Source organism: Muntiacus reevesi, chromosome 7 (genome assembly GCF_963930625.1).
Source record: "Muntiacus reevesi chromosome 7, mMunRee1.1, whole genome shotgun sequence".
NCBI lineage: Eukaryota > Metazoa > Chordata > Mammalia > Artiodactyla > Cervidae > Muntiacus > Muntiacus reevesi.
Genome location: NC_089255.1, coordinates 67,963,003 through 68,251,360, shown reverse-complemented (window position 1 = coordinate 68,251,360; position 288,358 = coordinate 67,963,003). Strand labels below are relative to the sequence as shown.

At 38.0% G+C, this 288,358-nt stretch overlaps 5 protein-coding genes and 1 pseudogene across 10 annotated transcripts in view; 1 reads left to right on the top strand and 5 right to left on the bottom strand.

Annotated features, from left to right (window-relative positions):
- Positions 1 to 3,878: 3,878 nt before the first annotated feature.
- Positions 3,879 to 17,301, bottom strand: DACT1 (dishevelled binding antagonist of beta catenin 1). The gene is made up of 4 exons (XM_065941025.1): positions 16,755 to 17,301; positions 14,414 to 14,546; positions 13,160 to 13,315; positions 3,879 to 9,333 (listed from the first exon to the last, which is right to left on the bottom strand). Exons 1-4 carry the CDS (start codon positions 17,097 to 17,099, stop codon positions 7,550 to 7,552), a joined length of 2,418 nt encoding a protein of 805 aa, XP_065797097.1. The 5' UTR covers positions 17,100 to 17,301; the 3' UTR covers positions 3,879 to 7,549.
- Positions 17,302 to 58,277: 40,976 nt separating this feature from the next.
- LOC136172748 (U6 spliceosomal RNA) lies at positions 58,278 to 58,375 on the bottom strand (annotated as a pseudogene).
- Positions 58,376 to 89,260: 30,885 nt separating this feature from the next.
- On the bottom strand, positions 89,261 to 207,751 carry KIAA0586 (KIAA0586 ortholog). Of its 4 annotated transcripts, none has more exons than XM_065940886.1 (32): positions 207,630 to 207,751; positions 206,867 to 207,148; positions 205,869 to 205,939; positions 203,361 to 203,430; positions 202,149 to 202,218; positions 195,969 to 196,143; positions 192,335 to 192,556; positions 189,913 to 190,066; positions 188,044 to 188,211; positions 186,318 to 186,441; positions 181,483 to 181,615; positions 180,678 to 180,892; positions 180,184 to 180,256; positions 178,105 to 178,332; positions 176,991 to 177,165; positions 174,568 to 174,762; positions 172,276 to 172,463; positions 170,399 to 170,509; positions 169,144 to 169,224; positions 162,744 to 162,937; positions 161,305 to 161,423; positions 155,270 to 155,469; positions 150,545 to 150,704; positions 149,903 to 150,122; positions 148,880 to 149,133; positions 147,640 to 147,716; positions 139,718 to 139,852; positions 133,505 to 133,679; positions 124,055 to 124,212; positions 120,356 to 120,464; positions 98,061 to 98,126; positions 89,261 to 91,925 (listed from the first exon to the last, which is right to left on the bottom strand). In XM_065940886.1, the coding sequence occupies exons 2-32, from the start codon at positions 207,063 to 207,065 to the stop codon at positions 91,774 to 91,776; spliced, it is 4,671 nt and encodes a 1,556-aa protein (XP_065796958.1). In that variant the 5' UTR covers positions 207,066 to 207,148; positions 207,630 to 207,751; the 3' UTR covers positions 89,261 to 91,773. The 4 variants fall into 4 exon arrangements, with proteins under 4 accessions (XP_065796958.1, XP_065796959.1, XP_065796960.1 ...); XM_065940887.1 differs by having other exon boundaries at positions 124,055 to 124,209; XM_065940888.1 differs by lacking the exon at positions 139,718 to 139,852.
- Positions 207,752 to 208,333: 582 nt separating this feature from the next.
- Positions 208,334 to 223,760, top strand: TIMM9 (translocase of inner mitochondrial membrane 9). Its single transcript, XM_065941655.1, has 5 exons — positions 208,334 to 208,484; positions 210,813 to 210,901; positions 220,277 to 220,340; positions 220,680 to 220,775; positions 222,822 to 223,760. Exons 3-5 carry the CDS (start codon positions 220,302 to 220,304, stop codon positions 222,954 to 222,956), a joined length of 270 nt encoding a protein of 89 aa, XP_065797727.1. The 5' UTR covers positions 208,334 to 208,484; positions 210,813 to 210,901; positions 220,277 to 220,301; the 3' UTR covers positions 222,957 to 223,760.
- On the bottom strand, positions 223,395 to 236,967 carry TOMM20L (translocase of outer mitochondrial membrane 20 like). The gene is made up of 5 exons (XM_065941654.1): positions 236,750 to 236,967; positions 236,563 to 236,606; positions 228,946 to 229,027; positions 224,381 to 224,523; positions 223,395 to 223,448 (listed from the first exon to the last, which is right to left on the bottom strand). The coding sequence occupies exons 1-5, from the start codon at positions 236,874 to 236,876 to the stop codon at positions 223,395 to 223,397; spliced, it is 450 nt and encodes a 149-aa protein (XP_065797726.1). The 5' UTR covers positions 236,877 to 236,967.
- Positions 236,968 to 248,334: 11,367 nt separating this feature from the next.
- The window catches only part of ARID4A (AT-rich interaction domain 4A), a 58,570-nt gene continuing 18,546 nt past the window's right edge, over positions 248,335 to 288,358 (bottom strand). For 2 of the 3 annotated variants that reach the window (XM_065941651.1, XM_065941652.1), the window contains exons 9-24: positions 287,264 to 287,343; positions 286,285 to 286,361; positions 285,738 to 285,901; positions 276,000 to 276,072; positions 274,752 to 274,846; positions 274,503 to 274,600; positions 273,752 to 273,983; positions 270,701 to 270,951; positions 268,059 to 268,256; positions 264,204 to 264,288; positions 263,190 to 263,391; positions 260,562 to 261,704; positions 260,149 to 260,253; positions 255,336 to 255,542; positions 254,578 to 254,724; positions 248,335 to 250,188 (exon numbers count right to left, since the gene is read on the bottom strand). In XM_065941651.1, coding sequence (XP_065797723.1) covers positions 250,085 to 250,188; positions 254,578 to 254,724; positions 255,336 to 255,542; positions 260,149 to 260,253; positions 260,562 to 261,704; positions 263,190 to 263,391; positions 264,204 to 264,288; positions 268,059 to 268,256; positions 270,701 to 270,951; positions 273,752 to 273,983; positions 274,503 to 274,600; positions 274,752 to 274,846; positions 276,000 to 276,072; positions 285,738 to 285,901; positions 286,285 to 286,361; positions 287,264 to 287,343 — 3,261 coding nt within the window. In that variant the 3' untranslated portion in view covers positions 248,335 to 250,084. The remainder of the gene's footprint in view (positions 250,189 to 254,577; positions 254,725 to 255,335; positions 255,543 to 260,148; positions 260,254 to 260,561; positions 261,705 to 263,189; positions 263,392 to 264,203; positions 264,289 to 268,058; positions 268,257 to 270,700; positions 270,952 to 273,751; positions 273,984 to 274,502; positions 274,601 to 274,751; positions 274,847 to 275,999; positions 276,073 to 285,737; positions 285,902 to 286,284; positions 286,362 to 287,263; positions 287,344 to 288,358) is intronic. The other variant, XM_065941653.1, reaches the window with a different exon arrangement.

The window sequence follows — 288,358 nt, the reverse complement described above, 5'->3', positions numbered from 1 at the left end:
CTATTGTTGCTGTTGTGCTCAGTCACGTCCGACTCTGCAACTCCATGAACTGCAGCCTGCCAGGCTCTTCTGTTCGTGGAATTTTCCAGGCAAGAATACTGAAGTAGGTTGCCATCTCCTTCTCCAGGGGATCTTCCCTGGCTGACCCAGGGATTGAACCAGCGTCTCTTGCATCTCCTGCATTGGCAGGCAGATACTTTTTCCACTGCGCCAGCTGGGAAGCCCTTACGGTCAATATAGAATATCGGTTGTATTCTCATATATATATATATATATCACCAGCAGACAATTAGAAAATAAAATTTTCACATTTCTATTTACAGTATCACCAAAAATCATAGAATGCATAGAATTAATCTAACAACAGATGACTAAGACCTTTAAGCTAACAACTATAAAACATTGCTTCAGAAAATTTAAAAGACCTCTAAATAAATGGATAAATATTGCAAACTTATGGGTGGAAAGGCTATTTTTAAGATGGTAATACATCTATGGTGAACTACACTCCATGTGATACCAATAAAAATTTTGGCAGGATTTTATTGTTTTGTAGAAATTGATAAGCTGATTATAAAATTTAAATAATAATGAAAAGGATCAAGAATAATCAAAGGAGTTAAAAAGAATGAAAATGAGAAAGCAAAGTTGGGAGGTCTTGCCCTAACAATTTCAGTAATTACTGTAAAGCTACAAAAATCAAGGTAGTTGACACTGGTGAAAAAATAGGCATATAGATAAATGAAACAGAACAGAATCCAGACACATATATATATGTGTATATATATATATATATTTACAAAGGTGCCAAGTCAGAAGTGAAAATCATTTCATGAATAATACTTGACTGAATGAATATCTTTTGGAAAAGGGAACATCTGTCCTCACCTCCCATCATATCCCAAAAATTAACTCAGAATATGTCATTTGATCTGCATGTAAACCTAAAACCATAATATTTCTAGAAGAAAGCATAGGAGAAGATCTTCACAACCTTGGATTAGGCAACGTTTCTTAGATGGGATGCCAAAATCACTAACCATAAAAGAAAAAATAAAAAGTGGTACTTGATTAAAATTAAAGATGTCTGTTCCTCGTAAGACACCATTAAAGTGAAAAGGCAAGCCATGGACTAGGAGAAAATACTCACAATACTCATCAGAGGACTTTTATATTAAATTTTTAAAAAAGAAAAACTCTCACAATGTATTCATGAGAAGCCCAACAACCCATAGACAAACTATGTGAACAGATACTTCATCAAAGAAGATAGACAGATGGCCAATAGACACACTAAAAGGTGTTCAACATTCTTAGTCATCAAGGAAGTTCAAATTAAGGTCACAATAGGATACCACTACACATCCATTAAATTGGCTAAAACTAAACAGACTGAGCACGCCAAATGATAGTAAGGATATGAAGCAACTGAAACTCTCATTATGTCACTTGTAAGAATGTAAAATAGTACAACTTGTTTGGAATATATTTTTGCAATTTCTAAAACATTCACCTACCATAAGACCAACACATATCATTCACCCAAAGGAAACAAAGGCATCTGTCCACACAAAGACCTGTACATGAATGTTCTTCACAGATTTATTTATAATATCCCCAAACTGGAAATAACCCAAATGTCCATCAAGTAAATGGGATAAACAAATCATTATTTATCTGTATAGAAGAATACAACTCAGCAGTAAAGCAGAAAAGAACTATTGAGACATGAAGAAATATACATAAACCTAAAAATCATTATGAAGAATGAAAAATTCAGGCAAGAGAGGGTACACACTGTTTAATTTCATTTATACAGAATTCTAGACAACACAAAGTATTCTATAGTGACAGAAAGCAGATCAGTGATTTTCTGGGGAAAAGGGTGGAGGGCGAGAGAGAGAGAGAGACAGGACACAAAGATCTCAAGGACACTTTTGAGAATGATGGAAGTGTTCATTGTTTTGATTGTGGTGATTACACAGTTATATACGTATGTCAAAACTGATCAAATTGTAAAGTTCAAATATGTGCATTTTATCATACTTCAGTTGTACCTTGATAATACTGTACCAAAATGAGAGAAGGGAATGAGAATGCAACTTATTGGCAAAGGCAATGAATGGATACCTCTGTGGATTTTATTTCCAGCCCTTTGATGGGCTAGATAACCTAATCATTTCACTGTAAAACACTTAGAAATGATGGGTAAACTATTAACAAACATCCTCATAAAGGTATATTGACTTCACTATAAGTGCACCCAAGTTCGGTCTACCTTTGGAGAGTAGAGGGAGAAATTTCTGGTCCCTGAAGCAAGGCACATGAGGACAAGGACTTGTAGCATTTGGGACTGAGACCTCTTCATATTTCTACAGGCACAGAAGGGATACACCCTCAGTGAAGGGTTGGTCCAAGAAAAAATTTCACTTCCTAGCCCAGGATGAAAATAAGGAAGCTCTTCTGCCGTTGGAAATGTCTGCTCTGAGAACGTGTAACCAGCCTACTTCCATGTGGGTTTAGGATTTGAACTTGTACTACCTCTGTGGGCAGATACAGAGAAATGAACTTAAAAGTGGTCCAGCATGGATATGTCCCTAAGGCACCTGGGGGAGAAAAAGACAAAACTCCTCTGTATGGCAAAATACTTAATCAAGCCTCACAAGATTTCCCCCAATAATAGCCCACTGAAGTGACCTCACAGTAAAAATTAATAAAATACAGCGAACAAAATGCCAGACTGGATGAAGCACAAGCTGGAATCAAGATTGCCAGGAAAAATATCAATAACCTCAGACATGCAGATGACACCACCCTTATGGCAGAAAGAAAAGAGGAACTAAACAGTCTCTTGATGAAAGTGAAAGAGGAGAGTGAAAAGGCTGGTTTAAAACACAACATTTAAAAAACAAAGAGCGTGGCATCCAGTCCCTTCACTTCACGGCAAATAAATGGGGAAAACAATGGAAACAGTAACAGACTTTATTTTCTTGGGCTCCAAAATTACTGAGGAAAGTGACTGCAGCCATGAAATTAAAAGATGCTTGCTCCTTGGAAGAAAAGCTATGACATATTAAAAAGCAGAGATATCACTTTGCCAACAAAGGTCTGTGTGGTCAAAGCTATGGTTCTTCTAATAGTCAGGTATGGATGTGAGAGTTGGGACCATAAAGAAGGCTGAATGACAAAGAATTGATGTTTTCAAACTATGGTGCTGGAGAAGACTCTTGAGAGTCCCTTGGACAGCAAGGAGATCAAACCAGTCAATCCTAAAGGAAATCAACCCTGAATATTCATTGGAAGGACTGATGCTGAAGCTGAAGCTCCAATACTTTGGCCACCTGATTCGAAGAGCCAACTCATTGGAAAAGATCTTGATGATGGGAAAGACTGAGGACATGAGAAGGGGGTGACAGAGGATGAGATGGTTGGATGGCATCATCGACTCAATGGACATGAATTTGAGTAAACCCTGGGAGATAGTGAAGGACAGGGAAGCCTGGCAAGCTGCAGTCCCTGGGGCTGCAAAGAGTCAGACACTGAACAACAACACATAAGAAAACTAAAAAGGGAGCAGGTCTGCAAGGGTACAGCACTTGGGTAACACTTTTATTGCTAAATATTCGAAGTTTTCTAAGTAGGGCAAATAAGTAGCCCCATAAAATCTGGTGCCTTTTTCTTCAGTGAGGAAATACTTGGAACCCCATTAGAAGCAGAGAATTATATTCATGAAATGAAAGAAGTAAGTTACAGAATGATAAATATAGACTGGGACTTGGTTTTGAAAAAAAATATAAAGATATTTGTACACATAACACAGTATGGAAATACATACACCAACATTATTAAAAGGTAGGATTTGAGGAAGATTAAGAGTGCAAACATCTGTATATAAACTGACAGTTTTTCTTTCTGAAAATGAGAATTTGTAATTTATTTAAATAAAGAAAAAATATTTTAAAGAGCTCTTTTATTTGAAATAACAAAAGCAGGCATATTTGTCATTGAAAATAATGGAAAAAATCCTGTTTTCTAAAATCCAATTTTCCAATTTTCTAGTAGCACAACTGTTAGCTACAGGTAAGTCAAGCAACAGACAGAGGTGGACAAACCCAAGGTTCTTTGAAAATCCTGTTTTTCTCACTTTTCTTTCTTCGGTGTTCTGTCACCTAAAATGTAATTATTCAGAAGCTGGTTTTTAGAAAGAGTCCCTCTTCTGAAAATAATGTTTATTGAGAACAACCTGGACATGATTAAAAAACTGACTGCAGGTCACAGTTACCTTACACAATAAATTTTATAACCTGCCCCTAAAGAGATTGAATCACACACAGCATTAGAAAAGATGGTCAGATCATCTGCTTGTTTGTCCTTGGCTTAGATTTAATCAGGCAACCAAAGAAATTCTAGTCAAAGAATGACTACATGTAAAAACATACAAATATGAAAAGACTAGCAACTCTACATTTTCAAAAATTGTCTGTGGTGTCTTGTTAAAAAGTCTTGTTGAAAAAAAAACAGCTTTATCTTTATAAGTCTCAGAGAAATAATTTGCTATAGTTCCAAAGTTAAAAGCCTTCTTAGAGATGAGAGAAATACAGAAAAAGAGATCATTTCCGAGACAGAATAAATAAATGGATAGTTACCAGATTTTTGTTACATTGAAATTTAGCATCTGAAAAATCATTTTAATAGAGTACAATTTCATAATAAATATATGAATGAGACTGAGCTGACTCCACAGTCTCCTTTTAATGACATTTATCCTCTCACTGGCCAAATTTGGGACACATTGAGCATCAAAAAGAACAATACACATAAGTGATTATAAAGTATTAAATAAGTAAAAATCCGCGAATTCACCATGATCATTTAAAGAGAGAAAGGGAAAAAATAAGGAAAGTTCCTTTTTGTATAATGTCACCCAATAAAAGTAGAAGGAAAGATATTTAGAAAACCACCATGTTGCATCCCCAAGGCAATAACTGATTCAGGCAAGGATCAGCAAAGTAAACTCAAGCCATTAAGTCGAAAGTTATGAAGAACAGGATATCCACACTGTACCAAAATATCACTCACAAATACTAACCATCTGCAAAGAGGAAAAACAAAACCTTTACAGTGGAGAAAGCTCTGCTCACTAACTTGACCAAGGGATCACTCTTAAATTCAGTAATAGTAGGTAACCTGATATTCTGTTTCTTGATGTGAAGCAATAAAAGTACGAAAGGTCACTAGTGAAATTTTCTTTCTAAGAATGTTTAACCTGAATCCAATCAAGCCCTCACTGTTTACAGGAAATAGAGGGACTAGAAGATGTTAAAAAAAAAAGAAAAGAAAGAAACAACCAAATCCAGAATGGGGCCCTTCTACAAGACAACTGTGCTGACTTTAACAACCAAATGTCATTATAAAAAAATATGGAGAGGTTATTCTAAGATTAAGACCCTGACACTGGGAAAGAGTGAAGGCAGGAGGAGAAGGGACAACAGAGGACAAGGTGGTTGGATGGCATCACCGACTCAATCGACATGAGTTTGAGGAAACTCCAGGAGATGGTGAAGGACAGGGAAGCCTGGTGTTCTGCAGTCCATGGAGTTGCAAAGAGTCAGGCACTCCTGAGCAACTGAACAACAACAAATTCTAAGACTAGGGATCTATAACCAAATGCAGAGTATAACTGACTGAATCCTGGTTGGAGGGAGCAGCGAAGCTGCTATTTAAAAAATCTTGAAACAAACTGGAAAGTTATTGAATAGAGATTAAACATTTGATATTAAGAATTATCGTCAATTTTCCTTAGGTGTGATCATGGTGTTGTGGTTATATAGGAGAATCACCTTGTTCTTAGGAAATAACTGGTTTTTATAAATTGAAACATAATGATGCCTGAAATTTACTCTAAAATGATGTAGTAGTGTAGTAGGGGCAGGAAAGATTACCAAAATCTGTCTTCAATCCACAAAACCGGCAATATGGTTTAACGTAATATATTCATATAGAGTGTTAAAGCATGCATGGCAAAATGTTAACAACTGTTGAATCTAGGTGGTAATTACACAGGTGTTTACCGTACTATCCTTTCAACTTTTCCATGTTGAAAATTTTTCATACTTAGAAGCTGGGGGAGGAGGTTTTCACAGAAATATTTTCCTCAGAAGAGCTCTATTAAATGTACCTTCAGTTTTAAAGAAGCACCTCAACCATTCCCAACAAGTGAATTGCTTGTCCTCATTTATGTACCATCCATTCGAATACTCTTAAAATCTGCCTTAATTATTGTAAATAATATTTCAAATGCTAGAATAGGCCTAATATAAATCCCACAATAATCGGCACAAGATTTATAGGTGTAAACATCTGGTTTTATACCCAAATAACAAACTTAACAGCAGGAAAACAAAACGTTTATTACAGCATATAATGTGTTATATTAAATTTACACAAAGATATATAAAAAACACATACTGTTTATATCATACAGTCATTTAACATCAACAGGAATATCAAAACAAATACTACTCATGCACAAAACATGCATATATTGATATAAAAAAGCAATTTTACACAATACTGTTTACCAAAAAAATTTTTTTTTAAAAAAAGCCCTTCCAAGGCAGGGTCAGTGGTCCAATCTGGACTGGATTGCACGAATATGTTTGGGCTAATATTTAGATGGCACAGTGCTCTGTGAGCAGTTCTGAGCTTGGAGTCGCACCCAAGAGTTATTTCATTAGGAGTGAATTTCTCTGCACCCAATGATTAAAAGTTATACCAAAGGCAAGTTTCCAGAGGAGGAATGGTTGGATCTGCTGTAAATCAGAGAGGGGGAGAAAGGCATCAATGTTGGGTAAATGGCCCTAGAAGGGGTTACTGTAACCAGGGCCGAGGCACCAAGGGTGGCAAAGGTTTTAGCGAATCCTTTTAAGGTATTACCAGCCTCCCTACCCAGATCACCTTTCTGGATGTAGGGTGTGGTCTTCAAGTTCTGAGTCCACTAAACCAAACAGTTCTGAGAAGAAAACGGAATGGGGCTACATCTGAGAAAAGCAGAATATATAAAAAATGACAGAAAACCATGACTGCCCCTTGTATCTGCTTCACACAACTGTTATGTGATACCCCCCAACAGGAAAACCCTCATGGCGACGCTGCCCTGAAGAACCAAAGAAGCAAATGTATGTCCTCAAATGCCATCCACCTGACCTCCAGATCAAAAGGTCTCGTGCACTTAACACCTGAACATCAAAACCTGTGCCTTCACCGATGCTCAGACCATTTCAAAGAAAAATCCGATACCACAAAATTCACTCACGGTCACCACCATTAGAAACTCAATATTCACTTCTAACCAGCAAAAAAACCACATTCTTTACCTTCCATTAAAGGCACTAGTGTCCATACATGACAAAGATGAGACAAAAATTCACCTCGGTTTTCTCTTAACCAAAGGAAAGCACTCCGTGAAATTATTACACACAAAAAAGGCAGACACCACCGACTGGGTGGGGGAACTAGAGAGCCCCACTCTCTACACGGAGGACGCGCCTCAGACGGTCGTCATCAGTTTCAAAGAGCCCGACCGAAAGCGGAGGATCTTCTTCTTGAGGTTGTGCGAGGCCTTAATCTTGACGAAGGTTTTGGTGGGGTTGTGGCGAAGGTCGGGGGCCGGGACCGGCTGCAGCGGCAGCGTCTGCACGAACTGGGACCAAATCAAGCCCCCGCTCTCCTCCGAGTCGCTGGTGCTCGTGCTGTCGCCCACGAAGTCGCCCTCGCTCACGCTGGACTCGCTGTCGCCGAAGCAGTTGGTGGTGTAGTTGCTGCGCTCGTCCTCGCTGGTGTCCAGCACGGTGGAGTGGAACAGGGACTCGCACTCGGCCGAGTACTCGGAGTCGCTGGCCGCGTACGCGTAGGGGCTGGCGTAAGGCCCGGCCGCAAACAGCCCCGCGGCCTCCCGCCGGCCCCGCCGCGCGCGCCGCAGCGCCTCCTCGTACGACACCTCGGCGGCCGACCTCCACCGCCGCGAGTCGGTGCGCTTGTGCTTGGGCTTGGCCACCACCGCCTCCCGGCCGTGGCCGTGGCCGTGCGCCCGGCTCCCCGCGCGGTGGCCCGTCCCCAGCGGCCGGCTGGGGAGCCCCGCGTCGGCCTGGCCGCCCCCGCCCCGCCGCGCCTTCGCCGGGGCTCGCCGCAGTTTCTTATTTGTATCCGTGTCGTCGGGGAACCGACACTTCTTGCCGGCCGCCCGGGCCTTCTCCCTCACGGCGGGCAGAGCACTTTCCGGCCCGTGGACGGCCGGCGCCCGGTGCTTCACGGCGGAGCCTCTCGGGGCGGCCGCGGGGCGCGCACCCCGGGGCGGCCTGACCCCCGGAGGCGGCGCCAGGACGGGCGGCGCCTTCCCCAGGGGCCCTTCCTCCAGGCTCTGAGAAGAGGAGCCCTCGCTTCTGAAATCCAGGGCCTGCCGCTCTTCCGCCGGGAAAGTGGGGGGCAGCAGGGCTGAGGCGGCGGGAGGGGGCGCCAGAGTGCCTGCCTGCGGGCTGTTTTTCTGTGGCACTTTTTTCAGTGGCTGGACCACTTTGTTCTCTTGAAGCGGTGCCAGGACCCTCCCGGGGCTCTCTTTCGGAGAGGCAGCTGGGATCTGCCCGCTTTCCTTGGAGGACTCCCCTGTCCCAGCGGGGGGACACCTCGCATGTTCCTGGGAGACAGGCTTGGCGGTTTTGGGCAGATGCTTACCTTGAAGTTCGGTAGCAGTGCCTGGAGAACAGCCTTCAGGCGCGGGCAACCTCTTGCTTTCCAGAGGTTCTGGCTTTGATTCTTTTGACCACTGTTTTGGTGGGGAGAAGGCCCCATTGTCCAAAGAAGGGATGATGCCTCCGGAGGGCAAAGGCACCTGTTTCGAATTCTTAAGGTTCCCACTGTTGCCCTGTGAGACGCCCCCAGTCACTCTGACACAAACGCTCCCATTCCTCAGAAGCCCCTTCGTGGGGTCAGCGTTCACACTGGTCCTCGGTTTGTTGGTCCTTACTGGGTGGGTTTTTTTCTGGACCAGGCTCAGAATGTAACCATCCATCTTCTTGCTAGATGAAGGATGGGGAGCAGACCACAAACTGCTTGGAGATGGTAAGTTAGTGTCTGTCTTGACGGCGTCCAGCTCAGATCCCGCACAAACGTCGTTGGCATGGTTACCAAGCCTCTCCTCTTCCCTCAGCGGGTTGCCGGTCAGGCAGAGGAGGAACATTGGGCTCTGCACGGCCACAGCATGAAGTGGACTGGGGTAGCGATACACATCATTCCCATTTTTAGACACCAGATCACACTGGTACTTGGGATTCACATCTGCAATGACAGCAAGGGAATTAGATTGTGGTGTGGAGGGGAAACAGCCAACTGCCCTTGAGGCCAGGTCTTCACAATGGCCTTCTTTATATTCCAGCCATCCTATGAGATCTGAAAAACATTTAAAGGTACACTCTGAAGAAATGAACTGGTCAGTACCAGCTTGATCAGGCCAGTTTCTATGAAGACAAATTCAGGCGTAGTGAGATAATAACAAAGAATCAACAAATACTAGACAAGCTACTCTACTATTTCACATACAGTTCATACTACTGGATGAGGAAAAAAATAACAAAGGAATTTTTAACAGGATATAACTCTGAAGGAAAAATAATCAGCCATTAAAAATACTTTCAAACTATTGAATAATATATGGAAAACATTTGAAAGTGGAGTGAAAATCATAATTTTATTAAGACGATATAGTCAAAGAAAAAAGTCTGAAATGAAGCAACAGAAGATGCTAATAGTAGCATCTCAAAGTGGTGGGAAAGCAAGTAATGGTACTTTCTTCTTTTTCTATTTTCTAACTTTTCAATAAAAGTATATGTACTGCAATTATAACTGGAAAAATAAACATTTTTTGAGCCATTCTTTCTCTGGGCCACTTTCCTTCTGTATTCTATTCCTAGTTTCCCTTTAAATACTTGAGATAAACTATACTTTCATGGGCTTTCTCCTCATTTTGAATTTTTTTAAGACCTAATTCTTAATGATATGTGTTTGAATATAACTGTCAATTGAAAGGTCAGGGAAACGAATCTAATTTCAATCAAGACTAAATTTAAATAATAGTCACCTTATGCTTTTAATAGTGATACTAAAATAGCACAATATTTTATGAAGGAATTTTTGATGAGGCTTTAAAAGATTGAGGAGTAGTACTAATGAATAAAATTTCCACATCTCAAAAACATAGACGCCAAAATATAATGAAATCAAGCTTTCTTGCTTAATTAGATTATTCTGATCTCTTGTCCTGGTATATATTATAAATATCAAATCCTCTGAGTGACTTTGGCTTCCCTGGTAGCTCAGACGGTAAAGCGTCTGCCTGCAATGGGGGAGACCCAGGTTTGATCACAGGGTCGGGAAGATCCCCTGGAGAAGGAAATGGCAACCCACTCCAGTACTCTTGCCTGGAAAATCCCATGGACACAGGAGCCTGGTAAGTTACTGGTCCATGGAGTCACAAAGAGTAGGACACAACTGAGCGACTTCACTTTCCTTTCTTTGAGTGACTTTTAGTTACAGAAGATCAAAGTTTTTGTCCCTATTTAATTTGCTTTCCATTATAATTATATTTATTCACTCAAATATTGAAAAGCTACTATGTGCTAGATTCTATGTTAATTGTTTAAAGGAAAGCCCTGTGAATTTCAATGATTATTAGCAGTCTGGGTGGCAGGGCCAGTCTAGACCCAGAAATGATATTCGTTTGTAAACAAAAGTTTATTATAAAATAAATGTATCATGTCCCCAGTTCCACTTCCACTCCCAATAAACAGCTTGTTGTAAGAAGGGGAAATCTCTCTAGCTAATATCTGTGCCCATTCTTCCTCACTACCCCAAGACCTATCCTTATCTTACTTAAAGCCACATTTAGCTACATGACACCTCTCATCCCTATTCCCTCTTTTCTAGAGTTAAGGAGCAAGACAGACATCCCAGCCCCCAAAGGCCAACCCAACTGTCTCAATTATGAGAAGATGTGACATTTGGGATAGAGGAGTCTGTCCTTAAGGAAAACCTATACCAAAGTACATTTAATGGGTTTATAAAATTTCCCTCTGAAACCAAATCTGCAGAATGAGAGGCAGCAATTACCAATGAACTTGAGACCCAGACACTCTAGATAACATAGATCTGTGCTTCCCCAAATGATTCCTGCTAACAACACACACTACAGAGACACCAGGTGATTAGCAGCCTCAGTTGTTTGGTGTTATGTTTGCACTGCCGAGACCTCAGAAATTCAGCCTATACCTAAGTGGACAATACATAAAACCAAGGGTATAGTGACTTGTGCCAGAACCTATCACCTCCTCTAATCTCTGTATTTTCTCTGCTCTTCTGAGAAATCACACTATATCAGAATTAAGGAAGATGTCCCAAATTTCAGCAACAACTCTGCCATTCAGCAAATGAGGAGCCTCTGACAAAAGGCATGTAATTCCTCCTGTTTGATGAGAAGGTTGAACACAACACTTTCTGAATTCCCTTAGTGTGGTGGAAAAACAAGGATCTGGCAGTTAGTCCTAAGCTTGAACCCTGCCTCTGCCACTTACTCGCTATATATAGTCTTAAGCAACTTACCAAACTTAACCTCACCAGGCCTCCCTTTTCTGATACATAAAATGGTTCCTGACAACACTTGGACCTTGCAGAACTGTATGGAGGATTCAAAGCAGAGAAATGTATGCAGAGCATACAGCAGTGTGTGAGACACACAGTGGAAATGGAGAAACTCTTCCAGAATCAACAATGGCATGATTCTCTCTAGAGATCACTGCAATACTAGCCCCAAATGGAGGAAATGGTGGAGGGGATCTAACCCCATCCACCTACTAAAAGAAGAGAGAGCTGCCATCATGCAAGGCATTCTGGAGAACACAGAGGGGCCACTGCCACCAGAAGAGCCAAGCAGCTCTTAAGCAGGCTAACAGATATATTTAACTTGATGGAAGCTTTGGTGGTGGTGGTTTAGTCACTAAACCACTAGTCATGTCCAACTCCTATGACCCCATGGACTGTAGTCTGCCAGGCTCCTCTGTCCATGGGATCTCCCAGGCAAGAATACTGGAGTGAGCTGCCATATCCTTCTCCAGGGGATCTTCCTGATCCAGGGATCAAACCTGGGTCTCCTGCATTGCAGGTGGTCTCCTGCATTGCAGGTGGTCTCCTGCAATGCAGGAGGATTCTTTACCGACTGAGTTACCAGGGAAGCCTTAACTTTAAATGATTAAAGGAAGAAGAAAACAGATCTAAAGTAATTTTGAAAAGAAAATGCAAACAAGTTAACAGCAAAGATTCAGAAACAGAGCTCAAGATCTATAATATTGGGACAGGATTTCTAAAGATAAGCTATCTTGCTACCATCAGGATATAAAGCCAGGTAACACCCAAAAAGGACTGGGAATAGTGGTGATCTTGATTCTAGATGCAGCTATGGCACTAAAGGCAAAAAGCAGATGAAATTCTCTGTCTTTGTTTTTCATTAGTAGAAGGGGCTGAAGCTAGACAACTTTAAAGGACCTTTGACCCCTTCCAATTAAAAATGTCTATCAATTCCATAGGTAAAGAAGTTGTGGTACATATACACAATGGAAAATTACTCAGCCATAAAAAGGAACTCATTTGAGTCAGTTCTGGGAAGGTATAGAGCCTATTATACAGTGAAGTAAGTCAGAAAGAGAAAAACAAATATCATATATTAATGCATATATATGGAATCTAGAAAAATGGTACCGATGAACCTATTTGCAGGACAGGAATAGAGAAGCAGATATAGAGAACAGACTTTGGATACAGCGAGAAGAAGAGGGTGGAACCAATTGAGAGAGTAGCATTGAAACATATATTACCATACGTAAAACAGATAGCTTATGGGAAATTTCTATATAACACAGGGAGCTCAATGCAGTGCTCTGTGACAACTTAGAGGGATAGGATGGTGTGCAGTGGGGGTAGGTTCAAGAGAGAGGAGACATATGTATGTTTTAGCCTGATTCAAATTGTTGTGTGACAGAAGCCAAGACAATGCTATAAAGCAATTATCTTTCAATTAAAAATAAATTTTTAAAATGTCAATTTTAAAAAGTCTTACCTGCAGATTTGGGGCAACCATCTGAAATAGTCAAGGTTGCCTCCAAGGGGCTGCAGAAGCACGTGCTGGAATGACAACTGGATAAACACTCACTGAAGACCGAGTTCGAGGAATTGGACAGGGATCCCGAAGCCCCATCACTCAGTTCATAAAACCCTACAAATCAAAACATCATTTAAGATTAAGATCATGTCAAGCAAAAACACACATTTGTGCTTAAAAGGAAACGTGGTAATCATGCACAAAAGAGAGAAAAGAGAGAATATGGAGGGAGGGATGGCAATTTTGGTTCATGAGATATAGTGTCTTGACTTTACGGTTTCATTTCCAGCAATCCTCAGAAAAAGGCAGAGGCCATAACTATGAGTACATTTCAAAGTTGAGAGTACTCTCACTCTCAAACTGACCTTCCTCCTTGACCCCACCTTTAAAGATGGGCAAGGAAAGAGACTCAGATCTGTCAGAGTGTCAACTTTTTCACAAACATTTCAGAAAAAATAACTTGAAGAGAAAAACAAATCTATGTAAGGAGCCAAATGGTTTAGAGGGAAAAAAGAAAACTTTTGAAGTGGTCTCAGGAAGTTGAAGTGTGACTAATTTTCGAGCTCTGTTCCGACTTTCTCAAGTTTCAAAGGAGGATCGCGCTTCCAGAAATTTGCATAGAAGCTTTTATTTTTAAGCTCAGGGGACTTCAGTCAGCTGAGTCTCATTGTTAAAAATTTTGTTGTCTAATGAACTCATCTATGAAACAGAAATAGACTCACAAACATAAGAGAACAAACGTCTGGTGGCTGGGGAGTGGTGGGCAGGGATAGATTGGGAATCTGGCATTGGCTGATAAAAATCATTACATAGAAAATGGATGGCAATTTTCTCCCAATTAAAAATCAATTTAAAAAAAAGAAAACATAAACAAGATCCTACTGTACAGCACAGGAAACTATATCCTGTGATAATCCATAATAGAAAAGAATATGAAAAAAGGATATATATATAAATAACTGAATCACTCTGCTAAACAGCAGAAATTAACACATCACTGTAAATCAACTATATTTCAATAAATTTATTGCCTGATTTTGTTTCCCTGTCATGCAACTGAATAACAGACTTTTCTTGTTTTGTTTTGCTGTAGTGTCTCTGTACTGGAAACAAACTCCATTGTCCTTTGCAGGTCTGGGAATGCTAAGCACAGGGGGACTCCAAGACAGAACTCCTGACGGCAGAGTTTCTCCTTGTGCCCCCCACACTCACCTGAGCTGGGGCGGCTGTCTGTCTCCAGGTGCTCTTCAGATGTCTTTTCCACATCCAGTCTCAAGTCACTTATCTGTTTGTCGAGTTCCTGCAACTGGTTCAACAAACCAGCGTCTCTTCTCCTCAAACAATTCTAATGAGGAAGAAACAGAGAAAGGAAAAAAAAAACAAAAAACATTTTGGTGACAAAGAACTACAAAGTTAGCTCTAAGTATTCAAATTACCATCTGAAGAGTTCCCTAAATTTTCCAAAACCAAAATTTTACTGGATGACCTGAAGCAAAGAAAAACTTCAAGAATATGTCCTGTTTAATTCCACTTTCTCACATTTTGTGGTGATATAAAGTTTCTTCATAAAAACAAGACTTGCTTTCAGTTTCAGCTAATATATATACAAACTTACTTTTTATAGGTAGGGATATGAAAAACCCACTGAGACTTTTTTTTAAAAACCTCTGTGTACAGCCAATTTATTAGAAAACAGTACTTCACAGTAGACTCTTTAATTTGAAGTCAGAGTGTAACAGATTTCCTACAATACACTATAATCTTTCTCAGGTGAGATTTTCTGGCCAAATGCCCTGCAGAGCTTTGATTTCTATTAGTCACTTTGTGGGGTTTAATCAGTCTTAGGGCCTTTGAAAGAGAGAAACTAATACTAACAGCCTGTGCCAAGTATAATGTGAGCTGGCAGAATCCAAAACCCTCAAGGGAAGGGCCATCAAGATTTGAACTCAACTCGGGTTTCCAAAGGTGACAGGCTGTAGTGCTGTCACACCGCCACCTAGTGCTTCCTATTTCTGGGAAAGCAAAAAAAAAAAAAAAAAAAAAAAAAAACCTCAAAGGCATCTGGTTCAAATCACAAACGCCAAGCCTACAAATGAAAATAGTACCACAAACACTGACTGGACGGGAATTCTCCTGACATGCTGTCCTGCTCCTCTCCAGGGAACAACAGGAATGCGCCACTCACAATTGTGAGATTCATGAAGACAAGAAGGTGCTATTGTATAAGACAATGCACATAATGTCAATGACCAGGCATAACCAGCAACAATTGACTCGAATCAGTCTGCTACCAAAACCACAGCAAAATGCCAACCCTGAAATATTGCACAAACCACTACTTCCACAGGGCCTTACAAAACAGACGCATATGAGTATCTGTTCCTCCTGTCTGTCCTTGAACTTAAAAAGCTTGGACACATAACATACTTGCTTGTTAGAACGATTTTCTTCAGGAAAAAATGAACCAAACAAGTAAAATGACTTTGCTGCTCAAAAAAAAAAAAAAGACAAATTATCTCAAAAAAGATAATACAAGAAAACACTTGACGACAACACGGCATCACTGTGTTAGCAGGAGGGACATTATCTAGTATGTGTCTAGTTTCAGATAGCATCACATGGTCAGATAAGGATTTTCTTTTTTTTTTTTTTCTGTTTTCAAAACTACATTTTTGAGGTCAGGGAAACAAAGCTGCCGCCATTTCTCTGAGGCTGGGTCAAAGCTGTTCATCAATACATTAAGCGTCAAAGTTCTTTTTCTTCCCCGTTAATGAAGACGGCAGAGAATGTCTGAGATGCTGACACAAATCCAATATGATAAATGCTCCCTGAGAGGAGGTTTTCCCTTCCGCCCACCTCCACCTCAAGTCACAACGAGCAGAACGTATGAGAGGAGGGGGCACTTTCTCCAGCCAAATTTCCATCATGTGCATCTGTTTTAGCCGCCTTATACAAAGGGCTTCTATCTGAAATTAAGCAGCAGAGTAGGCAAGAGCTGGCAGGCTGGAGGGGGGAGCCCAGGGAGGGGCAGGCAGGGCTCCCCGCGGCCGCTTCCGTGTAATAGTAAAATTCGGCACTGGACGGTCAATCGCGCCCCCAAAGTCCCCTCCTCGGCTTTTGTCCCCTCTCGGCGGGAGGACCTGAAGCCAAGAAGCCCTCCAAAGAAATGCTATTTTAAATGAGGGTTTAACCTTCGGGGAGAGGGCAGGCATTCGTCTAACTTGAGCGATTGGAGGTTCCCCCAACCGACCAGACGACTCCAAGAATCCCGAAGGCAGGGCCGGAGGAGACAGCGGCCACCCTCTCCCCGGCAGTCCGCGCGGGGTCTCCGGCCCCTCACCTGACACAAAGCGGGCACACGCCGGGATCGCGTGGGCGTCGGCAACCCACGCGCCCCCGGGGACCCGCAGGAACCCAGGTCAGGGAAGGGCCGGGCGGGGGTCCCGGGAAGCCAGAGGGTTGCTGCTAGCTAGAGGCACCCACCACGGACCACCTGCCCGATCCCCGGCCGTCTGCAGGGACAACCGTGCCCCCACCTCCGGGCACGACCTACCAATTGCTTCCGCAGCAGCAAGATGTTCTCCTCCAAGAACTTCTCCTCCAGGCGGTTGCGCTGCGCCGCCTCCCCCGGCAGCTCCCCGGCGCGGGCTGCAGCGGCCCCCGCGCCGCCCGTGCCGCGCAGGGCGCCCCGGACCAGCAGCTCCTGGCGCTGGCGCAGGTACTCCAGCTCCGCCAGCCCGGCCAGCGTGGCCTCCTGCCGCTCGCGGGTGCGCTGCCGCTCCGTGTCCGCCTCGCCCTTCTCCCGCCAGCGCCCCTCAGGCTCCGCCGTGCGCTGCTCTCCCCGGGCCGGCGTCGGAGGCTCCTGCTCCTTAGCCGTCCCGGTCGGACTCGGCTTCATGGCCCCCAACCCGGCCGCGCGCACCCGTCCCCGCAGCCGGGCCGCCCGGGCGGAGGAGCGGGCGCTAGGGCTGCGGCCTCGGGCTCATGCCTCCGGGCGGCAGGGCGCGGCGGCGGGGGCGGGAACCCGGAGCGCTCAGGACCCGCGCGCGGCCCGGGGCTGCAGCCGTCCGGGCCCCGGGCGGCGCCGTCCGCTGTCGCCGCGCGTCCCTCGCCGCGGCCCCGCAGCTGATAACGCCCTGCCCGGCGCTACGTCACGCGCGGCGGCCAGGCGAACCCCCGCCCGGCGCCCGCCTCCCCGCGCCGGCCCCTCGGCTGCGAGGCCCGCTCCCCCTCGGCTTCCCCCTCTAGTGTCAGGGGCGCCGCTCGCGCTCGGCGCCGGCCTCCTGCTCGCCTGGCCCTCCCCGCTCCTCCCTCTCTCCTCTCCCGCTCTTCCCGCGGGCCTCCTCGCCCCCTTTTCGGGTTTACGGCACCCAGTTTTTGCCTCGCTTCTTATTGGTTCTTTACAATCGCACAAAGCCAGGGGCGAGCACCCCGAGCCCCAGCATCCTGTTACAGCCGGCTTCGCAGGCAGGGTCCGCCGAGGGACGCAGCAGTTGGGCTCCCCAGAGAACTTTCTGAAACTCGACCGAGTTGCAGCCCACCACGTTAACCCTTTCCCCACACGTCCACTGTTCGTATCCACTCAAGCTGCTTTAGGTTTCTTCCACCTTACCAAGCAAGGTACTGCGAGTGGATTCAGACTTTTTCTTGAAGTTGGCTTTTGTGACTCAAGTTGTAAAGGCAAGCACTCCAAGGCAGAGTGCAGCGTTGTCCGAAAACTGTTGAACTCTTGGTTTTGTTGCTGTTGTTTTAATCTTTTCATGGAAGGCATTTAAAATTAAGCAGGAGGATGTCGCTGTACAGCCAGCGGTTGCATCAATTCTTTTACAAGCTCCGGGCTTAGGGGGTGCGCGTGCGCGTGCGCGCTTTGGTTTTTGTTAAGAGTTTTTTTATTGTTGTTATTTAGTCTGCAAGCACAGGAGCTCTGAAACCGAATTGCCTGAATTTGAATCCCCTTTCCTGCCAAGACTAGCTGCGCAGGCAAGTAACTTCACCTCTCTGTGCCTCCGTTTCCCCAAGGGTAAAATGGAACTACTAACAAGGTGCCTGTTGTAAGAATTATAATAATATACAGTATATACTATATATATGGTGTGTTTACAATGACGCAGGCACATAGAGAGTAAAGGTTATGTGAGTTAAGTTGTATCTTTCTTTTCTTCCTCCAGAAGGACTTAACTTTCCCCCTGTGGTAGCATTTGTAATATTGTCATCTATGCTTGGGACACTGGTCTCAGGGCATTTCAGTGAGATGGGGTCTGGAAATGCCTCTCGCCAGCTTGTCCACGGAAAAGTGCCATATCTATTTTAAAAGCAGTACATCCAAGAGCCTCAGAAATCGAATTCAGCCAGTTGCAGTTTGCTGACGTTCAGGCACAATGTTGTGTGAAGGAGTGCATTCTCTATCATCATTTAAGACTCTTAGACCTTTCTTAAGCTTCTTACCCCTGTAAGAATTCTTCCTTTCTCCCCTCTGTGTGGGCCAGCCTTCTTCCCTCCAAGATCAGTTCACTTCTCTCCTCTGAATTCCAGTCAACTGCATGAATATTTGATTCTTACCAAATGCTATTTGCATGGTTATTTATCCGGGTATGCACACATATACTATGTACACAGGTGTTTATGTGCATCTATTCTCTCCAATTACATTATTAGGATTCCCTGAAGGCAGTGATTATTTTTCTCTTAGTGTTACTATTGGAAAAGACTCATTAGAAAAGACACTGATGCTGGGAAAGATAGAAGGCAGGAGGAAAAGAGGAAGACAGAGGACAAGATGGTTGGATGGCATCACCGACTCAATGGACATAAGTTTGAGCAAACTCCGGGAGATGGTGAAGGATAGGGAAGCATGGCTTTCTGCAGTCCATGGGGTCGCAAAGATTCAGACACGACTGAGTGACCTAACAATAAGTATTACTATACTCAGGACAATGCCTTTGCAAGCATTCAAGAAACTGCAGGTTGGTTGTAAATTGTTTTTTCATTAACACACTTTCTAACTAACGTAATCTCTGCAAAAAATAGTTTCACATTTACCAAAAAGCAAAAACAAGAGTTCTCTAGCCACTTTCCATTGACCTCCCCATTGCTGCCCTCACAGACACAAATGGAACTATAACTACAACCATGATTCATAATTAACCAGCTTGTATATTAAATCTAAAAATGTAAAAATGGAATTATGCTTGGATGCTCATCAGCATGCAAAATTAATTCTCTTCAGCTCATCTAAGCTTTATGCCTACTGTGTGCCAAACACAGTACTTGATAATAAAGGAACTAAATTTTCCTTCCTAATTTTAATAAAGCACTAAGGAATAATGACTGGTCCCCTTTGCCAAATGCCACGCCCCTTTGTCCTCTGTCACTGTCTCATGCTATTCATTTATAGGCAAGTTTCTTGCTTTCTAGTTCTGAATTAGATTCCTTCTGGCTGGGTGGAGTCTATTATTGGGGCCTGTGTTATGTCATGCACTGACAACTATATTTATATAGTTGAGAGGGGGAAAAAAGCTGAAACATGTTTTTACACACTACTAATAAATCTTGTTAAAGTAGACAGACAAGTCACTGTGTCTCCAAACCTCTATACCTCCCCAGCTCCCTCCTCACCAAATGCCACTTCGAGCTGGCTTATTATCCCAAAGCAAACCATTTGCCATAACAGCTTGTACATCTCCATGAAAAAGTGTTCCCAGCAAGTTTAAATATTAAAACTAATGTATTCAAATGGCTCCACCAATAAAATGGTCACAAATAGGAAAAGAGGTTATGCTTTCCAAAGTATCCATTACACATTAATAAATAATGCTGTTCATTCATGCGCCAATTAAAACAAATTCACGCTGTCAATTGAAGTTAGAAGTAAGGAGCTCAACACTGTAATTGTTTTTCCAGGAAAACTAATGTTGTCAGATTAAGTGTGCCTGGTTGGGTTGCCCCTATTCTCTTCTTAACCCAACAGCCTATTTTTCTCCTCTCCGATTTACTCTTTCTTCCTAAGGCTTTCTTTCCTCTATGAGTCTTTGTTTCGGTTGCAGGTATTTGGGAAGCAGTTGAAGGTGATCACCCACTGCTGTTCCCTCCTGTCAGTGATAGGATCGAAATTCACCCTGCTGTTCTGATTTTTCTTTCCTTTTCTTTTTAAAGCAAGTGCTGGTGCTTCTTCCTCCACCGGTGCTACTTTGTCATCTCCTTTCTAGTATTGCTCAGCTCTCTTTAGTTCTTTTGCTTTCCCTGGAGGCCTCTGTCTTCTCAGAAAGGCTGCTAATCGACACTCAGAATGTGTGACATTAAAGACAGGGTGGATCTGCCACCCGGAGGATCTAGAGAGTAAGATAAAGTTGCCAGCATGAAAAGGAATCTTGACTGAATATATCACAGTCGTGTGGCTTAAGCTTAAAGACATTTCCTGGGCAGAGCCAGGAAAGGTCCCTCAGATGACACAGTCTGACGCCTTGCCCTTGGGCAGAACAACTCCCAACAGCACCCCCACAAAGTCTGAGCATCATTGTACAAATGCCTTATCCAGCAGTGAACATTTTTTTGCAGCCCAGCAAAGTAAGGAGCATCAGTTGCACGTTTTGCTATAGAGCAATGCAACAAAATGATGCCTTCCAGCTTTTATGGCCAAACAAACACAAATGATGTAATTGGGAAAAGCTGTCTCCGAATAGGAGGGAAAAAAATAAAGGGCAGTCTTTTGAGTTGGGGTGATGACCACCATTCTAGGGACAGGGATCAAAGCTCCAGCCAGACATCAAAGCCCATTTGAGTCTAATGCCAGAAGAGCCACAGTGAATTAAACTTCATATATAAACTAATTATAGCTTGACCCCCATAATTAGGCTTCAGTGAGCACATAGAGGAAAGAAAGCAGACATTGAAACAAAAGATCAAGAGAAAAGAAAGTTGGTAGCAAAACTGGGCAACATCGTGGCCCTGACCACTTTACAAATCCTTTGAGGGCAGAGGGGAGCCAGGGAACGGCAGCGGAAACAGCAACCTTGGACAATGCAGGTCTTGTCTACAAGGCCATGAGACAGTGTCTACTCTCACTGACTCGTGCACAACCAGAGGCATCCTTATTCCTGGAAGAAAAGGTTATCATTTAGCTTTTTCAGCATTGTTAAAGTTCCCCTTCACCAGATTTCTCTTGAAGGAGTGAGCACAAAGTGATTCCATGAAGTCTGGGGATGAATTCCCAACACATCTGTCTGGCAGTGCCTGGCATTCCCCACAGTCAATCACAGATGTCGACACCAACTTGGAACTTCAGTCCCTTAGCTCTGCCATGTCAACTAGTCATCTTTATAGATGAAATGTGTAGCACAGCAACTGTGCAAATTCCCTACAACTACCTGCTCTGGTACTAACACCATGAAATAAGACTACTTCATCCCCAGGCAAAATTTAAACGTGTTTCAGTTACAAGTAGCCTCTTTAAGCAATTATATTGAGTAAATTTTACCCTTACTCTGATTTGTTAGGACCAGTCACCAATTTTTTGAAAGTCTCAATTGTACGAACTGGTAAACCATTGCACACCTGATCTGACAATCCATAGACTATTTTCAGTCATATTTTTTTTTGTAGATAAACATTAGTGCTTTCTTAAAATCACAAAGTCCAAACTTATTACCTGAGTCTCTTGATTAAGAGAAAAAATTCAAAGCAGGCACTCTTATAAAAATAAATATATACCATCATTATTACATTACATCTCTTTGAGTGATTACTTATGTATTCAACAGATATTTGAGCAGCTAAGACATGTCTGGGACTGGGCATACAATGGTAAACAAATCAGTTATAGTCCCTACCTTCTTGGAGCTTAAGGTCTAGGAGGAAAACTGGCACTAATAAAAAACTGCACACATTTGTGATATATATATGTATATATATACACACATATATGTACATACACATATATACACATATATATCTCCAAATTGTGAAACAACTGTCAATTAGAGGGATGTGTAAATAATTTCGTACTTTAAGAACAGAGGGAAAGGCATCAATATAAGTTATCCTTGGATGCTAATACTTCTTTTAATCCTATCTAATTGTGTCATCTTAATGAGAAAATATAATTATTGATATTCTATTTAAAAATGGCACCCAGAGTTCATTTTTCTTTTTTAAATAATATTTTCAAAATAGATTCTATTTGGATATTTTTGGATATGATTCTATCCAGAGGGTAATACTCAAATGAAATCAAATACACACACACACAATTGACCTTTATAAAAAAATATTTTTACAGAGGAGAGAATTTTATATTTAACTTTGTATTATCTTTTTAAAAAATATTTGCTTAGAGCTACATTTGAAATGTCTATGGGGAGATACTTGTCCTATAGCAAAATAACTCAAAATTTTCATCTATCTTCATTAAAAGGTAATTAATGCATGTAATTAAACTTTAAGACAACTAATTTCCTTACAGATCCATTTATTACCTTTTCCTCAGAATAATCTGAGGGAGGAGAAAGCATCGCTCCAATGCATGGTGCGTGCGTGCCAAGTTGCTTCAGTCCTGTTCAACTCTTTGCGACCCCATGGACTGTAGCCCACCAGGCTCCTCTGTCCATGGGGGTCTCCAGGCAAAAATACTGAAGTGGGTTGCCATGCCTTCCTCCAGAGGATCTTCCTAACCCAGGGAATCAAACCTGCATCTCCTGCATTGGCAGGCAGGTTCTTTACCAGTGAGCCACCAGGAAAGTCCTACTTTGAGCAATTTCCAGTTTGGTTTCAACCATTTCTACACCAGCAAAAGGAAATACCAGGTGATGCTCTGCGGGGACCGCTCAGGGTTATTCAGGTGAACAAGGCTTTCGCTGTAGGATTTAGACAGTAGGCCCAGTTGTTTCATTTCCTTTGCTCCTATGAACTAGGTCCCTCTGAGACTAGGGAGAAACTGGACCAGAACTCACGACAAGAACCCCCTCTGAGTTCTGGGCCTGTGTTTGCCTCCAAGGCCCACAAAGCCACTTTAATTAAAATCCTTCGGTGGCCCGGGGACCCCTGTGGAAAAGCCCAGAATGCCATTATCGGCCCCTGAGCGGCTGAAAGCGCTGTCACTGCCGCCGCCGGAGGCTTAGGTGGCCTCGCCCCACAGGGAGCCGTTTCCTCTAATCCCGCAGCACCTCCGTGGAGCGCCCACCGTGTGAAGAGTAGCACATCCACTTCAAACAGAAATTGGGCCCTGTCTGTTTGGGCTGAGGGGAAGGCTGGGGGGTGGTGAGGAGCCACAGATTCAAAGCGAAGTCAGCTGGGATGACAGGCAGTGACTCCAGCCCCCAGAGACTAAAGGGGAGACAGGAGGCCTAGGGGCTTCCATCTCTCTCTGCACCCTGGGGGGTTCTCCCTCCGGGGGCCTGGACTCTTTGAAGTCAGGGAGGATGGTTTTGACAACAGATGGGATAATTCACTTCTGTTCAGTTTGGTCCATGAAGACCAAATAAATCCAAACAGAGTGGGGAAAGTTTTGCCTCATGACAAAGAAATGCTGCCATTTTGTTACACCCAACCCTTCCCCCTCCCAGGTCACATGGAGGAATTTGGTTGACCCTCTGTAGCCTTTAATAGATGGTGTTTGCACAGAAGAAAGCATCCAATTCTACCATAGCACTTAACTATTGTGGTGAGAGGATGTTCACCGAGGACAGGACAGACCAGATTTGAACTCCAGCTGCACCACACTCCATGGCGTGGTAATGCTCAGCAACACTTGCTGTTGCCAGCTTGGACCTCTCAGCCTCCTTTTTCTCATCTGTAAAATGGACCTTACATCTAACCTTAAAGAGAGGTTGTGAAATGTCTGGAAATAAATGTTGGTTACCCCAAAGTCCCAAATGTTATGCTTCCATGTTCACACCCACACAGCGAAGGGACATTTAAGGATATTCTTCTCGGAGACAAATTATCATTAACCATTGCTTTGCCAGTTTTCTCTTTCTTTGAAATGTTTCCTAAAGCATACATGTCATATTGTTTTTAGAACACTTTATCTGGTTTTGAACTAGGTCTGAGAGAGATTTTTGAAGTGTAGCACTATGATTTCACCCACTGGCACTTGGGGCTGCCAAGATTAAACACAGGGATCTTGTCCTTAGAAACCATGTGGACCAAGAGAGCAAGATGGTATGCTGGAAAGAGCATGCATAAGCTTTGACCAGCATTCAACTCCTTAAAAAGTCCTTTAACCTCTCTGAGCCTCAATTGCTTCATTTGTAAAATGCAATCACAGTTAATTCACAGATAGTATGTGAAGGATTGGCTCATAGTAAATATTGAAGAACTGTTGACTTCTTTCTTAGCCTTCATCAATTGTCAGAGGTATTATTTAGGTAATGAAGTTTATTTGGCCCCTTCCTTTTTTAGCATGGCCTCTGATTATGAAAAATTTAAAAACACAAAAGTAGAGAGAATTAATGAATTCTCATGAAACCGTCACCCAGGTTAACAATTATAAAAAAGATTATGAACAGGGTACATTTAGAAATTAACGTTTTGATAATTTGGGGGTCAACAGATATAAAATAGAGTTACAGATTAGAGCTATATTCCCATCTGTAGGTTAATGCCAGGCATATAATAGGCACTCAACACATGCTAGATATTATTATCACTATTATCAATTACTTTTTTCTAAATGTACCCCAAAACTTTTTACAGATCTTATATAATACACCTCGCATCCAAAAAGCACAAAGAATTTCCCACAATCCTTACACTACACCTTGACATGGGGAGATGAAGTTACTCTGCAGAGGAGTGATTCTCCCAAACTCTCAACCCCAGTTACTGGTCCCGTGGTTCTTGTTCTTCTGCACCGATAACTTTTTCCCTCGTGCTCTGTCTCACCTGCTGAGCTTGGCAGTGAACTTCTTGAGAGCTGGATTCATGCCTGATGCAGCTTTTCCTCTCCAGGGAAAGTGGCGGGACTGGGTGAGTGCTTAATGCTCATAGAGTCTGGAACGAAGTGCTATTAGGAAAAGAACTAGTTAAGCCAAATTAGCTAAAGCATCCCTAATGTCTAGACTGAGTTTCCTTTATTTGGGTTAGAGAGCTCTTTTTCATGAACAACTAAATCTACTATGTTGCATAGATTAAACTTAATGGACCATTTTGGTCATTATACATAGAAACACTGAAACCAAGAATGCAAATTCAAAAACTCAGAAGTAAATTCTTGGCTTAATTAATGTTGCCTCTTAATTCAATTTGACTTTAAACTCCTCAAGGGCAGGGACAAATCCTTCTTCCTTTCTAACTCCCCTAGAACAAAGTCAGATACAAAGCAGATACTCACCAAATGTTTGTTTAATTCAATTGCTTTTCAAGGTAGACTGAGATGGAATCCCCCATCTGTGACAGACTGTCTTTGGAAAATTCTATAAATAGTTCTTTAGAAACAAAATTGGCTACTTTTTCAGTCGGCTTCACTTTCAGAAACATCTTTTGTAAGTTTGCATCTTTTAGGCAAATATTGAAGAAATAGGAAAAGGAGAAACTACTCCATTTCTGGAAAGATAAGAATAAAGTCTGATAAAGACAAAAGGCATCTGGGGTCAGTAGAGTTCAAACAAACTCAGACTGCCCAGCCTGTTTGAAGTTGACAAGAAGCAGAGAATGACCCATTGGTCCATGATGGAGCACAAAGCAACTTAATCAGCATTTCATCAATGAGATGACACCATGGGGGTGGCCCAGCTAGGACAAGTGGCACTGTGTAAAAAGCCCTGGGTATTCTTACCCAAAGAACATTTCTACCTGAGCACATCTTTGGGTGTTTGTATGTGTGTGTAAGGATAAGGAATGCCAGGGGCTATCACTAGTGTGGGGTTCATGCTTTCTCATTGCTTTCTTGTAATGGAATTCCTATGAAGATTCCTTAAAAGATCATTTCACTTTACTTTGTCATTAATTCAAGTTTACTCTTTCATGTTAGTCTGCAGCACCTTGCAGAGTCCTAAGCACCCATAAGGAGTTTAATAAATGTTGAAGTGGATAGGTGCAAGGGGTAGAAATCGCTAATGCAATATTAAACAAATGCATTTCCACTGAAGACATTCTTTGGTGAAGGCTCTTCTAACTGAAAATAGTTCCTTTCCTATGATATAGCTTATATGTGGAATCTAAAAAAAAAATGACACAAATGATTTTATTTAAAAAACAGAACTAGACTCACAGACATAGAAAACAAACTTATGGTTACCAAATGGAGCAGGGGAGGGATAAATTAGGAGTTTGGGATTAAAATCTATGCACTACCACACATAAAATAGTTAACCAACAAGGACCTACTGTATAGCACAGGAAACTCTACTCAATGTTTTGTAACCTAATTTGGAAGAGAATGTTATGTATATGTGTATATATATATATATATATACACATATACATAAAACTGAGTCATTTGCTATACACCTAAAACTAATGCAACACTGTAAGTCAACTACATTTCCATAAAAAATTTTTAAAAAGTGATTCCTTTCCAAGGATGGCTGTATGTGAGCCCACTTAGCTGAGCGCAGAAAGTTTTACATTAAAAACTATTCCAGTACCCGGCCCTTCTGTCCTACTCAACCTGTAGCTGAAAAGATGCAAACTGATGCTGGGCTCTTCCCAGGATTCTTCCAAGGCAGCCAGGATCTTAACTTGCCAACTGCTGTGGCTGCAGCTACTTCTGTCAACACAAAAGGAGGGAAACCTGGGTCTGCTTGATGGGTGTCCCTTCAAGCATCCCGCTGCCCCCTGCACCTGGGGCATTTCACTGGTTCAGGAAAAGCAACACACACAAAAAGGCTCAGAGTTTACAAGTACAACTTTTCCTTTCCCATTTTAGTTCATTTCCACATCAAAGAATCAAGTTTCTCTATTTTCAATAGAGCTGAGACCATTTTAGAATTATAATGCATACCTCTCTCTTAACCTGTACCAATGGTGTCTTCAGACACTGTCCAAAAACCATGTCACTCTCTCTTTTCTCGCTCCTTCCTTTTTAAATATCCCCTCTCCTCTGCAGACCCTAAATAAGTATCTTGGCAATGGAAGACAGTAGAAATTAAAGCGGCTCTTTGGCACATCATATCCTATTGAAGACACACAGAAAACTGAGAGCTGTTTAGCATGTGTCCCAAGTGGAGGCTTTGTTAATAATCCAAAAATGGAAGAATGCAGATAATGTTCCTACGTACCACTAGGTAATTGCTTAAATGTTCAGTCTTTACAAAAAGTTTGTCATCCCATCTAATTTGTCTTCTAAGAAAGAGAGAAATTAGTTCTTTACCTTTCCTCCCTCATCACAAAGAACAAAATCCCAAAGTTAGATAATGATGCTTCAAACCCCTGTATATCCTTTCTGCACTCTGTGTCCTGACTGGGAGCCTATCAGAAGAATGTGAATAACAAGGCTACATCTTCTATTGACCCAGTTGTTTATAAACAAAGGTCTTCCTTCTAGGAAAGGCAACAAAATTTAAATTGCTGAAAATTATCAGCCTCAACTCACCTAAATTTCATCACAGTGCTACTCATTCAGGAAATGGGAACCATGAGAAGTTTCCCTTTTTAAAAATTGCCTCCAGATGTGGCATACAAAGAATCTTTATTAAAACATCACACAGTAGCCAATACCCTACAATTTTTTCTTCTGTTCCTTCAGTCAGAAGACAAATAACAAACCACAGATCATAGAAAAAGAGCTCTAGGTGTTGTCTGGGAACACTTTTAAAGTGCAAAGGCCCTCACCTGCCCCCAGAGCCTCCAGCCACTTTACCCTGCCTAATCATACACTTAACACGTTATTACACTATATACTTATTTATGATGTTCATTATTTATTGCTTCTCTCTTGCTAGAATGTATGCTCCATAAAAGCAAGAATCTTTGTTTTGTTCTCTGATACATCCCAAGGGCTTAGAACTGTGTCTGGCACACTGTGGTGGCTCAAATAAATATTTGCTGAGTGAATGAATGCATGAGTCCATCTGTCAATTAAAAAATTTTTTTGTAGTTTTTATTGGAGTATAATTGATTTATAGTGTTGTGTTTGGCAGTTCTTATTAGGTCAAAATCTCTAGGCCTCAACTGGAAAGTGGCACTAATTTCCTATTTCACACAACTATCAGAAGGATAATCCCAATCTTAATTCCAGATATACGTTGTTTCACTCTCTTTACCCTGCTTTTCTTCTGAGAATATCTATTTTTGTCAATGATCACACGATCTACTAGTCCTAACACTAAAATTCTTACTCTGTTACACTTCTCTCCTCTTCATCCCTCAGATCACTAAATCATCAGATTCCTGAAGATGCTTCCTTTCAAATCTCTCTCCAATTTGTCCCTTTCTCTCTACTCTCATTGCCCCTGTCTACACAATTATCACCTCAAATAGGTTCCTAATTGACCCCTTAGCCTCCAGTCTCTCCCCCCTACAGGTTCTTTTGCACATCATAAGCATCATTTTGATCACATCAGTCCTCTTCCAAAGCCAGCTGTGATCTGGCCGACCTAGCAAACCTGGCCTTTCTGAGTGGTCAAATGGTCAGGAGTTAAGTCTTGAAGAAATAGAAAGTATTGCATAGGCAAATGAGCTATGATATGTAGGGGGAGGGGAGAGGATCACAACTGTCAGGCTACTGAACTTGAACTCCATCCTGGAGACTGACTGGAGACAGAATTCGTGGTCTATTGCAAGATATTTCTGACTATCAATTCAGACCAATTGTCTACTATAGCTCTGGCAGTGTTGAAGCTGCTGGGTATACACAAGGGAATTGTTTTTATTCGATTCTAGGGCAAGTTGAGAGAAAGCACCAAAGACCAGATACACTTGTTATAACAAAGCCTCTGTCCTTGCGTTTACTTGGCCCCAAATCCTGATGCTGGGAAAGACTGAGGGCAAGAGGAGAAGGGGGCAACAGAGGATGAGATGGTTCGATGGCATCACTGACTCAATGGATATGTTTGGGCAAACTGCAGGCGATAGTGAAGGACAGAGAGAGAAAGTTGTGTACTGCAATCCATGGGGTCTCAAAGAGTCAGACACGACTTAGCAACTGAACAACAATCTCAGATTTAAAATAAGCGTGGTTAGCCAGCCTAGTCATCACTATGCCTACTCTCTTATTCAAAGCTGCTACTGCTGAAGACATGGACCATAGGTTAGTTAGGAAAAAGAAAAGAAATGTTTCTTATAAGATGTGAGTCAACAAACTTTTTCTGTGAATAGCCAGATAGGAAATATTTTAACCTGTGGACCTTACGCTATTACAACAACTCAACTGTGACACAAAAGCAGCCACAGACAACACTTAGACAACTGGGCGTGGCTGCGTTCCAAAAAAAAACTTTATCTACAAAATCAGATAGTAGGCAGATTTATTCAGTTAGTCACGATCTCGACTCTAAGATATTGGGATATTTCAAATCTAATGCTTTGTTTTAATTAGAGAAAGTATCATGGAGGAATGTAAAGACAATGGGTTTTGGAGTTCAGAAAACTAGAATGGAATTCCAATTTTACAACAAAACTTGGGGCCTTAGGAAAATAAACAGCAGTTTCGTAATACATAAAATGAGAAGCCACATAACATGGTGGCCTGTGGAGTCAATCTACTTGGGTTCAAACCCCAGCTCTTCCAATTTCTACTTTTGTGATCTCTGGCAAGTTCCTTAATCTCTCTGAGCTTCAGTCTCTTCAGCTGTTTTCATGGGGATGAAAAATCAAACCCTCCTCATTTTGAGGATTAAGGGAGATCATGCATATTAAGTGCCTGGAACAGAGTAAGCACTTAATAACTGTTAGCTTTCCTTATTGTTATTATTACTGTCATATTACTGTGACTTTCCTAAGGAGTGGCTGTTGAGACATTACACATAAGAGCATTTGTTTTCTTCTTTCAGAGACTAAAAACAAAAAGGAGTTTTTCTGCTCTTATACTTTGAACCTTTTTCACGCAACTACAGGAAAATGAAGTCACCTTGTAAACCAGCCCCTGCTTTTTCAGATGATTGCCTGTAAGTGGATTTCAAATTCTGAAGATTATCATGCATAATGTATTATGCTTATGTAAGGATTAAAATTTTTCCATTGATTTTTCTCTTGCCTCCATCAAGGGCTTTGTTGGACAGGACTTTGTCTCAAGAGGAGTATGCTTTCACTTTCTCCAAATTGTGAGCACAAAGAATTTCTTTTAGGCTTTTAGTGTCTTTAAATCAACTAATGTGATTTTTGTCTCCAATTACAACCAAGTTTAAATTCTCCAGTACACACTAGACTCCCATTCCCTTGTTAGACATGAAAGTGTCCCAATCCATTCAACACCATTAAGGAAAAACAGGACTGGATTTTGGGTGGCTCCCCCCAGAGCACCCTGTCCTCCTGCCAATTGGTGCCAGAGCCTTAGGGAATCTTTTATTCCAGGGTCCTGTGACCAGAGTTCAATTATAATGTATGAGTAATATTTCAAAGCACAAAAATTAGTAGATATTATATTTCACATTGTATGGCACACATCAAGAATAACACTGCTCTGAAGTCCTTAGCAAAGATGGTCTTACTTGAGTGAGAATCTGTAGAACCACTTTTATTGTCTATTGTCTTTATTAAAATGAATCTCAGGGGGACTACCTTGGTGGTCTAGTAATTAACACTCTGTGCTCCCAATCCAGGGGGACCCAGTTCGATCCCTGGCCAGGGAACTAGGTCCTGAATGCTTCAGCTAAGACCTGGCACAACCAAATAAATTTAAAAAAAAAAGATTCTTAGAAATTAATGACTCTTCACATAAAGATCCCTTAAGGCAGGGGTGTGGACTGTTCCCTTCTTTTCGTGTCACCAGTAGTAAGCATAGGGTCCTTCTCCAGTTCTGCTTAGAGTGGCGGCTGCATTTCAGGTTGTCTCAGACAATCCAAGTCACCGTATAGTCTGCTCTTTGCTAGAAGTAATCAGCCCCAGGGGCGGAGGCGGTAAACAGTAATTAATATGCAAATTTGCAAGCAACTTCCTCTTAGTGCTGAGGCTTCTTTGTTTGTTTGCACAGTCGTGGACAAACTGGGGTTTGTCTTTGCCGTAATTAGCAGGATAAATATAAAATTATGACACTAATCGTTAGCTGGCTTTTTAAAAATGGTAGTATGCGCCTGCTGTGCCTGAGATGCTGCAGCTCAGTAGGGGGTTCCTTCAAAAATGAATTTAAAAATGCCGAAATACCCATTTTAATTAAAAGGCAAACACTGAAATGAGTTTGTCACTTCAAAAATCATAGTTACTGGGCAACAAATCATCAATGCATATATTAACAATTAGTATTTGTACATCAGTCGAACTAATCTCAATGTAAAAAAAAAATCACTCTTTTATAATAAAAATGAAGAGTAATATTTATTAAGTGCTCTGCACCAGGTACTATGCTAAGCACTTTTCTTGTATTATTTCAATGAATCCTTGCAGCGGCCAGACTGGGTGGCGCTATTAATATCTACATACGTGGAAGCCAATACTTTAAGACAGGTTTTCCTGAGTCTGCTTTCTAATTGTGGTGTCCTCAAGATTATATTTGCAGCTCTCATTTCTTTTTCTTTTTTTTTCTGGTTCTCTCTACTCTGAGAATTTTTACCACTTGGCTGCTTTCAACTGATTCGTCACCACATACTGATGATGGCTTAAACCTGATCTTTAGCGCTAACCTGTCCCTCCTTCATTCTAGTCCTCATCAGTCTTATGTCTGCTTCCAAGTAAAGCCCACATTTCTTAGCTTTACTGATATGGAAGACTTCCTACAATCTGGCCAGCTAATTTCCATCTTTTATTTCCCATTTTATTCTTACATTGTTTAACACGGCTCCCATTATTTAGTGCTAATTGACAAAATTATTATACTTGTTCCTGGGGGTGAGGTGGGACCGGAAAGAGTGAAATTTTTAAAAAGCACCAGTTCTCAAGGAGGTTCTGGTAAGAGTTCAAAGGAAGCAATGACCAACTTCTAAACTAATATGTGATTGCCCTGATTGTGGAGAAGTGGATATAGGAACCCAGTGTTTCTCTCTTTTGGTACCACAGCTCAGCACCTTAGAGACCGTTTATGGCATGATGCCACAAAACCCTTGGCAATGGGTTTCTTCCAACTTGACGCATATATCCCTGAAGTTCTTCCTTTCCAAGTCTCAGCTGTAGGTTTCCTCTCTCAAAAAGCCCTGCTTTCTCCCAAGCAAATGAGGCATCCTTCTGCCTCATTCCCACTACCGCCTTCCTTTGACAATTATAATATGATATCACACCATAGTGTAATCTCGTGTTTGCCTGGCTGTCTACCCACTGAACCGTGGACACCTTGAGGTTAGAAACAGGATCTTTTTCCCTTTATGTCTCCCACTTCTAGAACAGTGCTGGCACCTAATTGGCACTGGTTGCTCTTTGCAAGCAGCCAGACAGTGTCAGACCTGCTAACAAAGTCAGAAAAGTGCCTTCGGAGAGGAAATTAACAATTCAAAGCAGAGCCCAGTGAGAAGGAACCTAGAGGAGTCACTGGGGAAAAGGTACCTCCAGGCTGGCCTGAGCAAATGATCTCCAAACCTCCAGCTTATTACTGAGGGCTGGGAATGGGAGAGGCTGCAAAAGAAAGACTTGGCAAAATGACTTTATAAACTGCTCCATTCCAAGACTTTCTGAAACAAAATACCCCAGGTACTGCCCTTTGAATCTAGCAACTTCAGGCAGGTTCTTTGGGAAGAGAAGTAGTAATATTTATTCTACTCTTTTAAGAGATGGTGAAATAATGGTGCCGCTGGAAGGCAACTTCCTGGATACTGCCACAGAGGTAGCCACTAGAGGTCTATAAAACTTGACCTTGGTGGATGCTCAGAGGGATCCACAGCCCGAGAACTGTGAGGCCTGTTTTTGGCATTGTCTGTGGCTCTAGACAGACATCATGAAGGGCCACAGTCAAGGCAGGAGGCAAAATCAGGCGTTATGAGAAGGCAAGCATCCCTGGGTTTTCAATGTGCCTTCAGCCTCCCACCATTCCCCTTATAAGACCCTCTCTCATCAGTCACAGAAGAGCAGCTCAGCATCAGTTATTCTCAAAGGATGGGAGAGTGTCCCCAAAACACACACTGCAGGGGTACAGACTGGAAAATCCTGAGTTATTCTGACGACACTAATAGGACAATACCTCTAACCTCCCAGAACTGACATAGACAAGTCAATCGTCCCATTTTCCGCACTTCCACTCTAGCTCTTTCTAAAGCCTTTGTGCAGGATGCTGGGTCTAATGGGCTAGGGACCCAGGAGGAGCAGAGGCTCTTTGAAAGCAGGCCGGTTATTGATCAGCTCCTGCTGTCCAGTAAGAGCAAACTGCAGGATAAGGCATTTTTTGGCACTCCACAAGAAAACTCTTTTTTTTTGTTGTCTTGTTTTGTTCTTGGCTGTGCTGCACACAGCATGTGGGATCTTAGTTCCATGACCAGGAATTGAACCTGCGCCCCCTGCACTGGGAACACAAAGTCTTAACCCCTGCACTGCCAGGGATGTCCCAAAGCTCATTTTTAAAAAGAGGGAGGCTTCTATTGTTTACAAAGGAACATAAATAAATAAAAAAAGATTGGCCCTAACCTCAGTCATGAGTCAGGCAGTCAAGTTTAGTGGCTTAGAGCAGGGATTCAGAACCAAATAACCAGGACTGGATCTTGGGTTGGTTATTTACTTGCTGCACAATCTTGAGCAAGTAAATAAAAATTCTCAGCTAGCTCAAGTGGTTAAGAATCTGCCTGCAGTGCAGGAGACCTGGGTTCAATTCCTGGGTCAGGAAGATCCCCTGGAGAAGGGTATGGCTACCCACTCTAGTGTTCTTGCCTGGAGAAGTCCAGGCAAGGAGGCAAAGTGGTGGGCCTCAGTCCATTGGGTCACAAAGAGTCAGAGATGACTAAGTGACTAAAACATGACCTTGAGCAAGCTTCTTAATTTTTGTCCCCTGTTGCTTGGTCTCTTTACTTTTGATACATAATTAACGATCATACTGACCTCGAAGAATAATTGTGAGGATTCAATGAGCTGATGTATGTGCAGTGTCGAGGACAGTATTAGGACACAGTAAGTGCTATCTATTTCCTTATACTATCACTAGACTGTGGCCTCCTCGAGGATGAGAATTTTTGCTATTTTATTCATTTCTGCATCCCAAGTACCTAAACCAGCACATAGGAAGTACTCCGTGAATAATCGTTGAATGGATCGAATGAATATATCTGGCTGATGTTATTCCTTGCAGCTTTGAACGCCACAAAGTAATATCACGTTTAACTGTCCCCTGGCCTTATTCAGGTCCTCCGGTGTCCTGCAGCTTGTAAAGGTGGCGTGCGGCCTGGGAGAAGTAGCACTGCAAAGAAAAGGATGAGGCAAGTTCTGAGACCAGTTCTGTCCCTCCTATATCTGTGGTCTATGCATCTCTGAACTATAAATGTGAGAACCAGAAGATCCGTATGTATGTCTCAGACAGGAGACTGACCATGAAAGACAACTGACCACAGACTAGCTGGTAAAACTAGGTAGGTTTACAGAGTCCTGCTCCCAGGAAATGAATGTTCAACCATAAAAATGTTCCAAACGGCCATCAAATATTATTCTAAAAATCTGTAATTCTTCTCTGGAATTATAGTATGCTGCTTCTCCATCACAAATGCTTGTATGTCTTATTATGATTTTCACTCTAAATGGGTGAAAAAAAGGGGTCAGTTCAGTCGCTCAGTCGTGTCCGACTCTTTGTGACCCCATGAACTGCAGCACTCCAGGCCTCCCTGTCCATCACCAGCTCCTGGAGTTTATCCAAACTCATGTCCATTGAGTCAGTGATGCCATCCAACCACCTCATCCTCTGTTGTCCCCTTCTCCTCCTGCCCTCAATCTTTCCCAGCATCAGTGTCTTTTCCAATGAGTCAGCTCTTCACATCAGGTGGTCAAAGTACTGGAGTTTCAGCTTCAGCATCCGTCCTTCCAATGAACACCCAGGACTGATCTCCTTTAGGAGGGACTGGTGGATCTCCTTGCAGTCCAAGGGACTCTCAGGAGTCTTCTCCAACACCACAGTTCAAAAGCATCAATTCTTGGGCACTCAGCTTTCTTTATAGGCCAACTCTTACATCCATACATGACTACTGGAAAAATCATAGCCTTGACTAGACGGACCTTTGTTGACAAAGTAATGTCTCTGCTTTTTAATATGCTGTTCAGGTTGGTCATAACTTTCCTTCCAAGGAGTAAGCGTCTTTTAATTTCATGGCTACAGTCACCATCTGCAGTGATTTTGGAGCCCAAAAAAATAAAGTCAATCACAGTTTCCACTGTTTCCCCATCTATTTCCCATGAAATGATGGGACCGGATGCCATGATCTTAGTTTTCTGAATGTTGAGCTTTAAACCAACTTTTTCACTTTCCTCTTTCACTTTCATCAAGATGCTCTTTAGTTCTTCACTTTCTGCCATAAGGGTGGTGTCATCTGCATATCTGAGGTTATTGATATTTCTCCCAGCAACCTTGAACCTAGCTTGTGCTTCCTTCAGCCCAGCGTTTCTCATGATGTACTCTGCATATAAGTTAAATAAGCAGGGTGACAATATATAGCCTTGATGTACTCCTTTTCCTATTACTGACCTGAAAATTGCTATGCTCCTCTGAAGACCTTGAAAACCTGTGGACTCTGTGTGGCCATAGAAGGGATGCTCATCACTGCCACCCCTCACCTGGGAAAGAAGCAGGTCTGTGGAACAGCACACTCAACATTCATTATTGTCAGCTCACGTATCAGCACCCAGATTAGATTGTTTACATAATGATAATTACTACAAGAGGGAAGACAGCATTGAAAGGTGCCTGTGCAGTGACAGATATGACCAATGAGGAGCTCACACCACACACAGAGCACAGGGTGAGCCTCTCACCTGGCATCACAAAGAAACTGAGGCAAGATCTAAGCTATCACTGGTGGTGTGGCTAGCATTAGTAAACACGGAGCTAATGAAACTCCTTGCTGGACAATCTCATGTTACTTAGGCCCAATAAAGCATCCAATCTCCACTCTTCCCTTGTCACAAGCTAAACTTGACCTGTGGGATTAAGGTAATGACTTACTCCAAGAAAGCCTCAAATCATTTTCGAAATTTACACACCTCTGCTCTGAGAGACAGGGAATTTTCCTTGAGTCTAGAGCTGTTGGTCTTTCCTCTAAGGTATGATGCTTATGCCTCGCAGGACTTCAGCATGTACCCACTCAGCTCTTCATAAAACAAATCTTCCTTCCTACCTGACACAATGTTGGCTCTCCAGATCCAAGGAAGTATCAGCAGTTTAAGTGGTTTATTCTCTGAACCCAGTGAGACCTTTTTTAGCATTTAAGCCTGGTCTAAACAGTCCTGAGTTTCCCTGTTGGCTCAGTGGTAAAGAATTCATCTGCAATACAGAAGGTGCAGGAGATGCAGGTTTGATCCCTGGTAGGAAGATTCCTTGGAGGAGGGCATGGCAACCCATTCCAGTATTCTTGCCAGGAAAATCCCATGGGGAGAAGATCCTGGGGGGCTACAGTTCATGAGGTCACAAAGAGTCGGTCGTGGCTGAGCATGCACACAAACAGTTCTGATCTAGGTTTCTCCCACATTTGGAGATTATCAGTCCTTTTCTTAAAAACAGACTTCAGTTATGAGCTCTGGTTTAAGAGGAAGTTTTTCTATTTGCCACCTACCTGTTGGCTTTCTAGCCTCTTTCTGAACCTCTTTCCATCTGCTCTGAATTCTGTTTGGCAGCCTTTGAATATTCATTCTTTCATTCGGTGAACCATCACGGGGCACCTATTGAGTATACATTGTGTATGTATTATACATGGCACTGAAAAATACAGCCACTGATGTCTTTCTGGTGGCCACTATCTCAGCAGCTGCTCCTTCATCTCAATCCTCCTTGACATTAGTAGTCCAACATTTACTTTACCTCCTCATTATTTGTATTACGTTAATAATACATACTCACCACAAAACAAATAAGAAATACAGAAAAGAAGAAAGGAAAAAAAGAACTGAAATTTGAAATCATTTGATTATTACTTTTCCTTTCCATGTGATCAGATATCATATCATAATACCAGATACAACATAAAAGGGGGGCAAATGTATTTTTGTTTCTTCATGGAACTTTTTGTTTGAAAGTAATTCTAAACTCACAGAAAGTGGCAAAAATAGTGCCCTTCACTTGTTTTTCTCCAGTCATCATCCTATATAACTATAGTGCAATAAAACAAAAATAAACAATTTACCAAAGTGTTCAAAACATTGGCAACTACAGTGTGATATCAAAACCAGGAAATTGCACTCGTGTGTGTGTGTGTTCTATGTAAACTTATCACCTGTGTAGATTCATAGACTCACTACCACAATACACAAGATATACAACTGCTTCATCACCATAAGGCACTTCCTCATGCTACTTCTTTATAGTTGCACTCACCCCTGTTTCTAACCCTTGGTTAATAGCAATATGTTTTACATACCTGTAATTTTGTCTTTTTGAGAACATGATAGAAATAGAATCATGCAGTATGTGACCAGTTGGATTCGCTTTTTAAATTCAGCATAATGCTCTTGAGGTCCATCCAAGTTGTTGCATGGATCAATACTTCATTCTTTTCTTTTGTGAGTACTATTCCATGGTAAGGATGTTCCACAGCTTGTTCAGTCATTGAAGGACATTGAGGTTGTTTCTGACTTTTATTTTTTACAAAGAAAACTTCTGTATACACATCCATGTGTATGTCTTGATTTGACCATAAGCTTTTATTTCTCTGGGATAAGTTACAATTGCTGGGTTATATGGTAAATGCGTTTTTAGTTTGATAAGAAACTACCAAACTGTTTTCCAGAATGGCTGCATCAGAAATCTAGTTTCTCCACATTCTCACCAGCATTTGGTATTGTCACTATTTTTCTCTGTTCTAAGTAAATGTATTTTTATAATTTACAGTGTTGTCCCAATCACTGCAGAACAGAGTAAAGGCATTTTTAATAGCAACAGTATCTCATAAAGCATGGAGATAAACACAATGAAACTTAACTTCCTAACTACTTTATTAAAAAAACACTAATTTCTAAAATACAAGATTTACTTGATGTTTGTATCACATTCTACCTCTTTAAATATTGGAGTGGGTAGCCTTTCCCTTCTCCAAGGGATCTTCTCAACCCAAAGATTGAACTCAGATCTCCCACACTGCAGGCAGATTCTTTACAACCTGAGTCACAAGGGAAGTCCAAGAATATTGGAGCGGGTAGCCTATCCCTTCTCCAGCAGATCTTCCCAACACAGGAATCAAACCGGGGTCTCCTGCATTACAGGTGGATTCTTTAACAACTGAGCTATCAGGAAAGCTGATTTAAATATTTAAGTATTACTTTAAATATTTAAACATTCATTTAAATATTACTTTAGCTTTTTTATCTAAAATGGTAACAGTAGAGCTCAGCCTGTTATGGAAAATTAAATCATAAAGTTTCACATTACAAGAACATGAAGAGTGTACAAGGTTTAAGGATAGATCCTATAATATTGATGAGCAGAGCTTGTGTTCTTCATCTGAAGGATGTCTCTATGTTTCATTTTGCTTGGGACTGTCATGATTTATGCCTGTTGTCCAGTATCTATGTACTTTAGTATTTTTTTTCCAGAATTTTTCATTTTTAAGCAAAGTATAGTTAGCAATTCCTGCATTAAAATAAGCTGAAGTAGATTTAAGAGACCTGCGGCAGAGCCAGAGAGATGCTGGGGTTGGTCGAAACTTAAGACATAGAGGCGTACTACTGTAACATACGTGAGAAGGTCTAGAAATTAAGTTCTTACATGGTAGTTTGGCCACTTATTGTAAATCTACAACTATTTATTTTATTGATAACATGTTTATACTGCAATATTCATTGACAGCAATGAATTCAGTAGGACTGAAGGAGTATATTTAGTGGAAAAATTAAGTACTAAGCATCCAAGAAAGTTCATGAGGAACATGTTTCTTAGATGAAGCATTTATTGATGTTTATCATTCTTCATGGGAGTCATAGTGATATCACTGATCACATAAGAGGCAGAAGACTAAATATACTGAGGAAGTATCAGTATCAATGCTTACTAGTTATTTTAAGAAGAATGCACTGGGAAAAAAAGTTAGCCACTAAAGCTTCAGAAGGTACATTTACACTCACTCACTATGTGAAGAATGTGTTTATATCATGTTTAAATCAAATGACGGTTCTTCTAAATACATTTTAATATGTTTTCAATTTCAAGTTTTCTTCTGTACATGGAAAAAGTAAAACCACCAGTTTTATGTTAGTGTCATCATTTAATTCAAATAGAGAAATATTTTAATTGCAGCATTGGTTCAATGTTTTTGATCCAATTTATGTAATCAAAGTAGATGTTTTAGATGTCGATTCCTCCATTCCTGATAGTGTTGTGAATGATACTGAAAATTCTGTTTAAAACTTTGACATTTAAAATAAAAAATTTTGGTGACAATAATTTGAGTTTTGATGGAGTAGAACATCATGGTAAAGTGTTCTTCTGTGATGAAACAGAAATGTGTAAGAATTAGTGTAGTGCTTATATAATTTATGCTGTGCTACGCTTAGTTTCTCAGTCATATCCGACTCTTCGAGACCCCATGGTCTGTAGCCCACCAGACTCCTCTGTCCATGGGGATTCTCCAGGCAGGAATACTGGAGAGAGTTGCCATACCCTCCTCCAGGAGATCTTCCCAACCCAGGGATCGAAACTGCATCTCCTGCATTGGCAGGTAAATTCTTCACCATCTGAGCCACCAGGGAAGCCCCATATAATTTATAGTTGTATCCAAATAAAACAATATTCAATTCACAAAACAGACAAATAAAATTACCTATACATAGCATTGGGCTTCCATGGTGGCTCAGTGGTAAAGAATTCGCCAGCCAATGGAGGAAACACGGGTTTGATCCCTGGGTCAGGAAGATTCCCCGGAGCAGGAAATGACAACCCACTCCAGTGTTCCTGCCTGGAAAATCCCATGGACAGAAGAGCCTGGTGGGTTATACACTCCACAGGGTTGCAAAGAGTCGGACATGACTTAATGACTAAATAACAGCATATAGCGGTGCTGAGCTACACGCCTGATACTGAAGACTCTACCTTATACCAGCACGGCACGACAAGCTTTCTCGCCTTCCTGTCTACATTTTTTTTTTCTGTCTACATTTTGTAAACAAGTTTTTTACATTTGGTCTCCAATTCATTGAAAATTAGTTGGAAATATTGATGTATTTATTGAATGGAATGCCAAATAGTTCAGATTCTGAAGTTTAATGAAATTGCAATTACTAAAAACAAAGCTGACAAATAAAAAGACATTGAAGTGTATCCTATACAGCCAAGTCAGAAAGTCAACAACCCAGAAAGGAGAGTTCAAATAATGCCCAGGTATGATTTGAAATTCTGTAATAGTATTTGGAAATATCTCATCTTGTAGGAGGTATATGTTGATAAAGTTCCTGTTTTTTTTTATTTACTTGTTTTTTTTTTTTTTTTTTTTTTAAGATGTTTGGTTTGAACGGAGCAGAAGAAATCCATTTTTCTCTGGAATATAAGTTAAATGAGGGCAGAATGGTTTCAACTTCCCAATTAGGAGATGTGAGACTAATTTTGGACAGTTATTTAAAATAAAAACTAGCAATTTAACACATCTTTTCAAGGTTCCTGTTTTTAACAGGATAAATTTATATTTACAGAATGGAAGGAAATTTGAGAAGGTCTATAGTTTAGTGGCATTTAAATTTGGCACTCCATTTGTAAATCAAGAAAACTTTAATGAGTTTTTACTTATAAAATCATTTGTTGAAATAAACTAAATAGTGACAAAAAGATAGTCTTTGTGAAAATATATGGGCTGAGATATTAAATTTTAAAATTTGAATTAAAAATTTAAATTGTAAATTTATTTTACTTAGCAGAATTTGCTTGCTCTGAGCTTAACAAGTACCTCAGCATTTGTAGAGAGTATTTTCTCAAACAAAACCCAATTTTTTACTTAGCAGAATTTTCTTGCTCTGAGCTTAACAAGCGCCTCAGCATTTGTAGAGAGTATTTTCTCAAACAAAAGCCAATTAAAGGTGTTAACAATTTTAAAATTTATTAACCTTAAAATGTAATCTTTAAGATGATTTTGACCATTTGTCTGTGGATATTTAATTTAATAAGACCGTTTTGAAAAATATTCATCAGAAAAATACAATCAGCATGGTTATTAGACAGAATACTATGAAACTAGTGAAAGCACATTAACATATACTAAGACTAATTACTTAGATTGCATCATTTTTAAAGTTTAGAAATAAATATAAGTATTTTTCTTATTGTACATTGATATATTATTTTTATTCTATAGAAATAATTTCTTTTTTGAAAATATTTTCTGAACAGACTTTTACCATAATAAAACTAATTGGTTGGTTAATGAATATATATTTGGGTGACAACTTATGTAATCAGTCTATTTATAAGGCAGCATTTCATACTGAAATTTAGCCCAAAAAGTGAACTGTAGCACATTCACACATACCCAGCTTAAATACACAGATGGTTTGATGGCTCATGTGACTTTGAATTTGGTTATCCTAAGACTGAGTGATGGACTAACCACAGTATGTGGACCACAACAGTGATGGACAGAATGCCTCCAAGGATGTCTGCCACACCCTGGAGGATTCTTCCTCCCTTGTGCAGAAAGAGGGAAATTCAGTAACAAGAGTGGCTCTGACAGTCCCAAGAGGATAGCTCTGTTTTTCACTGTACATAGACCATAAGGGAAATAATGATGGTCTCCAGTTCTATAAAGAGATGAAGAAAGGGGTCTTAAACAGTCCTTAAATCCCACATTACCTAGGAAAGGAAGAGGGACATAGTCTAACCTTCTTCCATGGTAGCCCTCTGGCTGACCTTGCTTCACATGATAATCTGACAACAGTCCGAACTGTTTGGTTCTAGTGGAGCCACTGAAAGGTTTATACCAGGCTGCACCCCATAGAGACAGGCTTGGCACATTCTGGGACTAATTTGTAAAATCTCATAAACCCTTCCAGATTTAGAGAATAGCAAGCATAGTGGAAGGAATGTAAGCGTTGAAGCCAGATATCATTTCACCCGCTTTGTTCTCTTGAGCATCAGAACTCCTTAACTGTAAAATGAGAATGATAATAATAGTAACATGCACAAAAAGAGAATAATTTGCTATTTAAAATACAACCATTCCTACTTCCATTCCTAGGGAAGGAGACAATTTCTCTTAGGAATAGGTCAAATTTTGCCCAGTAGAATGCCTTGATGAGCACCCTGGGTATGGGCCATGGTTTAGAAAGATATCAGGGGGAAAAAGAGGAAATTATAGATAAACTAAATTTTAGTAGATATGGACAGAAATTTGAAGGAACTATTTATTCTGAGGTTCTCTCGCTGTGAGCTGCTGTGATCCCTAGATGCAATGCTCTTCTATTATTACCCTAGGCACTCTAAGAAATGTGTAGTTCACCTTACTGCTTTGTAGGGGTGGTACTTGCGGAAATTCTAGGACAGTACTACCTTCATGGACACATGACGTGTACAGTCATACCCCCAAGCTCAGAAGGGCCACAGGCTTGGTTCAGTGTTCTGTCACCATCTTGAAATTCTTAAATCTTTTTGACCAAGCACCTCCTTATTTTCCTCTAGCACTGGATCTTACAACTTATGTAGCCAGTCCTGTTGGACCTGTGTTCTCCTTGGGGGTCCATGGGTCTGTGGGACAGACAAGGGGAAAGCTCCAAAGGCCAGATATCAATGAGAGTGAGAATTCAGTAGGAACATGAAATCAGAGCTGGCAGTGACCAGAAGAATCTATCCCAATCTTGGTGAGAAAATTGGATTTCCACAGATAATTAGGACATCCAAATCAATCTTATGTAAATTTCAAATGTAGGGGAAGCCTGACATTATCTGCGTTACATTAACAATATTAGATAAGCAATATTGCATGCAAGATGGCTAGAACATGATTATTCTCAATAACTGATTGGTATTATTGTTATTTTAGGGTCATATTTGAAGAGCAATGAGAAAGTGTGAAAAGTGTAAATATACATGCATACATGTGCACACAGACATGTGAGTACTCCTCTAATTCTCTCTTCCATATAGTACATCTCCAAATCGACAAATTTTAGAATCGTGAGTTCTACAAAATCTACTGACCCACATGTCACTTGCTCTTTGAATGACACTCTTTAGTCTACTTGACTAAGGATTGATTTTATCCCAAAACACCTTTGCTTTTCCATTTGAGGTTGAAGAAAAGTCCTGCTAATAAACTCAGCTTTCTTTGCTCCCTGATATCCGCCCCCTCTCTCTTTAGTCGCTAAGTCGTGTCTGACTCTTGTGACCCCATGGACTATAGCCTGCCAGGCTTCTCAGTCCATGGGATTCTCCAGGCAAGAATACTGGAGTGGGTTGCCATTTCCTTCTCCAGATAGCCCCTAGAAAGGAACAACTAAACATCCAAAATGACCACACCCACCTTTCACCTCCAGTGGATCTAAAGTTACATTAATGTCAAAGTTGCCCAATGAGGTAAAACCCTTAAACTCTCAAAATAGGGATCTTTGACTTTGACATATGATTCAATGATGTAAATAGGTGACATAAGACATTTTCTTTAGTATTAACCTACATTAAAGTGCCCTGAATGCATGAAAGAGTGGCTACTGGGTGCTCAAGGCCTCATTTCTGTTCTTATCCAGAAAGTGAATGTGGTAGGAAGAATTTAAAATGACCCCCCATTGAACCACACCCTTGAGTGTCAGTGGGACTTGTAACGTGCTTCTAACCAGTGTAATATGGCAAAGGCAATGGGACAGCACTCCTATGGTTATTGTTATATGGCAAAAATGAAGCGATTTTTTTCAGATATAATCAGTGGACTTCAAACTAATCAAAAAGAGATTATCCTAGGTGGGCCTGACCAAACCAGGTGAGCTCTTTAAAAGACAGCCTAGAGTTTAGAGATGCTGGCTTTGCAGAAGCAAGTGGTCATGAATTCTATAGTTGCAAGAAAATGAACTTCCAATAATTGTATGTATCTGGAAGAGGACCCTAAGCTTCAGATGAGACCTTAACCTCAGAGGGCACCTTAATTTCAGCTTTGTGAAACTGAGCAGAGAAGTCAGCTAGGCAGTGCCTGTAAGATCCTAAATGTATGCTGTTTTAAGGCACTGAGTTTCTGATAATTTGCCATACAGTGATAGATAACTTAATAGAGAGGGGTAGAAAATTAGGGGTGAGGACCAAATGGGGAACCCAACCTACCAAGGAAGTCACAAACTACATGATAATTAAAGCTAACTACAACTGCTCAGCTGCTAGGAGCCCCAGCATGGGACTGCCTACTTGACAGGAAAACATGAGCGAGAAAAGCAGTAATAAACTGGTTTTTAGATTTGAAATAAAAGCCACCACTCACTTGATTATCATCTGAATCTCATCCATAATCATCACTGGTTTGCTATTTGAGTCAAACTTCTTTTTGCAGAGCTAAACAAACAAACAAACAAAAAAACAGAAACGTAATCTCAAGGTTATTGATTATCCTCCAAAGTGCTGGGTGTGAACTAGTCAGTGATTCTGACTCTTTGGCTGTGTCTTTGAAAGATAACAGTATTTAGATCCTACTGTGCTCTCACTAACTCTTTAATTAGTTAGAAAATCATAAGATATTTTTTCAAAGAATGGTAAAAGAAAGCAGTGTGTGAGTTCTGAAATTATTGAGAGGTATTATCTGATGACTGACTTTCTATCACTCTGATACTCAATTTAGAAATGGAATGAAAGAAAACAGGAAGAGAATTGCACTCCACTGATGTGTGGACGACTAGAAAAACCTTTAGCCCTGTTTCGCAATGGAGCTTCTAGGTTAAAGGAAATATATGAATATATATGAAAGAATTTATTTGAAGCAGGTTGCTTTCTTTATGCATTCATTCTTAAAAAGCTTTGAATCAATTTTGTCATCAATTGAATCTCACTTTAAATGCATAAGAGAGCTCAGTATTTGAAGGAATGCTACAGTAAGTCTAAGTAAAGCAAATTTAGCTTTTACTAGTATATATAATTAGGCAAGCTAAGACTTCTGTTGTAGTGATAAGTACTTTTGTATACCAACACTTTTTTTTATAGTGAAGAACTGATTTTTAAAAACTACATTCAATTAGTTTTCATGGAGTGCAGTGCCCATAGAAACTACAAACTAAAGAATGTGGTTTTCCATCTGGTTCTACAAAATGAAGTCACTAGCCGCAGCAGTCCTGTCGCTGATCTTTACTTAACACATCTTGAAAAGAGTTAGGGTGGAAATCTGGCTGAGGCACTGTCTTTGGGAAAAACTGGCAGAACAGGCCTTCAAATAGTCAGGAAAAATTTCATGTACCCAATTTCTTGTATCTTGTATCTTATCCCTTGTTTGCTGTTGTTTAGTCGCTCAGTCACGCCAGACTCTTTGCGACTCCATGAACCATAGCCCGCCAGGTTCCTCTGTCCATGGGATTTCCCAGGCAAGGATACAGGAGTGGGTTTCCATTTCCTTGTCTCATCTTCTTATGCCTAGTAGAGCACTAAACTAATTAACAGAGACATTTGCTCCTCGTGACTAGCAGCAGACTTCTACTGAGATGTGTGCTAGATTATACTTACCCCCTTCACCAAAATCATATATTTGCTGACTTCACCTCCTGCCTATTTGAAGCAGTTCCTCAGAATTATCTGTGAGGTTGTCTCCTGGGCTATATTCCTCAGTAACTCCAAATTAAGATTGAACTCACAGATTTCATTTCTTCAGAGAACAAAACTTTGGCTGATGGGGGGTAGTCTTAGATGTGCCTTGTTAAAAGATAGAATGAACAGATTAAACTGGAGCATTGAAAAAGAGAAGGCTGAAGTGGTGTCATCAGGAAGACTTTAGACCCCGGATGCTTCTAGATGAGATAAGGATAGACCTCTAAGCCAGGTGTTAAAGGAAGAAAACTCTAGGTCTTAGGAGACAAGCGTCTTGCATTTTGCAGTGTGACTCTGTGGATTCAAGTCCTAAAACCTCAGCCTACTAGCTGAAACACCAGTGAAGGCACTTAGTCACTCCCTGCCATCTCTTCCCCATACAATGGAAATAATAAAATTCCAATTTCAGAAGACTGCTGTGAGGATTAAATGCAATAACACAATAAAGAACCTGGTGCTTAGTCAGCTTTTAGCCACTGTTAACTGTTTCTATTTGGCACAACAGAGTTGTAGAGGCTCCAGTTATTTAAAAGACCAACTAAACCTCAAAAAAAAAAAAAAAAAAGAGTGCTGAAGGAATTAACACACCATAGGGAAAAAATGCTAGTTTCTCCAGCAAGAGAATGCCTCAGGCATTTACAGTTCAATGACTAGGTACTATTTCTAATCATTATCTCATTTAGAATTATAATGAAGAATGTTGGGAATAATTAACCCCATTCTGTAGTCCCAGGAGCCTGTCATTGCAGGTAGGAAGGATTAGGTACCAGCTCTGTCAGTCCTGGCATGCGAGTGCATTTATTTCCCCCAGTGATACCATGTCATCCTGCCTCTCTTTTCAGGCAGGTTCAAAAAGTCCCCCACCCCCCCTACAGTGGCAAGGCACATTCGTCTCATGCTTGATAACACTTTTACAGTCAGAGAATAGCAGCAGCTCCTGAAACATCCAGCCCTTTTAAAAGCTTAGGAATGACAACAGCCACGAGTGAGTGTCCCTTTAGAGCCAGATGTGGTAAATCCTCTCTCTACTGAGCTGCCAGCCTGTACCTCCTTTGTTAGAAATTCTAGTCACAAAAACCTACAATAAAATGCTGCAGGCACATCAATAAAGGATATAATGAAATCAGATGAGTCTTGTTCCTTACATTTACATGCAAAGTATATCAAAGGAACATCCAGTTTGTTCCTGAGACCAATACAATGGATTCTTTTGTGTGGGAGGAGAAAAGATATATGAAGCTGAATGAGGAAGCAATTTCAATTAAAAGGGCTGTGTTTAAGGCTCCAAAGACAATGCAGCCTTTGCTAGACACTTAGCTATTAGAAGTGTCTGGCTGCCGAGGTGGTTTTATGGTAATTGGATGAGAGCTGGGTGGAGAGAAACACAGGAGCACCGCCACAGGGGCCCAAGTTCCAGGTCACACTGCTTCCCTTCCAGCTCATTCCTGTGTGACCTCAGGGCCAGAGGACCTGCCCTCAAGGGCTGCCATGAGGATTAAACAAAATAAAGCATATAAACCCTCTCTGGCAGTGCCAGGCACATGCTAAGCTTTCTATGATGTTTGCTATTATTGTTATGAGTTCCTCTGACTCAGCCCCACACAAAAGCTGGCAAAGGCTGGAATCACCCAGATGACAAGTGACTGGGACCCTGGAAGGGCCTGCCCTTGAGGCCACGTGCTATGTGGTGAAGGGCAAGTTGTCTCCTGGTACAAAGGCCTCTTGAAGTCAGCAAGTATTGGACAGCTCAGACATGCACCATTGGAATTAGCTTGCCTGTTTCCCACACACTTTTCATGTTTTATAGCTTTAGAATCAGACACTTGGGAGATGCCAACTTGGAGACAGATTATTCCCTCTGGCAGGCTGTCTGCAATTTTTCTCCAGAATCTCCATTTGTCTTAAATGGGAGCCACCTTCTTGAAAGTGAGTACTCAGGCTGCCTCGTGCAGGTCAGATCTGAGAGTGAAACAGAACCACCTATTCGTCTATATGGGAGGACACATCTATGGGAATCAGGGGATTTAGCTTTTGGCTCTTTCCCCCTTGCTGAATCACCAGAGTGCCTCTGGAATCTCCTTGAACGCAGAGGTCCCAGATATTCTTGGTTTCGTAACTTTCAGTGCCGTTCTTCATTGACCTTATTAAAAGGGTGGTAATTTTCAGTTGGGAGACGACAGTAGCTCAGTCCCTACTGCAGTTGTTGCAGTAAAAAAGAGGAAAATCTTTTCTTTCTTCTCTTGCCCTTTTCTGAACATTTTTTACTTTAACTGTTGCTGATCTGTAGTCTAAAGACTAATAAAGATTAACCCGATATGATAATCACATCCCGTGTTTGGTGCTTACCTTTCCAGCACTCTCTTTGCAGACCACCTGGTGCTTCCCAGGTGGTGCTAGTGGTAAAGAACCCAGCGGCCAGTGCAGGAGACATTCCATGGGTTGGGAAGATCCCTTGGAGGAGGAAATGACAATCTGTTCCAGTATTCTTGCCTGGGGAATCCCATGGACAGAGGAGCCTGGCAGGCTACAGTCCACGGGGTCACAAAGAATCAGACACAACTGAAGCGACTTAGCACACCCACACACCTTGTAGTGCTTCTCCTTTCCTTTTATGTTACAGAACGGAGGCCACAGTAGAGTTCAAGAAAGACAATGGACCTAACTACCAAGCTCCCTGATGCAAGTCTATGATTGTTTTTAAAACAATGTTAGAGGAAGAAGAAGATAAGATCCTTATATGTTTGCTCCTCATCACCAACCCCTGACTGCAAGCCCTCATGTATATATCCCCCGATTCCTCATGGAAGTGGGGTGGGGCACAGTCTCCCCTCCGTTGGCTGATGATTAAAAGCCACCTTTCTATTTCCTCCAAACTCTGTCTCCGTATTTTTTATTTGGCTTTGGTGGACAGAGAAAGCCAAGGTTTTTGGTGACATCACAATGAGTCACTCTACAAAGCATAGGATATGCACCTGGATACTCATTTCAAATATGGGCTTTGTTATTGTCAAGATGTAAATGGGCCTAAATCACAGTGCCTCTCAGTTGGGAAAGCCCTGAGGAGTATAACACATGAAGCCATCACTCTTACAGTGACATTTTAAAATCAGTCATGAGGAAGAGAGACACATTGGAAAGACAGGGCTGCAGAAGGGTCTTCCTTTCCATTTGGAATATTCAATTTCTGTAAGAAAAGGGGCCTAGAGCAATTATGGCAAAATGTAAATATTTGTTAAATCTATGTGTTGAGGACGAGCATTTATGTCACTTGGCTGTGTATATTTTCAAGTGTTTTTAATAATTGTGTATATTTTGAAGAAAAAGCAGTGGAGTTTTTGGCACCTAAAAAGAGAGGTGTCTCAACTCAGAACGGCACAAGGAAAAGCAAATAAAGTAAGTGAGGAGTTGCTCAAAGCTTTCATCAAGGTGGGTTTCAGAATGATGCTGGAGGGTGCAGCTCACATGAAGAAGGCAGCCAATCTATTTTAAGTTGTTGTTCATTTGCTCAGTCGTGTTCAACTCTTTGCGACCCCATGGACAGCCAGGCTTCCCTGTACTTCACTATCTCCTGGAGCTTGCTCAGACTCATGTCGACTGAGTCGGTGAGGCCATCCAACCATTTCATCCTCTTTCGTCCCCTTCTCCTCATGCTTTTAAGTTAAAGGAGTAAAAACGACGTGGCAGGTAGCTTGGGTGAAGGGGAACTGCTCTTTAACTCACCAGCAGGGGCTCAATTCAAAGTGCTTTCCTTTTTTCTCTGACTTCAGTGAGGAATGAAACATAAATTTAAATGATCTAACAAATAGGTAACAAAAACAACAACAAAATTGTTTGGATACTAGTCAGTTTAGACAAAATGGTGCTGAAATGGGCAGTGGCTTTGAAAACCCTCTTTGTGAAAACATAGGCTGGCAAAACCAAGAAAAGTTGCCACCAGAATACAAATTCAGAATTGAATTGTTTTGTTTCTTCATGAAGGAAAAAAACAACAGCAACAACATCAAAACAAAGAGGAAAAACCCAAGTAGGGTGAATGAATTCAGTGTTTAACTAATCATGAAACTGCCTCCCCAAATGGGCTCACTTAGCAAACGTGGAGACTAAACACTCTCCATGGTCAAGCAGAAGATCAAAGAATAAATGTGCTCCCTGCATAGAAGTAGGCTGTTGTGAAGAAAATGAAATCTAAAAAGCCATAAAGTGTTGCTTGTGGGGAATACAAGTCATAGAAGACCTTCATGTCATTTACCTGTGATAAAAATTTCAGGTTAAGTGGCAAGATAAAGAATAACACCACGAATCATCTTTATTCATGAAAAAGTCCTTAGACAAGGATTTCTCTGACACAGTAAAAAAGACTGTCTCAAATCAGACTTTCCTTCTGTCTAAAACTGATCATATAATAAAAAATATTTGCATGAAACTCTCTCCCATGTGGACCTGCACACGTCAGTTCCTAGTGTCTTTTCCATAGTCATGGCCCTAATATAAACTGTAAACTGATGCAAAAGGAAACTGTTTGTTTCAACCCACAAGTATTTTTAACCTTTGTTGTTGTTCAGTCACTCAACTGTGTCCAACTCTTTGTGACTCCATGGACTGCAGCACGCCAGGCTTCCCTGTCCTTCACTATCTCCCAAAGTTTGGTAAAACTCATATCCGTTCAGTCAATGATGCCATCCAACCATTTCATCCTCTGTCTCCTCCTTCTCCTTCTGACTGAAGAATCTTTCCCAGCATCAGGGTCTTTTCCAGTGAGTTGGCTCTTTGCATCAGGTGGCCAAAGTGTCAGCTTCAGCATCAGTCCTTCCAATGAATTCAGTGTTGATTTCCTTTAGGATTGACTGGTTTGATTTCCTTGCTGTCCAAGGGACTCTCTAGAGTCTACTCCAGCACCACGGTTCAAAAGCATCAGTCCTTTGGTGCTCAGCCTTCTTTATGGTCCAACTCTCACATCCGTACATGACTACTGGAAAAACCGTAGCTTTGACTATACAGACCTTTGTCAGCAAAGAGATGTCTCTGTTTTTCAATACACTGTCTAGGTTTGTCATAGCTTTTACATAATTTCCAACATATTGTGACTGAGAAGACAAATTACTGGAGGCCAAAAGGATGAGATGATTGAATGGCATCACCAGCTCAATGGATATGAATTTAAGCAAACTCCAGGAGATAGTGAAGGACAGGGAAGCCTAGGGTGCTGTAGTCCATGCGTGCATGCTAAGTCACTTCAGTCATGTCCAACTCTTTTGTAACCCCACAGATCAGAGCCTTCCAGGCTCCTCTGACCATGGGATTCTCCAAGCAAGAACACTGGAGTGGTTTGCCATGCCCTTCTTCAGGGGATCTTCCCAACTCAGGGATTGAACCTGCATCTCTTATCTCTCTTATTATTTTCCTTTATCTTAACCCTGCATTGGCAGCTGGGTTCTTTACCACTAGAACCCCCTGAGAAGTCTGTGCTGCAGTCCATGCGGGTCGCAAAAAATTGGACAAGACTTAGTGACTGAACAACAACAAACCTCATGTACGTGTTTTCAGACCATAGAGATTAAACATGACTTACCCTTCCAAGACTACCAAAAGGACCCAGAGAGAGAACCATGGCGATTTTTTTTCGATAATTTAAAAGATCATATTAAAACAAAGATGGAGATTGTGTTTGTTAGGGTGTTTTGGGTTGCAAAAATCAATTTAAGATAGTGGATGCCCACCAAGAGAACATTTTATAATACAGGGAGACCCAAGGTTGAGAATACATGAGTCCTCGGAAGCAGCCATCACTCATCACTGTGTCTCTCTGAGAAGTGGCTTCTTCTTGGAAGAAGAGTTTTCTTTGCTACTCAGTCCGCATGATGAACAGGAAAAGGGCATCAATAGCTTGCAGGCTCGCAAGTTTTAAAGTACCTGTCATTCCACAGCTGCTGGCCTGTGCTCACACTCCCTCATCCTCACACACCCACTTCATCTTGGATTCCCTCACTGAACTCCAAATGTGTGGTTAAGGGATGTTCACTGGTCTAGCTTGAAGTATGAGTCTGTGGCCAGCACGTCAGATCACACAGCTGCTGAGTGTGATGCCAGTAGGTCTCCAGAGAGGAGGATGTGGCAAATGCCCTATGAATTTCACTACACATATGCTACAGAACAGAATGCCTTCACGCAAAATATTTATTGAACGCCTCCTCTGTGCTTGATGCTTTCTGAGGTTCTGGGGGGACAACAGTGAACAAAAAAAAAGACGAAGTTCCTTCTCTCAGGAAGCTTACATTCCACTGAGGAAGGAAACAATAAAGAAATACTCAATAAAATACCTAACATATCTGTTGGTTATAAGTACAGTGAACAGCGGTAATGGCGAACTCAGACATATTTAACAACCAACTCTCTGAAAGACATTTGACAATTTCTGTGGTATTTATACCACACACAGTGACAGTCCATGGGGTCACAAAGAGTCAGACATGACTGAAGCGACTTAGCAGACACGCACGGTGACTTTCAAGCTCTCAGTGTGATATCCCTGACCACAGACTTGGGAGGAGATGAGCTGTAATGCATTATTGCAGAGTAGCCCCACTACAGACAGGCACAAGGGATATACCCTCAAAGCACAGATGAGAATAAAACATAGTAAAAGAACTAGGAAGTTGTGAGTTTTGAGGATCTATTACTTTTGTTTTTAATATAACTAATTTCATTGTAATTTGAATTATTTAATTTTTAGTGATGGCTTTGCTTAATAACTAGCTCACAGAACTCCTGAAAATTTTATCATCTGTTCTCACAAGCCAGTATGAGCCAGATCCAGGACACCACTGGAGGTAAGGAAAACAAAGCAGACTGAGGAGGGGTTGTGTTCCAGATAACTGGAATGCTGTGTAACAAACCACCTCAAGACTTAGTGGCTTGGAATAAGAACTGTTCTACTACATCTCAGAATTTTGCGGGCTAGACAGGGCCCAGATGGGGTACCTTCTAGCCAGTGACGTCACCTGGCAGATGGACTAGTCTTGAAGGTCCAGAGTGTCTGGGGCCTCAGTGGGGGTGACCAGAAGCCTGGGTCAAGCTGGAACTCTTGAGTGGAATGCCTCCACGTTACTTCAGCATGGAAGCCTCAGGTAATCAAATCCAGGACTCCCAGAGAAACTGTTCTAAGAGGCAGGAAGTAGAAACTGTCAGTCTCCTAAGGCCTGGGCCTGGAAACTGTCCCAACACCACATCTGCCATATTCTGTTGCTCAAAGAAACCACAGGACCTGCCTACATGTAAGTGACAGAGACCCTGTCTCTCCACAGGAGGGGGATCAAAGAACATGCGGCCATCCCTAATCCACCACAGAGAGGGGATAGTAGTGGTCACGGAGCTCTGATATTTTAAAGATGGTGGTTGGGGAAAACTTTTCTACAAAGGTGATTTTTTTTTTCTCCTAAGAACCAAGCCATATGAACAAATAAAATGTGCATATGAGTTATTGAGTCCAGGTTTTGGCAGTAATTCTGACTAAGTCTTTAGACCCCGCTCTGCCCTAAGTGGGGAATATCTGACAGTGACCACTTAAGAGCCTCTTCTTACTACCCAGGTGAAAGACACCAAAGTTCAAAGAACCCAGGCACCTGTTCCCAGACACCAAGCAAGGCCTTGAATGCTGGTCTGTAGCAGAACGTAACCTGAGCCCAGTGCTTCTACCCAGATCTTCTATTTAAAAGTTAAGTGCTTCTTTCTATGGGCTTCCACTATAGCTCAAATGGTAAAGAATCTGCCTACAATACAGGAGACCCAGGTTCGATCCCTGGATCAGAAAGATCCCCTGGAGAAGAGAATGGCAATCCATTCTAGTATTCTTGCCTGGAGAATTCCATGGACAGGGGAGCCTGGTGGGCGACAGTCCACAGGGCACAAAACTTTCTAATCAGTGTTAGCACATGATTTAGCATTTGACACTTTCCTTTTATAAAATACACATATTTTATATCAATAAGAATGTAAATTCCTTAGGAGAGACTTACTTTTACACTTCTCCAGGGCTGCCGTGTACAGTAGTACAGTTGGTACACTGCGCAAGATATCGCCAGGTTAAGAGTATGCACTCGGCCTGCCAGGCTTGTGCTGTGGGGCAGAATCGCACTGTCCCAGAGGAATGGGCATCCTTTTCCGTTCCTACGAAAAAGCAGCAAGTGGTAGCCCTGTACTTCTCTTACAAAAGTGTACTTTGTGTAACATAGTGCTGGGCATGCCTAGAAGGATCCTGGGGTTGGGGAGGTGGGGTAGAGCAAATGGGTTGTGCTGATTAACAGCATTCAGATTCCTCCAGAAGTGTGTCTTATGGACATGCTATGATTGACTATTGCTATATAATGAACCACCCCAAACCTAGTGGACGATATATATCTTCAACTGGAAACCTCCTTTGGTTCCGACTCTGTGTGACCCTATGGACTGCAGCCGGCCAGGCTCCTCTGTCCTTGGGATCCAGGCAAGAATACCCAAATGGGTTGCCATTTCCTCCTCCCAGGCATCTTCCTGACCCAGGGATCAAACCCACGTCTCTTTTGTCTCCTGCATTGGCAGGTGGGTGCTTTACCACTAGCGCCACCTGGTAAGAGCCTCATCAGTATAACAGCCATTTTATTGTGCTCACAGATGCTTGGGGTCAGGAGTTTGGATGGGGCAGAGTAGGGGTGTATTGTCTCTGTTTCCTGATGTCTGGGGCCTCAGCTGCGAAACTCATTTGGGAGCTGGAATCATCTGCAGGCTTCCTTCCTTACATGTCTGGGATCTAGCTGAAGGGACTCAAAGGCCAGCCTCCACTGGGACTGTCAATAGAAGCACGTGCATGTGGCCTTCTCCTGTGACTGGGGTTTCCCACGGCATGGCAGCTGGCTCTGAGATAGAACACCAAAAGAGGGATGTCCAGAAAGCAAGCCTTCTGAGAAAGCTTGGGGGTAGCTGCATGGCCTTCCAAGCCCAACCTCGGAAGTCACCATCTCCAAGACACATTACTGGCTGCAAGCATGTCACTGTGGCCAGCTTACACTCGAGAGCAAGAAAGTGAGACTCTGCCTCTTGACGAGGACTAGCATGTGGGATGAGAGATGTCATCGTGGCCATCTTTGGAAAATGCAGGCTGCCACAGTGCACATCTCTTCAGCAACCCAGTACTGCCTGGGTTGGGAACATCCCCTGAAGGAGGGCATGCAACCCACTCCAGCATTCTTGCCTCGAACATCCCATGGACAGAAGAGCCCGGCAGGCTACAGTCCATGAGGTCACAGAGAGTCGGACAGGCCTGAGAGACTGAGAACAACATACCGCCAAAGAAATGGAGCTGTGATTGAGGGATGCAGTCTCCTAACCGCCCCCTTCCCCACGATGCTCATGCTGAAGGGCCCTCTGGCACAAGGTACAGAGGAAACGCGTCCTGAGGCCAGCACCCGAGTCCCCAAAAGCCTCTCTTTCAAGTTTGCAGTCAGGATGTGAGCTCGGCACAGGCCATGCCCCAGCTTCTTTTCACTCTTGGGCTTGGTGGTTATGCCACCAGGAAATTCTACAGACAAGCCTGACAGGTTGAGGGTTGCCTCTTTTTCTAATCTGTGGGCCACCAGCTAACTGTCAGAGTTATCAGGGCTCAGGCCAAAGCCAGATGTTCTTAACAGATGTGCAAAGTAGGCAGTTCCCTTATTACATCTTTTTAAGTTGTCTGAAGGTATATGATGGCTTTCTTAGTCTAATTTAGGGTTGGACACCCCTGGCAAAGCAATTGTAGCCATTTCCTCTATTTTAGTTCACACAAAGTAACCCAGCCCTGATTTCAAACCTTTTTTCTTTTTAACTAATTGGGTGGCCTTCTGCAGCTGGGCTATGGAAACCAAGGGAAGTTTCAAATTGAAGATTATATATTATGTATGTGTATATATATATATATATATATATATGGCGAGAGAGACAGTTGTGAAATGCATTCCTTCCAACCCACCCCTTGCCACTATTTCTCTCCATTAATCAAGATGCTCTTTTCTGGCATAAGTAAAAATGTAAGAAATCACCAGACATAACTGCAGCGCATCATAGTGCTCTCTTTCGGCCGCTACCCTATCAGTTCTACCTGGATTTCATAGCTGGAGGCTTTGAGGAAAAGTGCAGTAAAGCCACTGCTTAGTGACAGAGTATCACCAAACAATAAATACCAAGTCCGCCCTTCCCCGCCCCCTTCCTCTGATCTGGCTTGCTCCAGTTGCGTTGTCTGCAAAATGAGCTGTCACCAGATCAGACGTCTTCAGGTCAGAAGTGGGAGGGAGCTGTACACCCACAAATGAAATGCCCCTGTGAACACAGGATTTGTTTCCTCTATCAAGTGCTATTTATGTGCTTATAAACAAACTGCTTTTATTATTCGACTTATAGAACTCCACTGTTTAAAGTCTGCGTTTAGCTACATTGCACACTAACATCTGTGACAACGAGGATGTGCACGAACATATCCCGTTTCCCACCCTCCCATCACCACTACCCTCCACCCCACCGCCAGTGTAACAATGTACATTCAAGGTTATAAAGTGCTTAAGACTGAGACCAGGTATGTATAGGAGAAGAAATACTTACGAGAGGATGTGAGAGTGGCAATCAATGTTTGTTAGGAATGAGAATGAGCTCTTGGTGCAGTTTGGTGAGCCCTGCCCTGTGCTGAGCCCCTGCCTGGGAGAGGTCTCGGTGAGTGAGCTGACAGAACCCGTGCGTGACTCTCAGCGGGCTCCGACTAGGCCTGGAGTGCCTTAGGACTCAGTAAGAAATAAAACATGGAAGTAAACGTTTTGTGGCTAACACAAAGGCTGCATTCCATGGTAACAAGGTGACCCCAGAACATCAAACATCGCTCCTGCCACCCGCACCTCCCCACCCTACCAGCCAGAAAAGATGCAAAAGGCAAGCCAAGGCTCAGGGCTCTCCTGATCTGGGAAGTTCCTCCAGGACTGGTAGATTCACTGAACTTAACGTCCACTTCAGCCCATTAGAATCAGAGGCACAGAGCTGCCAAAGCTGTTTGTAACTTTAACGTATGTGTAATGGCTGATTTTGTGGATCAGTCTGGCTGGGTCAAAGTACTCAGTCAAGCACCAGTCTAGAGACTTCTGTCAAGGCATTTTTTAGATGTGATTAACATTTAACTCAGTAGACTTTAAGTAAAGCAGATTACTCTCTATCAGTGTGGGGGGCAGGGGGGAAATCTCATCCAATTAGTTGAAGGTCTTGGGAGAAAGGTTGAGGCTCCCTACCCCCAAGAAAGAATTCTGCCAGCAGATTGCCTTTGAACTCTGAGCTGCAACATCAGCTCTTCCCTGGGTCTCCAGCTGGGCCTCCATGCAGATTTCAGATTTGTCATCTTTCAAACTCATATGCGCCAATTCCTTAAAATGAATCCTACTGATTCTGTTTCTCTGGAGAACCCTGACTCTATGTATGTCTATACACTTTGCACTGCTTACTGCTTGATTAATTTACGTAGCAGGGACTGCAAGCTACCTGTCTAATACCCATTTTTCTCTTCTTTCTTGGTGTCAGAATCCTAATTTTATTTAGGATGGTAATGTTCTAGCTAAAAGACTACATTTCCCAGTTTGCCTTACAGCCAAGGATGGCCCCATGATTTACCTCTGTCCAATGACAGGTAAGCATTGTTGATTAGAATTTACAGGAAGGCTTCTTAAAAAGAAGAAAGGCTATTGGCATGTACCTTCTCTCCCTTTTTGGGTCTTCTGTCTGGAACTCTGATGGTGGTGGCCATCTTGAATCATGAAACCACCCACTAAAAATGGCAGAGCAGAAAAATACCAGCTCTGGACTGCCTATTCCCTTTTACTTGAAGAAAAACTAAACCACTATCCTTTAAAAACCTAAAAAACTATAATTCCAGTTTGTGAACAACAGTGTACTATAATTCCGAATTGATCAGATAATACACAGAAGTTATAATAATTCAAAGCAAACCTCAACAGTCCTCAAACCCAGACCATCATTTATGGTCTGGTCCAGCTTGTCCTATAAAATGGATAGTATTATTATTCCCACTTTACAGAAGATGAAACTAAGGTACAAAGAAGCTAAGTAACATGCCGAGATCACACAATCAGCAAGTGACTGAGCTTTGAACTTAGATCTAGTCAATTCTGGAATTTTCACTTTTTTTTTCTTTCTTAATAAAATATGGAATGCTTCATGAATTTGCGTATCATCCTTGCACAGGGGCCATGCTAATCCTCTCTGTATCTTGGAATCTGCACTCTTAACCACAGTGCCTTCCAATGGTAAAGCTAAGAATAATGGGTGGAAGTCATGGGACACAGATTCCAGTTCAATATAAGGAAGACTCTTCTAAAAGGGGGCTGTTCAGTAACAGCATAATTAGGAATATGTAATTAAAGGCTGAATAACCACTATTAGGGCTTTCCAGGCGGCACTAGTAGTAAAGAATCCATATGTCAATGCAGGAGATGCAAGAGACGCAGGTTCGATCCCTGTCAGGAAGATCCCCTGGAGTAGGAAGTGGCAACCTACTCCAGAATTATCCAGTATTAGTCTATTTCAGTTCACCCAAGTCTACATGTGTGTTTTGACAGAATTAAACACTCCATACTAGGAATTTTAAAAAGAAAGGAAAGGGTAAATTTAATATTAATACTGGCACTATTCTAGTTCTTGACTTCCTTGTAGTTCTAGTTCTAGTTCTTGACTTCCCTGTAGCTCAAACAGTAAAGAATCTGCCTGTGATGCAGGAGATCAGGGTTCGACCCCTGGGTCGGGAAGGGAATAGCAATCCACTCCAATATTCTTGCCTGGAGAATTCCAAGGACAGAGAAGCCCGGCGGGGCCACAGTCCATGGGGTCGCAAAGAGTCAGACATGACTGAGTGACTAACATACATACACATTCTAGTTCTTAATTGGGGTAGTGGGATGGAGGGTCTCCATTTTATTACTGTGTTTCATCACTTATGTGTATGTCCCAATGTCTTTTCATATATATTAAACATGACATGCTTGGTGAGCTATAGTCCATGGGGTTGCAATGATTTGGACACAACTCAGCAACTAAACCAAACATGACATTCTAGGTGGCTTAGCGGTAAAGAATCTGCCTACCAATGCAAGAGATGCAGGAGACCCAGATTCAAATCCTGGGTCAGGAAGATCCCCTGCAGGAGGAAATGGCAGCTGGTTCCAATCCATGGGGTTGCAAAAGAGACACAACTGAGCATGCATGCATGCAAACATGACACAATGGTTTTCATTACAGAGAAGTTAAGCGGCCAACTTGGTTTGGGTATTGTATGCAAGGGGAGTGGTAGCCTGTGCCCATTCACTGTGCCCTCACCTCTGGGCTGAGACTGGAGCCTTTGTGGCCTCGGCACTCCTTCTTCTTGGAGGGAGCATCTCAGTGAGGGCTCTTGGACCATGGCTGAGTTGACAACCTGCCTCTCACCCGTTCCTGGGCAGCTTGGAGCAGTAGAGCTGAGTCTCGGCACCATCTAAAGAGGGTGAACATGACGGTAACAGAGGCATCCTGGCCAGAGTTCATGTCTTTTTAATGTCTCCATCTTCTCTCCACTCCTGTTGTGGCCCTCTCTTCTGACTTCTTACTCCTTCCTCTTCTCTGAGACTTCACCTTTAAAGCAGGAAGCTTTCTTTCATTGAAATTTTTTCTTTTTAAAATTCATTCAGAGTTGTGAGGGGCCTTGAACTGATGTTTGATTGCTGTCTCTTATTCTGGGAACATGGGAAAAATTAATAAAGCCAGACACTCTTCTGACAAGATGGATTTGACCAAAACAATGTGGTTTTTTTTTTTTTAAACATTCTAAGACATAATAGACTTTCTACTCGAACACCAAAAATGTAAGAGTGACTTCTCTTTTAATTTTCCAAGGTGAGAAAAACTCAACAATACTAAATGGCAAACATCCCTGTAGACAGGCTTATACTTACAGACACTTTTGGCCTCTAGTCCTTTGGTTAGATGACACAAAAAGAATGATAAAGGTCCTATAAAAAGACAGATTGCTGAGTTGGAAAGGAAGTTGCACACATGGTCTTCTCTCACTGATATCCCAAGAAGGTTTTTCTATCGAATTAGTGAGAGCTCTTCATTGGAAACCATTAGCAACTGGCCTTAGAAAAAGGAACTTATTGGAAAGGTACCAGGTTACTCACAGGACTAGAAGGCCAGATAAACAGTCTGGGGAAATGGCCAGAACTTCAACTGGCCAGCAGGACCCAAAGTCAAAGCCACGTCATCAATGGGGCAGATTCTGAGGACGCCCTTCTGACCCTGCAGGCTCTGTCACCAGCCTCTAAACTCAGTGCCACCAGCGTGACCTTAAATGGTTCTGTATGTTCACATCACCAGCTCAGGATTGAAAGACTTGAGAAGGTGCATCTGATTGCTAAGCGACAAAATGTCTGCACCCTAGTCTCAAGGGGCTGGCAGAGAGAAATTTGGTCTTTTGTCTTATTACCACTGAGTTATAAGAATTCTTTGTATATACAGAGCATAAGTACTTTGTCTATATATGTATTACAGTATCTAAGATGGCTCTTCACCACGTCATGTCTGCTAATGCTGGAATATCCAAGATGACTCCTTCATTCAAATGTTTGGCACCCAAGCTGGGAAGGCTGGAACACCTGGGACTGGCAGGCATCTCTCTCTTCATCCCCTCTCCATTGTGGCTAGCTTAGGCTTCCTGAAAGCATGGTAGTTTCAGAGTATTTAGTCCTTTTTTGTTTTTTTTTCATTTATTTTTATTAGTTGGAGGCTAATTACTTCACAATATTGTAGTGGTTTTTGCCATACATTGACATGAATCAGCCATGGGTTTACATGTGTTCCCCATCCCGATCCCCCCTCCCGCCTCCTTCTCCATCCCATCCCTCTGGGTCTTCCCAGTGCACCAGTGCTGAGCACTTGTCTCATGCATCCCACCTGGGCTGGTGATCTGTTTCACCGTTGATAGTATACTTGTTTCAATGCTGTTCTCTCAGAACATCCCACCCTTGCCTTCTCCCACAGAGTCTAAAAGTCTGTTCTGTACATCTGTGTCTCTTTTTCTGTTTTGCATATAGGGTTATCGTTACCATCTTTTAAAATTCCATATATATGTGTTAGTATACTGTATTGGTCTTTATCTTTCTGGCTTACTTCACTCTGTATAATGGGCTCCAGTTTCATCCATCTCATTAGAACTGATTCAAATGAATTCTTTTTAATGGCTGAGTAACATTCCATGGTGTATATGTACCACAGCTTTCTTATCCATTCGTCTGCTGATGGGCATCTAGGTTGCTTCCATGTCCTGGCTATTATAAACAGTGCTGTGATGAACATTGGGGTACTATTTAATCCTTTTTAAAAATGGTGGTTGGACTCACCTAGAGCAAATGTTCCAGGAGACCAAGGTGTAAGCTATATAAGGCCTCTTATGACCTAGGCTTGGAGGTCAAAGAACACTACCTCCACTGCATTCCATAGGTCAAAATTCAAGTTGAAAAGAATTAGACATCTCCTTTCAATAGAAGTTATCACAAAGAATTTGTGGCCAATCTCTGAGACATGGTATAATTAGAGATCTCAACATTAGTGTCAACTGTCAACTTATTCTCAATTGCTCAAACTCACTGAAATCATTAAATAGCACTTATTAGCAAAAATGATAGTTTTCAAATTGCTTGCGTATATTTTATCTTATGACATCCTCACAAGAACCTTATGAGTTAAGCAATTAGACATTAATATCCTCACTTACTGACAGTGCTGAAGCCCAGTAATATTGGTGCCTTGTTCAAAAGAAAATAATCACAACCAGAATCCAGATCTTTGGCCTCTAGTGCAGTGTCTTCTCCTATATGCCACGCCATTTCTGCTTAGGTATACAAATACTCCTAATTCAATAAGTCTCTTCTTTCGTAGGAAATCTAAGTTTGTGGTAGTCCTCAATTACTAATGAATTATTTATTCATGAATTATCAGACAGGAAGAGCTGTCTATTTAAATAATTAGGTACTATTCAGTGAAATCGTATTAGAACCAAAAGTTCTGTGGTTGTAAGGAATGAGAATGAATGAGTTGATTTAAAATTGCACCTTTGTTTAGTGACAGTATTATGCATATGATTAAAAACTAAAGCCAAAATTTTATTTACCAAAATAAATAAAGAAATTCTAAGAGTCCATTGTAATTGAGAAAAACAAGTTGCAGAGCATTATGTGAATACACATGCAAGAATGCATACAAACATATATATTTTTCAGACATGCATTTGTTAGTACATGTACAAAAAAATCCTCTAAAGGTGATGCTAATAGTTTTATATCTTAAGGATTCTTGATTGCTTAAATTTGAGTATATATCATTCTTTAAATAGTAATTTATTAATAAGAGATTTAAAATCTCTTCAGTCCTTTCAGAAATACATAATTATCTGATTTAAGCATCTTCACAACTTTTCTAGTCCCAAGTGGGGTACAAGAATAAACAAATGAACAAACAAAACTATTAATTAGAGTGGGTTGCCATTTCCTTCTCCAGGGGATCTTTCCAACCCGGAGATCGAACCCCAGTCTCTTGTTTCTCCTGCACTGCAGGCAAATTCGTTACCACTGAGCCACCTGGGAACAAAACTACAGATGGTATCATATTAAGGAAAGAAATTGAAAGAAATTCTATATTTGTTGATTCGCGCCCCCAACAGAAGTTACTGAGATAGTATCTTTTTAGTACTCAGCATAGGGAAATGTGTTCTTAAACAAAATAATACAAAAGTATCCTTTGGGCTAAATATAATTGTCTTCCAGAAACTCACTGGTTTGGACCTCAAAAGAGATAGGCATTTCTTTGCAAACCAAGAAGTGACTGTTTTTCACAGATCTCAAAAGACAAAGAAATAGCGAACCAACTTGGACCTGCATGTATATTAAACTTTACCTAAAAAGTATTCCAGTTTACATTAAATTATTTAGAAATTCCAAACCAAACTCTGGCCCTACTATGTCATAAATCAGGCAAAAAGGATCTGGGAGATTGGCAAAGCTAGCTGGGCTAAAATAGAGTGAAACTCCTTTCCTGTATGTCTTCAATTTGGGAATAAAGCAGAGTTCAAAGAGCCAAAGGTCAGGGTGTGGACAGGAATACCATCTGTCGGATGGGTGCTCCAGACAGGAGCATCGTGGATCAAGCCAGGAGGGGGGTTATCCAAACTGGTTAGGATTGAGAACTAGAGCCTGTGGGGAGACATCAAACACAAACCTAGATAGCGATAATGACCTGCCGTTTGTTCAGGGACAGCCATGCTAGCCATACATTATCTCACAGCCCGCAGTCTCCTCACAAACAGGGTCTTAACTTCTTCAGATGACGACACAGACTTCGAAGGGGTTACGGGGCATGCCCAAAGCCATGATGCTAGTGAGTAACAGAACCAAAATTCAAGCCCAAACCCTTCTCAAAGCCTGTATTCTTTCCAACAGACCAAGCTGTGGTGGTCTAAAGGACCCAAGAGAATTTTGTGAGAATAGTAAAGTTGGAACCATGAGACTCAGGGAGATGGCTGACATGCCAGTTCCATCAGGTCTACTTGTTCTGGACTTCTCCTGGAAACACAGGCTATTTTGATGTATTCCTTTCATACAATATCTGGGTATACCTGCCTCGTGGGTATCACATCATCACAGAGTCATGGGGCAGATAAAGTGAAATGAATATGATGGTGTTCCAAAGGTAGCCAGGCTCCTCTGCCAAGCATCAGGTTTGATGTAAAAGGTAGAGAGAAATGGAAGAGAGCGGGTGCTGGAGTCAATGACTGAATAATGAAGCATGAGCCCCAGGCTCTGTCTAGATGCTCATGAGGCTCCCTTTTCTAAGAGGAAGACCATGCACAAAGACGTGATGAAAAATTGTGGAGCCTGACCGAGAAGGAAAACCAAGTGAGAAACATGTTTTGAGAAGGATATCATTAGCACATCAAGTGCCAAAGGAAGAATAAATTAGAGGAGGACTGAGATAAAGCCCTAACTTGGACATGAGAAGGGCACAGATGACCTTTGGAAGGGGAGATCTGGGGTCTTTGGGAGGACACATCAAAAAAACAGTGACCTAAAGTAGGGGTGGCAATGTTGAAATAAACCTGACTTTGTCAAGAACCATGAGCATCAGAAATAGATGGTGAACAAGTCAAAGGCAGGCGATCAGTCTCGGATTAGGGAAATTGTGAAAGGTGATACAGATGAGGGAGGAAGAGTCATGATTCAGAGATCTTAAGACAGAGGCATTAACTGGTGGAGTGTGGTCCCAGATGAATGGGGAGGGTGAGGATTCTGCACACTGAGAGAATCTTTCCTTAAAGCAGATGGAAGAGAGAAATAAGACTGATGATCAAGTAGACATGTGAAGGGGTTTTTTAGGTATTTTTCATTAGTGGTAAATACATTTTTTTTTTTTTTACTATTACTATACCAGAACGATGGACTTGATTCAAGAAAAGGGCACAGAAGAGCAGAAATGAGTTCAAGTTCCTAGCTTTGTTCCTTATTATGTCTGTGACTTGGACAAATTTTCTGAGCTTTGCTTTGCTCACCTTTAAATTAGGATGATTATCTATGTCCTGACTCCAAAGTTGACTCCCAAGTCAAATATCTAGAAATTCAGATTTGTTAAGTCATTGGTAGTTTGGAACTGGCCATGGTGTGAGCATTTACACCATGGAGACAAGCAAATGTCTTGTCCCTTCCCAAGGGCTTGCCATTGCCTGCTTCCCTTTTATTAATAATATTGTCAGGCTGAAATGAGAGACTGTTTGTGAAAACACTTTGCAAAGAACCAAGCTCTATATAATGGGAAGAGCTTTTAATATTAATATTGACAAGTGTGGCAGCATGAATTTTTCACCTATTAATTAGAGTTTTCTTTTCTGTCCCCTGCCCACCATTCTTAACATATAGCCTTTCGTATTTCCTTACGTTAGCAATTTTTGCAGGGCTGAAGGCAAAGATGCTTGAAAGCAATGGCTCTTCCAATCTTATTAAAGGACTATACATACCAAAGAGATAGTATTGAGAACAGGAAGGAAAATGGGAATATCAAAAGGGCTTCAAGGAGAGATTCCCAGTGGCCTGAGACGGGCAGAGGTCAGTGGGTTTTATAGGAAGCAGCAGGGAACCAGGTCTGGATGCCTAACAATTCCCTGAGAGGCACAAGACCTCAGGAAGTGGCTACAGAGTGGATCTGAAAAACCTGCCTGGGAAGGCAGCTTCTCAGACTCAACTCGGTATCCAGAGGCACAAGACCAGTCAAGCATGTTTAGATTCAGAATAGAGGATCGGAAATCCTTTCAGCAGGGCAGCAGCAGTGTTCCCTTTCCCCCCGGAAGTGGTCCATGCAACAATCCGTATGGCACATGGGTTCTCCTGTTTGGTTTCCCAGGCTTCCAGTGCAAGGAAATGAGACCACATGAGGTCCGTGTGGGATCCCTGCCCCGGTCTAGACCCTCGTGGCCCACAGGAGCTAGCATCTCCTGTAACAACTCCACAGGAATGGCTGCTGCGCCTGGCGCCCTCAAAGAGCTTGAACAGTTTTGAGAGTCACTGCTTGCAGTAAGCCCAGAGCTATGGCTTCCCCCAGGTTCTTAGGTCTCCCCGCGCAGATACAACTCACCGTGAAGGGTAATTTTTGCCATGAGTCACTCTGCCTAGTAATAACACAGCTGACACAGTAATTTTCTCAGGTCTTCAGAGGAAACAGAGAAAGTTAACAGAAAGTAAAATCTCAAGTTGAAAGGGAGAGGGTCTTTTAAAACACTTTATTCAGGGTGGGCCCAAGCAGGCAGGACTCGAGGCACCGGGACCCCCAGCCTCACCAGAGACGCCCCTGTCACAAATGTGGCCCAGAGGCAGAGACACTGGATGTAAAACATAAAGGTCACATTGCTGGTGATGGAACAGAAGTCTCGGCCTTCCTTGGTGGTCCAGTGGTCGATCTCCAGGCTGGGAAGGTCTCACATGCCACAGGGCAACTAAGCCCATGCACCACAACTACTGATTCTGCTCGCTAGGGCCCAGGAACCAAAACTACAGAAGCCCTAGAGCCTGCACTCTGCAACAAGAGAAGCCACCACAATGAGAAGCCCAGACACCACAGCTACAGAGGAGCCCCTGCTTGCCGCAACTAGAGAAAGCCCATGCACAGCAACGAAGACCCAGTACAGCTAGAAACTAATAGATCTTAAAAAAAAACAGAAGTCTTCTCTCCCAGACCCTCACTATTCTATTGGCTTGTTAAATCAGCTCCCACAAAAATTACAGTGAAAAAATCCCCTTGACCTCTCCCTATATACCTCAGGTTCCAACTGCAGTAAGAATTTATTCATATCACTCTTGAGAGTGAACCAGTTAACATTTGCAGAGCAGGCAAAAGTCTGAAAGATACATTAATAACAGCACCAGGCATGCACTGGGGGCTGCTCATCCTCTGGGCACTTAGCAATCACAAATCATTCAACGGCTGTTTGCAAAGTATTATCGGTCCATTCCCAGTGCAAACAACCTCCACTTTATAAGGGAATTCTAATCCCAAACTATCTTGTCATTTTAAAAACATTACTTTTCAAGATCTGGCATTATGCTGAGTTGTTCTTTTAAAAGATTAACGAGAATCCTCATAGTTTAAAATAACTAAAGGCATGAGCCACTTTTAATAGGTACTGTGTAAGAATTTTTTCTTTTCAGAAAAAAATTTTAATTATAGAAGTAACACATTAGTACAGACTCATTATAAGAAAAATCCAAACAACACATTTAAAGTAAAAGTCTTCCTGGCCCTCTTCCCACTGAACTTCCCTCCTTGGAGGTGACCAGGATATTAATTTGGTATATCCTTCCTTCCCTTTTGCTCTTCACTTATAAGTAATGTTTTGAATTATAAATGGCTCTCAGTACAACTATTAGAGTGTATGGTGTAGTCGGAGATTCCTTGTCTTCTCCTCTTTTTATAAAGGTCCTAGGAGGACTTCCCTGGTGGTCCAGTGGTTAAGAATTCGCCTGCCAATGCTGGGGACAAGGGTTCACACCTTGGTCTGGGAAGATTCCACATGCCACAGGTCAACTAAGCCAGAGTGCCACAACTACTGAGCCCACACTCTAGAGTTCATGCTCTGCAACAAGAGAAGCCAGTGCTGTGAAAAGCCCACACACCACAACTAGAGAAAAACCCGAGCAACAATGAAGATCCAAAAATAAACAAAATTATAAGGTCTCTAGTCCCATCACTAGGGCCCCACTCTCATGACCTAATCTAACCTTAATCACCTCCCCCAATCCTGACAGTTTCCTAATATATCCCCATGGGAATAGGGTCCAGTGAATGAATTTTGGGAGGACACAAACATGCACTCCATAAGAGGGTAGGTTCCGTATTTCCTCAGAGCATATGAGAGATACAGAGAACCCCTCAGAAAGTTTTTCGTCCTCTTTCCACCAAGTGAGGATACGAGAATGCTGCAACTAGGAGACTGCCCTCACCCGAGAATTTGGCACCCTGATCTTGGATTTCCAGCCTCCAGAACTAGAAGAAATAAATTCCTGCTGTTTATTAATGGAAAAAAAAAAAGTTTATCATCAGGAAATGTTAACAATTTCAAAATTAGCTACACACATGTTAGGGGAACCAAGAACTTGTTACTTTTCCCTTAAGAAACAAGAGATGTCTACAGAATGGGAGAGGAACATGATCCAGCAGCTTCCCTCTATAAACATTCTTAGCATCCAGCGTCCCTGAGCTGTTCCAGCGCCTCTGAACCCTCTTGTGACAAGCCTGAAGAGTTGGCATTTCCAAACCGTGCATTTCAAGCTCCAGAGCGTACAGAATGATGCATTCAGCTAAGTAGACGCTGGCGGCACTGCTCCCCGCCCGCCCTCGCCCCCTCTGAAGTTTCCATTACCCAAGGGCTTTGATCTGGTAAACAAATCTGAGTCCAGTCACATGGCAAAGGTTCCCTTTCTCTCACTCTCCTCTCTGTGCTTGGGAGAACTGAACAATTAACAAACAGAGTGTGTTCTGGGACAGTTCAAGATTTTGTACCTGATTTGGGGAGACTGAAAGGCAGCCCTTGCAAACAGTCTCTTTTGCCAGCTTCCTCCCTCCCCTTCCCCCTTCCTAAGCCCTGGGATTCCCCCTAGGGATTTTATAGAAACCAGCCCATCTGGAATATTCTGCTGACAGAAAGTCAGTAATTGATGCCAGCCGGAGAAAGCACAATTTCTGCAACTGCTTTGATTCCAGAGAAAGTCCTGCCTGCCTTGCAGCACTCACTTGGGCCAGGCCTTGCTTCATCCGGCCGGGGAGCCCCAAGCACCTGAGACAGTTTCCAGAACCCAGTGCTCAGTAGATATTTGTCAGGCTGAATTAATTGCATTGAAGGCATTTGATCTCTCTGAATCTCATTTGAAGATGAGAATAACCATAACATACTTCACAGTGTAGGGATTTATTTAACCATGTTGTTTGGCTTCTCAAAAAAATCTGTTGGGTCCCTATGTCCCTAAAGGATAAGTGGGATGCAGTTTCTTGCAGTTAAGTGTCTGAGAGGCGTGGAGCTTACTGGATGAGTCCTATTGAGTGGGGTAAGTCATCTCTCTAGAGTTTCAGTTTCTTCATTTGTAAGTACAGAAAAATAATACCTACTTTAGAGGTTATTGTGGCACAACAAATGAGAAGACATGTAAAGGTCATGACACAAGTATTGCCCACAGTAACTGTTCTAGAAATGTTAACTATTAGTCTTATGTGCATAATCTGTACACTGTGGGCACATGACCGGAAATCAGTAATGGTAAGTGGATAAGTCCATGAGAGAACACAGCTGTATCAGTTAGGAATGTGTTTGGCTGCATGTGATAGAAATGCTGCTAGAGTGACTAAACCAAGTAGCTGGTTATTTCTCTCCTGTAATACAAAACCAGACGTAGGCAACCCAGAGCTGAGAGAACTGATCAAGGAGGTCGCCAGGGACCCACACCCTTTCTGAGCACATGGCCCTCATTCTCAGATTCGCTGTTCCATCCGGGAAGAAGTGGGGAAGGGCTTCAGTTGCCTCATCTATAAAATGAGAACAAGCTCACTATCATTCTACTGAATAAAAAAAAAAAGGAAATCACAGACAACACTAGCAGATCATGACATTTTTGAAAAAAAACATAATGAAACGAAAACTGGTTGGAGTGAGGTAACAGACTTTCATTGTTAGCTCTATGGAAGTCTATACATTTAATTTGTACATATTTGTGCATTTATATATTCATGTATTACTTATCTAATAAAATTAATGATTGTAACTATGCAATAGTGGAAACATAAAATTGTGTATGCATAGGGTAAAGTTTGGAGAGGATTCTAGAAAAATGAAAATGGTAGCTGAGTCAGACTGGTGAAATTATAGAAAACTTCCTTATTTGTGCTATTCTTGCTATTTTACAAATGCAATAAGTATGATTTGCCCCCACAAGTTGTTCACATAAGGCATAGGTAGATTTCTGTAACAACCCAAGTTGGGCATTTTTAAAAGGTAACTGTGATTTTGCTGACTGTGAGATCAGACCAGCACAGCCTCAGTTGAGGCTGAAGTTTAACAGAGATTATCTGGGATGCTTGAAACCAAATTATTTCACTTGAACTTGGTGAAAAAAGCTGTCTCTCCAGTTTCATTTTTCTCTTTAATCTCTAGCATCAGCAGCCAAAACACAGGACAAGAACTAGAATGGTCACTACTTCCTCCTTCACTGAGATCTGTCCCCACTGTGGCACAGGGTGTTCTGCGCTTAGACAGCGATGCTGCTCGTTACTGCCCAGCAAGGAAGGTGGCCAAGGGAGAACGGAGTCTGCCAGACGAGGTACATAGCACTGCCCTGCAACTTTGCCATACCATTTCCACATGGAAGGCCATTACCTGGATCATTAACCTTGACTCCTATATAAACCTAGTCACCCAAAGCAGCTCATAATAAAGCAGTTGTTATGGAAGACTCCAAGTAGGCTACAAAAATGCTGGTTAGGAGGTCCCCGCTAGAACATTCAAAACTAGCCCCCACTCACTGACTTGGTGCCAAGAACTGGGCTATCCACTTACATTTAGGATTTCAGCTCATCCTCTTTGTGACACTGCAAGGTAGACACCCCCCCCCCCCAACCCGTGTACAGAAAGTCTAAATGACTTACTTACTCAAGACCACATAGCCCATCAAATGAAAGAGCTAGATCTCTAACCCAACAATTTTGAGGACTACGAAGCCCATACTTTTAACTTGCTCAACGTTTTTCACATGCATTTGTATTTGAACAGAGTTCTTTGAAACAAAGTACCCACGCAAATTTGAGGAGCATGTCTTTAATGTTGGCGGTGGTGCGGGTGAGGGGGACGGAGGCAGGTACTCAAAAAGTTCTCTGAATATACTCAATGAAATACTCATGAAAAAGGAGCTGGGCTTAAGTCAACCCAAGTATGTACAACACAGCCTTTAGGCAGTTGGGTGTGTTTCCCCCCCAGCAATATATCACCCAAACCACAGTAGCCTTAATGTATGACTTTAATATATTACCAGGGAAAAATGTTCCAGTGATTTACTGGGGTACACATCATTGGTATTATGAGGCAGCATTAATCAAAGCTATAGAGTTGGCTTCTGAAAACCATTAGGTAAATCCGAAGCTCTACACTTAATGTATTCACCTTGGGCCACATTCTGGAAGGAATGAAAAGATTTCACTGCTTTTGCTTTAAATCTGCCTTCCCAGTAGTAAAGTTAATGTGTTTCTTGAAATTTTAAGGTGCATTTTAAGATGAACAATTGTTAAAAGTTCTCTTTACCAAGAATCTCTCTAAAGGAAGAAAGGCCAATCCCCTAGTCATGTGTTCTAAGGAGGGAGACCTGCCCTGGATTTCTAGTTTAGTTGCCAACCACAACAACCAAAATATAAAACCCAGAGTCACCCACTTTTAAAAAGTAGTTTTAACACTGCTTGTTGGGAGGATAGTTTATAAATACAAAGATCCTAAAAAGCAAACTCTGATGAAGGAAGTTGTAGAATGGGGACCCATGGACACTGGATGAAGAGCAGGGTCAAGAGTACAAGCTCTGCTTCTTCTCTGTGAATACTTTCTCCTCATGGACTATACCCTGCTGAAAACACACACATGCAGCGTGCACATGCACACGCGCACACACACACACCCCTCCCTACAGTCCATTTAGTCTTCTCGGAATGGAGAGTAGCCTGGCAAGGCTGTCAGTGCAGACAAGAAGAAGAAGGGGTTCCCAGGATAAAGAGTAAACCCTGGCGCTTTTCTACATTTTATTTTCTCACTGAACCAAGCAGCCCTGATACAGTGTAAGGCAGCTTACATTTCTCTGTAATTTGAAGTATGTTCTTACTTGAAAAACTGACCAACTAAAATAAAAGGGATATTCACTAGAGCTCCGTTACTGCTTCTGGGTTTGCTCCAAAGGGCCAGGGTCTCCCGAGTCTGTCCAAGCTGCAGCAGGCCCGTGTTTGCAGGAGCCACTCACCTGCACCACCACCCCCCAACTTCAGGTCGCCCCCACACCCTGAGAGAGACGTGCCAAGGTAGGGAGTGTGTGTGGCCTAGTAGAAGGAATTGTTAATGAGGGAAGACAGTAGACAATGTCCTTTCCAGGGAAATCTCTCTGATGGTGAAAGAAAAAGAAAGAAAAGAGGCCAAATGATTGTAGGCCTGGGCAGCATTTTAAATTTGAGAGACAAGGAGTTCTTGCACTCATGAAGCTAAGGGGACAACTAGACATGAATCAAATAAAAACACAAATAAAACATTAATTATCAGACACTCTGGAGCCTTTGTACTAATCACTGTTCCCTTCAAAAGACTCCCTGGACAGCATTGGGAAATGACACTTTTCAAGAGTTTAGCAGTTTCCTTAGTCTCCTTCTTCCTCCTGCAGGAACAACCTTATCTTTATTTAGAATGTATTTCACCAGTTTACATTCTTTAAGAGCAGATGTTCCACCTGACCTCAGAGAGCTGCACTCGCCAACAGTGTCACTATTCTGAACTGATTACCTTGTCGTGTTCTAAAGAGCCCTACTTCAGAAACGGGTTACTAACTGGATATTTTAGAACTTAACACATCATTAAAAAAGAAAAACTACAAGTGAGCTCATCAAGTGTTGGTGGATGTTTGAAGTGAGACTTTATTAAAAGTGACTGTGGGCCTGCTATCGATAGCTCTACACATAATGCCTCTTCTATAACATAAAAATTGTCCTATTAATTTTTATTTCCAGATTCTGACTCAATGGGAGGATGATCACTATGAAACATGCCTGCATCCTAGACAAAGTAACATTTAACATATAGTCTGTGAACCTTGAAGAGGCTATGTATGCCCCTTCATTTTCATGGACACTATATTCTCTAATGACCTTTTCAGCTGCTCAAGAAATCATTTATTTGACTCTTTATTCACCCAAATGCACTTCAGGAACAGAAAATATCCACGTCAGGGTGAGGCAGAGGGATGTGACACATCTTCTTTTATAAAGTAATTTCCTAAAAATAAATAAATAAATAAAGTAATTTCCTAATTCTGCCTGGCATGTTGAGCAGAACTGATTCATGAGCTGGTCTACAGAACAGAACTCTACTTCAAGTTCACTGTCTGAGGCTCATTGTTCCTTGATCCCCAGATGACACCTCAAGTGAACCCACAGCTTATCCATTCACTCTTAGATGATAAGCAATAGCATGATAACATGATTATTATATTACTATTAATTCTTAGATTATAAGTAAAATCACAATAAAAGCAGGCCTCACAGCTATCCATTCATCCCTAGTTAACAAAAAGTTCTCTAATCACTGAGAGAAAAAAAAAATCACAAAAATCCCTGATGAATATTTTTTAAAGAATGGGGCTTCCCTGAGGTCAAGTGGCTAAGACTCTGCACTTCCAACGCACTGGGCCTGGGTTTGATCCCTGGTTGGGAAGCTAGATCCTATGTGCCGCAACTAAGAGTTCACATGCTGTAACTAAAACTCCCGTGTGTTGCAACTAACACCTAGGGCAGCCAAATAAATAAATAAGTTTTTAAAAATTCAAAAAAATCAGAATGCCCAGTGTTATTGTGAGAATTCTGAATTGCATCTGACATCAAACCTTCTCCCCTCTCACAGACCAGGGCCCTGCTGCAGGAAGACTTGCAGTGGGGAAGATTCCTCTTCCAAAGACAGATTTCTTTGTCTGTCTTTCCCAGCTTTGCTCTCCCCAACTCAGTAGGCTGAAAGGTTGTAGAATGGAGGAGGGTGAGTGGACATTGGCACGAGATCTTACTTGACCGACACCAGTATCAATCAGTTGGGGGTTGATTTCCTCTGGCTGTAGAGTTATTTTAAGCTGATGCTTCCTAAACTGTGTGGATAGTGCAAGTTGACCACCCTTCTTGTGGTGCATTTCTGAATTCCTCAGAGGTCCCAGTGGGAACATTAGACTATAATGCTCTTCACGTGTATATTGCATTTCCCTATGGTTGATTCTTTTTACTTTTCCCCTTAGCCCCAGGGAATTTCATGATTCAACCATGGTTGGGGTTACATCACCCCTCTAGGTAATCCTTCTAGGAAGATATAAAATGTCCCCAGCAGGGCTCTTTCCCACATTGTCCACTTCTGGTACAAGAAAAAAACCACTCACACATCCCTGCACTTTCCCACCTCCCTCAGCGATAAGTGCGGCTAGTTCCTAATACATCACAGTTGCTCTCTTTCTCTCTCCCCTGCTGTATCAGGGTAATAGCCACAGAGTCTCACCATTATGTTCCTGAGACAGTAGTCCAGGGAGTTCCTATAAAACAAGGTCTTTAAGTGGCCTGCTTGAAGCTTCTTGAACTGGGCGCCATCAAACTCACCATCACTCCCAAACCAAACTTCTCTACCAAGAAGTTCTCTCTAATATCCAGCATCAGCATTTTTCTTGTCTTTGAAGTGGGTATTAGGGTCAGGTTTCCCTTTGCAATTCCTCCATAAGGGTCTAGTCCATCACAACAACTGGGGCTTCCCAAGTGTGCTAGTGGTAAAGAAGCCATCTGCCAATACAGGAGAAGCAAGAGATGTGCGTTTAATCCCTGGGTGAGAGGATTCTCTGGAGTAGGAAATGGCAGCCCACTCCAGCATTCTTGCCTGGAAAATTCCAAGGACAGAGGAGCCTGGCAGGTTATAGTCCATGGGGTCGCAAAGAGTTGGACATGACTGAGCATACACACACACAAACCTCACAACAATGAAGGCATACTTAATACCCATTATCTAGCCTTGCATTGGGAAAAAAAGTTCACTTCATCTGCTTGTTACAGAGGGTTCATTTATTCTACACAGGAAGCAACGTGGTCTCTTAGATGCTATCAGCGCAGCTACCAACCAAACCTGAGTCTCAGAATGCCTTGCTCCCCTGCCTGCTCTCTTGGTTGAAGACTGGGATAAAATGCACAATAACCCTCTCAAAACTTCAGATAATACTGTGAAGTTACAGTAATCAAAACAGCATGGTACTGGTACAAAAACAGACATGGAACAGAATACAGAGCCTATCAAAAAACCCACACACCTAAGGTCAGTTAATATTTGACAAAGGCAGCATGAATATACAATGGAGAAAGACAATCTCTTCAGCAGGTGGTACTGGGAAAGCTGAACAGCTGCCTGTAAATCAGTGAAGTCAAAATATAGCCTCTCACCATACACAAAGATAAACTCAAAATGGATGAAAGACTTAAATGTAAGACATGACACTATAAAACTCCAAGAAGAGAAAAAGGTGAAATATTCCCTGATGTAAATCGCACCTATGTTTCCTTAGGTCAATCCACCAAGGCAATAGAAATGAAAGCAAAAATAAACAAATGGGACCTAATCAAACTTAAAAGCTTTTGCACAGAAAAAGAAACCATAAACAAAATGAGTAGACAACGCACAGAATGGGAGAAAATATTTATAAATGATGTGACCAACAAGGGCTTCATTTCCAAAATACACAAACAGCTCATACAACTCAATAACAAGAACAACAACAACAACAAAACAACCCAATCAAAAAATGGGCAGAAGGCCTAAACAGACATTTCTCCAAAGAAGATATACACATGGCCAACAGGCACATGAAAAGATGCTCAACGTCACTAATTATTAGAGAAATGCAAATCAAAACTACAGTGAGGTACCACTTCATACCAGTCAGAATGGTTATCATTTAAAAGTCTACAAACAGTAAATGCTGGAGAGAGTGTGGAGAAAATGGAAACTTCTACACTGTTAGTGGGAATGTAAATTGCTGCAGTCACTAAGGAAAACAGTATGGAAGTTCCTCAAAAAACTACAAAAAGCATTGCCATATGATCCAGCAATCCTATTCCTGGGCATATATCCAGACAAAACTATAATTCCAAAAGATACATGTACCGCTATGCTCATAGCAGTGCTATTTACTATAGCCAAGACACGGGAATAACCTAAATGCCCATCAATAGATGAACGGATAAAGAGGATCTGAGATATATACATGAATGCTACTCAACCAGAAAAATAATGCCATTTGCAGCAACATGGATGGACCAAGAGAGTATCATACTAAGTGAGGTAAGTCAGAAAGAGAAAGATAAATACCATATGATATCACATATATGTGGAATCTAAACTATGACACAAATGAACTTATCTGTGAAGAAGAAACAGACTCACAGACATAGAGAACAGACTTGGAGTTGCCAACGGGGAGGAGGGTAGGAGAGGGAGAGTGTTGGGGTCCTTTAATGGATCGGAACCTTGTGGTACAGAGTCGATGATAAGAAAGTGAAAGAGAGAAAGAGGCTGATATTCCCTGGTTTATGCAGAGGACCAATAAAGTCCTTGACACAGGACTTGCACCGCTCACAAAGGCACGAGGCACCCTCTCGAGGGGGTCTTAGAAGCCCGGGCAGAAAAGTGAGCACGACGGGTCTCCACGCTCCAGAGAGTCAACCAGAAAAAGAGAGAGAGAGACCAAAAAAGACCCGGGGACCTAAGAACTGATGGAGCAAAGGTGCTTTAATGATTTTCCTATGAGTATATATAGGCTGTGGTACAAGAAACTTCTTTCGGGAATGATAGAGATCAGAAAACCAAACGTACAGCAACCGTTACCAAGGGAACAAGGGGTGATGTTAGTCACAAGGTCAGGAGGCAATCCATATCTCAAGAAAGGGGAAGGAGACTAAGCAGCTTTGTCCTAAAGAGAATGTTTACTAAAGGAGACCAAGCCTGCCTCACACAGTGACCTCAGGCCCTGGGAGCACGTGCTGTTCCGCTTGAAGAGGGACAAAGGACTCATGAGAGACAGCACGTAGGAATCCTCCCGTCAGACATTCCCTGACAGGATCGGTTGGGAGTTTGGGATTAGCAGATGCAAATTATTATATACAGAATGGATACACAATAAGGTGCTACCGTATAACACAGAGAACTATAGTCAGTATCCTGTAATAAACCAAAATGGAAAGTAGCATGAAAAAGAATATATATGTATGATTGAATCATTTTGCTGTATATCAGAAACTAATACATTATAAATCAACTATACTTCAATAAAATCATAGCACAACGCATATTCTTTGGGAACAAGATTCATGTTGTTGGCCTTTCTGAAGCAGACTCTTAAAGATACCCCTGGATTGCCTTGAGAGGCTTACAAACCAAACATTCACACCAGCAGACCCCTATCCACAGTGCTTTCCCCTAAAGAAAAACACATAAAAAGGATCCCCTTGCTGCTCCTCTCTTAGATTTTCTCCAGTTTAATGACTTTTATTTTGGTAGAACTGCTCTGTATCAATTAAATATGCCGCCTATATTCTGAGCCAATCTTGGCCACTGAGTACCAATCATTAGAATTTAACTTTTATGGAAGGAAGACCTCTGTGGCCAGGTGAGCTTTAATTGCACCTCTTTTGTTAGTTCAGAGCTTCATGTTATGCCAAGAAAGCATTAGCCTCATACCTTGTTTATACTAGAGAAGAATGAATGGGGGGAAATTGTTCCTTTCTGCCTATTTCTAAATCACCCTTTTCTTAATAGGTTAAAGCTAACTTCTTATAAAACCTTAACAATGAAACATCATGTCTGAAAGAAAGTCTCAGGTTCTTGGCACTGAGGATTGCCAGCCCTTCACGGTTAGATTTTCCTCTTAGTTAGCTGTTCTTTTCCTTTCAGCAGGAATGCTTTCTGGTTTTTATGACCAAGTGGGATGAGAGAAGCAAAACAGCAAGAGGTATTCATGTAGTCATGTTACATTAAATTTCTCTAACATACAGTTCCATTAGAGTTTCCTTTCTTACTTACAGAATACCATTGTGTATACATTAGGATTTCAGTCCTCCAAAGTAGGCCTGTTTGCAAGAAATAGGAGATTAAAGAACTGATGTCTCTATAGAAAGAGAAATAACATGTCAATTGTGTTTATTTGTTGGGCTACATGATTTATGCTTTCTCATGTGAAGATGGAGTAGAGAAAAGAGGACACGTGACATTGTTTAGATAATCCCCAAAGAAAGTTGGAGTTCCTCCTTCAGGAAAAGGGTTGCCTTTCATTTAAAATATAAATGGTACTGACAGCTTATGGGTAAGAGAAAGATTTCTTATGTTCTAAGAAATGAATTCAAGATGCACTTAATTTAGTCTACATAGAAGGAGAATATTTAGCATTCTAAGGGAGAAAGGGGAAAAGGGGGAAAGGTTAAGGAAGAATCCCATAAAAACAAGGAATTTAGTCACCCCTTCATGAAGTTTTAAGTCCACATAGATGTGAAAAGGATCAATGCAATCTGAGTTTAAAATATACATTTAAAATTCTTTGTTTGTCAAAACATTTTAATTCTTCTCCATTTCTCTTCCTTCTAGTTAATTCTCTAGTCCACGTAGATGATTAAATCTAATAAAACAATAATGTTGGGCAAAAACTTTGGAAAAATCTAACATGAAAAAGCAAATGTTATATAAAATAGATAAACAATAAGGACTAACTGCAATAACTTATAATGGAAAAGAATCTGAAAAAGGAGATATATATATATATATATATATATATATATATATATATATCTGAAACATTGTAAGTCAACTATACTTCAATTTAAAAAAGAAGAAAATATATGGGATTTTCCTGGCAGCCCAGTGGTTAAGATGCAATGCTCCCAGTGCAAGGGGCATGGGTTTAATCCCTACTCTGGGAAGATCCCACATGCTGCATGACCAAAAAGTGAAAGAAAAAAAAAAGCTGATAAAGTTTCTAAATACTCTTTTACCCAGTTGCTTTTCTACTGCAAAAATAGGTGGCAAAAAAATTACAATTCAAGTTCTCCTTGCATAATTTCACAAGGCCCCAAATTGGTACATATGATTATCATTAATAAATATAAAAAAAAACTTCTGTATATTAAACTATATATGACCTTATGCTAGGTGTTATATTCATTTTTCTTTAAAATCACCATCACTGCTTCACAGGAAGTTACATTCCAAAAGAGAAAGTCCAGATGTGAATGCATAGCAAGAAAAAAAGAGAAGCAGCTAAAAATAAAAGTAGTTTATTGACTGTCCTTCAGAAGAGAAACATCACAACACACACACACACACACACACACTTTCTCATCACTGATTAGTGCTACTGCAATAAACTTGCAGTAAAAGTGAAGATATAACAATGTATCTCCTAGAAATCTATTATGGACAACTTATACCACATTTAGCACTCAGAGGATGGGAACCACATCCTTTCATCAAGTAAGCCCTTCTGCAGACAGTTTCCCTGTCTAAACCAAATCTTACAATGCAATTACAGAATGAGGCTATCAGTTCATTGTGAATTGTCCCTCTTTTTAATGAGAAGCTTGAAGTCCCTGAAACTTAATGTAAGTTCATCTTACAACCAAGAGCTTTGTTCACAACAATTAATGGCAAAAGGGTCTTAGGTTGATGCCAAGAGTCAGATTATTACCTCTCAAAAAATTATCCTCCCAAAGGAGAAAGATTCTTACAAAAAGGGGAGGATTTCAAAACTGCTTTAGAACTGTACCTCTGGGAGTTATTTTTCAAGCATCATAAGGCATTTGTATTCAGCTGTTTTTTGATCCAAGTAAAACACTTCTAAAGATAAGTGAGGTTTGTTTCCTGAGTTAAAGGATATCTTTAAGTTGACAGGCACAGGATAATAAAAGGCCTTTTTCAGGAGCATATAAACTGGAACAAGGACAAACAAATTTCAAGACTGTTGAGAGATTGAGAAACCTAACAGGACACCTCACATTTAACACATTCTCAGCGGACCTCAGACTTCCTGGCTGTTCCTGAACTATTTCCCATGAAGCCAGGCATCATATATCACTGTCAAAACACACGCTAGCTGATACTTTCCACAGCACTCGGACAAGCCCTCAACAACTCACTATGGTGGAGACAGGGGCTGTGGAAGAGAAGGCAGTTTTAACTTGTGGGAATGATCTCACCATTGCCAATTGTGCATATGCATTCATCCACTGTTCCATCCAAGAAATATCTGAGGCCTGCCTCTTCATTGGGCCCAACTAACCATCAGAACCCACTGGGCCCTTCCACCAGCTGTTGATTTGTTGCTGGGTATGGAGTGGGACCTATGTGTCTTGGTTTTTAAACTGTCCAGAGCCAGATTTGGAATCACTCCAGTGTTTTCAGGATATCATTGATGAGAGGAGACTTACATGCAGAGGGAGACCATCTTTCTTCTCCAGATTCTTGAGCCACCCCTTCACACCAATAGCCTATTTTGTTCCTTTCTTCTTATTGAGGTCATTCTAGGTGAGGGCCAATGGTGGAAAGATTGATAGTAGAGAGGGGAGAGAGAATGAAGGAAAGATTTTAAAAAATGAAGGTCTGTCTACCTCTCACTCACCATTTTACTGCTGCTCCTATTCCAGCTTCTAGTAATGATAAGGTATTTATAACAGACTAACCCTCCTGACAGTAACAATTACAAACTCTGGACAAAATATAAAAGCCAGTCATTTGAAGGCATTGGGGAGGAACCAAAAGCAGGAAGTGACAAGAAATATTACTACCTTGAAAGAACGAAAATACACTTGTTGAGATCCACATTTATCCGAGGTACTTCCCAATGCCTACGGGCATGAAGGATGCACTCAAGTAAAGGGGCAGTTTTGCTGGTCTTGGGCAGTCAGGATCAGCATTCAGGGCTCTCAGAAAGGTGGATTTATTGTACATGGGAAGTCCATAAAGAAGAAAGCCACAGATGGGGAGGGGGGCAATATTTTCATATAAACTCTCAAATCCTTAGCTAACTTCTGCACTACACATGTGCTGGGTGAAAATCCAAGGAACCAGTGGAAAGCAACAGCTGGAAGTCTGAAAGAGCTGAGTCAACATGTCAACAGTTGCCTGATACTGGAAAGACAGAGTCCCTCCAATTGAGAGGAGTCCAGTAAACAATTTGAACATTCCATTGAAATCCTAGAAGGGCCATAGCTTAGGAATAAGAACCATATCCAAAGGCTAAGAACTATGCTTATTGATGTTGACCCTACTAAGATTCAAATCTATTCTTATAAACTCCTGCCTCAATTACCAAGGCTACTCAAACCTGAAGGATCTCATATTCAATGCCATTTTTTTAAAGAACATGGGCTAATTCTACTTGCACCAGTCCTTGCAATGTTCACATTGCTAATTAATAAAACTAATGGGAAAGGCTACTGATTTAAGACTAAAAAACAATAAAAAGAATTATGATTCTTAGATTCATCATATACCTATGCAAATGTTGGGTTGGTTAATAAGTTCATTCAGGTTTTCCCATAAGATGTAACTGAAAACTTTGAATGAACTATTTGGCCCGCCGAATACCATGTTGTCGTCCATTCCTTTCACAAGTAAGTATTTTATGGCAATGGATGTACATGCACCTTCTTTAGGAATCTGTAGTTAAGAACTGATGCTTTCTTGCTTCATGTGCAAAAATCATGGGGCTTGAGAACTTATGGAATCACCCTCATATTTTTCTCCATGTCCAAGTGTGCTAAGTTGCTTCAGCCGTGTCCAGCTGTTTGTGACCCTGTGGACCGTAGGCTGCCAGGCTCCTCTGTCCATGGGATTCTCCAGGTAAGAACACTGGAGTAATCTACCATGTCCTCCTCTAGGGAATCTTCACAACCTAGGGATCGAACCTACATCTCCTGTGTCTCCTGCATTGGCTGCTGGGTTCTTTACCACTAGAGCCACCTGGAAAGTCCCAATGGTCAAGTAAGTTACCTTAATGATCCCATTTTCCCATGAGATTCCACTCTCATTCAACAGGTAGATAATTTATTGTTGTAGTCTCCTGATCTGAGTTGTTCATAGGAAGGCTTCAAATATCTCTTAAAAATATTGACAGAAAAAGGACAAAGTATCTAGAGAAAAGTTACAACTCTACCTAACTTTGGTCTACATTATTGAAATCTTGTAACTACATAATTACAAAATAACTATAAAATTTGAAACTATTTTAGTCATGATCCCTCTGAAGGCAGACACTATCTTTCTTCCTCCAAAATAAAAACTATCCCATTATATCCAAGTCCCTTAAAAACAACTGAGGGATTACCCAAACAAGAACACACTATAACACGAATCTGAACCCTTCTTGTGGAATGCTTGGGTAGAAGCTTCCCACAGTCATCTCTATACTTTGCATGTCCCTAACTATGCCAAACCCTTCTAATTGTTCAGGAAAGGCAATGCTGCCTAATAGGTATGCTAATTTAGCAGAGAGGTTCACACCACAACTTTTCTGCCTATCTGAACAACTTTTTTGATCTAGAGTCATAACTTACCCTCCCTGCCCACATATGGCAGACTTCCCCGATAGCTCAGTTGGTAAAGAATCCACTTGCAATGCAGGAGACATATGAGGGCAGCAGCAGCTAACTGATTAAGGCATCTGCTCTAGGCTGATGCTTTTCTACACTAATTCTGCATTCCACATACTGTGCAATCCTGGATACTTCAAGGCAATACTTAGCTTTTCTCTGTCAGCTGCTGTACAGCTTATGAGACTCTTCACTGTTCACTCTACATATCGTAACTTAACATCATTCACATTTTAATCCCACCACTCACTTCCCCTTCCAGATGAAGAGGAATCGATGGCTGTTAAGTGACACGTTGGGGATTAAGAATGCGCCTAGGTCCTACTGCACATAAACATAGTAGTAGTGTTAGTCGCTCAGTCGTGTCCGACTCTTTGTGACCCATGGACTGTAGCCAACCAGGCTCCTCTGTCCAAGGAATTCTCCAGGCAAGAAAACTGAAGTGGGTTGCCATTCCCGTCTCCAGGGGATCTTCCCGAGTCAGGGATTGATCCCTGCATATAAACATATGCTTACCATATTACCCAGACAAATACCCAAGAAAAATTAGTGCATCTGTCCACCAGAATAAAATAATATTCATGGCAGTTTTATTAAGATTTAAGAGTGGCAATAACTCAAATGTCCATCAACAGTAGAATAAGTTAATTGCAGAATATTTATACAATGGAATTTTATGTGACAATAAAAATAAGCTACCTGATATATGTAAAAACATCTATGAATCTCACAGACATTATACTGCACAAAAGCAGCCGAAAGGAAATGACTATCCATTGTCTGATTCCACTTACGTGGAATTCAAGAACAAGCAAAACTAACTGATGGTGGTAGAAGTCAGGATGGTGGTTACCTCTGGATGAAGAGGGCAGTGTTTTGACCAGGAACCTTCTGAGGTGCTAGCAAATGTTCTATTTCTAGCTGGGAGGTAGTTACATAGGCATGTGCTGTTTGTTTGTTGCTATTTAGTTGCTTAGTCATGTCTGACTCTTAGGACCCCACAGACTGTAGCCTATCAGGCTCCTCTGTCCATGGGATTTCCCAGCAGGAATACTGGAGTGCGTTGCCATTTCCTTCTCCAGGGGAACTTCTTGGACCAGGGATAGAACCTGCATCTCCTGCATTGGCAGGTAGATTCTTTACTGCTGAGCTACCAGGGAAGCTATACATGTGAAAATTTATGGAGCTTTCCAGAATGAACACTTTTCAGTATAAATTTTATATTTTAGTAAAAAGTGAAAACTATACACACAAGAATGCTCAGGTCAAATGTTAGTCAATCCCAGTTTAAATCTATTTGTAGATGACTCTTATCTTAAAAAATTAGTTAAAATTAAGTTAAGAAATTAAAAAAGGCCTTTCCTGAGCAGGATACGCTGCCACCACTGAACATGCAGCTACCAAAGCCACTCCACTGCCTACTGTCCAACCTGCCCAAGTTAATGAACTCATTTCTCTGACTTGCACTCTGACAAATGAAGAAATGGTAAACATTAAACAGACATAAATGAATTTGGAATTGTTTGTAACTTTGGGATGCTATGGATAAAGGGGGGGCTTTTGGTTTCTTAAGATATCCTAATGAAAATGGCCAAGATATTAATGATTCACTCAAAGCTATTCAATATTGAAAAATACCTGTCAGTTAGGGTAGACACTCACAGACAATACATGCTCCCAGAAACCAATGAATGCCCTTTCTAACTCACATTCTAAACAAGAATCTTTTATTACCACAACTATGAGTTCCACCAAATTGACAAACATCCCCAACCAAACTTGGAAGGAAAACTGGCTCAATTTTAGACTCACTGTAATTGATTCATAACAATCAACCCAAACTTCAAAAAACAATATTGTCAATTACAGGGACACTCTATCCATGAAGATGGGTTCTGAGAATCTCTTGACAGTTGCTCAGGAGAACCACAATCCATCCAGTGGATGCTAATTAAATTTCCCGTAATTTTCTGCGTCAGGAACAAATCAAGTTCCACAGTAGATCCATGATGAAAACTTTTTCAAAATTTGACTAGGAGGTGGTAAAATTGTGTCTTACCTGTGCTAAATAACCCAGGTAAACATGAGAGGTGTGAGCCAAAATACAGAAACTCCTTCTCAAGGCCCTTTGCGTGTGTGTGTGTGTGTGTGTGTGTGTGTGTGTGTGTGTTAGTCACTCAGTCGTGTCTGACTCTGAAATCCATGGACGGTAGCCTGCCAGGCTCCTCTGTCCATGGAAATCTCCAGGCAAGAATGCTGGAGTGGTTTGCTATTTCTTACTCCAGGGGATCTTCCTGACCCAGGGATCAAACCTGGGTCCCCTGCATTGCAGGCAGATTCTTTACCGAGTCACCAGGAAATAAAACTACGCAGGTCTCTAGGCTATAAATATATATTATCAGTAGTCTGTAAGTTTTCAGGATTGGAAAAAACCCATTCCTTGATGAGAAGCTGCAGGTGTTACAGTTGCTAGACTTTGTATTCTGAGCACAGGGAATTCCTACTTTCCTACCCAGTGATCTTGGAACTCTGTTACTGAACATTGCCAAACCCACATGCCTGATGCACAGTAAGGCCACACAATACTAAAACATTAGAGATTGGAACAGAGAAAGGTTTATTAGAGAGCCATGCAAGGAGATGGGAGGCTCATTCCCTATGGACCCCAAAGTTACTGAAAGCTTTCATCAAAGCCCTTTTAAAAGCAAAAGGTAAGGGAGGGGCGTGGTTAGTTGTTGCAGACTTCCTGGTGTCAGATCCTTTGTTCTTGACGTCGGGTCGTGGTCAGGTAACCATGTTCCTGTAAGTCTCTACCAAAGGAATGTTATTCTCTGTCATGACAAGAAAGGGCAAGGTCCCAAGGTACAGCTTTCACCCGCCAAGGTCCCAGTCCTGGCTAAGAGGAGGCAAAGCTCAGTTGACAGCTCCTTCAGGGCCAGGTCTCCAGATTCTGTCCACCTGTCATCTCTGACGGAGCAGGTGCCCAGGACCCAACTGGCACTCAGGCTCCTCAGGCTGCCCGTATGGTGGGGATCGGTCCTGTAGGCTGCATCCCAAACGGCCACTGCTATTAGGTCGCAGAGACCAGGATAGGGGAGACGCTCACTGCTGCCTCAAGGCCTGGGCCATGGCTAGTGGGTGGCCTCTAAAGCCCTGCAGGACACAGCCCCCAGTCTGTTCTCTGGGGCCCCCAGCTCACCCACTGTCCCAGGGCGGGGTGAACTGGAGGGCCTTCGGGAGAAGGCTGGGATCCACTCTTACCTCACTCATCACCTCCTACCACTCCACCGTTGTCTGACCATCCAACTCTCCTGCTCGACAGTTGGTTGCTTCTGGGCGGTCCCACTGCTATGCTGTCCAATGGCTGAGCAGGATCACTAAGGGTTGCTCACTGACAACTGGTTGCCAGTGGGTGGGCCTGCTGAGGCACCGACCAATGGCTGAGCAGGACCACTAAGGGTTGCTCACTGACAATTGGTTGCCAGTGGGTGGGCCCGCTGGGGCACCGACCAATGGCTGAGCAGGACCACTAAGGGTTGCTCACTGACAATTGGTTGCCAGTGGGTGGGCCCGCTGGGGCACCGACCAATGGCTGAGCAGAACCCATTGCCTGGTAACAGAACTCTGCAGGATTCGTCTCCTTACATAAAAATTGTACTCTCTATGCAGGAAAGGTAGCAAGAATAAAAGGCTCACTGAAACTAAACTGTCCTAATCAGGGGTTAGCAAACCAAAGCCCATGGGACAAATCTAGCCTACAGACTGTTTTCAGATGGTCCACAAGCTTAAAAAAAAAAATGTTTCCTACACATTTTAAACATTTACTTAAAAAAAAAGGAGAATGAAGAGAATATGAAATAAATGACAGAGATCATATTTGGCCTATATGAAGTTTTACTATCTGGACTTTTACTGAAAAAAAACTTGTTGACTTTAGTTTTAAACAAGTGGCAATTCTTAATCTGCCTTAGTATAATGTATCATCACCACTGTTAACGGCCCCATGATCCCTCCCCCAGATCTCATCCAGATTTTTTCCATAGGACATCATTCCAGGATGTCCCATGTGATTGGTAATAATGCCTCTAATCACTCTATTTTCTTGCATGCAGATCTAGCTGAAAACTGTGAGAAGTCAGTCTAGTACACTGTCTTATCCTCAACATGCACAAGCCACCTTTCTAAAGAAGACATCATCCCCAACTTTTATGCCTCCTAGCTCAGTGACCAGGTTCACTGGAAAAGATATCAGTGTGTATTAAATTGCAAAAGTGGCCACAAATTTTTCCGATCCCATTTGCCTGCTCCTCTGCATATGACTGTAGTTCTTTCCATGAGGAGATGGGAATCTACTCCTCTATTCTTTGAGTCTGGCCTTGGACATGACTTGCTTTGGCCAACAAAAGCATTATTAACAACATGACACAAGCAGAGGCTTGAAATCTGCTTGCACATTGGTGCTTACTCTCTCTTGCTGCTCTTAGGAACTCTCAACCAATATCATGTTAATAAGCTTGGGCTAGCCTGCTAGATGTTCTCTTTCCTGGTAGCTCAGCTGGTAAAGAATCCACCTGCAATGCAGGAGACCCTGGTTTGATTCCTTGGTTGGGAAGATCCGCTGGATGATGGGCCCAGCGACCTCCATCGTCCCGCAACTGCCAGACATGTGAATGAGACCATCAACTATCAGTGGACCATAAATACCTGTGTTGTAAGGCCAGATACCTTGAGGAACAGAGCAGAGCAAAGCGATCCCAGCCGATCCCAGCCAGTTCAGTGGCTGAATAAATAAATGGTTGCTTTAAACTACCTGGTTTTGGAAGTGTTTTGTTTTGCAGAAAATGTTAAGTGATATAGATGCAAAAATGTTTGAAATTATGAAAAGGAGCCATTTCAGGTCCTCTTGACAGCAGTTACAACAGTCCACCCAGGGTGCAATATGTCATAATGAAACTTCAAACTCAGACCAATGCACATTCACTCCCATGACTGACTGCAAGTTGATGTTAACCAAAGAAGCCTCCAGAGGCACAAACAGGTTACTGGAGACCTTCTGATCAAGCAGACAACTTGAGAAGTGTAAACTCCACTCAAAACAATGAAACAAAACTAGAATTTTGTTATAGCCAATCAAACTGACAATCCTCCTCCTAAGATTATTAACATGTCACTACGGACTATTGCTTTCCTTCTCTGTTTTCTATGACTCCACTTTTCTTCATTTCCCCTTCCCTTTTCAGAAGCAAAATATTCCTCACCTTGTTTTTTCCTTATTACTATTCTTATAATTGAAGTATAGTTGATTTACAGTGTTAATTTCTGCTATCCAGCAAAGTGATTCAATTATACATGTATATATACACATTTTTTTTCATAATCTTTTCCGTTGTGGTTTATCATAGGATATTGAATATAGTTCCCTGTCCTCACTGTGTTTTTAAGAATGAGTCAGACCATGGCCTCTTCTACCAACCTAACGTTTTGCTGGACCTGTTACCATTTACAACTCCAGGGGTCACTAGAACCATGGGAATTCCTCTGCTTAACACTAGCAAATAGCCTGTTGAGAACAGGATCTGAACATCTCTACACTTCAGAACATAATAGACAGTTATCTCCCAACCCAGACATTCAGGCTTGTTATTATAATTAAACAGAATTATAAACAGCCAATATTTTACCCAGAGAGAAAAATCACCCCCAATCACCTTTTAAAATACTCCTGTCTATGGTACTTTCGTAACCATGCAAGTATTAAGAAATACAATCAAGGGAAATAAAAATACTTACAAGACTTACCAAGAAATCCCATTAAACTATCCCAATGGTAGAAATACCTCCTCACTTGGTACTTATTTCTAAGGTAACACCTTGTGAAAAATAGAAAAGAAAAATATATCTTTGTTCAGGAAAAGCTGGCTATAAAGAGTCAATTGATATAGTTATCATTATATGTCATGATGATTCAGTGAAAGACATACACTTTCAACTCTTTACATATAAATCATACCAATTGTGTAGCACCAGGCCTGTTCTTTATCTGTGACCTCTATGCATACCAAGAGCTATTTCTGGGATTTCTTACCAGCTCCTTTCAAGATTTTAAATCCTGTTCAGTCTCACCATCTGGGTCTCTTCGGAGGTCTCATAGAAGTGATCTCCCAGGAGAAGTTGGAGGAGTCTATTGATTTGCTTGAGGGTTTTTACCTAGGTTAGGGCTCTCTGAATTTAAGAGATGGATCAGTAATATATCCCTTACTAGGGCTGAAATTTTATTCAATAAAACCATTCACACTAAAAAAAAAAAAAAAAAGCCAGAAAAAGAACTTTGTTTGCTTTCTTAGTAATTAATGAACCATCAACATAGCTTTACAATATTTATTGGTCTCACCAGGGGACATCTGCACTCTAGCTAATATTTCCTATTGTTTCTAAGTAAACACTTCAGTATAAGAAGAAATAATATCTTTAGAAAGTACAGACAAGGGCTGATTACTCTCAAAAGCTTGACAGTCTTGAGACCTGGAATCTATTTTCCTGACATGGGCTAGGTCAAGTAAAAAAAACCGACTTCCTGAAATTTTCTGAACTATAACAATGAGCTTTCCTCATTATAAAATTCATTTTTCTCCAGTGCATTTTTAAGAGAGTTTTAAAAACTACTGAAGAACTGATGGTAGGTGAGCAAATGGTGATTCTACACAAGGAAGAGACAGAATTCTTTGATCAACCTTTATTTTCCAGGAGAGACAGATGACCAAAGGGAGAGAATGATGAGTCCTGAGATGGTTGCCTAGCCTGGGCCATAAGTAACCACACCACACTGTATGCCCAACATCCTTATAGTTAATTTCTGTTAAACAGATACATAGATGATGTACAGTAGAAAATAGTTTTTTAGTGTGTTTCTTCTTAGCAACACCACAGAAATACCATGGATTTTATTCTTTATTACTGTTCAAGTTAACTTATCTATATGGAAATGATACCCTCAGACCATTTTTAAAAGCTGTTTCAAAAAATGTTTCAACTACAGAATTACTCTTGGATTAAGGGCAGTAACCCACCACCAACTAAGAAATGTCATTTTATTTATTTTTCAGAAAAATTTTGTTTTTAATAGAAAAACTATAAAACTGATTTAAATATATGTTTAATATTTTAAAATAAAAATTAAGAGACCAGAAACATGCAAGTGATCAGAAATATACTGATGTAATCATCTTTTGAAAATAAAAACATTTATTCAAGAGTCTATTAAAATGCACAAAAAGCAAACTTATTTTAGGATTTAAACCAAAGAAACATTTTAAATACCTGTTACTCTGTCATGTAAGCCTAACAACAGTCTTGATCTTGATAAAGTCTACTATTAACAACATGTCTTATAAGTGGTTCATTTCAGAAGTTGGAAATTATAAAATCAAATATAAGATAAAAATTTTAATGCCCATAACATCAAACTAATTTACTTTTACGTACATAATTTTATTCTAAAAAATTGAAGGTGGTTGGCCGAAGAATATATGTAGAAACAAACTTGGCCAGAAATAATCCTATAAACAAACTAAATACTGATGAAAAGATACCAAACTTTTTTAAGGAAAGCTCAAGGGAATTCCCCGGCAGTCCAGTGATTAAGACTCTACACTTCCACCGCAAGGGGCACAATTTCCATTCTTGGTAGGGGAGCTAAGATCCTGCAAGCCACATGGTACAAAAACACACAAAGACACACCAGAAAGAAAAAGTAAAGCTCAAGTACAAACGGAGTGGAATAAATCAAAGATTAAAATTCTATTCTAAAGCCAGAAAAGGCTATATTTCTATGGTTAGAATGAAAAAACTACCAACACTTTTAAATAAAAAATGCTTTTGCTAAAAAGCAGTTCTAAGAGAGAAGTTTATAGTGACATATGCTTACCTTAGGAAACAAAAAATCTCAAACAACCTAACCTTACAGTAAAGGAATAAGAGAAAAAAACACAGACAAAACACAAAATTAGTAGAAGAAAGAAAGAAATAAAGATGAGAGTGGAAATAAATGATATATAGACTAGAAAGTCAAGAGAGAAGATCAATGAAACAAAAAGTTGGCTCTTTGAAAAGATAAAATTGATAAATCTTTGGACAGACCCATCAGGAAAAAAAAAAGGAAGGGGTCCAAATCAATAAAATTAGAAAGGAAAAAGAAATGATAACCAACATCACAGAAATACAAAGGACCATAAGAGATTACTACAAGCAACTATACCCCAATCAAAAGGGCAACCTAGAAGAAATGGACAAATTCTTAGAAAGGCACAGCCTCCTAAAATTGAACCAGAAAGAAACAGAAAATATGAACAGACCAATCACCAGTACTGAAACTGAGTCAGTAATTTAGAAATTCCCAGCAAACAGAAGTCCAGGACCAAGAGCCTGCTCCGTTTTCTCCCGTCACAACTGGACCTAGAATCCACAGTAAATACACTCATCTGTGATTCCAACCACTCAGCCTCTCTATCGCCTCGCCACTCCATTTCCAAGTTAGAGAAAGGAGACCAAGTTAGCTGTTTCTTGTCTAGCCTTCCAAAGATATTTAATACATACATAAGCATTATGTAGGTGTGTGTGTATGTACATCCATATATTTGGATTGATCCCCATCTCATTTTAAACAATGGTAGCATAACTCACATACTATCTTTCACGTGGCTTTTTGCACTTCATCAATATATCTCAGATATGTGGTATATATAATATATACAATGCAATATTACTTGGCCATAAAAAAGAATGAAACATTGCCATTTGTAGCAATGTGGACAGATGTAGAGAATATTATGCATAATGAAATACATCAGACAGAGAAAGGCACACATGTGGAATTTTAAAAATAATAAAAATAAACATATATACAAAACAGAAACAAACTCTCAGACATAGAAAACAAACTTGTGGTAACCAAAGGGGAAAGGGAAAAGAGGAGGGGCAAATTAACAGATATTATTACACAGTATATAAAATAAATAAGCAACAAGGATTCACTGTACAGCAGTGGGAATTACACCCAATATCTTGTAATAACCTATAATGGAATATAATCTGCAAAAATACTGGATCACTGTGTTGTACACCTGAGAATAACATAATATTATGAGTCAACTATACCTTCATTTTTCTATTCAACTATCATATTCATTTTTTAAAACTGAAAAAAACCCAACAGATCTCAAAGACAATTCCATGTCAACACATAAACATTTTAAAATTCTTTTTTTGTGACACCTAGTATTCTGTTGTACTAACACTTTTTCAATTAATTCCTTATTGAGAGGCACTGAATTGGTACCAATTATTTGCTCTTATAAAAAATTTGGGATGAATAACACCAAGCAACTTAATTTCACAACTAAGTACAGATATTTATATCTGTAGAGTAAATATTTAGATATCAAAAGTTATGCCCTTTCCACTACTCCATAGCTGCCTTAGGATTCTAAGAAATAACACAGACTCACAATGATAGCCATTTAAATTATTTTATTTAAAAATGTTACCTAAATACCCAAATTATGCTTTCCACTTCAATAAAAAATTTTAAATTGTTTTTCTGAATATGTTGAAGGACCAAAATAGCCTGAGAGATGGTTTTATGCCGGAGGAAAATGACCTCAAAACCACCAGCACGAGTATTGTACTGGCTCTCACTTCGCATTCAGAAGGTATCTGGTCCTGAGGAGTCCGTGTCCCCCGGGACAGTGCCAGTGCTCAGAGACTGAGAGTAGCCTTCCGGGTTCACCGAGGGTAGTGCCACAGACATTTTGGCAGGTGATGTCTGAGAAGTGAAGAGTGGAACCGCTTTACCACCTGCAAAACGAGAAACTCATTCAGCTAAACAAGTGTACCTGAGTCCTTATGTGCCTTGAAACTTTTCCAAATAATACTGGGGATCAAAAAGAGAATTGCATTTGCGATAAATTCTTTTCTCAAGGTGCTCAGATCTTGTCAGAGAGATAAAATCACCCTTCTTGCCATACCCACTCACAGACAATTAGAGACAATATGTTATGATCTGAATGTTTATGTCTCCCCAAAATTTATATGTTGAAATCCTAATGCCTAGTGTGGTGGTATTAAAAAGTGTGACCTCTGGGAGGTGCTTAGGTCAAGAGAGTAGAGCCCTTATATACAAGATGAGTGCCTTATGAAAGAGGCCTCAGAGAGCTTGCCAGCCCCTTCCACCACGTGAGGACACAGGAACCAGGAAGAGGTGCCTCGATCTTGGGATGACCAGCCTCCAGAACTGTGAGAAATAAACTTCTGTTGTCTAAAAGCCACTCAGTCTATGGTATTTTGTTACAGTAGCCCGAATGGACTAAGACAGAATACAAGTGCCCAAAGTCACGTTACAGATGATAAATGGTAAGTAAGATCAAATAAGGAATGCAATTTGAAATGAAGAATTCATTAATATGTTCAAAAAGAAAAAAAAAAAACACACACACAGTTGACTACATATGTATATCTATCTGCCTGTAGGCTAATTCATTCCTCTAAGTTTAAAAAGAACATTGCCTAAGAATATAAAGAATGCCAACTTGGTATTGTTTAAGACCACAAAAACCCTCATTTCAAATTTCATGGATTTACCATATATACATAATAATAAGCATCTTAAAGGCAAATCATCTTAAATAATCTTAAAGATATCTCTGAGTCAAGAGTCATTGGAATTGACTTTACAAGAGTCTTTAAAATAGTCTCCACAGTAATAGAGTGAAATTTTCCATCAGACTTTTATAGGGACCACAGTAAAAGAAGTCAGTTTTGGAGATTTCAATGATGACTCAATCACAGCTGCCCAAGATGATCAAAATACTTGTAAAAGACAGATTCCTTTCATATTATGATGTCTAACTATGATTATTTTAACATTATCATTCCTGTTTGTTACTTACATCAATTTCTTTTTTTTTTTTTTTTCATAAAAGAGGAAAGGGAAATAAGATTTGGTATCATTATATCAATATCACAAACTAATACACCAGCACAATCCTCTAAGAAGAAAGCAATTCTTATGTCATTTAAAATAGAATAAGTATTTTAAATAGGAAAAGAATTCTTGAAATCTGGCTCTGTCAGGATATGATAAAAATTAAGAAACAATAAGAACTTAAAAAAAAATCTTCATAGTACATAAGCATTTAAATATTCTGACATTTTACAAAGTCATGATGTAGAATACTCAAGTAACCAAGAGCAGTATCCAAGACCAGAGGTTTAACTTGTCAATAAAGTAAAAATCAACACAGGGTACAACTAAGACTTGAAAACAAAATTAATAGTCAATCTGTAAATTTAAATGCTATCTTTCCTCAACTAAGAAAAAATTTCACTCCTTCCATTACTCACATATCTGTCAAAAACTACACTATTACCAGACATTCTTCTTTGTTACCCAATTTCACAAAACTGCTTTACATGTGCCTTTATTTTCTACTCTGAGCATTAGATTACCGATTAGATTGTTCAATGATGTAACAACAGCTGTAACAGGGTTTTTTTTTTTTTTGGACCTTGAAGAACTTTCAAAGTCTCAAGGAACATATTAAATTCAATTATTATAAAGTTATGTTAATTCTTATAATTACTATCTTACATTTATACAGCAATTAAAATTTTGCAAAAATCTTTTCCACATTATCTTATCTCATCCTGATAGTAATTCTGGAAGAAAGACAAGGTAAAAGTAACTGAGGCAGAGAGATATCAGAGTCGGCCTTTCCAGACGCATATGCTCACTAACTAAACATCTATAAAAGTCTATTATATGTGTGGAGCTAAGATGATGTTAAGAAGATATACAGGTGAAGAAGAAACAGTCCTCATCTTCGAGAAGCTTAAAACATAGTAGTGGAAGTAAGCATGTAGAAGAATACTTGGTTTAAGTTAAGTGAAAGCAATAGTTGAGCTAGGGCTTAAAAGATGTGGAAGGCAATGAAGGAAATAAAATAAATGATAACAGAAATAAGAAAAGGAGAAAGAAAAGTGAATAAAGAGAAAACAGAGGAACACAAAAGGGAAATGTTAGATAAGAAGGAGATCCAAAAGTGAAGAGTCACACAAGGTAAGAGATGGTTTTCAAGAGTCTAGCATAATTCATACTCATCGCTTTCTGCTTGATACCAAATATGTTAATTACTCACATAAAAATAATTATTTTTAAGGTGGTTGAGAGAAATTCCATTTTAAAAGTGGTGTGATGGTAGGGGCACCTAAAGAGAGGAGCAATTATAAAGTTTCAAGCACAAATCCCTTTATGATTGGTCAAGTCTGGGACCCAAATGAAGTCTGTTGTTCAGTCACCTGGGAACAGCCCCATCCAGACTGTCAGTAAGGCTTTCATGTGGGAAGGAGTAAAAGGGGAAGGGAGGAATAAGAACATGGATTCTGTGACAAGGCAGAGCTGGGCACATCCGCTCGTTTACTCAACAACTATCAACTGAGCACCTACTATGTTCTAGGACAGGCACTGTTCTAGACTCTGGAGATTCTGAAGAAAAGAAAAGCTCTAATCTCACTGATATCATATTTCAGATAGGTGTAAAGAGCAAATAACAAACAAATAAGGAAACATATACTATGTCAGGTTGTGATGAGTGCTATAGTGGTAAAGAACCCACTCGCCAATGCAGGTGACATCAGAGACCCAGGTTCAATCAATCCCTGGGTCGGAAAGATCCCTTGGAGGAGGAAATGGAAACCCACTCCAGTATTCTTGCCTGGGAAATCCCATGGACAGAAGAGCAGAGGGCTACAGGCCATGGAATTGCAGAGTTGGACATGACTGAAGCGACTTAGTGCAAGAGGAAGAATAAGTGTTGAGGGACTTTGAGAAAGTTACATAATTTTCAAAACCCTGTTTCCTCACCTACAAAATATAGGTAAGAGTACCTACCGCCAAGGGTTTAGTGAGGATTAAATGGGATAATTTATATAAAGTGTTTTGAATAGTGCTGGCACACAAAAAGTACTTAACACAGATTAGCACTTGCTTTTAACAAACTGGAAAGAAACTATCCTAAGAGGCAATGACTCTTAGGGTTGGCTGCAAAAGGTAGGTCAACTTATGAGAGAGGGATAAGAATGTGTCACTGAAATACACTAAGGAAAAAACCCCACAGTTCTAGAGGGCCTCCAAATAATTATGCTAATTTTAACTCTAGTAATTGTGTTTTTAATCAATGAATTACATAAATAAAATGTATCATCTTATCTAAATGGTTTGTTAATGTACATTTTGGAGAGATTTTTTGAAGTGCTCATTTATACAAGCAAAATCAGTTTTAGAACTTTAAAAGAGAACTTTTTAGGCTGGAAACCATTTTTAAAAAGCATCAATGTTAACAGGCAAAAAGCATAACATTCATATCCAGTTATGGTCCTCACAGAGTTGAATTCTTTTAAGAAAAGACATAATATCTTAATAAATCATCAGTAAAGCAAACATAAAATTTCTACCTCTATTAATGTAGTTTGATGATTTCAAAGCTTGACTTTTAAAATTTCCACAGTCATGTCATTACTCTATGATGTAATTGTTTCAACAGCTGTTTTCAGATTTGTTTTAAAAAAAGGAAAACTATTCCCTGATTCCATGGGCAGGCACTACGTCATTTAACCTGGCATGCATTTAAGCTGGAGGTGTCACTGAGCGAGACCATGTATTTGAAGCATCCTAAGACAGGTTTTAATATACTTTTTAGACATTTGAAATTCAATTTTTTGCTTTAAAAGTATTTAAAATTCATAAAGAAACTCTTTTCTGTTATCTTCTTAGAAGATTAAGGAACAGAAAATCTAAAACTAATTTATTCTAATAAAGCAATAATGCAGGATTTTTAATGTCCATTTAAGAATTTGCCTATATATCGTATGTGTATTGTTTTTAAAAATACATGTAGATATAACTTTCTAAAAGCTTTTTAGGTTTAGATAATCTATTTCATCAGTAGGTTTTAGATTCTGACTCTAATCTTCAGTCAGTAACCCATTATTATGTCTGTTATTTGCAAACTGAGAGGAATCCAAACAAAGCACTCTCTCCTAAAACAACATGAGACAAATAGAGAAAAGAAGAAAAAAATTCCTCAGTAACTTCACAGAAGAATGTAGCACTGGACACTCCTTACTTGGATTCAGTAACTGCATGTGGCATGAGTCACATAAATAAAGTTATGGGATTCTTCTATGAGTAGATGAATAGATAGTACAGTGACTTTAAATTGTTTGGATTTGGGTATTTCTTTGAGCATATCAGGATAGGTTTCTTATAAACTCATTTAAAAATAAAATGAAAAAGGAAACAAAAACTGTAATAATCTTTAACCCAAGTACATGAAGGATCTTAGCCTAAAGTCTAAGGATGGGTGATCATGGATCTATGAATACTCTGAAATCATACGCAAATTACTTTCATAGGAAATACTTTCATATTTATATGTGTTCATATATATACAGTCTTGAAGGGATTCAGGGAGTCATAGCTATCAGTGTCTCTCAGGGGTTTGCGGACCCTAAACACTTAAGAGCATGTGCAGATGAAGCACATTCTCTGGGTTGTTTTTCCAGCCACAGTGGTGAAGTACATGGGTTCCTCTCCTGTACACTGTTGATGCCTTAGTCTTAGGATGGCAACTCCACTGCAGCACTTAGGAAACTGCACTGCAATTATTGACATGTCTATTGGACAATATATTCCTCCCAAGCATGGACTGTGACTCACATTACTATCATTTGTTTGTAGGTCTATTGCTCCTACTAAATGTGCCCCATGAGCAAAGCAACTTTGTCTTGTTTACCTCTGTATTCTACAAAGTTGCAGCATAATGCTAGTACGTGCTGGGCCTTAAAATGATTGCTGAACCAAGCTGATTTGTTTCTGCCTAGACAGTCTGTGGTTCCTCATGACTAACAGCTTGCTTAGATTCATGTTGACCAGATCTTGTCTTTAAGATTAGCCCTGAGTTCCAGCAACACAGTTGCTTCCCAGCTGTCTACGAAAATGTTACAGTATTTCAGCTGTGCTTTATTGAGTTCTTGAAGCATTTTTCCTGTCCACTCTGGGCTCATCTACTCTTGCTTAAATTCCTTGCTTAAGCAGCTGCTAAACTATCCTGCTGTATTCAATTCTCCTCACATACTTAACCCAGCCCTGCAGATTTTGCAATCATAGCTTTGGTGCTTGAGAACAAATACTACAAGTTTTGATGAAGATGGTGTCTGGTCATTTGATGTTAAGTACACAGTATGAAAAATTTGATTTGCCTCTGCTTCACAGAATTAGTCACTATTAAACATTTCTTCCCTTACTTTCATGTTTAAAAGTGATTTAAAATGTTTTATAGTCTCATCCCAAGGTATGTTTTACAAATATAAATCCTATTACATTTTTTTAAGTTTACTATTGCTTCTGTTTTTTAAGTGAGTTGACAAATGCTTATTTTTAAATTTATAATTTAAGATAAAAATACAGCAGTCCCTATAGAAAGAATAAATGTATCGGCACCTGTAAAAACAACTCCAAATCTTTTTTTCTCCAAAAGCAATAGCTAATGTGAAAGATTTGTTTCTTCTTATGCCAGGTTCCAGCTGCTTCACTTTGTTTAAAACTGACTTCAAAGTTTAAACAGTGTCCTGTCCCAACAAATAACCTCCCCCAGATGGAATTATCTGGAATACTAGCCTCGGTGCTCTGAGTACCACACCTGCAGCCTTTTAATTCAACATTTTATAAACTTTCATAGAGGAAATGATAGATTTTATGGTCTCCTATCTTTTGGACAGTTGACTTTAGTGTTTGAAGGGAATTTTATACTTTGGATGAATTTGGAGATATTTAGAAGAATAAAAAAATTGGAATTATTGTTTTTACTGTGTTGATTATTATGAGAGAAAGAAGGAAATGAAAAAAATTGAAACATTTAAAGTAAAAAATCTTACCTGTAAATAAAGATGTGAGGTACAGACTGGGCTCAATTTGTGTCTGATCCATATCACCTGGTGAAGCTACAGTTAAAAAATTTTTTTCATAAGAAAATCAGTGAAGCATAGAAATAATCATGGTTTCTTCCACTTAAAAAACAAACAAACAAACAAACCGACAAACCAAATGCACTCCCACAGTTAGTTTCATAAAACCAGGCAAACAGAAGCCTGACCTCATGGCTTAATATAAAAAAAGAAATTAAACAGCTGAATTTTAATAACTGTCAATAGGATAATACTTTACCCAATAGATTATTATCTTTATGCATCCTAGGGAAAAGGATCATGAGAGAATTTGCATTATTATTTGTATTAAATAAGAGAAACTCATGGGCCATTTCTTCCCAAGCTAAAAGCTTTCAGATTCTCTTACTTAAGGATTTAATCATTATAAATGAAGTTTATCCACCTCACTAGAACTGACTCAAATTTGTTCCTTTTTATAGCTGAGTAATATTCCATTGTATATATGTACCATAACTTCCTTATCCATTCATCTGTCAACAGACGTCTATGCTGCTTCCACGTCCTGGCTATTTTAAATAGTGGTGTAGTGAACCCCAGATACATGTATCTTTACAATTATGGTTTTTCTAAGGTATATGCCCAGTAGTGGGATTGCTGGGCTATATAGCAGTTATATTCTTAGTTTTTTAAGGAATCTCCATACTGTTCTCCATAGTGGCTATATTAATTTACATTCCCACCAACAGTGCAAGATGGGTCCCCAGTGAGGTGGATGAGCCTACAGTCTGTTATACAGAGTGAGGTAAGTCAGAAAAAGAAAAGCAAATACTGTATATTAAGGCATATATATGCAATCTGGAAGAATGGTACCGATGAACCTATCTGCAGGACAGGAATAGAAACACAGAGATACAGAACAGAGTTGTGGACACAGTGTGGGGAGAGAGTGGGACAAATTTAGAGAGTAGCACTGAAACATAGACATAACCATATGTGAAACAGATAGACAGCAGGAAGTTTCTGTTTAACACAGGGAGCTCAACCCCGTGCTCTGGGATGCGGTGAGGAGGGCGAGCGAGCAGTGCTTACTCTGATGTTACCATTAGATAGTATCTATGTTCACTTTCCCTCTGCCTTTAAGTTTCTGAGCGAGGGGACAGAACTTACTGCTAGACGCTTTTCAGATTCTGTAATTCAGAGTGTATAGAATCTGGTATACAAGCACAGAAAGACAGGTACCAATACTATCTCAGAGATCCCTTCCACTGAAGAACCACTTGTTTGTAGCAAGTAAATTAAGAGGCAATTTTCTCTGAAGTGGTTGCCTGAAAACCCAGAATTCAAACTTACCTATTGTGGTATAGTAAGAAATAAGCAACACCATTCCCTTTCAGACTAAACAAAACAGGGTGGAAGCTAAGAAAAAGAACCTACTTTTTTCTGTTCGTACTACACTGGTATGTAAGATAAAAAAATTTTGGCAAGTAAATAACAACCAGACACTCTTCTTAGAGAGACAGCTGAAAGCTTGTGGCTAAGAGCACAGATTCAGAGACCAAGCTACCTGAATGCAAATCACAGTGCCGACTTGCCGTGAGGTCTGGGAGGAACCCCACACTGTGAAGGATCGCCACTTTGTGCTTCCATCTCCTCTTCTAGCTCAAAGGTTTCTTACGATCGTGAACAAGAACAATATATGTAAATTAAATAGCCTAGAGCAGTGCCCACAGAGGCACTCAGCAAGCAGTTGTTTTATTATTATCTAGCCTATGATTATTTTCTAACTTTTCCCGATTGACAAAAGAATTGCTCTCATTAAAGCAATCTTTCCAAAACGTATTTTGACAGGGAGATTTTTTGTTTAAGAAAAAGAAAAAAATATTGATCACATATTAGAGCAGTAGAGCTGTAAGGGATCTCAGAGATTATCTTATTTTTACTAATAAGGAAATCACAATTCAGAAAGGTTCACTGACAAAGAAATCAATGTCAGGGTTAGTTAATGACAATCAAATTAGTGTTGGAACTACAACTCATAAGGTTCTTTCCCCACCACCCAACGTTTTCATACTCTTTTACTAAGATGTATCTTGGTAGATATTGAGCTATTGAGACCTGTAAGAATAATCAGAAATTACCTGTTCTATTTTTTAAAAAAAAGTTATGAAGGAAGGAAATATATAGTATGTTCAAGAGCATAGCCGTTGATTTCGGAATTGGACTTGGTTTGACTCTCAGCTCTATCATTTATTAAGTGTGTAACCCTGGGCAAAATATGTCACTTCTTTGAGCCTCAGGTTCATCAAATGTGGAATAAGACTACTATTAACATTACCTACTTAACTGGATTGATAAAAGATCTTAGCAGAGTATATGACATAAAGGAAGTACACATAAATGGTGGCTATTACATATTTTTATTATTGTTACTATAACCATAAACAAAACTCTCCTTTACCCAAACTAGAACAGAATATCTCTACAATGATTTCTAATGGGGAAAAAAAGACCACTATGTCAATATCAGAGTTGACTCTTGTCATTTTTTCCTATAACAAGTAGCAGCCTCACAATTCTCACTTGCTGGTGAAAGGGTTTACTGGAAGTTTGTATACTGTGCTCTGTAGGTGACAATTAAGGTAGCAAACACATCCAAACACAACCCACACCATGGCAAACAAGATTTGAAAGCTGTTTATCAAGTTTGTTAGTTCTTACACTTCCTTACCCTGCCATTCAAAATTGAAGAAACATAATAATCATTGGTATTCAAGTCAAAGAAAGAAGAGAAAACTTCTAAATATTTTATCTATAAATTTCTATTAACATTTCTATGGAAATTCCGAGTGGGTAGTAGTGATTAAAAATTGAATCATAAATTACCTGTGAATATAATTTATCCTTTTAGCTTCTCCATAAAAGGCAAATGTGTTAACTTTATTTAAATGTTTAAAACTACCACAGAATAAAAACAAATGATCTTAGATCTAAAAATAGAATCGAAGGCTGGAAAAGTAGGGATATTCCTGAAAAAGCTTTAAATGAGGGCACTCTGAGGGCATGGGGATTGTACCACCTGTACACTATACTTATTCCAAACATTCACTGTATTTCAGCACTTTAATTTATTTTAAATGGTCTTTCAAAATCTTGTAGCTATATGGTGTCAACATGAAAGCAAGTCATCGTATTTCAAAAAGTGGTACTTTTAAAAGGACAGGAACCTAAGCTTTATGTTTTACTCCTGTATTTTAAAAAAATTTATTTTTGGTTGAAAATTTATCTTCCACTCTGTAATACTATCTTTAGTAAGAACCACTAGAATAGCAATACTTAAACCTGTAGATCAATATTGTTTTAAACAAATTCTTTATGTATTTAAGAAAACCATATAGTACTATACGACTGTTAACTGCAAAACAAGGATATAAAGATGAAGGCCTCCAAAACAGGAATTTTTTTAACCCACAAAACAAGAGTTTTTAAATGAGTGACACCCAGAATTTGAAACCAAATCTAACAAGCAGAAATCTAAAATTAGTAACAATCGGAATAGCTGGAGCTTTTATACTAGTGTGCTCACTGAAGGAAAAAAAGGGGGGGTGTATTAGGAATATTATTAACTATAGAAGTTAATACTTTTCAAACAAATAAGTTACTCATTGGCTGCATCTCTAATAGGTATACAACTCTTGCCAATAATAGCATTCTCAGAAATAGTATCTTGGCAGCATAAAAGCTTATATTCAACTGACAGGAAGTTGATTGGCAATTCAGAAAATAGATGACCCACCTATTCTAAATGCAGTCTATGATTTATTTGAATAATGTACACTTAGTTATTAAGGCTCATTAAAAACCATTTAAGTGCTTACTGAGCAGTGTAATGACAAAGAGAGTTCCTGCCTTTTAGTGGCAGGAATGTCTAGAGGGACATTCCAGCATTAAAATCTGGTTGCAAACAGAGACTCGATGTTTTAGTAGACAACTTTATCTACAAGACACTTCCTGCTGGTCGAACAGCCTGTGACACAGCTACTAAAACAAATTCCTCTCAGATAATTCTTTATAAAAGCATGCCATAATGGTTTGAAAACTAAAGGAATCTTAAAAATTACAATAGGTTTGCCCCATGAAAGAAGCCATACATTCAGTGTAATTTTATTTTTCTAAAGTACAAAGCCAAAAGAACTAATCTATGCTGCTAGAAGTCAGAACAAAAAAAAAGTCAGAATGGTGGTTATCTTTTCGGGGGTGGAAGCTGTGTCTGAAAGGGAACGTGAAGGGGCTTTGGGGATGCTGGCAATATTGTTTCTTGAAGACCAAAGTGTGCTCAATTTCTGAAAGTTCTTTCAGCTGTACAGCTATGTGTACTTATCTGCATGTATATTATACTTCCATAAAAAGTTGAAGTTGAAAAAACTTCAACAGGTTAGTTTCATCAATTAAAAGGTTAGTTTCATCTTATTGTTTTAAACTGTTTTCCAATGAATGAAAATGCCACAGAACTAACTACCAGGTAGCCTTTCACATCAAGTAAAAATCGGCAGCCAGGCACACTGCTAACTACAAAGACAAATTCCTATTTCTCTTCTTAAAATCCTGAACCAACTGTGAGCTGAAATCACTCAGAAAGTGAAAAAAAGCAAAAGTCGCTTAGTAGTATCTGACTCTGCAACCCCACGGACTGTAGCCCACCAGGCTCCTGTGTCCATGGAATTCTCCAGGCAAGAATACTGAAGTGGGTTGCCATTTCATTCAGAAGCAGAAGGTAAGTTCTGGCTGTTGTCATTGTTGTTCTTGTTTGACTCTCAGAAGTCTAGTTTGACTTACGACCTAGGATACCTGATGCTACAACAATGAGCCACTCAATTTAATTGAAAGCTCAAACTAATCTCATTTTAACTAATCTTGAAAGCATTTCTAAAATATCAATACATTTTGTAAAAGTCACTTATTTCCTTATTTTGACTACAAAAAAGTTTGCTCTTTCAGCTTATATATAAAGCAATGACATCATAATGACATTTAAACTCAACTATAGCTCTTAATCAATTATTAACTCCTATAACTTTAATCACACGAGGCCACAGATTGTTTAGAAGGTCACTGTTATCACAGCCTTATAAACAATGATTGATAGCAAACAAAGCTGAAATTAAAGTATGTCTCTAATATTTACTTAACAGTTTGAATCTGAGTGTTTTTATAATTTATGAACAGAAAATTCATTTTCTGAGATGGAAATTCTTTCTAATGAAAACTTCTCTCAAACTATGGCCTGTGACTATCACTAAAAATACAGTGTATTATTTGTATAGCCTTTACAGTGGATTTTGCCATATCTAGTCACTCCTAACTAAATTTGGAAACAAAAATTAAATGTGACACAGTGACCAGTTCACTTCCCCCAAGGCCAGACCTGGTAACTTGAAAAAAAGAGTGAAAGAATGAAAAATGAGCTTTCAAATACAGGAAGCCACTAGAAAATAAGAACACCATTTCATATCCTAAAATTAGAGCTTTAAAGATTTTCTGTTGACTAGTAAGTTTCAGGGTTGGGGGAAGGGAGGCAAGGGGATTTCTGCTCATGTACACACGACACCGACGGGAATGAGGGCCAGTCCAAGTTCTAAGTTACCGTCACCCTGGGTAATAGCTCCAAGCTGCGAGGCGCAGCTGTATCGGCCCTGCCAGCAAGGCCCTGGCAGCAGCGCTTTGATAGCGTGGGGCCCTGAAGTGTCAGGATACAGAGAAGACAGCAGTTGTTGGCTGTGAAAACAGTCTGATACAAACCAGATGGGAACTTACTAGATGGGCAACACAAAGGAAAACAATTGGTTCATTCAACAAAGTCAGGCCCTTGCCCCAGAGAATTCACAGAAGACAATAACAGTCACCCAGAGTTGATGCAAACAAGAAACAGTCATGTGGTTAGTTTAAAGAATTGTTTTTCCTCAGACTAAACAAAGTTTTGCTTTCTAATTCTTATATTCATTAATTGCAGTTTGGTGTACAGGCCTTTTTGCCATAGACAAATATTTCATTTATACAATAAATACTTTTATGACACTGAGAGAAATATATGAGGACATAGAAACTAATTTTGTGCTGCTTCCTGTGAAGTGCTATGAACATAGGTTAAGCTATTTCAAGAAATTGGAAAATTTAGAAAATGATTGATTATGCTGACACAGCAATTAGAAAATATCCAACATAATATTTCCATGACTTCCTAAGTCTGATTTGTTTTAATGTAGGAAGAAAAACATGAAGGCAATAATCATAGGCTCCTGGAACTACATTTCTACCTAAATGATTTTTTCTGACTTTTTTAGATAGGACAGTATTATTGTAATTATATTCACAGCTAAAAAGTGCCAAAGTTCTCTACAGACTTAAACTGCGTGAGTGTCATCACACTAGCAAGTACCTGTTCATCTTTCTTTTTTTGGTACCTGTCCATCTGAAGTTGACAATATAATAAAGATTAACAATTTGATTTTAAGATCACTTTCGGCAATAACATTTCACTTTAAGACACTATAGGCATATATTCCACAATAGTCATCTGTTCTGCTATTCTGAAAGATAGTAAATAGCATTCCAGCTTAAAATAATTCATAGGTAACTGCATATTTTCCATTGGAAATTCCAGCACAACTTGGGCCTCTGCATTTGCTACTAATTTAAAAACACATCCAAGAAAGCCTTATATGTGTAATCACTATTCTTAGGTGATAGACAAGTAGCCCATCAAAGAAACCGAAAGTAACAGCACTTTTCACGCAATTATTTGGACATTTTATAATAAAATATACATAATATAAAATAATATAAAACAGTAAATCTATTTTGTATCTTTATAATAAAAAATGGTTTCTTAGAAGACATGAATTTGTGGAATTGTGAAAATTACTGTGATACTTGAGACACAACCCAGATTTCCCAATTTGCATTTGATGCACTATCCTGATTATTTTTTTTATGCTTCCCAACGCTAAACACTGAGGCCAAACATTGAATGACATCTTTCCTGTTGCATTAGATCTTTCATCCTTTGCAAGGCATTTCTGAAGTAAAGCAGAGAAACAGAAGTGGAATAACAGCTTGATGTGTAGACTAAATGCAGTCATCAGCATTTCCAGCCATGGGCATCCCCATGCCCTGGCCCCTCCACTTTGCTGTTCATGCACACACATTCACACACATTGTTTTACAGTCTAAATTACTGGCAACAGTAACTGAATGATGGTTTTGACTAAATTTAATCATCAAATCCAAAAATCAGGTCGTGCTTATAAGCTGAATTCCCATGTAATAAGAAGGAAAAGAAAACATGAAAAAATTGGCCTTATACAAAAGGAATTAAGAATAAATGTATCAATTCTGCTAAAAATTTTTCTAAACACATGGAATTAACTCTAATAAAATGATTAACAAAGGTAGAGTGTCTGGGATTTATTAGTAAATGTATTTCTTAGATCTTGGATTAACCCATGAAGAAAAAGGAGTTGGTATCATATTTATTATTAGGTATACTGATGTAAATTTCTTCGGACATTACCCATTTTTACTTTTATGGGTATATATATACACACCTACATATATGTATGAAAAAAACAAGCAACTGCATTAACTATTTTTATCAGATAAACAGATCTTGAAATGATTTCCAAGAACAAGGGCCAGATCAGGCAGAACTTTTTAGGATATGATGTGGAGTCTGGACTCCAGGCTGGTGCAAAAAGAAGTCTTTGGAGGGGTCTGAGCAAGGAGTCAAGTGATCTGATTAATATTTTAAACAGTGACTCTTGCTCTGGGTGGATAAAACAGGTAAGCAAAATGAATATAGGAAGACCAATTGAGAAATTTCTCAGGATAAAATTAAAGTTGAGGAATATTATGATTTAAAAAATCAACTACAGAAAGTAGAAAACTCAGCTTGACACCAAGCTGCTGAAAAACATTTTGGTTAGCTTTATTAGAACAACAAAAACTTCAGTATTAAACCAGTTTTTAACAACTTCTGTGAACAGTGAGACAATCAAGAGTAGTGGGGTTTTTTAACCTATCTGAAACCTCAGTTTTCTTATCTGTATAACACTAATAAAAACATTTTACATATTCACTAGTTTACTGTGAGAATGAAAACTACAACACATGAGAGTTTTTTGTCAGCTATAAAGCACCTCTCCTTTCTCTATCTTTAAATCTTGAAGATGTCCAAGATTTTAGTTTCATCACTGTAGGTATGGTGGAAGAAACAAACCTATCCTATTTGGCAGTGACTGTGTTCTATACTAGTGCAACTCTAGGCAGGATAGATTGACTAGAGTGTGATCAAACCAGTAAAGAGCTTGGAAACAATATAAGAAATAGTAAAAGGAACACGGGCCTTCCCAAGTAGCACTAGTAATGAAAAATCATCTGCCAATGCAGGAGATGCAAGAGATGCGGGTTCGATCCCTGAGTGGGAAGATCCCCTGGAGCAGGGAATGGCAACCCACTCCTGTATTCTTGCCTGGAAAGTTCCAGTGACAAAGGAGCCTGGCGGACTGCAGTCCATGGGGCCACCAAGAGCCGCAGACGACTGAGAGACTGAACACAAAGCGAACACAGCATGTAGATTTTGGATTGTAACTGTTATCAAATATTTGAAAGATTGTTCCATTGAAAGACTGGATTCTGACGCCCAATAGGACAGAACTAGAACCAATAAGTGAGAAGTTAAGAGGCAAATGTTAACTCAGTAAGAATAATCAGTGCTTTCCATCAATAAAATGAACAACAAACAAGGGTGCTTCCCGATACTGTGAGATAACCATTTACTGGGTCTAATGTCTCATTGGCTGGCTCCCTCTCCTTTCTCTATCTTTAAATCTTGAAGATGTCCAAGATTTTAATCCAGGGATGCTCCCATCCCCTTTCTGTACTTAATCCTTGGGTGATATCATCCATACCCACAACTTTAAATAGCATCCACACTGTCAACTCTCAGCTTTTTATCTCCAGTCCCAACCTCTTCACTGAGTTCTAGTAACAAACTGCCTATCACTTGGAGTTTTATTAGGCTTCTCAAAATCTGTGTGCCCTGCAGAGAATGGCTGATTTTCACCTCAATCTTCCTAACTTTAATACGTAGCACTATCATTCAACCAGTAATTTTCAGACCAGAAATTCAGGAGTAACTAATCTTTGACTCTGCTTTCAATTACACTCTACATCTAATTTGCCTTAGTAAGTAATTTTTGAAATAAACTTATTCCTCAGCTCTATTAGGTATATGCCATCAATACATAACCTTAACCTGACCACCATGACACCTCCACCAGGGTCCAAGCCACCATCACCTCTCATTTGGAATATTGGGAAAGTCACACACTTCCAATTAGTCTATTTCCACCATTGTCTCCCTAAGGTCTGTTCTCCATCTAGAAGCTGGCGGAAACTTTTAACAATGTAAATTAAAGTCTGTCATTTCCTAGTTCAAACCCTCCATAGGATCTTCATCATTTGTTGTTGTTCAGTTGCCAAGTCGTGTCCAATTCTTGCAACCCCATGGACTGCACTATGCCAAGCCTCCCAGTCCCTCACCATCTCCTGGAGTTTGCCCAAGTTTGTGTCAATTGAATCAGTGATGCCATCCAACTATCTCATGCTCTGTCACTCTCTTCTCCTTCTGCCTTCAATCTTTCCCAGCATCAGGGTCTTTTTCAATGAGCCAGCTCTTTGAATCAGGTGGCCAAAGCATTGGATCTTCAGCGTCAGCATCAGTCCTTCCAATGAAGATTCAGGGTTGATTTCCTTTAGGATTGATTGGTTTGATCTCCTCACTGTCCAAGGGACTCTCAAGAGTCTTCTCTAGCACCACAGTTCAAAAGCATCAATTCTTTAGCACTCTGCCTTCTTTATGGTCCTGCAACTTATCTTTATTCTCATCATACTCAGACTGAAATCCAAATTCCTTCTCAGAGTCTGCAGAGCTCGACATGATCTGCGGCCTACATCTCCTGTCTCAGTTCCAACCACAGCTCCTTTGCTCCAACCACAATGGCCTTGTTGTTCTTTGGGCAAGTTCATTCCCATGTTAACATCTTCATTTTTCCTTCATATTTCTACATGAAATATTCTTCCCCAAATGTTTGTAACATTTCTCCTTCCCTTCATTCTATGTGGAAATGCCATTCCTTCAAAAAGGGCTCCCCTAACTAAATGATCTAAAGAAGCAAAACCACTTACCTTGCTTCCTTCACTATTACTCTGCTTTATGTCCATCTTAATTGAAACTAACAGAAATACAAATTGACAGACATTATTTTTAAAATAAAGAATACCTTTCAAAAATGTTTAGCTTTTTATTTGGAAAGAATTTCGATCTTGGGGAAAAGTTACAATAATAATATAAAGAATACCTATATCTCACTTACGCAGATCCATAGTGGTTAACTTTCCCCTGCGTTTAGGTTGGTATGGTGTTTCCCCATGACCACATGCAGGTTAGGTCTCAGCTATCCCAACTGGACGCACACAGTAGTCAACTGCCCCTCTGTGGTTGCACTAATTTTGATCATCCCATCAGGGTACTGTCCTATGTTTTCCTTTCTGTGAGGAGACACTTTAAGACCATGCAAATATCCTGCCCCTCATTAAAATTTCCTGTACATTTAGCATTCATTGATGACCTCTGCCCCATCTAATCTTTACTAGGATGCTTGCAAAATGTTGACTTTCCAGCAGTACTAGTCACTCCGCACTTGCCTGTTGACTCCTAGGATTCTTCTAAAAACCCTTTATGTTTTTCACAGCACTTAACATCATCTGAAATTGCTGTAAATTAATTTACTTTTTTCTATTATGTATACAAGGATGTAAGCTCTGTGAAAGCAAGGATTTCACCTGTTACACTTACCACACTCTCTCCAAGGTTTGGAACAATAGCTGGCCCATAGCAACTACTCAAGAATGAATAGAAAAAGAAAGAAAACTGTTAACAAGGGCCCTGCACTAGATGGGAGAATAGGACTACCTCATACATTTGATCCAATAAACACTTACTGGAAACCTACCATTTATGGTGCTGTGCTAGAGAGCAGGTGGTGCAGAGATGAAGGAAACGAGGCCACTGTCTCTAAGAAATTTACTTTCCAGAGAAAGAGAGGCTCTAAGGAAATAATCCTACAAGGTAGGATGCAAGGGCTAAGAGTGAAATATATACCAAATAGCATAGGCCCTTCAGGGACACAGAGTAGACCAAGAATGTTCGTTTCTAGGATGGAAAGGTGGTGAAAGAGGGCAGGGGAGGAAACAGTTCCAAGTGAAGACACTGAGAAAGGCATGTGAAGGGTAGGAGATGAGGGTTGAGAAGAAATAGAATTAAGAAGTATTTGGGGCTACAGCTGCCCTGAAGAATCATTGAGCCCACCTCCATTCTGCACATAAGAATGAATGACCCTTCTTATCCCACAATCATTCCCTTGCTCCCCTGCTCCTTCCCCTCCTACCCCTTCCTTTCCCCTCTACTCTCAAAGTGAGACCTTCCCCTTCTTCCTATTCCTTCCCTTTCTTTCTCTGCACTTACCCTTTTCATCTCTCAGGATTTTATCTTTCTCCCTCTCCCTTTGTCAAGAATAGAAATGAGATGGGAATCAAAGTTGCAGGTGGAAGAGTTACCTTCAAGGAGGTAAAAAGCACTATTCTTTCTTGAATCCAAAAAGAAAAAAAATGAAAAGATTAACGTAGAGTTGTAAGAGGTTGGAGCTAGAGTGGCTATAAATGAAAGAGTAGAATTTTGGAAATACATTTGAAAGAGTAGAATTTGGAAAAGCAAAAGCATATATTAAAAGAAAACTGAGGGGATAACATTGGGATTAAGGGTTTGGGGAGAAGGGCTAGAATAGATGTTATTTTGGAGCCAAAATCCATATGAAATTAATAAAAGTATTACTGGGGAAGAGCCAAACTTCCATTCAAGCCCCACAGCACAGTTTGCTAACAGGCTATAATTTTACAAACTGCATCAACACCATTAGAATTTCATGACCAAGAACAAAAATCAGAGAATGGGGATTAACACAGATCAAAGAGACATAGAGCTCTTGGATGGTTATAAGACAGTATTTACATGCGTTAACCATATAGATCAGGCAAAATATAGGGCCTGAGGAATAGCCAGTCAGGAGAAACAGGACTGAGTAAATGGAGGTTGCCGTACAGGTGGGAGAAAGAACACATGACCGAAGCAGCTCCACTGAGGATACACTGACTGCCCCACAACATCCGCCTCCTGCCCTGTTACCAACCCGGCCAGTCAGTCAGGGGAGGAAAGACAGAAGCATTACACTCTGTAATGAGTAAGACCACCATCCCTATACCCCAAGGACCACTTACTATTCCCCAGCAATCTCTCCCACAAACTGAAGTTTCTACGGAGAAAAGAAAAGCTAGAGAGGATGAAAGGCAATAAAAAGCCATCTCAGAAAACTTAGTTTCAGCTGATGAGACTCAATTGCTCCCGAACAACATCACAGAAGTCCAAAAGTCATCCCTTCTATTCCTTAATGGAGTTGCCTTTATGTCGGAAAGGGAAATGAGAGAGGCAGTAAATTGAACTCCCCCTAGACCAGCAATGAGAACTCTGTTTAAAGATAATTCCCTTAAAGTTTCTTCTTCATAAACACTGCTCAAAATCAGTAAGACTTGCCTAGAAAATTTCATAGTCCTAAGCGCCTAAATTTTAATCTGTCACTCCCATCTCCAAACAGTATCTATGATCTCATTTGTGCTTCTAAATCACTACAGGTTTGCTTTAGTAGAGCACATCTTTGAAATCTGTCATAGGCCTGCATTACATATTTACGTATGAATTACATGGTTAAAAATATGCCTTTACTTCACCAATGTTGTTTATTATAGCAAAGAACAATCTTGGGAGAGTTTTTCCACTGAAAAAAATTTTTTTTCATGATTCTGTAATAAAGATAGTAGTATTAAGCATACCTGGATGATGATAGATCTTTCTTTAGAATAGGCATAGTGGAAAGGCTGAGCCCAAAGGCAAAAACTGAGGACATGTTACATAAATAAAACCTTATTCTATATAACATCAACAATAATAGTGTTAATACTGGTAAAAAGCAAAAGTACTATGGATAAGAAACATTAAAGCATTAATTTAATAAAACAAAATATGTAAGTACAATAAAAAGGAGAAAAATGTTTCTCAAGAATATATGAGGAAGGTTTCCAGGATGGACAATGAAATTATAGTGCCTTTTGCCATTTGAGTTACAGGGTTTTTTGCCATGAAATTTAACCATTTTAATACTTTTATGTATGCCCACCATGGCCCCTAATGTTAACCCTTACTTTTAATCAGGATGCCACAGCTCATAAATGATTACTAAGCTCTTGTATTATCAGTTTCTCTCGGATTTAAAAATGAGAGAATTGCTGACAATGCAATTCACTACAACACTCATTTGTCAATAGATAAGATTATCACCCTGGTTAATAAGCTTCACTATATTTAGTTGTCCAATATGCAGATCAATAAAAAAATTTTGTAAAACAATCCTAGGTTTAGTAAATAGAAATTATCTTAAATACAATTCACTGAAGAATAAAAAAAATTGTTGTAAGTCAATTTATCTCCTTAACACTATATAGAACTTGTACCATCTCTAGCATTTTCTCACCAACGTCCTTAAAGCTCAGGACCAGGACAGATTCGATACCTATCTGTTAAAGAAGAGCTGATTACAACATGCATATTCAAAAAGAAGAGGCGTCCTGGAGACAGTCACGCCAACGATAACTAATATTTTCATAGCTTTCAATGTGTGTAAGTCCTGTTCTATGTGCACTACTGTCTTCAACCTGGCTATCAATCAACCTTCTGGACAGATACTCCATTACAGATGAGAAGAGCACAGAAGGGTTAAGAATCTTGCCCAAAGTCACCAGCTAGTGAATAGCCGGCAGAGTTAGAATTTGAACTCAGGAAGCCTGAGTCCACAGTATAAGCTCTATGCTGTAGTGCTTCTAATTCTACCGCAGAACAGACATGAGCATGAACACCTAGAGTCGGTAGGCAATGTTTCACAAAGGGCGGTCCTCCTTCCTCATCAGCACGCCCAGGGGCGCTAGCTTAGCATTCAGATTGCCAGGCCTAGACTCAGTCTCAGGGTTAAGCTGGGAATCTGCATTTTAAATTAGAAATGCAGGAGACTGAGTCAAAATTTGAAAGACACTGTATTAAAGACTAAAACTATCAAGTGACAGTACATCCTGTAAGTATAAAAACATTACTTCTCTGTTCTAATTAATTCTGAATTGAAATAATCCAGTTTCTCTTTTATTTAGGGTACAGCTGGCTTAGTAGAGGGATTCCCTTGTGGCTCAATTGGCAAAGAATCTGCCTGCAATATGGGAGACCTGGGTTCGATCCCTGGATTGGGAAGATCCCCTGGAGAAGGGGAAGGCTACCCACTCCAGTATTTTGGCCTGGAGAATCCCATGGACTGTATAGTCCATGGGGTCACAAAGAGTCAGGCACCACTGAGCAACTTTCACTATCACTGGCTTAGTAGAATATTAGACTATTTCCAACCATTGATTGAAATAGTCTAATTTGTATTGTACTTTAGTTTTATATAAACTAAAATCACAAAAAATCTGAATGATTATTCTGTTGATTGGAAGAAAATCATCTGTAATACACTAACTTGTCAATGTAGTTAGTGTTACTTGGAAGAGGGTAATGTAGTATAATAGAAATACTACTACATCTGGAGTAAGAAGATCAGATGCCATCACTAATCAGAATTATAACCTTTGGTTCTTGGTAGCAGAGGGATCATTCCCAATTCAACGGAACCAAAGGTCATTCATCTGACTGCATGCGATTTTCCTGCTCCTAGTTCAGCATTTCACTGATATTAAAATACGAGGATATTATCAAATCTATATTTACCTCTGTGGTTATTTTGGAAGGTTAAATTTTATTTAATGGCTGCTAAATAAAAAGGCTACTAAGTTTAATGAATAATTTAAATTATGTTTTATATCAACTTGATTTCTATAAACAACAGCATAAAAACTTTACAGTTAGGTTTTAGGAAATCTGGCTAAGAACAATGAAAGAATTACACAGGTTTCTGGAATACTGGCAAGTCTTCAAAACAACCCTGGTATATGTTTTTGATGAGACAGGTTTATTATCAAAGACTTGAGAAAAATCTATGTGCTTCATACACAATGTATCATTAATTCTATAACAATAAGAAAAGTAAATAATTTCCATAATTAAAATACTCCGACATAGAAAGTGAAATTACTTTAGCAACAACAAGTGAAAATGTTATGCGAATCCCAGAATAATTTTCAGTGTCTTTTGCAATAGATTTTTCCATCAATCTTCTTAGCCTTAGTTATGCACATTTATCTCTCAGATTACACACACACACACACACACACACACACACACACATATATAACATATATACACACATATATTTCTATTTTTAAATAAAAGATGTAAATTCTGTCTGGTAGGAACAGTGGAAATAATAATCTATGCTAAAAATCCACTAACGTGCCAGAAGAGTGTCTTTTCTCACATGGCTTATGTCCCCACCTCCATCCAAACATTCTCACATAAAATGTAAGAAATGTATATACATAAAGACAATCAGCAAGTTGACCTAACACACTTGCTGCCATATGTTTATTTTTTCAGCACTGTAAGAAAAAAGTGACAATTTGACAGTGTGATTACATAAAGATGTTTGTCTTTTTATATTTAATAGAATTCCAACAAATTATTTCTGAGATGCAGTGTTTTAAAGAAATTCTTTTTCTCAAACAACTCCTTTTTCTTATCCTTTGAGAGAAGATGCTTTGTTTTATTTCTTTCTCTAACTCCAAAGCACCTTCCCAGTTCTTTACACAAAAAGGGTGCTAAAAATAATGACCTAAGAATGAATATACAATGGAACATTATTGAGCTATAAAGAGGAATGAAGTAATGACATTCTCTACAACATGAATGAACCTTGAACACATGTTAAAGAGGACAGACACAAAACCTACATACGATATGATTCCATTTATATAAAATGTGAATAGGTAAATCCATAGAGATAGAAAGTAAACTAGCAGTTGCCAGGAACTGGGGGGAGGAGACAGTACAGAATGAATACTATTGGGTATGTGATTTCTTTTAGTGCAAAGAACATTTTCTGGAATTTCTATAACTTTTGAAAAATATTAAAAACGACTGAACTGTACATTATGAAAGGTAAAATTTTACAGCTATCTCAATTTTAAAAATAAAAATGAGTGAAGGAATGCTCACACTATTTCTGTTTCATTTAGAGTTCAAAAATACTGCCCACTGACTAACATGTAACCCAATTTAACTTTCTCTACTTTGAGCATATTCTTGGTTGCCTGTTCCCCTTGCTTAACTAATATATCCTCAAAGAATGAAAATTTTTAGTACATAAAAGAAATCACAAAATCTTTTAGAAAAGTAAAAATGACTTAAGGTTACTGTACTATGGCTGTTTGTACCATGGCTACATTCAAAAGTATCAACTGAAAAATGATAATAAGGAACTATTCTCATTTTCTTCTTTCTTTTCTTTCCTTCTCTTCTTCCTTCTATCCTTTTACTAAATAACAGAATTAAATGTTGTTTGGGGTCAAAAGCAAAATGGACTGAATCATCAAATTCAATTCAATGAACACATTGATCTCTGACTGGATTTAAGCACAGTGCTATGCTGGGAAACAAGGTCTATTAAATAAATAGAAAAGCCTATCTTAACAAATAAACTACAAAGCTATCCTATATATCACGTTCTCTGAAACTTTAATCAGTCTGGAGAATACAGAGTTGGTAAAGGCAGTTCTTGCCATAAACTATTAAGTCATACAATAAATATTTACTAAGTGTTTACTCAATAAAATGGTGTAAAACAAGGAAAAGAATATAAATTTTGCCCTCAAGTAGATATGGGCTTGAATTATAGACCTTCACTTTCTAAACTGTGTGCTTTGGGAAAGTTAGTTAACCTTCATGAACCTTATCATTTCTCATATAAATGGGAACAATTACTAACTGTGTGGCGAGGCATTATGAGGAATAAATGAGACAACATAAAGTACCTAATAAAACTTCAGTAAATGGAAACTATTGCTAAGATTATGTTCAGGGCTTCCCTAGTGCTTCAGTGGTGAAGACGCCTCCTGCCAATGCAGGAGACATGGGTTTGATCCCTGATCCGGGAAAATCCCACATGCCACCGAGCAACTAAGCGCATGCACATTACTGAGCCTGTGCTCCGGAGCCCGGGAGCTGCAACCACTGAAGCCTGCGTGCCCTGGAGCCTGTGCTCCACGAGAGAAGCCACCACAGTGAGCAGCCCGCGCACTGGACCTAGAGAGTAGCCCCGCTCGCCGCAACTACAGAAAAACCTGACAAGCGACGGAGACCCAGCACAGTCAACGATAATTACATAAAATTAAAAAACAAAAACAAAAAAGATTACGTTCAGGGCACCATAGATCTGGAGGGTGGAGTTAAGGATGAATACGACATTTTTGGATGGCATCACCAACGCACTGGACATGAGTTTGAGCAAGCTCCGGGAGATGGTGAAGGACAGGGAAGCCTGGCGCGCTGCAGTCCACGGGGTCTCAAAGAGTCAGACACGACTGAGTGACTGAGCTGGACCGGACTGAAGCCGTTTTCAACTGCGGGTTCAGAGAGGACTGAATGCTGAATAGTAAGTGTCAGTTCAATTTGGCAGTATTCTGTAGAGGAATTTTTTGTCTATGGTCATGAGGAATACTGGTTTATAATCTTCTTTTCCAGTAAAGGCTTTGCCTGGTTTTGGTATCAGGGTTATGCTGGAATGAGTTCTCCCATTTTGCTGGCAGTGGGAGCTACCCTTCAAAGACTGTATCAGTGAATGAGAATCTCTCCCGTCTCCTTTCCTAGCTCCCATTCTTTCTTTGTCCAGAAGTCTGTGGAGAAGAGATTCCAAGTAGGAGTGAACTACTTTTATATCAGTAGCTACCAATGGCTCTATGCTTGGCCTTTAGTAATTCATTAAAGAGAAGTCAAACACATCTTTATCTGCTTGTCTGGTGCCTGTGGCTATGTTGTGGCACAGTCTCTGGTGACACAGTTCCTGTGTCCCATCTCTCTGGAGAAGTCTGCCTTTCTTTGGACTTTAAGCTACTTGCTCTACATTATAAGCTATCTGATTGGTTCAAGAAATGCTATGATTTTATAGTTCATCTGACATTTTATTATAGTTAGAAGTGACACTCTCCACCCTCCTCCTCCTAGGGGAAAACAGAAACCCCACATTCAGCAACACTTTAAAGTGAATTTCTGTTTTATTAATCAGTAATAGCATGGATTTGTAAAAAAACACATTTACTCAGATTATGCTTATTAAACATTTGGTTACATAGATTTGGGGCAGACTTGTTAGTCTGTGCCACTTCTTCCAGGAACCCTATCAGATATCTACACACATGGTTTTTAAATTACTGTCATACATTATGAGAAAAAAAGTCAATTAAACAAACTTTTAACTGTGATTTTAAAATTACTAAAATCAATTGTAATTCTGAGATCTATTGTAACTTAACTATATTTCAAATACAAAGGCAAAAATTTTCATTTGCACATGTGGTTAGAAATAGCTTCCAAATATATATAAGCTTTGAATTTCCTAATTCTCACATAACATATCTGAAGTTACAATCACTGTAGTGAGGTATAAAAGGTGCTAACATGTAAAGGAATTAAATTCAAGACATTTGTTGGTGTTGCCCATTCGCTAAGTCATGTCTGATTCTTTGCGACCCCAGGGGCTACAGCATGCCAAGCTTCTCTGTCCTTCACTATCTCCTGGAGCTTGCTCAAACTCATATCCATTGAGCCGACTCTTTGTGACCCCATGGCCTGTAGTTTGCCAGGCTCCTCTGCCCGTGGAATTTTCCAGGCAAGAATACTGGAGTGGGTTGCCATTCCCAAAGGATCTTCCCAAGCCGGGGATGGAATCTAAGTCTCCTGCACTGCAGGCAGATTCTTTACCACGAGGGAAACCCAATTCAATACATAATGTAAAAAAAAGAAATCTATCTGTGATTTCCCACAAAAAAGTAACCAGATTTTGATAAATTATTTTAATTACATTAATTACTTTTAGCACTTTAATACATATTTTCTGAGCAACATATATCATTTATAAATAAGAAAACTGAAGAAGGCTGTAATTTTAAACACCTGTGACAACTATTTAAGAACAAAACATATACTCTAATTTTTTCCCATTGACTCTAGTAAAGCATGTTTGACTTTCTAATTTATTATTTACTATGAAGTTCTTAAAATTTTAAGAGAAAAACTAAAGAAAAATATTTTTTAAAGTGGATTGTTTTAATATATCACAATAGAATTTAATTGTTCCTGGATTCATAACAAATACATGAATTTAAATACAAATATTTCATTTGTACTGAGGAAAGCTAAGTTGCACAGTGAAAAGGGAAAAATGAGTTGCTAAATTATTAAAAAGTTGCTTTCACTATGAAACTGTTAGATAATTAATCAGGGCTTATAATCAGATAAGTGATATCATGTGATCAAAAATATATTCAATGAATTCAATGCCAAGAGTTTTAGACTCCAAAGATATCATCTTTCAGAACTCAATTCGATTTTTCTCTTTTGGGTTAAAATTTGCAAGTAATAATCCAGGGGAGAGGGGAAAGCTTGTCTTTACAGATTTCCCAGAAGCTTAGTGCTAGAATCTGTTCTACCATTATCTTCAGTCAATTTTTAATGGATGATCACTGAAAAACTACCACTATTGCTAGTAAATGGCTTGGTTTCTTTTTCTTTTTTTTTTTTTTTGGCTTGGTTTCTTGATATACACACACACACACACACACACACACATATAAAACTACTATACATTTCAAAGTGAAATACATGATACTTCTTCCTGAAACAGCCATAATTTTGGGTTCAAGTATTCCTAGAAGAATTTATCTTCCAGAAAAGATGTGGTTTTGATTCCCTTGTGATAAGGTGAATTTCCTTCATTATCTTCAAGACCCTTTGTGTATGAAAGATAGGATTGAATTCCTTCAAGGTCAGTCAAAGTCCTGAAAGCCCTAGAGGATTATTTTGGCACTCTGACTTTCCTAGTCTCTGAAACATTTGGCAACGTATCAGAGTTTTATCAGAGGGAAAAAACCCACAAAATTTACGGGGAAAAAAGTTGTAACTGACTATTGCCAAAGGAATCATATTCATTCAAAAAATATTTAGTAGGGAGATCTATATCAATTAGAGAGTGAAACACTCGGCTCCTATTTGAAATGTTCTGTCTATAGCCCACTGGGTATTTATTTGTCCTGGTTAAAGCTGACACAGGCCTGCCCCCCTAACTTCTGTCTTATACGGTAACGTGCTTAGTCACTCAGTTGCGTCTGACTCTGTGGCCCATGGACTGTAGCCCACCAGGCTCCTCTGTCCATGGAGGTTCTCCAGGAAGAATACTGGAGTGGGTTGCCATGCCCTCTTCCAGGGGGATCTTCCCAACACAGGGATGGAACTGCACTGCAGGTGGATTCCTTACCGTCTGAGCTACCAGGGACGCCCATGAATACTGGAGTGGGTAGCCTACCTCTTCTCCAGGGAATCTTCCCCACCCAGGAATCAAAATGGGTCTCCTGCATTGCAGGCAGATTCTTTGTATTAGATGTAAAATTAAATGAAAATAATTTTTACACATATTAAATCCAATTATTCTAAATTCTTTCTAAATAAAACTGCATCACTAGCTAACACACTGGCTTCTTTTATTTTTATTTTACTATTTTTATTGACATTAAATGTTAGTTGGACATTATTTAATGATATTGTTGTAAGTCAACAAAAATTTAGATATTGCCATCTTGTGGCCATTCATATACATGAAACTAAAAACAATGTCACTTTCCTAAAGAGATTTACCTTTAAAATATTCCCAAATATATTTTCCTCATTAGCTGAGAAAAGTGATCGTTTTATTATATACAACCTTCTCCAAGGAGATAAAATTCATTTATACATTTAAGAAATATGTATTTTTTTAGAAAACTAAATTAAATATATAGTCATTGGCCATGAGTGGTAACAGAATTCAGTAGGACATCAAGGCAGTCCTGATACTATTTTAGACATATTCCTTTGCTCATATCTACATAGTCATGATTTAATACAATGAGGAAAGTTTTACAGGCAATTTTCCATAGGGTTCTAAAATATAATATCAACATAATAACTAACATTACTGTACCATTGTTAAGTTTTAAACAGTGGTCAGGAGGGCAAAGTTCTGAAAAGCTGGAGCAAGAAAGGAAGAGAAAACAAACAGAAAAGTAAAAACATAAATAACATAATCTTAAGCTCTTTCTCATTTAGGTCTTCCCCAAAATGCCAAATGCTGTTACTTTTGCAATTAGACTGGCATTCAATACAAGAGCTAAAAAAAACACAAATACAAAAGCAAAAAAAAAAAAAATTTCTACTGCTCAAAATATTCCTAACACTTTTGCAGATAGAAGAATTTTTAAACAAAAGACATCTTAATTTCTTCTGCCAAATTTCAGAATTTAAATTATATAAAATTTAAATGACTAAGAAGCAAGAAGGCAAACAAAGCAACCGTGCAAAAACATAAAGACATCAAAATGCTGTGATACTGAGTATAGAATCATTCAGCCACATCATTTTGTTAATCAAACAGTACAGAAAAGTTCATTCATATGATAGCATTTAACATGAGTCCTTTGTTTTATAAGCTGTACCTGTTAATCAAATCACCACACAATATAAACAGCCTTTGCAAAGTTCCTGAATATTCATAACTGCTGCCTTTATCATAATTTAAAACAGACAACCATGATACAGACTTGTACACAGATAAAAAGATACTGTCATTCAATTGTACAAGAAACAAAAAATAAGATTAAAAGAAAAATACTACCTAAGAGTTTTAAAAATCTATTAGAAATAGTATTTACTGATCAAAAGAACTAACAAATATATACTCAAATACAGGATGAGAGTCTTAACCCCAATGGACTAAATGTGAAAAAACAATAACAAAACCCTAGAGATAATAAGACATATAAAGTAAAGAATTCTCATTATGTATTTGTTCAGTATCACAAGTATCAAACTACTATTACAAGAAAACTAATCTTACCTTGCTGCTGTGAAAGTGAAATATCAGATTTATTTCTTACACGTATTAAACGACTTTGAACTGGCTTGTGTTCAACTTGCTTAACATCTTGGTCTTGCTTTTGTTGGTACTAAAGAATTAAAGACATGAAGTCATAATATCATTTTTTAAGTTACTTTTAAAAGATCTGAGCAATTATTTACATGTTTATTATATAAAATTTGAATATCATGCATGCTTTCTAAGTACCAGATGGGAAATGGAGTACATATTACAAAAGAAAAGGTATTACAAGTAAAATCTTTCAAAAGATCTGGATAATATACAGATTTCAAGTATGCAAATGGTTTCTATTTCTGACTAGAGAATTCAGAGCTACTTATAAATCAACTATTCTAGATACATACATGATGGATTTAGACAGGATAAAAACTTAATTTGGCTGTAAGTACTTCCATATAACTATTTTTGCATAAAATGAAAATCTGCATAATGTACTGCAATTTTCAAAAAGCTTTTATATATAATAACATCATTTAATTCTCACAAGTGTTCAGGAGGTATTATTATTCTTTGTCACTCAAGAAATGTATATTCTACCATAAGCCCCATCATCTCTTTTCCTTACTACAATCTAACCAAATTTAAAATTTTCAGTAGTAAAATTCCTTCACAATCACACATTACAAATTATGATGAATTTAGCCATTTTCTTTCTTTCCTGTTTTATGAGTCTAGTTATGAATGAGTCTCTAAGAACAGCTACCAGATACAATTCGACAGAAACTTAAAATGTCTCTGAACTCTTATCAAAATACAAGCATAGAAGAATCTGAAACCTATCCACATGGACTCAAATAACCACTCCAGTTCTGGCAGATACCTATTTATCTACAGGTAAGAATGAGCAGTTTCAGGCTGCAATAGTCACAACTAGCCTTACCACTGATCTTCAGAGTTTAGAGTCTTTGTTATGTAGGTTTCTGCCCTGAAGGAAGTGTTATTTTGATGTGTATTTCTAAAATGAGTACTACGACTATCTCGGGCCACTTTAACTAGATCTTTCCTATGAACCTTCCTACTGTCTGCCTCCCTTAATCACAGAGTATTGTGGGGCCTCCCAGGTGACTCAGTGGTAAACAACCTGCCTACCAATGCAGGAGACTCAGGAGACACAGGTTTGATTCCTGGGTCAGGAAGATCCCCTGGAGAAAGCAAGGGCAACCCATTCCAGTATTCTTGCCTGGAAAATCCCATGGACAGAGGAGCCTGGCAGACTACAGTCCAGGGGGTCACAAAGAGGTGAGCACGTACGCATGCAGGTTAAGGAGCTAAATTGCTTGTATTCGACTCTGGGTAAGGCATTACCTAGCTTTGACTTTGGGTAAGTTACTTAATGCCCCAATACCTCAATTTCATCATTCATAAAATGGGGATGATAATAATAATTACCTCAGTAGGTTTTTGTAAGGATTAAATGAGTTAAATATGTAACAAACATAGAACAGCATCCAGTTGAGTATAAGCACTATAAATAAGTTTATGCTATTATTATCACCAGTCTATTTTTCCTTTAATAAAGGAAATCTAAGAAATGAATTTTTTTGAAGCCATTCTAATAGTAACACTTTGCAGTTTTATTTTAAAACAGGCCAATAAATAAAGGAGAGCAATCTTTTTTTTTTATTTTTTAAATATCTTTGCAGTGAAGAAGTGAAGTGAAGTCGCTCAGTCGTGTCCAACTCTCTGCGACCCCATGGACTGTAGCCTACCACACTCCTCTGTCCATGGGATTTTCCAGGCAAGAGTACTGGAGTGGGTTGTCATTTCCTTCTCCAGAGGATCTTCCCGACCCAGGGATCGAACCCAGCTCTCCCGCATTGTAGGCAGACGCTTCTCCATCTGAGTCACCAGGGAAGCCTAAATATCTTTATTGAGGTACAATTGATAAACAATAAACAGCATATATTTCAAGTGTATCATTTGCTAAATTTTGACATATATATACTTCTGTATTCCTTCCTATAACTACAGATTAGCTTGCATCATCTAGAATTTCATATAAGTGGAATCATAAAGTATGCACTCTTATTTGGGTGTGGGTTCTGGCTTTTTTCCCTTAACATAACTCTTGTGAAAATCATCTATGTTACTGTATGCATCAGTAGTCCATGGCTTCTTCTTGCTAAATAGTATTCCATCTTATAGATATGCCAAAACATGTATATTTAGCAACTTATGGACATTTGTGTGTGTCCAGTTTTTGCTGTTGTTTAGTCACTAAGTCGTGTCCGACTCTTTTGTGACACCATGGATGGTAGCTGTCAGGCTCCTCTGTCCATTAATTTCCTAGGCAAGAACACTGGAGTGGGCTGCCATTTCCTTCTTGGAGGGATCTTTCTGACCCAGGGATGGAAAATTGCTATCAACATTCTTGTGTAAGTCTTTGTGTAGACATGTTTTAGTTTCTCTTGGGTAAATAAATACTTAGGAGTGAAATGTCTGGGTCATATGGTAGGTGTACGTTTTACTTTTTTAAGAAATTGCCAAACTGTTTTCCAAAGTGGTTGAATCATATTACATTCTCACAGCAGCATATGAGTTTAAGTGCTTTACACTTGCCAAAACTTGGCTTGTTGGCCTTTCTAATTTTAGATGTTCTAATGCATAGTAGCATTTCATTGTGATTTTAATTGGCATTTTCCTAATAATTACTTGATGTTGAAAATCTTTCTGTGTGCTCATTTCTTTGGGTAAGGTATCTATCCAAAGATTTCATCCATTTTTAAAATTGGATTGTTTTCTTAATATTGAATTCTGAGCTCCCTATATATCCTAGACTTTTATCAGATAAGTGATTTGCAAATATCTTCTCCCAAGCTGTAGCTTGTCTTTTCATTCTTTTAACAATGTGTCTTAAAGTGAAGTTCTTATTTTTGATAAGACCAGTTTATTAATTTTGTTCTTTCATGGACACAGTTTTTGGTGCCATTTTTGCCTAGCCTAAGGTCACAAACAACTTTTATTTTATTACAGAAGTAACTAAGATATTTATTCATTATTAGTTTTTTCCTGATCTTTATTTGGTCATAGGTCATTAATATTAAACCCTACATAATAGTGGATTCCATAAACAATCTTTATCTTCCACATTTTTGGCTTTCATCTGCAACACCCTGCAATGCTGTATAATACCATACCATGACTATTTATTGAATACATTAATCTAAAATGAGAAATATTGTAATAGCATTATTATTAAATACTATTGCACTTAATTTAACATGAGCATTCTTTTTTTTACATCTTGGAGAGTATCCTATTTTTTCAGTACACAAGAATTCATGAATTTTAATATAATAAATATTTACTGAATACCTACTATGCACAAACTACTAAGCTAGTTATTGCATGGGAATATAGAACATAGCTATCTACCTAGGTAACAGGCATTTTTATATACGTTATTTCTAATTTTTAACTTAAAGACGAGGAAATTAAAGCTTAGAAAAAGGCTATGTATGTGTTCAAGGTCCCAGCTAGAAGTTGGATAAGCTAAGATTTATAGCCAAGTTTGAGTCAGTTAAAAAAAAAAGAAAAAAGGAGGCAAGATTTAAGGCTGTCTGATTCCAGAGACTGTGCTCTTGACAGTGTACCATGCTGAGGCAATACTGTTACCATTCTGATTTAAGTAAAGTACAAGTACTATTAATTGGGTACCTGAGGAAAGTCCTCAGCGGCTTCTGGTAATTTAACATCACTTTCTTGTGCTGTCACAAGTGTCGTGGGAAGAGTAATGTGAGGATCTGGCTGCAACTCCAATTCTCCCAAACTCATTGGACCATGACTAGCACATAAATCTTCATAAACAGCATCTGCTATCAAATATGTAAACAGAAAGTTAAACTATTTCTTAAAGAAAGAAAAATTGGCTAAAATTGCCAATTTTCTCACCTGCTGAATTAGAAATAGAAATATTTCAACGGAAAATGCCTGTCACCAAGCCTTCATTGCAATTAAAACCAAAGATCATAGCAAATTCAAAAAGTACCTATGTTCAAACATATCTATGGATAATTCTAGGGTTCTAGTCAGCAAGTTGTTTATGCAGCCCCCACATGACACCCACTCTTACATACCAAATCCCAACCCTCCAGAATACCTTTTCGATCAATAAAGGTCAATAGAATACTTTCTATCTAAAATGTAATCTTAAAGCAAAGGACAATTTCCTGACTAGAAAATGTTGGTAGGTATTGCTTAGCTCTGCTCTGTAGATATTTTTCTTCAATCAAACTCCTCTTTTCCTCATTCAAATGACATCTCAATCAAATCAATAAAAAGAAGACAATATGAACAAAATATTTATCTAATAACATCACTGTACATTTATATTGCACTTTAAACTCCAAGCACTTTCACATACATGATCTCATTTAATCTGAATCTCACAATCATTCTGTAAGGTAGGAAGATCAGATAATTTTATAACTGTCTTTCACTGACAAAGCTAAGGCTCAGGTAAGTTAACCAATTGTTAAAAAATCAGAATTCTAGTTAAGAGGTATACAGCAACTAAAATCCTCATCTTTCAACTCCTACTCACTGTTCCTTATTTCACATTCTTGTTAAATTATTTTTCAGAAAATTCTGTTTTTCCTAATTAATGGTCATCTTTTAAATATAATACAGTATTATCTATCTCATTTTAATCAACAGAAATAGACCTGAAGCGCTACACAAAAACTCAATTGTTTCAAATGAAATGATATTTTAAGACCCCACAGATATTATATTTTCCACTTACAGGTAGTCTGTTAAAAATTTCTTAGGTATAGCAAATAATCACTCTCTATTTTTTTACATTAATCTGTATTTTTAGGTAAGTGAGTGTTGCTCAGTCATGTCTGACTCTTTGCAAACCCATGGACTATACAGTTCATGGAATTCTCCAGGCCAGAATACTGGGGTGGGTAGCCTTTCCCCTCGTTGGGATCTTCCCAACCCAGGGATCAAACCCAGGTCTCCCACATTGCAGGTGGATTCTTTATCAGCTGAGCCACAGTAAGTTTTATATAAAGTTATAAGAAAAACTTATAACCTGACAGGGGAAGAACTTAAGTAGGTAATTCACAGAAGAGCAAATCCAAGTAATCATCAAATATAAACTCACCAGGAGTCAGTCATATGTTTATACTTTAATTGACAAAAATAAAAATGGTAATAAAAATAATATCTGGCAGGGATACAGGGGAAAGGTTGTAATATATTACTGATAAAAATAAATCAGTTTAAAATTTTAAGACAGCAGCTTGGCATAACTATTTTAAAAGTTAAAATATATTTTCCCTTGGACCTGTCATTTCTGGGGAACTACTCCCTAAATATAAAATGCAGCAATATGTTAGGCTATGTTGTTGTTGCTGTTAGTCACTCAGTTGTGTCCAACTCTTTGCGACCCCACGGACTGTAGCCTGCCAGGCTCCTCTGTCCATGGGATTCTCCAGGCAAGAATACCGGAGTGGGTTGACATTTCCTTCTCCAATGTTAGGCTATACATGAGTGAATATTTACTCTAGCAATGTTTATAGTGGGCGGAAATGGTAATAAAGTAAACATTCATCAATAGAGCAATGACTGAATAAATTACTGGAAATCCACACTGAAAGGTTTTATGCAGTCAATAAAAAGAATGAATTTAAGTAATACTAGTTGACCTGGAGTAATTTCCACAGGGTTTCCTGGGTGAAAACAAAACACATGATATAATCTCAACTTGAAAAATGACAACAAATGACAACAAATATACACATACCATATGTGTGTGCATATAATTATATGCAGAAGGAAAAAAACCCTAAAAGGTTACATATCAGAATCTCAACATGTGTTACCTGAGATAAGGCATGAAGTGGGACAGGAAAAAATGTGAGGAGGAGGGGTAGATCAAGAACACTAAAAAAAAAAAAAGGAATCTATAATTTAGAGTAATATATAATATAATCACATTTTATTTTTATATAAAATGATATGTGGCTAACACATGGGTGTAAAGAAAAAAATTAATTACAAAGACATAAGACAGACTGTGATAAAAGAAAAAAATTATATGTAGAAACCCAGAAAGTGTATAAACAAACATCTCCCCAAAGCATGAAAAGTGCATAATAACTTTCCACTCATAAAACACTCTCACTTAACCTTTATTTACTGACTATGCTACATTCTCTGCTAGAGGACAGAGCTATGACAGCAGACAAGATAAAGTCCGCACTCTCAAGTGAGATTACAAATCAGTGTGATAAGAGCAACAATAGGCAGGTGACATTAGAGGACAACACAGACAGAATATTTGACGGTATCTAACTCAGTGATACGGGGTCAGGCAAGGATTCCATGACAATAATCACAACAATGTTGAATTTGCTACATCACCTCTAAAAATTACACTCATTGAGTTTAATTATGTTAGTTATCCCTTTTTAAGAGAGATGGTCAAAGGATTATTCCATTCAAGTCAAATTTAATTAAATTAATTATAATTTGAAATCCCTAATAAAATCCCTAATTTTATTTTTCTAGAATACTACTGCTTTGAAAAAACAGCCATGCAGACTTTCAGGGAAGACTAGGTCTGCTTGAATTGCCAGTGCCAGCAACAGCTTTGGTTCTTGCACGTCTAGTAAGTTATTCCATTTGAATGAAACCCAAAGGCACCTCAAATTCCACTCATTCTTATTTCCTCCTAATTCTATCTTTCCTCCATATCTCCTCTCTCCCTCAGTGAATGGAGATACCAACTATCAAATCATTTTAGCCAGAAACCTGGAGATTTCTTAGATCTTCTCTTTTGCATTTCTCATATCTAAACTAAGTCTTGTCTGCTCTCCTTCTCAAATGTCTACCAAATCCCCCTTTTTACATTTCCCTGCTGCTCAGTAATGACTCACCAAGTTTACTATAATTGTCTCAGCTAGAGGTCCATTGCCTCCAGCCTTAATTCCCTCCAGTCTATCCATCGCACTGCACCTCACATGTTCTTGCCAAATAAAAGGCAAATTTGATCATTTCACTCATTTATATACAATCCTTAATGGATCTGTGGATATTATAAAACATTCAGAATTGTTAGAAATTCACAAGTGACTTTTCCATGGGAATAAATATAAAGCAAGATTGGAGTTATTTTCCATTTACACCCCAATAAATCTCTACTATCTTAGAGTAAATCCAAAAACCACTGGATGTTATCACCTACATCTACCTAGTTTCTGCTTATTGGTCCAATTTCATTACATCCTAAGCTCTGAATCAGTAATAAAGTACTTACATTTTCCTGCTTAAGTTTCTTTGTCTTTTCAACTTTATCCCCTTGTCTTATTATGTATTCTGTCACGAAGGTTCTCCTACACTTACTACATAGCAAATGCCTATTCATCACTGAGAACTCATTTCAAGTAAGTTCCTCACATATGATGTCTGTCTTGATTGCCCTCCCCAGATACAACTGACCTGTATCCCCAATCCTACTTGGACTGCTTTACAATAACCACAATAACCTATTGCATGTTTTTGCTTTCTCATATACTATCTCTACTAGAGAAAAAATTCACTAAGAATAAGGTGTTACCAGGTTTTATGTTCCTACCACCTAGAATATGCTTAGAGCAGAGTAAGCAATCAAAAAATATTTTCTGAATAAGTAAATGAACAAACTGGAACATGTTTATCACCTTTTAGAGTCTGGCTAATTCCTCTAATATTCAGTTTCACATTGGCTCTTCCAGGAAACTTTCTCTGAGCCCTCATGTGTGGGTTATTCCTCCTCTGCGCTCCTATAGCAGCCTGTGTTGTTGCATTAATCAACAATACTATAATTGTTGTCTCACATTATCCTACATGAGTTTGTAAACTCTCTGGAGAGCAGACATCTATTACCTCTGTCTCTCAAAACCCTTATTTAGTACCAATACACTGCCGGGTACATGCAGGTATTCAGTGCATTTTCTGAGTAAAAGTGAAAGTGAAGTCGCTCAGTCGAGCCAACTCTTTGTGACCCCATGGACTGCAGCCTCCTAGGCTCCTCCGTCCATGGGATTTTCCAGACAGGAGAACTAGAGTGGGTTGCCATTTCCTTCTCCAGGGGATCTTCAAATGAAGAGCTATAATTGGTAGTAAATCTCAGAGTCCTTAGAGTTTGTTCAAAACACCAGTTCACATTTTGGGGTTCTTAAGACAATTCTTCAAACCTTATTTAGCATCTTTTTGTTATTCAACCCAACCTGAGAGCCTCAGAATTAGAAACAGTGGTATAGGACTATGAGTTGCAAATAGGATACTTTCTGAAAATGAGCAGAGGTGGGGACAGGCAAGGTAAGAACAGATGAGCCTCTGCAAAAAAAGCTATTAGAAATCAACATGAAAGGCATGAGATTAGACAGTAGCAGAAATAGTGATACACAGGACTCATTCTTCCACAATAACCATTCAGTTCAGTTCAGTTCAGTCGCTCAGTCGTGTCTGACTCTTTGCGACCCCATGAACCGCAGCATGCCAGGCCTCCTTGTCCATCACCAACTCCCGGAGTTTACCCAAACCCATGTCCATCGAGTCAGTGATGCCATCCAACCATCTCATCCTCTGTTGTCCCCTTCTCCTCCTGCCCTCAATCTTTCTCAGCATCAGGGTCTTTGCAAATGAGTCAGCTCTTCGCATCAGGTGGCCAAAGTACTGGAGTTTCAGCTTCAACAGCAGTTCTTCCAATGAACACCCAGGACTGATCTCCTTTAGGATGGACTGGTGGATCTCCTTGCAGTCCAAGGGACTCTCAAGAGTCTTCTCCAACACCACAGTTCAAAAGCATCAATTCTTCGGTGCTCAGCTTTCCTTATAGTCCAACTCTCACATCCATACATGACCACTGAAAAAACCATAGCCTTGACTAGACGAACCTTTGTTGACAAAGTAATGTCTCTGCTTTTTAATATGCTGTCTAGGTTGGTCATAATTTTCCTTCCAAGGAGTAAGCATCTTTTAATTTCATGGCTGCAATCACCATCTGCAGTGATTCTGGAGCCCAGAAAAATAAAGTCAGCCATTGTTTCCACTGTTTCCCCATCTATTTGCCATGAAGTGATGGGACCAGATGCTATGATCTGAGTTTTCTGAATGTTGAGCTTTAAGCCAACTTTTTCACTCTCCTCTTTCACTTTCATCAAGAGGCTCTTTAGTTCTTCTTCACTTTCTGCCATAAGGGTGGTGTCATCTGTATATCTGAGGTTATTGATATTTCTCCTGGCAATCTTGACTCCAGCTTGTGCTTCCTCCAGCCCAGCATTTCTCATGATGTACTCTGCATATAAGTTAAATAAGCAGGGTGACAATATACAGCCTTGACGTACTCATTTCCCAATTTGGAACCAGTCTGTTGTTCCATGTCCAGTTCTAACTATTGCTTCCTGACCTGCATACAGGCTTATCAAGAGGCAGGTCAGGTGGTCTGGTATTCCCATCTCTTTCAGAATTTTCCACAGTTTATTGTGATTCACACAGTAAAAGGCTTTGGCATAGTCAATAAAGCAGAAATAATGTAACTAAATACATAAAACAAGAGGGACAAACTAGTCCTCTATAGGCACCTTCTTTTTAGGCAACTGTGTGTAATTTCTGGTTCTATTAAATATATTTGAGAAGGTATTTTTACCTTCTCCAAGCATTATTAAAGAAAGTAACAGTATCATGTGTCAAGCATCATGCTAACTACTTTATATGCAAGAGCTGACTCATTTGAAAAGACCCTGATGCTGGGAAAGATTGAAGGCAGGAGGAGAGGGGGACGACAGAGGATGAGATGGTTGGATGGCATCACCGACTCAAGGGACATGGGTTTGGGTGGATTCCAGGAGTTGGTGATGGACAGGGAGGCCTGGCGTGCTGCGGTTCATGGGGTCACAGAGTCGGACATGACTGAGCGACTGAACTGACTGAATGACCTCTAATAACCTTATGAGGCAGGTACTGCTTGTGATAAGCAGCTTCCACTACAGCCCCCTAACACTTGTCTCCTGGTATTCAGACCTTTCTGTAGTCCCCTACTATATTATTCCAGGATTGGTCTTTGCTATCAACTGAATGTGGCAGAAGTGATGACATGTCACTTTTGACTTTAGGTTATAAAAGACACCATGGTTTCCATCTTGGGTGCTCACTGTCTCTCAGATCATCCACTCTGGGAAAAGCGAACTGCTATGTCATGAGCAGCATAACAGTTATGTTCATGTGGTGAGGAACTGAGGCATCTTGCCAACAGTCATGCGAATGAGCTTGGAAAGCAATCCTCCAGCCCCAGTTGAAGTCCTTAGATGATGGCAGCTCCAGCCGACAGATTAACTACATCCCCATGAGAGATCCTGGGAACCATGCAGCTAAGCCACTTCTAGATTCATGGCTTTCAAAACTGTGAGAGATAATAAATATTTGCTGTCTTCATCTGCTAAGCTTTGGGGTAATTTATTACATGGAAATAGATAACTAGTACATTAATATTATCTCTACTTGATAGATGAAGAAACTTGGGCTCAGAAAGATTAAGTTACTTGCCCAAAAATAGAGATCTGGAATTTAAAATGATTTCTGAAACTTCAAAAGCTCAAGCTCTTAGTCACTCTGTTATACTGACTCATCTACATACTTAATCTAATGCCACATTCAGTTCAGTTCAGTCGCTCAGTCGTGTTCGACTCTGTGACCCCATGAACCACAGCACGCCAGGCCTCCCTGTCCATAACCAACTCCCGGAGTCCACCTAAACCCATGTCCATTGAGTCCATGATGCTATCCAACCATCTCATCTTCTGTCGTCCCCTTCTCCTCCTGCCCTCAATCTTTCTCGGCATCAGGGTCTTTGCCAATTAGTCAGCTCTTCACATCAGGTGGCCAAAGTACTGGAGTTTCAGCTTCAACATCAGTCCTTCCAATGAACACCCAGGACTGATCTCCTTTAGGATGGACTGGTTGGATCTCCTGGGACTCTCAAGAGTCTTCTCCAAAACCACAGTTCAAAAGCATCAATTCTTTGGCGCTCAGCTTGCTTTACAGTCCAACTCTCACATCCACACATGACCACTGAAAAAACCATAGCCTTGACTAGATGAACCTTTGTTGACAAAGTAATGTCTCTGCTTCTTAATATGCTGTCTCGGTTGGTCATAACTTTCCTTCCAAGGTGTAAGCGTCTTTTAATTTCATGGCTGCAATCACCATCTGCAGTGATTTTAGACCCCCCAAAAATAAAGTCAGCCACTGTTTCCATTGTTTCCCCATCTATTTGCCATAAACTTATTATTTTTTCAATTAAATAAATATCTACAGAGTACCTACAATTAAAAATGTACTGGACTGTAGGTAACCAGCTAGGTGATACCATAAGGATGGGCTGAATAGGATACATCCTAATGGATTTTATTCTGTAACAATTCAGTAAGTACCTCTTTGTTCACAAGTACCAAGCAGCTCTCAAGTGATCTGTGAGAGCCATCTAGTGTCAATTGTACTTAATCACAATCTGCACAGTTAGCTGGATATAGATATAGAAGTTGTATTTTATGCTACTTTGAACCCTAATTTAAAATACTGTAAAAAACTGATACTTTTACTATGTTTATAAAATAAACAATTCAAATATTAACTTACATTTATTTCCATGGAAAATTCAGTATTGAGGGTCTCTCATTTCTGAATGATAAGGTGTTTGCTTAATATAAAACTGAGAGTCTAAATACTCTACACTAATGTACTTCTTTCTGATTTCTAGCAAATTTGCATGCCTCCAGAAGTTCTTTTCATTTAATAGACTTCAATAATGAACATGAGATTATCAATAAATGAGAATGTAGTTGATCCTCATTACTCTGAAGATTTCATTTCTGCAAATTCACCTGATAAAATTTATTTGTAACCTTGAAATCAACACTCACAGCACATGCAACCTGTGGACATGCATGCATGCAAACAGCAGTGAAAACCTGAATCACCCTACACACAACTCAGCAGATGAGGCTAAACACAGGCTGCTCTGCTTTCTTATCAGCTCTTATGCTGTGAACAAGTATTCTTTTTATTGTCTATTTAGTGACAGGTTTTCCACATTCTTATATATTTTGCTGGTGATTTTGCTCTTTAAAATGGCCCCAAAACATAGTGCAGAAGTGCTCTCTAGTGTTCCAAAGTGCAAAAAGCTTTGATGGGCCTTACAGAAAAAATGTATGTGCTCGGTAAGTTTCATTCAGGAGTGAGTTATAGTGCTGCTGCTCATGAGAATCAGTGTTAATGAATCAACAATGCATATTAAATAAGTGCCTCTAAACAGAAACATACATAAAGCAAGGTTATATATTGTCAAAAATGTTGTATATATATTAATAAATATAATAAATATAAATATAATATAAGATACAGGCTCATAGGAACCTAACCCCGTATTTCCTCTAGGAACACTGGCTCAGTATTTCCTAATTCAGTGTTTCTGGTGACTCTATTATAGGACCTAAGTACTGCAGATAATGAGAATCAACTACATATACCAGAAACTGATATTCTCTATTCTGCTCTTATTCTCAAACTGTTACAGCTGAAAGTTTAGTTAATAAAGTTTCAGAATAACACTGAGAGCACTGAGTTCTGAGTCAGAAACTCCTGCAGCATAAAGAGTGAACTTCTACAGTGTTACCAAACTAAACACTGTCCTACACAAGCTGTGTTCTCTGACCGTTTTCGTGTGCTAGTTGTATTTTTCCCAATATACATTAAAACAAATAATATCACTACTAAAAAATCTTAAGTAGACATACACATATTACCAAAACTATCTCATGCCCCACCCAGAGATTCATGTACCAACACTGTTACATGAATCACATTTGGGGAAACATTGCTATATATAGAAAAAGTCATTATCAAACTTTTCAATTATGAATACTCTTTTAAATAAAGAAGGTTTGCAAGCTTCTACCTGAAAACAGTTATGCTTTTCTTAATTCCAAGTAGGAACACTACTGTAGATTATAATACAAAACAGAATACAGCATTCAACATGAAAACAGTACAGAGTGTGATGGGATTCAAAGTAAATATTCTAACAGACGCTACATCAGGAAGTATTTTGGTGGATACCTGCAACTGTGTTACATTGCTGAGATGCTGGCTTAAGAGCACGTTTCTCATCTGAAGACTCTGCCTTGGCCACAGGTTGCTGCACATGTGCGGAAAGTCCCATGAAGATGTTCTCTGCTGTTGCTGCTGGCAGCCTCTGTCCTTCACTAAGCTCACCCACACTGTTTTCCAAGTCCTGTAAAAAGTAGAAACCATTGTTATAAACATCACATTAAAATCAAGTTAAAACAAAAAATATCTGCCAAATGCAGAAAAGGAGACACAGATGTATAGAACAGACTCTTGGACTCTGTGGGAGAAGGCAAGGGTGGGATGATCTGAGAGAACAGCATTGAAACATGTATATTATCAAGTGTGAAACAGATCGCCAGCCCAGGTTGGATGCATGAGACAAGTGCTCAGGGCTGGTGCACTAGCATGACCCAGAGGGATGGGACGGGGAGGGAGGTGGGAGGGGGGTTCAGGATGGGGAACACATGTAAATCCAAGGCTGATTCATATCAATGTATGGCAAAAATCACTACAAAATTGTAAAGTAATTAGCCTCCAACTAATATAAATAAATGAAAAAAAAAATCTGTCAAATGTATCAGGATGCTGACCACCTGACTGCTTGAAAAGTATTTTAGAAAGTGCTTATCAAGCCACATACACATTACATGAAAGTTAGTTTAATAAGATAACTAAGTGGAGGCTTTGTTTTTCTTATGAAGTATTTTTTATGAAGTTAAATACCCATTATCTGTTTATTCAACCTCCAAAATAGACAGCAATAAAACACACCAGAAAATTTTTATTATTTAAAACACTAACTGCTGGCACACAACCTAAACTGTTTATACAGTTTAAAATTAGAAAATAGAAAATTTACCTCTTGTTCTTTCTGAATGAAAATCAGCTAAAGTTGTTAGAATGAAATTTATAATGAAACACTTGCTGAAAATGTACAAAAAGTACAAATATGCTTCTTTACCAAATATATAAAGTAAAAACTTTAAAAATGATGTGTTAAATTCTTTCTGTGTTAAAAACTAGATGACCTAATCACGAGCACATGTTGTGACTTGGAGATATTCTAATTAATGAGTTTACTAATCAAGAAGTGAATAAAAATTCCAATATATGAAGGCTCTCATTTTTTTATTTAAAAGGAGTTTAATCTCAACCAAGGGGTTTTTTTTTAAACTAGAATATATGAAGAAATCACTACTGAAACATCTTTGATGACTGTTGACTACAAAATAAAATTTAACTGCCTAGCTCATCATTCACAATTTTCTACAATTTACCCTAATTATCCTCTACAGATTTATATTCTGTAATCTGACTTTTCTTAAAGAATATCAATGGCTCAACATCCTTTAAACAGGAAAAGACTGTTTTTCAATTAATATGAAATCCTTGAAGATTCTTGGGTAAAGTTCAGGATGACGGCAGACACATTTCCTTAGAAATATTTCACAGGACCTATATTACTCTACTACTACCATATAAATGTTGTGCAATATACAGTACCTTCTCTTTGATGAACCAATTTTCAAGGGTACTTGTAATTGCTAAATTACCTAACACCTTAATACTCTATGGAAGATTTAGCTTCCCTATTCACAAAACGCTCTAATACCACATAAGCATTTATCATTTTTATATTATACTCAAATCTCAGGCTCATGTCAACTCTAAGTTAGTTTATCTATAATCTACAGTATTACACTAGCCCATTCACATAAATGTACAAAATGCAGTTCTGTCCTCAGACTACTCTCACTGACCAGATGCTCCCTCTGGGCAAAGAGTAACAACAAAGAACAGCTACTATTTTCTTACCAAAGCAGTATTTTAACTTACAAATATATCATTATTACTAGTTCTTATTACAAACAAATGTTTAAAACATAGGAGAACATGTTTAATGTCACTGTTAACCAGACTGGCAAAAATTTAAGACTAAAAATACATAATGAGGTGTCAGAATCTCATAAAGCTGAAAAGCAATGCTTTAGTGTCTATATATGGGCAGGGAGTCCTGGCGTGCTGTGATTCATGGGGTCGCAAAGAGTCGGACACGACTGAGCAACTGAACTGAACTGAACTGAGTGTCTGTTTAAATTATAAATGCCTATGCCTTCTGAGTAATTCCACCCCTCAATATCTTCTATCAGTTCAGTTCCGTTCAGTCACCCAGTCGGGTCTGACTCTTTGTGACCTCATGGAGTGCAGCATGCCAGGCCTCCCTGTCCATCACCAATTCCTGGAGCTTACTCAAACTCATGTCCATCGAGTACGTGATGCCATCCAACCATCTCATCCTCTGTCATCCCTTTTTCCTCCTGCCTTCAATCTTTCCCAGCATCAGGGTCTTTTCAAATGAGTTGGTTCTTCATATCAGGTGGCCAAAGTATTAGAGCTTCCGCTTCAGCATCAGTCCTTCCAATGAATATTCAGGACTGATTTCCTTTAGGATGGACTGGTTTAACCTCCTTGCAGTCCAAGGGACTCTCAAGAGTCTTCTCCAACACCACAGTATCAATTTTTCGGTGCTCAGCTTTCTTTATAGTCCAACCCTCACATCCATACATGACCACTGGAAAACCACAGCTTTGACTAGAAGGACCTTTGTTGGTAAAGAAATGCCTCTGCTTTTTAATATGCTGTCTAGGTTGATCACAGCTTTTCTTCCAAGGAGCAAGCGTCTTTTAATTTCATGGTTGCAGTCACCATCTGCGGTGATTTTGGAACCCCAAAAAATAAAGTCTCTTACTGCTTCCATTGTTTCCCCATCTATTTGCCATGAAGTGATGGGACCAGAGGCCATGATCTGAGTTTTCTGAATGTTGAGTTTTAAGCCAACTTTTTCACTCTCCTCTTTCACTTTCATCAAGAGGCTCTTTAGTCCCTCTTCGCTTTCTGGCATAAGTGTGATATCATCTGCATATCTGAGGCTATTGATATTTCTCCCAGCAATCTTGATTCCAGTTTGCGCTTTATCCAGCTCAGCATTTCACCCGATGTACTCTGCATATAAGTTACATAAGCAGGGTGACAATATATGGCCTTGATGTACTCCTTTCCCGATTTGGAATCAGTCTTTTGGTCCAAGTCAAACTTCTAACTGTTGCTTCTTGACCTGCATACAGATTTCTCAGGAGGCAGGTAAGGTGGTCTGGTAGAGAAGCAATTCCTCATGGTGCAAAAAAGGATTTTATTCTTTTCATAGTTTGGAGAAAGAAAAATTGGAATCAGTCTAAAAATTCTTCAATAGGAGAAGAAAATAGGGAATACTACATGGTAGATAAAAAGGATATGGTATGTCTTTTAGGATTTAGTTAAATTTTAAGAATCAGATGGCAGAATAACACACATACATACATCAAAATTATCCACACATGAGCATACACAAACACATGTGCAAATGTTTAGATGCTTAGAAAAAATCTGGAAAGGATAATCTTCCAACTTCTGGGCTTCTGGTCTAGCCAAGATGACACACAAACAAAGGCTGCCAGCTCCCTGTCCCCAAAAATGCTGGAGTAACTACAGAAGTGAGAAGCAGCCGTGGATTCTGAGAATTAAGTAAAAACTGAAAAAACACTGGGAAAGACCAACTGCTAGCTTGACCTGGTGTGTGGGGGGAAAAAAGGGCTGCATCCTGTGGAGGAGGGTGGCTACAGGGGGTGCAGTGAGAGGAATGAATGATGTAAAGAGCTGCTGTCATTTCCTCTTTCCCTCATTAACTGGAAATCATCACTGCTTACCCCTTAACCTTAAAGATATTGGCAACAATCTGGGCTAGAGATCAGGGAGTATGAAGGCCCAGTTGGGGTGAAAAGTTACAGGTGACATCTGACCAGGAACCCATGGGGATTCACTCCTCACTCTGTCCCCCTTTGAACCCGAGGACAGGAATACAAAACCTCTCAAAGAAACTTCTTCCTAAGTGTTTTAAAGACATAACAACCATCAGAAGAACTGAATGGTAGAGTACCGGCAAACAGCCGTGGTCACCATCAGGAGTGGTTCTGTGCTGCCTGCGAAGCCCCTTCCTGGGGCTCATTACCTTGTCTCCTTATATTCACTAAAACAGACCATAGCCTGATTTTAGTCCTTATCCAATACTGATTCTCAGACAGAAGAACTTATCCTACTGCCCCCACCCTGGCCCTGGAACATGAGTTCATATAACAAAAGAAACAAATTACTCAAGGAGTAAATGTTAAAAAAAAAAAAAAAAAGTGAAAAACATTAACCATATATACATATATGCACACAAAAGGAATAAAGAAAAATACTAACAACGTGAAGCAAAAGATCATTAAAAAAAAGACATAAGTGAGAATATCCAATATGAATAATATAGAAGTCAGATAAACAGTAGGCTAATGAACAAACCGGTGGCTGGCAGATCAGATTGAAGAACTCTCCAAGCAGAGAGTAAAAAAGACTGAAGAGATAGAAAATCTAAGACACAAACAGAAGCAGAAGTATTAATATCTGGAAATAAGTTTTAGCCAGAGAGGGAAGAAGATGAGAGGAAGAAAAAATTGAAAAAGTAGTAGAGATAAATTTCCCAGCATTAGAAAGATGGAAAAGTCTGACAATAGAATGAGTAAATGAGCCAATATTGTTGTTGTTGGTGGTGGTGGTTAGCCGTCCAGTTGTGTCCAACTCTTTTGTGACCCCACAGACTGTAGCGTGCCAGACTCCTCTCTCCATGGGATTTCCCAGGCAAGAACACTGGAGTGGGTTGCCATTTCCTTTCTGTCAAGCATTTTCCCAACCCAGGGATCCAACCTACCACTGAGCCACTGGAGAAGCCCAATCAATATTACTGATTTCCAAAAAGAAGGAAACTGGGATTAGTTAGTGGAATTTTAAAATTATGCTGACATTTCTGCTATTTTTTACTATTTTTTGTTCCACTTGTGTGTCTCATTTTCTCTCTCCTTTATCTCTCAGATTTCTGGTCTCTATACTAAGCAGCTTGGTTTCTAGAGTTATGAGAGCATTTTCTCAAACTTAGTAGCAGCAATTACAAATAATATCTTTCCAGTGAAATCAATTTTTAATCAATAGCTAAAAAAGCTGCAGAAAAATTAGTTGTTTTTAAACAAGAAGGAATAAGTTAAACTTACTTTTTTTCTATTACTAAGTTCCATATCTTTTTTCCTCTATCTTTCCTAAGTATTTAAATCTTTAAGAAAAAAAATTAACAGAAAATAAAGCTAGCCATCTCCTTGGATGATATATAGAGTTCAGATCTACAGTTCATCTAAAGACAGTTTCACACCTGTTCAAGCAAAGACAGCCAAACACAACAGAAAGAATATTAAACAGAATCAAGAACCCAAGTCCCAACTCTATCATTAACCAGCCTGAGTGACCACACTGTACCTTTCCACCTGGCATTTCCTTAAGCTCCTTAATGTTTCAAATCAAATTCAGTATCTTCCCCACAAAACCTGGCACTCTTCTCTCCGCACTTCAAAGTCCACACCTACACAAGCACAACTTCTCTTAATCAGTGACCAGTTACTGCTAATTCTGCACTCAAACTTAAATCTCTCTCCTCTCCATTCCTACTTAACTACCCTTGTTCCTGTTCTCATTCTGGGCTACTCCAATGGCGTTCTGACAGACCTCCATCTTCCCCTCACTTGTCCATGGTTCCTGATACCTTCTTAAATATCTTAACTTGTGAATCCCTTGCTCACAATATCTTAAGGGACTCCAATGGCCTTACCCTGCCTACAAAGCTCTTAACGATTATCTGGTTCAATCTACTTCTCCAGCTATTTGATCAGTTACTGTATGGTAGAGTAACTGTTTAAGCTCTTTTTTCCCTACAGGACTGTAAGCTGCTTAAAAGTAGGGATCCTGCCTCAACATCTTTGTATCTTTTCTGACGCTGTGTCTGGCATATCGTAGATACTCAGTAAATGGTTGCAGAAAGAAAGAACGAATGACTGATCCCCACAAACCATTTAAAAGGGCTTCAGCTTGTTTCATCTGTAAAATATGAAGTTTAGAACTGATGGCCTAAATTCTTTTCAGTTGTAAAAATCATAACTCTATGGTTTTATGTTAAAGTTACTACAAGACTGATCCCTGAATAAACTGAAGTATTAGCATGCTTTAACTAAAAGTATGAATATTTTTGTTATCTTTTTCCTGTATTTAGATCTAACAGAAAAAATAACTAAAGTTAAAAAGTACCTCTGAATGATATGCGGCTTGCTGTGAAACTAATGATTCCGGGTTTCGTTTAGCAAGAAGAGAAAGAATTGTATCAGCATGAACTTTTCTATGGGGCATCCTAATCACTTGTCCTTCGCTGGGAGGATCATCTTCCTAAATAAAATAAAAAGACATTACAATCAAAAAACGAAAATTAATCCCTCAAACAATCACATTTTTCATATTAATAATTCATGATTCATAAAACTTAAGTCATTAGAAATATGACCATATTGGCACTTTACACAAAGAAGATGGACTCTTTACTATCATTTAGATCTCATTTCTATCCAACTATACTAAAAATCCTTTGTGCTTGCCTCAAATATAATCATCAGTATAAAACAATTTGGTTACATGTGAACTGGAGATTTACTATAAGAGAGGAAAATTAGACCTTCTGTCCCATGAGATTGAGTGGCAGTGATTCATAAACATTTTATACAGGACCGTCAAGTTTTCTCTCTCACAGACTCCTGCTTCCTGTGGATGCAGCACCCAAAGCTGTGCCCCAGTGTGGCAATGGGGGTGAAGCACCGCTGCAAGGGTGCAACCTGGACCACAGGCAGAAACGAAAACCTACAGAAATATGTTGAGGCACCTACAGACCTGTGACTGCCCCTGTGCCTTTGTGCTGACCTCCAGAGCTTTTGAGGGGGCAGGAAGACCCAGCTTAGACTTCTTGGCACCTCAAAATAGACCAGTCCCCCAAATGAAGGACAGTATAGGCCACAGAGCCAGAAAACTGGATTCCTTTGTAAATACCAGTATTAACATAACTTTAGACTCCATTAATAGTAATCTTACCTAAGTATCTTATGTTTAATGAAATAAAGTTTACTAGCTCTGGAGCACAAGTCTTTATTCCCCAGGTGTACACAGGTGAATGCCTACTGATTCATAACTTCAAAGTTAGTCTCAGTTTTTTAAGATTGTATTTATGCATGTGGTTCTATCATAAATTTGTAGCATATCTGATTTTAGGCTTAGCAAAAATATTGAAATCAATTAGTTTTAAATGCAGAAAAAAAAAGATGTTATAATTTAGTCCTGGTTCAGGCCAGCAATTTACTTTGAACAAACTTAAACATGCTTGGCACCAAGATACAGTTCTAAGAATGGATAAGAATGCCATAATGACATATGAAGCAGGCCAAATATTAGTTTAATGTTTCTCTGAAAATAAAGACTTCTCCTTTAGTCTTCCCCTTGGTATTATTTTATAAAAGTGATTTCCACTCTCTTCAGAATAGATTCAACCAATTACTCATAATAATTACTTTAAGAAAAGTAACTGCCCTATTAAAATCTTATCAAAATGCTCCTTCATTATTTCACACTCCCACATATAGCAGAAAAAACTGTTTTAACACATTTTGAACATATGACTCTCCAGATTAGGCATCTTTCATTACTGTGTCTTCAATAGTGTAAAGATGCTATATGGCAATTTTCATTTTTTGTTTGCTGGACTTGACAAACACCAGCCCCTTGCAACTCAAGCTTTAGAATTCAGATAGCCCCTATAATAACTCAAAATTTACAGTTCTTAGCCTGACAGAACTTAACATCAGGTTTCCCTGGTGGCTCAGATGGGAAAGAGTCTGCCTGCAATGTAGGAGACCAAGATGTGATCCCTGGGTTGGGAAGATTCCCTGGAGAAGGAAATGGCAACCCACTCCAGTATTTTTGCCTGGAAAATCCAATGGATGGAGGAGCCTGGCTGGCTACAGCCCACGGGGTCACAGAAAGATTTGGACGTGACTAAAGCGACTTAGCACACGTAGCTTAAGTCGATAGCTTAAAATGAAAGGCAAAAGTATTATGTATACACATAAAAATCTGTCACTATTACAGCTATGTGACACAAATAAGTGATTTAACCTCCTTCAATTCAAAGTAAAATGAGTACTAACATATTTTTAACAAAGGATGTATATCATCTTTTAAGATGCTTTTTGAAAATATAGAGGTTAAGGCTTCTAGCCGCCCATACACATACACCCATACCACGTAACGCTCATGACCTACTGAATCCACATATTAGAGGGTGGGGCCAAGGACACAGATTTTTAAAAGCTCCACTGGTGAATTTAATACACAGTCGTACTTTACATCACTTGAATGGGTTGCTTTAAAGAAATTCTCGCATTATGATTGTAATGGGATAGAAGAACATGATGTTTCAAAAGTATATCAATCTCCTTCTGTTTTCATCATAATAATATACAATGATACAAATGAAAAAGATTAATGTAACTAGCCTTCTACTTCCAGTCAAGACCAGAAACATCCACCTGCTTAAAACAACTAAAACATGGACAAAGTTGTGAAAAAATGCATTTCAAAACATGGAGCATGAGTTAAAAAAAAAACAATGATCCCTGACAAATGAGAAACAAACCAAAAGAAGCCTAATGACGGCTCCAGCTCACGGCTTACAGGTTTCCAGTCTGTGGCACAGGATGCTGAGCTAAAAAGATGGAGCTGAAACTCCAGAAAGGCCAAGACAGCTAGAGTTCTTAAGACAGGCTGCTAGAAAAGTGAAAGTTGCAGAGACAGAACTCTGGAGAACTGCAGATGATTCCCTTTGAGTATTAAGCTGATTACTGATCAGCAGATGCATTTGCGGCACTTACGTGAGACTGCAGGAACAAGCACCTGAGAAGGGAGTGGATATAACAGTGCCTGCTGTTAAATAACATCATATATAACAAAGGGCGTGGATAATGGTTGTTCACTGGCCAGGCTGGAAAACCCCAATACTGAGGCACTGAGTGGAGTACATAAGAGTCTCCTCTCCACAGTGTGGGATAAGTAGCCCTAGATTGAGTACCACTGTGGTACCGCCTAACAAACCACAAAAGCAAGACTCAAAAGGATAAAACTGTCTCTAAGTACTTCACCATCTCCTGAGCAATGCTCAGAAATATTTATAGTAATGTAAAAGTGAAGAAAGTGTCGTGTCTGACTCTTCGCAATCCCACAGACTGTACCCCAACCAGGTTCCTCTGTCCATGGGATTCTCCAGGCAAGAACACTGGAGTGGGTTGCCATTCCCTTCTCCAGGGGATCTTCCCAACCCAGGGATCAAACCAGGGTCTCCTACATTGCAGGAGGATTCTTAACCATCTGAGGTATTAGAGAAGCTCGGTAATATAAAACATATTATTCAGTTAAATATGAATATAATAAAAACATATTACTCAGTTAAATATAAATATAAGCATATTACTTAATATAAAACATTACTCAGTATATTATATATTACTCAGTAATATAAAACATTTATAGTAATATAAAACATAGAAGGAAAAGGTCTACACAAGATTTTGGCAGATAACTTAAAAAAAAGTTCTTCTTAAAGATTTAACACTTCAGTACTTTTGTCTTGAGAACTCCATGAACAGTATGAAAAGGTAAAAAGGTATGACACTGAAATATGAACTCCCCAGGTTGGTAGGTGCCCAATATGCTAATGGAAAAAAGCGGAGAAATAACTCCAGAAAGAATGAAGAGACGGAGTCAAAGCAAAAATAACACCCAGTCGTGGATGTGATAGGTGATGGAAATAAAGTCCAATGCTGTAGAGAGCAATAGTGCATAGGAACCTGGAATATTAGGTCCATGAATCAAGGCAAATTGGAAGTGGTCAAACAGGAGATGGCAAGAATGAAGATTGACATTTTAGGAATCAGTGAACTAAAATGGACTGGAATGGGTGAACTTAACTCAAATGACTATTATATCTACTACTGTGGGCAAGAATCCCTTAGAAGAAATGGAGTAGCCATCATAGTTAACAAAAGAGTCCAAAATGCAGTACTTGGTTGCAATCTCAAAAATGATAGAATGATCTCTGTTTGTTTCCAAGGTAAACCATTCAATATCACAGTAATCCAAGTCTATGCTCTGACCAATAATGCTGAAGAAGCTGAAGTTGAACAGTTCTGTGCAGATCTATGAGAACTTCCAGAACTAACACCCAAAAAAGATATCCTCTTCATTATAAGGGACTGGAATGCAAAAGTAGGAAGTCAAGAGCTACCTGGAATAACAGGCAAATTTGGCCTTGGGAGTACAAAATGAAGCAGGTCAAAGGCTAATAGACTTTTGCCAAGACTACGCACTGGTCATGGCAAACACCCTCTTCCGACAACACAAGAGAAGACTCTACACATGGACATCACCAAATGGTCAATACTAAAATCAGATTGATTATATTCTCTGCAGCCAAGATGGAGAAGTTCTATACAGTCAGCAAAAACAAGACCAGGAGCTGACTGTGGCTCAAATCATGAACTCCTTATTGCCAAAATCAGACTGAAATTGAAGAAAGTAGGGAAAACCACTAGACCATTCAGGTATGACCTAAATCAAATCCCTTACAATTATACAGTGGAAGTGACTAATAGGGATTAGATCTGATAGACAGAGTGCCTAAAGAACTATGGACGGAGGCTTGTGACATTGTACAGGAGGCAGTGATCAAGAACATCCCCAAGAAAAAGAAATGAAAAAAGGCAAAATGGGTGTCTGAGGAGGCCTTACAAATCGCTGTGAAAAGAAAAGAAGCAAAAGTCAAAGGAGAAAGGGATAGATATACCCATTTGAATGCAGAGTTCCAAAGAATAGCAAGGAGAGATAAGAAAGCCTTCCTCAGTGATCAATGCAAAGAAATAGAGGAAAACAATAGAATGGGAAAGACTAGATCATCTCTTCAAGAAAATTAGAGATACCAAGGGAATATTTCATGCAAAGATGGGCACAATAAAGGACAGAAATGGTATGGACCTAACAGAAGCAGAAGATATTAAGAAGAGGTGGCAAGAACACACAGAAGAACCATACAAAAAAGATCTTCATGACCCAGATAACCACAATGGTGTGATCACTCACCTAGAACCAGACATCCTGGAATGTGAAGTCAAGTGGGCCTTAGGAAGCATCATCACTAACAAAGCTTGGAGGTGATGGAATTCCAGTTAAGCTATTTCAAATACTAAAAGATGATGCTGTTAAAGTGCTGCACTCAATATGCCAGCAAATTGGGAAAACTCAGCAGTGGCCACAGACTGGAAAAGTCAGTTTTCATTCCAATCCCAAAGAAAGGCAATGTCAAAGAATGTTCAAATCACCACACAATTGCACTCATCTCACATGCTAGCAGAGTAATGCTCAAAATTCTCCAAGCAAGGCTTCAGCAGTACATGAACCGTGAACTTCCAAATGTTCAAGCTAGATTTAGAAAAGGCAGAGGAACCAGAAATCAAATTGCCAACATCTGCTGGACCATTGAAAAAGCAAGAGAGTTCCAGATAAACATCTACTTCTGTTTTATTGACTACGCCAAAGCCTTTGACTTTGTGGATCACAACAAACTGGAAAATTCTTCAAAAGATGGGAATAACAGATCACCTGACCTGCCTCCTGAGAAATCTGTGTGCAGGTCAAGAAGCAACAGTTAGAACTTTGACATAGACCAACAGACTGGTTCCAAATTGGGAAAGGAGTATATCAAGACTGTATATTGTCACCCTGCTTATTTAACTTATATGCAGAGTACATCAGGTGAAATGCTGGGCTGGATAAGGCACAAGCTGGAATCAAAATTGCCGGGAGAAATATCAATAGCCTCAGATATGCAGATGACACCACCCTTTTCCCAGAAAGCAAAGAAGAACTAAAGAGCCTCTTGATAAAAGAGGAGAGTGAAAAAGTTGGCTTAAAGCTCAACATTCAGAAAACTCAGATCATGGCATTCAGTCCCATCACTTCATGGCAAACAGATGGGGAAACAATGGAAGCAGTAAGAGACTTTATTTTGGGGGGCTCCAAAATCACTGCAGATGGAGACTTCAGCCATGAAATTAAAAGACGCTTGCTTCGTGGAAGAAAAGCTATGACCAACCTAGACAGCATATTAAAAAGCAGAGATATTACTTTACCAACAAAGTTCTGTCTAGTCAAAGCTATGGTTTTTCCAGTGGTCATGTATGGATGTGAGAGTTGGACTATAAAGAAAGCTGAGCACCAAAGAATTGATGCTATGGTGTTGGAGAAGACTCTTGAGAGTCCCTTGGACTGCAGGGAGATTAAACCCGTCCATCCTAAAGGAAATCAGTCCTGAATATTTATTGGAAGGACTGATGCTGAAACTGAAGCTCTGGTATTTTGGCCACCTGATGCCAACAATCAACTCATTGGAAAAGACCCTGATGCTGGCAAAGATCGAAGGCAGGAGAAAGGGACAACAGAGGATGAGATCGTTGGATGGCATCACCGATGCGATGGACATGAGTTTGAGTAGGCTCTGGGGGCTGGTGATGGACAGGAAGGCATGGTGTGCTGCAGTCCATGGGGTTGCAAAGAGTCAGACACGACTGAGCGACTGAACTGAAAGATTAACATATAACTACCACATTATCCATTCATTCCTCCTTAAGGTATTTGTCAAAGAGAAATGAAAGCATATATATACAAAGACTTGCACACAAGTGTTCACAGCAGCTTTATTTGTAATAGTCTCAAACTGGAATAAACCCAAATCAAATGTCCATCAACAGGTGAACAGACAAACAGTGGTACATCCAAACAATAGAGCACTACTCAGCAATAAAAAGGAATGAACTATGATACAAGCTATAACCCAGATAAATCTCAAAATAATTATGCTGAGTTAAAGCAATCACACACAAAAAAAGAATACATGCCATGTGATTCCTTTTATATAAATCTAGAAAATGCAAACTAATCTATAGTTACAGAAAGTGAATAAGTGATTGGTGGGAGAGGTATAGCAGATGAGAAGAATGATGAAAGATGAGAAGGAGGGACAATGAAAGGCACTGAGGGAAATTTTGGGAGTGATGGATGATGAGTATGTTTATTTTATTAACTGTGATAATGGCTTACAGATGTATACATATGTCAAAAATTATCAAGTAAGTTTAAAAGCAACAATATTAGCAATGCTTCGCAACGACTATGGATAAATGTGGGCTTCACTGGTGGCTCAGAAAGTAAAGAATCTGCCAGCAATGCAGGAGACCCAGGTTCATTCTCTGGGTCAGGAAAGATCCCCTGGAGAACAGACTGGCTACCCACTCCAGAATTCTTGCCTGAAGAATTCCATGGACAGAGGAACCGAGCATGTAGTCTATGGGTTGAAAAGAGTCAGACACAACTGAGTAACTAACAACACACATACACACACGCACAGATAAATGTAGATGAAAGTTGAGCACAACAACCCTTCCTCACTTAGGTTGTTTGAAAACATAAAAACTAAAGATTTCTATTCCTTAATAGTTTTCAAAAGAAAATCCCTATTATAATTTCTGTGGTATTTACATTATATAACATATAACTTGATGTATATGTAAAAATATATTTTTAGATGCCTATTTTTTGTCTATAAAGCTAAATAATAACCAGGAAGAGTTAGTACCCCTTGGTCCTATTTCAGTAATTCTTTTAAAACTAACTAAATTCAATTATTTTTTTAGCATAAAGAATTATAATCATGATTAGGGAAAAATAACAAATACAAGAGAGTTGTTTTCAACATTGAAGGTCCTGCCTGCAACACTATAAAGGCATTTACAATATCTCCATGTGACAATGTACACTGAGACTTTCATTATCTAACTACATTAATTGCATATATCAACTACTGGAGCCACAGGGGTTAACAATAATTTTCTAGTTAGTCTTACAATTATAATAATGAAATACATAGATATGATAATAAGATGTATAAGAAACTTTAAATTCATTCATTTTTCTTTAAATTTTATGACCATAACTCAAATATTTGAGGAAAAACCCTGATCAGTTGCAGCAAGTTCATCAGGATATCTTTTATGTCAGAATTCAAAGTGAAGTGAATCATTTCTTACCATTTCGAGGGCATCTTTCAAAGTACTGGATAAGCTATCATTTAAGCTTGCCAGATACAGTCCTTCATCTCCTAAAACTAGAAATTAAAAATGCAAAAATTTAGAAAGAAGAAGCAAATTAGTAAATAATCTCACCATAAAGTTGTAAAACATTACACTTAAACAATAAAAATACTGACAAAGTTCATAAATCATAATTCACAAGCTAAAACCCGTCTGCCAATACAAGAGACATAGGTTTGATCCCTGGGTTGGGAAGATCCCCAGAAGAGGACACGGCAACCCACTCCAGTATTCTTGTTTGGAGAATCCCATGGACAGAGAGGCGTGGAGGGCTACAGTCCATAGGGTCACGAAGAGTCAGATGCAACTGAAGAGACTTAGCATGCATGCACGTTCAGTCTCACCAGTTCTTTAAAAAGTATATTTTATAACAAAGATGGAAAAAAAAAAAAAAAACAAAGATGAGTGAGATTTGCTTCATTTACCAGCTTGGCAGAAATTTAAAAAAGCTATAAATATCAACTGGAACTATGAAACTGAAAAAGAGGAAATACTCCTATATACTATTGATACAATTAAAAATTGATTAAAAACTGATTCAACTTTCTGGAGTGCATGTTGAAAATGTATTGCTATTTTAAAGGTGCCTACTCTGACTCAGCAATTTCACTTCTAGGCACATATTTTAAGGAAGCTATCAATTATATATTAGATATATAATATATGTTCAAGGATAGTCAGCAGAGAACTATGTATGGTATGAAAACACTGAAAACAATCTAAATGCCCACCAGTAGGGCACCACTAGATCAATGTAAACAATCTAAATGGCCAGTCACTGAAAAAAAGAGGTAAGACTATATGTATTAGTATAGGAAAATATCCACAACATATTTAAGGTTAAAAAAAATTCAGGTTTCATAACAGTATGTATAATATGACCTATTTTTAAAGGCAACATACAAATGTATTTAGGTACCTATATATGCATATTTAAAAAAAGACTGGAAAGTATACCGCAAACTTTTAAGAGTGATACGTCTGGAAGGTGGGATTTATGAGGGATATTTTAGAGTCTGAGATTAAGGTTTAGAAAAGTTAACTTGCAGAGCCCATATTCTTTCTACTATACTATGTTAAATCTTGAAAACTAAGTAATAACATTTCACAGAGAAAAGTATTACTTAGGAAGGATCATAATTTAACCAGTGAAATCAACTGATACAAGTTAACTTACTCTTAGGAGCCACTTTGTGACCACAGTTAAATAAGATCTCTCCTTCAGAGATGGGTCTATCTAAGGTTTCCGTCTCAGAGGCAGTAACACTCAAGGTACTCTCCACAGTGGAGGAATCTGAACTTGGCATCTGTATGGGGGAAGGAGCCTTGATGCCAGCAGAGACTGGCATAAGGGCAACTGGCTTTGGAGGAGCAAGCTGAGCAGGGAAGTCCTCGCTCTCAGGTTCTTCATCTTTGGCCACAGACATTACACTAAGAAGAAAGAGACATGGTTTGAATTTATCAGGTCTGTGAAGGCCGATATTCATTTTTATATAAGAAAACAGATCCAGGGATTTCCCGGGCAATCTAGTGGTTAAGACACCATGCTTCCACTGCAGGGGGAAAGGGTTTGATCCCTGGTCAAAGAACTAAGATTCCACAGGCCACATAGTATAACCAAATAATATGAAAAAAACATAGATTAAAAAATACTGTCTCCTTTAGACATATTTTATATTAACATATAATTAACCAACTATAATTAACTATAATTATAATTAACCAACAAGATCTATTTTTCCAAAATCATCTTCATGTTTTACTCTCTTGATTAGAACTTTCAAGATGGTCCTGATCATCTTGAAAGTTCTACCATCCCTAAAATAAAGCTTATAGGGGGATACATGGTAACATAAAACTTAACTGATCATAGTAAATGAAGATTCACATTGGGGAAAAATCATATCCTATTTTATTAACAATATTATAGATATCTTCATTTTAATCTGTTTCCCCCCAAAATTAATCTGATTCCCCGTCAAATTTAACCTGTTTCCCCAAAAATTTTGTTTTAAAAAAAAGAGAACTGAAGGAATAAATAAATTTGGTAAAAACTTAAAATTTATGACACTTCTTCCTATTATAAATTAGCTAATGAATTACAAACTTTTATTTATAATTTCTGATGTTTTCAATAGGTCATCTAAGTCAACTTAAGGTAAAATGTATAGTTGCTAAAGGTGAATATATTATCATTTACATGGCTCTTGGGTGAAGCTCTTCTTGAAGAGAGTTGGGATTCTCTTCTGCCAGTGGCAGGTCTCCATCACTCCATGGCTTGGGAAGCTCTGGGCTTGACACCTTCAATTTATCAACTGAAGTCTCTGACAAAGTCGGGGTAAGAGCTGCTGCGGGGGGAGGTGTGGTCCTTGGGGTGACTGCTGGGGTATTAACAAGTGTGATGGCAGGCATATCATTTCCTAAAGGTTGTTTTAAAAAGAAAGAAAGAGTCAATTAGAAGTCCACGGGAAGGCAAGATATCGATTTCAGATAGCCTTTAACATTTTGGCATACAAATAATGGCAACAACAATTAATAATAATAATTAAGGCCCTTGATGAGAAGATTCCCAAATTAGTTTAGTAAAGTACAAAAAAATAACCTTGAAAAGACTTCAGTTTCAACATTACCATGAACTCAAAACAATCTAAGTATGTCTACCAGATCATATACTTTAAAAAGTGGAAACCAAATCCTCAGTTTCCCTCCCAGCAAAAGTGATTTCCTAAAACTTAATCAGTAACAGCTATGTGTATACTAATCTATAAAGACTAATACAACAAACCATACAAGCAACATAGTTGCAAAAATTAAAATTGAGTTATAGAAATAAAGTTTCTACCTTCTTCAGCCAATATTTCTTTCATGGGAATAGCTACATCGTGATCTGAAACACAGGGAGAAGAATCTGGAGTTTTTACCAACACCTGCTCCTTAGGAGGTGATGAAGGCGAACGAGGAGGAGTTGGCTGTGGGGTAGCCAAGGGGGTGCACACTCTTGCCTAGAATAAAACAAGATAAGTAGTGCTTATAATTCCCAAATAAGGGCAATTTGAAAAATAAAATGATCTCATTCAGAGTTACATAAAATTTAAATGGACGGGGGGTGAAAAATGGAGTCCTCTATATTCTAGCTATTTGTTTCAGGACTAGCCTGAGGAAGCCTCAGACAACTGAAATAGCTCTACCTCAGAATTAGGCTCCCAAGAAATCTAAGGCCCCCTTATCTAATACAGAGAGGAAAACAGCTGAAGATCAAACCCATACACAAGCTAGGTAAACCAAATAGCAGAAAGAAAGCATTTTAATTAATTAATAAGATATCAAAAATCAGCCTTTTGGTACAAAAGAACAGAGTTTACGAAAAGCAATGGAAGGATAAGAAGAAGTAGGGGGGAATAAAATGAAGACAATGTAGAGATGAAAAGTATTAGAGAAGGGAAAAGCAAATACTTTAAAAATCAATTTGTTAAGTAAGGAAATAAAATAATTCAAAATCCAAAAAGATGATAGTGAAAATTAAGTCTCCTTTCCTATCCATGTCCTATCTACCTAGTTCCCATCCACAGAATTACCAGATACAATCTTGTCATTTTTTTTATATCTAGAATTTTTAAATTTTTTATATAATTTTTATAGGTCACACTAGGTTTACAGTTATTACAAAATATTGGCTATATTTCCACTTTAAAAAATTTAATTAAAATGTAGGTGATTTACAATGTTGTGTTAGCTTTAGGTGTACAGAAAAGTGATGCAGATTTTTTTGCATTATAAAAAACCTTTTTCAGATTCTTTCCCATTATAGGTTATTGCAAGATACTGAATAAAGCTTTTCATGCTATATAATAGGTCCTTGTTTATCTATTTTATATATAGTAGCTTATATCTGCTAATCTGAAACTCCTAATTTACCCTTCTCCACCTTTTCTCTTTGGTAACCATAAGCTTGTTTTCTATATTTGTAAGCCCTCTAAGTTCATTTGCATCATCTTTTTAGATTCCATATATAAATCACATCATAGGATATTAGTCTTTCTCTTTCTGACTTACTTCACTCAGTATGAGAATCTCTAGGTCCATCCATGTTGCTGGAAATGGCAACTTTGTTCATTTTTATGCCTGAATGCCTAAATAGTATTCCACTGTACATATAAATCACATGTTTATCCATTCATCTATTGACATCTATTATCCATTTATCTATTCATCTGAGGTTGTTCCCATAGCTTGGCAATTATAAATAATACTGCTGTGAATACTGGGGTGCAAATTAGTGTTATTGGTTTTTTTGAATATATACCCAAAAGTGAAACTGCTGGGTCATATGGTAGTTCTATTTTTAGCTTTTTGAGACTTAAGTCATTTCATGTTGTTGTTGTTTAGTCGCTCACTCATGTCTAACTCTGACCCCATGAACTGGGCTCCTCCAGGCTCCTCTGTTCATGGGATTATTGGAGTGGCTTGCCGTTTTCTTCTCCAGGGGATCTTTCCAAACCAGGGACTGAACCTGTGTCTCCATGTCTCCTGTACTGAAGGCAGATTCTTTACCACTGAGCCACCAAGGAAGCCCAAGTCATTTCATATATGTACGTGTGGAATAAATTCTCAGAGGTGGGACTGCTTGATTAAAGAGCTAACAGAATTCTTAATTTGAATACATACTGCCAAATTTCCTTTTAAAGAGTGTCATTTTACACTAACACCAGAAGGTATGAGAATTTATGCTTCCCAAAGGTTTGTTGAACAATGGCATTAATCAGACTTAGAGTTTTTCCAATCTGATTCATAAAAATGAAATTTCAATGATTTATGATTTTTTTTTTCCCTTATTATGAGTGAGACTGACCACCTTTTGCTATGAATGTGGGTCATTTGTATTTCCTTTTGCTTTGTGAACTGTCTAGACATGTCTTTTCTCTATTTTTCTACTTGTCTTTTCCCTTTCTAAAACATACTTTTATAGTGGGATGATTGGTCTTCATTCTGTATTTTGAGCTGCAAATTGATATATAATTTAAAAATCATGAAGAATATTAAAAATACTATCACATTGGGAATTCCCTGGTTGTCCACTGGTTAGCACTTGGTGCTTTCACTGCTGGGGCCCAGATTTGATCCTGGTTGAGGAACTAAGATCCCATAAGCCACATGATACAGAAAAAAGAAAAAAATATTAGCACTGCTTAATATTTTGCATATTCTTAGCTTTGTTTTTTAAGTGAAAGAAATACACTATATGTTTTATTCTTCTTAATTGCATAAGCCAATAGCATAAGAGTGCTGTTTTTAAATATAACGCTACTGACTCTTCATCATGAGAAATTTAAAGATATTCTACTAGTCTTGGTAATGGGTAATAATGATATACAATTAGTTATTGAGTATTTACCAAGTTTCAGGCACTAGGTTAGTTCTTTCATACATCATTTCATTGAATCTTCCACAAAATCTTGTATTATGGCTCAACAAGATACAGTATCATAAAGATGTCAATTCTTCCCAAATTAAACCGACCAAAACTGAATTCTCACAAAAATCCCAACAAAGTATTTTATAGTACTTGAAAACTAATTTAAAATATTTATCAGAGATTAAAAGGTCAAAAAAGTCATGACAATTCTTAAGATAAGGAACAATATGCCAATGGGAGATGAGAACTTGGCCTCTTTAATATTCAGAGAGCAGATTTTGGTAAAGCTGTCATTATTTAAACTCCAAAATTTTATCTCTAGTATAAAGTATATCTCAAAACTAAAGTAACAGAATTGAGGGTTCAAATTCAGATCTTCCCAGCTCCAAAGTTCATGCTCTTAACAATTACATAGATTTCTGATTTATACTGATTTTTCCATGTTTTTTCATTAAATTACCTTTGTAAAAATATATGCAATATATGGGCAGAAGGCAAAGTTAATTAGTATAGACAGAATCACAACCCTGGCAACATCTGTACTACATACATTACTGATGAATTAATAAATAAATCATGGAACAAAACTATGTATCAAATCTCTGGCACACTAATAATACTATACCAATTACCTGACATGAATTTCCATAAAATTCAAAGATGTAACTTTATGTGTATACTTTAAATGAGTCAGTTTAAATGTTTCACCAATATAAAATGATGTCTTTATTATTTACAGGATCAGAATTGACTATGAAGTTTTAAAGAGTTGGTAATACAGAGTACATTCTGGTTTTGCAAAATTTCTTTTTTTTTTTTTTGGTTTAAAAAAAATTTTATGCAATTCTTAAAGGTTACAGTCCATTTACAGTTTATACAAAATACTGGCTATATTCCCTGTGTTGTACAATACATCCTTTTATTAATTTTTAAATTTTTAATGAAAGGATTATTTTACAATATTGTGATGGTTTCTGCCATATATTAATACGAGTTGGTCATAGGTATACATGTGTCCCCTCCCTCTTGAGCCTCCCTCCCCTCTTCTTCCCTGTCCCACCCCTGTAGCATCAGCTTTGAGCGCCTTGGTCATAAAGCAAATTCCCACTGGCAATCTATTTTACATACAGTAATGTACAATGCATCCGTGAAGCCTGTCTTAAACCCAGTGGTTTGCACCTCCCACTCTCCTACCTGGATACTTCCTCTCCTCCCTGCCCAGTGGGAGTGGTTTTGTATAACTCCATGTTGCTATAATAGATTAGAAACTCTATTTAACATAGAAAGGTTCATTAAACAATAACAAAAATGCTTAAAATATATTCTTTTTTTTAATATTTTCTTCTAAAGATTAAAAATATCAGTTTATGTAAGAACCAAAAGCAATGTCTGCAGTTGTTAGCTATATCTTAAATTTAAAAAGAAAAAAGCTATAAGGATACTTTTGGAACAACTGGAGGAATTCAAATATGGACTCTATATTATATAGTATTAACATATTTGTGTTAAAAACTGGGGGGCATAATAAAGGTATTTTGGATATGTAATGAAGAATTTTATTCTTAGGACATACTGCTGATGCTTTTAGAAGTAAAGTATCATAATATCTACAATTGTCAAATGACTTTTAACGAATATATAGGGACATCCTTGGTGGTCCAGTGGTTAAGAATTCACCTTCCAAGGGGATGAACATTCAATAACTTGGTTGAGGACCTAAGATCCCACATGCTGCGGGGCAACTAAGCCTGTGCACCACATCTAGAGAGCCAGCATACCGTTAACTATTGAGTCTATGGACTCTAGAGCCCGTGCTCCACAACAAGAGAAGTGCACGTGTTACAATGAAGACCCAATGCAGCCAAAAAAAAAAAAGAATATACAAAGACAAAGAAAAGCTGTCAAAATGTTATCACTTGGTAAAAGTAGATAAAGCATACACAGGTGTTCACTGTATTATACTTTCTAAGATTTTAGAGTTTTTAAAATAAAATACTAGGGCAATTTTTATTGTAATCATAGCTATAATAAACCAATCTCCACCACAAACTATGATCTTATGACCCAATTTAAAATCTGTCCATTTTACTGTTCTTTAACAGAAGTATTAAAAATTGCTCAGGACTTCAAGTCATGAAAAAGAGTCACACCTACCGGCAAGTACGTTTCACTTGTTGAAACATCCCCAGAAACACCTGTAACAACGGGACCTGGCTTCTTTGCTTCTCTGTCACCGAGCATGACAGCAATCGTCTCAGCAAGAGCTTCATTCACAAAATGCCTGATCATGTCTGAATTCACAGGAACCCCAGCATCGACAAAAAGCTGGAGGGCACCACTGCTTGTTCCTTCCACTAAAAAATGAAAGAATTTTAGAATAAGTGTGAAAGAAACATGTTTGCATTCCAAGTCTTAATTCTTATAATTTTAGAGATGTGAACACATGTGTATGAGATGGTGTAGCGCGGAATTAAATGAAAATACAAAATCTACTTACTATGCAAGACAATAAGATGGAAACTCACATAATGAACATCTTCTCTAAAGAAACTAAACAGGGGAAGAAAACATTCAAATGAAAACTTACTTATATGGCCTCTTCCCTAACACTACAAAATTTAGCGATTAAAAAGGATTTGTAGCCACTTTAAAGGTTTTTATCTGAAAAAAATCCACATTTCCAAGAGAAATGGATCAGGAAACCCTGTGATAGATCCTGACAAAACACAAGGACTACTGGGAGATATTTAAAGAAATGGCAGCTTCTTCATAAAAATGAAGACAAACCTTACTTCCTTCTAGTTTCAGATACATCCATTACTAACACTATAGATAATCCTCCTCAAACTTTTAACATAGTTTAGGGGCTTGATGTCAGCAACTCTATAGGTATATTAATTTTCCAAATGGATTGTAATTTTCACTTGTATGAATATAGGATGTCAGTAAAATGTCCTAAAGAGACTTTATTAGGCTTAAAGTGACTATATCTCTAAAGCTCTGTGTGGAAAACATGTCAACAGTGATCAATACAACTTGATGGAAATATGATCTCTCAAAGAGTACTCCTTAATTAGTACAACTATGGCAGCATTACTCAGCATTCCCTAAAAGGTAGGTACAGATATCTTGGGATCACTTGTGGAGAGGTAAATAATAACAATTTACTCTCGAGCTACCACAGCAAAGACTACCATAATCCCAAACCTAAATTCAAAAATATATGTCAATGTGTCTCCTTTTTAGTTCCCATAATTCACTGTTTTGACACAATAAAAAATCAGAACATCTCTGTTATAAAACCTAAAAGCTCTACTCAAGTATAGGAAAACAAAAGTGAACATACATGTTTTTAAAGAAAACACAACAGAATCTAAATACCCTCTATATTAGACCATCTTTCCTTAAGGTGACAAAGCCTGAATTAGTTCATGGAAACCACCACCTGACCCATGTGATGAACTGTGAAGACAGTTTGACTTTACAGACAAACAAAGGCTCAGAGAATTTAGCACCACCAAACCAGCTCTTCAACAAATGCTAAAGGATCTTCTCTAGACAGGAAACACAGAAAAGGTTTACAAACTTGAACCCAAAACAACAAAACAAATGGCAATGGAATCATACTTATCAATAATTACCTTAAATGTAAATGGGTTGAATGCCACAACCAAAAGTCAAAGAGTGGCTGAATGGATACAAAAACAAGACCCCTATATGTGCTGTCTACAAGAGACCCACCTCACAACAAGGGACACATACAGACTGAAAGTGAAGGGCTGGAAAAAGATATTTCATGCAAATGGAGACCAAAAGAAAGCAGGAGTAGCAATACTCATATCAGATAAAATAGACTTTTAAATTAAGGTCGTGAAAAGAGATAAAGAAGGACACTACATAATGATTAAAGAAGCAATTCAAGAAGAAGATATAACAATTATAAATATATATGCACTCAACATAGGAGCACTGCAATATGTAAGGCAAACGCTAACAAGTATGAAAGGGAAAATTAACAGTAACACAATAATAGTGGGAGACTTTAATCCCCATTCACACCTATGGATAGATCAACGCAACAGAAAATTAGCAAGGAAACACAAACTTTAAATGATACAATGGACCAGTTAGACCTAATTGGTATCTATAGCACATTTCACCCCAAAACAATCAATTTCACCTTTTTCTCAAGTGCACACGGAACCTTCTCCAGGATAGAGCACATCCTGGGCCATAAATCTAGCCTTGGCAAATTCAAAATAATTGAAATCATTTCAAGTATCTTTTCTGATCACAATGCAAAAAGATTAGATGTCAACTACAGGAAAAAAATTATTAAAAATACAAACATATGGAGGCTAAACAACACACTTCTAATTAACCACCAAATACACTTCTAATTAACCACCAAATCACAGAAGAAATTTTAAAAAATCAAAATATGCACAGAAACAAATGAAAATGAAAACAACAACCCAAAAACTTATGGGATTCAGTAAAAGCAGTGCTAAGGGGAAGGTTCACAGCAATACAAGTTACCTCAAGAAACAAGTGAAAAATCAAATAAATAACCTAACTCTACACCTAAAGCAACTATAAAAAGAAGAAATGAAGAACCCCAGATTTAGCAGAAGGAAAGTAATCATAAAAATTAGGGCAGAAATAAATGAAAAAGAAACAAAGGAGACCATAGCAAAAATCGACAAAGCTAAAACCTGGTTCTTTGAGAAGATAAATAAAACAGACAAACCTTTAGCCAGCCTCATCAAAAGAAAAGGGGGGGGGGGGGAGAAGAATCAAATCAACAAAATTAGAAATGAAAATGGAGAAATTACAATGGACAACACAAAAATACAAATGATCATAAGAGACTACTATCAGCAACTATATGCCAATAAAATGGACAACTTGGAAGAAAAAGACAAATTCTTAGAAAAGTATAACTTTCCAAAACTGAACCAGGAAGAAATAGAATATCTTAACAGACCCGTCATAAGCATGGAAATGGAAACTGTAATCAGAAATCTCAAGCCCAGGACCAGGCAGCTACACAGCTGAGTTCTACCAAAAATTTAAAGAAGAGCTAACACCTATCCTATTCAAACTCTTCCAGAAAATTGCAGAGGAAGGTAAACTTCCAAACTCATTCTATGAAGCCACCATCACTCTAATACCAAAACCAGACAAAGATGCCACAAAAAAAGAAAACTACAGGCCAATATCACTGAAGAACATAGATGCAAAAATCCTTAACAAAATTCTAGCAAACAGAACCCAACAACATATTAAAAAGATCATACATCTTTTATTATTTATATTAAAAAGCCCATACAAGTGGGCTTTATCCCAGGAATGCAAGGATTCTTCAATACTCACAGATCAATCAATGTGATACACCACATTAACAAACTGAAAGATAAAAACCATATGATTATCTCAGTAGATGCAGAGAAGGTCTCTGACAAAATCCAACATCCACTTATGATAAAAACCCTCCAGAAAGCAGAGAGAGAAGAAACATACCTCAACATAATAAAAGCCATATAAGATAAACCCACAGCAAACATTATTCTTAATGATGAAAAATTTAAAGCATTTCCCCTAAAGTCAGGAACAAGACAAGGATGCCCACTCTCACCACTACTATTCAATATAGTTTTGGCAGTTTTAGCCACAGCCCAGAGCAGGAAAAGCAATAAAAGAAATCCAGATTGGAAAAGAAGAAGTAAAACTCTCATTGTTTGCAGATGACATGATTCTCTACATAGAAAACCCTAAAGACTCTTCCAGAAAATTACTAAGCTAATCAATGAATATAGTAAAGTTGCAGGATATAAAATTAACACACAGAAATCCCTTGCATTCCTATATACTAACAATGAGAAAACAGAAAGAGAAATTAAGGAAACAATTGAATTCACCATTGCAATGAAAAGAACAAAATACTTAGGAATAAATCTACCTAAAGAAACAAAAGACCTATATATAGAAAAATATAAAAAACTGATGAAAGAAACAAAGATGACACAAATAGATGGAGAAATATATCATATTCATGGATCAAAAGAATCGATATAGTGAAAATGAGCATATTACCCAAAGCAATCTATAGATTCAATGCAATCCTTATCAAGCTACCAATGGTATTTTTCACAGAACTAGAACAAATAATTTCACAATTTGTATGGAAATACAAAAAACCTCAAATAGCCAAAGCAATCTTGAGAAAGAATGGAACTGGAGGAATCAACCTGCCTGACTTCAGACTATACTACAAAGCTACGGTCATCAAGACAGTATGGTACTGGCACAAAGACAGAAATATAGATCCATGAAACAAAATAGAAAGCCCAGAGATAAATTCACGCACCTATGGACACCTTATCTTTGATAAAGGAGGCAAGAAAATACAATGGAGAAAATACAATCTTCTTTAACAAGTGCTGCTGGGGAAACTGGTCAACCACTTGCAAAAGAAAAAAACTAGAACACTTTCTAACACCATACACAAAAATAAACTCAAAATGGATTAAAGATCTAAATGTAAGACCAGAAACTATAAAACTTCTAGAGGAAAACAGGCAAAACACTCTCGGACATAAATCACAGCAGGATCCTCTATGAACCACCTCCCAGAGTAATGGAAATAAAAGCAAAAATTAACAATTCAGACCTACTTAAACTTAAAAGCTTTTGTACAACGAAGGAAACTATAAGCTAGGTGAAAAGAAAGCCTTCAGAATGGGAGAAAATAATACCAAACAAAGCAACTGACAAAGAATTAATCTCAAAAATATACAAGAAGCTCCTGCAGCTCAATTCCAGAAAAATAAACAACCCAATCAAAAAAGAGGACAAAGAACTAAACAGACATTTCTCCAAAGAAGACATACAGATGGCTAACATACACATGAAAAGATGCTCAACATCACTCATTATCAGAGAAATGCAAATCAAAACCACAATGAGGTACCATCTCACGCGGGTCATAATGGCTGCCATCAAAAAGTCTACAACAATAAATGCTGGAGAGGGTGCAGAGAAAAGGGAACCCTCTTATACTGTTGGTGGGAATGCAAACTAGTACAGTCACGATGGAGAACAGTGTGGAGATTCCTTAAAAAACTGGAAATAGAATTGCCATACAACCCAGCAATCCCACTGTTGGGCATACACACTGAGGAAACCAGAATTGAAGGAGACACGTGTACCCCAATGTTCATCACAGCACTGTTTACAACAGCCAGGACATGGAAGCAACCAAGATGTCCATCAGTAGATGAAAGGATAAGAAAGCTGTGGCACATATACACAATGGAATATTACTCAGCTATTAAAAAGAATGCATTTGAATCAGTTCTAATGAGGTGGATAAAACTGGAGCCTATAAATCAGAGTGAAGTAAGTCAGAATACAGTATATTAATACATATATATGGAATTTAGAAAGATGGTGACAATGACCCTATATGCGAGACAGCAAAAGAGACACAGATGTAAAGAACAAACCTTTGGACTCTGTGGGAGAAATCGAGGGTGGGATGATTTGAGAGAATAGCATTGAAACATGTATGCTATCATATGTGAAAGAGATCGCCAGTCCAGGTTCGATACATGAGACAGGGTGCTCAGGGCTGGAGCACTGGGATGACCCTGAGAAATGGGATGGAGAGGGAGGTGGGAGGGGGGTTCAGGATGGGGAAGACACGTACACCCATGGCTGATTCATGTCAATGTATGGCAAAAACCACTATAATACTGTAAAGTAATTAGCCTCCAATTAAAATAAATAAATTAATTTTAAGAAAAGTTAGGCTCTAAATGAGAAGAAACCTTATTTATAAGTAATTTAAAAACTAGTGAGTGAGACAGATATACAAACCAATCATAATACAATTTGATAGTTACTATAATAAAGATACACATACACAAAGAGCTACAGGAAATAACAGAGATTTAGGGGAAAGGGGACAGAGGCTGGTAGGATTATCTGAATGCTACAGTACAGAATAAGAAGGTAAGGGAAAAATAACCTCCTCTACAGAGAACTGAGAAGTCATACTGAAAAGAAGAGGACTTTTACCTTTTGTCAACTAAGGACTACGTGATTTCTAGAATATATAAACTTGCAATGACCTGAAAGTTTTGTCTTTTATAACAAAAAAAGCTAAAAAATTCCACTTTACTTGCCAATGTCAGAAGTCCCTGGCTCACTGGCCTCACTGACTGAGACACTGGCGTTAGCTGTGGCCTGTTGCTGGATTGGAAGGAGCCCAGAGATCATTCTTGACATTATTTCTTGTTCTACCCTGAGGGAAAAAAGTTAAGGATTCCTAAATTTAGTTGAAATACATAAATGGTTAGAAATATCACCCTTAAAAATAAATGGTACCCACAGACACAAAAATTTACACGTGAAAGTAGTCATCCTGAAAGCTGAACCTGGAAAAGAAGGTTCAACAATATCTTCAAGCAAAACACATCAAATCTCTGTGTTAAAGATAGTTTATGCAATTAAAATCTTTCTGATCAGTCTAATGAAAAGTTTAAAAGAACTCATAAATTCAAAATAAGGTTAGGTCAATGACTACCTGCCATATCATGCACCTAAAATGTTGGGTTCCCTACTCTGAAAGCACATATAAAACCCCAACAAGATCAAAGCTAGAAAAGATCAGCTGCACTCTTTTCAAAGAAGTAAATATATATACTGCGACACAGGTAGTTTTCCTCTAAAAAGGGAAAAAATTTATTTTCAAGGTCATTATTAGGAAGGGAAAGTAGGAGAGGAAAAGGAAAGGAAACACAATGGGAGACTGCTTCTGTACATTTCTTTAGAGAAGCTAACAGGCTTCCTAATTATTACTATTTTTATGCAAGTAACAGATGTTCATGGTAGAAAAATCAGAGAAAACATAAATGCTAAAAAAAGAGAGCTCACTCACAATCTCAGATTCAGGAATAAACAAAGTTAATTAACAATTTGGTATTATTTTTCAATATTTTTCCCAGGCACATTCATTTTTGAGTGAACTCTTCTAAACTATGGTTGCATCCCTGGTATCCTCCTTCATTTATGCACCAGTATGTTATTAATATCTTTCTATATCATTAAATATCCTTTTAAACCCAACCTTGCTAACTGTATTAATAGTCAGTTGTATAGTTTATTCCATAACTTCTTTAAGGCTTCTCACAGGTAAAAATAGGTATAAAAATAGAGTTCATAAGTTTATATACATAATAAAACAATGCCTTGTTTGCAGTAAGCACTACAATACAAATGATAAGTATTCTATGGCCTATTGGTAGAATTAATTATTTCCTTAGGATAAATTTCTGGAAATGAACCACTGGATTAAAGAATGTGAACATTTTTAATGCTTTTGTCACTCAACAATAGCCTCTTTTGCCAGAATAGACAGTCTAAGTACAAATATTCAAGAACAGAAATAATACCTCCAACAGTTAGTTAAACCGTCAGCATCACATCAGTGTCCAGTGACTAGTACAGCAAAGAAAAAATTTAATAAACAAAAAGAGACAAGGAAGATATTCAACCAAAACTTAATACATTCTATTTATACTTGCTACTACAATTCTGTTCACCCCAATAACACTAAACTCACCACTGAATTAAGCTATTTTCCAATGTTTCTTTTCTCTGAATTACTTTATCCAGAATATCAGTAGTGGGCTGAAAAGTAGAAGCAACTGGCGGAAATGGAGGGCCATTATATTTTGTAGAAACAGCTTTAACACTTCTATTAAATTCCAGAATTGGTTCAGAGTATTCTGAAATTTCATCACATTTTTCTTCTTCCTGGTAATAATTAAAAAAAGAACTATTATATTCAAGTTAACTGTTCAACACTTACTGAATGACAAGTATAGGTAGGGAATTTAAGTAGGTGAATTAACCAATACTTCTAAATTAATAAATATCATTTTCTAATTTGGTGGCATCACATTATTTATAATACACACATTTGTCATATAAATCACATTGAAGAAACTCTAATTATACAATTATTTTGTCTTTTAATACTTGATATTCATTTTAAATAGTCAAAAACAAACTAGAGAACTTGGTTATTCCTGTATAAAACATTACTAACATTTCCCCCCATATATTTATTAATTTATTATCATAGTAAAACTGATACTTCCAAATATTGTTGTTACTCTTATGGAACATATAGTGGAGGACAAAGGAACCTGGTGTGCTATGAGACCCATGGGGTCTCAAAGAGTCGGACATGACTTAGCAACTGAACAGCAAAAATGCAGTTAGGTTATCTTACACATTAACTGTGCCATCACATCATGATCCAGTGTTATTTCTGGAATTTACAAATTTTCTATTATTAAAAATATACATGTTTATACACATTTAAAGCTAAAAAAAAGCACTATATATAAATTACAAGAATCTCACCTACCTGTTTCCCAACTTTAAAATTACCAACTCATAACCAGTTCTATCTCATCTAATACTTTCCCCACCCACTTTCCCTTTCACATATCTTTTTGAAGTAAATCACAGATATCATATAATTTTATCTGTAAATAATCCAGTATGTACCTCAAAAAAAGTTAAGGATTTTTAAAATCTGTAACTCAATAATATTCTCCTATTGAAAAATGAAGTTCACAGCTATTAAGTGGCAGAGGAAGGGTAGAAACACTCCTCTTTGAAGTCCAAATTCTTTGCTATTTCTATAATGTTTTTCACTTGTACATTGAACAGCTGTCTAATGTCACTTCTACACATTAGGAACATAAAGATAAATAATATTCTTGCCTTCAAGACATTCATGTGGAGCTCACAAGAGAAAACATACCAGTGAGCAAGTAATATTAATATATTACATATCTCTTAATATTTAAAATAAGGTTTTGTTTTATGATAAACAAAACTGGTCTTAGTTCTGAAAGTCTAAGAAACACGAACAAACATCTTCTTGAAAGTCTACTGACACATCATTATTCAAGTAGTCTCTATGATCTATAATCTTTTCTCCCATCCTTTATATAGGTTGGTGCAAAAGTAATTGTGGTTTCAGGACCTGAATTTTACATTATTCTAATTAGGCTCAAACACATCTTTAGTAACCAAAATAGAAACCCTTACAATCAATATATTTTTGCCAACAAGAAATAAGTTGGTTTATTCCTCTAGCATATTCGAAAAACTCTTGGAAAGCATTTACTGCCTCCTGGTGGTTGTAGAAGCATTTCCCCTGCAAAAAGTTGTCTAGATGCTTGAAGAAGTGGTCATTGGTTGAGGTGAATATGACAGATGAGGCAAAACTTCATAGACCAGGTGAATATGACAGATGAGGCAAAACTTCACAGACCAGGTGAACATGACAGATGAGGCAAAACTTCATAGACCAATTCAATTTTTGAAGCATTGGTTTGTGATATGTGGTCAGGTGTTGTTGTGGAGAAGAACTGGGCCCTTTCTGTTGACTAATGCTGGCTGCAGGCAAGGCAGTTTTCAGTGTATTCTCATCAATTTGCTGAGGATACTTCTCAGATGTGCAGGTTTTGCCAGGATTCAGAGAGCTGTAATGGATCAGACCAGCAGCAGATCACCCAACAGTGACCATGACACATTTTTTGGTGGAAGTTTGGCTTTGGGAAGTGCTTTGGAACTTCTGCTCAGTCTAACCACTGAGCTGGTTGTTGCTGGTTGTATAAAATCCAATTTTCATCATACATCACAATTTGATCAATAAACAATTCACCGTTGCATAGAATAAGAGAAGGTAACACTTCAAAAAGATGAATTTTTTTCCTTTGTAGGCAGCTCATGAAACAACCACTTATCAAGCTTTTTCACCTTTCCAATTTGCTTCAAATGCCAAACGACCATAGAATGGTCAACACTGAGTCCTTGGGCAACTTCTCATGTAGTTGTAAGAGGGTCAGCTTTGATGATTGCTCTCAATTAGTTGTCAACTTCCATTGGCTGTCTACTACACTCCTCCTCTTCAAGGCTCTCATCTCTTTTACAAAACTTCTTGAACCACCACTGTACCTTATATTCATTAGCAGTTCCACTGCACTTTACATTCATTACCATTCATTCAGTTCCATTCAGTTCAGGAGCTCAGTCATGTCCGACTCTTTGTGACCCCATGAATCACAGCACGCCAGGCCTCCCTGTCTATCACAAACTCCTGGAGTTTACTCAAACTCATGCCCATCAAGTCGGTGATGCCATCTAGCCATCTCATCCTCTGTCATCCCCTTCTCCTCCTGCCCCCAATCCCTCCCAACATCAGGGTCTTTTCCAATGAGTCAACTCTTCGCATGAGGTGGCCAAAGTATTGGAGTTTCAGCTTCAGCATCAGTCCTTCCAATGAACACCCAGGACTGATCTCCTTTAGGATGGACTGGTTGGATCTCCTTGCAGTCCAAGGGACTCTCAAGAGTCTTCTCCAACACCGCAGTTCAAAAGCATCAATTCTTCTGTGCTCAGCTTTCTTCACAGTCCAACTCTTACATCCATACATGACCACAGGAATAGCAGGGGCCAAATGCATTGCTGATATTGTGAGTTGTCTCCACTGCTTCATAACCAATTTGAACTCAAATAAGAAAATCACTCGAATTTGCTTTTTGTCTAACATCATTTCAATAGTCTAAAATACATATAAAGAGCAAGTAATAATTCATTAGCAAAAAACATAAAACAAGAAATGTGCATTAAAATGATGTATAACATAACCACATTTAAGAATATATTGCAATATCAAGTGGTAAAGTTTAACAATGCAAAACCACAATTAGTTTTGTACCAATCTAATATTTTACTTCCTCCTAATTTTTCTCTTTCTATTTAACAATTTCTATCATTTCTATAACTCTTCCTGCTATATGGGCTCTTCTCTTGAATTTCAGACCCCTCCCAACTTTTTTCCTCAATATGAAATAAGCAGTAACTTTGTCAATAATCCAGAAATTAAAACAGACAAATGTAATAGAAGAAGGAACAGACAGCAGAGGAGAAAACCAAAGGGAATAAAGAAGAAAAAGGAAGTACGAAGCAAGGGAGATGAGATGCAGGTGGGAAACAACTAACAGTCAAGTTCTATGGAGGGAGGTAGGTGATAAAGTTTTCCTGATGGTTCAGCAGGTAAAGAATCTGCCTGCAATGCAGGAGACACAAGAGATGCAGATTCGATCCCTGGGTCAGGAAGATTCCCTGGAAGAGGAAATGGCAACCCACTCCAATATTCTTACCGGGCAAATTCGATGGACAGAGGAGCCCGGTGGGCTTCAGTTCATGGGGGTCTCAAAGAGTCGGACATGGCTGAGCAACGAAGCATAAACACTGTACTATAGAAAAACAACCCTATAATTTTAAAATATATTCAACTGCAAAGTAAAAGGAAGCTTCTAAAAGCACTAACATAATACTGACGATAAAAAGATACTCAACTATCAGAAAAAAGGCAAGAATGTCATCACCTCTCACCACTCCTTTTCAATAATGCACTAAGAAGTCCCTGCTAATGTAATTAGACAAGAAAAGAAAATTAAAGGTATACAGATTGGGAAGAAATAAAACTACCTTTATAGGCAGATGACATGATTATATATGTAGAAAATCTAGAAAAAAACAACAAAAAGACTCCTGTTTTTAAATAGCAATTATGGCAAGGTTGTAGGAATCAAGGTTAACATACACAAGTCTATCACTATCCTATATATCAACAATGAACAAGTAGAATTTGACATTAAAAACACAATACCATTTACAGTAGCATGCTCCCTTAAAATGAAATACTTAGGTATAAAATCTACAAAACATGTACAAGATCTATGAGGAAAACTATGTAATTCAAATGAATGAAATAAAAAACTAAATAAGTGGAGAAATATTCCATGTTCATGGAGAGGAAGACTAAATAACATTAAGATGTCAGTTCTTCCCAAATTGATCTACAGAGTCAATGTAATTCCAAGAAAAATCTCAACAAGTTATTTTGGAGATATCAACAAACTTACTCTAAGAGTTATATGGAGAAGCAAAAGACCCTGAAGAGCTAATATGATATTGAAGGTGAAGAATAAAGTTGGAAGATTGACAACATCCAACTTCAAGACTTACTGTAAAGCAACAATAATCAAGGCAGTTGTTTTATCTGGCAAAAGAGCAGACAAATCAATGGAACAGAATAAAGGACCCAGAAATAGATCCACATAAATATAGTCAACTATTCTATGGCAAAGGAGTAAAGGCAATACAATGGAGCAAAGATAGTCATTTCAACAAATGGCGCTGGAACAACTGAACATTTACAGGCAAAAAAACTAAATTTAGACACAGAGCTTACACCCTTCACAAAAATTAACTCAGAATGGATTACAGAGCTAAAATTAAAATTCAAAACTATAAAACTAGAGATAACACAGGAGAAAACCTAGATGACTGTGGCTATGGCAATGACTTTTTACTTCAGTTCAGTTCAGTCGCTCAGTCGTGTCTGACTCTTTGCGACCCTATGAACCACAGCATGCCAGGCCTCCCTGTCCATCACCAACTCCCGGAGTTTACCCAAACTCATGTCCATTGAGTCGGTGATGTCATCTAACCATCTCATCCTCTGTCGTCCCCTTCTCCTCCTGCCTTCAATCTTTCCCAGCATCAGGGTCTTTTCAAATGAGTCAGCTCTTCGCATCAGGTGACTTTTTAGATATAAGACCAAAGGGACAACCCATGAAAAAACTAACTGATAAGCTGGACTTCATTCAAATTAAAAATTTTTGCTCTGTGAAAAAGAATGTCAAGAGAATTAGAAAATAAGCTACAGACTAGGAGAAAATACTTGCAAAAGACCCATCTAATAAAGACTGTTAACCAAAATATACCAAAAAACTCTTAAAACTCAATAATTAAGAGAACAACCCAAACTTTAAATTGGGCCAAAGACCTTCAGACAGCTCATTGAAGATGTACAGATGGCAAACAAGCATTTGAAAAGATGCTCCACATCATATGCCATCAGGGAAATGCAAATCAAAACACAATAATATATCATCACACACCTGTTAGAATAGACAAAATCTGGAATACTGACAATACCATATGCTGGCAAGGATATGAAAGAGCAGGAACTATCATTCATTGTTGATGAGAATGCAAAATGGTACAGCAAGATGACAAGACAGTTTAGTGGTTTCTCACAAATGGAAAGATACTTTTACCATGTAAGCCAGCAATTGTGCTCCTTGATAACTACCCAAGGGAATTAAAAACTTCGTCCACATATAATCTGTACACAGATACTTATGGTAGCTTTATTCATAATTGCCAAAACTTGTAAACAACCAAAATGGCCTTTAGTAGGTGAATAAACTGTGCTCCATTTAGACAATGGAATATTACTCAATGCTAAAAAGAAATGAGTTTTCAAGCCATGAAAAGATATGGAGGAAACTTAAGTAAATATTACTGAGAGAAAGAAGCCAATCTGAGAAAGCTACATACTATATGATTCCAAGTATATAACATTCTGGAAAAAACAAAACTATGATGACAGTAAGAATAACAATGGTTGCTAGGGATAGGGGTGGGTAAGGGGAAGGATAAATAGAACACAGAAGACCTGGGGGCAGAGAAAATACTCTGTATAACAGTATAATAATGAATATATTTTTCCAAATCCATAGAATGTACAACATAAGATCACCTTCATACTTTGAATATGATGTGTCAGTGTAGATACATCAACTTTAACAAATTAAAACTGTTAGGATATATTGATAATGGGGGAGGCTATGCATGTGTGGATGTAGGGAACATACAGATAATTTTTGTACATCTCTCTCAATTTTGCTGTGACCCAAAATTGATCTAAAAAAAAAAAGAAAGTCTCAGAGTAATCCCCTAGCAATTCATATGTTACATGGTGCAGCATAAAAAAAAAATTTAAGTTAAAAAAAAATAAGATAATCAAGTCACATGAAAAAATACTAGAAAAATAAATTCACAGGATTGCTAAGCTTTGTTACCTGTACAATATCAATTACTTCATCAAAGTTCGTTCCTGGAAACTTCACCTCTTCTTCATCTGCCTTCATAAATTCTGGAGTCTAAGAAAGCATTTTCAGAAAGGTTTGGTTGCAAATTATACCTAATTTACTGTAATACCACCCACAGAATAAGCTTATAATTACATGCCTCTAATTTTTATGTTGATATCCTGCTCAGAAACAATGTAATTAGTAAATGAAATCCAAGCTAGTCTTAAAGTCATTAAGTTATCATTTCAACAGCTATAAAAAATTAGGTATCAAAAAAAAAATTAGGTATCAGTTTTTCTATCAAGGACTCCATCAACAATGCAACTTAAGTCAACTGATCAAGTTAATTATTGTGATTTTTCTCCTAAAGTTAAAGAAAAATGTTTATATGGATATATAAGTTTACACATACACAAACTCAAAAAAAGACAGATAAAGAATCAAATAATTTATAAAAAATAAAGAAAACAATTATTTTACAAATTTAGCCTCCAGACCTCACAATATATAACCTATTTATCAAAAACCACAATAGACAATTCCTTAGAGCACAATGACTAATAGTCTGAAAAAATCATTATTTGAAATTATATATGTTCTAATAAACTTCTAGTTAAAAGAAATACTGATGGAAAATTAAATTAGGCACAAACGGCATTCAGGGTCATTCTATTTCACTATTTTTGATTTGAAAAATTGATGTTCTTTCTCTCCTTAAAACTATATGCTCAATGACTAAATTTGCTTACAACAGATGAAACCCAAAGAAAAGTTACAGTGCTAGTCCTAATTTTGTCATTTAGTCACAAGAAGTAATTAAATATTGTTAGAAAGAAATGCATATTTTTGCATCATGTCAATAGTTTGATGACAAAGCAACATCCCAAAACACGAATTCCAATTGTCATTACAAAATTCACATTCAGGAAAACTATAATATAATTCCCATTTAAATCAAAATTCTTCTCCAAAGAGACAGAAATTCTTTCCTCACATATGAGTCTTACAGCTTAAGTTGCCAAAATGTTACACTAAGGATGATCACTTTCAAAATGTTGATAAATGTAAAGGCCTTAATCAAACTCTTTTTTTCAAGTTCATAAGCAATTTCAAATTTGTTTTGAATCTTTTCCTTAGAACCTAAATGATTAAAATATATTATAATGGGAGGCTTTGCACAGAATAACAATTAAAATCTATAATCAGATTGTTCAAGGATATATGATACATTCCTAAGTAATACCTGTATCCAGGTCCTCAAAGGAGGAGAAGATGCTTCTTTGGGACTAGAAGGAGATAGACCGACATCAGCACTAGCATTAGAGATGCTGTCAATATCTACATTGGGTAACACCTAAAACAGAATACAGCGTCCAGCTTTCAGCTCATCTTTTGACTCAAATATCTGCGAATCTATGTATCAATAACATATTTAACTTTTTACTGCAAAGTCAATGGATAACAAATTTAAATTATGAAAGCACATTTTAAAAAAACGAAAATAAAAGGGAAGCACAAAGAATCTTACTTAAGACAACTTCATTTTTACTATCCCCTTATCTTTTTCCTATCCACTATGCCTAGCTAAAATCTTAAACTGTTTCATTCCAGACTTTCCATTGTAATCAGGTCATAAATGCCTTACTATACTACCATATAGACTTCATAATTATATTTTAAATGACTGTACATATGCCATTATTATTTTATCATTTCCTGCTGGTAAATATTCAGGATATTCCTTATATACTCACTATTTGATAGATAGAAATACATCACTCCAATAAAATGTCATATATATGTAAGGGTTTTTCCCTGACTTTGAATTATTTTATTATGATATACAGTCAGACATAAGAGTAACCTCTCGAGCCAAAAAGCATAATTATTTAAGATTCTTGGTATTACTACTGAAATGCAATCCAAAAGAGATCTCTTTCCATCATCAAAACCATAGTCAGTCACCCAACTTTCACTGAAATTAGATAATAGAAGTATTTCAGAAAGAACAGTTTTTAAATGGAGATATATTATTGTTATCTTAATTTGCATTACCATGGTAACTAGCAAGATTTAAATTATTCAATTTGATATCTTATAAACTATTTCCTCTTCTCTAGAGTCTTACATTCTTTGAATATTTATCAATTTCCTCTTACATTTTCTTACTAATTTATGGACGTTCTTATATTTAAAAATGAATCTATCATATTCCTTTCATATGTTCTCACTGTATGTCACTTCCCTCTTTATTTAGAAGATTTTTACATACATAAGTTTTAAATTTTATAGAATCAAGTCTGTTTTCTATCATATCTAAGTTTCCTCCTCTCATGTCCAGACTTAGCTTCAGTTTTGTTAAGGACTGCATGCAATTATCTTCTAATTCTTTTGTTTTTATATTTTGTAGCTATACTTTAGCCTATCGCCTGTTTGGAACTCATTTGCTATATACAGTAAAAATTTAGAGTCTAAAACTGATCTATTTCCACACTGCTAACCAATTATAACATATGTCATTTCTTTTAAGAGAATCCTATTTCCCATTGACTAATGAAGTATCTATTACATACTACATTCTTTTTAAAAACTAAGAATATTTCTTAAATGGGACCAGTATCAAAACACTAAACTCTTTGTTCTTTCAAATATCAAAATTATCCTGAAATTCAATTAAAAAAAAAATCAATGGCTTTTATTTTTAAAATACAATTTCACTTAAATCATACATTAACTGAGGAAGAATTGACAACCTGAATATTTAAAATTCACATACAAGTTCTCTCCCCATTCATTCAAGTCCTCATATATGTTTGTGTAAAGGTTAAAGTTTAATTATATAAACACATTAAGCCTTTTAAAAAATTAATTATAACATACTGTTCAATTATTCCCTTTGGAATATCATCAAGTCACCAGGATATGAGTCACTGGCTTAGAAAAGGTAGCTTAAACCATGTAGAACAAGGATAGTGATATCACATAAATATCATAGTTTGAAAGAAGGAAAGATCTATCAGGAAAGCAAAGTCTTCATGAAGCAACACAACAGATTTTAAGCACTGAAGTTATGCCAAAGGTTTTATTTCTTAAACTTTTCTGTTCATACACACTGCATACCTGTACAGAAAGCTGAGGAGGATCCCTTTTTTCTGACTTCATTTCTACAACTGCTATGTTAGGTTTCTTTACTCCGGGTTCTATTTTTCGAGATGATGGTGGAATTGAAGTTGTCACTGTTACAGGGTGTGGCTTATTTACAATTACCCCAGCAGGTGGTATGGAATCACTATTACTTTGGGTTTGTCCTAGAAAATTCGGGGGAGAAAAGGAGTCAACCATTTCAGAAATAAGAGAAAATTCTAATATATAACCTAGATCTTTATGGTTAAAATTCTCATATGAAAGGAAAGCACTACCTTTCCTTTCCCTTGGCAATCACCTTTCCCTCTGTCATCACTATCGTCATGATCCTCACCATGTCAGCCTTTCCCCAGTGACTAACATTTACTAGACACTCATATGTACTAAACACTTCACATTCACTATCTAAAGTAAATAAGCCTAGGAAAAATTAATATTATCCACACTTTACAGTTGAGGAAACAGAGGTTTAGAAACATAATTTGCTGAAGGTCAAAATAGGCAAAGGCAAAGGCAAGATTGAAGTATACTGCATTATGTTGCATTATTTTTATTCTCAAGTTTTCATAAGAGCAAAAATGGACAGAAATAAAACCAACAACAAAATGCTAGTGTCTGACTACCAATAAATATCATGTAGGCCTACTATTTGGTAACTGTCATAGCCATCAAAATTTTTCTTACCTTTTACTTCAAAATTTCCATTTCTTTCCTATGTTTCAAAGTAAAGAGAGAGCAGTGCTCTCACTAAAAGCACAGACTCTAAAAATCACATGGCCTGGGTCTTAATCTAACTAATCTATCTACTCCACTCTAACTATGTGACCTCTGAGAAATCACTAAACTCTTCTGTGCCCCAGTTTCTTCATTTATAAAACTGGTACATTACTATGTGTTTTATAGGATGGATTAAATAAGCTAATTTATATAAAGTACTTAGATCTATACCTGGTACACAGTAAGGACTTTATAAGTATTGTTTATAATTTTAGTAGAAGACATGGTTGAACAGACTGCTACCAAGTTGATATGTCATTAACCCATAATATCAAAAACAAAAAATTCTCTCATGGTGAAAAATATTCACATTATAATATATACAAATATTCACAATAATTCATCAAAATTAAGAATTGCAATGACATTAAAAGAAAAAATAGCTAACTAGAGCTATTTGAAGAGCTGCTGCTGCTAAGTCACTTCAGTCATGTCCAACTCTGTGCTACCCCAGGGATGGCAGCCCACCAGGCTCCTCCGTCCCTGGGATTCTCCAGGCAAGAACACTGGAGTGGGTTGCCATTGCCTTTTCCAATGCATGAAAGTGAAAAGTGAAAGTGAAGCCGCTCAGTCATGTCTGACTCTTAGTGACTCCATGGACTGCAGCCTACCAGGCTCCTCCATCCATGGGATGTTCCAGGCAAGAGTACTGGAGTGGGTTGCCATTGCCATCTTCATTTGAAGAGCTAGGGTGATACTAAAAATTATTTGTTCAACTTTTACAATGATGGGTCTGAGCGAACTCAAATAAGTTAATAACAAACTCTTAGCTTAGAACACACAGCTACATAATTTATACTTATCATAGCTTAGTCCAAAAGTACAAAAAGGTAATTCAAAGTACTTCTCCTAAGATATGATGATATTAAACAAAACAAAATCCTTAAATTCTTTAGTTATTATGAATGTTTATGACATGTGTAGCTTCCCTGGTAGCTTGGCTGGTAAAGAATCCGCCTGCAATGCAGGAGACCCCGGTTCGATTTCTGGGTCAGGAAGATCCGCTGGAGAAGGGATAGGATACCCACTCCAGTATTCTTGGGCTTCCCTGGTGGCTCAGCTGATAAAGAATCCGCCTGCAATGAGGGAGACCCGGGTTTGATCCCTGGGTTGGGAAGATCCCCTGCAGAAGGGAACAGCTACCCACTTCAATAGTATTCTGGCCTGGAGAATTCCATGGACTGTACAGACCATGGGTTGCAAAGATCGGACACAACTGAGCGACTTTCATGACATGTCTAAACATTATTTTAATTTCACCTACAGCAATATACTATCAAATACTCTAAGAATGTTTCCTGTGAGTGAAAACACAGCACCATTTCAGACACTGTTACTAGACAAAGTAAAACATATACTGAAGCCCTATTCACAAATATAAGCAACACATAAAGAAAAAGTACATGACTACTGTGTCAGTACCATTTTGTAAGTTATGTTATTGCCTAATAGAATTTTAAAATTTATGCCATATATTTTGTTGGGTCTTACCTAAAAGAATTGCCATAGGTATCAGATGACCTTCCAGTGTACCTGAAAAAGTAGGCATTTCCCGGCTTGGGCTGAACAAATACTGCTGATCACCAGGAGACAGTGTAGTAATAGAATGTTGCAACTTAGAATCCACCTTTATAGGTTTCGTGGCAGAAAAGTCTGTTTGTGTTCTTATAGACTTGACTTTAGTGCCTATAGTAATCATCAATGGCAGATATTTTAAAATATTGTTTGAACATGTACAAATATAGCAACTCTTCTTCACAGAAAGCTCTCATTCTATGTAACAAGGTTACAGGACCCCAAAATACAAGCAACTTATAAATCAAGGAGTGACAAACTTGTTCTTAAGTGGCCAGATAGGATATATTTTAGCCTCGTGGCCCGAGTGGTCTCAGTGGCAACATCTCAATTCTGCTGTTGTAGCATGAAAGCACTCATAGACACGTACATAAAGGAATGTGTACCTATGTTCCAACAGAGCTTTATATATAAAAACAGGCATGTAGACTGCAGGTTGTGGTTCTTCAATCTCTGAATAGATGCAACAACTTGTGCAAATAATATGATAGAAAAGATACAATGACTAGGGGAATTCCCTATTAAGACTCTGTGCTTCCAATGCAGGGAACCTGGGTTCAATCCCTGGTCAGGGAACTAATATCCCACATGCTGCACAGTGCAACCAAAAAATAAAGACAAAAAGTTAAAAAAAGAAAAAACAAAGAAATGATATAATGACTAGGAAAAATTGTTGATTAAGATTTGAAAGAATATTCAGCATGTATTACTTAACTCATTTACATTTTTTCCAACAGGTGTAAAAAAGTTAAAGATCATTTTTGGAATTGAAAATTTTGTTCATCCTCTCATTATTCTGAATAACCAAACTTTATCCTTGGAAATAATGTAAAGATAATCAAATTCTATACTTATTAAAACCTTGCAAAAGTTAAGTAAAAGTGTAAAGGAAAAGAAATTAAAATCTTTTCTAAATTAATACCTGACATGACTACATTTTTAGTTTTAATATATGAGTAGTTTTATAAATCTGGACTTGTAAATATAGTTTTATGATCCCAGGAAGAAAAATTTTAGTACTACATCTATAATTTTTTTTATCGCCTTCTCAAGTATTCATTCATTCAACTGAATGAATGTTTTTCTTGCAAGTTTATTTAAAATACATTCTCTCAGCATTTAAAATGTGTTTGGCATCATTCCAGACAAAGGGAATACAAGTACTGAATAAACCAATTGTACTCACGCAGCTTATAACTTCTTAAGGAAAAAAACAACAATACAACATCAGACAGTGAAAACTGCTATGAAGAACAATATGCCAAGGAAGGGAATAGAGAGGGTTAGGGGATGATATTTTGGATGAGATAGTCAACATACACCTCTCCGAGGAGCTAACAGCTAAGAACAGAGATTGAAAGAACTGAGAGTGAACCATGCAAGGGTCTATGGGAAAAGCTCTCCAGGGAAGGGAATAACAGGTACCAAGGCCCAAAAAGGAGGCTGTATCCATAGGTTCTCAATCACTTTATCATTAAAAGAGTTAATTCATACAGTGATTTTTGGATTTGAAAGTATTTTAAAACCTTGGGACATTTTTTGCAAAAGTTTCCAAATCCCAAATATAAGTTAACAGCAATCAAGGAAACATTAGGGTAAATATTATCCACAAAGCCTACTAAAATAAAATCTATTAGATTTCTAGATAAACTGACACCCTATATGATGAATTAACTTTTGTAAAGGAAAGGAAAATAAAGCAACCACCAACTCACAAGACAGGATCAGAAAGGAAAATGAATTGGGATCCACAAGTTATGGCATATTATCAAAGTGGCTTACAGACTGCTAAAGCACAAGCTGAGACATTTCAAAATGTAACCAAAGTCAACAGACGTAATACTGAACTAAGAGTTATATTTAAATATGCTAGTGAAATGGTATGAAAACATACAGTGATAAATAAAGATATTTTTACTTGTATATAAACATGATAAAAAAATTTTCACTTCTGCTGCTTAAGGCTCTTTGAGAACAAACCAAACTTCAAAAGTGCCCATAAGCTCTTTTATGATAATGTACAGCATAAGGCTCATCTTTCTGTCCATAAAGAACATGATAGACTAAGATCTGCAAGAACAGTCTAATTCCCTAGGTTATAATTTAAATTGCTTAAGAGTCATCATCTCATAAATTTTATCATGTTTATCTGAAGATACCATCTAATACTACTTTCCCCCCAATATTTCAAATCTGGTCTATTTTTTCCTACTCTCCTGGAAGGAAATATTTCCATCCCTAAGCATGATATAATTTGAATGTATTTATAAGTAATCAATAAAAAGCAAAAATTAAACTTTATATATTAAACTGATACCACAAAAAACAAGGTTTCATACCTTTAACTCGTTCTATTACTTTTGGTCTCTGTGGTCTGAATTTAGGAGATGGAGAATTAAATCTGAGATATGGTCCTTTTTTAAGAGTGCTGCGATGACCCTGATAAACTGGTTTTCCATAGATTTGTAACATATAATCCTTGTCTTGCACCACTGTGGTTGCTTTCAAAAATCCCTAAATACACAAACGTATTCAACTTATCAGCAAAATAGTCATCAAACACTTATCTCATTTTTCTCATACCTCCTTTTGGCAGCTTAAGTACTATATTAAGAATGATCAGATTAGGAAAATCCTCTATATTAAATGGCTCTTAAATTCTGGAGATAATTTCCAAACTGCAGTTTTACAGTTTTCAAAAGCATGAAAGTTAAAGACAAAAATAATTTACCCAAGAAACATGAAGATTCTTACACTACTAAGCATATTTTCAGTACCAAAAAGAAAGTTTAAACACATTTTACATCTGAAAGTAGTAACTTTCAAGCACAGTAAAACGACACAAACCAAGTCTTTAAATAATTTTCTACATTTCTGATCCCACCTTCAATCATAATCTAAATGCCACAGAAAAGTAGCATTTATTGAATATCTGCTAAGCACCAAGCACTAATTCAGTGCTTTATTACTAATTAGATGCTTTATTAATCTGCCCAACAATCCATGTTTGGCATTAACAAAGTTACTACTCAGAGCAGCCAAAAAATTCCCTCCATAGCATCTAGTACCTTGCCACGCAATCATTGGGCACTAAACAGACATTTATTAAACTGAAAAATAACCAAACAAAAATACACACATACACATATACACATGCAAAGATGAAATACAATTTTGAATACCATGAACTAAAAAATCTAATCTTTGGACCAGATGATTTCTAGATAAATCCAGTATAACTGAAATACTATGTCAACTCAAAAGAAAAGAATGGTATACTTTGTGCAATAACTTCTATGTGACAGATATCAAAAACTCTAAGTATCAGTAGTTAAAGACAGTTTTCATTTGAATAGCCATTCATATTTTCAAAACATTTTCACAGTCATTTCATTATTTATATCTTTAATAATAATGCAACATTTATATCACAAAAACAGATTAGGATCTTACTTCTTTTCTCTCTTTTTGTAAGCTTGAAGCAGGCATGCTCCTTTTAGGTGGATTTCGAAGATGATCCTCTTTTTGTTTTTGAGAATGTTTTCTTGGAATTACAGAGTTGTTTACAGTTTTATCTTGTGTGTCGGTTTTAATATATTTATTTATGTAGTGAGCTCGCTTGTTCCTTTCATTCTTCTGATCAAATCTCTTTTGTTCATAATCTTTCCTTGTCAGTTCATCCTTAACATAACCAAAATTAAAATTACTTAAAATCTATCCAAGTAGTAACACTTCACATCCAAAGTAGTTGTTGTTGTTGTTTAGTTGCTAAGTTTTGTCTGACTCTTTAGGGACCCCATGAACTGTAGCCCGCCAGGCTCCCCTGTCATGGTATTTCCCAGCAAGAATACTGGAGCAGGTTGGCATTTCCTTCTCCAGGGGATCTTCCTGACCCGGGGATCAAACCCGCAACTCCTGTGGCCCTGACACTGGCAGGCGGATTCTTTACCGCTGAGGCACCAGGGAAGCCCATTTTTTCCTACTGTTATAGAAATATGATTTAGCAGTTTTAAAAGCTTTATAAATAAATGATATTGGTTTACATATGAATAAAAATTCTTTTTAGAATAAACAAAAAATTTAAAAGACTAGTATTTTATGGAGCAGAGGAATGAGAAACAGTAGATGATCTTCAGGGGTAAGAGGGCAATTTTTCATCATAGAGGTTTTTATACCTTTTGATGTTTAAACCATGTGAATATAGTAACTTCAAAAATTAAAAAATAAATTTTCAAAAAGTAAAAATTTTGTAATAAAGCTCTGAAATATTTATAAATTAGAAGTTACTTGAAGGTTTAAAGAAGCATATTTTGCATGAAATCTACTGTTACACAGTGACATATACTGCTGGTCATCTGAAGAATAAGACGTGAACTCCAAGTCTTTTGACCCTTAGGTCAATTTTTTTTCTGATGCATCACATAGCAGCTAATATAAACTCTTTGTAACTGTATTACAGATACATATTCTTAAAACAACAGTGTTTATAAGTGTATTTTAGGGACTTCCCTGGTGGTCCAGTGGTTAAGACTCCACCTTTCAATGCAGGGAACTTGGGTTCAATTACAGATCGGGGAAATAAGATCCCACAGCCAAATGAAAAAAAAAAAAAAGAAAAAAAAAAAAGTGTATTTGAGAGAGTTCCCTGGTGGTCCAGTGGTTAGGACTCTGCTTTCATTGTCAAGGGCCCAGATTCAAACCTTAGTCAAAAAAGTAAGATCCCAAAAGCTGCATGGTGTAGCCATAAAAAAAAAAAAAAAAGAAAGAGACAACAAACAAAACAAGATACACACATAACCTCCACCAGCTTCCCCCAAAAAGTGTATTTTAGTGTTTACTGCTATGGAAACCAAACTAACACTTCATCCTGCTACAACTGTGAGTAAGCATATACATACAATCTTACAGTCAGGAAAAAAATATTTTGCACCTCAAGGTAAAAATGAGTTACCCTGCCTAGTTTTGCTTACTTAAATACATAAAATATTGAGAAATGTCCTTTAAATTACTGACCCCCTAAAAAAAAGAACTCTCCTGGATTTTTGCAATACTAATGTCTGTAGATACACCATAAGATGTGTGGAAGCGAAAAAGTGGCAATTTTTCTATCTGGAACTGACTTCTCTAAACACAGTAACCTGAGAGATTTTTGTGGAGTATTTTCCTTTTAAGTAACTTTGTTGCTTTTACTTTGGTAAGCCAATGTTTCTAAATCTGCTGTCTTCTTTTTTTCTTAAGTATACTATTTTATGTCTACTTTCTTTTCCAAATGCTTTCGCTAAATTTTCTTTGAAATCACTCATATCTTAGTAGTTGTCTACAATTTTCCAGTTAACAGTCATAATATAATTTATGAGACAAAGCACATGTTGAATAAAATGGAACTTATTACTAATAAGTACAATGGGTGATAGAGTGAAATTAAGACTTATAAGGGGACTTATAAGGAATATTTTGAGAATAGCTATGATACTTATAAATTGGAATCAATGGTATGTCTAAAGAATTCACGTAATTCTTTCCAATACCTACTTGAATTTCTGCAGAAATCGTTTTAATCCAGTCATCTACAGTCTTTCTGATCCGAATCTTCTCTGATATCTCTCTACAAAAGAGAAAAAAGAATTTTCTTAGATTAATGTGAAAGGTCCTAAGAACAGATCTCCTATCTAGCTTTGAATCTATTGTGTAGCCCAATATCCTTCATCTGAAAAGGAAAACCCAATGTTATTAGTTTAATCAAATGTTTCAAGGATGCCTGCAAAGCATATGTAGATTCCAGTAAATACATACCAAAAAGAGAAAAAAAAAATTAAAGGGAAAATTAACACCTGTGAAAAATAGCAGCAGCATGTGTCTATCCAAATTCCAATTTTATAATAAGCCCACACTATCAAAGGCAATGAAGAATCTTTTCTAAACATCAAAACACATTAAAGCAAAAGGAAGTGCTTAGAAAAAAATGAAGAGAGCCTATAAACTGGCAGTTTCATAAAAAACCTTGGGATGCCAACACCCTGTCCTACCTGTTGTTGGATAGAGCATTGATAAATGAATACATGGCAGCTCCATCCTTTGCACGAATTATAGCTTCCAGATTTTCTTCAAGTACTTTTTTATTATTTTGTACTCCTCTTAAAATCTTCTCAGCATCTTTCAATACAGATCTTGTATTTGTTATCTGAAGTTTAACGGAATTCTGTGGAAGATCAGCAAGCCTTGACATCTGAGATTCTTTCAACTTAAAAGATAAAAAGGCAAGAATATCAATATGTAAAACTTATATTCATATTTTAATTCACATAAAAGCTGTTAGTATAGTTTGGGGCATATACTACACCAGTCTAAGGAATGAATTTGTCAAGTTGAAGAGCTATAAAAGAATACTTGTGACTAGAGTTTCTCTCCATTTAGGTGTATACTGTCAATGTTCCGTGAAATGGGGTTGGGAAGCCCAAAGTAGTTCAGAGTTCTATAAAAGCTCTCTCTGGTGAAGAAAGCTAAACAAATTAAGAGCAAGTCGGCTCTGGGTAGGCAGGGGAGACAATGTGAACTGGATAAACAAGGGCCATTCACATTCCCCTTCGGCCTTCCTTCCTCTCCAACAGAAGCCTGAGAGTGACAGTTGGCCATGTGACTCACTCTTAGCCAAGCAGTAGTAAGTAGAAATCACTTGACGAGGGCTTTTGGAAAAGTTTTGTAAGGGAAACAAGGGCTGACATGTCTTTCAGTGCTCTGTCTTCATCCTCCTCCTGCTTTGTCTTGGTAAATATTTCTTCATAATTTTTACCTTTGCTCATCATTGATTTCATGACTTTGTTCACACTTTACCTGGAGTATGCTATTCATTTCTTTCCTCTTTTGGTCAAGTTCATGAAGAATATCATCAGACTTCTGCACAGTCACTTTAGCTGTTCCTAGTTCTTCATAGGAAGGAAATCTTTGAGTGGCTATAGTATCAATGCTGTAAAAGATTTCAAAGTAAAGTTTCCTAAATTGCCATAAATTCAGTAAACATTTGATGATATAAATCTTTGATACATTCTTAGTTGTATGAATTCTAAAGGGGTCCTATTAAAATTGTACAAAGAATCAGTCAATTATGTGGTTAAACATACAAAACACAAAAATTGCAAGAAACAAAATTACTCCGACCAGATTGGTTTAAGAATAGTAGGGAAAGAGCAGAAAATGGTTTTGCTTTGAAGAAACTCACGTGCAGAAGCACTTCTAGAATGGTAGAGTAATAATCTCTAAAAATCTACTCCTGAATAAAAGCAAACAAAACACTAGCAAAAATGGTCAAATCAGCTTTTTCAGAATGGTGGAAATTAAACAAAAGCTTGTAACCCAAGGAAAACAAAAATGACTGACAAGAACAGCAAGCTCTATGATATTTTAAATTGCTCTATTCCCAGAGGCCTTTCCCCAACTGTGAGTAGCTTTGAAAATCAACAGCCTTATAATCACTGTAGCTGTGAAAGCCAACAGCCTCACAGCCACTAAAAGGGTGGAAGAAGTGTGGAGCTCCTCAAAAAAGTCATATTCACAAGATTTCTCCTTAAATCTAACTCAGTGAGAAATCCCATCCCACCGTCATTTTTTTAAGACAGTGGCAATTGTTTAACATCTTAGCTGCCTGAGGGAGTCATACCAGTTGGAGCAAACAAGAGGGTGGACAATAAGCGAAAAACTTGGGGAAGGAGATGTCCATGATGGAGTTGTTTATTTTTTTAATTTCGGCCACACCCCGTGGCATGTGGAACATGACCAGAGGTCCAAGCCACACCCCCTGCACTGGAGGGTGGAGTCTTAACCACTGAATTGCTGGCAAGTCCCTGGGGTGAAGTCTGAAAAGCTCCGAAACACTACTGGGGCTCTGAAAGGTCACATGCATGTTCAGGGCTATATGTATGCACAAGAATGACCTAAGAAGGGCATAATCTTTCACATCTGGCTGACCATGAACTCTGTACGAGTAGGAAGTTAGGATTAAGACAGGCTTACATACTGCTGGAGCACTGAAGGTGTTTCCCAGTGTGTACACACACACACACACACACACACACACACACACACACACACACACACACACACACACACACACACACACACACAGCTGCTCCGCAAAGACAGTGAGACTTATTCATTCAAAATGGTTAGGAAATCTTTCAATCATTAGCTGACTTAGCTAACCAAATGGAGACTTGCTACACATAATAAAGAACAAAAATTATAGAATTAGTCCAGGAAAATCATTAAACACCACCACCAACAACAAGCAGCAATAACAACAAACCATGGTGGGAGGGTGGGAGTTGATGGAAGAATCTAATTTCCAGAACTGACCCATTAAATCATTTTAAATGTCCTTTTCAACAAAAAGTTGTGAGATACAAAGAAGTAGGAAATAGAGCTCAGACACAGGAGAAAGAATATCAGTAGAAACTATCCTTGAGGAACTCCAAATATTGGACTTAACTAGAGAAAGACAATAAATTAGCTACTATAATTGGAGAAAAGCATCAGTCCTGGGTTGGGAAGATCTGGAGGACAGTATGGCAACCCACTCCAGTACTCTTGCCTGGGAAACTCCATGTATACAGGAGCCTGGCAGGCTACAGTCCATGAGGTTGCAAAGAGTCAGACACAACTGAGCGACTAATACTTTCACTTTTCAAAAGAATGAAAGGACTGATGCTGAAGTTGAACCTCCAATACTTTGGCCACCTGACCCAAAGAGCCAACTCACTGGAAAAGACCCTGATGTTGGGAAAGACCGAAGGCAAAAGGAGAAGGAGGGTGGCAGAGGATAAGATGGTTAGATAGCATCACTGACTCAATGGACATAAATCTGAGCCAACTCCGGGAGATAGTGAAGGACAGAGGAGCCTGGTGTGCAGGAGTCCATGGGGTTGCAATAAGTCAGACATGACTTAGAGACTCAACAACAACAACAAAAATAAAAATGAAGTCTTGGGAATTCCCTGGTGGTTCAGTGATCAGGACTCCATGCTGAAGGCCTGGGTTCAATCTCTGGTCAGGGAACTGAGACCCCACAAGCCACGGGGCAAGACCAAAATAAATAAATAAATAAGAATGAAGTCTCATCAAACAAAGAATATCAAAAAAGATAAAAGCTATTGGACTTCTGTGGTAGTACAGTGGATAAGAATCTGCCTGCCGATGTGGGGGACAAGGGTTCCATTCTCGGTCCAGGAAAATTCCATATGCCATGAAGCAATTAAAGCTCGTGCGCTACAACCACTGAGGCCGTGCGCCACAGAGCCCACGAGCCACAACTACTGAGCCCACAGACCTAGAGACCATCCTCTGCAACAGGAGGAGACAGCACAATGAGAAGCCTGTGCACCGCAACAAAGAGGAGGCCCCACTGACCACAACTGAGAAAGCCCACAAGCAGCAGCAAAGACCCGGTGCAGCCAAAAATAAATACATAATTTAAAAAAAAAAAAGAGAAATTCTGGAGTTGAAAAATACAGCAACTGAAATGTAAAATTCACCTGACAGGCTAAACAGCGTATTCAAATTGGTAAGAGAAAGAATCAGAAAATTTAAAGATAGGTTAATAGAGATTATCCAGTTTGAGGAATGGGCTTCCCAAGTAGTGCTAGTGGTAAAGAATCTGCCTGCCAACGCAGGAGATGCAAGCGACTTGGGTTTGATCTCTTTATCGGAAAGGTCCCCTGGAGTAGGAAACGGCAAACCACTCCACTATTCTTGCTGGAAATTCCATGGACAGAGGAGCCCGGTGGGTTATAGTCTATGGGGCCGCAAAGAGTTGGGCGCGAGCAACTGAGCACAGTTTGAAGAACAGAGCAAAAAAAGAATGAAAAAAACTAAAATCCTTAAGACCTGTCAGATACCATCAAGCATACCAACACACGACATAGCCCAAGGAGAAAAAAAAAGGTCATGTGTACTATTTAACTGTGAAAAAAATAATGGCCAAAAAATTCCCCAACTTAATGAATGTTAATTCACTCATCTAAGAAGATCAACAAAATTTTAGGAGGATGAACTCAAAGAGATGCACGTTTAGACACATCAAACTGTCAAAAGCCTAAGACAAAGAGAGAATCCTTAAAGATAAAAGTGATTAATTATACACAAAGTATCCTTAGTAAGATTAACAGTATATTTCTCATCAGAAATCAAGAAATCTAGAAGGTAGTAAAATGATATATTCAAAGCACTAAAAGGACAAGAGTATCAACCAAAAATTCCACATTCAGTAAAACTATGCTTCAAAGATAGAAATTATGACATTTCCAGATAAAAACAACTAACAGCATTCATCACTAGCAGACCTACCCTATAGTAAATACTAAAAAGAGTTCCTTAGGGTGAAATAAAAGGACATTATGCACTAACTCAAATCCACATGAAGAAATAAGAGTATCGATAAAAGTTAACTGAATAGGTAAATATAAAAGACAGTATTAAATTATTTGTTTATAACTCTCTCCTTCTATCTGATATAAAAGACAACTGTGTAAAACAGTAATTATCAAGCTGTAGAGACAAGCTTATAATGTATAAAGACATAATTTGTATGATAATAATAGCAGAAAGAAAAGAGAAGGGAATCAATCTGTATTGCAGTAAAGTTTCTGAATCCTGTAGAAATTAAACTGGTATTAATCCTAACTAGATTGTTTTAAATTAAGATGTTAATTGTAGTTCCTAGGGCAACTACTGAGAAAATAATTTTAAAAAAATAGTAAAAAAAAAAAAAAGCAATAAGGGAATTAAAATGTTATACTAGAAAATATCTATTTAATGTTAAAAAAAGACACTATGGAGAAATAGTAGAATTAAAAAAAGACCTAAGATATATAAAAATATAACAACATGACAGACATAAATCTTACTTTATCAGTAATTACACTAAATGTAACCGACTAAAATTGTACAATGTCTCATGAGATTACACAAAACGTAGCCTGTTTAGTTTTCGTTACTATAGTTTTCACAACATTCAAGAAAAAATTATAGTGGCTGACTATACCTTGACTTTTACTATTTACTTGACTTTTTAAAAACTTTTTATAATATAGTGTAATTTCAAACACAAAAGTAGAAAGAGTAGTATAATGACCTCCATATACCTTATTTACCTACATCAATAGCTAACTCCCGGCTATCTTCATTTCATTTATACTTCCAACCTGGTTTTCCCACCCTGCAATGGATTACTCTTGAAGCAAACCCCAGATATCATTTAATCAGAAATGAATAGTAAATAATCTACATTTTGAGAAAATTAGATGTATTCATTTGGTGGCTTAGATGGTAAAGAATCCGCGTGCAGTTCGGGAGACCTGGGTTTGAACCTTGGGTTGGAAAGATTCCCTAGAGAAGGCAAAGGCTACCCACTCCAGCATTCTGGCCTGGAGAATCTCCATAGACAGAAGAAACTGGCAGGCTACAGTCACAAAGAATCGGATATGACTGAGCGACTAAACACACACACACTGTATAATTAAAGAAAAGAGGAAAGATATATTAGTAGAAGAAAATGGTAACTAAATCTAAGACAATTTTTAAAAGCAATCTTATAAATCCATTAAAATTCCTGAAGAAATTTTAGAAATATTAAAAAAAACTGTTCAATCTAGTTTGTATACCAATCTTGTTTTTACCTGTTTCTCCTCTCAGGATTCCATCCCATTTTTGATCTAGCTAGTGAGGTTTTGTCTGAAGATTCACTTATTCTCGTCAAAGAATCACGGTTATTCAGAATTTGTTCCAAGAATCCCACACTTCCTACAATACACGAAATATAGTATCATTTTTCAAGTACTAATTCATTCCTCTTTTATATAATAGCTCACATATATTTGTACTAATTTATTTTCACATGGTAATGATCTACTCATTTCACTCTACAAGGCAGACTACATATACATCAAAAACTAAATATTTATAACTCATGGTAACTATACTTGTAAAAGTTTAGGCCTGAATTAATTTCCATTACAGAAGAAAAAGGAGTATGAATGAGAAGTAACATCATGGCAAAGCCCTGTATACAGAAATATTTTTATAAACAGTAAAAAGGAGATTTAACAGTTTCTTCATAACTAGTATTGGTTGAATCTTCCTTTTAGCCTCATCTTTAATGAGACTACTTATCAACTCTTTTGGTGGTTAAGGTTGGTTTACTTAATAAAGATTATATTTTTTAAATTACTTAAGAGTCTTTAAATGTGTCCAGGACAAGATTGAATGCATTTAAATAGTTCAAAAAATGAAAGCTTATACTTAACATTTCTGCTTACTTTTACTATAAATACTATAAAGATCTAAAACAGTTATTATTTCTTGTCACTTATAAAAGTTATTAGCATTTTTCTAACTGAACATGATAATAAATGTTAAACTTCTTAGTTTTATTATTCAAACTCACACTTAATATAAGTAAACATGATAATCAGCTTACTTTCAATAATGCATTATTTTTTATTAAAAACATATTTTTCATTAAAGGTTTAAATAATAACTTGTAGAAGACAGAATAATTACAAAGGTTTATCTCCAACTCCTTCTATAAAGACTCAAAAGAAGCTTAATTTGCCCAGTATCACTTAAAGAAAAATATTAAAAACAGAGGTCCCACTTCAGTTCATTTGCTTTTTCTTTTTAGGTGCTCAGTTGTGTCTGACTCTCGGAGACCCCATGGACCACCAGTCTCCTCTGTTTACAGGATTTCCCAGGCAAGAATACTGGGTTAGGGTTACTGTTTCCTTCTCCAGTGGATCTTCCTGACCCAGGAATTAAACTCGTGTCTCCTGCTTGGCAGGCAGATTCTTTACCACTGAGCCACCTGGGAAGTCCACGTGAGGGACTTATAAATCATTAGTGTGGAAATCTGTTCCTAACTTGAGATAGGTCTAACAAAAGTTGTTGCTTTTGTTGTTTAATTGCTTAGTTGTGTTCAACTCTTCTGCAACCCCACGGACTACTGCCCACCAGGCTTCTCTGTCCATGGGATTTCCCAGACAAGAATACTAGAGCGGGTTGCCATTTCCTTCTCCAGGGGCTCTTCCTGACCCAGATATCAAACCCATGTCTCCTGCATTGGCAGGCAGATTCTTCACTGCTGACTTCCTAGTAGAGAATCTGCCTGCCAATGCAGCAGACACCAGAGATGCAGGTTCGATTCTGGGTCAGGAAGATCCCCGGAGTAGGAAATGGCAACCCTACTCAAGTATTGTGCCTGGAAAATTCCATGGACAGAGGAGCCTGGTGGGCTACAGTCCATGGGGTCGCAAAGTGTTGAAAATGACTGAGCAACAGCACAGTGACAGAGTCACCAGGAAAGCCCCTAATAAAAGTAGTGTGTGCTAATTATAATTGCTTTATTACCTGTACGACATGAAAGCTCCATATTTTCTTTTTCTTCTATAGGATTTTCCCTCGTTGATATTTTATCATCCCTTGAAACAGGAACAGGAGCAAATCTGCGAGGTGCTGGTGTCTCCAAAGGAGATTTCTGTTTATCAAAAGTTGTATCTTCAACCTCTCTTGAAGGTGCTTCAACAGAAAATTAAGAAAATAATAAATTTAACTTACTTTTAAAAAAAATTTAAATTATAATATTATTCTTCCCCATTTTTAAAAAATAAAACCAAAATTATATAGGATACTCAAGTTATTAACAAATATATAGAAATAACTTCATCCTCATTAGAAATCAAAAGAATATAAACTATAAATACTTTATACTTAAACCTAATAAGTAAGAAAAAAATATGACAATATTCAGTGCTATTTAAGTTGTGCTGAAAATGGCAAAGCTAGACACTGCTCACGGCAATGAAAACTGATAAGGCCATCTGGTACTAAGTACATGTGCTTAGTTGTTCAGTCGTGTCTGACTCTTTGTGACTCCACAGACTGTAGCCCGCCAGGCTCCTCTGTCCATGGGATTCTCCAGGCAAGAATACTGGAGTGGGTTGCCATGTCCTCCTCCAGGGGATCTTCCCGACCCAGGGACTGAACCCAGGCCTCCCACATTGCAGGCAGATTCTTTACTAGTGAGCCACCAGGGAAGCCCAGTACTAAGTACAGCAAGTCTCAGAATTTTTATACACTTTGATCTAGAGGTCCCACTTTAGCGAGCACAAAACACATTGTTGCTCTTGTTCAGCTGACCCAGGGATCAAACACTTGTCTCTTGCACTGGCAGGCGATTCTTTACCACTGAGCCCCCAGGGAAGCCCACAAAATGACAACTATAAACAGTGAGCATGGAAACCTGAGCTCCTGCTACAGCTCTGACACTCCCGCTCTCAAGCCAGGAGATCTGGGGCAGGCGGTCATAAACTCTCTGTGCTTCATCTTCCCCACTTTACAACCTAAAAAATGGCTCATTACTTCACAAAAGTTTAAGGCCCACACACCTGTGGGAGACATAAAGCGACTCGCCTTTAATATGTCTGTAATATAACAATGTCCTAACAAATCAAATGTCAGGTATAATGTACTACATGGATCTTATATATCACTAAAGGCATAGTCTCTTGATTTTCATCAGTTCATTATTCAAATATCAGTAACTCGGAGATACATTTATTGATAAGAGTTTAAATTCCAAAGGTTTAACACAAATAAGTTGTGTATTCCTTTGTTACTATAAAGAGATTTTTCAAGTTTCATTAAAATAGACTTGTATTACTCTTTGAAAATATTTAGAAATAGTTTATAATTGTACTCAGATGGTTTCTCCCCTGACAGAATGAAGAACCACAGTAAATATGCAGTTTGTCAGAGTATTGGTGAACTGCTGACAAGCATTTTCAGTGCTGTGTATATGTTAGTTGCTCAGCCGTGTATGACTCTTTGTATCCCCAGGACTGTAGCCCTCCAGACTCCTCTGTCCATGGAAATCTCCAGGCAAGAATATTGGAATGGGTTGCCATTTCCTTCTCCAAGGGATCTTCCCAACCCACGGATCGAACCTAGGTCTGCTAGATAAGTAAAACTTTTCTCAATCTATGTAGAAGTGCTTCTGAGAATTTATGAAAGTTATTAATTAAAACCATTAAATAGGATATGATCCATAACTTGGCTGAACAAGTTTCAAAATAATCTAGAAATTATTTGGCCAAAAAAAAATTCCTAATTTTATAAAATAAAGTCTCCTATAACCTAGTAAATAAGTTTTCTGCTTACAAACTGCAAAGAACATTCATAGTTGGCATCTTTTATTCATAGAGAACTACATATTTTTACCTTGTTTGGAAGTAAAGACATTATGTGAAGACAGGTTACTGCTACCAAAATGCAAATGGTCTGGTTTTACAGGATACTTTTCCACTGCTGTAGGAGGAGGTACGGTAACAGGCTGGAAACTGCTAGTCTTCAGTGCAGCGCTGATGAAATGAGTCTAGAAAACATAAAATAACCTTGTTAATTTCAAATATCACCTGAAAGAGTTAGAAGACAAAATATCTTGAAATTTATTAGAGGACTTGAAAACAATCTATTAGATTTAATAAATAATAACAACATAAACATTACATGTAACTACTCACTGTAGGAGCAATGCCACTGGAAAGATAAGTAACACAAAGACTTGGGTTACATCTGGCTCTACAGTATGGCCCTGATCATTTGTTCTAAACCTCAGTTTCTTCCTTTTCATCTCAGAGATGGCTCATCAGACACTCCTGATGGCTCAGCAGACACTGAGACACTCCTGTCTTCTAGGGACATTCTCTCTAAGAGAGGACCAGGAGAAAGGGACCGTAGCCCTTGACCTCTACTTAAACCAGAGAATTTAAAACCAAAACATCTCATCTTTTAAATACCGATGATAAGATTTTATTTAAAGGTTTAAAAACCATTGGTAGAAAGCATTAAAATAAAACTGTAGCTTTGCATAGTAGCAGCAGTAAAATATTCATTTACATATAAATGTAAAACACAGTGACAACACAGTTTTTAACTCTATTTATTAAAATATCTGAAATGTATACACATCATAACTAATAAAACTGATTTAGAGTCTTATGCTAGGCAAAAAAAACACAAAAAAACAAAAAAAATTCTTAAAAATGTGCTGAGATCCCTCTACATAAAACAGATGGATGGATTCAAAGAATTTCATTTCATTAAGCATTAACTGAACTATGAAAATACCTTACATGTCATAAGTTCAATTTTCTCTGTAGTTATAAATTCCACAAACAAGATGTGTAAATTAGCAAAAGATTTCATTCTTCAAAAATTATAAAGTTAATAAATTATGTGCTTATTTATGGAAGGATAAATGAATGGCAGAAAGGCACTTAGAACTATGTTAAAAAAAAGAAATCAATGTGAGTTTCAAAAGCATGATCTCATTCTATCCTAAACAACAAAAATAAAAATGTTTTCTAGATAAAGAAATCAAGACTCAGAGAAGCAAAGATTTCTGTAGACTGGGGACCAGCACTCTGACAGGCCCACTCCTGGCCTCTTCAGCTGACGTGCTACACACTCAATTTTAGCAATGTACGGAGTACTTACTAAAACTTTATTTTATATGCCATAATCATTCCAACTAAAATAATATCAATCACATCAAGATTTCAAGACAAACCCTATTAGGAAGTCTTAAAAATTATAGGATATTAGAGTTCAGGCTATGAAGTTATACTGGGCTATAATAAGCTTATTTTTGTATATTCTTCTGAATGCTATATTTTAATTTTATCTTTAAAAGTTTTTAAGGAGTACTAGGAGTGTGTGCTCAGTTGTGTCCAACTCTTTGCGACCCCGTGGACTATAGCCTGCCAGGTTCCTCTCTCCATGGGATTTTCCAGGCAAGAATACTCGAGTGGCTTGCCATTTCCTACTCCAGGGTATCTTCCAAACACAGGGATCCAATCCTCTCTCTTGCATCTACTGCACTGACATCACCTGGGAAATTCAAGTTGCACAGTAATAAGGGGTGGGGGGGGGGAGGTAAATTAAAAACAATGCATTTACAATGCTGGTCATTCACTCATTTAAAAAAATCTTTTTTAAAAAATTTGAGTACCTGAGCACTGGGTACTATCCAAGGACTTGGAAATTGCAAAATAAATACACTATACTATTAACTCTCTGTGAGGATAACTCTTTTTAAAATAGCCCTGTGCCTCATTCAAAAGGCGTAAGAATGTTCATTCTTTTTAACTAGGTAAATGTAGAAGCAAATATGTATACTAGGTGAATCTCATCCAAGGGTGTGTATCAGAATCATTAGAGAGCTTTCAAGGATATCCAGGCCTATCTTAGACCTGCTATTTCAGAATTTCTGACTGGTACAAGCATGTGTATTTTTATAAAGCTCTCTGCATGATTCTAAAGCACTTTGCTAGGCTAAGAACCACTGATATAAACAGAAAACTGCAATGCCATATAAGCCCTTTAAAATGCCGTGAAAAGAAATATCACGAAAGAAGGAAAAAAACAATTATAAGGAGAGGTCTCACAAAGCTAGACACCTGAACTAGAACATGCAGAGTTCTTCTCTTACACATAGAAAAAAGAATCATGAACAAACAAACCATCATGTAAGAACTAAAACTGTTAAAATCTAAGGAGATGAACTACTGGAGTAATCAATCAGCTTAGAGATCCAAGTGATGAAAGGTGACGGGATGTGTGGTCGCATTACTACAGATACCTGAATATCGATTTGCTGTTGTTGCAGCTTTTCAAGATGCCGAATGTGTTGCTCCATAAACACATTCATTTGTTTTTCATGATCATGACAGTGTAGTGTCTCCTGTTTATTCTGCATGGTTGTCTGCTGCTCTGTAACACGTTGCAACTGTTTATCAGTCTCCTGTAGCTTATTGAGTAATTCTGTAACAGAATTAACCTTTGCTTCCAACTCACTCTGCACCTAGAACAAAAGTATCCAGACATCAAAAATATGCTCAATTATTAGAAAGGTTATATAAAGTGAACTGGTAGAGAGAAATTATCAAACCAGAATTTTTACCTTCTACATTTCTGATGCTTCTAAAGCCTTTTAGAATCACAGATAAAAGGCAGAATAGCTATCCTTAACTAGATCTTTTTTCTCTTAAAAAATATCAAATTTCCCACAAGAATTTTTATTTCGTCAGAAAACTAAGATCATGGCATCCGGTCCCATCAGTTCAGTTCAGTCACTCAGTCGTGTCCGACTCGTTGTGACCCCCTGAACCGCGGCATGCCAGGCCTCCCGGTCCATCGCCAACTCCCAGGGTACACCCAAACCCATATCCATTGAGTGGGTGATGACATCCAACCATCTCATCCTCTGTCATCCTCTTCTCCTCCTCCCCTCAATCTTTCCCAGCATCAGGGTCTTTTCAAATGAGTCAGTTCTTCGCATCAAGTGGCCAAAGTATTGGAGTTTCAGCTTCAACATCAGTCCTTCCAATGAACACCCAGGACTGATCTCCTTCAGGATGGACTGGTTGGATCTCCTTGCAGTCCAAGGGCCTCTCAAGAGTCTTCTCCAATACCATAGTTCAAAAGCAACAATTCCTCAGCACTCAGCTTTCTTTATAGTCCAACTCTCACATCCATACATGACCACTGGAAAAACCATAGCCTTGACTAGATGGACCTTTGTTGACAAAGTAATGTCTCTGCTTTTTAATATACTGTCTGGGTTGGTCGTAATTTTCCTTCCAAGGAGTAAGCATCTTTTAATTTCATGGCTGCAGTCACCATCTGCAGTGATTTTGGAGCCCAGAAAAATAAAGTCAGCCACTGTTTCCCCATCTATTTCCCATGAAGTGATGGGACCGGACTGCCATGATCTTTGTTTTCTGAATGTTGCGCTTTAAGCCAACTTTTTCACTATCCTCTTTCACTTTCATCAAGAGGTTCTTTAGTTCTTCTTCACTTTCTGCCATTAGGGTGGTGTCATCTCCATATCTGAGGTTATTGATATTTCTCCCAGCAATCGTGATTCCAGCTTGTGCTTCTTCCAACCCAGTGTTTCTCATAATGTACTCTGCATATAAGTTAAATAAGCACAGTGACAATATACGGCCTTGATATACTCCTTTTCCTATTTGGAACCACAGTCTGTTGTTCCATGTCCAGTTCTAACTGTTGCTTTCTGACCTGCATACAAATTCCTCAGGAGGTAGGTCAGGTGGTCTGGTATTCCCCTCTCTTTCAGAATTTTCCACAATTTATTGTGATCCACACAGTCAAAGGCTTTGGCATAGTCCATAAAGCAGAAATAGATGCTTTTCTGGAACTCTCTTCTTTTTCGATGATCCAGCGGATGTTGGCAATTTGATCCCTGGTTCCTCTGCCTTTTCTAAATCCACCTTGAACTTTTGGAAGTTCAGGGATCACGTATTGCTGAAGCCTGGCTTGGAGAATTTTGAGCATTACTTTACCAGCCTGTGAGATGAGTGCAATTGTGCGGTAGTTTGAGCATTCTTTCGCATTGCCTTTCTTTGGGATTGGAATGAAAACTGACCTTTTCCAGTCCTGTGGCCACTGCTGAGTTTTCCAAATTTGCTGGCATGTTGAGTGCAGCACTTTCACAGCATCATCTTTCAGGATTTGAAATAGCTTAACTAGAATTCCATCACCTCCACTAGCTTTGTTCATAGTGATGCTTTCTAAGAACCACTTGACTTCACATTCCAGGATGTTTGGCTCTAGGTGAGTGATCACACCATTGTGATTATCTGGGTCGTGATGATCTTTTTTGTACAGTTCTTCTGTGTATTTTTGCCACCTCTTCTTAATATCTTCTGCTTCTGTTAGGTCCATACCATTTCTGTCCTTTATTGAGTCCATCTTTGCATAAAATGTTCCCTTGGTATCTCTAATTTTCTTGAAGAGATCTCTAGTCTTTCCCATTCTGTTGTTTTCCTCTATTTCTTTGCATTGATCGCTGAGAAAGGCTTTCTTATCTCTCCTTGCTATTCTTTGGAACTCTGCATTCAAATGGGTATATCTTTCCTTTTCCCCTTTGCTTTTCACTTCCCTTCTTTTCACAGCTATTTGTAAGACCTCCTTAGACAGTCATTTTGCTTTTTTGCATTTCTTTTTCTTGGGGATGGTCTTGATTCCTGTCTCCTGTACAATGTCACGAACCTAAGTCCATAGTTCATCAGGCACTCTGCCTATCAGATTTAGTCCCTTCACTTCATGGCAAATAGATGGGTAAACTGGAAAGTGACAGACTTAATTTTTGGGGGCTGCAAAATCACTGCAGATTGTGACTGCAGCCATGAAATTAAAAGACCCTTGCTCCTTAAAAGAAAAGTTATGATCAACCTAGACAGCATATTAAAAAGCAGAGACATTACTTGGCCAACAAAGGTCCGTCTAGCCAAGGCTATGGTTTTTCCAGTGGTCATGTATGGATGTGAGAGTTGGGCTATAAAGAAAGCTGAGCACCACAGAATTGATGCTTTTGAACTGTGGTGTTGGAGAAGATTCTTGAGAGTCCCTTGGACTGCAAGGAGATCCAACCAGTTCATCCTAAAGGAAATCAGTCCTGAATATTCATCAGAAGGACTGATCCTGAAGCTCACACTCCAATACTTTGGCCATCTGATACAAAGAACTGACTCATTGGAAAAGACCCTAATGCTGGGAAAGACTGAAGGCGGGAGGAAAAGGGGAAGACAGAGGATGAGATGGTTGGATGGCATCACCGACTCAATGGACATGAGTTTGAGTAAACTCCACGAGTTGGTGATGGACAGGGAGGCCTTGAATGCTGCAGTCCATGGGGTCTCAGAGTCAGACAAAACTGAGTGACTAAACTGAATGGAACTTAAGTGGAAAGTAAATAATGGAAATTAAAAATCCTTAAATGGAAGTTAAGAAGCAGGAGATAGTAAAACAAAGTAGGTTTTGATACTTCACTAACCTGAGGCTGAGTTTGGTCAGCAGTCTTGGCTCTCCCACCTATTAGCTCTAAGACCTGATGCTGACTCTGACCTGTTTCTCAATCTTCTCAGTTACAAATGGAGGGCTTTGCATACATGATCTGTATGGTCTCTTCTAGCTCTAAAATAAGGATGTCCAGCCATCCCAGCTACCCAAGACTGAGTGGCTCCCAAGATGAGATACTCCACTGCTAAAACGAGGGAATCCAGGATTTTCTAGCAGTAACACAGGGATGAGAGTTAAGTCTCATAACTTCTGAGAAATAATACATAACCAGAGAGAACAATGAGAATGTCCCTAGTCAACCGCTGGACACAACAATTACAAAATCAGTGTCTGGTAAACACTTCTACATTTTACAAAGAAGTTATGACTATCTAGGAAGAAACATATACTTTTATCAGTGGAGCTGCTGTTGCAATGGCAGCGGCAGTTGCTGCAGCCACAGTCGTAGCTGAATCAATTCCACTGGGTGAGATTCTCTTCTCCTGGGTAACAGGGTCCTTTTCTGTGCCTGCATCCTCTAAAAGCTGTACCTTCACCTCCTTACAAACAGGCATGCTTTGAGCTCTGGAAATAAAAATGGGAAAAAAAAAAAAAAAAAGGAAAAAAAAGTCTGTTAAATAAGCTACACTGAACCATTAGAAGAAATACCTACAAGTGGCAATCTGCTGCAGGTGAATTTTCAAAAAGATAAATTCCTATTTTTTGCTATCAGCACATCAGTCATTTGGTTAATGAAATCTGTTAAGGCTCAGGTCACCACGCACTAAAAGAAATTAAAAGGTAATTCCCAGAAGGCACTGATATTTCAGAAGATACGACTTGCATATATGAAAAAGACATGGGCACAATTACAATGACTTACAGTCAAGAAGCACAAATCTGGGACTTCCCTGGTGGCCCAGTGGTTAAGAATCTACTTGCCAATGAGGGGGACACAGGTTCGATCCCTGGTTTGGAAGGATCCCACCTGTCATGGAATAACTAAGGCCATGCACCACAACCGCTGACGCTCGCATGCGTAGAGCCCATGCTCCTCCATGAGAGAAGCCAGCACAATGAGAAGTCCTGGCAACGCAACAGAGAGTAGCGTCCACTCACCACAAACAGAGAACACCCACAAGCAGCAACAAAGACCCAGTGCAACCAAAAACAAATAAAAATAAATTTTAAAAAGTTTTTAAAAAGTACAAATTTAAAACAGACAGCAAAGGCTCTAAGTATTCAGGAATCAAGTCTTACTCCCAAAGGAAGACAATCCAAGAGGGACTATTAAAACTGCTGAAAAGAATTTCTAAACTTCTAACTCATTTAGAGTTAATACATGTCACCTAATTTATTAAAATGGGCATAAAATGCATTACTAAGCAGTCTGATTAATACATATTCACAATAAAACATTTAACTAAACACTTATTTAAAAAAAAAAAAAGACTGGTCAATTTTGTGTTGTGTTTGGCCTAAAAGAAATGAAAGAAACACTGACAAAATTGAAGAGTGTCTAAGGCAGTCTAAGTAAAATCAGCAGGAATGAGCTTCATCTCCAGCTGCTGGATTTCCACTTCTGATTTTTAAAGAAGGCACAGAGCTCTTAAACTTACTCCTCTTTGATGTTGCATCATTTCTATTAAGAGCATCATTTGTCTCGCATTCTCAAAATTTTGAAGTTATCTTAAGTTCTCTACCCTTCAGTTACCTTCTCATACCCAACTGAGTCATGAGGTTTTCTCAATTATTTCATCACAATTGCAAGAATCATGCCGTGGAATTATAGAGGCAGGGGAACCCAACAGCCCAGCTTTCCTAATTTTCTTCATTTTACAGATGAGGGAAGAAACTGAGGTCCACAGAGATAATGGAATTTACCTGATCACGTCATAAAACTAGTAAGTAGCCGAGATAAGGCCAATGCCCACAGATCCTCCCACGACATCAGGCTTCTTCTCTCAAAACAGCACTTCTCCCTTCATAATTCTGCTCTAGTACAAAACCAACATCTCTTGCCAACTATTTCATTCTTTCGGTTTCTATTTGCTTAAAAACCTTTCACACAGATTTCACCATTCAAAAATCTACAATCATTCCTTATAGGCTAATTTCCTATTTGGCATTCCACTTACTCCATCCTCTGGCCCTGCCCTAGGGTCCAACATACACTATACTTTCTGTTTCCTCTCAAACCACCTCTCCCCAGTCACACTGCCCTCACTGACACAGGTGACGCCAGGCTTTTTCTCACTCTGTTCTCTCAATCTTCTTTACCCAACTTGCTCTAACCTTCTTCCCAAGATTCAACAAAACTCTTACCTTTTCAATAAGCCTGTTCTTGGGGACTTCCCTGGTGGCCCAGTGGTTAGGACTCCAAGTTTCCAATGCAGGGAACGTGGGTTCAACCCTGGGAACTAAGATCCTGCATGCCAAATGGCACAGCCAAAAACATAAATAAGCCTGTTCTTATAACACTTCCTCTTGATCTCTCCATTCATTAATTTCTCTTCATTTACTTTCGATGGGCTTCCCTGATGGGTCAGATGGTAAAGAATCTGCCCACAGTGTAGGAGATCCAGGTTTGATCCCTGGGTCAGGAAGATCACTGGAAAAGGGGAAGGCTACCTACTCCAGAATTCTTGTCTGGAGAATTCCATGGACAGAGAAGCCTGGCGAGATACAGTCCATGCATTTGCAAAGAGTCAGAAATGACTGAGGGACTAACACAATACTTACTTCCAATAACATACAATTGAGGCTTGATAGTCAGCCATCCTACTGTTTAAATGGTTTCCCTTGTGGCTCAATTGGTAAAGAATCCGCCTGTAGTGCGGGAGAGCTGGGTTCAATGCCTGGGTTGGGAAGATCCCCTGGAGAAGGGGAAGGCTACCCACTCCAGTATTCGGGCCTGGAGAATTCCATGGACTGAATAGTCCATGGGGTCGCAAAGAGTCATACACAACTGAGCAACTTTCACTTTCACAGAATAGGCATTTAACAAAACTAACATGTTAACAAAATTAACAATGTATTGAATGGTTCCTCTCACAGCTCTAAGCATGCATTCCTCCATCTATGTACCTATTCTCTCCCCAACTAAGCTCTAAGCAACCTGGAGTGGCGGGCTTTTATACCACATAAGCAGTAAGAAAGAGCACAGAGTTGGTGCTAAATATACATTTAGCTGACTGAGTGGTGTACTAAGAAAACATAATTCAGATAATCCCTATCGTTTAGAATTTCTGTCTGAAGTCTGAATGTGATTTATCCTTTAAGATCTCTCATTCTGTATTAATACATTAAACTGACCAACAAGAAAAATAACATTATAAGGCCAGACATCAACTTCTTTATAAGCTTTAAAATTTTATTTTTTCCTATTATCAAATTAATAAATGCTAAATGCAGCAAATGAACCTCTAAGTGTAAAGAACTAGAACAAATGCACATAATTCACCCACTTAGAATAAGCTATTCCTTTCCTTTTTGTGATTTTCTAGAACTTTTTTTATTCCTAAATCCTCTAAATCTGGCATCTGTCTCAATACTACACTGAAACACCTCTTACGAAGGCCATTAATACCTCCTCTTGCTCACTTCCAATGGACACTTTTCAGTCCTTATCTTCATGTCTGAGCAGCTATCAAACTTAGAACCTCACTTCCTCGGTTTTGTTAAGACCACACTCTTTACCTCTGGATAAACTTTCTGAGTGGCATTTAGAAATCACACTGCTTTCTCTGAACATCTCTTAAAGATACAGTTTTCTTACAGCTCTATCCTAAGCCATCTCTTTTCACTCTCACACTCCCACCAGGCCAATTCAACCACTTCCAGAGCTCAGACTACTATCTACATACAGATGACTTATATACATGGATTTCTAGCTTAGACTCCTTTTGCCAGTTTGACCTCTATGTGGCTTGGTGGGTAAAGAATCCGCCTGCAATGCAGAAGAGACCGGAGATGTGGGTCTGGTCCCTGGGTTGGGAAGATCCCCTGGAGGAGGGTATGGCAACCCACTCCAGTATTTTTGCCTGGAGAATCCCATGAACAGAGGAGCCTGGCGGGCTACAGTCCATGGGGTCACAAAGGGTCAGACATAATTGAGCACATGGCACAGAGGTTCAATTTGCTATCAGACGTTTTTCACCTGGATGTCTCATAGGTACCTCAAACCTTTGCCTATGTCTAAAGTGAAATTTATTCCCCCAACACCTCCCTTTTTCAATGAATACTATTACTGACTATGCATTTATACAAGCCAATAATCTGGGATCCATCCTTAGCTCCTTCCTCATGGTCACATTTAAGCATCAATTCTGTCAATTCTATCTCCAAATTATCTTCCAAACCTATGCACTCCTCTCCAGGCCAGCATGATTCCCACCTTCACATCCCACCACTTACCAATGGATTCAGGACCAATCTAACCCATCTCTTTCAAACATCTTCTAAAAGTTCATTGTCATTTGGTTTTCTAGACTTCAGTCCAGCCCTCTTCTAATCCATTTTTTCCTATCTGAGTGAGCCTTGTAAGAAATATATATAAAAATTTAAAACTTTTAAATGATTTGCCATTTCTCTTTAAGTTCAAACTTCTTTGATGTAGTTCATAACCCTGATTACCTCTCCAGCCACAGGAAAGGTCATTCTACCCTGTTCTAGCTGCTCCAGACAGACTCGTCATTCCTCAAAGGCTCCATCCAGTCAATTACCTTTTTTACAACTTTACTGCATATTTTAACATCAAATAGGGTAGATTCTCCATCATCCCATTTTTGTTTCTCCAAAATTAGCCATTCTCCACTGTGTGTATTCTACATGTATGTATTCTTAACAGTATGTGCATACATTCTCAACTATGTACCCTAAAGTAAATTTTAGAATCACTTTGCCAAATTCCATCTGCCATTCTCAAAAGAAAAAAAGAAAATCAAGTGACACTGACTACAGCAAAATTTCTCTAGAGACACAATTAGACTATCTTTTAACCCAATATGAGAGTCATTTTTATGGTTCTGACTCATACCATTCTCTACACTGCAATAACCTTCTCAAAAGCCCTTCCTAGTTTTCCTTTTTCAATTCTGTTTGTTCATCCTGAAATGGGGAGAGACCTACTGTGAACAAGTAGGAGGTAGTAGTCAGTTACTTCTCACTATCCACTTGCTTATGAACAACTTCTCCCTCTTGGATCTGAGAGTTTTGACTTGAAGGCAAGTTGATAAAGCCCATATTGTGGTTGCAAGTAGTCACTTCTACCTGGGGTCAGTTGGATGGAAATGGTAATCACTTTTTCTCCAATGAATTAGATGTAATCTGCAATTTTTAGTTTATGTACAGAATTCGGGAGACTGCCCCTCCGTCATATCCTTACTTATGCCTTTTCTTAAATATTTACAAACTCCAGGATACAACTTACCATCCAAATTCTCCTCCTAATCACCTATCACATACTGGGAACTGGAGGCTGATCAAATGTCAAAAGGAAAAACACCATTAAGCCAGACAACCAGCTGTGAAACTCTGGCTGGCTCAGATCACACTCCTTGTGGTTTGCTGTGCTATGCTTAGTTGCTCAGTCATGTCTGATTCTTTGCGACCCCATGGACTGAAGTCTGCCAGGCTCTTCTGTCCATTGGGATTCTCCAGGCAAGAATACTAGAGTGGGTTGCCATGCCCGCTTCCAGAGCCTTGTGGTTTAGAGGTAGTATTTACTTTGTTAGTATTTCCCAGAGTATAATATGTATATTATGAATAACTATAGGTAAAAAAAGAATAAACTTTACTTTAGCAGTTGTAGAGCTCTGGCCCAGGAGTAGAATACATTCAGCGCAGGGACATAAATCTCATTCCACCTCCACTAATGATTTTTTAAAATACTCCTGGTGATACATTCTTTCATGTTTAGCACAGTGTTGTTGTCAGGGTTGATTCTGTATTTCACTGGCAGTAAAGATAAAGCTGGAAGGAAGCATTTAGATAGAGTAATAGCCAGTTTTCCTTCACTCCACTCAGATGCTAAGCTTGTCCCTTTTTCAAATCTTAAGCAGAGATTAAGAAAAGGTCTAAATGTCCTTTTTCAGTAAGCAGTATTATGTATGTGGTCATATACGTGACCGCTGCTATGAGTAGCATAGTGAAGTGATTAAGAGAGGACTCTTTAGACAGACTACTTGGGTTTGAATTCTAACCCAGTAAATACTTGCTCAATGACTTCAGGAAAATCAATCCCTCTGTGCCTCAGTTTCCTCATCTATAAGACGGGGATTCTGTAAAATTGGGATGATAGTGTAATCTACATTATTGGATTTTGAAAAAATTAAATGAGTTAACACACACAAAGTGCTTACGACACTACCTCTTCAACAACAACCACAGCAACAATAATAACTGTTAACAGCCACTGAGTATTTTATACAGGCCCAGCATCATGAAAAATGCTTTATACATATTATCACACTCATATGTTTCACATGTTGGAAAAAAACAACTTTTTTCCCTAGGTGCAAAGCATAAACAAAGCTGATTTTAAAGAAACACAAAAAGTGCCTTGCCTATTTTCTGTAAATGAAACTTACTTTTGTTTTAAAACTGCTCTTAGAGCATCTTTCTGTCCCATAGTGTACTGAGAAATAAAGATGTCATTTGCTGCAAAATAAAAACACAAAAATATACTTTAGATTCCTGGAAATGTATTACATTTTGATAAGCTACTCAAAGAAAAAATTTTAATTGAAAAAATGTTTGGAAATTTAGCAATATGATTTCTCAATTTAAAAAGACAAGAAACAAATTAAGTGACTTGAGTAATAATAGTCATAACTCGAGACTATAAGAATAAAATTGTGTAGAAACACTTGGGGCCAAATTAAAGACATTTGTTCAAACTCTAATGAGAACACTGCTTAGCTGAAAACAAAACCAACTACTTTTAAAATGTCATTAAATACATTTTTTCAAAGCATATTTTTAATCTATTATCTTACCAAAGCCTATTCAGCATTTATAATCAAGTATCAAATACCAAACTATGCAATAGGTTGGCAATAATAAAATTACCTTTACCATCACAAATCATTTTCTGGACTTCAGAGATTTCATTAGTAGCTTAACTTGGAAGGAAAAATGAATTAAAAATGAAAACAAGAAAAAACTGTAAGGCTGTTTCATAAATACCTTAAAAAAAAATCAATGAATATCTAAAACTCCAAAATTCTATCCTTACCAAAGAAATTCTTACATGTGTGCTAAGTCACTTCAATTGTGTCTGACTCTTTGTGACCCCATGGACTGTAGCCCACCAGGCTCCTCTGTCCATGGGATTCTCCAGGCAAGAATACTGGAGTGGGTTGCCATGCCCTTCTTCAGGGGATCTTCCTGACCCAGGGATCGAACCCACATCTCTATGTCTCCTATACTAGCAGACAGGTTCTTTACCACCAGCACCACCTTGGAAGCCCAAATTCTTACTTATTACAACATAAATGAACCATGAAGACATACAAAGTGAAATAAATCAATCACTAAAGAACAAAACACTATATGATTCCACACATATGGAGGTATAATGGAATATATAGAGACAGGAAGCAGAATGGTGGGAAGGGGAATAGAGTTAGTATATAATGAAAACAGAGTTTTGGTTGGAGAAGATGAAAAGTTCTGGAGATGGACGGTGGTGATAGTTGCACAACATGAATATACCTAATGCCAGTTAAAAATGGTAAAAATGGTAAATTTTACATTATGGGTATTTTACCAAAAAAAAATTAATAAATATATCCTTTTACCTTTCTGTCTGTTGTTCTCTTCCATTTTATTCAAAGGCAACACTTGGACTGCAGCATCTTTAGAAAAATCCTTCAGGATATGAAAGGAAGAAATGAAAGGCATAAATCCACTTTATGATTCATTATTTATTAAGTACCATTTTACTAACTTATGTGACTACTGTGTCCTGGGAGGACACAACTATTTGTTTATTTATATACTTAATTCCAGAACCACCATGCTTAGGTACCTTGAAGCTACTCAAAGGTTTGTTGAATGAGTAATGAGCTGTCAGACAGTGAATGAATGGGAAAATGAACAAGCAAGTGTGGTCGTGAAATTCAGATTCAAATCCCAATTTGCTACTTTCAGCAGGGCAACCCATGTAACATTTCAATGGCTATAAGTTAAAGGTAAAAACAAGATTCACTGTGAGACAAATGTAGCTTATAAGGATGTCCAATGCACGGCACTACACCAGAAATTAATTTTCACAGTATTCTTTGTCACTGAGCTATAAAGTTGTCTCATAAGACTTCTCTATAGACATGACAACTACTGTCAAACAGATTTCTGCTCACATGTGTACACCAGGACTTCACTTCTAAGATTCTAGTCACTGCTAAGACACCATGACATTTTAAGTACTTGGCTCATTTAACATTGCTTTACCTTCCTCAGGCACACATTTCTCCCCCTGTTAAATCATTAAACAGAAAATAAAAAATAATAAAAAAAAAAAAACTGATACAAGCTATCTGCTTGATTATAGGTGTTAAATCCCTAAAAATAGCCAATGAGACTAACAATACAGTGGAATGCATCTTGAAAATCAAAGAAGTCCCACAAAACAGTAAGAAAAAGCACAGCACGTAAATATGTATTCACAAAAGAATAAATACAGGTGGCAATATAAATGAAAAAAATTTCCCCTTCACTAATAATAAAAGAAATACAAAATCAAACAATGTGATGCCTTTTTCACCTATCAAAACAGCAAACTTTATGTTTGTTGGTTTAATTTTAAGGCTTCATATAAATGAAGATGGAGGGAAATCCACTAATTCTACTCATGACCTTGCTGGAGAATACATATTGATACAGTTTTTCTGGTGGCAATTTAGAAATATTACAAAAAATGTGCATATTCTTTTAGTTAATAATTTTACACCTAGAAATTAATATAAGAAAGTGAGCTCAGATACAAACCAGAATGTTCATCACCTGGTTGTACATATTATAAAAGTTTCAGGGGAAAAAACCTCAATGTCAAATAATAGGAATATGAACATAAAAACTATGGTACATACATACACTGAAATTCTGTGAATTTATTAAAAGCTCCTAAGAAAAAAAATCAATGACATGCAACAACAACTTTAATATTACTTAGTTATAAAATAGTCCCATTTCATAAAATATACATACACATAGAAAAAAAACTCAAAATGTTAACAGTACTTGATTTTATATAATTGTGGAATTTCTTTTTTCCTTCTTCTTTTTGAATTTTCTATAGTGATTTTAAGGTTTTGTTTTCTTTCTGAACATGTATAAGGATTTGCTCCTTATAGTAGGAAAAGGTATCTCTTATCCTCCAGCAGTAGGAAGAAACAAGTATGAAGAGGAGCAAATCTAAATATGAGCATACTGAACACAAACTTCTTTCATTTTCTCTTTAAAATAGCATGGTCAAGTCAATGGAGAATATAATCTTAGCCCTTACTTATGAAATAAACACATAATGCAAAAAGGCTGCAGTTTGCGTTCATGGTAAAATGATAAAGAACTAGGTTTGCTTTGCAGGTATATTTTATATTAGACAAATCTACACAAAACAAGCTGTTAGCCCATATTAAATCTAATGGAATCCTGCCTGATGATCTTCCAAAGATCACCCTTTTATGTTCTATTATACAATAATAACATATTCATATACTTGAGAAATTATTTAAATAATATAATTAAAATACCATTAATCTTTAAAATAAAGCCTCCTCAAAAAAGAAATAAAAAACATCAACCCAAAGGCTAGACATTTATTCAGAGACCAAGTACAGCACATAATTATACCTTTTTGTGATGAATTGTTGACAAAGTTCATAAGTAAATAGCTTCAATACCATTTAGTTTACTTGTTAAATTTACAATATATAGCCAATATAATGATAAGTGGTCAAAGTCTAAATTGTGTGACCAAACATATTTATAAACAAATATTTTCAGCATTATAAATAAAAAATGATGCTAAGATGAGAATTTCATGTTATTAGCCTTTAAATACCTCTCAAAAAAAAAAAAAAAGCCCACAAAAGGCTTTAGAATAGTTAGAATGAATTCACACTTCACTTTTTTGAAATTCTGTTGTTACAGCTCCTTTACCTTTACCTAGCAGTTTGTAAAAATATGTCTTTGGTAAATGAACTTTAAATAAAAACAAGGCCTACTGCTAATCAAAATTTTAAAAAGCCTTATTTGATAATACTTAAAATTTTAACATGAGCATAATTAAGAATTCTTTTGCTTACACTTTCTGACACAGTGGGATTTTCTACTGGAGGCTGCTGATAATTTCTGGCAGAAGTTAAGTCTGATGAACCTAACAAAATAAAAGAATCAATGTTAGTGAGCTTTAAATTAGAATGTTTCCTTTAGAAACTGTATAAGCATAATTCAAGAACTATAAATTCCATATTAATGCAAGACCTAAACTGGAAGCCAATCTTCATGCAAAAAGCTTAAAAATGTACTTATATATATGCCGATGAAGGTTTTCACATCTGATATTTTGGAAAGTAAGGGCTCAGAACTGATAATCAAATGAGATAAGTACAAAAAGCTATACAACGAAGTTACACTATTGAATTAGGACAAACTATGTGTGCAATCACTTGCCAGGAAGAAAACATGCACATGATATAAAAGCCTAATTAAACAGCAGGCCTAGGTGATGCTGAAGCTGCCAAAAGTAGCACTATAAAAACTACTTTATTTATTCTTTTCTTTTTTGCACTTGTATTCATTAATCTGATTACCAGTGAAGTGGGTAAAGCAACATGTTATCTTTACTTCCAGGGAGCTCAGACAAGTTAAGTGAATTGGATTATGGATGCCATCAAAAGGCAGAAATTGTGCTTTTCTATGATTCCAAACTGTAGAGAGTTATCCAAACAGAAGATAAAAAGCCAGCCCTATTGGTGAAAAGCACATCACACTAGTTAAGTGTGTCCATCACAGATATGGACAAGAATAGTGTGCCAAAAAAATACACAAAGGAAAAATAAAATACGAAATGTTTTATTCGTATTGAATATGATTCGATATGGACTGTACCCGCCTGGCCATTTTCCCAGGAAAAGGGGTCACTTTTCTAACGACTGTACAAGTGAGACATATCTTGTATTTAGGAATTTAAACATTAAAAATCCTCTTAAGTTTTGAAACACACGCACATAAAACGAAATGAAGATAAAGACTAAAGATTTACAAAACAGAAAACTGGTTGAAACTATTTGGAATCACATACCACATAACGTTCCATTCAAGCTCTTCCCAGTTCTAACAGGAAGACGTTTATTTGCAGACAACGCTGGAGGACCACGGGACAACTCATCTTTCAGCAAAGCCAAATTATCTCCTTGATTTGGAGAAACTATCTCACGAAGTCTCCTCGCTGGTACTTTAGCCTTTTTTTTCTTTTCCAGGCAAAACTCTGAGCCTTTCATATTACTGGTAACAAACCTAGTCCCACAGTTCTAAACAGAATTTTCTTCTGGGTCCATAAAACTTCAGAACAAAATTTTCACCGCTATGGGGATTTACGGGGACCAGGGGTAGGGGAGAAAAAATGAAGGAGAAGGATGATAAAGAAAACGTGAATTTCAGGTGATTTTGAAACATGCAATCATCAACTTTTACGTAATGCCTAAACAGACTATCCACAAAGCTAGAGATTTCAATCTGGTTTTTGACCCAGGATTGATATACCCATCAATCCCACTAAAACGTATTTACCCATTAATCCCACTCAGTCTATTAATGCACCACGCCAATGAATCTGAAAGTGAGGAGGACAAGAGAACGGCCACATAAGCAATAATAACAATAACACAGAGCACTCCCCTAGAGTACTCCCGGAGAGACCGCAGTACAAAGGAAACCAGATGCGGATGCAACTGAAAATTTGAGAGGGTAGTCAAGCAGGCAAAACGAAATGCTATTTTTTTTTTTTCCAAAATCACCCACACAAGAAGCTTAATAGCTTCCTTTAGCCAAAGAGCCTTACACACCCCTTCAGAAGCAATCATCAGACACCTAAATTCACCCTTCCAGGTCTCCCGAAAGCCCGGTAACTGGGGAGTCACAGGTCTATTGAGACAAGCTCAGTTGCCCGCAGGTCGACACCAACTTCCCTTTAAACCCGCCCTTCAAACACAACACGCATGCGCGCCATGAAATAATCCAAATCCTCCAACCAAAAAGCTAAGGGTGCTTCTCCATCTCTCTCCGGGTGGAAACAAACTGCCGGCGTGAAACGCTTAAAACGGGTGTGAGTTTTTTGTTTTATTAAAAGCAGTAGTAAGGCAAAAGGGATGGAGGTGGGTGGGGATGAGTAAAAAAAATAAATAAATAAAAAATAAAAGCAGTAGTAAGTACATTGCCCCACAAGACTTAAAGCTCTGAATAACACCCGAGTCTCATCCAGGATCTGAAGAACTCCCGAACTAGCTGGTTATACACCATTCTTGTTATTAGGGACTGTTTACAGTAATGCTCCAGGAGACCGTTAGGGACGCGGGATTAAGTAAATTAGTTTTACAAAAAGTTTCGACAGATTCGTGTTGATATTGGCGAGAAAGTCAGAAATATAGAATTTTGTCTAAGAAGAGAGTAAAAAATAATTATCGTGGTATTTAAAAATTCGTTTATGATACTTACTCTTTCCTCTAGAGTTTCTGGCATTATAACGAATCGGCGGCGAAGGGGATAAGAGCCATTTGACATCGCCATTCCCACGTGTTCTCTTTCATCCAGCGGCTGAGGCGCCTGCCCTGACCCAAACCCTCCGCCCCCCTCCCCAAGAGTCGACTGGCAACGCAGCCCCCCAGCCTCTTTTGGTGTCGGATGCGAGAGTCTATCCTTAAGTATGGTCTCTTTTCTCTGTCCACAGAATCTTGGGTTCCCAGGCGGGGGGCGGCCGGCAACGCTCGGGGAAATGTGGCAGGGTCTCTGAAGGAGGCCGCCTCTTGTAGTTGGGGCCGTGGGGGCTGCGGAACCGGGCAGCGCGCACCGAGAGCGGGTTTGTGTCACTGGACGAGGGTCGGAATTCGAGGCTCTAAGCCATCGTCAGATCTGGGGAATCGGGGTCTTGTTTTGGGATAGTGAGTGAGACTGAAAGGCACCACGCCTTGACCTTGAGCTGACAAGCAGGAGACCCTCCTTTAACTGAAAAATTCTCTCTAGAGAGAATACCAGGGCCAACACACCTTATCTGATCTGCTAATTTTCGAGGATGGATTACTTAAACGTTTCCCTTTACGCATTACTAAAAGATTTTAAAATGTAATCTGATGTAAAAATTAAATGAAAAATCTTATTTTTACAACTCAGCTGTCTACTTTGAAAGAAGAAATCCTAGAAGTAAAAGACAGTAAAGAAAAAAAAAGATAGTAAGGGCTCAGCTTTAGAGAACCTTTTAAATCTTGATGAGTTTCTGTAATTTATTTCAGTTATATTTCCTTTATTATCAGGCTATTAGGTAGTACCTGTTCACAACTTGTTTTATAATTTACGTGAATTAAAAGATATAATGACAGTGTCAGAGCTGTAAGAGACTTTGGAGATGATTTATCACCCTTATTTTCTAAGTGAAACTTAAATGTGAAAGAAAAAGTGACCTTTGCCTTCTACTCTCTAAGGAGTACTCATCACCCTTATTTTCTAAGTGAAACTTAAATGTGAAAGAAAGAGTGACCTTTGCCTTCTACTCTCTAAGGAGTACTCATGGGCGTAGAAACTCCTTAAAATGACTTGACTTAGATTTTACAACCCCCTTAATATCAGACCTGGGGTTAAAACCCAAGTAATCTTGCCTCTATCTAGTCCAGTGCTAATGGACTCCTTTAGGCCTTGAAGCTGTCCTCTAAACCCGAAAGCTGATGCAGTAATCTTTCAAAAGAATTTTTTGCTCTGATTAATAATATGATGAGTTAGGGTTGCCAGTTAATCAGGCACAATTTCCTAAACCTGCTGCAAATAATATAAAGTAAAGGGACATGTCGTAGAGTCCTATTTTATATCAACATAGCAAGTTAGTGCAGATTGACTTAGACATCTGAGCTATCAAATAAAGAACAGACAGCCCTGGAACAAAAAACATGGCTCACGAGACTGGTTTCTTTCATTTCTTTTTATTGTTAACATTTACTTATTTCCTTTCTCTTTCAGACGTTTTTTTTTTTTTTGCTGAACCACTTAAAACTTGCAGACATCATGACCTTTAACCCTATTTTCTTCAGTATGTATCTCCTTAAGAACATACTTTTACATAGCCACAATATGATTATCACACATAAGAAGATAACATATTCAAATTTCTCTGATTATCCCCAGAAGCCTTTAACTAAAAAGTGGTTTTTTTGATTGCTGATCCAAAATTCACAACTCTTTAGTCTTGTATTCTAGAATAACCCTTTCTATTCCTTTTCCTTTAATTTTTAGAAAAGACCAGTCGTCTTATACATTGTCCCACATTGTGGATGTTCCTAATTATTCACTCATGATCAGACTCACATCAAACATTTCTGGCAAGAATACCACATAGGTGTACCACACTGGTTAAGGTGGTGACTGACAGATCTAGTGTTAAGGGAAAGTTTTCTTTTTGTGTAACTTGTGAAATGCTTTGATACTACAATGGATATATCCTGTTTGCCCACAACCTATCACCCTGTAGTTTTTTTATATATTCATGAATCTTGCTTGAATCACAAGATTTCCAGTTACCAGTACCAGTCATGCTGAACCGAGGATCACTTATAGTGACAGTGGTTAAGGACATCAGAAGAATCACTTATTGTAAACTAAGTTTGAACAAAATTAGAAATTTGACTGCAGACATGGTACAAATCTGCATATAATTCTGAAGACTAAATAGAGGGTATCTCCGCATCACAGCCTAGTTATTTTCTTTTTTTAATACTCAGAAATTTCAGAGAATTGTTGGTCCTTGTATGTTCACCTGAACATACATATTACCTGGAAAAATAGGATATTAAGTATTTTTTTAATACATAATAACACATTTGCTAAAGAACTACAACCTCAAACAGACAGAAAACTAATTTCACTTGTTGAAAAGGAAGAGGCTTTTCAAAAAATACGATTTAGCCAGCAGAAATTCAGGTTTCATCAAACACTTAGAGCATAAAGAGGGGCTTCAGCAGTCATACTGTAATCCCTTCCTTTTTCAGGTAAGAAATCAGGCCTTACTGGAGACATTCAAGCAAATATTGGACAACTCCTTTTCCAGAACAGAAAGGAAACCCATGCATCAAGAAAGGTTTGAGCTTGATGACTAACATCTCTTTTTACTCTTAAGTTCCCTGGTTTTATGATATACTTTGACACAAAAATTTCTTAGCATTGCTATAATCATTCTTAAGACCCCTTCCCTCCCCCCTGAAAAAAAAAGACCCCTTCCCTTCTTCTCCAGGTTTAAAGCATATAACCAGAGGTATCGCCTTGGTTGGATATTTGCCTCTACAATAACAAATATTTGCTTGTAGTAAAAGGTAGTTAGGACCAAATAAAAGACCCACTGCAGTATTCTTGCCAGGTGAATCCCATGGACGGAGGAGCCTGGTGGGCTACAGTCCACGGGTCACAAAGGGTCGGACACGGCTGAGCGACTTCACTTCATATTGCTTCTGCTTCTCACTGTCAGGTGGTTTGTGTGGCTGTTGGACTTGATCAGTTAGCATAACTAATGATTAAATAACTGGAAAATAGAATGCTGGAAGACTTAGGTCAGACCCAAGCTAGCAAGTAAATTAAAAATCATTTATTCACTCAATCATCTCAAATATTTTCTAGGAACAAGTTCCTTCACTTAGGTATACCATAATCTTGATACTGGAAAATATATAATTGAATGATTCTAGAGAAAAGGAGATCATAATGTTAACACAGTGGTCTTTAAGAGTACTAGAAACATTTTTTTTTAGTTTCTAAATTCTCAAGAAATATTTTATTACTGTTGAAGTAAGATAAACTATTTCATTTTAAGGAGGAGATATACTATTAAGGACTGTATATTAGAAGATAGTACCAAGAACAAATAATATTTGGGGGTGTTTCTCATCTGTATCTCTTCAAAGACTTCACAATAACAATCATCATTTGTCACTATGAATTATATATGAAAGGGGAAGTGATAAGGAGTCAGCACAGTGTTACCAGCTTTTGAAACTGACACAACATTTAAAGATTTCATACTTTCTGTCTCTCTGACCTCTGCCTGATAAAGTCACATGTGAATTTTAAACTGAAGAAATACTGGGATAGTAATAAAAACTGATTTGGTCATTATCATTTGCAAACTTGTAAATTTAAGTTCTCACAAAACAAAGGTTTCATTTAACACCTATCCACAAAAGTCATCTTACCAGTTTTCAGGCTGCTTTCGGAGTAGGAAGCCAAAACTCTGGTCCTGATCATTTGCTAACATTTACTACACTGCACACTGTATCTTATTCTTGGGCAGGGAGTAGAAAGCTTGGCAACCTCAAACTTGGAGATTATTGTAAATTCACATACAGTTGTAAGGAAAAAAAATACTTTATGCCATTTACCCAGCCTTCCACAATGGTAACATCTTACAAAAGTATAGTACAATATCACAGCCAGGATACTGATACTGATACAGTAAAGATGCAGAACATTTCCATTTCCTGGAAGTCTCACATGTTGCCTTTTTATAGTAACACCTACTTCCCTTCTCCTCCAGCTCCTCCTCAACCCCTGGCAACCACTAATAAGTTCCCTATTTCTATAATTTTGTCATTTCAAGAATGTTATATAAATGGAATCATATATGACCTTCTGGGATTGGCCTTTTTCACTTAGCATAATTCTCTTAGTTTCATCCAGGCTATTGATGTATCAGTACCTCATTCCTTTTTATTGCTGAATAGTATTCTATGGTATGGTGTATCAGTTTATTTAATCATCTACCTGTTGAAGAATATCTGGATTGCTTCCAATTTTTGACTGTTATGAATAAAGTTTCTATAAACATTCATGTGCAGGTTTTTATGTGAATATAAGTTTTCATTTCTTTCTGAAAAATGCCCAGAAGTGCAATTGCTGGGTCATATGATAGTTGTTTCGGAGAAGGCAATGGCAACCCACTCCAGGACTTTTGCCTGGAAAATCCCCTGGATGGAGGAGCCTGGTGGGTTGCAGTCCCTGGGGTCGCGAAGAGTCGGACACGACGGAGCGACTTCACTTTCATGCACTGGAGAAGGAAATGGCAACCCACTCCAGTGTTCTTGCCTGGAGAACCCCAGGGATGGCAGAGCCTGGTAGGCTGTCGTCTACGGGGTTGCACAGAGTCGGACATGACTGATGCAACTTAGCAGCAGCAGCAGCAGCATTCATCATCTATATAATCTTTTTGGTGAAATGTCTTTTGAATATTTTCTGATTGGATTATTTGTGTTTTTACTAGAGTTTGCAGGCTTCTTTATGTTGTCTGGTTATTAGTTATCAGTCAAATATGTAGTTTGCTTTTCATGTGAAGGCTAAGAATTCTTTGCCCTAAAGCGCAAAGATTTTCTCCTATCTTCATAAGTTTTCATAGTTTTATGTTCTATATTTAAGTCCCAAATCTATTTTGAGGTAATTTTCATATAAAGTGAAAGAGTTGTTTTGAGGTTAAATTTTCTGCCTGTGGATGTACAGTTATCCCAGCACTATTTATTGGAAAAGCTATCTTCACTTAACTGCTTTTGCACCTTGACCAAAAATCAGTTGGGCTTGTTAGTGTGACTATTTCTGATTCTCTGTCCTGTTCCGTTGATCTATGTGTCAGCTTTTCCACCAATACCGTATTATATTAATTACTGTAGTTAGGTCTTGAAATCAAACTGATTCTTCCTACTTAATTATTATTTTTTTGAATTTAAGTCCATTTGCTTTCCATATAAATTTAAAAATAATCTTGTTTATATTTACAATAAATGTCACTGGGACCATGACAGGAACTGCATTAAGCCTGTGTATCAATTTTGGGAAAATTGACATCATTACTATGCTGAGTCTTCCAGTCCATGAACACAATGTGTCTGTCTCTCCATTTAAGTCTTTGATTTCTTTCATCAGCATTTTATAGTTTTCAGCATACAAATCTTATAGATGCTTTGTCAGATTTACCCTTAAATCTTTTTTGAATGATTATAAATGGCATTCTATTTTTCAGTGTCCATTTGTTCACTGGAAGTATATAGAAATACAGTTTTTGCATGTTTATCTTATATCCTGTGATCTTGCTAAACTATTTTGTTTTAGGAGTTTCTTTGTGGATTCTTTGGGGACTTTGGGATTTTCTATGTTCACAGTCATGCCATCTGCAAAGAGGGACAGTTTTATTTTCTTCCTTTACAGTCTGTATGTCTTATTCCTTTTCTCGAGTTACTGCACTGGAGAACTTCAAGCAGTATGTTGGATAAGAGTATTAAGGGCACTCATCTGGCTTTGCTCACTATCTTAGGGCAATGTATTCAGTTTTTCACCATTAACTGTGTAGTGTAGGGTGTAGGATTTTTTTGTAGGTGTACATTACCAAGTTGAAGAAGTTGCCCTCTTTTCCTAATTTTCAGAGTTTTTATCATGAATGGGTATTGACTTTATCAAAAGTTTTTTCTGCATCAATTTATAAGATCATATGACTTTTATTTTTTCATCTATTAAAATGGTGGATCATATTTACATATTGGTGGATTATATTTGCTATTATTAAGGATTTTTATTTCTATTTTTTACGTCTATTTTATGAAGATATTTTTCTGTAGTTTTCTTGTATGTACCATCTTGTCTAGTTTTAATTATTAGGATAATACTAAATTCTAAATTAGGATAAATACTAAATTAGGATAATAATAAACTCATGAATAAGTTGTTAGATTTATGTATATAAAGTTGTTCATAGTTCTGTTCTTTTGAATCTGCAGGGTTTATATTACCATATCCTGTTTTATTCCTGATAATGATAATTTGTGACTTCTTGTTAGTCTTGCTAGAAGTTTGTCTGTTACAGTCTTTTCAAAGGACCATCTTTGTTTTATTGATTTTTGTTTGTTGCTTTGTTTTCATTTTCACTGATTTCTGTTCTTTATTATTTTCGTCCTTCTACATACTTTAAGTGGGTTGCTCTCTTTTAGGTTCTTGAGGTTAAAAGAAAAATAGACTGTTGATTTGAGATAGTTCCCTTTTTTTAATTTACTTATTTGGCTGTGTTGGGTCTTAGGTGCAGTGGCGGACTCAGTAGTTGCAGCACACTGGCTTAGTTGCCTTGCAGCTTATGGGATCCTAGTTCCCCTACCAGGGATCAAAACCCACATCCCCTGCACTGGGAGGCAAATTCTTAACCACTGGACCACCAGGGAAGTTGCATGAGACATTTCCTCTTTAATATATGCATTTAGTACTATAAAATTTTCCTCTTGGCACTGATTTAGCTGGGTCACACAAATTTTAGTATGCTATATTTTAGTTTAATTAAATTCTTGAGTTCCTCTTTGATTCATGGATTATTCAGAAGTGTATTATTTATATTCCAGTGTTTAGAAATTTTCCTGTTATCTGGTACTGGTTTCTAGTTTGATTCCATGTGGCCTAAGAACAGACTATGTCTGATTTCAGTTCTTTTAAATTTATTGAGGGTACTTTACAGCTGAGGATATGGTTTATTTCGGTATATGTTCCAAGGGCACTTGATAAAAAAAATGTGTATTCTGTGGTATTACGTGAAATGTTCTGTAAATGTAGATTGTATCCTATTGGTTAATGGTGTTAAGTTTTTTATAGCCTTGTGGATTTTGTCAAGTTATTTTATCAGTTGATGGGAGAGGGTGGTTTAAATCTGCAACTATACTTGCCTTTTTCTCCTTTCAGTTCTTTCCATATTTTGCAGTTCTGTTGCTTAAGGCACACATATCTAGGAGTACTGTATCTTCTTGATGGATTGACCTTTAATGTCCTTTTCTGTCTCTGGAAAATTCCTTTGCTCTGAAGTCTACTTAATCTGGTATTAATATATCCACTATTTCCTTTGGATAAATGTTTGCATGGTAAATCTTTTCCCATCCTTTTGTTTTCACTCTCTATCAGGAGTCCTTTCTTGTAGACAACATATATTGTATCATTTCTCTAATCCACTCAGCCAATCTGTCTCTTGATTATTTACACCAGTTATATTTAATCTAATTGCTTATTAAGGCTGAAATTTGTTTTGTTTGTTCTAGTTTCCCTTACCTTACTGTGGATTATTTGAATACTTTTTGGAATTTGTTTTTATTAATCTAATGTTTGTGAGTGTTATCTCCTTATGTTCTTCTCTTTTAATGGTTGCTCTAGGTATTAAATGAGATATACAAAGCTTATCATAGTCTAATGATGTCAGCATATTACTAGTTTCAGTGAAGTAAGGAAGCCTTACTTTGTGACCCCATGGACTGCAACATGCCAGGTTCCCTGTCCTTCACTATCTCCTGGAGTTTCCTCAAATTATCTCCATTGAGTTGGTGATGTGGTCTAACTGTCTCATCCTTTGCCTCCCCCTTCTCCTTTTGCCTTCAGTCTTTCCTAGCATCAGGGTCCAAATAAGCCAGCTCTTCACATCAAGTGGCTAAAGTATTGGAGCTTTAGCTCTGGCTTCCAGTGAATATTCAGGGTCAGTTTCCCTTAAGATTGACTAGCTCGATCTCCTTGCAGTCCAAGGGATTCTCAAGAGTCTTCTCCATCACCACAGTTTAAAAACACCAGTTCTTCGGCACCCAGTCTTCTTTATGGTCCAGCCCTCACACCTGTACAGGACTACTGGAAAAATCATAGCTTTGACTGTACAGACCTTTGTTGGAAAAGTAATTTTTCTGCTTTTTAATACACTGTTTAGGTTTGTCATAGCTTTCCTTACAAGGAGCAAGTGTCTTTTAATTTCATTTAGAACCACATCAGACAGTTTTATACTTTTTGCTTCAATTGTCAAATATAACTTAGGAAACTCAAGAAGGGAAATGTACTGTACTTATTCTTTCTTCCTGTGCTGTTCCTCCTTGATGTTCCAAGTCTCCTTTTATAATTTCGTTTCTGCTTAGAACTTTAATTCTTTTCAGGCAGGTCTCCTGGCAATGAATTCTCTTAGTTTTCCTTTGTTTGAGATGTCTTGATTTCACCTTCATTCCTGAAGGGTATTTTTGCCAGATTCAGGTTTCTGGGTTGACTGGTGAGAAATCTGCTATCATCCTAATAGTTTATCTCCTATAGATAAGATGTCTCTTTTTCTCTTGCAGATTTCAAAATTTTTTGTCTTTAGTTTTTAAATGTTTGTCCATGATGTACCTTAATGTGGATTTCTTTGTAGTCACGTTTTTTGGAATACAATTTAGTTCTTGAATCTATAAACTTCTTTTGCCAAATCTGGGAGATTTTCAGCCACTATTTCTTCCAGTACTTTAACAGCCCTGCTCCTCTTTCTCTTCTTCCAGGACTCTAATAAAACAAATGTTAAATCTTTTGGTACAGTCATACAGATCCCTGGTACTCTATTCATTTTTTTCATTCTATGCAATATTTTTTGGTTATTCAGATTGGATAATTCTGTTTTCTGTCTTCCTTCACAGATTCTTTCCTCTATTCCCCCATTCTTGTTCTGCTGTTGATTCTGACTGTTGAACTTATTTGGGGTTTTTTCCCTTTCATATTTTTCACTTTTTGCTGAGCTTTGTATTTCCTTCAATTGTTTTAAACATTCTTAATTGTTCATTGAAGCAGTTTTTTTTAAATAATAGCCGCTTTTAAATCTTTGTCAGATAATTCTAGTATCTCTCATCTCAGTGTTGGACTTTTATTTTTTGAGATCTTAGTTCTTGCTTGGTATGAGGTTTTTTCTTTATAACCTGGAGATTTTGCATCTTGTATTTTGAGACTAGATTTGTTTAAACTTTCTCTTATAGCTGGCTGCTCTGACACTAACTACTTCCTTGGGGAGAGGAGGGCATCTCATTACTGCCAGGTGAAGGCAGAAGTGCAAGTTCCTCACTCTGTCCCTTGAGGGGTGTGTGTGTTTCAGCCATTTGGGGAGTGTTCCTCATTTCTGCTGGTGAGAGTGGGAGTTGTGGCTCTCTACTCGGTCCTCATTGGTACCTCCCTGGCTGAGAAGGACTGGAGTGCCTCACTACTGCTCCCCTAATAGCCTCCACTGACACCCCACGAGGGTGTGGGCTCATTACCATGGGGCGGCAAGCAAGTCCTGAATCTCAGCTAGGGCTCCTTTGATACCACCCCAGAGGGAAGGGAGAAAGGTATTTCATCACTGACCGCTGAGATGGAAGGCTCCCCATGCAGTTTCCACTGACACTTAGGGGGAGCAGTCCTTATTAATGCCCAGTAAGAATTAAAGCCCCTGTTCCCTAATAACCCTTCTCTGATGCTACTCAGGTGTGGGAGTTGGAGTGTCTTTTTACAGAGCCTGGTGAGGGTAGAAGTCTACCTGGCATATGCTGATTTGGGTAGAGATGAAGACCACAGTTTTTTGTGTGCTGACCTGGAGTACAGCAGTTATTGTTTAAAAGTTTTCTGTTTTATAGGCTTCCCTGTTCCTAGCCCTTTGGTGAAGATAAGCTTTTGGCTGGGGGTAGGGAAGGACTTTTCGACTCTCCCTATTGGCATTTGCTAATTGCCAGCTTCTTCAGCTCAAGTTTGTGATACATGAGACCCAAAAATGGGGGAGAATTCCCGACTGTGCTGTTTCTCAAATCACAATGGCCCTAGCTAGTATACTTTCTTCTACTTTTTAGAGTCTGTTTGTTTTATGTGTAATGTCCAGGGGTTTAGTTTTACTTAGTGAGACAAATAGCAAAAAGCACATCTACTTATCCTCCCAGAAGCACAAATCCTAAACCTCATTGTATGATATATTAACAGAATCCTCTATTTCTTTGACTGGTTAGTGATATTTTATAGCAGTCATGAAGTGCACCTTACCTCAGAAGCATGGCTGGTTTCATAACTAGCACAGTACTTGGTACATAAATGTTTACTGAGTGATTATCTACCAACATCTACCCACATCTGTCTAGCAAAATTGTAACTGTTAAGATCTCAAACTAAAAAAAGTTTGAAGTTGATATTAGAAAATGATGTAATCATTAGGTTTGGGTTTCTATTGTGTCCCATAGTTGGAGGGTATGGAATCAGTGTTTCATGACTTAAGTGAGCAAAGAGTAACTATAATGGAAGTATCTTACCTGGAACATAATAATCATGATAGTCACAGCAATACCTGAAAAGTTGTGACCTTTAGTTAATTCCTGGTATTTTTCAGGTAGTTTATGTAGGTAAAATACATGTATCATTTATAAAGCTGTGAAATAAAATAGGAATAAAGAACAGTCTTAAAAATAAAAAAAGAACATTCTTGATAACTTTTTAGGTGTTTATGGAACACTGGGTTGCCTGAATGTTGGGCTAATCTAAAACCGCTACTGCATTGTTTGTAGCAGATACGAAAGAGTTTTTGTAGAAAAGATAGTTTATATTATGTCACTGCTAAACCAAAGATTCGCTAAAATACAGTACAGTTAGACTTTTGGAATAAGACTAGGATAGTAAATAGAAGAGAACTGGTGCTTCCCCTTGCATGTGGAAAAGATAACTTTTTAAAAATGGCAGTAATACTCATGAACATACAGGACAGGGACAAAAGAGGAGGGAAGACTAAATGCAAAACAGGGAAAGTTTTATACATGGTTGGGAATGCTGGAATGGAATTACCATTGATTGCATTTGTTACTCAAAATGAGAATTTTTTTCACAGTATTATCTAAGAGTGGTATACATATCCGGTTTTATCTTTTTTGTATTGGTTACCAGAAAACTCAAAGCTAAATATAATACATATAAATTGTTAGTTTGCAGTATACAAAATTAGCATGTGTTTTTTCTTCCTTTACATGTTGTTTCTGTTTTAAACAGCTTTGTTTCATACAAATCTTTTATATATTTCATCTGTTTTAGAACTAGCCAGGATAGAATAAGTAATGTGATACATTCCTGTGTCAGAATTAACTGAGCCTGTGTCCTTCATTTAGGATATGTGAAAATCCCAGTAATTCAAAAGGCTCTTTTGACTTCCTTATCTTCACTTCTCTGTTGCCCTCAAGTTAGATCATAAGTGTCATATATTCAGAAGTTTCTGGTAGGTCTTAAGTAGAAGGTGTTTGTAAAAAGGAAATAGCAGAGATCTAAGCTGTGTTAGCAACCAGTGGAACAGTTAACTTAAGTACTTATAGAGAGACACCAGAGATTTCTTTCCCATAAAACTCTACTATAAATGGGGCTTTAACACATGGCTTTGCAAAGTAACAGAGCAAACTGTCTTAAAATTGGAGACTTAGATATATAGGGATTTTGGGTCTTATAGCTAGCTAACATTAAAAAATTAAATTCTAAACTGTAAGGTTCTTATCAATGACCTGGGAAATTGGGAGGCATGGCATATAATTATGTAATCAGTTAGAAATCTATAAAATTTGAACAGTAATTTCAAGTAGACTTGTTTCAGTTCTATTTCATAATCTATTCTTGTTTTTATTACCTTCAATTAGCCTAAAAACATTTGTATACAGACTGACAAAACTTTTTACTTTTAAATCAGGTGACTAATAACCTACCAAAAGAATATGGCTGCACAAATACCAGAATCTGATCAGATAAAACAGGTAAGGTAATATAATTAAGGAAAAGGGATTTTGCAAAACATAAAGGCATTAGTGGATACAACCATGTCAGTCAGTGATCTCACAAAATATTTATATTTCATTTCCACAGATGGATGTTAAATTATATGAAGCAAATTTTTCAGATAGTTTGAAAGATAATCCAGGAAAGGATAAATATTCAACTGGAAAATCTGACTATATTTTGTAGATCATATTATACCCATTGAAGGTAGTAAAAGAACCTTTCATGTATTACAGGATATTTTGCCTAGATACATCAGTATTTAAAACATTTGTTTTAAAAACCTGTTATTAAAGAAACTTCTGATTTGTTTATAGTTTAAGGAATTTCTTGGAACCTACAATAAACTTACAGAAACCTGCTTTTTGGACTGTGTTAAAGACTTCACAACAAGAGAAGTAAAACCAGAAGAGGTATGAAAACGGTTGCCCAGTTTTCTCTAAGGTCATTTTAAATTCTCTAAGGTCATCATAAACAATATAAATGAGATGCCCCTAAACATTTTGCTTGTTCCTAGTTATTATAAGAATTTACGCTATCTTTTTTTTTTAATTGAAGGATAATTGCTTTACAGTATTTTGTTGTTTTCTGTCAAACCTCAGCATGAATCAGCCATAGGTATATATATAACCCCTCCCTTTTGAACCTCCCTTCCATCTCCCTCCCCATCCCACCCTCTAGGTTGATACAGAGCCCCTGTTTGAGTTTCCTGAGCCATACAGTAAATTCCCGTGGGCTGTCTATTTTACATATGGTAATGCAAGTTTCCATGTTACTGTTTTCATACATCTCACCCTCTCCTCCCCTCTCCCCATGTCCATAAGTCTATTCTCTATGTCTGTTTCTCCACTGCTGTCCTTTAAATAAATTCTTCAGTACCATTTTTCTAGATTCCCTGTATATGCGTTAGAATACAGTATTTATCTTTCTCTTTCTGACTCACTTCACTCTGTATAATAGGTTCTTGGTTCATTCACCTCATCAGAACTGACTTAAATGTGTTCATTTTTATGGTTGAGTAATATTCCATTGTGTATATGTACCACAACTTCTTTATCCATTCATCTGTTGATGATCATCTAGGTTGCTTCCATGTTCTAACTATTGTAAATAGTGCTGCAATGAACAATGGGATACGTGTGTCTTTTTCAATTTTGGTTTCCTCAGGGTATATGCCTAGGAGTGGGATCGCTGGGTCATATGCTGGTTTTATTCCTAGTTTTTTAAGGAATCTCCATACAGTCTTCCATAGTGGCCATATCAATTTACATTCCCACCAACAGTACAAAAGCGTTCCATTTTTTCTACACCCTCTCCATCATTTATTGTTTGTAGACTTTTCCATGATGGCCATTCTGACAGGTGTGAGGTGATATCTCTTTGCAGTTTTGATTTGCATTTCTCTAATAATGAGCAATGTTGAGCATTTCTTCATGTGTTTGTTAGTGAATTTAGGCTGTCTTTTATAGGTTCCATTGCTCAAAGGAACTTAAACAGCCAAGGACTCTGTGGCATTGAGTTGAATGATATCAAATTTAATATCACAGCCACACTGAACTATGGCAGACTTTTTATAAAGAGAAGATGCCTGGAACTTGCTGAATATTGTTCCACAGCAGAGATTCTTTTTTTTTTTTTAATTGGAGGCTAATTACTTTATAATATTGTAATGCTTTTTGCTATACATTGACATGAATCAGCCATTGGTATACATGTATTCCCCAAAGATTCTTACTAATTAGCTTTAATCTCTTCAAAACATTTATGTATTTGCTAAAAGTGACATAAACTTCCTCCAGTGGAAGATGCTGATGAATTTTCATGCCAAGAACCTAACATATTAATATAACCAACAATCCAATAAGTGTTTGTTAAATAAATGACAAAGTTTGAGAAATGCTAAGTAGAACAGACTTATTAAAAAGTAAAAGGTTGAAAATTAAGAATGCTAAGAATGGGGAATTCACTGGCAGTCCAGTGGTTAGGACTCTGTGCTTTCACTGTTGACAGCTTGGGTTCAGTCCTGGTCAGGGAATGAAGATCCCACAAGCCGCACCATATGGCCAAAATTATAATAATAATAACACTGAGAATGGACTTTCTCATTAAAAAGGAACAAACCTGCTACTCGACCTACATTTTGACAGTCAGAATAACAGATGGGAATGTGGAATTTCACTTACTACTGAAACACATCTACAGAAAATCTAGTCCGAAAGGCAGGGACTTACCTCTGTTTTTAGTACCTACAAACTAGTAAGCATTCAGTATGTACTAATTTTAATAAATAAATGAAGGTATTAACAGTTGAAAGCTATGATCACTTGTGATTTATTGATACCATTTAATTCTCAAACATATTCAAAGAAAGAAAAGTACCCACTGGTTATTCTTTTAGAATATGTGCAATATTTTTAATTAATACTTTTGTGTTACCTCTTGGGTCTTTTTATTTCTAGACTACCTGTTCAGAACATTGCTTACAGAAGTACTTAAAAATGACTCAACGAATATCTATGAGATTTCAGGAATATCATATTCAGCAGAATGAAGCCCTGGCTGCCAAAGCAGGACTCCTTGGCCAGCCACGATAGAGAAGTCCTAACGGATGGACTTTTGATGAAAAATTGCCAACAGCTATTGCACTGGAAATGAGGATTCACCTGACAGAATCCTCTAAAAGCAGTAGCCACCATGTTAAACCATCTGTTATGACTGGCAAATGGAAACAACTGGAGAAACAAAATTGTTATATACAGGAATAATCAAAATAGAAGATCTTATTGTTCAATGAAAATAATAAGATGCAACACTTGTTGAGGCCTTCAGATTCAGCAGCTTGGTCACTTGATTAGAAAAATAAACCATTGTTTCTTCAATTGTGACTGTTAATTTTAAAGCAAAATATCATGTATGAGATAGAAAAAATTTTATTACTATAAGTAAAATAAATGGAAATATCACTGAGCAGTTGTTTATACTATATAATTCCATAGCATTCTGACTGGACTGTGGATACGTTGAAGTGTTTTTCAATCACGATCATCCTCCAAGTATTCCTGTTCATTCATGTCTGCCTCAAATTGCTGGTAAATACATAAAATAGTTACTTGCTAATCATTTTAATGCATGATCCTTTTCTTGCCTCCCTTCTTGTGTCACGGTGGGCAATACACATTCTTATCCTAGCTACATTTTCATATATCTTCAGGAAACATTCCATCTGACACCAGCTTGGGAATGTTTAAGAGTTGATTATTGTGCTTTAGTGGAGACTGTTGCTTTGCATTTTGTTTAAAAGCTGAGAATCTACCATGAATGATTCCAAGTCAGACCAACAGTATATAGTATATTCTCAGCTACTGCATGTGATCAATTGTAATAAAAAGTAAACCAAAGTTAAAGTAGCGTCTTAGAGTCAAACAATTCCAGGCATTTGCAGGAAATTCTAATCGATGTATAAGTACACACAGCAGTTTATCATCAAATGGAATTCATTCATAAGCCAGTTGTTTAATAGGTATCAGTCCATTTACAAATATAAACTTGTAATTAAGAGAATACTAACTAGCCTATATGTTTAAATTTACCAAAGTGATTTCTGTGTTTTGTCATATTGGAAAGTAGAAGTAGTATTCTGCTTCGATAATTTACAGTTTTCTATATTCATTCCATAGACCATTAGGTCATTTATCTAAGAATACCACTTAACGGCCTCTGCTGACACTGCAGTCAGTCAATAACAGTGATGTCTTTGAAAGTACAAAGATAAACAATGTTAACTTTAAAGTTGAAATGTTGAAACATGTGTAATACTCAACAAAATATACAATCCATCATAGTCAAAGGAACATGAAAGAAGAAACTTGTTTCATCTTAAGAAAAGCAAACACAAATTCAGAGATGTTACTCATTTAAAACTTGGGGTCATTCACACACATACTTTGCTATTTTTATCTAATCAAGCCCAACATGGTTATTTATAGTGTTCATTTAACAAAGGTAAATATGTGCTTACCTGGCAAATAAGGGGAATTTTGTGCAATAGCATCTCAAATACCTTGGGAGGAAGTGTGTGTTTGAAAACTTTCAGAAGTTCCTGTGGTTGCCCACACACCAAAAGGGCATTGCTGAGATGTTCAACCCCCATTCGATGCTCTCCTAAATAGATTGATAAGTTTAGAGCAAGATTTTAAAGTGTATTCTACATTCTAGAATAAAGTATATTCTATATTCTACATATATTCTACAAATTATCAAGAAAGCACCAAGCATTAAAACTACAAAAGCATCTCAAACTAAAGACCATGAACAAGTCTCAAAAAGAATAAATAGGATAAACAGGGAAATGTTGAGCTGCCTATCAGATTCACTATGATCAGGCTGCAGTGTGAATAACTTTCTGACCCAAACTACCATTTAAAAGTGCACTCTTGAATTGGAAATGTTCATGTTATGCAATTTGGATATGCAAGAGGGAATATTGAGTTTATTTTAAAAAGGCTGGTGTCTGTCATTAGTAATATGAGTTATCTTTACCTATGTGGTTGATGAAATATTACAGACGAAACATCTTGATGTCCTAGCTAAATGAGACTTTTACAAAATAGACTGTATTATTAAAGAGCTGAAACACGATTTAGTATTACCATGAATTATGTATCTAGGGGAAGACAGATGAGTTTTAGGATGACTGGCTATAAAATAAGAATGAAAATTTGTGAAGAGTGGAAATTAATGATAGGACTTTAAGTTAAAACATGTAATCACTTAGTCTCACTACCTTGTTTTAGGAAAATCAGGCAAAGATCAGTGAAATAATTTAAGGTTTCAAAGCTAATTAATGCCAGAATTAGTAATAGCACCTAATTTTCTGAACCTTGAGACTACAGTGTGCTGCCTCTCCTTCACATGTTATGTAATAACAGAAGTTGAAATTTCGACATATTTAATATAACTAGGAAACATTTTGTATCAAACGCTTGAAAGAAAAAGCAATAATAGTGACTGCTCTTAACTTGATGGAGCTAACATAACCCCAAAACCTAATCAATTTGGTTAATTAGGTCAACCAATGATTAAATCCAATCAAATTAGCTAATCAGAAGTTTCTATTCAAATTTTTGGCTCTATTAAAAATTGGTTAATTAAAATTATTAAAAATTTTGGTCCCTCTGGTTACATAGACATAAACACAACGAGACGGTTACAGAACTAGCTGTCTGCAAAGTAGTGAAAACTGGGTTGGCAGTGGTGGCAGAAGTGACTGGAGAAAAGATTACAGAAAATTGGCTGAAAAGTTATTGCATGAGAACAGTGTTTCTCAACCAGTGTGTTGTAATAAGCTAGGGAAGTTTAAAGAATAATAATTTATATATATCTGGAGAAAACCATAATATGAAAAGATATATGGACCCCATTGTTCACTACAGCATTATTTACCAAGACATGGAAGCAACCTAAATGTCCATCGACAGATGAATGATAAATAAGATGTGGTACACATAAACAATGGAATACTACTCAGCCATAAAAACGAAACAAAATAATGCCATTTGCAGTGACATGGATGGACCCAGAGATTTTCATACTAAGTGAACTAAGTCAGACAGAAAGACAAATACACTATCATATCACTAACATGGAATCTAAAAAAGTGACACAAACGAACTTATTTACAAAACAAATACACTGAAACAGAAACCAAAGTTATGGTAATCAATGACAAGAGACAAATTAGAAGTTTGAGATTAACTTACACACACTACTAAATACAAAATAGATAACCAATAAGGGAACTATAGGGAACTATACTCAAAAACCCTATAAGAGAAAAAATCTGAAAAAGAATACATGTATCACTGAACCACTGTGCTGTACGCTCGAAAGTAACACAACATTGTAAACCAATGAGACTTCAATAAAAAAAAAATCGATACTGGGTCCTATCCCAGAGATTCTTGTTTAATTGGTTTTGGGTTTGGTGGGGATTTAAAGAATAAGCAACCAATGAGAATTTTAGAAATATAGTAGAAGTATATAACCCTAAAAGTGCTAATTATTTTAGCAGCTCACAGAAATAATGTTATCGTCCTGGAGAGAAAAATTTTAAAACTCAGGTTTGCAACTTCTGTCATCATCTCAATATTTGTAATATTCACCTCTATATCTAACTATTACATGATAGCTCTTAAAGTAAATAAAAATAAAATTATTTTTCTTTTATAATTCATCATTTTCCTATCCATATTTATACTGTCCTCACTCAAAAAAACTGGACACGGAACAACAGACTGGTTCCAAATAGGAAAAGGAGTACCTCAAGGCTGTATATTGTCACACTGCTTTATTTAACTTATATGCAGAGTACATCATGAGAAACGCTAGGCTGGAGGAAGCACAAGCTGGAATCAAGATTGCTGGGAGAAATATCAACCTCAGATATGCAGATGACACCACACTTATGGCAGGAAGTGAGGAGGAATTAAAAAGCCTCTTGAAAGTGAGAGAGGAGTGAAAAAGTTGGCTTAAAGCTCTACATTCAGAAAACTAAGATCATAGCATCCGGTCCCATCACTTCATGGCAAATAGATGGGGAAGCAGTGGAAACAGTGTCAGACTTTATTTTTCTGGGCTCCAAAATCACTGCAGATGGTGATTGCAGCCATGAAATTAAGATGCTTACTCCTTGGAAGGAAAGTTAGGACCAGCCTAGACAGCATATTAAAAAGCAGAGACATTACTTTGTCAACAAAGGTCTATGTAGTCAGGCTATGGTTTTTCCAGTGGTCATGTATGGATGTGAGAGTTGGACTGTGAAGAAAGCTGAGGGCTGAAGAATTGATGCTTTTGAACTGTGGTATTGGAGAAGACTCTTGAGAGTCCCTTGGACTGCAAGGAGATCCAACCAGTCCATCCTGAAGAAGATCAGTCCTGGGTGTTCACTGGAAGGACTGATGCTGAAGCTGAAACTCTAATACTTTGGCCACCTCACTGGCCTCACTGGCTGACTCATGGAAAAGACCCTGATGCTGGGAGGGATTGGGGGCAGGAGGAGAAGGGGACGATAGAGGATGAGATGGCTGGATGGCATCACCGACTCACTGAACATGGGTTTGAGTAAACTCCGGGAGTTGGTGATGGACAGGGAGGCCTAGAGTGCTGCAATTCATGGGGTCTCAAAGAGTTGGACCCGACTGAGCAACTGAACTGAACTCAAAAAATGTTAAAGGTGAAAGGTTCTTTGTATTTTAATTGTCTCTATATCAAAGGAGTATCTAGGGATTCATCAGATTTGTGTGACCCCTAGTATATGTAATCTGGGGCCCTTTTTTGGGGGGGGTCTTTTAAGAAAAAGAATATGAAATTAAGAATACAAGATTGGCAAGAACCTTCCCAGAACCTTCAAAGAGGCCCTTGGAAATGAAAGTCCTTAAAGCTTATGTTTCATTACCTTGTATAAAATAACTCCTATTTACGTCATTTAAGTCAGCTCTAACTATTCATTTTGTCACTAACATTTAACAGACTTTTTAGTCCATTTATAATAATACCTAAAAGAAAATATTTGTACTGAATAAAAGTACTGAAATTTCAAATTATAATGATTAATATGCAATGCCTTTGAATGGCTTTTTCATTTCTTAAAACATTTAAGTCATTGGATTAAAACATTTAAAACATTGGATTAAAAAATATTCTTGGATATTGCTTTGAGTTTTCCAGGATTTTGACTTACTTTTTGCTTTTATAAATTCTGGAGGATGTTACCCTCTAAATGCAGAGTGAAAAAAAGTCTCCAAAAATGACAAAAAAGATAAGCAGAAATAGCTGTAGGCACTGTAATATGCATGGGAATTTGCAACACATGAAAAAAAGACATAAGTGGGTGTGGTACTCATTCATCCAATAATATCATTTATGCTTTACATAAGAAGCCTCAAAACAATTTTTCTTTCTAGCGTTAAACACCACAATAAAGACATTACTATATACAATGTTTATAAAATACTTGTATTATCTACCATCATTTTACCTGACAACATTGTGAAGTTTCTCAAATCTATCTTGGTGTATGTGGGGATAAGTCATAATTCAAAATACATTTCATGTTCATTAAGTGCAAGGTACCCCACAGGTATCATTACACTGAATGATCACTCATAATAATTTTATCATCAAAGTAAGTAATTATTTTATTAAGAATATGCTTAGGCAGGAAAATTCTTATAAAGAAGTTAATTTTTTTTTTTTTACATTTTGATTCATACAACATTTAGTCATTTGGAAAACTCATTTACTTAGAATTTTATCTGATAGTAAGTAAGGTGTTCTTGTATTTGGCTTTGCTTTTCTCTCTGCCCACTTCCAAGACTGCAACATGAACTTGAATACAGACTCTAACAGAGTGGAGTTGGACAGCAATGAAGGGAAAATGCTGGGACAGTTTCTCTTTAACTGAAGCAAGCTGGTTAACACATCTAGCTAGTTAAGTTTTTTGACATAAAAATATCAATCCATAAATATTTCTCAAACATCAGTTATCATAAATAACTGCTTACAAAAGTATGTTTACATTCTTACCTCTGGATAACCAAAGTTCTCCCATTCGTACCTCTTGCAGAAAAAATTCTTGTAATTTTTCATTTTTTGCTGGATCCCACAACTAAAAGAGTCACAGAATATTTAACAGTAAGTAACAAATGTAAGGTATATGGTTACTAGTCAAAACTGAGGGCTTCTCTCCTGGCTCAGCAGTGAAGAATCCACCTGCCAATGCCTGCCTGATGCAGAAGACTCGAGTTCGACCCCTGGGTTCAGAAGATCCCCTGGAGAAGGAAATGGTAACCCACTCCAGTATTCTTGCCTGGGAAATCCCATGAACAGAGGAGCCTGGCAGGCTAACTTGTATTTTAAAAGCACATTTGAATCTAGTCTCTAAATGCAGAGTATGATAAATGCAGTTGCTCTTTATATTTAAAATAATTTCCTAAAATGGAGTTATGATTTCAGGCAACTAAAAAAAAAGCCAAAAAACATGGCAGACAGTGGCTGTGACTTGTCACCATGCACATTTGATGGCCTTCCTAGATGGCACCTTGTTAAACCAGCACACCCACTGTCTGCCAGGCTGCAGCGCGGCCAGTTTTATTCTTCAGTTACCCTAATCCTTTGACACCCTGATTACCATCTTACATTAGCTTTTGTACTTTTCCATATATTTTCATGAGTTATATTGTCATTTAGATCTAACAACTCTGAGAAATAAAGTCAGTAGACTAGGGCAATTTCTTAATTTAGCTCTGGTTATAAAGGTAAAAAAGTTGAACCCCACCTTCCTAAAAGAAAAAAAAAAGAAAAACATGGCATATTCAAGTTTGGTTACGATGCTTATAACAACTTCATATTTTACCCAGCTTGCTAAGTACACATAGGAGAAATCCACTGTAATCAACTCTAACAAAGGTAGCTTTCTTTGTACATTGCAAACCTATTCTCTAGCTTAGAGTATTAACACTGCTTGTTGATTTAGCAAAGGGCATGGTGGGGGTTGACAGGGCAATTGGTGATATTCAGAAGGATGCTATGGTTTGCTACAGCCTGTTTCAAGAAAGTGACCAGGTTCACAGATAGGATCATCACTGGTACTAAGCGAAGAGCGGTCTTTAAAGCTAAAGTGGGCAAACCATGCTCAAAGTATCCACTCCGCAGTCACCTCAGCTTCAGTCTTTTATATCCGGAGGGTTTTTGTGTTTGTCTTCCCCAAGAATTCTCTTTTTTAAATAGGATGAACCAGCAGATGAGGTCATATTTTAAGCTTTTATCCGCAGACATGCTGATGATCAGTAACAATCACAAGTTTCATTCAAGAAATATTTAGTGAACAAGAGCAGGACACTCTAGGGAGAGCTGGAGAGAGAAGTAGATCTAGACTCGTGTGCCCATCCCCACGGAGCCCAGAGTCTAACCAAGAGAAAAAATAAGTATGCCTGAGATCAGTAACACATCGACAACAAAATCCAGTGTCTTCTGAGGCTCAAAATATTAACACATTCCCTTTGGTTGGGAGACCAGGGAAAGTTCCTCAGAAAAGATGGCATTTGAGATGTGGAGAAGCTCAGTGAAGGTCTGATGAACAAAGAGTACAAGTGGACTTCCCTGGTGGTCCAGTGGTTAAGAACCCTCCTGTCAATGCAGAGGACACAGGTTCAAGCCCTGGTCTGAGAAGATTCCACATGCTGCGGGGCAACTAAGCCCGTGCACCACAACTCCGAAGCCTGCATGCCTAGAGCCTGTCTCTGCAGCGAGAGAAGTCACTGCAACAGAAGCCCTCACACTGCAACGAAGAGTAGCTCTCTACTCCCGGCAACCAGAGAAAGCCCACATGCAGTAACAAAGACCCAGTGCAGCCAAAAAATTAAATAAATATTTTAAAGAAGAAATCCTGAGTGGTCTAATTAAAAAAAAAAAAAAAGAGTACAATTGACACAAAATTGCAGGGAAAATATCAAGTGATCTTACGTAGCTGGATTATAATACGGTGAATGAAGCAACAATGATAAATACTAATTACTGAAGCCCAGCTCTGGACTGAAAGCTTTCCATATATTATGTCTAATTCCTAGGAAAAGAAGGCTATCTATATAGAAGGCACTCATGGTGCCAGGTCCATGGTGTGAAGCTAAGTGGGTTCATCTTTCATCTGCAGAGTAGGGAGCTACATTACAGAGCTGCAGATTTAGAAGGAATTTACTCTGACAGCATAAGAGGTAGTAAGACAGTTAGGAAATTATAACATTCTGGGTAAAAGGTAATAAAAGCCTAAAGTAGTGAAGGAGCAATGGAAACACAAAGGGAAAAAAGGATGAGATGGTTGTGGGTTTAGTGGCTGAGTCATGTCCAACTCTTGTGACCCCACGGACTGTGGCCTGCCAGCCTCCTCTGTCCATGGCATTTCCCAGACAAGAATACTGGAGTGAGTTGCCATTTCCTTCTCCAGGGGATCTTCCCAACCAAGAGATGGAACCCCATCTCCTGCACAGCAGGCAGATTCTTTACTGCTAAGCCCAGAGTATGAGACAGAAAACAGAAAAATAAGAATTGGGGATTGACTGTGGAAGATGAGGCTGACATTTGAGCGGGGTCACAACAGAGAGCGATATCAGCATCACAGGGAAGCAGGAGAAGAACACTGGCAAGGGACGAGATGATGAATTTACTTCTCAACACACAAAGCAGAGGTGCCGAGAGAACATGGAGGCTAGAGTCTGGCGGGCAGGCACAAATCTGGGGCCCCGGGCCTAGAGATCTGAGTTCACCTATCAGTGAGAAGAGAAGGCGCTTCCAGGGGGATGAGGGATATGCAGAATCTGAGATCAGTGTTTCACCAAGGATGGGTTTAAGGAGCTATTAAAACTGCAGTTTTCTCGGGCTCCACCCAGACCTACCAAATCAATTTCCCTAAGTAGAGCTCAGGAACCTGTATTTTTTTTTTTCTTTTTTTTAATTTTTCAGTGGGTAGGAACCTGTATTTTTAATGAGCTCCTCAGATGACTCTTAAATTCTGAAGTCTGAGAATTACTACCGGCATAAACCACTGGGCTACCTCTAACCTCCTAAATCACAATGGCTGGTGCTTGGGTCAAATAATCTGTTTTAGCAAAAAGTGAAAAGTGAAAGTGAAGTTGCTCAGTCATGTCTGACTCCGTTTTTTTTGCTACCCCGTGACTGTAGCCTACCAGGCTCCTCCACCCATGGGATTCTCCAGGCAAGAATACTGGAGTGGGTTACCATTTCCTTCTCCAGGGGATCTTCCCAACCCAGGGATCGAACCCAGGTCTCCCGCATTGGAGGCAGACGCTTTAACCTCTGAGCCACCAGGGAAGCCTGTTTTAACAAATGCCCCAGGTAAACCTAATGCAGATGAATCACAGACCATGCTGTGGGAAACAAAAAGGGCTGGGGTGAGGAAGAACAGAGATCCTGCGAGTAGGAAGAGACCTCTCTCTCTGTGCCTTAGTTTATTCATCTGTAAAACTAGAAGAACAAAGCTGTTATGAAGGAGGAAACAGACAGAGCTGGACTCCATCCTAGGCCAGGCTGTGAACATTAGGCTACACGCATGATCACCCTCCCAATGGACTCTGAACTTTGTGCCCGGTGTCTATAGAAATGGCATACCAATGGAAAACCAGACCCCCCTGGATAAAAGAGCCTCAGGACTTGTACTTGGACTCTCCATTGCCTAAAAGAATATGCTAATTATCTCTGTAACAGAACAAAGTGGTAAATTCCATTATGTTTATTGGGATATGACCACAGGCCTATTGATAAATATCCAGTTTATCTAGTCTTGTGACACATGAATCATGGGTTAACTTTGATCGTATCTCTCTTTTACCCTGTCCAGACTAGTTTCAAGGAATCTGGGGAGGTGGGTTTGAGCAAGTACACTTAGGGTATATAAGGTTTTCACAAAAACTGGTCGGGGTCCTTGGCTAAGAGGAGACTCTGCCTTGGGCCCGCCGGTGTAATAAACTGCATTCCACTATCTGCATTGTCCTTCTGAGTGAGTTTGTTTCCCGGAACACGTGGCTACAACAGTAATGAGGATTATATAAAAGAACATTTGAAAACTGCTTCTGCCTCTTCCTTACTTGACATAAACAGATCTTTATCATTTCCCTCCTGGACTGCCACTGATTTTCCTGTCTTTGACTTTCCCCCTCCACCCCATACTTCAAAAAGAAATAATTGCATCCATTTCCTGAAACAAAGTCACCATCGCTGGTTATCCACCACAACAGAAAAATCTCAAAACTTTTAAATTTGGCATCAAAGACTTCCACAATAAGACACCAAACTACCACTCAGCTATCTCTTTGGCCACAACACTTTAAATATTGCAATTTCAAGGTCTGTGTCTCTGCACAAGCTGTTTCTCTCTGCCTACAATAATCATGGCATCCGGTCCCATCACTTCATGGCAAGTAGATGGGAAACAGTGGCAGACTTTATTTTGGGGGGCTCCAAAATCACTGCAGATGGTGACTGCAGCCATGAAATTAAAAGATGCTTATTCCTTGGAAGAAAAGTTATGACCAACCTAAATAGCATATTAAAAAGCAGAGACATTACTTTGCCAACAAAGGTCCATGTAGTCAAGGCTATGGTTTTTCCAGTAGTCATGTATGGACGTGAGAGTTGGACTATAAAGAAAGCTGATGCTGAAGAATTGATGCTTTTGAACTGTGGTGTTGGAGAAGACTCTTGAGAGTCCCTTGGACTGCAAGGAGATCCAACCAGTCCATCCTGAAGAAGATCTGTCCTGGGCGTTCACTGGAAGGACTGATGCTGAAGCTGAAACTCCAATACTTTGGCCACCTGATGTGAAGAGCTGACTCATTTGAAAAGACCCTGATGCTGGGAAAGATTGAAGGCTGGAGAAGGGGACAACAGAGGATGAGATGGTTGGATGGCATCACTGACTCGACAGACATGAGTTTGAGTAAACTCCGGGAGTAGGTGATGGACAGGGAGGCCTGGCATGCTGCAGTCCATGGGGTCGCAAAGAGTCAGTCGGACACGACTGAGTGACTGAACTGAACAATAAACAACAATATTCAACAAATATTTGTTGGGTGCCTGCAATATACTGGACACTGTTCTAGGCACTGGGGAGACAGTGGAGAGTAAAAACACAGACAAGGTCTGCCCTGGTGGAGTTGATTCTAATAAATAGAAAGCATTAATCAAATAATCACACCAACAAACACTAACTTCAACCATGTATAAGGGCAGTGAAAGGAGAGGGACGTGGAATTGACCCAGGCTCTGCCCCAGGGAAAGCATCTCCTCTCTCACGCCCAGCCTTGAATACTCCCTCTCCTACTTTCTTTGTCAACTGTACCTTTTTCTCTATGAGACTCCATTTTGAATCCCCAGAAATCTGTGTCTCCTGCTCTCCACTACCGTTTCATCAGCGAACATGAACTACCTATTCTTTCTGCAAAGTTTTATCTCACATCTCTCATCACCAATTGCCACTGACACCACTACAGTTCAGGATTTTGATTACCTCTTAACTGAACTGCTGCAATAACTTTCCTTTTCTTCAATCCATTTAGCACACTCCTGCCTGATCTAACATAAAAAGGTTTTTTCCTCCCCTTATTTTAAAAACAATTCCTGCTCAAAAATCTTCAGTAATTCCCCCCATTGAATCTGAATTTCTTAAGTTGGTCTTCAAAGCCTTCCCAGATGCAGGGCCCTTAATTAGCTCTCCAGCCTCACCTCCCACCATCCCCAACTGTGACTCCTTTCTTTGTCAAACATTTACTGAATAGAGGGATCTGCCACCCCCAAAGTCTTCTGTGAAGAACTGCATGTTCCAAAAGCAGCCACAGCAATATTCCCAGTTCTGCTTGCACTTCCAAAACCTAGCCTCCTCTAACAAGAGCTGGAGTCCATTTCCTCTCCCTTCAAAACTGAGTGGGTCTCAATGAGGCAGAACTGGCACCACCCGGCAGGCTCCATGTTTGCTCTCAAATATACATATAAATAAATACATATATACAACTGACCCTTGAACAACATGGGTTTTAACTGCCCAGGTCCACTTATATGTGTGTTTTTTTTTTTTTTTCTTCAATAAACAGTGCTACTGTGCTACAGAATCTGCTGTTGGTTGAATCCTCAGATTTGGAACTTCTAATACAGAGGGCCAACTATCAAGTTGTATTCAGATTTTTGACAGAGAGAAGGGTTGCTGCCCCAACTGCTTGCTGTTCAAGGGTCAACTGTATCAACACACACACACACACACACACACACACACACACACACACACACACACAAATATATTACACACTTGCTTACCCAATACAACCCTTCCACCATACTGTGAGGAAGACCATGCCGCAAGGAGAGGACCTGTGTAGGTGTTCTGTGCAATAGTTCCAGCTAAGTGGCCAGCCAGCATAACTGCCCAATATGTGTGGGAGTAAGCCTTCAAAAGACTCAGAAGGTAGCCCTGGGGCTAACCTGGCTGAAGCTGAGTGGAGCAAAAATGTGATATCCCCACCCCGCCCGACTCAAACTGAAGATTCAGGAGCAAAATAAGATAAAGTTTTAAGCTCTAAGGTGAAAGTAGCATAGGTAAGCAGAACACCTCCATGATAACCTTGCCCTGAAAGTGATCCTCTGCCTCTGTGCTCCTGTTGTTGTTGTTTAGTCGCTAAGTCACCTCGGACTCCTGCAACTGTAGCCTGCCAGGCTCCTCTGTCCATGGGGTCCTCCAGGCAAGAATACTGGAGTGGGTTGCCATTTCCTTCTCCAGAGGATCTTCCCCACCCAGGGATTGAACCCGGGTCTCCTGCATTGGCAGGCGGATTCTTCACTACTGAGTCACCAGGGAATGGGAGAATGGCTGCTGTCCATGGGGTCACACAGAGTCGGACACGACTGAAGCGACTTAGCATGCATGCATGCATTGGAGAAGGAAATGGCAACCACTCCAATATTCTTGCCTGGAGACTCCCAGGGATAGAGGAGCCTGGTGGGCTGCCGTCTATGGGGTCGCACAGAGTCGGACACGACTGATGCGACTTAGCAGCAGCAGCAAATGAGCATCAACCAAATGAAAATTTCACAGAACAGCCCAAGAACCCTCTATTTGAGAAATGAAGTGAATTGGTTAAGTTGGACCAATCACCAAGATAATTGTGATAATCCTTCAAAACGACTGATCAAATTCCATTTTGGAGAAAAAGAGGATACATCCTGTTTCCGAGCTAGAAGAAAGGCCCCGTAGAACAGGAGTGGGCGGTACAGCACCATACCCTGCGGGCAGACCTGGGTCTTTGTGTCTGGCGTGGCTCAGGACCGAGCGACTGCGCACGCGCGCGGCTCAGGACGGGCAAAGGCTCATCTTTCTTCTTTTTTATAAACTAAACGAAGTGCCTTTTCCTACCACGTTATAACTGCCTTTTCACGATCCCAGGTGGTTCTTCCTTCATTCCTCCCGATGTCTGACAGTAAAAGCTAAACACTGGCCGAGCGGAAGCGGGGTGCGGGCAGGCATCGAGGCACTGGGAAATGGCTGCTCAGGACGCCGCCAGGGACCCGGAGGCCGAGCCGCTACCTGCACCGGCGGGAAGTTACTCACTGTAACGCCACCTCGGCGTCGCTAAAGCACTTCACCTGGGCGCCCCGTCCCTCAGCCTTTCGCTGCTGGGCTCTTCTTTCTGCAAACACAACGTGGCACGTGCTGGTCGTGAACCCTCCAGATGCCGGCGTGCGCCCCGCGGGCCCCTAGGCGGCGGCAGCGGCCCCCGCGGCCCGGCCTCGCCCCGGGGGCCCGTCGCGCCTCCGCCGGCGTCTCACTCACTTTCCCGTAGGCGGCGCTTGAACGCGGGGTCGGCACGCCGGCTCCGGTCGAAGTAGATGCAGTAGCCGAGGAAGGCGATGGCGCCACAGGCCGCCAGGAGGCCGAGGACCGTGCGGACGCAGGGCATCCGGCCGCGGGCGTCCCACGGACCGAGCGTTGGGCGCGGGCCAGCGAGCGCGGGGAGGCGGCCGGCCGGCAGGGAGCGTCGGCGCGGCGCCCATGCAGGCCTCGGGGCTTCCACTGCGCTGGGCCGCGGGCGTGAGGAGCGGCGCGTCGACGAAGGAAATCGAGGGTCTGAGAGGACGCTTGTGGGATTCTCACAGTACGGAGTGGTGGAGCTCTGTTCCAATCCAGGTCGGTCACACTCCAAATTCTGAACCCTTTGCCCAAACGCGCACCACTATCCCAGCTCAGACACCCATCCAAGGCAACTCGCAGTGTGCGGGAATCCGGTTATCTGAGGGAACTGATCCTCCTTTGGTTCCCTAAACGGCACGTTTGAGCCAAAACTCTGGTCATCTCAGTTCAGAGTCCTGCCCACCGAACACCCGGTCACTAGTCCGTACTCCCCACCGCGTCTGCTTTGGCACCCGAGGGGACCCAGCCGTCTACAGTACCCAAGCACCTCAGCTCAACAGCAGGAGCAAAGAAGCGTGTTGAGGTAACAATAATACTAACAGCAGCAACAAGAATGAGTTTAGCCTAGAAAAAACTTGTGAAAATTGCTCTGCTGCTGCTAAGTCGCTTCAGTCGTGTCCGACTCCGTGCGACCCCATAGACGGCAGCCCACCAGGCTCCCCCGTCCCTGGGATTCTCCAGGCAAGAACACTGGGGTGGGCTGCCATTTCCTTCTCCAGCGCATGAAAGTGAAAGTGAAAGTGTGACTCTTTGTGACCCCATGGACTGTCGCTCGCCAGGCTTCTCTGTCCATGGGATTCTCCAGGCAAGAATACTGGGGTGGGTAGCCATTCCCTTCTCCAGGGAATCTTCCCCACCCAGGGATCAAACCTGGATCTTCCGCCATTGCAGGCAGATTGTTTACCGTCTGAAACGTTAGTAATTGGCTGGTCTGGGCCGGACCAGACAGCGAAAGTTTCGAGAGCAGCATTAACTCTGAGAGATCCATGGCACTTAACCAGCCTAGATGCTTTTCTAATACTAGCCTTATTCAGAAGACATAGCAAAAAGGAGGTAAGTCTTTATCCCAAATAACAAGTTTTGATTTTTACACTAAGCCAAAGAGACGGCATAATCTAGGTAAAACCCAGCTTTATCTTCTTTTGTTTGGTTGTTTATTCAACTGCTACTCACGGTTTACTGATGTTACTAGTATGTTCATGGCAAGGTGGTCATCTCTGCTGTGATTTCCTTTGGGGCTAAGAAGCAGCCCGTGCCCTCACTATTTAAAAGTTAACAGGTGTTAGTCACATGTAGGTAGTTTTCTTGCATTCTGCATGTTTCTTCCGATAACTCAGTCTTCTATTTAGAAGCTTGGGCTGTTGTCAAAACCTGATTATAAACACAGAGGATAAGGTAGCATCAGCGCCCAGTGTTACTGGTGATCTGCTAGTGGTTTTGAGTTTAGAATCTTAGTGATGGATTTAATCCAGCTCCAAACAATCTTTTTTAGGCTGGCTGCTCTTGTCTTCTAATAAAATCATTCTCCCCTGTCTCCCTTTTCATCCTTCACTGAGCTCATAGCTAATCCTTTGGTACATGGAGAGCTGGCAGCACAGAAACTGTTGGAGACTAGCTGGGTGTTCGTGCTAAGTCACTTAAGTCCTGTCTGACTCTTTGCAACCCCATGGACTGTAGCGCACCAGGTTCCTCTATCCATGGGAATATTGGAGTGGGTTGCCATGCCCTCCGCCAGGGAATCTTCCGGATCTGGGGATCAAAAGCACGTCTCTTATGTCTCCTGCATTGGCAGGCAGGTTCTTTATCCCTACCACCACCTGGGAAGCCCAGCTGGGTATTCAGGGATAAAGTAAACAGTGACATGTCAAGGAGGAGAACTATTAAGGCAAATAGAAATAAACAGCTCACTGAAGTTGAATTGCCACAGAAACCATGCAGTAAAGTAATTGAAAATTTTTCAAGCAAGTCTCTATGGTATGGGTAGATTTTTCTTCTCAGACATAGATATCACTCTTGATAATTTGGTGATAAAGAATTCCAGTATAGCTTTTTCCAAATTGAGATCGTGTTAATAATTGTCCCTAAAGTATGGTTCTATAATGGATGATTGATCTTTTTTTAAAACAGTTTTATTGAGGTTATAATTGATATAGAATAAATTCCACATATTTGAAGTGTACAGTTTGATGCATTTTGACATATGCATGCATCCACCCAACCATCACCAAAATCAAAATAATAATCATATCCATCAGCCCCAAAAGTTTCTTTGGTTCCCTTTTTAAAATCTGTTCTTCCACTCATCCTTCCCTGCTTCCCCCATCATCCTCTGCTTTGTCACTATAGTTTGCATTTTCTAGATTATTATATACAGCTGACCCTTGAACAGCGTGAGGGTCAGAGGTGCCAGTTCTCTGCACAGTCGAACATTGTATAACTTACAGTTGGCCCTCTGGATCCATAGTTCCACATCCTCAGATCATGTAGTACTGAAGCATTTACTATTGAGGAAAATACATGTAAGTGAACCCAAGCAGTTCAAATCCATGTTTTTCCGGCGATAATGCTATATGGAATCATACAATATGTTCCCCATGTATATTGCCTGGTTTCTTTCAGTCAGCATGATTTTGCGATCACCCATGTTGTGTTATCAATGGTTCATTTTTATTGGTAAATAGTATTTGATTTGTGCATATACTACAGTTTCTCTAACCATTCAACTGTTGATGGATATGTGGATTTTTTTCCAGTCTGGGGCTATTACAAATAAAACTGTCAAGAGTGTCTAGTTGTTAAGAATCAGTGCTTTCACTGCTGTGGCCAGGGCTCAGATCCTGATTGGGGAACTAAGATCCCGATGCAGTGTGGCCAAAGTTAAAAAAAAAAAAAAAGACTAGCACTTCAGTTAGTTCAGTTCAGTCACTTACTCGTGTCTGACTCTGTGACTCCATGGACTGCAGCACACCAGGCTTCCCTGTCCATCACCAACTCCTGGAGCTTGCTCAAACTCATGTTCATCGAGTTGGTGATGAACATCCAACCGTCTCAACCTCTGTCATCCCCTTCTCCTCCTGCCTTCAATCTTTCCCAGCATCAAGGTCTTTTCAAATGAGTCAGTTCTACACATCAGGTGGCCAAAGTATTGGGAGTTTCAGCTTCAGCATCAGTCCTTCCAATGAATATTCAGGACTGATTTCCATTAGGATGGACTGGTTTGATCTCCTTGCAGTCCAAGGGACTCTCAAGAGGCATCTCCAACACCACAGTTCAAAAGCATCGATTCTTCTGCCCTCAGCTTTCTTTATAGCCCAACTCTCACATCTATATATGACTACTGGAAAAACCATAACTATGGCTATATGGACCTTTGTTGGCAAAGTAATGTCTTTGCTTTTTAATATGCTATCTAGGTTTGTCATAGCTTTTCTTCGAAGGAGCGTCTTTTAATTACATGGCTGCAGTCACTATCTGCAGTGATTTTAGAGCCTGGGAAAATAAAATCTGCCACTGTTTCCACATTTTCCCCATCTATTTGCCATGAAATGATAGGATTGGATGGCAGGATCTTAGCTTTATGAATGGTGAGTTTTAAAGCAGCTTTTTCACTTTCCTCTTTCACCTTCATCAAGAGGCTCTTGAGTTCCTCTTTGCTTTCTGCCATTAGAGTGGTATTATCTGAATATCTGAGGTTGTTGGTATTTCTCCCGGCAATCTTGATTCCAGCATGTGCTTCATCCAGCCCAGCATTTTGCGTGATGTACTCTGCATATAAGTTAAATAAGCAGGTGAAAATATACATTTTTCCACATGTCATGTGGAGCATCTTTTCATGTGCATATTTGCCATCTGTATATTTTCTTCAGTGATTGTGTCTGTTAAGGGCTTTGGCACATTTTCAAATCTGTTTTCTTATTGTTCAGTTTTAAGAATTCTTTGTATATTTTCGATATGTCTGCTATGATCTGAATATTTGTGTCCACCCAAAATTCTTGTGTTAAAATCCTGATCCCTAATGATGGTATTAGGAGGTAGGGCTTTTGGGAGGTGATTAGCTCATGAGGATGGGTGCTCTCATGATTGGACTTAGAGCCCTTATAATAGGCCCACAGAGCAACCGATCCGTTTCTATTCCAGGAGGCTTTCACTGAACCTTGCTGGCAGCTTGATCTTAGAATCCCCAGCCTCTGGAACCATAGGAAATAAGTGTTAGTTTATTAGTGACCCAGTTTATTTTTGTTATAGCAGTCCAAACAGACTAAGACATAGTCTTTTATCAGGTATCTCTTTTGCATATTTCCTCCAGTCTATAGCTTGTCTTCTCATTCTCTTGATGAACACCATTTATATGTGCTTCTTTGATATTCATGTGTGTTCCTTGGAGAAGTGTGTTTTCAAATATTTAGCCTTTTAAATTTATTTTTAACTTTTTAGTTAGTCTTTTTAAATTGCATTATTTGCCTTTTTGACTGTTGAGTTTTTAGAATTCTTTCTATAGTCTGGATACAAGTCCTTTATCTGAAAAATGCTTTGCAAATTTTTCTCCCAGTTTGTTTCTTGCCTTTTTATTCTTTTAACAAAATAATTATTCTTTCGGTCCTTTAAAGAGCCAAGTTTAAATTTAATGAAGTCCAGTTCATCAACATATTCCTTTATGGATTGTGCTTTTGGTGTTGTATTTAAGAAATCTTTACCTAACCCAGATAGGCACAAGGTCACAAAGATTTTCTCCTGATTTTTTTTTTAAAGTGCTCATTTTAGGTTTTGTGATCCATTCTGAGTTTTGGTGTATGTTCATTCTTTCTGCATATGGATGTCCTATTGTTCAGCACCATTTCTTTAACAAAACTGTACTTAGTCTTTTTATCTCAGCAATTCTTTGTAGTTTTAAGTCTTTCCCATCCTTTGTCAGATTTATTGTAACATGTTTCATGTTTTTATGCTATTATAAATGATATTTTTACAATTTCAATTTCTGATTCAGTTCAGTCGCTCAGTTATGTCTGACTCTTTGCAACCCCATGAACCACAGCATGCCAGGCCTCCCTGTCCATCACCAACTGCTGGAGTTCACCCAAACCCATGTCCATTGAGTCGGTGATGCCATCCAACCATCTCATCCTCTGTCGTCCCCTTCTCCTCCTGCCCTTAATCTTTCCCAGCATCAGGATCTTTGCAAATGAGTCAGCTCTTCGCATCAGGTGGCCAAAGTGTTGGAGTTTCAGCTTCAGCATCAGTCCTTCCAATGAACAGCCAGCACTGATCTCCTTTAGGATGGACTGGTTGGATCTCCTTGCAGTCCAAGGGACTCTCAAGAGTCCAACACCACAGTTCAAAAGCATCGATTCTTCGGCACTCAGCTTTCTTTATAGTCCAAATCTCACATCCATACATGACCACCAGAAAAACCATAGCCTTGACTAGATGGAACTTGGCTGACAAAGTAATGTCTCTGCTTTTTAATATGCTGTCTAGGTTGGTCATAACTTTCCTTCCAAGGAGTAAGCATCTTTTAATTTCATGGCTGCAATCACCATCTGCAGTGATTTTGGAGCCCCCAAAAATAAAGTCTGACACTGTTTCCACTGTTTCCCCATCTATTTGCCATAAAGTGATGGGACCGGATGCCATGATCTTTGTTTTCTGAATGTTGAACTTTAAGCCAACTTTTTCACTCTCCTCTTTCACTTTCATCAAGAGGCTCTTTAGTTCTTCACTTTCTGCTATAAGTGTGGTGTCATCTGCATATCTGAGGTTATTGATATTTCTCGCAGCAATCTTGATTCCAGCTTGCTTCTTCCAGCCCAGCATTTCTCATGATGTACTCTGCATGTAAGTTAAATAAGCAGGGTGACAATATACAGCTTTGACGTACTCCTTTTCCTATTTGGAATCAGTCTGTTGTGACTATTTACTGCTAATACCTATTAATAGAGCTTCCCTGGTGGCTTAGTAGTGAAGAATCTGCCTGCCAATGAAGGAGACCCAGGTTTGATCCCTGGGTCAGGAAGATCCCCTGTAGAAGGAAATGGCAACCCACTCTAGTATTCTTGCCCTGCGGAAATACCAAAGACAGAGGAGCCTGGAGGGCTACAGTCAATGCTGTCACAAAAGAGTCTGGCATGACTTAGCAGCTAAACAATAGTAACAATGTAGAAATACAATTGTTTTTCATCTATTAATCTTGCATCCTGCATTCTTGCTAAACTCACCAGTTGGAATGCCTATGACTTCTTTTTCTTTCATCATTAAGTATATTAACTGTAGACTTTTGATAGATGTCTTTATCAGGTTGAGGAAGTTGCCCTCTGTTCTGTCTGTTAAGGAATGGATGTTGGGTTTTGTCAGATGCCTTTTCTGCATCTGATGGTTTCTCTTTTTTAATTTGTTACTAATCTGAATTATATTAATTTTTGAATATCAAGTCAACCATACATTCCTAAGATAAACCCTATTTGACTCATGTTCTATTTTCATTTTAATATGTTTTTGGATTTTATTTGCTGAAATTTTGTTTAGAATTTTTGCATATATGTTCAGAAGGATATTGGTCTTTAGTTTTCCTTTCTTGCAATGTCTAGTTTTGACGTTAGAGGACAGCTGGGCTCATAGAGTCCATCGGCAGCATTCTTTCATCCTCAGTTTTTGCAAGAGTTTGATGAATTCATATTATGTCTGCCTTAGTTTTAATATTATGTATTCCTTAAATATTTGGTACAATTCACAGTATAGCTGGATCTTGAGTTTCACTTTGTGGGAAGGTTTTTAACATTAATTCCATTTGATAATAGTGTTAATCTAGTTATATATTTATTACGTGAATTTAGGTAATTTATGTCTTTCAATTTTTCCATTTCACCTGAGTTGTTGAATTTATTAGCTAATTATAATAGAGATATTAATAGTATTCCTCTATTGTCTCTATAATAGCTATAGACAGTCTGCAGCAATGCCACTTTCTCATTCTTGATATTGGTGATTTGTCTCTTCTCTATTTCCTTTCTAATCAGCCTGACTAGAGGCTTATCAATTTTAAAGATAGTTCTTCATTTTTGAAGCCCATTACTGGCAAATTGAGTCTATTGTGCTAAAATCATACTCCACTAAAGAAAATGTGGTATATAGGAAGCAGTCTATTGATATTTGTTAAATGAACCAGTGAATGAAAAAAACCCCACTGATTTCTGCATGTTAAGCCCTTTTAATATTATTACTCTCTTTTAGACATTACCCATTTCCTTACCTCTTACTTATGTCGTTTATTACTAATAATATGTAACTCAGCAAAATTGCCAGAGGCCAGGTTAAATGCTTGACAATGCATTCCAAAATGAGGCTAGAGAGAGGGGAGGTAGGTGACTGGCACTGTAGAGGGAAGAAACCTTGAGACAATGGAGAAAACAGATGGAAGCTGAAGACACAGTGAATCAGAAAGTGTAATGAAACTATAAGGCAGGATTCTCTATTAAACTAGCAACTTATACAGGATGAAACTCTAATAACAAGAAATGAAGATCACAGAAAATCTTAATTCAGGAGTGACTACTCAAAGTTGTTAACAGTAAAATTTTCAATTTAATAGCATCAGTATTTCAAAAAGGTATTTGAGAAATGTTCAGCTATTAGAGGAAAAGTTTACATAAATTAGCTTAGGTAAATAATGAAAAATAGGATTTCTGTTTATACTCAACATTGAGAAATGATATACTGGGCCTATTTTACCTGTGTTAGCAGGAAGATCTTAAGATTTCTGGTCAGAACCTCAAAAGGGTCCTAACACATTTTGATGGGAAAAAGCACAAATCTCTCCTTACTTTCACCAGGCTAAAAAAAAAATCCCAACTTGATTAACCTGAGTTCTGAACTAGCCAACCACAGACCTTGGGTTTGGGTTTGCATGTTCCTATGCCTTAGAAGATTGTTTTATGTTCAGCCTGCACACATTTAAAGGATACACTTTCATTAAATTTTCACATATGTGTACACCCATGAAATCATTTTAACAAGGAAGATAATGAATACAGCCATAACCACCGGATGTCTCCTTGGCCCCTTTGTAATCTCTTCCTCCCAGCTCACCCACTCCACAGCCCCCACAAAGTTTCCAAGAACCGAGTGGTTTGCTTTTTTGTCACTATAAATTAATATGTATTTTCTAGAATGAATCATAAAGTGTGTATTGTTTGTTGACTGACTTCTTTCACTCAGCTTAATTGAGTCAACTAATTTGTTGACTCAATCTCATCTATTTCATTGCTGAGCTGTTTTCCATTGTATGGATATGCAATAATTTATTAATCCATTCACCAGCTGATAGATATTTGGGTTATTTCAAGTTTTTGTGACTTTGTATGGACATGCTTTCGTTTCTCTTGGTTTCTAAGAATGGAATGGCTGGGTCATATGTTTAAATTTTAACAAATCGTTGAAATTTTTCCAAAGTAGTTGTACCATTTTGTATTCTCAATAGCAGGGTGTAAGAGTTTGAGTTCTTCTGCATCCACCCCAATGCTTGGTATGGTTAAGGAGAACTTATGGGGTCTGAAATTCTCCTTAATAGGATTTATAAGCTGAAGATGGGCAAATCACTTGACCTTTCTAAATATCACAACTATTAGAACTGCTAAAAAACAAAAACACCTGACAATATCCAGCAGTGGCAAGGATTTAGTGCAACTGAAATTTGTGCATTGCTGGTGGAAATGCAAAATGGTACAGTCATACAAAACTCACTCTTAGGTGCTTACCCAAGAGAAATGAAAACTTATGTTCAAAAACCTGTACGCAAATATTTATAGTGGCTTTATTCATAATTATTCAGTCTTCTCATAGAGAAGTTTTTAATTTTAATGCAGTTAGATTTAGGTTAGGTTTTTGAGTGCAGGTTTGGATAAGGATCAAAGAGAATTTCTAAGAGCAGTTAGCTATTGATAGGAAGCGTGTCCTATCAAAGGGATACTACCAGTTAAGTCTGTGTTCATAACTGCCTTAAACTAGCTCTATTATAGGGCTAATTGTGGAGATAATGACTGCATCACCAAAACTTTCATTTGAATTTCAGATAAACAAACATAATTTTTATGTGTGCTGTGTCTAGTCGCTAAGTCATGTCCAACTCTGCAACCCCATGGACTGCAGCCCGCCAGGTTCCTCTGTCCATAGGGATTCTCCAGGCAAGAATACTGGAGTGGGTTGCCATGCCCTTCTCCAGAGGATATTCCCAACCCAAGGATTGAACCTAGGTCTCCCACATTGCAGGCGATTTCTTTATGGACTGAGCCACTAGGGAAGCCCATGAGATGTACTAAAAAATGATTTGACTCAGATTGTCTTACTTAATGTAACAGCCTTGAGAAGAAATCCAGTTACTTATTATGTAGAGTACTCATTTATTATATCTACATGGAAGATTCTTAAGTTTTTCAAAAGTAGAACTTTTCAAGGTGAATTTTGTGTGGTACAAATTATAGAATGAAGATGACTTCATAATTATGTTAATTACAAATTCCAAAATTAGAAACACTGCTCTCCTTATTGTGTTTAAAATCTTTCAGTATTCACCAATGATGAATGCTATGACATATGGTAGTTTTCCTGTAATGGGATAAAAACCTGTAACTACAGGAGAGTAATGGAAAAGGAAGAAGAAACAAGGAGAAGAGGAAAAAGAACTCATCAGCTTAAGGGTATTTTTTGGAGATTAGACTGCTGATCAAGTTTTTCACTTTTCAAATATTATTTTTAAATCACTTTATGAAAGGAACACCAAAGACAACTTTTAAATGTCTGACTTTGTGAATAAGCATCATTAGTAAAAATACAATGGCAATTCAAATCTTAACTGAAGTAAACTTAGTTTTGACCATCTTACTACATTTTAGGTGCTGGACCAGGCACTTTGTGGGATACCCCTGTGACTGAGGAGTACTTAGGGAACTACACATCCAGTAAGGTAGAAAGACACATGCATAAACTAATGTAACGTACAAGATAAGTTGTCAAGAAAATATTAAAGACTGAACATGTTATACGAGTATAAAGGAGAGTGATATTCTGGGCGTGGTTAAGAAGTCAGCAAAGGCTTCCTGGAAAAGTGGCTCTTAAAATAGTTCTGAATATGTAGGGATTAGAGTGGTGGGGGGAACAGAAGAAGCAAGAGGCAGAGATGGGCAACAATATAAGACTTGGGCAGTGCCTAAATACGTCTGCTTGACCTGGCTCCTGCCCCTTTTTGCCTCAGCTCTGTTCTCTTACCACCACCTTCTCCTCAATGTGCCTGAGCATTTTACTTTCCGTATTTCTCCTCCTGTTTGTCTAACCAATTTATAATCCTCACAGGGGCTCAGTTTGCTTTCTCTGCAAAGCCTCCCCAGACCACCTTTGCCTTCACACTAGTTGAACTCTATCATTTTTCTCATGGCACGCCATAACTTCATATGATAATCAGGCCAATAGATAAGAATTACATAGCGTAACTGTTTAACAGAGAGCTCATTAGATTATGCAGTCCATAAATACCGGGGCCTTTTTCTGTCATGTTCACTGTTTTGTCTCCTGGGCCTTAGCACAATGCCTGGGACATCAGAGATACCAAATAAATTGTTGGTGAATGAATTCAAATAATTGTTTTTATGTGTGATTAAATTCAGAGCTTCAAAATGCTTACACTATGCTGATAGCTATGTTACACTACAGGGCTTATAAGAAAGGTATATAAAGAAATTAACAGCACAGTGCATAAAGATTTCCAATTTAAAGTAATTTTGTAGAAGACAGAGCATGTATGTGCTAAGTACAAATATCTTAGTGAAGAACAGGAAAACCAGAAATTTTACAGTAAAAGCACACCTGGAATATTAAAACAAATCTCCATAATCTTCAAAAAAGTTGATTTTATAGATAGCACCTTTCATTTTAGATATTAAAGAGTACCTTTTTTTTTTTAGTCATATAGAAGAGCTATCTACTCAAAAGGTTAGCTAATCTCAAAATATGCTGAATGTTTGAATTTAATACCTCATCAACACTCTTTCAAAATTCAATTACTTTCATAGTCCTTTCCAACCACTGGCCCCAATAAAAGGATTTTAACAGTGTTCATGTACCCATTCAGTGAATATATAATTTTGCTCTCTGTAGCAAGGTCTCAATACTTCATTACCAGATTTATATTGATTAGAAAGGACAATATCAAGCTGATAAATCATTAAAATATCTAATATATGAATGTAAGGTTGCCTCTTGGTTCCAACTGTATTAGAATGACACAGTTGTAAGATTTTTATAATTAAGTACTAGAAATATTTAATTGTAGAGACTGAAGAATATATAGAATATATTGAATATGCTTTGTTTTGTGAAGTCTGATTTTCCAACTGTGAGTTACTGGCACTTAGGGAGAAAAAAAACAATCACTTAAATGAAAACTGAAAATATAAAGCCTATGTTTAAAACATGGCCTTTATTAATACTGCCCACTGAGCTCCATTTTTATTTTACATTGAAATACTTTTGCTTTGCAAAGAAAAGACAGAAAAGTGCATTTTACAAGAGTACTTTTTTGTTTTTAATTCTCTGCGAAAATGGAAGGAATCTGAATCACAAGTTCACAATGTGGTAAAATGAAATTAAGAAACAATGATTTCAGTAATGCTATGCCATCACTAGTGTTTGGCTCTGACTTTGTTCTTGTAAATCAGATCCTGATATACAGTCTAGAGCATCTAGGTTATTACTCTACAGCATATTAAACACAGAAAAGGAGGTTTAAAAAAAACCCCTTTCAATGTACAAACATGAATTTAAAAACTGATTTTAAAAAATCACCTTTTTACATAATGTATATGGCAAAAATGCTTTAAATACATGATTTTGGAAGAATTATTTACAAAATGTATCAGTCTGTGAAACAATTCACAAACAAAGCATACATAATTGCTTTACTTAGTTGTCGCATCTCAACTTTGGGAGATATAAATTTATTCGGCAGTATAGCAAACATAAAAACTGTGACAAAATATCTTAAGGGCAACCAAAAATTTGATCCTCAAAATGGTTTAAATACTAGGACTGCCAAAGTTTCTAAACAAGGACATACCTTAATGATCCAGATGCCCATTTATATAGTTCTACACTGTTTGAAGGACTGAGACAGATTCCCTTCAATACAGGCAAAGCCGCTGGATGCAACCTCCTGTAAAAGGGACAGCTGAGAGCTATTGTCATTTGAAGAGTGAATTAACCTAGAATTTTCTTTTTTTCAATTTTATTAATATTTTAAAAAATACATAAAAATACAACATCCAATGTCTGAATAAATATATTTAACAAGTTGCAAGATAATACCTTATTTTACACAAAATTTTCAGCTTTAGAAATCTTGTTAAATAACTTCATTGTTGTTATATATTTCATTTTTGTTTTTTTGTAACAAAATAAAAACTCTGAAATTACATAGAAAAAAGACAAAATATTTTTGTCAAGGGATAAGATAGTCCACTGAAAACTTATTCACAATTCCACTGTAAACATTAATAAACATTAAAATATTTGCATAATTGTGTGCTCAAAAATCCTATAAAAAGTGGAAGACTTATTACAACTGTAGTTTTCAGTCAACTACACTTCCTTTCACAATTTATTTTGTCCCATTTACACCTTAAACCTGGGCACACTGCTGAACATATACTTTGGCAGTTCTAAATAGCAAGTGCTTCCACAAAAATAATAAAACTAACAACAATTAAAAAAAACACAACATAAACCCCCTACTCACCAAGTGTTCAAATACATCTCAGTGAAAGTGCAGCAGTAACTATTTAGCTGGATAATATTTTGATGTTTATCATGTGCACTTGCTTGTCTATGATTTCTGTTAACACCTGAAAGCTTTATTATACAATTTCAAATTTGCTAAGTGCCCTTTTTCTATCTTCACAAGAAAAAAATGAAAAAAAATTATAAAGGAAAAATTATGACAAATATGGCAGGCTGCCTAAACTTCAGTTACTAATCAGCTTATTTTTTGCAACAGAAAAAAAGAAAAGAGAAAGGGAGTAGATACAATCCAGCCTTGAAAAGTGTACAGGATATACTTAGCAATGTCAAACCAGTTGAGTGCTTTCTGTGGTTGTATTTCAGGGTTTGGGGATTTATGTCCATGGCAGCAAACTGCTGGGAAGGCAGAGAAAACATTTATCACCTGCATTCTACAGCAAGTACGTTTTGTGGGGGAGATGATGAAGAGGGACTCATTCCAGTGTCTGATGAAGCAGATGACATGGAGGCTCCAGCATGAGACACTGTGGAATCAAACAAGCTACATTAGACTGGGAAACTATCACACACAGATACCCAACCACTGGTAAATTAGAAATAAATTCTTAACATTATTCACTTCCATTATAGTTCTCTCAAATGATGCATGAAGGAATTAACAACAGCAAAAATTTTGTTTGGCTTAACTGAGTAGAATCAGTCTCTAATCACTAAGTAACTGAGTTCAAAAAAGGCACCATAAAATATAAAGACTAGGCATAAACTCTTCAATTCCTACTTGAAAGATCCCTGAAAGAAAACCACCTTGTCCCCAAATCAGAAACAAGATCACCCTGAGATAAGTGTTCACTGCAGCAAATTCCTGCCTTTCTCTGGGTTATAGGACCCTAAAAGAATTCCCTCATCCTAGAAAATTTCTTATAACCAGCTAACCATTGGCTTCCTGTCTTTATCCTGTCCCAATATACCTGATGGACACAAGAGTCTCATAAGCAAAGAGCAGCAATCTAGATCAGGTTATCAGAATCATGGGATCAGGATGGAACTGTGGCTGAGTGACTAGAAAAAGTGCCCAAATGGAGCAAAATGCTCCAGAAGCATGGATTAAAGATCACTATTCTATGCATCAGCTGCTTTGCCATTTTTTAGTTTATACTTCTTTGCAGAGCTCTACCTTTTGCCAATCTTTGCCCAATTATTCCTATTTTACTTGAAGTTTTAATTTTTATTTAGGTGGACCTCCCTCAGTGTGTGTACTGTCAAAATATTTAACTCATTACTACAAACTCCAATATGTACGCTAGAAGTCAATATGTATGTTAGTCCACTCAATGTTTCACTTTAATAACTCACTTCACACCCACAAATTAAAAAATAAAAAAAGGGAAGAAGATCATAAGAAAATTATATTCTTGGTTGTCAGAAACCTGTATGACCTTTAGGAAACTCAAAGCAACTGAAAGTTCTCTGAATGGGAGGGGGGTTCAGGATGGGGAACACATATAAATCCACGGCTGATTCATGTCAATGTATGGCAAAAACCACTACAATACTGTAAAGTAATTAGCCTCCAACTAATAAAAATAACTGGGAAAAAAAAGTTCTCTGAAAAAAGTTCCATTTGTTGATTTGTTCTTCTTGTGTTTAAAAATTCTGTAAAGACTTACTGCTATTTAGTTTTTCAAGAAAAGGACAAACATGGAAAGTCAAGTCTCTTTCCTTTTGTTTCACTGTATTTCCAGGAACTGAGAACTGCTGGAGTTGGAGTCGAATGCTTCAAGACCACGTACGATACAGGCCATTCTATCAGTAATTCATCCCTTACGTGCCATAGATAGAAAACTTCTCTCAAGATGGGCAAGCCTATCAGGTAATTTACTTTTTTTTTTTCCTTAAAGGGACATCCCTCCTAGAGCCCTGCCCTACTGTTCCATCCTATTTCTGAAATAGCTGCTTTGTAGGCTTGCTATGCAGTGGTCATTCTAGGGCTTCCATTCACCATCATCTTGAGATTTTCCTTATTGTTTTCCTATGTGGGATTCCTTCTTTGTTGGATCTCATGTTATCTTCATAACGTGGCGTCTAGTTTTAATGTCACCATCAAGAAATCTGACATGAGAAATCTGATGCTGTTCCGAGGCCCATCTTTTTGTATGTACCTTTATATGGTAAAGGGCTTCCCAGGTGGTGCTAGTGATGAAGAACCCACCTGCCAATGCAGAAGATGTACAAGACATGGGTTCAATCCCTGGGTCGGGAAGATCCCCTGGAGAAGGAAATGGCTACCCTCTCCAGTATTCTTGCCTGGAAAATCCCATGGGCAGAGGAGCCTGGTGGGCTACAGTTCCATAGGGTTGCAAAGAGTCAGACATGACTGAGAGAATAACACATACATGGTAAGCTTTTAGAATCTTACCTTTATCCAAAGTGTTCTGAAATTTCATAATTTGCTTTGGTGTGATTCCTGCCCACCCACCCCCCGTCCCGCCCCATTCTTTATAGAGGCCACAGCGAGTCCTTTCAATCTTCTAATCCATCTCCTTCAGTTCTGGAAATGTTTTTAGGTTTTTAATGACAACTTCCTCCTATGTTTATTCAGTGCTCTCTTTCTAGAAAGCCTATGATTCAGAAGTTGGATCTGCCAGCCAGGTCCTATACTTCTCTTATTCTCTCCTACTATCTTTTTTACTTTTTACTGGTATTTCTCTAGCCTTGTTACCTGATCCTTCTTTTTATTTTTTATTCTTACTACCGTATTTTGAATAGATCCTTCATGTTCTCTGAATTTCATTAATAGTCTCATATTCTGGCTTCATGGAGAAGGAAATGGCAACCCACTCCAGTATTCCTGCCTGAAGAATCCCATGGACAGAGGAGTTTGGCAGGCTACAGTCCACGGGATCACAAGAGTCAGATAGAGCTTAGTGACTAAGCCACCACCACATTCTTGTTTCAAGACTGCAGTATTCTTCCTGTAACTCTGGACATTAATTATAGTTGTTTTTATATGGCATATTGTCCAAGTTCTGTTTTCTTCTCATCTTCTATTTTGGTTTCTGTATTTATGTAGGGGCTTTCCTCAAATATCTGGTCTTCACTTCCATATTTAAGTGAAGGAGCATTAAACTAATCAGAAGCTGTACATGAGGATGTCAGGCTTTTAAATGTTGGGCACTACACACTTAGTGATTGGCAAGGAACTTGCTTTTTGGTTCAGGAACCTCCAAATGCTGGTATCTCTGTTAGATCATTTCTTTTGGACTGACCAGTTTCTTTAGAAGAATCTTTCAGTCTTCTTCCAGGAATGATCATAAGCTTAGTTACCAGCTTTCAGAGGGCTAAGAAGATGAGATCTTTGTTTGGAAAAGGAATAGGAGTCTCATCATTCATTACTGGCAACTTTCACTCAAGCTCCCTCTTTTTGGTTTATCACTTAATACCACTTAACCTTCACCTTCAGCTATGGTTGGTTTCCTGAGTCTGTCTATAAGCCTGTTGATCCCTTCCAGCCTCCAATAACTTAACCTCCTGGTTTTTTTTTTTCTTTTTTTTTTTTGCTAAAGCTAGGGGAAAAGGTAGTTTGCTTTACAGGGTGGGATGAAAGGATCCAATTTCTCCTTCCATTTCTACCAGTCTCCATTTTTCAGCCTCACACTTCACATGGCCTTCAGAGCTCTTCTGGGGGGTGATGTAGTGTGAATCAGCTTCTCCTTGTCTGGTCCCACTACAAGGATAAACAAGCTTAGGTTTTTAGCATTCTCTCATGTGCTGACATACTGCTCTCATTTCCTGTTGGCCACAGTCAATCTGCTGTCCCATTCTCTTGTCCTTGTGCATATAGGGCTTTTAATTTTCTTTATATTATTTTACTGAGGCCTGGGCTTGGGGTAGACATGAGCATGACAATGTTTAACTAAAGTCAATCCTATACGTTTTTAAGGTTTAGCTTAGATGCTACTGTCTTTATGATTATATCAAAGTCATCTCTCCTTCCACCTATACTTGTGTATCACTCTTAGGACACTCAACACACAGTTCCACCAGACAGTAAGACTTTGAGATCAAGGTCTGTATCTCATTCATCTCTGTACTTTCAACACCTGAAAAAAGGCCTGGCATATGGTATATGTGCATTAATGTTGTAGAGCTGAAGTATCTCATGCAGTAGTTGCTTAGGAAATGACTTAACGATCCCAACAAGACAATCTGCTAGAGAAGAAGCCATATGCCTCTTCATTTTTATAAACCCCATAATATATAATGCCTGTTAATAGACAGTCAATAAAATGTCTGTTGAACAGTGAGAGATACTCAGAGGGAGTAGGCTCTTCTTGAGAACCCACCACATTTAGTAAAATCACACATTTTGCAAAACAGCTCCTAGTCCCTTTCAAAAGTCTCATTCTGGAATTCCCTGGTGGAGCAGTGGATTAGAGTCCACCTGCCAATGAAGGGGACACAGGCTGGGTTCAACCCTGGCCTGGAAGATTGCACATGCCACAGAGCACCAAAGCCCATCACCACAATTACCGTGAGCGGCAGCTACTGAGGCCCATGCGCCCGAGAGCCTGTGTTCCACAACAAGAAAAGCCACCCGACTCAACAGCCTGCACATCACAATGAAGAGTAGTCCCCACTCATGGAAATCAGAGAAAGCACACCCAGAGCAAAGAAGACCCAGCACAGCCAAAAAATAAAAATAAATAATTTTTTAAAAAACATTAAAAAACCAAAAGTAAAGTCTCATTCTGACTAATTCAGTTGTTGACTCATTTCAACAGCAACAAAGAAGAAAACCTAGGAATCTAAAAATAATTTATATATTATATTCAAAAAGTGACAAACTTAAATTTTCTAAAGTGGTACGGTATATATTTGAAAAATAGAGGGAAGAAAAATTATAATCAAATTACCTTCTCTGTCTTTCTTTTTTAATCTTTTTCTCCTCCTGTCTATGGTTGCAACTTCAGACTTCAAAGACATGTAATATTTTCTGATTTCCTGTAGTTTTTCTTGGAGAAAAGAGATTCTCTCTGTACTGTTCATATTATCTAATTCATCTAAAAGGCAAAAAAAAAATAGTTACTTTGGATTTAAAAATAATTCTATAAGAAAAAAAAGATGGCAGTTCTTTCAAAATTCTGTCTCATAAATCAACAAAAGCTTTAGCTTATTAAAACCTAATAGTACACTAAAGGTTCTATAAAAAGAGAAGACATTAAATTCATGAATAAGATTCCTATATACATCCCAAATTCTAACTAAACATATATTACTTAATGATATATCACTGAAATGATCAGAGAGGCACAATATCCAACATACAGCATCTCTGATCTATTAACTGTAGCTGTTCAACCATATAGTCTCTTTGTATTGATGTTTTAGTTATTTCCAATTGTCAATATAACAAAGGATGTTTAAATTTCATCAATCTGTATAAATCATACATGTCTCAATTCATAATTGGAGAGCTTTCTCCAGTCAGTATTTATTAAGTTAATATATAAGACCCAGATTCTTTCACTTATGATAGTAAGTAGTGATTATTGATAAGGCAATATTTAGGATACCTAAATAAATGAATTTGCTAATTATTATTCTTTGTTTTGACATCTTAAAATATATACCACTTTGTGATATACATTCAAGTTTTCTATAAGCATCTTACTGAGTTGAAAGCTCCACTTATATGTCCGAGGGGATGAATTCGGGTGTTTTTCTTTCTGTTTATCTTTTTCTCCATCTTTGATGTGAGGGGATATCCTTGCAGGGGATCGTGTAAGCTTCTGTGGCTTAGACACACTAAGATGCTTTACTGGGGTACATTTACTTGAATTGTCTAGGACAGGAAGATCTTCACTATCACTGCTTTGTCCTATAAGAAGAAAAAGTTAACTCAGATTATAAATGATAAAAATTTTTAAAATGCAACAGACCCAGCAATTATATTTTTTGGTATCCTAAAGAAACAAGTACACAAAAGTGCTAAGTTTTATAACAATAAAAAGATGGAAGTAACCTAAATACACACCAAAAGGGAAATGGCTAAGAATTACATGTTATTATTGTTGTTCAGTTGCTAAGTCGTGTCTGACTACTTGCAACCCCATGAACTGCAGCCTGCCAGGCTTTCCTGTCCATCACCATCTCCTGGAGCTTGTTCAAACTCATGCCCATTGAGTCGGTGATACCATCCAACCATCTCATCCTCTGTCACCCCCTTCTCTTTTTGCCTTCAATCTTCCCCAGCATCAGGGTCTTTTCCAGTGAGTCAGCTCTTCACGTCAGGTGGCTACAGTATTGGAGCTTCAGCTTCAGCAACAGTCTTTTCAATGAATATTCAGGGTTGATTTCTTTTAGGACTGACTGGTTTTATCTCCTTGCTGTCCAGGGGACTATCAACAGTCTTCTCCACACCACAGTTCAAAAGCATCAATTCTTCCACACTCTGCCTTCTTTATGGTTCACCTCTCACATTCGTACATGACTACTGGAAAAACCACAGCTTTGACTATATGGACCTTTATCAGCAAAATGATGTCTCTGCTTTTTAATATGCTTTCTAGGTTGGTCATAGCTTTTCTTCCAAGGAGCAAGCGTCTTTTAATTTCATAGCTGCAGTCACCATCTGCAGTGATTTTAGAGCCTGGGAAAATAAAATCTGCCACTGTTTCCACATTTTCCCCATCTATTTGCCATGAAATGATAGGACCTGATGGCAGGATCTTAGTTTTATGAATAGTGAGTTTTAAAGCAGCTTTTTCAATTTCCTCTTTCACCTTCATCAAGAGGCTCTTTAGTTCCTCTTTGCTTTCTGCCATTAGAGTGGTATTATCTGCATATCTGAGGTTGTTGGTATTTCTCCCGGCAACCTTGATTCCAGCTTGTGCTTCATCCAGCCCAGCATTTCACATGATGTACTCTGCATATAAGTTAAATAAGCAGAGTGACAGTATACAGCCTTGATGTACTCCTTTACCAATTTGGAACCAGTCTGTTGTTCCATGTCCAGTTCTAACTGTTGCTTCTTGACCTGCATACAGGATTCTCAGGAGGCAGGTAAGGTAGTCTGGTATTCCCCATCTCTTTTTAGAACAAAAATGACCAAATATCCAAAATAGATTATGAAGTGATAAAGTTAAAAAAAACAATAAGCACAGTATTTCCCAATATATGTTTAAAACAAAACATAAAAACAACCCAAAAGGGGACCAACCCAAACTATACATATGAAGAAGCAGAAAATAAACACCCGGCTGTTAACATGTGTATAATAAAATGTGAGCAGGTATTTGGTTGCAAGTCTGCATCCCTCCTCACCAAATCTGCACTGAGAGAGATGCTTCTGATTTTCATTTAATAACAAATGAGAGTTTTCGCTCAACTTTTCTGCTTTATTTCAAAGTCTACACTCTACTTCCACCATATTTACTCTCAAAATCCAACTTTGCCTTCTACTAAAAAGGCAAAGTTGTGGGTCACACACCAGAATTTCCCAGCCCCTTCCCTACTCTTTCTGTCCCTTTGGCACTTTTTCAGCCTCAAAAAGAGGAGACTTAATTCTGGGCAAACTACTATAATATCTTCAGCTATACTCTCAAAACCATTTATTCTCAGCTCCTCTGAAATACCCCAATGTCATTTTATCTTTTCTTCTTTTTTCAGAGTCTACAAACATGCTTAAAGCTTTCCCACTCCTTAGAGAGAGAAGGAGTGACAGAGAGGAAAACCTCCCCGTTTGGCTGGTACCTCTTTCCTTCTCTTTAGGGTCAAATTTCATGAAAGAGAAATTCCTTGTTATCCTGATTTCCATACCTTCTAATCCATCTCCTTCCCATGCTCTTATTAGGGTCCCTAACACTATTCACCAACTTCAATGAATACATTTTAATCCCACATGAATATTCTATTGCATTTGAACCATCTTTCCCATTCAAACCAACAACTGTTTACTGATTTTCATTTATCTCCAATCTGCTTCTGTTCTCCTCTTCCTGGCCCATTTAAAGGGATATGCCACATAAATCCACTCCTGGTCCTTTTTCTTCTCATTTTACAACTCTCACATAGCAGCTTTATCATCTTGTAATCCTTCAACAACTATCTTTTCGAAGCTCCAGAGCCTTATTTCCCTAATATTTGGTACCTCTAATACAACATTCCCTAAATTACTCTTCCAACAATCTGCTGCTACTCCTGTATGCCATGTTAGTTAATCAGTTCCTCATATCATACTACTAATAATTGAGTCCTAGTGATTTTATGGGCTTCCCTGGTGGCTTAAATGGTAAAGAATGTGCCCGTAATGGAGACCCGGGTTTGATCTTGCATCAGGAAGATCCCCTGGAGAAAGAAATGGCTACACACTCCTGTATTCTTGGGTTTCCCAGGTGGCACTAGTGGTAAAGAACCTGCCTACCAATGCAAGAGACACAAGAGACACAGGTTCAATCCCTGTGTTGGGAAGATCCCCTGAGGAGGAAATGCAACCCACTCCAGTATTCTTGCCTAGAGAATCCCGTGGACAGAGGAACTTGGCAGGCTACAGTCCATGGGGTCACAAAGAGTTGGACACAACTGAAGCGACTTAGCGCACACACACAGTGATTTTATGTCCTAATTCTCTTCATTCATTCCTTCTTTCACTGCCTCAGTTAAGCCAAAGATTCTTTCCAAAAAGAAAAACTGAGCATCTCCTTTAGTTTTTCCTTTTTTAACTTTTTACTTTGAGATAATTTTCAAACTTACAAAAAAGATGAAGAATGGTTATTAAAAAATGTTTTTCTGCCATTTAAGGATAACTTGCCCTGCCATATTTGAGTACCTTATAGTGTTTATGTCTTACAAATGAGAACATTCTCCTTGTTTTAGTTACCTACAAATTAGCCAAAACTTAGCAGTTTAAAACTACAAATGTTTAGTATCTCACATGGTTTCTGAGGGTGGGAATCTGGTAGCATCTTGGCTCTGTGGCCTGGCTCCAGGAATCTTGTGGGGTTGCAGCCAAGCTTTTAGCCCAGGCTCTGGTCTCTGAAGACCTGACTGGAGTGGAATGATATGCTCCAGGATGGCTCACTCACATGGCTGTTCTGAGCATCAGGAAGTCCCAGTTCTTGCTGGCTGTAGGAAGAATATGCTTGGGTCCTCACCACGTGGGCCTCTGCACACACTGCCTGACTGTCTTCCCAACATGGCAGCTAACTTTCCCCAGACCAACTGATCCAGAGGAAAGCAGAGAGGAATCTGTTGTGCCTTTTATGACCTTCAAGTCATACTCCATCACGTCCACTCTACTTTACTAGTTAAAAGAAAGTGACTAAATACAGCCCATACTCAAGAGGAAGGAACTGGGCTTTGCCTCTTGAAGAGAAGCAGATCAACACATTTATGGATGTGTTTTTAAATCCACCACACTCCTAAACAACCAGGTATATTACTGTCATCTAATCCTCAGACTCCACACAAGTATCTCTAGCTTGACCTAATAATGTTCTTTATACCAATAGTATCCAGGTGAGAATTATACACCTCATTTAGTCATCACATAAATCTCCTTCAATCCGGAATGGTTCCTCTTTGACTTTCCTGACCTTGACAATTTTTTAAATTATAGGCCAATTATTCTAGAGTATCCTTCAGTTTGAATTTGTTGATGGGCCTCATGATTACAGTCAGGTTAAACATCTTTGACAGCAATATTACAGATGTGCACTACATTCTTCATGGGGCATCCTGTCAGGTGGTACATGATTTCACTTGATCCCATTACTGGTGGTGTTCATTTTGACTAAGGTAATGTCTGTCCATGCATCCACTGTAAACTTGGCTCATTTTCCCTTTGTAATTCCTACTATCTTTCTAGTCCATCTCTTATCACTCTTTATACTCTATTCCTGTCTTGTTCAGCCATTAGCCATATCTGGTTACTGAGTACTTGAAATATGGTTCAAATGATTTTTTTTAAATGCCCTGTCTTAAATTATATGCTCCTTCCTTGGAATATGTATCTACTGTAATCTAGTATTTCCATTTCAGACTTGTATGAAGGCATGTTTTGGAATGTAAAATTGTGATTTGTCAAAATCAACCATGTTTTTTCCTACTATATCCCATACCTTAATTTTATTCTTTATTGTACATACATTTGTTTTTCATATGTATTTGAAAAACATTCTTATGTTTTTCAAATTCTATTTGTTTTATTCTATTCTTATGTTATTTTTTTCAAGATCTCCAAACATATTCCTCTAATATTAAACTGCATTTACATAAGAAATGCAGTAAGCATAAAAAATAACCACAGCTATCTCAGCTCTAAATAAAATCGACAAGCAAATTTTCAGATGAAAAACTAATGGAAAAATTGCTACTTTTCAGAATGGAACAAACCAAATTTAGTTTTAAGCTGACACAGATGATCAGGCCAAAAAACTGCTCAAAGTACTAACACCATACTAAAGCCAGTGTTGCAAAGCACCAACCTGCTCCATTCTTTTCATTTTTGGCTACAGCACTTGTTCGCTTTGGGGTTCGCTTCTGCTTTTTTGCCAATAATCCACTAGTTCCATCACTTGGCCTTTTCTGACCTGAAATAAGTGGAAACAGAATTAGAAAAAAAAAATCAAGAGCAAGTATGTTCATTCACCTGCCTACATGAATTCCCATGTGTATGTTTTTTTAAAAGGTGGGGTAAAGGGGGGAAGGGGGGAAGGAAGGAAGGAAAAAGAGAAGAAACACAGGAGGGAAGAAGGAGAAATAGAGAAGGAAGGAAGGAGGGAGGGACAGAAGAAGGAAGGGAAGAAGGGTACTTAACAGATCAAAGCTCCTAAAACTCTTAGCATACTAATTTTGAATTTTAACATAAAGACTGATTTTCTCCCCAGGAAGTCCTTACCCTTCTCTCTGCTCTCTCTTTCTTGGACAATTATACTACAGGTACCAGAAGCAACACTGGCTTCAAATCCATTTGCTGATTCCCTCTCACAGAGACCTTCTTGAGATTCTTCAGCAATACTGTCAACTTCAATAGTTATGTCGCTCTCACTTTTTATACTTCGAGACTCATCTTGGCTGAGAGTAAGTGGTGAAGCCACTGAAAAGTTATGCTGTACTACAGGAGGTAGGGCAGGTGGAATAGAAACGAGAGAGTTAGATTCAGAGCTTTCAACTACCACGTCCTCAATGCTGGCTTTATCCTTTTCATCTAAATCATCCAAATCTACTTCATGGCAAACCAAGGTTTCGGGCCCAATCAGAGGCATTGCATCCTCTTCTTCCTTTAGCGGAGTATTTACAGTTTCTTCTGCTGGACCATCAAATTTTTCATTAGTCAACTCTTGAACGCATTGGTTTGGCTCTGCTATTAATGATGGCATTCCTTCATTTTCTATTTCAAAGTGTTGTTCAAAATTTAAGTTTTTCATTCCCTCAGATGCAGTGCAATCACTGGTCCTTTCTTGAGTATTGCTAGATATGCTATTTGTCATTTCCATTCCGTTCTCAATTCTTATTCTTTTCTCTGGTGATGACTGTCCCAGTATCTTTCGTTTCAACTTTTTTTCTTTTGCACATTGGTCAATTTCATCTTCAGTAGCAGAAGAAAAGTTTTTACTGTCTAAGGAAGAAAATTCTAGACTCTGAGCATCTGTATGAGGTTCAGTTCCTGCTTCATCCTGGCTAAATGATGAAATTTTTATAATTTCTAAAGAAAGATCTTTTGTCTTGCTTCGTCTTCCCTTTCCTTTAGGAGATTTTTCTGCTTCTTTCTTAACTTCTTCTGGCTCCACTTTATTTCCTAAAATCTGTACTATTTGTTCATTCTCTCCAACTTCTAACTTTAAGGTTTCTAAAGGCTGCATTTGAGTCCTGTCATTTTCTTTTAATATATGTGGAGCAGTCTTTGGATTTTCTTCATCTAGTTTATCATCATTTAAATTTTCATTTTTTTCTAATTCTTCTTTAATATCAGGAGAAAGTTCTTCATTCATCAAATTCTTTTCTAAAAGGTCTTCTGTTTCACTATCAGATGAACAGGAGTCTGCAAGAGAAAATATTACACAAGTTTCTACTTAATTACCAATGTAATTTATAATAAAAATTCTGCCAAAGACAAAACTCTTAATCATGTACCTCTGAACACCTCCTTGTAGAAATTGCTAATATAAAATAAACCATATATTTGTGCCAAAAATGGGGGAGGGGAGATCTCAAATAAAATTCCATGTGAAAATATATTACATAGAAAAATATTACTGTCTCAATTCTGTAAAAGAGCTCTTTTCCAATTTTTACTAGTATCATATTTAGGCTACAGTAACCCTTAGAAAAATCAAAGGACTAGTACTGAAATATGAAGCTAACACATGAAGTGGTTTGATTTGAGAGGGTACTGATTAAAATCTGGAATGCCCATTTTATGTCCTTAGGAAGGAGTATGACATTCTACCTAATTCTGAAAAGATGTATAAAAATGAGAAGCTTGAATTCTCAAAAATGTAAATATTCCTCTGATTAAGAGAAAGGAAATTATAGGCTAGTTACCTTTCTGCAAAAGAAACCATTCTCCTTAAGTCAGACAGTTTTTTTTTTAGAGTTTTTTTTAAATAATAATGTTATGAGATGATATAGAAGTTGTGAAATACAAAATTCTGCCCACATCGTGCTCATATTCTAAAGTGCAAAAAGGCAAGCTTAAATGTACTTTTTAAGTGAAAAGGTATGTAGTTTTATTTTGTGGTTTTATCATATACAGAATTTAGAATTTTGTCTCATGTTTTTTAAAAAGGTAGTTTTTTACTTTTATGAAGCAGTTTAGCAAGAAAATGTATAACTTTGTAGGCTGTACATGTGGATTCCTCTAAGAGCATTTTCAACTTTGTGGAAATCTTGCATTTGTGTATTATGTCAGCCTTCCAGCAGATGGCAGTAAAGAGAAGTAAAGATGCCTTTTCTAACTTGCACAAAAGCTCCACATGGTGGATTCATGGCAACCCTGTGGTTCAGAAAAGTTTTCAAGGGAGGAAAATTCTTATATGAACATTTTCTATATTTAACATTTCTTAAATTACATAGAAAAATATACAAATGTAGAAAGGTTGGAAAAAAGGTAAAAGCAGAATAAAATATGTTCACTTATATTCATCACAAAACATGTGTCTACCACTTTAGTTTGAAAAACAGTTTCAGATTTATTGAAAGATCCTAGGTGAACAGCAGTGGATTACAGGAGACACCAGTGCATGCTCTGTAGGACAGGGCGGCATTCTGGCTTGTCAACCCGTGCTCTATTAAAATAGAATATTCCTCTGATACTGTCAAGAAAAGGTATTCCCAATTAAAGTATAACATCACTGAATTTTAAATAAATAGGTTACAGCAAAATAAACATTTTGTTCAAATCAAATTTTGTAATTTAAATCATGTACTAAAAACCTAGATGACTTCCTATGAATCTCTCACACTTGTTTTATTATTTATATGATTGATTTTTTTAACAAAATCAATGATCCTCAAAATTGAGCACCTTCCATTCCATTTGACAGAGGTGAGCTGCCTGGCATATTGCTTCGAGCACTTCTGGTACCTGATTTTCCGTCACTGTTTGCAGTCTTAGACAAACCATACGGCATGTTAGACGAAAGAGTAGATTTTAAAGGAGGTCGTCCCCGTTTTGACTTCTGCCTCTCCTCATCCCTCTTTTCATCCTTTTCATTGTCTTCTTTGTTCTAGGTTACAACAATAAAATGTATGAGAAATAGTATCTTTATGAAAAATAAATATTCTACTTCACCAAGGAAAACTGTAACTCAAAAAGATTAGTTACATCAACTCCTAATTTGTAGTTATGGAAAAATTTAAACAGTTTTCTAATGTTTTGTACTTATGTGAGTATGATGTTCTACAACTTCAACTGCAATTATATTGCGAAGGTCAGAGTCAGCACATAAGAGAGGTATATACTACTCAGCTCTCCCCTTGTCTCATACTATTTCCTGAGGAAAAGAAAGATATGTCATCATCTCTACAGCAAAGGCTGAAAATTGAGGCTGTGGATGAGGATACAACATAGAGTCAATGTATGCTTTAGAACTTAGTAGTAGCTTCCAGTATTTAAAAATCAGGTTTTACTTTTTAAAAAATATAGTGTTTTGAGAGAGAAAAAAAAATCTAACATCTGGCAAGCCTGAGTCTGCATCCCACAGCAGAGTGGTTAGCTCCATCCTCTCTAGATGAGGGACATGGCCTCTTCTTTGTCACTCAGTCCTACTTTACCGTTTTTCTAGAGAATCTTGTAAGCCTTTGCATTTGAAGCCTGTGCCCTAGGGGAAGCTGGTTTTTACTTTTCCTGAAATAGTGTGGAAATGTGTTCACAGTTTTTACTTTTTAGCTTCTGGGACGTAAGGGGAAAAGTCACAATTACTTTGAAAGACTCAAAATGATTATATGAGAAAACAAGTTTTATAAAAAAACACAGTCTTAATACAATATGAACAATTCCTGTTATCTATCTTAAAGGATATAGCACCTATATACATACTTTAGCTTTCTTCTTCTGTTTTTTCTTTGGTCCACCTTTGTCCAATGGCCAGATTATCCTGTCAGCCTTTACCCATTCATCATACCTTAAAATAAAGAATATTTTTTAAAATTCGCAAGAATACCTTATCTGAAATGTATTCAGCAAGTACAAACAACAGTGAGACAGACGGAAGAGGGTTACATCCTAGTGTTGGCAGAAACGTGAAGGGCACAGGTGCTAGTTTGCTGGTGGTAGGTGTGCGGGTGCTGTACTGGGTGCCACCAACAGGGCACCGCAGGAGAGATCCTCAGGGCAAACAGGTTTCAGAGCGAGAGCAGGGTGGGCAAACTAAACAGATTCAAGGCTGTTTGAACTGCCTTCTTTTCCCACAACTCCCACTCATCTGGACTTAATTAAATAAGCTGATTCTGCACTGGAATTCATTCTAGTAACCACATAATGCAAAACAAGTGAGATAAATTCAAACTTGTAGTATGATGAGTTCTAGATTATTTTATCAAGTCCTTTTCAACTCTTTTCCTCCCAGAACTCTCTCTAGACTCCAGTATTTCTAATAAAATTTTATTCTGAACTGTACACCTCTAAAACTGAAATTTCTTTTAGAGGTATTTTAAGTTAATTCTGAAAACTCATTTTCCCCTTTCCCATAATACTGACATAACTTCTAGATTTTAAGATAGTCAGTCCAAGTTACTAATCAGGAACAAATAAGAAATTAAACCTCCTAGAACTAAATAACAACTTTTACATTATATAAGTATATATTTATAGAGCTATCTATAATTTATGTGCTTAATGTATATTTACAGGTATTTGTAGAGATGAACCAAAATCTAAAATCTGAACATTTGAGCTGAAAAACAAACAAACAAAAAACTACAGGCAGTCCTTGCTTTGAACCGCACCCTGGTGATGCAAACCACACCTTCACTTTGTAACCCAACCATTAACCCGTGCAAAAGAAGGAGACTGTTCCAAAGGCACAAGTTCAGCCGACACAGTACCATGACTCTACACTATGGTTTAAACATGATCTTCTCACGCATTATCCTAATATCTAGCAGGGTGGAAGGCCAATGAAAGACTATTAACCATGTGAATTCCAGCGAGGTAACCAGTTAGAACGAACATGATCATATAATAAAATGACTGTTAAGAAGAGTCATACAGTAAAAAGATAAAAAGAGAAGGACGCTAGGAGGGGGATATTCTAGAAAATAGAACAGACACGCTGACAGTAAGTAAAAGCGGATGGTTGTGAACTAAATAGACTCTGAGGAAAAAAGAAGGCTACATTGGGCTGCATGTGCAAAGCAGGGAGGTCTGTTAAGGTTAAGTGTGGTCTTTATCCCTGAATTCAATACATGCAAAACTACTGAGAGATGGACAACAAAGTTTGTTTTTAGTGTTGGCAGAAATGTGAAGGGTACAGGAGCTGATCTGAGGAAAAAGAAAAGAAATTTTAAAGTTTTTTTGTTTTAATTTTTACTTTTAAAATTATTTTAATTGGAGATGAATTACTTTACAATATTGTGGTAGTTTTTGCCATATAGCAACATGACTCAGTCATGGGTGTACATGTGTCCCCCCATCCCGAACCCCCCTCCCATCCCATCCCTTTGAGTTGTCCCAGTACACCGGCTTTGAGTATCCTGTTCCATGCATTGAACTTGGACTGGTCATCTATTTCACATATGGTAATATACATGTTTCAATGCTATTCTCTCAAATCATCCCATCCTCACCTTCTCCCAGAGTCCAAAAGACTGTTCTTTACATCTGTGTCTCTTTTGCTGTCTCAATATAGGGTCATCATTACCATCTTTCTAAATTCCATATATATGTTAATATACTGTATTGGTGTTTTTCTTTCTGACTTACTTCACTCTGTGTAATAGGCTCCAGTTTCATCCATCTCATTAGAACTGACTCAAATGCGTTCTTTTTAATAGCTGAGTAATATTTCATTTCATTTCACAACTTCCTTATCCATTCATCTGCCAATGAGTTTCTAGGTTGCTTCCACGTCCTAGCTATTGTGAACAGTTCTGTGATGAACACTGGGGTACATGTGTCTCTTTCAATTCTGGTTTCCTCAGTGTGTATGCCCAGCAATGGGATTGCTGGGTCATATGGTAGTTCTATTTCCAGTTTTTTAAGGAATCTCCACACTGTTCTCCATAGTGGCTGTACTAGTTTGCATTCCCACCAACAAGGTGTAAGAGGGTTCCCTTTTCTCTACATCCTCTCCAGCATTTATTGTCTGTAGACTGTTTGATAGCAGCCATTCTGACTAGAGTGAGATGGTACCTCACTGTGGTTTTGATTTGCAAGAAATTTTAAAGTTTTATATGCTATTCATTCAATCCATACTCTTTTTAAAATGATGTGAGGATGAAAGCCAAGCAGACCTCCACTAAAGAAAACAGCTAACGTTTGCTGAGCACTTAACCAAGTGCCAGGCAGTAACTATATAAACTTTCATGCTAATATAGATAATCAGCACTATTTCTCACAAAATCCCTGCACAGTAGATTCTCTGTATTTCCCAACTCAGAGATGAGGGAACTGAGTGCGTAGGGAAATTCTGGAACATCTGGGCTCCAAGCAACTACAGGGCCAGCAGATACCGTGAACACACAAGACTTCCTAAAGAACAGAGAGAAAAGTAGCCGCTGACATCCAGCAACTGGCCTGGTACCATTAGCCGGGCCTTGCTGGTGCCACAGAGCTGTCCTGGCCCCACCGCTAGGGCGTGCTGTTCTCCTGCGGCACATAAACAATCTCACAGAACATCAACATCAGACAGGTCGGCTCCATGACCACGATGGATCAAGACCAAAACAAGACCACTTCCTAGTTGTCTCAACACAAAAAACAGGAACACTGTCCAAGCCACAAAAATGACCAAACATCCTTTATACCCTGAGTGACCGCTACTGCTTTACCAATGACAGCATTGTGGTGGTGGGGTGGGGGGTGCTTTAGTCGCTAAATTGTGTCCAAGTCTTGCAACCCCCATGGACTATAGCCCGCCAGGCTCCTCTGTCCATGATTTTCCAGGCAAGAATACTGGAGTGGGTTGCCATTTCCTTCTCCAGGGGATATTCCTGGCCCTGGCATCAAACCTGCATCTCCTGTGTCTACTGCACTGCAGATGGACTCTTTACCCACTGAGCCATTGGGGGAAAGTCCAAAGATGGCATTAACTTTGATCTAGTCTTCCCTTCTTACAGGTAAGATTAAGATAACCAATCAGAATTATCCCCTGCTTCTTGACAGCACCCAGTCTAGAGCAAAGCCCCATTTCCTAAACCCTTCCAAAATCACCTAACAGAAGCTCAGATCTAAGTCTTATCTAACATTCTTATTTATTAATTTTCCAATTCAGAACTATTACAAGTGCTTGATACAGGCTTGATTTCTGACAAATTTAATAAACAAGTAAACAAGCAAAACCACTTGCAATGTTGGGAGCCATGGGTCTAGCCCCCTAAAGGATGTTTCCACAGAATCCTGAGCTGTTGCTACCCCCAAAGCTGGTACCCTGAGCTTTCATGACCCACCCTCTAACTGACACGCCACGTGGTTCCCTAAGTTAGTGTCCTCCCTTACTGCAAATGGGTAGCAAACCCAGCCTGTCCAGGTACAGATGTGATCCTGGGGATCTCTGGCTGAAGTACTGACATGGGAACTAAAATAGCAAGAATGTTAAAAGTCCTAGAAAATTCAAGTACAAGGTGTGCTTTCTAAGTGCATATATACTATTTGCTTTAGTTCTTCAAAACATTAAAAGTGATCTTTCTGAACCAAAAACAAATTTCAAGATAAGAAAATACATTTCTTGCTTACCTGACATTCCATCCATAGTAATGTACCAAGTATAAAACTTCTCCATCATCAATCTCAGTGCTTTTAATACTGGCTTCATAGATTTTCTGCGTTTTCCCTCGTCCGTATTTTACTTTCACTTTGGTGCCTGTTAGGCAGGGTTCTGTGTCTTCCTCATCTTCCTCCCCTTCAGAGTCACATTTGCTTTCAGTTTCTTCCCTGCAGTAAGTTATAACACTGATAATGCTACTGATAACTTAATGGAAAACAAAATAACATATGCTAAAAGAATCCAACATGTAGAAGAGTCACAACCTAATTATTACCTTCATAATATGTCAGTGGAGGAGGAGAAGAAGGAGGAGAAGGAGAAGATTTTCATAGACTACTTAGTAAGGAACTGATTTATTATGAAAAGGTGCACTGTACCAAAATTAAATCCGTACTTCTTAAAGGCAAGTCAGTCATCACAGTTTAATGGTGATGTGGAGTCAAATAAATCACTTGATAAAGCAAAATTAGAACAACATGCTTTGAAGAAGTCTTTAGGATTCAAGTGCCACCTTATATGTGAAAATGACCTAGACAGTTTTTAACTTTCTGCAACTGAAATGTCTTAAGTCTACTTGACTACTACTTTTTGCTTAACCCAGACTTTTTTTGGTGGGAAAAATAATGAACAAGGGCTAACTACCTTTGTAACTCTTTTAAACTAGTTTATATTTTAAAGGTCTCCCCACCCTCACAAAGAAACAATAGACATCTGGGTATTAGATCACTTGTTATCACTGTGGGATAGCACCAGAAAAACAAAGGTTTTGCATATCTTACATTGGTTCCTATTTGTTTTTACACATCTCCCATCAGTTTTTGTTTTGATAATCATATATAAAGGAGAATCACATAGGGAGGTCCAAGTATTTTTAATATTTTTAAACAAACATTCTTTATTAGCCCAGCAAAAAATTCAGAAGAGATTTGCATCAAAGATCATTCTAGTGTCACAGAGTTTTAAAAACCTTAAGAGGAGGTCCTATGTTCTATCATAAACATAGGGCATTATTTTAGGGACCACTGGGGGACCCAACATGAAGAAACTTTGACAACCCATTAGCAGTAGGAATGTTTTCTTTACAAGGGGACCTTCCAATTATATTCTGATAAGGTAATTTCAAAACACCATGAAAAACTACTTAAAACAGAAGTCTCTATAGATTAAAAAAAACAAGTCTATTTCTAGGATTCCTGCTATTAAATGAGAATACAGACTGTTTGTATATTCAGTTTTATTTAATAAAAGGAAATATTGTCCTTCACGTTCAAGTCTGTGAAACTTTGTGTCTCTAAAATAAATATTCTATTTACATATCAATTATAAAGGCTTTTTAAAGCACATGGTGTGTATGTATATATATATGCATGTATATATATGGTGTGTATGACATAGATACTATAAAACACACGCATTTTGATGCTTATTTTTAACAAATCTTCAAACTATAGTTAGGCCTTACTTTTTAAATAGTCTACCTTTTCTTATTAAATTTACCGTCCAAATATTTGAATTACTTCACTCATATCATTATACTCAACTCCAATTATTTCCTCCTACTTTCCCTAATCCTAATCGTATTTCACTACAGAACTTTCTTTATTCACTTTCTAATTCACATTGACTGTGAATGCTCCTGTACCTATTTATGTTGAATCATAAAATTACCTCTCCCACTCACCAATCATTACTATTTTTGCAGTTATTTTTTCAACGGTTAATTTTCAGATGGGTGTCAGCCACTAGTTGGAAGCAGCAGGCCACTTTTCTCAATTTTGCCTAGGAACTCAAATTTCTAGAAAATTTAGCACTGAAAAATAACTGGAGGAGAGCTTCTACACAAGTAAGTGTGTTATGCTGTTGCCGAGTTAAAATTCATTTTTTAGTAGTGTCTAAAAATTAGTAAATCCATTTGACAACAAAGAAATGGCCACTAAACATAGTTGAACATTACCATGATCTAGCTGGACTGCCTAATCTCTGGTTATTTTTAAGTCAGTTCAGTCCATACGTGTATAATGCATGAAAAAAAAAAAAAAAAACAGTTTTCACTCAACAGCAAACAGGATGAACATTAAAAAGCCGAAATTTAATGTGATGTGGGGCAAGAATGAATTTTCCAAACTAGAATCGGGGTGCATGCCACTTATTCTAATACAGTAACTTGGAAAAGAAAACTGTCTTAGATAAAAGCTAACACACAGAAACATCTGCTAGTACTGTGCACCCATGTGTTTGTTAGCTTTCCCACATTGTACCTTTTTTAAAATGGAATTTTTGCTGTCGCTGTTTCCTCTTGTCCACTTCCTCCATTTTTCTCCAGCTCCCTTCCCTGCTGTCAACTGCAGGACCTTTCTTTTGACTGGGTGGCGCAGCCTTCTTTGAGGCCACTGTTTAGGGCACAAGTGCTATTAAAATGGTGCGACCAGTATATTCTCCAATTCCGAAAGGCGATACACATCATCTTCACAATGTGTCTCACCTTCATCAGACAAGAGGAATGGAAGTCCCAATAAGAAAACATTCCCTCACACCTGAACCTCTAAGCAGGAACAGAGCACTGCTGCACCCCAGACAGGTGTTTCTGGAGAACAAACATAAGATAATGTACCTCTCTTGGCTTTTCTCTTCCTCTTCCTCTGAGTCTTTGTCAGAATCCTCCTGCTTTCTAATTTTCTTCTCCTTTTGCTTTGGTGTATTTTTTCTCCCCAGTAGTAGTTCGTTTTCCTTCTTCTCTGCAGTTTCATAGTCATCATCTACATCCTTATTTTCTGAATCATTATCTCTTAATTTGTCTTCTGTTTTTTCTTCTTCAATTTCCTTTTTAATAGAATTTGCATCGCGAGCAATTCTCCTTCGTCCCTAGTAGAGAGGATGAAAGTTTTAAAGTAACTATCACTACAAAGGGGAAAAAAAACATAGAAAAATGTTATCTCTTAAACCATCATGGCAATGACTAGTCGTCTTTCTAGCTTGAGACATGATACTGATAACCCGTCAACTCCTGTGTACTTTTCACTTCCTCTCAAAGTAAAAAAAAATCAACCCATGTAAATTACTTATGTCCAAATCTATTATGATCCTGGCTACATACTACATAAAAAAATAAAAATTTTCTGTGTTCATTATTTTATCTCATTTTAATATTTCTTGACTATAATAGAAGTTTTTAAAGAATTATCTGTCAATGATATAAGTTAATAATAAGAAAAATAAATCAGTCCCTTAAGTTTTCAGAAGTTCTTTCATCTCTAACCCTATTATTTACTAAGATAAAATTTACATTATCACTGTATTTCAATGTGATTACATTTTATTACATTTTAAAAGAACTGAACTGTATTAATGGCCAAAAAGTGAGCTGATTTCTTTGAATCTGGAGAGCTCACTAGGCCAGTAGTAATTTGTTACCACCTCATGCTCAACTGACCAGGAAACTGTTGAGCCATTTCATTTATCTCCTAAATTCTCCTTCCAGCCAACTTCTGCACACTGGCAGAGTTCCCCTCTACTTGAAATAAAGTGAGGATTAAAGGAGAAAAAGAGCCAACAACTTTGGGAGCACTAAAATATTTACAACTATTATCTCAGTATAACAAATGTTTTGCCTAGTTCCTGACTATGTACTATTTAAACATCAACAGTAGGGGAAAAAAAAAAAGAACTTAAAATTTAAGTTCCATGAGAGCAGGGTCTTTGTCTTACTCTCTTCTGTAACCTCAGATCTAAACAGTGCCTGGCACATGGGCAGGTACTCTTTAAGAACTTGTAGGTAAATGAATGAAAGCATTTGTTATCCATAAAATTTTAAATTTGTATAACTTGTACCTTTGTCTCAGAAATCTCATTTTTAGAAGTCTTCAGATATTTCATTTTAGAAGTATTCAGATAAATAAGGAGGACATTTTTACAAGTCTCTATATTTAGATAAATTTGGAGGACATTTTTACAAGTATATTTACTGCAGTACTTTCTGTAATCATAAAAAATTGGAGAAAATCTTGAGGAAGGTAAATTTATGGCACACAATACTCTGCAAATGTTTTACATAAGATGAGGGAGCTCTTTATGTAATGACAGGCAAGTATGTGCACAATACATACAATGAGGTATTATTCAGTCTTAAAAAGGAAGGAAATTCTAATCCATACATGGATGAACCTTGAAGACCTTCTGCTGAATGAGATAAACCAGTCATAAAAGGACAAATACTATCTAATTCCACTTATATGGGATATCCAGAGTAGTCAAATTCATAGTGACTTTAAGTAGACTGGTGGTTGCTAGAGGCTGGGGAAGAGAAGAATGAGGAGTTACTGTTCAACAGGCAGAGTTTCAGTTTTCCAAGATGAGAAAAGTTCTGGAGATAGATGATGGTGATGGTTATAAAATAATATGAATATAGTTAATGCCACTGAATGGTGCATGTAAAAATGGTTAAGATGACAAATGTCATATTTCTTTACCATAAAATTTAAAGATTAAGAAATGAAACAAAGCACTCTGGAGGTTTCATGAAATTCACCAGAAAGTGCCATTTACTAAGTAAATAAAAAATGGTTTCTGAGCAAATAAAAGAGATGACTTCACCTTGTCTTTTATTAAATAAAATTTCACTGAAAAAGATGATGTATTACTACAATAACTGAACTCCTTTGACAATGTGGTAAATTTTTTTTTCTACTTCTAAAATTTGATAAATCCTACTGTGTAGACATCATCAGACAATGATCAAAACAGTGGGTGACAATTCCTGACTTGAGTTATATATTAATGGAGAGGAAGAACAGAATTAGAAGATAAAACCAGGATGCATGTGACTAGTAAAGAAGGCAGGGCATGAAAAACTGCCACAAGAGCTGTACAGTGAATTATGAAGTAAAGAAAAAGCAAAGATCCCACCTGGCTGAGGACACAGGTATTATAAACAGGAGATTCATTCACTCAACAATCTAGTAAGTCCTTAATATGTGCAAGGCACTATTCTAGATGCCCGGGATCTCTGAATGAATGGAATAACACTAATTCCTGCTGTTGTGGAGTTTGATTCTAGTCCAGAGTGCGGTAAAAGAAACAATAAATAATAAACAGAATAAATAAGTAAATTACAGATAGAGCAACATTAGAGTGATTGAACAGGATAGGGGCTTCCCAGGTGGCTCAGTGGTAAAAGAATACACCTGTCAAAGGAGGAGATGCTGGTTTGATCCCTGGGTGGGGAAGATACCCTGGAGGAGGAAATGGCAACCCACTCTAGTATGCTTGCCTGGAGAATCCCAAGGACAGAGAAGCCTGGTGGGCCACAGTCCATAGGGTCACAAAGAGTTGGACACGACTTAGTGACTGAGCAGACATGCTTGACCAGGATTTGCTTCAGTGAGGTGACACGTTAGCAAAAGACTCAAAGGAAGTGAATATTTGAGACTGACCTCACTTGAGAATGGCTTGAACAGATATAAATAGAGAACAAGAGAAGGAATGGTTTTTAAGGTAAAAGAAATATGTGATATATTTAGAGAAAGGGCATGAGGCTAGCCTGGCTGAAGCATAACTAAATACTACAAAATAAACTAGGTTCATAGGAGTATTTTTGTATATATCTGAAATTGCCTGTATTAAAAAGACTAAAATAAACTAGATAAAATTAGTATTAAGTACTCACCCTTGGAGATTTTAATTCTACTTCTTCTCTTTCACTTTCACTGTTTGAATCAATATTTTCCTCAGGTTCACTCTTCACTTCTACTAAAGGCATTTCTTGATCTACTTTTGGTGCCTCTTCCATGGATTCTTCTAAGTCTTTTTTTTCCTCTTTTACTTTTGGTTCATGGTGGTGAATAGTTCTGAACTGAATATTTGCAGAACGGCAGTACTCCTCAAAACCATAGAGATACCTAAACAAACAATATTTCATTTTAAGAAATCTTAGTCATTATATTTAACTTGAGTACTATATATTAAACAAGTATTTTTTGAAAAGTAAAACTCAAGCCTTTTAATACAAAGTACTTTTCCTGTTACTGATTTCTTGGTGTTTTATGTAGGATAGTAGAAATACTGACCAGAAAATAAAATTTCTTTCCTGAAAAATCCGAGCTTGTGCTAATGGAACACAGCTGTCGTAGTTTTAATATGAAGGCTGTTCACTATAAAAGATACAATTCTATAATATGTAATTTCAGACAATTAGAGATACTGCCTGTATCTCTAATTTTGAAAACAAAATCCAAAGATGAAAAATGGAGTAAAGCAGACTTGTTGCACTGAAATAACTTTCAATCACAGTATCCACTAACCTAAACCTTTTTATATACTTACTCTAATGTTCTTTGACTAATTTAACTGTTAACAAATTAAATGGAAAATATTCCTTGTGATTATGTATTCTTTGATGAATAAACTATACTACTTACTTTCTATAAGCAGTTTTTACATTGTAGGAAGCAGCTGAATTCAAAATAGGAATGCCAAGGTCCATATAAATTTGCTTCCATACAGCACCACTATCAATCTGGAAAATTAAGTTTTTATTTGTTAACGTTTGCAACGGGAAATAATCTTTATACTAATATTCTATGTTCAATAAGAAAATGTGTTTATTACCTAAAGTACATATAACAGTGCAACACTAGACAATTTTAATTTTCGTTAGTTTTACTTACATTGTCACATCCACCTTGATGATAAACCAGTCTGAAGAGCTTGAAGAGGTTGAGATCTTTATAGCCCAAAACAGGTGGTTTGTTGATTGGAGTACCTTTTTAATATCAAAGAGCAGAAATACAATGTTAATTTCAATGGAAAATACTAAGTTGAAAACAAAGCTTCTCAATTTCTAATTTCCCAAATATCATTAATCAGAGGCATATATTTTAAAGATGCTCAAATTACATAAGACAACAGAAAATATTCTCTATATTCTTTATACTGCATTGTGGTGATCTTTAGATTTATTATACTTCCAGAACTAGTAAAATCACCTCTCTAACTGCCACTGAATTTGGATAAAACTGAATCAAACCTTTGGCCTGCAAGGTGTAGCCAATAATGCTGCTGCTTCAAGAAGCCTGGGCAAAAACACACACAATGAAAAGGGCACATTTTAGGCCATGGTTTCATTTTTACTGCTTTAACACAAATGTTAAGACTGTTGGCAGTAATCTGAAGGATCATTTCTGAAGGCCACAAATGTCTAGGACCAGTGTATCTGAGGATTTCCAAGGACTGATGTAATGTCAAGAACTATGATTTATAAAGGCTCTATTTCTTCTAACTTTATTAGAAATCCTACTCTATTTAGATAGGAGCTAATCCATTATGTTTAATTTATTGAGACCAAGGATCAGACTAGTTTACTTGCCACAGAAACAGCATTAGTAAAGAATGGGTATGTAGATTTACATTATGATTGTTCACTTTCTATTACTCAATTATTATTATAGTCTTTTTTTCTGGTTTTATAAGTCTCAAGGAGATAAAATTTAACTATATCACAACTACTTTTCCTCTAACATTTGTACTCAAAATAGATATTAGTAGTTGTAGTATCTATTTGTACTCAAAATAGATACTAGTAGTACTAACAATAGTAGTAGTAATAAAGTAGATGTCTTTATTTCCAATACTTAATTATTATTATCAGCTATAATTGATTCTTAGGCTTGAAATACAAATCCACATACCCATGCTTTAAGCAAAAATGATATATAAACAAAGAACATAAAACAGTAAAAAAAAAAGAAAAAGAAAAAAAGTCTACCTTTGGGGTGGGGGGTGGACATGATGCTGCACTAGTTCCCAGATCAGGGACTGAACTTGGGCCCATGACAGCAAAAGCACCATGTCCTAAACATTGGACTGTCAAGGAATTCCTAGAAATGTCTGTTTTTAAATAATAAGCATGAAAATACCTCTGTCTTCCATAAACTTATAAAGCTGTTGGAGGAAGTTGTCCCTCTCTTCAGGATCAGGTTCTTCCTCAGGCTGCAAAGGTAAAGCATCAATATATTGAACAATGAGTAGAAGGAGGATATACTGTCCTCTTCTTTTATTTTTTGTTTTGTGAACCCCAAATTTTACTGAACCCAGAAAATACGCATTTTTTCCAAAATGTCAGATTTTAATTCATACTTTGATACAGCTAGTTCGACGCAACTGTCAATACACACTCTCTACTCTTTACCCAATCTATCACTTGAAACTTCCCTTCAATAATCACCATGGGGACTAAGGTTAGCCATTCGGAAAAGGTTCTGGAATGAAGTGAGAGTATTTTTACCTCTTTTTTTTTTTTCAAATCCTCAAAAAAATAAAAAATTAAAAATCCTCAAAATACCATGTGTTCTGAGTGAATATATTGATAGATGAGCATAATAATTACAAACATGTTACTTTCAAGTAATCCACATACATTAAAATTTTGTTACTGTTGGGTGAACATAAACTAGAGGCTGAAAAGTCACAAGGAAAAGGTTGTTTGTTTGGATAGCGCAATGTTTTAGAGAAACTTAAATGAGCCACATAAATTTGGTTTTGTCTCAGACTCCGCCAGTCCCTCTTGCTTCACAGTAGCCTGCTTTTCTCATTTGTCTCTCATGCATGGCGCCTCTGTAATTGACTTTGCGACCCCTTAAAATAGAACAATGAACATTATTTCTTAGGGAAGAAAACTAAATACATAACTAAAATTTAGCTCTATAGAAAAAAAAGAAAAACGAATGGAAACATTCATGCAGAAACAACTATTCCTACAAATACCTATTTGTTATGTTTTACTAATTATAGAAACCTAATAATTTCTTCTTACACAGACAAATGGATTATGGGTTTTAATAAAATATTTCCCTTTCTGATAGACTACTTAAAAACTGATATTTGGGAAAATTCTTGAAGTTTAACAATACTATGGAGAAACGAAGAAAATATGGATATATATATATTTCTTCCATATAAAACATAATAATTTAATTTCAGAGTACCACTATTTTTGTGTTCCAAAAGAATTCAAAGCCATGCTCAAAGCAAAGGCACGGTCAAGCAATAAACATTGAGAGCTCACAAGTTTAGAGAGTAATAAGCCCATTAAAGTCATGTATTTTCAAAAAAATTGTAATAGCTAATAATATGGCCAAGATCAATAAATATGTAGTTGATTAAAATGTATTTTAAAAAATGATGCTATCTAGGTCAATTAAGATATATAATTTTAAAAAAGCATCAGGCAATCAAGGGAAAGGGAGTAAGATCTTTTAGTACAATCTTGTTTTTTCTTTTATTACATTAAGAATGATTTCTAACATTGGAGTAGTTTCACTTTAGTAAAATACAAAGAAACTTAAGTCAAAGTTCTAGTAAGCCTCAAAAATTAGCAATATACAGACTTTATAATCACTAGAGTTAACAAAGGTGTTTACTACACTAAATGCTCAAACCAACAGGTGGCAATTTTTCCCCAAGTGAATTAAAAAATTTTGCTTTTGCAATTTTTAAAAATTTATTTATCTTTGGCTGTACTAAGTTTTGGTTGCTACACAGGCTTTTCTCTAGTTGCAGCAAGTGGGGGCTACTCTCTAGCTGCAGTGCACGAGCTTCTCATTGCACGAGCTTCTCACTGCAGTGACTTCTACCGCTGCAAAGCATGGGTTCTAGGGCGCACGGGCTTCAGCAGTTGTGGCACATGGGCTCAGTAGTTGGGGCTCCCAGGCTCTGGAGCACGAAACTTTCAGTACTTGTGGGGTATGGGCTTAGTTGCTCCACAGTATGTAGGATCTTTCTGGATCAGAGACTGGACCCATGCCTCCTGCATTGGCAGATGGACTCTTCACCACTAAGCACCAGGGAAGCCCCCTTTGCAAGGTTATTAAAACAACTGCCAATGAGTTAACTCAAATGAGTAATCTGGCAGCCTATGAATTATTTCAGATATGAATTTTAAGGAATTCTGGTATGGGAAAAAATAAAAACAACTTATACCAGACTGGCTCTATGCTTTGCCTCGTAATCATAATAGTCTCTCCTCAGACTAAATACCTCATTTTTAGTATTTATCATCTTATAGAATTTAAAGAACACTGTTGTATCTAGTACATGTAAAGAGCAAAAACTTTTTTTTAAAAAAGACACTGATCTGAAACCGGTTCTTCTAAAAGCAAGTAAATAAAATGAACCCATCAAATGCAAATTTGACATTTATTAAGGTTTTACCAAACATCTGATAAATTTTTAATGCTGAAGAATATAGCTTTATAGATAAAAAGTCAATAATTTAAATTCATTGGAATTAAAAGTTAGTGAATATCAAGAGTGCTTTATGTCCATGAGAAACCATGTCCCTAAAACTGTTAAGTTCAGAATGCAGTCATCAGGTGTAAAAACAAGATATAAATGAATAAATTTACTGAAATTAAAAGCAACTGCCTGAGAGAAAATTTATTTCAATTAAAAAATATAAGATGAAAAAAATATATATATAAGATGAGGCTATAAACAAAGTTTTAAATTTACCTGATGGGTCTTTGCAAAAATCAAAATTGCTTAATCTATTAAGTAATTCTTACATAATCACTTTATAAAAATTAGCTATCTTGTTAGTCACCTTAGAGTAAAATTGCATATGGTTAAACAATGTCTCCAACTAGAAGACTCTGCCTTTGGGACTAGAATATTAGGGCTTGTGTTTGCTATCACAGTGTGCTTTCTCTGCTCACAGTATTCTCATACCTACAGGGTCTATCTCCTGGTCAGGAGCCAGAGGGTGTGCATCCCTCAAGGGTTTTGGAGTTGGAGTCGTAATAATGGGAGGTAAGACTACACTAGACTGCTGATGCGCCTTCTTCCCTTCACTTAGCCAAACATGTAAAGCTAACTATGCATCCAGTAAAATGTCAGCAAAAAAGAGTTAAGGATATAGAAGAGGCATGAATATGATCATAATTTCCAGAAACTTACAATTTTAGTTAGTAGCAACAGACACTACCTAATATTACAGGTGGCTGTGTATCTATCTGCGCGCTCAGTCACTCAGTTGTGTCCAACTCTTAGTGACCTTTTGGACTGTAGTCCGCCAGGCTACTCTCCATGGGATTTTTCAGGCAAGAATACTGGAGCAGGCTGCCACTTTCTCCTCCAGGATATCTTCCCAACCCAGGGATCAGACTGTCATCTCTCACACTGCAGGTGGATTCTTTACTGCGAGCCATCAGGGAAACCCTATCTACTATTATTTTATGAAACTTCTAACTTTGGATAGTATGTCTTCAAATGCAGCTCATACATTTTTGATCATGATGAATCACAGACTTCTACCACAATTAAAATGAGAGGGCACTTTCGGCCTTCCACTTTTGGGCCTCAAGTCTGGCAGGAGTTGGAGAAATATAAAACCAGTCAATTCAACAAAATGTGACACGTGATAATATGGTTTGTTAGATGATACACGAGAGAATCAGAATTGGACACTGTGCGTAGATATGAGATTTGAGAGAGCTAAATAAGAATTAGGTCAGAGTTATATTTTAAAAGTTCTCTGCCAAGAATAAGTTTGATGGATTGGAAGGGAAAGGGGAGCTACTGTCACACTCCACAGTGAGGAGAATCAATGCCTGAATTAGTCTTGCCACCTGATGATGGAAAGATGACCCCTCCCCCTGAAAGAAAGAGAAAGAGAGCACGGGGGAGAGTGAGAAAGAGGTGCTAATGCTGAGGCTGTTTGTACTCCTCCAAGTTCCAATGTGTTAAAATACTCAGTAAGTTCCATGAGGTTAAAGGCAAGTTAATTTTAGTCACAATTTTATCATCAGTGACTGCCATTTAGTTTTACTATTTTGTACCCTAAAATTAATTTATTCCAAGAGGAATCACGTTTTTATATTCTTAGTTTAAAAAAACCCACCTCAATGCAGTAGAGAATAGATTAGAGTGGGGAAAGCAGGGACATATGTGGGAAGAACAAGTTGCTGTTGTAGCAGTCTAGCTAGGTGAAAGAGGAGAGTGGTTTGGACTAGGGTGACAGACTAGAAAGAGGCAAGAGTGAGAAGATTAAGGTGACTTTCATTTGCTTAGCTTGAGTAATTGGGTGACTGGTGCTTCCATTCAAATGAATTAGGAACAAAGAGGGAAAGGACAGATTCTGAGGAAAAGATGAGTGCAGTCTTGCACATATTGAGTCTGAGGACTTACAAAATATGAAGAAATTCTCAGTGAAAGTTTAATAGACATGTTGGAGCTAAGACGCAATATAAAAGGCAGAAACTAATATAACATTGTAAAGCAACTATACTCCAATAAAAATTAATTTTAAAAAGCACATGAGACATCTTTGATGCACATAAAGATTTGGAGTCAATACATCATTTAGTTAGGAAGTAAACTAGATATGAAAGAATTTGAGCAAACTCCATGCGTAGTGAAGGACAGGAGCCTGGCGTGCTGCAGTCCATAGGGTTGCAGAGTGGAACACGACTTAACTGAACAACAATGAACAATAAAACAAGGAAAAAATGTAGCATCATGTATGTCAGGTGATTTAAGAAGGCAGGCAAGTCAAAGATGCTGAAGACTACTAAGGAGTCAAATGAAATCATGACAAAAATTTGTTGGACTTAGCACAAAAATTTGTTGAACTTGGCACAAAAATCTGTGGGCGGTCACTAGTGACCTCGGTAAAGTTGTCTGAGATGTGGTGCAGTACAAGAGACACTACAGGGAAACAGAACAGGCATATACTCTGAGCAATCTGGCCGTAGGGCGGAGGGGTTGGTGGAGGGAGTCTGGGCAGTTTCCAGAAGGTTGGAAGAGATGTAAGCATGTTTTAAAAGGCTGATAAGAAGAATACAACCGAAAGGGATAGATAAAAGATGCCGAGAAGAAAAGGGGGGATACATCACAGTCTAAGACAAGGAAGAAGGGAATGAGATCCAGAACATAAAGAGGGACTCATCTTATAGAAGAGGACAACATATTATTAACTGTATCTTAAGGAAAGAAGAGCAGGCAAGTATGGTTTAGAGCTGGCTCCCAATGTGAAGTTCCTAATTTCTTTCCTAAGATTGGAGTAGGGGTAGGGTTGTTGGCATACAGGAGATAAGGATTATAGAAACTGAGAACTGACTAACGGTGTTGAAGGCCCAAGGAAATTTGTTAATGATAAAATTTACAGTCCTATCATTCTTCTCTTTAAGGTACACTTAAATAGAAAATATCAAAAACTACATATCATGCATGATAGATTCATATGTAGTAAAACAGTATTTCATAATTTCAGAAAACAGTTTAACAACCACTTGCCTATAACAAATTAGTAATTTCCCCCACCCCATTTGAAAGGGTTCACTCATCTTACTTTCAGTCATCAAGCTGTGGTTCGGATGCTATTAAATCTAAGGCTTTAAAGTCAGTTATACTATCGTAACTATAAGACACATTTTTCTATAAATGCATAAAAATATAGCAGTATTTGTGTGTACAAATGTGCAATCCTCATTAATTTGATTAGGTGATTCTAATTTGGTTAGAGTTTTATACTAACACTGTGAAAAAAAGGTTTTGCTAAATACATTAGTCACTTTTGCTTGCTCATTTAATAGGCTACACTTTAGCAAATAAGTTGAACGCAAGCTAAAATTTCACTTATTTATTGAAAGTTAGCTTTATAAGACTTGCTTAGAAATACTTAGTTGACAGCTGAAGTTATGAGATATACCTAAAATAGTAACATTACCTTTAAGTTTTTCTATCAATTTTATTGATTTAACAGTATTTTTCTGAGTTATCAAGCATTTACTATAGGTTTATACCTAAAGTGATCGTGAATGATCACTAACAAATGCCTTTACGGTTGATCTAAAAAGGGCATGAACACACACAAATAACACTTGATTTAAGTATTCAAATTTCCATGAATTAAAAAAATCAGGCGCTTATGATTTTTATAATAACGGAATATAATCCTAGGAATTAAAAGTAACTGATTTTTAGAAATTCAGCAATTGGAAAAATGTGTACCAATACTTCTAAACAAAAAAGAGCATTTTTATAAAAATTCACTAAATTCAAATTTTCATTACTAAGTATGAAAGCAGAGAAGATTTTTGGGAGGTTCCAACATATAAGCCTACCTATAGCAAATCAAAAGGATAAAAGAGATAAGACCAGACAAATGCAGTCTTCTAAACAATCACCTATTTATTTTATTCTTAGACAACTGTCCTATATTGATCCGAAGTGAATGTAAGTCAGGAGTAAATGAATACCTGATAACATTGTTTATGTTTACACTGCCTTTTCAGTTTCAAAATTCAAAAGGAAATTCAGTAATATCTTTTCTAATATAAAAATGTCTTAACAAAAGATATTTTAGTAATACCCACAAAAATATTCTCCAGAATCTTTTTCAATATAATTATCAATAAGTTAAAGTCATCAATATAGATAGAAACTAACTTCCTATCAGACTCTCAAGTCTCTCCCTACTCAGTAACAGTATGAAATATGTATCTTGTACTCAAATCCTAAACCACTAATGCTCAGAAATTCAAAATAATATTAAGTAAAAAAGATCCTCCATGGTAAATCTCAAATTTCCTTATTAAGAAATGTAATGTTAGGGTACTCAAAGTATCAAATATAAAAACAATGTCCACTGCCCATTAGCACTGCAGAAGTGTCTAACACTTGTTTGATTCTACTGCATAAAATTTACAAACACCAAATGGCAGGCTAAAGTACTGTTATAGTGGTTATAAAAGCTCTTTTTTTAATCATTGTAAAGCAATATTAAATCCTCATGAAAAGCATAGTATAACTACATTTTGGAAGAATGGAATATAATGTAATGTAATGTAACAGCCTAGCCTCACTCATGTAGTAAAGGCCTGTAATGACTAAGCCAGGTAGGCCCTGGCTTATCAGATTTTAATTCCCTTTTATACCATACCCATTTTTTTCCTTTTCTAAATACAGGTTGAAATGCTATTTGGTTTTACAATACATCAAATTTTAAAAATTACTGTTCAAGACAGGTTAGAATGATTCAGCATCCAAATCTTAAATCTAAGAGCATGAAATGCAGCTGATTTTTTTTTCCCAAAGCAATGAAAACCTCACAAGAAAATCTACTTGTATAGCCACAGAAAATGAAGAAATTAGTTTCATTAGGCAATACAATAAAGCATATGCTAAGAAAATTAAAATATGAAAACTAGTTTTAAATAATCATAATCAGTGACCACATTTTGTGATTTTGATTTTTTTTTCAGTAGATGAAAAGCATCTTGGTTCATTTAATTTTAACAGGTTCATAATTTAAGTAATAGATTTTAAGAAGACATTCTCCTTACAAAGGTCCTTACCTTTTTAAATTTCTTTACTTACTACCTGCAAACAATAGGTAGCCTGCCTCTGCTCTTCAGTCTTTTTTACTAACATTCACTCACAGCTTAAATAAAACATTATGACCTTTATGAAATTAATAGCTATAATAAGAGCACTATTTACTACTTACTATTTTATGGCCATCATCTTTAACCTTACTACAAAGCCTTTTTAAAGCTCTTTGTTTAAAATTTCAGGGTTTTTTTGGGGAGGGGGGCAGGGAGGGAGTAGGGAAAATGCATTTTGAAAGGGATACCAATTAAAAGTATTAACAAAAATAAAGAGACTAATGTATTTCAGTATTTTGCAATATAAGATCCTAACTTCAATGTTAAAAAAAAAAAGCAAACCCAGACTGCAACAGTTCACACCCTGAAAATGTGGCCTATTTACCCTGAAAACATATAATCTATAAATAAATACAGATAAAAATACAAAAATCACATTTAATATTCAGACTTTAAATCCTGAATTTTGCCAAACTGTCATTATCATTTTCACTTCAAAATCTATCTTATGTTTCAGAAAAATTGCCTTCATCCTCTAATATTCTAAAAATAGACTCCTACTGTCTCTTTTACATGAAACAATTACGCTTAGTTACGAGTCCTACCATATCAGCCACATCATCAATACCTAAAATTCTTATTTAACCTCATTTTTGGCAATCAAAATGGTAACATATATAAAAAAATCTTACCTATATGCTGCATTTTCTTTCACATGCAAAATGGTTAGATTCCCCTTCTACTTAATCAGTACAGTGTCTGAACATCTTTCAGTCTGACTTGCAAATATTTGCTTTCCCTCTTAGGGCACAGCATCCGCAGGGTTATACAGCACTACTTACATTCTCTTCCACATAAAAATCAGACATTACATGAAAGGAAAAGAAAGACAGCCCATTTCAAAGCATCTGGCAAACCTCCATTGGCAACCTGCCAAGCCTCTGCAAAACCTTCCCGTCTTTCCGAGCATGCTCACTTAAAACCAACAGCGCGTTACTATGGCAACTCTGTAGGCAGCCTGTAAGTATGAACCGCCATTCTGATTTCAGAGTGCAAAAAACCAAATACTGCAGGGGAAGTAAAAGGAAAGAAATACCGTATACTCTATGTCACACACAAATATACTCATTTTGCTCTATAAATTCATATTTGTGTCTGCTAAAAAGAAACCAGCAGTCCACATTTTCCAAGCAAATATTTTTGATGCTCAAATAGGTCTTCTTTTTCAGTAAACTCATTCTCTTTGTCTGCCACAAGCCCCTTTACCTCAAAACAGCCAAAAATATACTGAATAGTTTATACCACTTAGCAAAACATTGCTGAACAAATAGCAATATTTATGTAAGCAATTATGTGGAGCTTCATGAATGATTTCCTACAATTACATATACATTTTCAAGAACACAGTGATATTACAAAGAAAACCATTAACACTTATAAAACAGAATCTAAATCTTCTCTATGATTTATCCAACTGCCAAACAAAATACTCTTTCAGTTTAGATAGGATTCTTTTAATCCCCGTTATCCTTGAGATACTGTGAAACGTCTAAAAGAGTTGAGATTTCAAAGTTCAGACAAACCAGACCTGGGTTCAAATCTCTGTTCTCCACATTTGAGCTTTGCCATCTTGGGCAAGTTACTTAACCTTTCTGACTCTCACTTTTCTCTTTAAAGTAGAATAGTAACAGTTACTCCACCTAGCAGTAATTTAAATGAGTTAACTAACACATGGAATATACCTGAAAGTTACATTGTCTTCCTCCTTGGTTATTTGGAAAAGATGTTAATAAATGCACTTGTTGCTCATTTAACCTGAAAAGTTCTTCTATGTAATCCCTTGTGTGTGTGTTAAGTCGCTTCAGTTGTGTCCAACTCTGTGTGACCCTATGGACTGGACTGTAGCCTTCCAGGCTCCTTTGTCCATGGGATTCTCTAGGCAAGAATACCGGAGTGGGTTGCCATGCCTTTCCCCAGGGGATCTTCCTGACCCAGGGATTGAACCCATGTCTCTTGTCTCCTGCATTGGCAGGCAGGTTCTTTACTACTAGCGCCACCTGGGAAGCCCCTGTAATCTCTTACCCACTAAAAATTAGCTCTGATTTGCCTACTAAGCTGAAAGCCATAAAGATCCTCCTCCTCCAAATAAAGCTGAGCTAGAAAAAGACAGCAAGAAATAAACAACCTAACCACAGGGAAAATATAGGAAGGTATTATTTTTATAGAGTATTAAACTGTTTCTATATGTTACAAACATGAAATTTCACCTACCATCTCTTCTTCTTCCTTTTTGGCCTCCTTTTCCTTCTCTTCATCATTTTCTTCAGCTGGGCCATCATCATCACTACTGGATGATTCAAGGATTTCACTTATATCCATTTTCCAATTATCAGGAACAACTCTAGTTTTTAAAAAGATGCTTGCTTTCTGCAGCCCTAAAAGTAAAAATGTATTTCAGCATTTGTTATGCAATTAGCAGCATAGAATACAAAGCCAAGACATTCAAAGTCAGAAGATTTGGATTCAAATTCAGCTATTACTTCTAAAATGATACAGTAAATCTAAATATATTTCATAAGTTACAGTATTATGTTAATGTTTTTCTCTAGAGAATACTGTCAGAAATGTTCATGGTAAAACATAAAAAGTATTACAGGTCAAATGCTTTATCTAGACACTAAAAAAGGCATCAAAGAAGAACAGATATCAACTCAAACAGCTCAAATGGTGCCAGAAAATATTGTCTTGTTTTAGTCACTAAATTTGCCATTTAGAGTGTCATACCATGAAATAATAGACTGAGTCATCCTTATTTTACCTGGTTTAGCAGAGAGCTCAGATTCAGGCAGATTGAGAATGTCTACTTCCTTGATATCCTTTCTTGCAATAGAATAACTAATTATAGAGAAGAATAAATGAGAGGGAAACCATTATTAAATAAGAATTATCACTTAAATAGTCATGTTAACACCTAGAAAATATAAATCTCAAAATCAAAATTACTTTACCTATAAATTATTTTAAAAAGACCATGTATATCCTAATTCTTAAAAAAAATGGCAAGAGGTAATATAGGCAAAGCTAGTATCTTAATTCTAAAGATGCACATACTCAAAGTACACTAATTTGAGAGTCTCACATTTGTAACATTTCTATTTATGCAAACTTCGTGCACACAGAATGGGGTGCCCTTCCTTAGCTATTTTGATCTTTCATATTTCTCAAATTTACTATGCCATTTAGTAAGAAAAATTCAATAGAAGGTAATATTAAAATATTTTATCTTTGTAAAATACATTATGGTAAAAATTTTTCACAGAGAATCACAACTCAATAAACAGATAATTCTACAGTTTTTTAGAAAAAAAGCAAAGTTGAGGTTAAGGAAGGCTTCTAAAAAATCTGACTTTTTTTAAAATTAAATTTTACTGGAGTTCAAAATATGACTTTTAATCAGAAAAAAGTCAAAATAATTATTCTAGTAATATAAATCCCATTAAAAGTAAATGTCATTTTTCATAATATGAAAAGGTACACATGATAAAAATATAGAATTCTTAAAATTAGGGAGAAAATCAATACTATACTTCATTTAAAAACTTTAAAAATATTATTCTCACATATTATTCAGTTTTATATAAAAATTTCAAGTTAAAAAATAACCTACATTATAAAAAATGAAAAGATCTTAGGTAATAACTTCTTAGGTTCATAAAATGATTAAACTTTCAAAAATAAAGTCCTGGTTTTCATTTTTTTCCTCCCAATGTAATACTATTAAGTGATTCATTACTCACAATTTAGAATCGATAAATGACCGAATTAAACACTGGTCTTTTTTCACTGTGATATCATCATTACAACTGGGAGATATTACCTGAAATATAAAATAAGAACATATTCACCATTATTTTCTCTGCTCAAAGAAAGAATGTATTTTCTAAAATAATAATCCTGGATGCCTTAACTTCTTAAAAGGATTGTATTTGACAAGCAATATGCACACTGTCAATAATAAATTACTTACAATCAATTTGTAAGTTTTCTTTAGCATATTGGTTTTCTATATATTTAATTTATACTAATTAAATAATTAATTAATTAATTACCAGTCCATCCTAAAGGAAATCAGTCCTGAGTATTCGAGGGAAGGACTGATGTTGAAGCTGAAACTCCAATACTTTGGCCACCTGTTGCGAAGAACTGACTCATTTGAAAAGACCCTGATGCTGGGAAAGATTGAGGGCAGGAGGAGAAGGGGATGACAGAGTATGAGATGGTTGGATGGCATCACTGACTCCATGGACATGAGTTTGAGTAAACTCTGGGAAATGGTGATGGGCAGGGAGGCATGGCATGCCACAGTCCATGGGGTTGCAGAGAGTTGGACATGACTGAGCAACTGAACTGAACTGATATATTTAATTTACCCAGCCATTATATTATAAAATGAATAATTAATGAAATATAAATCATAATGTGACCACTTTAAAAATATTAGGATTTATTCTAAGCCAAATAATAATTCATTTATTGTTTAAAACACAGAATGTATGAGCTATAATGAAAATAAGGCATATTGTAATTTTTTAAAATAAATTTGAATCAGGATCTATTTTGAAATCTGGCTGTTTAAAATAAGCACCTAAGTTCCCATTTGTACCAAGGAATGCACAATTGTTAGTAATTAAACAGATCAGAGAAAATCTGAGTAATGAACTTTCAAAGTTTTTAACAATTAAAAATAACAAAAGTCTTAACATTAGTAACTAACCAATCTATTTTTCTACAGCTTAGTATTAAAAAAAATTAAAGTCTAATAAATTGCTGAAATGTACCTGCTCAACATTAGACCCTCTGTGATCTAGCCACAGAACGTTATGCAAGATGGA

Coding starts and splice junctions, on each gene's coding strand:
- DACT1 (XM_065941025.1), bottom strand. CDS start 17,099: ATGAAGCCGAGTCCGACCGGGACGGCTAAGGAGCAGGAGCCTCCGACG. Junction 14,547..16,754: donor TGCTGCTGCGGAAGCAATTG/GTAGGTCGTGCC, acceptor CTTCCTCATTAG/AATTGTTTGAGGAGAAGAGA. Junction 13,316..14,413: donor AGACAGCCGCCCCAGCTCAG/GTGAGTGTGGGG, acceptor TTTGATTTGTAG/GGTTTTATGAACTGAGTGAT.
- TIMM9 (XM_065941655.1), top strand. CDS start 220,302: ATGGCTGCACAAATACCAGAATCTGATCAGATAAAACAG. Junction 220,341..220,679: donor AATCTGATCAGATAAAACAG/GTAAGGTAATAT, acceptor ATTTGTTTATAG/TTTAAGGAATTTCTTGGAAC. Junction 220,776..222,821: donor GAGAAGTAAAACCAGAAGAG/GTATGAAAACGG, acceptor TTTTATTTCTAG/ACTACCTGTTCAGAACATTG.
- TOMM20L (XM_065941654.1), bottom strand. CDS start 236,876: ATGCCCTGCGTCCGCACGGTCCTCGGCCTCCTGGCGGCCTGTGGCGCC. Junction 229,028..236,562: donor CTGAGGGACGGGGCGCCCAG/GTGAAGTGCTTT, acceptor TGACTCTTTTAG/TTGTGGGATCCAGCAAAAAA. Junction 224,524..228,945: donor AGAACTTTGGTTATCCAGAG/GTAAGAATGTAA, acceptor CAATCTATTTAG/GAGAGCATCGAATGGGGGTT.
- KIAA0586 (XM_065940886.1), bottom strand. CDS start 207,065: ATGAAAGGCTCAGAGTTTTGCCTGGAAAAGAAAAAAAAGGCTAAAGTA. Junction 196,144..202,148: donor AGAGCAGTTTTAAAACAAAA/GTAAGTTTCATT, acceptor TTTTATTTCCAG/AGCTCAAAGCATGCCTGTTT. Junction 161,424..162,743: donor GAAAATAGCTTAATTCAGTG/GTGAGTTTAGTG, acceptor TTTTTCCCTCAG/GGTAGAACAAGAAATAATGT.